The 264,834-nt window shown below is 38.0% G+C and overlaps 5 protein-coding genes across 8 annotated transcripts; 3 read left to right on the top strand and 2 right to left on the bottom strand.

The window, feature by feature from the left end:
• Window positions 1-4,429: 4,429 nt before the first annotated feature.
• LOC309638402 (glutathione S-transferase 3, mitochondrial-like) lies at window positions 4,430-9,973 on the top strand. The gene is made up of 5 exons (XM_082414371.1): window positions 4,430-4,590; window positions 5,717-5,790; window positions 6,645-6,702; window positions 8,943-9,015; window positions 9,727-9,973. The coding sequence occupies exons 1-5, from the start codon at window positions 4,447-4,449 to the stop codon at window positions 9,861-9,863; spliced, it is 486 nt and encodes a 161-aa protein (XP_082270497.1). The 5' UTR covers window positions 4,430-4,446; the 3' UTR covers window positions 9,864-9,973.
• Window positions 9,974-21,487: 11,514 nt separating this feature from the next.
• LOC309638699 (uncharacterized protein) lies at window positions 21,488-87,442 on the top strand. 3 transcript variants are annotated; one of them, XM_082414983.1, is made up of 4 exons: window positions 21,488-23,807; window positions 26,002-26,077; window positions 26,483-26,598; window positions 76,832-87,442. In XM_082414983.1, the coding sequence occupies exons 1-4, from the start codon at window positions 23,700-23,702 to the stop codon at window positions 76,847-76,849; spliced, it is 318 nt and encodes a 105-aa protein (XP_082271109.1). In that variant the 5' UTR covers window positions 21,488-23,699; the 3' UTR covers window positions 76,850-87,442. The 3 variants fall into 3 exon arrangements, 2 of the variants coding, with proteins under 2 accessions (XP_082271109.1, XP_082271108.1); XM_082414982.1 differs by lacking the exon at window positions 76,832-87,442 and adding an exon at window positions 26,713-26,995; XR_014251250.1 differs by lacking the exons at window positions 21,488-23,807; window positions 76,832-87,442 and adding exons at window positions 23,814-24,465; window positions 26,713-26,995 and having other exon boundaries at window positions 25,189-26,598.
• On the bottom strand, window positions 26,993-55,427 carry ALDH9A1 (aldehyde dehydrogenase 9 family member A1). The gene is made up of 11 exons (XM_082472290.1): window positions 55,106-55,427; window positions 53,154-53,299; window positions 44,794-44,923; window positions 43,902-44,036; window positions 42,407-42,603; window positions 41,595-41,735; window positions 36,453-36,641; window positions 36,133-36,220; window positions 32,437-32,578; window positions 29,355-29,467; window positions 26,993-27,741 (listed from the first exon to the last, which is right to left on the bottom strand). Exons 1-11 carry the CDS (start codon window positions 55,284-55,286, stop codon window positions 27,647-27,649), a joined length of 1,557 nt encoding a protein of 518 aa, XP_082328416.1. The 5' UTR covers window positions 55,287-55,427; the 3' UTR covers window positions 26,993-27,646.
• A 138-nt stretch (window positions 87,443-87,580) lies between the features above and the next one.
• On the bottom strand, window positions 87,581-142,165 carry TMCO1 (transmembrane and coiled-coil domains 1). Of its 2 annotated transcripts, XM_082413087.1 has the most exons (7): window positions 141,932-142,163; window positions 141,437-141,514; window positions 132,500-132,559; window positions 120,724-120,770; window positions 119,299-119,366; window positions 109,469-109,613; window positions 87,581-88,158 (listed from the first exon to the last, which is right to left on the bottom strand). In XM_082413087.1, the coding sequence occupies exons 1-7, from the start codon at window positions 141,999-142,001 to the stop codon at window positions 88,060-88,062; spliced, it is 567 nt and encodes a 188-aa protein (XP_082269213.1). In that variant the 5' UTR covers window positions 142,002-142,163; the 3' UTR covers window positions 87,581-88,059. The 2 variants fall into 2 exon arrangements, with proteins under 2 accessions (XP_082269213.1, XP_082269214.1); XM_082413088.1 differs by lacking the exons at window positions 119,299-119,366; window positions 120,724-120,770 and having other exon boundaries at window positions 141,932-142,165.
• A 137-nt stretch (window positions 142,166-142,302) lies between these two features.
• LOC309638953 (synaptotagmin-7-like) lies at window positions 142,303-170,480 on the top strand. Its single transcript, XM_082415526.1, has 6 exons — window positions 142,303-142,309; window positions 155,903-155,929; window positions 163,162-163,255; window positions 164,488-164,559; window positions 166,537-166,717; window positions 168,312-170,480. Exons 2-5 carry the CDS (start codon window positions 155,910-155,912, stop codon window positions 166,603-166,605), a joined length of 255 nt encoding a protein of 84 aa, XP_082271652.1. The 5' UTR covers window positions 142,303-142,309; window positions 155,903-155,909; the 3' UTR covers window positions 166,606-166,717; window positions 168,312-170,480.
• Window positions 170,481-264,834: the final 94,354 nt, after the last annotated feature.

Raw genomic sequence — 264,834 nt, 5'->3', positions numbered from 1 at the left:
AACTAGATATACACTTTTTGTTTTCTTTTTTTTTTTAACTTAACATGCTGTATATTAAGTCTGTTTCACCATCTTTAATCTTTCACCATTTTTAATGGATATATACTATTCTGTTTTACAGATATATTATTTATTTAATTAGTTCTCTTTGTTTGGACATCTATACCATTTCTGTTTTAGCTGTTATAAATAGTGCTGAAGTGAATGTCTTTGAACCAAATCTGTTTGCCTTCCTGATTATTACCCCAGGATAGATTCCCAGTAGAATTAATGAGCAAAAGGTTATGAACAATGTAAATAAAGCATATTGCCTGCCGCCAGGCTGTCCTCCAGGTGATTCTGTTTTACACTTCTCCCAGCAGCGTGTAATACTACAAAGTAACTAGATAAATTTTTATTTGTACAAATCATAAATTTTAATCTTTACAGCTGGTGTGCGACTAACCTCGGAAACTGCGTGATAATTAACAAGTGCTATTATACAACCAAGTGAGTTACAAAGTAATCTATACCAGTCATGAAAGTTCAGCTCCGAAAGGACCATTGGACTGCATGCTGTGTGTCTATCACCATGTAGAAGGCAAAGTCTAGGGCAGAGCTCCCACCCCCAGGAACCTTATCTTGCTGGGTGGATATACGGGTTGCCAGTGACACAGAGCAGGTATGTAATCAACAAACTATAGTGTGCAGTCCGAATGCGTGCTCATGTCAGAAAGAGGTTGTGTTGCACGTATCAGCTTCTCAAGCCTGTGCCCTGGGAGCTATCTGCTAGCTGTGGGGCCGGCCCAACCTCGGGCGTGGCTGGAGCTGCCTGGAACGTGGCTGCTGTGAGCTGAGGTGCCTCCCCTTTCGCCAGTGTACGCACCCGCACCCACGCGACGGGGCGGGAGCGTGCATCTCTTTGCCCTGGATTCCTCAGAAAATAAGGATTCAGCAAATGACGAAGTTTCTTTTTGAACCCTAAGTGAATTAAACTGATTCTTTCCTTAAAGGACAAGCCTTAAGCATTTTGCAGTCCCTATTGGATTTATGTTTTCAGCAGCTGTAGCGACAGAGCTTTTCTCTGTGTTCTGATCTCCTCTTTCTGCAGGAATTCATACATCCAATTGCTTCCATTGTTTCAGTAGATGCTTTGAGGGGAAAAAAGGAAACTGACATGGGTTAGGCACACACTTTATGCCAGGCACTGTGCAGAGCGGAGGACGCATTCTGAAAGCTACCTGGACTTACAGCTTGCTTTATTTATTCTACAGCTTTCTATAAGCACACACTCTGTGCTCGGCACGGGGGATGCCGGACACACACACGGTCCCTCCCTCACGGGAGCTTAGTATCTGATGCAATTGGCTGCTCTTTCTGTTCTAGCCCTGATCACGCCAGCTGGGAAGTGCTGGCTGCAATGGCCTGTGAAACAGGGCTCCTCATGTGCTGAAAGTGCAAGGAGGTGTCAGGGCGGGCTGAACAGGCTTGGCTCTGGCACCTATGCAGGTGTGTCCAGGGCTCCTGCAGGGAGAGCCTTGGAGAGGGCCGCCTCTCTCCTCCTGCCCCTAGTACGCTCACTGTTTCCTGACCGATTACACTGTCCTTTGCACACCACCCACTTTAGCATCGGACTCTGGGTCTCCCTTACTGTAAATTCTCTCCTTCAAAGGTCTTGTTCCTGGCTCTGCTTGCCCTCACCTAGATTCTTTTCCCCTCAGTACCTATCACCGTACCAAAGTGTGAGGAGAGTCACTTTCACTAGGGTGTGACTGCCTAAAAGTGTAACCTCCCAGGTTGCATTTATACTTTGGAAGAGGAGGTCAGTAGTAAACATTAATTTCTAATTGCAGGTTTTTGAGCGGTTGCCTTTCTGAGTGTTCATTGCCTGCAATAGAAACATCTACTCAAAGGACACTTCTCTGTCCGGCCACCTAGCTTCTCCTACCCAAATCCTTACAGGCCAGAAAAACAGAGGCCAGTGACCGAGCCACCGAATTCTAATGTTTTGCCTGGGCTTGCTGGAGTATTTGGGGAAGAATTCTAAAACCTGCTCTGGTCTTAGCTCTGCCCTCATCTCTCTACCTGAGCCTCCATTTCCTTTTCTGTAAAATGGAGCTTATGGGATTTGGGGGGAGAGGAAAAATGAGCTGAAAAGTCTGCACCAACACAAGTTTACCCCAGGCTGCGAGAGAGCCTAGCCTCCTGTCTAAAGGTGAGGTCTGAACAGACTTTCAACTTGCACACTTTGACCTAAACCAGATATGATTAATTGTATCGTTCTTAAACAGGCGGCTTTTGACAAAGTTAGAGACAGCTTCGTTTTCAGTGGCCTGTTTGGCCCAGATGTGTTGAACCCCAGGGATATCAGGTAGTCATGCTTATTTATTTTCAAAGAGGTGTTCAGTATTCACCCCATATTTTTGTTTTAATAACTACTACCAAAGCTTCCTCCCCAAGCTGATTTTCTAAACTCTGGAAAGGACTAATTCTAAAAGAGAATGAGGGCAGGGAAGCTTGGAAGGCAGCCAAAGGCTCCTTGCTCTCCGCAGCCACACGAGATGGCCCAGGAGAGGCTGACCTGGAGGTGATTCCCATGCTGAGTCATGGGGACGGCCCTTTCCAGTGTGTGTCCCCTGTCCCGGAGGAGGGGATGCTGGGTGCCGCTCCGCGAGCAGCTCTAGGTAAAGAAAGAATATAGCAGGGGAAACTAACGGGAATTATTGTGAAACATGGTTGGGGGTGGGCAGATTTTAGGATTTTGGTTCCAAATGTTATTTTGCAGACCTAAGGGAAACTTACTTTTAAAGAACTGACCTGTTTGCTGGCCCCAAATTCCACACTGAGACAGATTCTGTGATCCCAATGTCAGTTCAGCTCTAAATCGTCACGTGGGATTGAAAGGGGACATTGGAACTGAATTGGAACCTAAATCTGAATCCCAACTCGGATACTTTCTCTTTTAGACCTTGGGAATATTACTTAACCTCTGGGTGCTCTTTGGAAAATAGGGATATTAGCATCTTGTTGGGTTGTTTGTGAGGATGACTAAAACATTTTGGAGCAGGGTAACCTTCCCAGGCTTTCAGGAGAGGTTGCAGCCAAACAGTTTTCAGGGGTGGAAATTTTTTTTTCTTTGGCCACGCCATGTGGCATGCGGGATCTTAGTTCCCTGACCAGGGATCGAACCTGTGTCCCCTGCAGTGGGATCGTGGAGTCCTAACTACTGGACCACCAGGGAATTCCCAGGGATGGAAATTTTAAACTGAAGACAGAATACACACAGGAGCTGTTGGCCTGTGGCAGCCATGCACGTGATGAGACAGCAGCTAAGGATCTCTGGAAGCATTGTAGCTATTTCTCTGTGTCCTGCCATGCTCTGACCCTTCAGACATCTGGTGATCAATGCTCAGATAGACTGGAGGGCAGCACTAACTTACTCTGAATTTATTAGGGCTTCTTCCCACCCAGCACGTTTTCCTCTCCTTGATCTCCAGTATGTTTCTTTCCTTCTTTCTTCTTTCCTCCTGGAGCAGGACAAGAGCTAAAAGAGCTGAAACTGCTGAACACTGAAAAATGCGGAGATGAGCTTTTTCTCCAAACATTTCATATGAAATTTTTCAAACATGCAGAAAAGTTGGAAGAATTGTATAGTGAACATCCATATAGCTACCACCCAGGTTCTAGCATTAATATTTTGCTATATTAGCTTGTATCATCATTTTTTGATGCATTTCAAAATAAGCTGCATTGCAGGCACTAGAACACATCATGGGGTTAGTTTTGAAGTGTTAATTTGATGAAGAATCTGGGTTCTCCAAGAGCTGCCCAGAGCCTTGCTCTGCTTTCAAAGAACTAGAACTGATCCCTTCCCTACAAGTGTGATATTTCTGCTGCTGTACCAGCACGTGCCTCAGGATCCAAGGGAGGCCCTAGGGTTCCTGCCCTCAGAGTGTCCCCGATGCCAATAGACATACAAGCGAAAAACTTGGAATCACTGTGTACATACTGACTATATCCTGTTTCTCTCTCTGTTTCTCTTTCTTTCTCTTTTTCTCTTTCTTTCTCTTTCTCTCTCTCTCTGTCTCTCTCTCTGTAACTTAGTATATCTTTTAGCATTTTGCCTTGCTAAATATTTTTTTAAATTGTGGTTTTTAGTGGCCAGACCATCCAATAGCAGTGACTACTGCAATGGTTTAGATAAATCTCATACATGCAATGTTGATCAAAAGAACTCAGGCACAAAAGAGAATATACAATGTGATCGTGAACTTTTCTGTGTGTATATCGCAGACTTGAATCATTTTTTAATTCTGCTGGGTGGTATACAGTAATATCTCTACCTCTTAGAACCACCAGATCACTCATGCCTCTTTTTGATCTGTAGCGATACGTTTGCTGGTAACAAAGCATCCCACTCTTGAGGCCTCCTGCAGCTTGGAGCCCACAGTGCCAGGTGGCGCCTGAATGTGTTCTTTCTCCCACAGAGTCAGGATGGCCGTCCTCTCTAAGGAATATGGTTTTGTGATTCTAACTGGTGCTGCCAGCTTCATAATGGTAACTCATCTAGCCATCAACGTTTCCAAGGCCCGCAAGAAGTACAAAGTGGAGGTGAGTGGGAACACAGCGGTGCCTCTGTGGGTTCGTCGGGCCAAGAACTTGTTTTCAGTTGTGGAGGGAAAGGTGAGGTGCTAGTGGTCAGCGGTGGCAGTTTCAGGCCTGTTCCTATTAGAAATTCTGCCCCTGTCTGGAAGGAGGAAGGCAAGAAATATGGGGCCCTTCTGGAGAGTCATTTCCATCTTGTTTTACTTTTGTCTCTTCTGTAAAAAGACCAGGTGTGCTTTTGGCTGGAGCTCTTTGCTAGGAAGACAGTTATTTTCTAAAGGGGGTTAAGTAGGAATTCCCGGGCTGTCCAGTGGTTAGGACTCTGCATTTTCACTGCCAAGGACCCAGGTTCGACCCCTGTTTAGGGAACTAAGATCCCACAAGCCTCACAGTGAGGCCAAAAATAAAACGGGGGGTGGAGGGGGTTAAATAGCAGTTGTTTCCTGGTGTGCCACTTTAAAATGATGTCTTCTGGTGATTTTCGTGTTTCCCAAGTAGAAGAGAAGCACGTGGTGCTGAGTTAGCCTGTGTTTGGACATCAGACATAGGGAGGAGATCTATTGAATGCTTCCTTTAGCTCTAGCTGATCTAGAAGGGATACTTACTGAAGCTGTCCCTGGTGAGCAATGTTAAATGTCTACTTCTTTTGAGCAATTTATAATTAGAGCTCCTTTTAAAGTTTTCATGTCTAGTTTATTATTTTGATGGGCACATTAAAACTCTCACACACTCAGTTTCTGTTCCCCCATTAAAGGGAACCTTAAAAGGATGTGGTATTTGCTGACTCTTGGGAAGGAGCTATTTCCCAATGGCATCCTTGTAATGCATCCCAAAGCCACCAGTGATGGCATAACGTCAACAAAAACCCCGAATTTGGCACAAGCTGCCTCTACCCCTTGAATGGCACAGACATATATTCTTGTCACTGGATGTTAATAGACACAGATTGAATCTGCCTCTGAGAATGAGACCTCTGTCACCACATGCATGTAAGCAGAAATTGAATGATCATCTGACCAAGGTTATGGCAGAAGATGCTTTGGGATACATTATCTTTAAGGTTGATTTTAACTCTCAACACTGAATGAATGCTACACTTGACCATTTGATCACACACACTTTGTTTTAACAGTATCCTACAATGTATAGCACTGACCCTGAAAACGGACACCTCTTCAACTGCATTCAGCGGGCCCACCAGAACACGTGAGTGCTGGCCCTGCCCGGCCCCCAAGATATCTGCAGAGTGGGTGTTTTCTGTCCAACACCTCGACCCTGGGTACTCTGTCTGCTGAGTAATAGCAACGATGACGATCATGGATACTCATTAAAAGTATCATTAAAAATGTATAAGTGAACAGATTAAATATTAAGCAAAATTAAGAGTTGTTAGGATGGTGGGATTCTAGATGACCTTTTCTTTTTTTCTTCCATTTCTTTTATTTTTAATTGAAGTAACATTGATTTACAGTGTTGTTAATTTCTGCTGTACAGCCAAATGATTCAGTTATAAATATATATATATTCTTTTTTGATATTCTTTTCCATTATGGTTTATTACAGGATATTGAATATAGTTCTCTCTGTTATACAGTAGGACCTTGTTGTTTATCCATTCTATATATAATAGCTTACATCTGCTAATCCCAACCTCCCACTTCATCCCTCCCCCAATGCCCTTTTCAAACATGAATTTAATGCTGCATTACTCTTCTGCAGTATTTGCAGCAAGTTCACTCTAAACTGATACTGAATCTCCCAGCCTAGGGGGTGAGAGGCTTTGAGCTCTGTAAGGAAATCTACTCTAATTCGCCTCATCAGTTTGTCAGATTTGAGGTCTTTGACTCACTGTGTTCTGAGTTACCTCTAATCTAATCCCAAGCAGAGCAAAAGAAGGTGGATCTTAGCGGTCAGGCCTTCTGCCTCTGGTCAATGTTTATTTTTATTCTCAAGTTTCTAACTTGGCAAGGAAGAATGTAAAGGGTTCTTAGTTTTACATAGACATACTTATATAGAGCACTTTAAAGGAAAAAAAAACCTTTTTTTTCTATCTATTCCAGGTTGGAAGTGTACCCTCCCTTCTTATTTTTTCTAGCTGTCGGAGGTGTTTACCACCCAGTAAGTTTTTCCGGGGAGGGGGTTCATCTAATTAGATTTAATAGATTTAATTCACTGAGCCATTCAGGAGGGAAGAGGAAATGAAACTTTAATGAACATCTTCAATGTCTAGGCACCATGTATTTAAAAGAATTTCATTCAGTTACTTCTTACAAAGTTCCTTAAAGTAGGTAGAATTTTTCCCGTTTTTTACAGATAAGGAGAAACCTCTTGGATACTATGTAACTTTCTCAAGATCAAATAGCTACAGAGTAGATGAATCAGAATTTGAACCCAGGTCTCTCTGATCCTAGGAGGTTCATGTCCATTGAGTTTTCCTTTGCCACATTATTCATGCAACGAACGTTTCCTGGACACCTGAACAAAACAGGCAAAGACTCCTGGTTTCATGGAGCTGACTCTTAGTTGGGGTCGCAGACAAAAAGCAATTCAAGGACATCGTGTAGCATGTTAGAAGGTGATGCACCCCACAGAGGAAGCAAAAACAGGGATGGTGGAAAGGGAGTGCCTGGGGACGGGGGAGACAGTGTTGAGTGGGGCGGTCAGGAGGAGCGCCTTGATGCGAAGGTGACACTTAAGCAGTAGGTGAGGGAGCAGGTGCTGCAGATGTCTCCAGACATCTGCAGGCAGGAGACGAGCCAGGGCGAGGCCCTGGGGCAGGAGCCTGCCTGGTCTGTGTGGTGCACAGTGAGCGGTGCGGCTTCAGTGGTGAGCAGGAGGTGAGGGCTGGAGGTGAGGGTGGACCTCGGGGCCGTGTAGGCCGCTATGGCCCTTGTGAGCCTTAGGTTTGGTCCTCACTACACCTTATCTAAATAAAGCAAGTTTATCTGAGCCTGATTAGTTGCCACTGGGGTCTTGCCTTACACAGAAAGTGTTTCCTTTTCAGGGCCCCGATTTCCCCTCCATTGAGTTCAGACCAGAGTGCTGGCATCTCACATTTCTGGTTCTGAGACTTTCATAAGCCTCTGGTCTGTACCTGAATGGCCTTGTGCTTTTTTTGTCAGCTGCCAGAATGGCACATCTATAGTTCATGACCTCAAAGTCTTGTACTTTTTTCAAAGAAAAATCTGCTACTCTCTTAGAGAAGATGTTTCTTTCTTGTGCCTCTAAAGAGCCCCAATCCTAGCAAGTAAATAGGCTAGCTGGTCTAAACAGACTAGCTGGTCTCTCTAGGCGTCACCTGATGTCCACCCCAGCCCCGTTCCTGTCCCACTTCCCTAGATCCCATTCCTTGTGCTTAGTTCTTGGAAATACTCTAAGACTACTCTGAAGACAAGCACCTAATATTGTTCCTGGGTTGACGGTAATTATGCGACTTTAAAGAGAGACCTGGCAGAAACTACAGAGCTTCTAGATAGTGACTTGTGCGCCTGGGGTTTTTATTTATAGTTGTTTAATGCTCCTACTGATACTTAACTTTCCCTAAAATCATCAAAACAAACAAATAAAAATCCTAAAGTAGGAACCTCGCCCCCACTGATGCCACTGCTAAATTGAAAAGACAGCTGGGGACAGTGACGCCCAGTGACTCACGTCCTCACACACCCTCTCTCTTCCTCTCCCCTGTCTCCTTTAGACCAAATGGGTTGGTCACCCCGGCAGGGTGTCCAAATGGAAGGATTTCCCATCTTGCATGAGTTTTCACTCTCTCTTCCCAAGGGTGTCGGGAATGGGGAGACTTTCCCCTCCAAGACCACATGTTCTGGGATTCACAACATGACACACTCCCCCGACTTTTTCTAGTGGAGCCCCATGCCTATGCGTGGGCCACAGCACAGCCCCTTAGAGCCCTCCCAGGGGGGACCTGGCTGAGACGAAGCAGCACGCAGCCGTGGGGTGTGCAGTCCATCTCCTGTCCACAGGGCTCCTCCCCTAGTCCTGCCTTTCAGTCGGTTTCCTCTCCTGGCTTACTCCGCGACCCCCAGGCCTGCCTCTCCTTCCCCTGTGCTCTAGCACACTGAGTCCCCTGGGGCAGGCCGGGAGGTTCCTCCCATCCCACCTACCTAGGAGAAGGCCAGCAATCACCTCCCAGGTCTCTGAGCAGTTCACAGAAGGATCACAGCGCTTTGATTTTCCTGACTGAAACAACTTCATTCTACCCTAACTTTGGTAGGGAGTATTTTACTATATCCATAAAACTGTTAACTTTTTGTTAAAACATTGTGTAATCAATCCTAGATGTTAATAAAATTCTGCCTGTTTCTTTCATGCAAATAACTAACAGAGCCCTTTTATTTTAGCGTGTAGTTTCTGGCTTGGGCTTGGCCTGGATTGTTGGACGAGTTCTTTATGCTTATGGCTATTACACAGGAGGTAAGGACATATTGACATCTGTCAAGGAAACAAATTTAAAATCTTATACTACTATATTTTCCTGTTTAGCAGGGCTTTAAGAAGAGGGAAAGTAACTTGATATTTAGGTGAAAGATCTGTTATCGTCTTTCTTTTTATTAACCTTTGAATAGTAACAAAGCACATTCTGCATTTTCAATGTGTCAGTTGCTGTTCTAAGAACTCTGCATATGCTATTTAGCCTTACAACAATTCTATGACATAGATAATATTATTTTATAGATGAGGAAACTGAGGCTTAGAAAGATTAAGACTCTAGGTCACAGAGCTACTAAGTGTAAACTAGAAAGCCAGGATTCAAACCCAGGCAGTCTGACCCCAGATCCCCTGCTCCTAATCAGTACTATAAATGGTGTGCCTGAGAGAGAAGGGGGAAGAGATTCTTCTGGCTGGACTTACCTCTTGGAAGAGGGAAAACTCCAAAAGATCCTGGAGCGAAGGTGCTCTAATTATTATCCCACAACGTGTTTTAAAGTTCAATACTGTTGTGGCACACGACTTTGCATGCAGTATGTAACATACTGACAGCTTAGGCTGAAGAGCTGGTTGGCCTCCTAAGACTAGATGGTCTAATGTACAACCCCAAGTGCCTTGACAGAATGGCTGGTGGATGTTGACAGCACTGTCATTGTGGAGCACCCCCAGTAACTTCTGCTCTTTCCTCTTTTTTAGAACCTAGAAAGCGGAAACGGGGAGCCTTGAGCTTCATCGCCCTCATTGGCCTGATGGGCACCACGGTGTGCTCTGCTTTCCAGCATCTTGGTTGGGTTAGAACTGGCTTGAGCGGTGGGTGCAAAAGCTGCCATTAAAGAGTTATCGGGTGTTTTGAAACTCTCATTCATTTTGACTGACTTTTATTTTCAGTGACTTTTTTTTTTTCCCTAAATAAACACTTACCTGGCGTCAGCCTCATACCTAACCCTCTCACTTATTTCTTTTTGAGTCTTTATCTAAAATATAAGTAGCCTGTTCCTAGTAGATGAGAGAGAGGCCACAGGTATTGAGCACTCCTTCTCACCCTGCCAGAGGATGTTTACTTAATGTGTGAGCTGGAAAAAGGTCTATTTGTGGAAATATGTTCATAGTCATGCCACAGCAGTGAAAAACTGGGGCTCGAAGAAAGTCTTTTAGTGCTAGTTATAAGATTATCTTATCACTTGCTAATACATAGGATTTTAAAAAAATCTCTATTGAAGATTGCTTCTAATGCTTAAAAACTGAAGTGATAGACTAAATTTAAGGTTATGAAACTTAATAGAGATGAATCTAATTTCCTGCATTTGGATGCAAAGATCTGATTGCATAGGTACAAATGGGGAAGGACAACCTTAGCAACAAAATATGGAAGACTTAAAAGGTTTTAGCTGACTTGGAGAACAATGCGAGTTGGCAGAATGAGATGGCTGTTCCAGAAATGAATGTGGCCCTAAACTACTTAACAGTAATAGTGTCTAGATCTGTGCTTTCCAATACAGCCACTAGCCACACAGGACTATTTACATTTAAATTTATGCTATACTATATAAATAAAACAAAAAAAATCAGCTCTTTAGTTGCTCTAACCACATTTCAGGTGTTCAGTAGCCTTTGAGGATTAGATAGGATTTGAACCCAGGCCTGACTCTCAAATCCATGCTTTTTCCATTGTACCCCACTACCACTTCGAGGAGCTAAAACATTTAAGGATAGAATGCCCTGGTCGGCAACTGAAGATGGTCAGCTTTGGCTAGATGACTGCCTGGAGTCCTCAGGGCATTGGATGAGAAAGCTGGACTAGATCAGTGTTGGTTCATGGGAAATTTTCACCAGTGGAGAGCAAAATAAGAAAAATGAGGACTGTTTTTATAAAGCTTTAACTTGTATTCTTTTTTACATTAAAATGTCCCTTTATGAAATGATGGTGGTGATGAATGGTACGGTTTTCTTTGTTCCTGACTTAAAAAGATAATATAATTAAAAATTTGTAATAAGCTAGGGTTGTGGTTTGGGTTGTTTTTTATTTTGATTTTTGCCTTTTTGGTTTTTGTTTGATAAGAACTGCACCTAAAGAGATTGGAGAACTTGTTAAGGTTTCTTTTCTCATCAGAGTATAGGCATCAGCGAAGCAGGGCAGGGGAGACATGGAGACAAAGTTGGGTTTTCACCTTTGTTTGAAGTCTTAACAGGGTATGCTTTTCAAAGTAATATGATCCATCTTTGTCATTTTGCTATTATAGAATGGGCTCAAAGGAAGTTTTATAAGGAACCCAACACATGAAAGGGTGCTGTGGTTGAAGTGGGGAACCCAGAGCTCTGCCTTTTCATTTCCCTGTTTCCTCCACAAACACACTTCCAGGGCACCCAAGGGCTGGGCAGAATCCAGTTTGTATCAGTGCCATAGAGAATAACCCTGCCTGGCCAGCTAGTTTCTATTAAATTCCCTGGTCTCGTGGAGAAAAAAAAAAAGGCATAAGTACTGCTTCCACTCACTGCTGTTCCACAGTGTACATTCCAAAGAGTCAGTTTATTTCTATGGAAAAACACATTCTGAGTTCTGTTATAGGTGGAAATTAGAGAACCATACCAGTCTACCGTTGCTCCATACTGAACCTCAAGTATCCCCACCCCTGCAGGTAGCTATATGCCCTTGAGTTTATTAGCCTCCCTAAGCCTCCATTTGCTCAGTTGTAGGTTGGGGATAATGATAATACTTACTGTATAAGGTTCTTTTTTTAAAATTGAAGTATAGTTGATTTGTAATGTTGTGTTAGTTTCTGGTATACAGCAAAGTAATTCAGTTTCATATATATATATTCTTTTTAGATTCTTTTCCATTATAGTTTATTACAAGATATTGAATACAGTTCCCTGTGCTATACAGTAGGTCCTTGTTGCTTGTCTATTTTACATATAGTAGTTTGTATCTGCTAAGCCCAAATTCCTAACATCCCTCCCCTATCCCCTTTCCCCTTTGGTAACCATAAGTTTTTTTTCTCTGTCTGTGAGTGTATTTGTTTGGTAAATAAGTTCATTTGTATCATTTTTTAGATTCCACATATAAGTGATATTATTTGATATTTGTCTTTGTCTGACTTATTTCACTTAGTATGATAATCTCTAGATCCATCCATGTTGCTGCAAATGGCATTATTTCATTTTTTTCATACCTGAATAATATTCCATTTTATATATATATATATATATATATATATATATATATATATATATATATATATACACACACACACACACACACCCCACATCTTCTTTATCCATTCATCTGTCAATGGACATTTAGATTGCTTCCATGTCTTGGCTATTGTAAATAGTGCTTCTATGAACATTGGGGTACATGTATCTTTTTGAAGTATGGTTTTCTCCAAATATATGCCCAGGAGTGGGACTGCTGGATCACATGGCAACTCTATTTTTAGTTGTTTAAGGAGCCTCCATACTGTTCTCCGTAGTGGCTGTACCAATTTACATTCCCACCAACAGTGTAGGAGGGCTCCCATTTCCTCACACCCTCTCCAGCATTTATTATTTGTAGACTTTTCGATGATGGCCATTCTGACCAGTGTGAGGTGATACCTCACTGTAATTTTGATTTGCATTTTTCTAATCCATTGCTAATTAGCAGTGTTGAGCTTTTTTTTATGTGTCTGTTAGCCATCTGTATGTCTTCTTTGGAGAAATGTCTGTTTATGTCTTCTGCCGATTTTCTGACTGGGTTTTGTTTTTCTTGTTATTGAGCTGTATGAGCTGTTTGTATATTTTGGAAATTAAGCCCTTGTGGGTCACATTGTTTGCAAATATTTTCTCCCCATCTATAGGTTGTCTTGTCACTTTATGGTTTCCTTTGCTGTGCAAAAGCTGGTAAGTTTGATTAGGTCCCATTTGTTTATTTTGCTTTTATTTCTATTGCCTTGGCAGACTAACCTAAGAAAACTTTGCTATGATTTATATCAGAGAATGTTTTGCCTATGTTCTCTTCTAGGAGTTTTATGGTGTAATGTCTTATATTTAAGTCTTTAAGCCTTTTTGAGTTTATTTTTGTGTATGGTGTGAGGGAGTGTTCTAACTTCATTGATTTACATGCGGCTTTCCAACTTTCCCAACACCGTTTGCTGAAGAGACTGTCTTTTCTCCACTGTATATTCTTGCCTCCTTTGTCAAAGATTAATTAACTGTGGGTGTGTGGGTTTATTTCTGGTCTCTCTGTTCTGTTCCATTGATCCATGTTTGTTTTTGTGCCAATACCATGCTGTTCTGATTACTGTAGCTTTGTAGTATTGTCTTAAGTCTGAGAGGGTCATGCCTCCAGCTTTGTTCTTTTTCCTTAGGATTGTTTTGGCAATCTGGGTCTTTCATGGTTCCATATAAATTTTAGGATAATTTGTTCTAGTTCTGTGAAAAATATCATGGGTAATTTGATAGGGATCACATTAAATCTGTAGATTGCTTCGGGTAGTGTAGCCACTTTAACAATACGAATTCTTCCAATCCAAGAGCATGGGATAACTTTCCATTTCTTTGAATCATCTTCAGTTTCCTTTATCAAGGTTTTATAGTTCTCAGATATAAATCTTTCACCTCCTTGGTCAGGTTTATTCCTATGTATTTTTTTAATGTGATTTTAAAAGGGACTTTTTTCTTACTTTCCTTTTCTGATATTTCACTGTTAGCGTAAAGAAATGCAACCAATTTCTGTATGTTAACCTTGTATCCTGCTACCTTGCTGAATTCGTTTATCAGTTCTAGTAGTTTTTATGTGGCATCTTTAGGATTTTCTACATATAGTATCATGTTATCTGCATGTAATCACAATTTTACCTCTTCCCTTCCAATTTGGATACCTTTTATATCATTTTCTTTTCTGATTGCTGTGGCAAGGATTTCCAATACTATGTTGAATAGAAGTGGGCATCCTTCTCTTGTGCCAGATTTTAGCAGGAAGGCTTTCAGCTTTTCACCACTGAGTATTATGTTGACTGTTAATTGTGTTGAGATATGTTCCCTCTGTACCCACTTCGGTAAGAGTTTTTATCATGAATGGATGTTGAATTTTATCAATTGCTTTTTCTGCATCTATTGAAATGATCATGTGGTTTTTGTCTTTTCTTTTGTTGATGTGGTGTGTCACATCGATTGACTTGTGTATTTTTTAAAATCAAATCGTATTGGGAGAAGTAATTTATTTTATGGAAAAGTTTTAAGGCTTATCCCATTGAAACAAAGGAAAAGTTGAACCAAAGAAAACTTTAAAATAGATTATATTGCATGAGCTCCCACAAGTAATGGGAAATATATGTACATATTAGATTACATATACTTCGAATAAACAAAGAAGAATTACTATGATGTTAATATTTTCATGTGACCAACACTGAAGGATAAATTATGCTCGTAAGTGGACTATAAATTAACAGTTCACCTGACTTCTCTATGCCAATAGTAAAGACTTCTGACTTTTGATTAAATAGCTATAAGCTGCATATTTTTTCCAAGTAAACTAAGCAGTTTTGTTTTGTTTTGTTTTGATTTGCATATGTTGAGCCATCCTTGCGACCCTGGGGTGAACCCAACTAGATCATGGTGTATGATCATTTTTATGTTTTGTAGGATTTGGTTTGCTAATATTTTTGTTGAGAATTTTTGCATCTATATTCATCAGAAATGATGAATACTGTAGTTTTCTTTTTTGTTAGTGTCCTTGGTTTTGGTATTAAGGTGATGATGGCTTCATAGAATGACTTTGGGAGTGTTCCCTCCTCTTCAGTCTTTTGGAAGAGTTTGAGAAGGATTGGTATAAGTTCTTCTTTGTATGTTTGGTAGAATTTCCCAGTGAAGCCATCTGGTCCTGGACTTTTCTTTGCAGGGAGTTTTTTAAATTGCAGATTAGTGATTGGTCTGTGCAAATTATCTACTCCTTGATTCAGTTTTGGTGGGCTGTATGTTTCTAGAAACTTGTCCATTTCTTCTAGGTTGTTCAATTTGTTGACATATAATTGTTCATAGTATTCTCTTATGGTTTTTAATATTTCTGTGGTATCAGTTGTTATTTCTCTTCTTTCATTTATTTTATTTGGATCCTCTTTCTTTTCATCTTGGTGAGCCTGGCCAGAGGTTTGTTGATTTTATTTTTTCAAAAAACATGCTCTTGGGACTTCCCTGGTGATGCAGTGGTTAAGAATCTGCCTGCCAATACAGGGGACACAGGTTCAATCCCTGGTCCGGGAAGATCCCACATGCCGCGGAGCAACTAAGCCCGTGCGCCACAACTACTGAGCCTGCACTCTAGAGCCCCCACACCACAACTACTGAAGCCTGCGCACCCTAGAGCCCACATGCTGCAACTACTGAGCCCATGCTCCGCAACAAGAGGTACCACTGCAATAAGAAGCCTGTGCACTGCAACGAAGAATAGCCCCCGCTCACCACAACTAGAGAAAGTCTGTGCGCAGCAATGAAGATCCAACTCAGCCAAAAAAAAAAACATGCTCTTGATTTGATTGATTTTTTTCTATTGTTTTTTACTATTTTATTTACTCTCTGATCTTTACTATTTCCTTCCTTCTGCTGACTTTAGGTTTTGTTTGTTCTTTTTCTAATTCTTTTAGGTGGTAGGTTAGGTTGTTTGAGATTTTTCTTGTTTTTTGATTAAGGCCTGTATCACTATGAACTTCCCTCTAAGGACTGCTTTTGCTGCATCCCATAGATTTTGTATAGTTGTGTTTTCATTGTCAGTTGTCTCAAGGTATTTTTAAAATTTCTTCTTTGATTTCATTGTTGACCCATTGGTTTTTTTAGTAGCACATTGTTTAGTCTCTGTGTAATCATTTTTTTTCCTCGTTTCTCTTTCTGTGGTTGATTTTTTTTTTTTTTTGTCTGCGTTGGGTCTTCATTGCTGCACAGGCTTTCTCTAGTTGCGGCGAGTGGGGGCTACTCTTTCTTGTGGTGTGCGGGCTTTCATTGCGGTGGCTTCTGTTGTTGCGGAGCATGGGCTGTAGGCGTGTGGGCTTCAGTAGTTGCAGCACACAGGCTCAGTAGTTGTGGCTCGCGGGCTCTAGAGTGCAGGCTCAGTAGTTGTGGCCCACGGGCTTAGCTGCTCCGTAGCATATGGGATCTTCCCGGACTAGGGATCGAACCCAGGTCCCCTGCATTGGCAGGTGGATTCTTAACCACTGCGCCACGAGGGAAGTCCCTGTGGTTGATTTTTAGTTTCATGCTGTTGTGGTCAGAAAAAATGATTGAAATCTTTTCTACCCTCTTAAATTTGTTGAGGTTTGTTTTGTGTTTTAGTATGTGGTCTATCCTAGAGAATGTTCCATGTGTGCTTGAAAAGAATGTGTATTCTGGTTTCTTTGGATGTAATGTCCTGAAAATATCAATTAAGTCTAACTGTTCTATTGTGTCATTTAGGATCTCTTTTGCCTTATTGATTTTCTGTCTGGAAGATCTGCCCCTTGATGTCAGTGTGGTGTTAACGTCTCCTACTACTATTGTATTCCCATCAATTTCTCCCTTTATGTCTGTTGTTAGTATTTGTTTTATGTATTTAGGTGCTCCTATATTGGGAGCATATATGTTAAGAAGTATAATATCCTCTTCTTGTATTGATCCTTTTATCATTATATAGTGTCCTTTTTTATCTTTCTTTATAGTCTTGTTTTAAAGTCTGTTTTGTTCTGATATGAATATTGCTACCGTCGCTCTCTTGCTATTCCCATTTTCAAGAAATATCTTTTTCCATCCCCTCACTTACAATCTGTGTGTCCTTCATCCTAAAGTGGATCTCTTATAAGCAACATATTGTAAGCTCTTGTTTTATTATCCAATCTGCCACTCTATGTCTTTCAATCAGAGCATTTCGTCCATTAACATTTAAGGTAATTAATAGATATGTAATTTTTGCCATTTTAAACCTTGTTTCCTAGTTGATTTTGTATTTCTTCTTTGTTCCTTTCTTTTTGTTTGTGGTTACCCTGGTTTTCAAGTATGTTAACTCATTACTATATCTATTTGCTTTAGATTGGTAGTCATATAAGCTCAAACACGGTCTAAGAAAAAATCTACATTTTTCTTACTCCCATCCCCCACATTTTATGATTCTGATATCCTCTTTTACATCTTCATGCTTATCCTTTTGCTGTTCATTGTAGTTATAATCACTTCCACAAAAAATTTTTGATTTTTTTTTAATCTATGTACTGGCTTATTTTAGTGTTTTACTTTCCTATTGTGATTTTCTCTTTCCTTTATAGATTCTTGCTTCTTTTCATTTAGAGAAGACTCTCAATATTTCTTTCAGGATAGATTTAGTATTGCTATATTTTTAAACTTTTGCATGTCTGAGAAATTCTTTCTCCTTGTATGATCAGGCCACCCAAGACGGTTGTTCTCCTGCTCTCTGTACATCCCCTGCTCAACCAGTGCCTGCTTCACCTATACCCTACTCACATGACTGACCTTCCTACACATACTTGCCCCCACCCCAGCTAGTTCTTCCTACATATTTTCCCCCAACCTAGCTAGTGACTGTTCTAATATTTAGATCAGAATATCTCCACCATGATTGATATCTTATCAAAGGGGCACTGAGGGGGTGTGCCCCTCTGCTAGTTTCCCTGGTAACCAATGAGCCAACCTGACCTCAATTCCCCCTATAACTGGTAACCTTGCCCTCACCCCGGGAACAAAGATTGCTGCCATGTCCTGCCCATCTGCCACACACAGTGGGGTGTTGCTCCAGGACCCTGCTTCAGTCATGTTAGATCCCCCATCCATTAAACCATTAATGTCTCTGTCACTGACTCAGGGCTCTTTCTTTGGTCTCAAGGATGGACTAGTACAGAGCTTGTAGGCCTGCAGGGTGCAGCCCCAAAATTGACAAAGCCAGCAAGGAGACCCAGGAAACTCCTGTGAGCACAGAGATATCAGGAAATAAGGACAGGGAATGGAAAGTTGCAGGGACTGTCCACTAACATGTGGGGTACAAAAGTTGTGGGAGAAATCCCAATGTGGCCATCTACTAACACATGGGGCCCATAAGTTGCAGGGGAAATCCTGGGGTGGCTATCCACTAGTATGTGGGGCCCTATGGTGGCTGTCCTTGATGAATGAGGGCTGCCAAGAGAATATGGAGAACAATGGCCTAAAGGCTCTGCTATTGTATCAAAATGAGCCTTTTGTAATTGGTTTGGCTTTACTCTTGGGTGTGTGCATGAGTGCCCCAGTATATGAGTCCAAATCCTGTTGTCTCTCCCTGATTTTGACCCTTGTTAGGGGGTCCTGGTAACTTGAATGCTGATTCATGTTCCTCTGAAAGTGATGGATATGAATGTGAGTGAATGATATGTACTACTGTCTATCACTATCGTTTGTTTAAACTGAATTGGCTATTCAGAAACTGAAAAAATTCCCTGAAAATGTCCAAGATGGGACTCTTGACATTCTAAAACTGTTTTTTGCATATGCCATTAGAGGAAATTAGCTTTCTAGAAGGAAATGGTATTTCTCTTCCTGTGCCTTTGAGACATAAATAATCTACCTGAGAGTGAAGGGGGAAAAAGAGACCCTCAAACTCTAGCAGGAAAACTGTGAGGTCTCTGTGTCTATATAGATATATGTATGTCTATGTGTACCTTATAAATATGATGTATCACTGTCTCCAAATGGCATGGCGAAGATTGGTTTGTGCATGAGCTCTGTTTAATTGGCTTAAAAGAAATTAAGCACTTATATAAATTCTCAGAAAGATAAAAGAAACTGTCCAGAATGAATTTCAGGTTCACATGATCTGGGAAATATTCAGTACTGAATTGATATCTGCTATTGAAACTACTTAAGCTTGTTGGTTTGATTAATATAGATATGTCTTTAGAGTCATCAGTGTTAAGTATAATACTTCTGTTGTACCTAGGTTTATGAGAGGTCAAATAAAACCTTAATATATCTGTTGCAAATTTGTCAGCAAGGAAAATAACTTGGGGACTTCCCTGGTGGCGCAGTGGTTAAGAATTCGCCTGCCAATGCAGGGGACACAGGTTCGAGCCCTGGTCCGGGAAGATCCCACGTGCCGTGAAGCAACTAAGCCAGTGCACCACAACTACTGAGCCTGCCCTCTGGAGCCCACGAGCCACAACTACTGAGCCCACGTGCCACAACTGCTGAAGCCCGTGCGCCTAGAGTCCATGCTCCACAAGAGAAGCCACCACAATGAGAAGCCCATGCACCACAACGAAGAGTAGCCCTCGCTTACCACTAGAGAAAGTCTGCGCACATCAGTGAAGACCCAATGCAGCCAAAAATTAATTAATTAATTAATTTAAAAAAAGAAAAGAACTTGATATAATGAAACTTTAAGGAAATGTAAATGAGATAAGAGATTTGGGACAAACTCTCTAGGAATTACTATGTTTTGGGAATGTCTATCTAAAATAGTCTCTCCAGATTTTGGCAACTTGAAACTAAATGAAGAGAATTCATTGACTATCTGGGTCATTTCAAATAGGATAAAATATTGGAACATTAATTGCTGGGTGGGTCTAAGTTTACCTACCTTTGCCTTCTTAGGAGAGGAAGACTAAAGCGTAAGTTTTCCAATCAGGAAATGCTGGTATAAAAAAAGTTCACAATTACTTACTCCTTGGTTTTTGACAGAGATTAAGGTTTTTAAGGGTTAAGATTATAATCAGTCATAATTCTAGTTATTGTAACCAAGTTTCTTTATTGATTACATTGTAATCAGGTATTTAACTGTACCTTTTTAAGTCTTCTGTCATTTATAGACAATTATTGTTGTACTCTGATGCTTTTGCAAAAAGTGCTTCATCTTCAAGAAGATTCATAGGAAGGACTTTTTGCCAAGTACAGGTCTCATAAGTTTCAGCTCATACTGCTGAACTGGGTAAGAAATCAAGGAATGCTAATGGAAAACCTGATGATTTCATAAAAAGTTAAAAGGATTGGTTACTGAGTGAACTGGTGTATACGGTTATAATTTTTATGGTTTTTGTCTGGAGTATTACTGGTTTTGATCTATATTTTCCAGATATAGGGAAGCCCTTCCCTTCAAGTTAGTTATGACTTCCAGCAATTTGGTAAACTATACCTATGGGTAAATTGAAACATTTTTCTTTTCTCTCTGCCTGGTCCCTCCAGAAATTGGAGACTCTTGGGTTCCAGGCAGGTGAATTGGAAAGACTGTCTTCTGGCATGTGCAGGAATCTCAATATTTGGGGGACTTCTACAAGAGGGGACTCCACCGAGGCAGAGTTGATGGCAGGCCTTGGTATGGCTTTCCTGGCCTTGAGAGGCCTTTTGGGAATTCAGTCTGAGACTTCTGAGGAATTCCACCACAGCCAGTTTGGAGGAGCCTAGGTGGCCACTGTAGGTGTGATTTTTGGACACATTCCTGTATTCCTGAAGACTTGTTTTCTGAACTATATTACAGACCTGGACAAAAACGACAGGCAGGTGTGGTTGGTATTATCTCAGAATACGGATATGGCTTGTATTTTGCTTAATGGTCATGATCTTCCCTGTGTTGTGCCTGTTAGGTGTCTTACATTTTGTCCCTAGCCTGAGTGGAGGAAATCTATTCGAGGACTGAGCAGCAACAATAACCTCACTGAGAAAAGAGTCTAATTGCTGGGTTAATGGCAACAGCAAGATGCCGTTGTTGTCTTCCTCTGGATATCCATGAAAAATCGACCTGGCTAATGTGACCATGTGGAGACAACTGACAGTGGCGGGGTGGGGGGAGGGGTGGGGGAAGACCCTTCCCATCTTCCTGTCCCACATGCCAGTACGTCAGAAGGACCCTGTCGGTAAACATTACCATGTAACACATCATACACTTTGACTGCCCATGAGCCCCCCCCAGGCTATGCTGTGTGGAGTGGAATAGGCTGGCTTCTGGACACACAAGTCCAACTAGTGTGATTAACTGTTTTTTGTTTGGAAAGACCTAATGCGTCCACCCCTAACAAAACATGGGGTAACTGCTAACTCCACCAGAATGTATTTTTTAGAGCCGGGGCCTTCTCCTCCTCATAGGGGTTGCTCGGGATTTGTGAAAAACAGGGTTGACCTTACCTTCCTTATAACCAGACAGGGCACTGCTGCTATTGACTCCCTCTCCATTACCCCAGTAAGCGCTTGGCTCCAAAATTTGCCCACATTCTGGCAAATGACTGTTCTTAGCCCACTAGGTATCTTACTCTTGATGCTCTTTGGCTGCTGCCATCTGTATTTGTGGCATCTGTTTGCAGTGCCCCCCTACATACCTGACCCCAGGGATATCACAGAAGAGGGGCAGACCAAGATGGTGAGGGTCGTGCAAGGTATGTAGGGGTGGAGTGTATGATCAGGCCACCAAGATGGCTGCTCTCTGCACATCCTCTGCTCAACCAGTGCCTGCTTCACCTACACCCTACTCACATGACAGAATATCTCCATGATAACTTATTCATGGGGTAGTGAGGGGCGTGCCCCTCTGCTAGTTTCCCTGGTAATTGATGAGCCAACCTGACCTCAATTCCCCCTATAACTGGTAGCCTCGCCCTCGCCCCAGGAACAAAGACTGCTGCCATGTCCTACCCACTGTCTGCCACACATGGCGGGGTGTCGTTCCAGGATCTCGCTTCAGACATGAAAGATCCACCACCCATTAAACCACTGAGGTCTCTATCACTGACTCCAGGATCTTTCTTTGGTCTCAAGGATGGGCAAGTACAAGGCTTGTAGGCCTGCGGGGTGCAGCTCAACACTCCTTCTATTGTAAATGATACTCTCCCTGGTGGAGTATCCTAGGTTGCAGATATTTCCCTTTCAGGACTTTGAATGTATCTTGCCACTCCCTTCTGGCCTGCAATGTTTCTGTAGAGAAACCAGCTGATAGCCTTATGGAGATTCCCTCTGTTTTTCTCTTGCTGTCTTCAGGATGCCTGCTTTAACTTTTGCCATTTTAATTATTAGATGTCTTGGTGTAGGTCAGTTTGGGTTCATCTTGTTTGGGACCTTCTGTGCTTCCTATACCTGGATATCTGTTTTCTTCTTTAGGTTTGGGAAGTTTTCCACCAAAATTTCTTCAAGTACATTTTTGATCCCCTTTTTCTCCTTCTGGGATCCCTATTATGTATAGATTGGCTCACTTTATATTATCCCATAGGTATCATATACTGCTTTCATTTTTTTTCATTTGTCTGTCTGCTGTTCTGACTGGGTGATTTCAATTATTTTATCTTCCAGATCACTTATTCATTCTTCTGCATTATTTAGTTTGCCCGTGGCCAGGACTGTCTGTGTAGGTCTCTCTTTTTTCTGCCTACCACGATGCAGCTACTGCACTGCCCTCCGAGCCTCTGAAGCTCCCTTTCTGTTCCGGCTGATCTCCCAGCCACTGAAGGGGCTTCCCAGAGTGAAGGAACTTTTCCTCTTTCACAGCTCCCTCCCAGGGGCACAGGTGCTGTCCTAATTACTTTTTTTTTTCCTTTTGTCCTACCCGGTGATCTTTCTTACAGCTTTGGTTGTATGAGATCTTCTGCTAGAGTTCAGCAGGTATTCTGTGAGAACTGTTCCGCATGTAGATGTATTTTTGATGTATTTGTGGGAGGAGGTGAGTTCCACGTCCTTCTATTCCGCCATCTTGACCTCCACCTGTCCTTACTGTATAAGGTTCTTGAGGATCAAACCTAGCGCGGTGCTCCCGTGGCCAAGGGCCAGCTCAGGTTCCAGCATGAGATGTGGCAGGAAGCAGGAGAGCCACCTGCTGGTGAAACTTCATCCATCAAAAGTCAGCAACTAGGTTATCTTCTTATGTTCCAAGGACACCCCCAGAGTTTGCCCCACTTTCCTTTCATCCCTATATCACTTGCCTCCAAAGATGCTCTCCTCAGTCGAAAACAGCTCTCAGTTCCCTCTCTTGAGCAGCACTGTCCAATAGAACTTTCTGACATGATGGAAGTATTATTCAACTGCACTGTCCACTATAGTTACCAAAACCCATGTGTGGCATCGAGTACTTGAAATGTGACGAGAGCAACTAAAAACCTGAGTTTTTATTTAGTTTTAATTGTATTTAAATAGCTAAATGTGGCTAGTGGCTACTGTACTTGGATAGCACAGCAGTAAAGCAGTGGTTCTCAACCTTGTCTGTCCCCTAAATTCACCCCAGCAGGGACCTTTTAAGAATCCAGATGAGCAGCCCACACCCCGAATCAATTAAATTACAATCTCAGTATTTTTTAAGCTCTCTCTGGGTATTTCAAACATGTGGCCAAAGTTGAGAACCGTTGCTCTAAAGCCAGTGTTTGGCAAACTATTGTGCGTAAGAACCTCCTGGGGATCTTGTTAAAATGCAGATTCTGATTCAGAGGCCTGAGGTGAGAACTGAGATTCCACAGGTCAAACAAGCACAGGCTGCTGCCCCTGGGCCACACTTGAGTACCAAGGCTCTACCCCAGCCCTTCTAATCCGTTCACTTACGCAAACATTAGGTATTTTCTGAGCCCAGTGGCATGACAGTTCTGGCTTTTACAGTTTCCATTCTAATCGGAGAAATAATAAGCTTGTGATCTCAAACAGTGATAAATGCTTTGAAGTAAATAAAACAGTGTAGTGGGATAAGGATGTGTGCAGCAACTGCAGATTTCAGGAGGTGAATGTTTAGTTTTCGGCTTTCAGGAGCCTACAGGCGAAGATCTGGAGAAACATGCTCTCTGGGGAAGAGGCTGCTGAGGCAAGAACAGGCCTGGCAGGATAACGCTCAGGTGAACAGGGAGAGTGACAGAGGGGGGATCAGAGAAGGGCAGTGGTGGTCACGGTGAGGAGTCTGGACTGTGTTCTAACTGAACTAAAAGCCGCAGTAGGGCCTTAAGCAAGAGCATGAGGAATGCTGATTTACTCTGAAGAGATTGCTCACTGCTGATCTGACTTTCTGACAGTTTTTCACAGCATCATTTAACTGCTAAGGCTTGGTCTCCTCTTTCCCCTTTGCTGATTTTATTCCCCCTCACACTGTAAAAAGAAATACAAAGATAGGTCTTTAGGTATAAGAAAAACCAAGGAATCATTTTTACTTCTGAGGAAAGCCAAACTCAGAACTAGGCACTTCAGAGAAGCTAGGGTGGAGACTCTGCCATTGTAAGAAGCAGGCAAGGAACTCAGGGTTGCCCCCCTTCTCCGGAAGCTCCTCGTGGATGACTTCCGGGGAGGGTGTCAGTAAACTGTAGCCCACCTTCCTTCTGCCAGATTCTTGCCTTAGGCAGCAAGAGGATAGAAGGTGTAACAAATAAAGAGCAGCAGGAGGAAAGAAGGGACCCAGTGGCCACCTTTTGTCTGAAAAAAACCTGCCGAAGTGAGAGACTGCCTCTGTTTGGAGTCACAGAAAAGCCAAGCCAGAGATCAGGACTCAGCTACTGCAAAGGAGTAAGCCAACATGGGTCTTGGTTTTCTTCTTTCTCTCATTAATACAATTCCAAAACCATTTCTATCAGTAGCAGTTAAATGATGCTGTAGCACAGTAAGCTGTCAACCAAATAAATCTTAAAATGCATATAAAAGGACATGAGTTGAATAAATTTACACGTGGCCTCATCAGGATACAGGGTTAGTTGGCAGTTATTACTTTTAAGAAAATCCTAGGAAACATATGCACCCAAATGTTAACAGTAGTTACCTCTGGGAGATAATATTAGATGGGAGAAGGAAAAAGAAGGGTACCTTCTGCTTAAATCAAAATACTAGTAGAGGGACTTCCTGGGTGGTCCAGTGGGTAAGACTCCACGCTCCCAATGCAGGGGGCCAGGGTTCGATCCCTGGTCAGGGATCTAGATCCCACATGCCACAACTAAGAGCCTTCATGCCACAACTAAGAGTTTGCACGCCACAACTAAAGATCCTGCACACCCCAGTGAAGATCCTGCATGCTGCAACTAAAGACCTGGCGGAGCCAAATAAATAAATATTAAAAAAAAAAAAATACTAGTAAGAGAAAAAGGAGACTCCAGGAGAATTTAACTAGATGATACAACTTCTTCCAAATCAAAGGAAGGCCTGGCCTCTTGGTTAAATCATGTTTCCTTAAGTGCCTTTTGTACATATTATTACTCTCCTAAGATGCTTCATTAACAAACAAGAATCTTTGTTCAGGTAAATCTGTGAAGTACGATAGCTGATGACATCCTGGAACACACTCTGGACCATGCTGGGTGTGGTAGGCTGCATAATGCTCCCCACCAGCTATGTCACATCTTAAGTTTCGGGACCTGTGAATATTTATATGGCAAAAGGAGACTTTGCAGATATGATTAAGTTAAGGATCTTGAGATAAGAGATTATTATGGACCATCTGGTGGGCCCTCAATGCTATCATAAGTGTCCACATAAGAGGGAAGCAGAGGGAGATCTGACTACACAGAGGAAGAAGGCAATGGAAGCAGAGAGACTTGATGCTAAGCTGTTGCTGCTAAACAAAGAGGAGGAGCCATGAGCCACAGAATGCAGCTCTAGAGACTGGAAAAGGAGGGCAAAGATTCTCTCCTAGAGCCTACAGAGGGAGCATGCCCTGCCAACACCCTGGTTTTTGCCCAGTGAAACCATTTTGGACTTCTGACCTCCAGAACTACGAGATAATAAATGTGTTGTTTTGAAGTCCCCACATTTGTGGTAATTTGTTACAGCAGTCATACGAAATGAATACAATGAGTTAAGGTCTAGGAATCGGGGAAGGAGAGCAGAAAGCATAAGAGTTGAAGTCCCACATAGCTGGATTGGAACTCTACTCTTCAACTTACTGACTTGGCTGTGGTCCAGACTTCTCCAATTCTCAGCTTCTTCATCTGAAAATTGGGGCTAACAACTTCCTCATGTTTAGTGTGAGTAGTCAATGAGAAGGGAAGTAGCAGATGGATCGCAGGGAGTATTCAAATGTTGGTTCCCTTTCCCTCGCTGTTTTCTCTTCAGAGGAACTGCCAGAACCTTGTCTTCTCCCAGGCGGCTCCTACTGTGGAAGTCACACAAGGACCCCCGAAGACCCAGGGTGAGATCATTGTTGGCCTTGCTCGGTATCATATATGTGCCCGCTGTGCGAATATCCACCAAGAGAGGCTGATTCAATTGTTCTCATCCTCTAACTACAGTTTTTACCCATCATAATAGATAATCAGATGCAGGCCCAGTATCAAGAATCATCCCTTACCTCTTAGCTACTGTGATGATTAATTTTACATGTCAGCCTGACTGGGCGATGGGATGCCTGGGTATGTCTATGAGGGTGTTTCCAGAAGAGATCAGCATTTGAACTGGTGAACTGAGTAACGCAGATGGCCCTCCCCATGTGGTGAGAATCATCCAATCCATTCAGGGCCCAAATAGAACAAAAAGGCAGAAGAAGGGCAAATTCACTCTCTCTGCTTGAGCTGAGACATCCATCTTCTGCCCTCAGACAGCAGCACTCCTGGTTCTCAGGCCTCGGGACGTGGACTGAATCATACCACCAGCTTTCCTGGATCTCCAGCTTGTGGAGAGCAGATTGTGGGCCTTCGCAGCCGCCATAATCACGTAAGCCAATTCCTATAAGAAATCTTCTCTTATACGTATTTGTTCTATTCTATTGGTTCTGTTTCTCTGGAGAACCCTAATACCACTATTAAATCTAAATTATTCCCCTGAAAGGGAGATAAGAGGGCAAGATGAGGATCACTGCAACAGTCTGAGAAGTCACCATGATCTGACAGCCCTTTACGGACAGGCCCTGTTTATCTGGGCTGGGAAGAACATGGAGCCCAGAAGTCTGAATGGGCCACTGAAAGTTCATTACAGCAACAGAAGCCTGCCCATGTGTACTCACTGCAAAGAAGGTCAAATCTTCTGCCTTAAATGTTTAACTTTAGCCCTATCCTGTGTCCTCCTATAACCCTGAGATGTGTATAGCTTCAAAACATGACACTGAAAGGACTGACGGTGTGATTTATTTAGTATCAGTATACTGCAGTGGATTACAAATAATCTCTACGTTTAAATGGAAACTCTTCTGTCATAAGAGAGCAAGCTGTAACTCAAGGACTGGAGCCGGTTTCCCCCATCCTCGCAGCGCTGGCTCTGGCCAGTCAGCATTCACATCAAACTGACCCGTCTATTAGCCAAGCCCTCTCTCCCGACTGCCAGCCTTCTGAATGGAATGACAAGGGGCCATGTCTTTAAAAATGTCAAGGAGCAGAAATCTCTGCTGATTCCCCCAGGAACCTCTAAAGGCACGGGTTCTTTAAAGCAAGCTAGAGAATGAACCTGTCAGTGGGTCGGCTCTGTGGAAGAACAATCCTGGTCCCTCCCCCTGTTCTCCAGTAGTGTGCTAGTGGCTCTCAAAGATTTCAGAGAAATTTGCTTTAAGGAAAATCACAGCTTTCTTGATTAGCATCTAAAAGGCACTTACGCACATTTTCACTTAGGAAACTGATTGAGCGATGGAGAGTAACACTGAACCATTCTCTTATCCTGAATGGCCAACATTCTGGATCTAAACTGGTAGGTGGCTGCACGGCCGCGGTCAAGAGAGCTGGTTCTCGTTATTCCCAGGCCTGGCCGTGTTCACTGGCTTCACTGCACTTTTTCAAAAAGCAGACTCCACGTCACCCATCTCCACGCACACAGTCTTTAGTTGTGAATAATATTCAATTGTCACACGGCCATTCTCTCTGCCAAACCCTGAAAGGAAGAGAAAGGGTGAGGGTGAGCCATTGCGGTAATCCAGCCACAGCGACCTGCAGAAACAGGCACTGCTCCCAGGGCTGGGGAAGAGCGCAGGGCCAAGAAATTCTGGGATCAAGTCCTCAACTGCATGTATTAGCTGTGGAGCTAGACGCGGGAAAAGGGACACACTAGACTTTGGGGGTGGGGAAATATTTAGGTTCCATTTCTTACCAGTATGACTCTTAACTTCTAGTATCTACTCTTCTATTAACTTCTAGTATCTACTCTTCTAGACTAAGGTCTAAAAATGTTCAGACTTTCTTATCAAGCATTAGAGCATTCTCTACAATTATCAATCAACCTGATGCCTTTGAAAGTCAGTGCTAACTTAAAACTTAACTCTACATAATAGGCTTATTAACCTTCTCTTATACTAAATCTGTAAGAGCACCTACTATTTACACTCTGTCCACTCATGTGGGGAGTGGACCCTTTTGGCTCTCAGGTTACTCAAAGCCAAGACACTGCCAATCACTAGTACATGAGGTTACGTGCTAAAAGGACAGCCTTCCTTGTGTCCCCTACCCCAGACTGAGGCAGGCTCTGCATCCTAAGAGCAAGGCCCAGTCTCCAAAAATGCACATCTCCAGGGGGCATCATTCCAAATGGGACATACACAATGGCCCTGCTAAGGCCTCACTCTGCCTTTTGTTCCTTTCCAAATCCTCTCAGCACGGAGCCCATTGGGCATGTTAGGCCAGCTTTCTGTCCCTCTCATCTCATGGAGGCATATCCATGGGCACTGATCCAAAGATTCAGGTTTAGGGAAGGGAAAGCTGGCCTCAGAGGCCCCACTGAGGCCAAAGCTGCAGATTCTAAACAAACTGAGGGTTATTAATTAATAAAACAGAGCCTTGGTTCCTACCCTGCATTTACGTCTGTGTTACAGCTCCTCCAGGTACCCACAGGGACAAGAATGACTAGTGAAGTATGACTAGAGAATGCCAGAATGATACCAAATGCAATACCACATAAAACTGTCAAATTAACACCCACCATCTCATCATCATTCATCCATGTTTATATGTTTGCCAACACTGTGATGGCCATAAATATCTGCCAGGAGACTAGGGGTCAGACTCTTAGAATGGTGCACCTACAAAGTCCAAACCAATTTTCATACAGAATTGGTGAAATCAGCAACAAACTCCAAAGAAAGAACCTCAAAGTAATGGCTATGTTCCTGATGCCTCAAATCTCCTAACAGACTAGATTTACAAACTTGCCATGGTTAGAACGCCTAGGGGTGGTTTTACACTTAATGGCAATCACAGACTGTGAGGAAAAAGTAATCCCACCCATGAGATAAACCTTTCTAAGATGTATGTCAGCTGTTCACAATCCAGTCTACACATCAAAGACTTCTGGAGAGCTTTTGGAAAAAATAAAGATGCTCAGCTTCCATTCCCAGAGACGCATACAGTGGGCCTGGGGAGGACCAGGAATTCATATACTTTTCCAGGTGATTCTGATACACACACAGGTTTAGGAACCTGTTCCATAAGGACTGAATTATGACCAGTGTCTCTAGAGACGGGGGTTTGCTTTCACAGTTCCCAGATCCTCACCTGACTTCTTATATCCACCAAAGGGCAACTCCACTGGGCTGACATTATAGTTGTTAATGAAGCACATTCCAGCCTGAAGCTCAGCCACCACTCTGTGGGCACGCTGGATGTCCCTATGAAGGAAAAAATGCATTGGTTATTCATTGTTTCTTTTGCTACAACCTTAACAGGAAAAGTTAGACTGTCACTTCTAAGGGTCTCAAAACATTGCCAAATTCTTGTTTCTTCAAAATGTGTTTTACAATCTTACACCATCCATGCAAAATAGATAAGGATTTGAATTTTATAGTCTCATCCAAACGCATGTACAAAGTAAGTAGCAGCAACAAGGGTGCCAAAACAATTCAATGGGGGAAAATAGTCTTTTCAACAAATAGTGCTAGAACAACTGGATATACATACGCAAAAGAATGAAGGAAGATCCCTTTCTTACACTACACACAAAAATTAACTCAAATGGGTCACTGACCTAAAATGTCAGAGTGAAAACCACAGAACTCTTTGAAGCAAACAGGAATAAATCTTCATGACCTTCGGTTAGATACAATCTTCTTAGACATGACAGCAGAAGTAACAGATAAAGAAAAAATAGAATAATTACACTGACCAAATTTTAAAATTTTGTGCTGCAAATGAGACTATCAGGAAAGTAAAAAAACAACTCACAGAAATGCAAATCAAAACTGATACAAGACACCATTGCACAACCGCTAGGATGGCTAAAATCAAGAGAACCGACAATAACAATTGCTGGCTAGGATGTGGAGAAACTGGAACCCTTATACATTGCTGATGGGAATGTAAAATGGTACTGCCACTTTGGAAAACAGTTTAGCAGTTCCTCAAATAGTTAAACACAGAGTCACCATAGGATCCAGCAATTCCACTCCTGGGTATATACCAGAAATGAAATATACAAATATCCACACAAAGACTCATATATGAATGCTCATAGGAGCATTATTCATAATAGCCAAAAAGTAGAAACAGCCCAAATGTCTATCAATGGGTCAATGAATAAACAAAATGTGATATATCCATACAACAGAATATTACTCAGTAGTAGAAAGGAATAAAGTAGTGATACATACTATAACAATAAATGAACTTTGAGAAGAAGCCAGTAGATGAACTAAGTGAAAGAAGCCAGTCGTGAAAGGTCACATACTGTATGATTTCATCTATGTAAAATATTCAAAATACGCAAATCTATAAAGACAAAGTAGATCAGTGGTTGCCAGGAACTGGGGGGAGGGGAAAATGCAGAGTAACTGTTATTGTTCTTAGAATGAAGAAAATGTTCTAAAATTAGATTATAATGACAGTTGTACAATCTGTAAATATACTAAAAACTACTGAATTGTACAATTTAAATAGGTGAATTGTTTGGTACATGAATTATCCCAACAAAGCTGTTTTTTTTTAAAAAAAAAAAAAAAAAAAGGAGTTACCCCCCTTTGTAACTGGCCTTTGTCTGTATTTTGGTGGCGAAGCAAAGCAAGAGGAGAGACTTATCCCACTCAATCCTCAAATCAAAAAAAGCAGCTCCTGGTACTTCCCTGGTGGTGCAGTGGTTAAGACTCCACGCTCCCAATGCGGGGGGCCTGGGTTCGATCCCTGGTCAGGAAACTAGATCCCACACGCATGCTGCAACTAAGAGTTCACATGCCACAACTAAAGAGCCCGCCTGCCACAACTAAGGAGCCCACGTGCACAACTAAGACCCGGCACAACCAAATAAATAAATAAATAAATATTTAAAAATATACATATATATACCAAAAAAAAAAAGCAGCTCCTGGGAATTCCCTGGCGGTCCAGTGGTTAAGACTCTGTGCTTTCACTGTCAAGGGCCTGGGTTCAATCCCTGGTCGGGGAACTAAGATCCCATAAGCTGTGAGGCGCAGCCCAAAAAAACAAAACAAAACAAGCAAACAAAAAAGCAGCTCCTCAGAGAGGACTTTTAGGGCAGTGAAACTACTCTGTATGATACTACAACAGTGAGTACAAGTTATTATACATTTGTCCAAACCCATAGAATGCACACCAAGAGTGAACCCTAACGTGGACTATAGTCTTTGGGTGATAAAGATGTGTTCATGTAGCTTCATCAATTCTAACAACTGTTCCACTCTGGTGGGGGATGTGGATCATGGGGGAGACTATGCATGTGTGGGGCTGGGGTAGTTGGGAAATCTCTGTACTTCCAGTCAGTTTTGCAGTGAACCTAAAAGTGCTCTAAAATATAAAGTCTATTTAAAAAAAAAAAAAAGTAGCTCCTCACTTTTTTCTTCAGAACTCAAAAAGAAGCTATTACATCAGGTCTTCAAGGGAGACTTGGGTCTTCCATCCCACGTTCCTGACCACAAAACTACAAAAAATAATTACCTTGTGTATCACTAAAGAAATAGCATAATCCCAAGTGTAAACAGTCTTAGAAAACTGCCTACTACTGCCAAAGACTAATCAGAGTTTGTACATAAACAAGCAATCTGCAAGCATTTTCTAAGAAATATTTCTCCGAAATCACTTTTTGTTTTTCTTATAGTGGTTAAAGTTTATGTACAAAGATATTAATCCCAACATAACTTACAATAGTTAAAATTGGAAATAGCACCCTAAATACACAATAGAAAAAAGGCCCACATGTGTTACAATGCATTCTAATTTAGGGACTACTATAATGCTAAAAATCACGGCTTTGAAAAATACTGCCCAGTATTTATATGCTTATGGATTTCTAAATTCCTTGACATACATGTTTTTAATAGGCACCTAACATGATGCTTTACATAGATCAGAAACTTAAATATTTATTCAATGTATGAATGAAAAAAGGATAGAATTTTCATCAATAAAGCTAATAGCTAATTTAAACTCAACACTAGGGTTCTCTGGCCATTCAGGGCTAACTGTGAAATGCTACTTTGCCATCTTTTGACTTTAGCTGAAGCAAACAGAAAGTGCTGATGAAAATGCAGTGAGGGCAAACTCCAGTGAGGGAATAAGATCAATTACATATCTAAGAAGACACTGCAGCCCCATTTCTTCAAAGCCATTTGGGGTGTCCTGCCCCACCTACCTGGTGAAGACACCAGCTGCTAGTCCGAAAGCGGTATCATTGGCTCTTTCCAGAACCTCAGCTTCAGTGTCAAATGATAAAATGGACATAACCGGTCCAAAGATCTCTTCTTTCACACAGGTCATGTCATCTCTACAATTAGCTGCAAACATTATTAAAAAACCAAACATCAGCGAAGGAATGATTATTTCTGGCACGTTAAAATTTCCTGTTCACAGTAAACAGTGAATACACAGCTTTAGAGAAATTTCAATGTGACATTTTCAGTGTGAATATAAATCCGAGCATCCTTTCTGCATGATGATTTAACACTACGTATTAAGGAGCCATGGCCTCTGTATTCATTCTAAATCTACTTTTTTGAATTCATCACAAGGAAATAGCTAAGGAGGTGGACAAGGATGTACATACAAGGACTTCCATCACAACATTCCTGTGACAGTCAAAACTAGAAGCAACAAACTAGACATCCAAAACAGATGGGATGATCACGTGAATGGTACACAACCCAATGATGAATTTCTATGAAGCCTCAAAAAGTAATGTTTTGGAGACTTCCCTGTTGGTTCAGTGTTAAGAATCTGCCTTCCAATGCAGAGGACGCGGGTTCGATCCCTGGTTGGGGAACTAAGATCCCACATGCCGCAGGGCAACTAAGCCCACGTGCCACAACTAGAGAGCTCACGCGCCCCAACTAGTGAGCCTGCGTGCCCTGGAGCCGCATGCCACAACTACAGAAGCCCATGTGCCACAACTAAAGAAGCCCATGCACGGCAACAAAGACTCAGCGCAGCCAAAATAAAAAAACAAAAAAACAAAAAAAACGGGGTGTGTGTATGTGTGTGTGTGTGTGTGTATATAGGATGCACTCCAAATGAATTAAAATGATTACTAAAAAAAAAAAAGTAATGTTTTTGAAGAAAATTTAGTAAGTAAATGCTCATGATTAACACTCACTGAAAAAGATACAAACTGTATATATCCTCTCAATTTCTGTTAAAATGTACACATGACTAACATTTTTTATATTTTTTCACATTATCTTAATGACTCTGATATGATTAGAATGAGAAATAATATTTTTAAAAAAGAAAATACAATGCAAAAAAAATAATAACTTAGAAATAACTGAAGGAGTGTTCATTTTATATGAAAATGTACTTAAGTTTTTAAGTGGTTAATTCCCTAAAAAGATTAAATTCGCACTTGACATTTTAAAATATGCATATATGTCTAAAGAAGCTCATATATTTAGATGTGAAATACTGAACCCCACTGATCCTCAAGACAGTGGTGCTTTTATCCGCACTCTGGCTGAAGAACAGCTCACCACAATGCTGGCAACCACGCATGGAGTGAGATATGTTTGTAAGGTTGTGTGATACATGTAAACAATGTGGAGGCAGAAATACAGCTTGAGAACCCTACTTTAAACACCAGCTTTGCACTAGCCAAAGCTAAAAACCAACTTCTCACATACCTACAAAGAGGAGGACTCTAAAATCTCATAAGAGGTGAATCAGAGCTTGTGCATACAAAGTAAGAACAGCACTCTGGTCGTCTGTACGTTACACTGTACTCTGGGGACACCTAAACTATCTTCAAAGGTATATTAAATAATTTTAGGTTGTGTTTAAGGATAGTTTATTATAATCTAAATCTTCGAAAATTACTAAGCCACATACAATTTTTAGGGAAACTGTTAGCCAGAATATTAAATTACTCAAGACAATTCATTACCCAACAGCCCCAGAATACAGTTTGTCTTACACAGGTTGATAACACAGTACGGCTCTGTGTGCAACGCATTCTATATTGGAGAGTCAAAAGAGATGAGGGGATAAAGCGGCAGTTGATGTTATGAGAAAAGAAAAGGTTCCTGCCCCACATATAACACTCATTATACTCTAGCCCCAAATCTCAAGTAAATGAATCTAAAGATTGAGGCTCTGGAGTCATTCTCAAACTTCAACATGCGTAAAAATGAACTGAGGACTTATTAACGTGCAGATCTCAAGGTCCTGGGCCCTGAAAGTGACATTTGGGGGTCTAGGGCAGGGACCAGAAATCTGCATTTTTAACAAGTTTTCCAAGTGATATTGATGCTGTAGATGACAAACAAGGCTTTCAGAATCACTAGAATGAAGTTAAGGTAGTCAGCTCCCTGTCCTTTGCATAGGTTCACAGTTTGTTTAAAAATATTTTTTTTCCTAATTGTAAAATACATGTTCTCTGTAGAAAATCTGTAATATTCAGAAATGCACGAAGTATAATAAAAAAATCACCTTTAATCCCAGCATCTAGAGAAATCCACTATCAATATTATGATGCGGACTTCCCTGGTGGCACAGTGGTTAAGAATCTGCCTGCCAATGCAGGGGACACGGGTTCGAGCCCTGGTCCGGGAAGATCCCACAGGCCACGGAGCAACTAAGCCCGTGTGCCACAACTACTGAGCCTGTGCTCTAGAGCCCGTGAGCCACAACTACTGAGCCTCCGTGCCACAACTACTGAAGCCCGTGCACCTAAAGCCCATGCTCCACAAGAGAAGCCACTGCAATGAGAAGCCCACTCACCACAACGAAGAGTAGCCCCCGCTCACCACAACTAGAGAAAGCCCATGTGCAGCAACGAAGACACAACACAGCCAAAAATAAATAAATAAAATAAATTTATTAAAAAAAAAAAAAAACAGAAACCTGATTCCTTAAAAAAAAAAATACTATGATGCATATTCTCTGTTCCTTCTTTTTCCCATGCACATATTTGATTTTTAATAGATTTGGGATAATACCATATACACTACTGCTTAACCTGTATTTTCTACGTAAAAACCTAGAGTAAGTTTTCCCTCTTCCTTAATAGCTACAAGCTAATCCATAGCATGGATGCTAAATTCACAGCCCTTAAGCCTCAGCGGATCTTTAGCTTTTTAGCAAGAGCTAAAAGGTTAAACTGCACCAAATATCAAGTGTTGAAAAGTGACACCACTATCAACCTCAGGGACAAAAATCAGCTGAACCTATCTTCAGGATAAGGTGCAAGGAATTATACAACATAATTCCATCTATATATAGTTTTTTAAAGTCAAGGAAACTAGCAATATTTTTATAGGAGATACTAACATACAATATAAAATGACAGAGAAAAGTAAATGACAACAACAACATCTAGAACAGTGTCACCCCCAGTAGAAGGGAAGGAGATGGGTGTGGGGACAGTAGGATGACCACATACTTGACTGTCCAAACCAGGAGATTTTTCAGATTGAAAGGAAGTGCTAAAATTATTATATCATATAATTTTTGAAAATATTAATATACTGTCCAACAAATTGGTTTTATTATATTGATGATCTAAAGTTCAAAGAAAAGCACATTCTTTACCAACTTTCTTGAGAAAAGAAATTCATCACTGAATTTTTAACAAACATGCCCTTTAATTTCTTTGGAGTGCCTTGATTCTAGAACAACAGCTGTATACCCAGTTAAGTCCCAGGTAACTGATATCATTGTCCAAGAAGAGGAGGGGCACACATGAGGCTTCCAAGGTAAGGGAGAACTACTCCTTAAATCTGAGTAGCAGGGACACACAGTTGCCAACCCTTGCCTTACACCATATACACAGTTTATAAATATTCTCGTCTATCTGACATTTAATTCAAACTGTTTAAAAGCAAACAAGAAGAGGACATACCTAACACACAAGGTCTCATGTAATACCCATCCTTTAATTTGGGATCTTCAGGTACGTAGAGGTCTCCACCACATAATACTTTAGCACCCTGCCAAAAAAGAAAAAAGAACGCATATTTTATGTTAAACATAAAACCCCAGTATGCATTCCTGAAATGCCACTTGTGTCCTGAACAAACGCATACTTAGTCACTCCACGGCAAGTACAACGCAGAATACAGCTCCCAAATGGATATGACCATAGGAAAGAAGCATAGAGCAAGTAACCTAGGAGTAACTACCCCTCCCCCTCCTCTCATCTCACCTCCACTTGTTTCTCACCTGCTCCTTTGCCACTTTAACAAACCCAAGGACTCGCTCCAGATGTGGTCGGTTGATCAGGGGACCCATCCTTGTATCTTCCAGGAGGGGATCTCCAATTTTTATCCTTTGGGTCTGTTTCACCACTTCCTCTGTAAATTGATCAAGAATTTCCTTTTGCACAAATACCCTTGTACCATTACAACAAACCTAAAGGACAGACACATAAAAATTTATATGTAGATGAGGGGGAAAAAAGGAAAAGGAAAAAAAGTCCAACAGCTTTAAATTTAAAAGAGACAGTATACTTTCTTTAAAGGTTAGTTCCATTCCTAAAAATTATCACCATACTGAATTGTATCACACATGTAATTGTGGACATACTACCCCACACACAAACTCTCTGCCCTTTGAGATAAAAGTTATGCCTTTGTTTTTGTTTAAATTTCCTTAAAACAATTAATAGATCCATATGACCCATAGGACTTCTCCTATTTCCTCATCTCAGGTGCTCAATTTGGCTGTATATTTTGAGAGCAGGAGGTAAGAGTGGAAGGGACTGAAGAGTAAAAATAGAACAAGAACTGAGGTCTTGAGTCTAATAAAAACCTAGGGCGGTGCAGAGTCAATGTTTGTCTCTAAAAACACAAGTAATGGGACTTCCCTGGTGGTGCAGTGGTTAAGAATCCTCCTGCCAATGCAGGGGACATGGGTTCGATCCCTGGTCCGGGAAGATCCCACGTGCCACAGAGCAACTAAGCCCATGCATCACAACTAGTGAGCCTGCACTCTAGAGCCTGCGAGCCACAACTACTGAAGGCCGTGTGCGCCTAGAGCCCGTGCTCCGCAACAAGAGAAGCCACCACAATGAGAAGCCCACACAGCGCTATGAATAGTCCCTGCTCGCTGCAACTAGAGAAAGCCCGCACGTAGCAACCAAAATTAAAAAAAAAAACACATACACAAGTAATGACTATTTAGACCCTCCCACAGACATGAACATAAATACTACTCAAATGCTATCAGAACAGTAGAATAGAAAAGAAAGTCCAAACATAGATCCAAGTACTCAAGGAAATTTAGTTTATGATAAAGGTGGAATCTAAAACCACTGGAGTAAAGATGAATTAGTAACAAATGGTTCCACTGGTTAGCCATGTGGAAAATAAGATACAATCTCATACTGTACACAGGAGTAACCCCCAAATGTATAAGGAATCTAAATATAGAATAAAAAAACAATTACTGAGAGAAAATATAGGTGAATTCTTCTATAACTTAGGTGCAGGAAAAGGTTTTCTAACTAGTACTCAAAATCTAGATGCAATGAAAGAAAAGAATGATAAATTTGACTACATAAAATTAATAATCTTTTGCATGGCAAAAACATCCTAAACAAAGCCAAGACAACAAACTGGAAGAAAGCATTTACAACGTACATCACAGATAAAGGGTACTATCACCAATATTTAAATAACTTATAAAAACTGAGGGAAAATCAAAATAGTATAACACACCAAAAAAAGTGAAACTTGGGAATTCCCTGGCAGCCCAGTGGTTAGGACTTGGCACTTTCACTGCCAAGGGCCCAGGTTTGATCCCTGGTTGGGGAACTAAGATTCTGCAAGCGTTGTAGCATGGCCAAAAAGAAAAAAAGTGAACTTTACTATGTGTGAATAAGAAAAAAAATCTCTACAAAAAGAATTGAAGGAAATGACTAGATGTTCAATATAAAATTGGATAAAAGTTATGCACAATTCACACACACACATATAAATGGTCCTTAAGCCTAGAAAAGATGTTCAATCTCATTCATAATTAGAGAATTGAAATTAAAACTACAATGAAATATCACCTCTTACCTCGTGAGGAAATAGGCACACATATATTGTTGGTAGGAATGCAAGTTGGTCCAACCCATTTGGAGGGGAATATGGCATTATCTTATAAAATTATATATGCACTCAACATCACTAATGATAAGGGAAATACAAATAAAAACCTACAGTGAGATACTACTTCACATCTACTCTGATGGCTGCGACCAAAAAAACCAGAAAATAACAAGTACTGGCAAGGGTGTGGAGAAATTAGAGCCTTTGTGCATTGTTGGTGAGAACATAAAATGGTGCAGCTGCTGTAGAAAACAGTATGGCAATTTCTTGAAAAATTAAACACAGAATTACTATATGATCTAGAAATTCCACTTCTGGGTACGTACCCAAAAGAAGTGAAAGCGGGGACTTGAATAGATATTTGTACATCAATGTTCATAGCAGTACTAGTCACAATAGCCAAAGGTAGCAATAACCTAAATGTCCACCAGTAGATGAATGGATAAAGAAAATGTGGCATACATATACAACGGGATACTACGCAATCTTGAAAAGGAAGAAAAATCTGACACATGCTACAACATAGATGAACCTTAAAGACCTTAAGTTAAGTGAAATAAGCCAGACACAAAAGGACTAATACTGTTTGATTCCACTTATATGAGATACCTAGAATAGTCAAATCCATATAGATAGAAAGTAGAATAGTGGTTACCAGGGACTGGGAAGAAAAGGATTTATGAAGTTATTGTTTAATGTGTAGAGTTTCAGTCTTGTAAGATGAAAAGAGTTCTAGAGGTGGATGGTGGTGATGGCTGCACAACAATGTGAATGTACTTAATGCCACTGGACTGTACACTCAAAAATGATTAACATGGTCAATTTTATATTATATATATTTTACCACAAAAAAATAGGCACAAAAAATTACATATACATTTACCACTTCTAGGAATTTACTCTGAAAATATATCTCCAACAATATGAACACACACGTGCACGAGGTTATTCACTGCAGAACTGTTTGTAATCACAAAATACTGGAAACTAAATGCCCATCCAAAAGAGAGTAGTTGAATAAACTAACAGCTATATAAGGAATTGTACTACACAGCTATAAAGAAGAAAGAAGATTTCTATGAAATGAAGTGATTTCCAGGTGAAAAAAGCAAAAAGCAAAACAGTAACTCTAATATCTTAGAATTACTATTAGCTATTATTAGTTACTAGTTACTACTAATTAGTTACTATTAGTTACTAGTTACTACTAGCTATCTTTTGTGTTGAGGAAAGAAGAGAAAATAAGAAATATACAAGTACCTGGTCATTTGTGTAAAAAGAAATAGGAAGGAAAAATGAGAAACAGATTTGGGTGGATAGGGATGGATTGGAAGAAGGAGGGAATGGGAGTGGGTAGAAGGGATAGGAGGAATGCCATTTCTGTTTGCTTTTTTGGTAAAATTCTGACATTTAGAACCATGTTAGTATTTCGCCTGAAGCAAGGATGGGTGAAAATAAACCCCAAATGAAATACAAACAGAAACGAACGAACTCATTATTTAAAATGAATATCATAACCATACTGAAGGGGGTGGTGAAGGAAGAACTGACTCATTAACTTCTGAACACAGAATTTTAACTGTACCCCAGGCTAAAGACAAAAAGGGCTGTAAAAAAAAAAAATGTTGCACTCTAGTTAGAAGGTTTATTTTTCACAGTAGTGTACTTTCACAAATCTGAAACTATTATAAACATATTCTAGGATGGAGTAACTACATACATTGTGAGTAATGGAAGCTAAATGTCTCATCACTGTCAGAGAAGGAAATTATAAATATGAAAGGGAGGAGGCTAAAATAAACCTTGCAGTGTTGGAATGACTGGAAATATCTGTATAAACTTGTAGTTATTAATATAGATGGATACATAAATACATGTGTGTGTGCATACATACACATATGCCAAATATACATCTCCTGGCTCTGGCCTCTGAGAAGACATAGGAGCAATGACACTCCAGTAGAAACGAGTACACCTGGCACCCGGATCTTGGTTTCTAAATACCATTTACCACTAAATGGAACCAAGCCTCCTTAGAGAAACGGCTCATTACAGAGCTCCACCAGAGAAAGCACAAGATGTGTCTAGAACGCCTTGCTGTGCCAGGAAGTAAAGAAGTGCTCAAAGAATAATGAGAACATATCAAAAAGTCACAGAAAGAGGCTCCCACTACATGAATCTGCAATTATTTCAGCATCAAAATAAATAATACTAGCAATGGGTTATAACTTGTAGAATGAGGTAAGAAGCCATGGGTCCATGCTGATATAATGAATGAAAAACAAACTAAGGAAAAGGGAAAAAAGTTCTTTCTTGTAATAGACAGTGAACGATATAAAGGTAGAAGGAGTAACAGAATTGGAAATACACCACTTGGTGACCACCAGAAAAAAATGTTTCCAGCAAACATCAACAAAGGGTGCTAACACTAGTAGGTTAAAGTTTGATAAGGAACAAGATAGTCTCACTTTATCTCCTACAATATACTTATTAACCACAAAGGAAAAAACAGTAACTTTACTGTAAAGACCCACCTTAAGCAAGTGATCAAAGTCAGCAACACCACTGTGAAATATAAAACATCATTTTTGTGGTGTTTTGCCAAAAATGCATAACCTGAATCCAATTTAAAAAAAACAAACAAAACCTAGACAGACCCAAAATGAGGGACATTCCACAAAATAAATGGCCTGTATTCTTCAAAAATGGCAAGGTCCTGAAAGATAAGAATGACTTTAGAACTGTTCCAGATTAAGTAAGATTAAAGAGACACAACAAGTAAATGCAATACACCGTCCTGGATTAGATCTTGGACCAGCAAAAAAAAAAATTGTTTCTAAAAGGACATTAGTCAAACAAATGGAGAAATCTGAATAAGGGCTATAGATTGAGTAATAGTACTACATTAATAACAAGTTATATATTTTACTAAGTATTTTGTGCTTATTTAAGAGAATGCACTTGTTTTTAGGAAATACACATAGGACTGTAGAGGTTAGGGATCTTCTGTCTGCAACTTTCAAACAGATCAGAAAAAAAAAAACAGTAATAATATGCATATGTAGGTATAGACATACCAACAGAATGGTAAACGTGATACAATGTTAACACTGAGGGACCTGGTTCAAAGATAGATTGGAATTCTTTGTACTATTTGTGCAACTTTTCTGTAAGTCTGAAACTGTTTCAAAACAACAAGCTTTAAAACACGCTGTGAGGTGAAGGGGTGGAGATTCCCGTTAAACCTCTTCCTGGGTCAGGTACACACCTCGCCTTGCGTGAGGAAGTTGGCCATCAGTGCCCCCTTCACAGCATTCTTCATATCACAATCTGAGAAGATGATCAGTGGAGACTTGCCTCCAAGTTCCAAGGTAACAGGTTTAATTCCTTTAGCTGACATCTCCATGATCTTCCAGAACAAGAACAAAAGCATTCAGAAGTCTAACACCAATGAGATTACATGCTACGTTAACAAGACCCTGACCCTCCAAAGTCATCTTGAACTATGCATGACCTGCAGCCTTGTTCTCAGTATACTTTTTCCTCTGTCTACTTGAAATATTATTTTCCAGAACACTGAAGAGAATCCACAGAATTGCACTTGATAGTCTGAATAGGGAGTTCATTTAAAAAATACTGTCAATTCCCCTGACTGTCATGGGCAGAAACTCTTTTGTATTACTGTTACTATGTTCAAGGCGGACAGAGTTCAGAGCACAAACTAAGGTCAAAACAATGAATCTGAAATAAACTGAGAAAATACCCTTTCTTCCGAGGTGGCTGCTATAGATGAGGTAAGTCACCAAACAATACAAGTGGCAGCTCAGGGCCTGCCCTCTCAGACACAGGCAGGAGAAGATGACTCCCATCCTCAATGAGCCTAACACCAGTGGGCTGTTCTAATTATCCTTCACACTTTTAAAGCACACTTCAGACCTCTGCCCAATAATACCTACAGCCTCCCTGCCAATACAAGCTGGGTAAAATCAGAGGATAAGCCTCCAACATATATTCTGGGGAGGCTTGACACAGCCGGATCTACATGCCATTTCTGTTCTCCTATACTGGTCTTGTCTTCACCTTTGAGCCAGTGGGCACACTTCCAGTGAAGGAGACTTTGGCCACATCGCGATGCTGACACAGAAACTGGCCTGTGGCAGCCCCTCCTTGCACCACGTTGAAGAGCCCAGGAGGCACGCCGGCCTCAGTATAGACTTCAGCCAGCAGCAGTGTGGACACAGGTGTGAAGGGAGAAGGTTTAAAGACCATGGCATTACCTGCATTACCGAGACACAAACACAGGAAGACTTTTAAGACTGAGGATCCCTTGAAGACTAGGACAAGAAGACACATCAAGAACAACTCCAATTGTTTCCTTTTTTAAAAAGTTAATTAATTAGTTAATTAATTAATTAATTAATTAATTTTTGGCTGTGTTGGGTCTTCATTGCTGCATGCGGGCTTTCTCTAGTTGCGGTGAGTGGGGGCTACTCTTCGTTGCAGTGTGCAGGCTTCTCATTGCAGTGGCTTCTCTTGTTGCGGAGCACGGGCTCTAGGCCCACAGGTTCAGTAGCTGTGGCACACGGTCTTCGTTGCTCTGTGGCCTGTGGGATCTTCCCGGACCAGAGCTCAAACCCGTGTTCCCCCTGCATTGGCAGCTGGATTCTTAACCACTGCACCACCAGGGAAGCCCCTCCAATTGTTTCCTGTTCCCCATCAAATTCTAGGTCAAAAATGTTATTAATAAGTAAATATATCTTGCTCTTCCCCCTTTGGTTTCTCTCATTAAACAGACCCCAAGCCACACACTTGCAGTGTCTCAGCCAATAATACCTTATACTTGCATATCTAGGCCTTTTTGCATATATTAATCTCATTTAACATTTGCAACAGTGGTAAGAAGTAGGTATGATCAGACCCATTTTATAAGAGTTGAAACTGAAGACCAGAAAGGTTAATTAATTTGATGCAAGTACCCAAAGCTAGTAACTTAATTCTATTTCTCCTCTATCACAGAGAAATGTGCAAAAAGAACGTGAAGCAGCAAAAAGAAAAAAGCTGCATTTCAATACAGTGTCCTAACAGTAAAGCTTTTTTAACCTGACAGTTTTTCTAAGGTACAATGTCTTCTTTTCCGACAGATTCTTCTCTTTAAATAGCATGAGAAAACTTTTTGTTAATCAGCCAAAGCTTCTCCGATGGAAGCCTTGTTTATCACTTCTTTTAAGACACAAATGAAGGAGGAAGTTTATCTTCTGCTTCCTAAATGAAGTCAAAACTCCTAAGTGCTATCCCCTACACAGAAATTCATGCCCAGAATTCTTGTCCATAAAGGAAGAGAACTTACAAGTAGCACAAATCTAATTCATTTGACAGTTTAAAAAAAAAAAAGACCTCCAAGACCAAAATTAACTTTCTTCCTTCCCATAAACAAAAATAAATTAAACAAAAACTGGGAATAATGTAGACACGATCTGTGTGTATAACCTCAAAGCTCCGTAAGGGGCAGGGCAGGGGTGAAACCGTGTCCTGGGAGAAAGGGTGGCTCACAGGTAGAGGAATAATTCATTCTTACCACAAGCCAGAGCTGGAGCCGACTTCCAGCAGGCGATCTGAAAGGGGTAGTTCCACGCTCCTATTCCGACACACACCCCTAGTGGTTCCCTTCTGGTGTAACCAAAGGATCCGCCGGAGAGCTGGATGTGTTCGCCTAAGGGGAAAAAGAGGGTAAAGGAGAGTGCAGTACCACTTGTCCCAAGACTCCACCAGCACCTGGACTCACTCTGGACTTGTCAGACCAGCCCCCTCCCAGGCCCCAGCCACTGGGCTCACCCCACCTCTGTTCTTTTGTTCATTCTAGTCATTCTTACACTGCTTCTGCATGTTCTCTTCACATAAATAGTCCTTTCTATCCTTCAAAACCATGTTCGTTCAACTCAATATAACCCTCTAAAAATTAACCAAGCATCCACTACATAACTTAGATGAAATGAAACAGAAATGGGGAAGACTCAGCAGCTGAAGAGTCTGAGGACCCTGAAACCTCAGACTTCTGGCTCCCCACAGCCCTCCTGGGCCCTGCTAAACCAGCCGACATGTAAACTGATGTACACTTCCTAGACAAAGAAAATTTTTTGCTAAGTAGGTAAAACTAATAAATACGATGTACTTACTGACTCTTGCAAGAACTGGTTTTTCCACAACCTGTTCTACAGCTCAGGTATGAGGCTAGGTGCTTTACATACATCATCTCATTTAACCTTATAATAACCAAGAAGATAGAGATTACCATCTCCAGTTTAAATAAAGAAAGATAAAGTAGTTCTCAATGTCACCAAAGTAGAGAGTGATAAGCCCAGGATTTTAACCCAGGCCTGTCTTAAATCCAAAATCTGTACCCTACGCCCCCAGGCTCTGCTCTCCTGCCTCCTTGTCAGCTGGTCACAGAAGGTCAGGTGAGGGCTTACCGGCCATGGATCCCGCTAAGCCTGCATAGTACTCCAGGCACTGCCAGGAAGTGTCAATGTCCCAGCGGGCCTCAAAGATGGACTTGCCGTTGTTGATGGTCTCCACAGTGGCGATTTCATCCTTCCGATCCTTTGGGTGAAATAGAAGACCAGATTTAAGACAAATTACCATACACCTCAACACATTCAACAATCAAACCAGAATACATTGCCCAACTTTTAAAAATAGAAACAGCTTTCACTTTCAATGAAAACAGAAGGAATGGCAGTGTGACATTTGGAAGAGAAATAAAACTTATTGCTAAACAGTACCCTGTTCTCCCCATCAAGTAACTGTCACAGATACAAGACCAACACCTCATTTCAAGATCAATTAGAAAAGGAATGTTTTGAGAAATAAATATTATATACGTACATCTGTATAAATATGTATAGATATGTGTGCATGTGTTTGCATGTATAGAGTAAGAGCAAACAGTCCTTAGGAAAACTGTACAAAATAGCCAAACACACAATCGACATTTAAAAGGTTATATACACATGGCTTTAATTCACCCAAAGAAATGCAGCATGTTAAAATCATAAGATAATCACAAGACAATTATTTTCTAATGCTTAGTACTCATCAATTCTCTTTTCTAATACTGTTTCCAGATGTAGTTTATACAACTTAGAGGTAAGACAGTCCAGGGATGAAGGAAAAAGTTTGGGAAATTAGACCTAAAAAGAAAAGCTAAATAATGCCCCTAAAGGAGATCAAAAAATTGAATATGTAAGAAATAGACATTTGCTATTATGGATCCAATTTAAAATAAACATTGTGGTCAAAATCTAAACATACATAAAAGATGAATCAAATAACTGACAAGAAGATGCATTCTCTTACTAAAACTGATAATCAGTAAGGCTTACCAGAAGCAAAATGAAATGGCAACAGAAATTAACACAAGCATCTAATTAACACAAACTCTATCAAGATTGAGTACAGGGCTTCCCTGGTGGTGCAGTGGTTGAGAATCCGCCTGCCAATGCAGGGGACACGGGTTCGAGCCCTGGTCTGGGAGGATCCCACATGCCGCGGAGCAACTAGGCCCGTGAGCCACAACTACTGAGCCTGCGCGTCTGGAGCCTGTGCTCCACAACAAGAGAGGCCGCGATAGTGAGAGGCCCGCGCACCGCGATGAAGAGTGGCCCCCGCTTGCCGCAACTAGAGGAAGCCCTCGCATAGAAACGAAGACCCAACACAGCCTAAATAAATAAATAAATAATTTATTTATTAAAAAAAAAAAAAGATTGACTACAAATCTCAGAAAAGATGGAAGGAGGAATATGAAAATCAGTATGAAATACATGAAAGGACAGTATGATAATGATATTTGGACATGTTCTGTTTCTACAAAGACCAGAGGTATAAAGTGCTTTGATTCATTCATTCCATATTTGTCGAATTCCAGACAAGATGGCAGAGTAGAAGGACTTGAGCTCACCTCCTCTCATGAAAACACCAAAATCACAACTAACTACTGAATAACCATGGACAAAAAAGACTGGAACCTACCAAAAAAGATATCCTACATCCAAAGACAAAGAAGAAGCCACAATAAGATGGTAGGAGGGGGGCATTCGCAATCTAATCAAATCTCACACCCGCCAGGTGGGAGACCCACAAACTGGAAGATAATTGTATTGCAGAGGTTCTCCCAGAGGAGAGTTCTGAGCCCCATGTCAGGCTCCTCAGCCTGGAGGTCTGGCATCGGGAGGAGGAGCTCCCAGAGCACTTGGCTTTGAATACCAGTGGGGCTTGATTGCGGGAACTCCACAGGACTGGGAGAAATAGAAACTCCACTCTTGGAGGACACACGCAAGGTCTCATGCACACCAGGACCCAGGGAAAAAGCCGACACTTCATAGGAGCCTGGGCCAGACCTACCTGCCGGTCTTGGAGGGTCTCCTGGGGAGGCAGAGGGTGGCTGTGGCTCACTGTGGGGATAAGGACACTAGTGGCAGAGGTACTGGGGAGTGCTCATTGGCATGAACTCTCCTGGAGGCTGCCATTTTGACACCAAGACCTGGCCCCACCCAACAGCCTATAGACTCCAGTGCTGGGATGCCTCAGGCAAAACAACCAACAGGGTGGGCACACAGCCCCACACATCAGCAGACAGGCTACCTAAAGTCTTCCTGAGCCCACAACGACCTCGAAACACACCCCTTGACATGGCCCTGCCCACTAGAGGGACAAAGCCCAGATCCACCCACCAGTGGGCAGGCTCCAGTCGCTCCCACCAGGAAGCCTGCACAAGCCTCTAGACCAGCCTCCTACACGAGCGGACAACACCAGATGCAAGAGTAACTACAACCCTGAAGCCTGCAGAACAGAGACCACAAACACAGAAAGTTAGACAAAATGAGATGGCAGAGAAATATGTTCCAGATGAAGGAACAGGATAAAACCCCAGAACAACAACTAAGTGAAGTGGAGACAGTAACAAATGGAATGACTGCCTAAGAAAAAAAGGATAGATCTAGTCTCTGCCTTCAGGGAGCTCACTTCAAGGAGTCTCACTTAGTGGGACTTCCCTGGTGGTCCAGTGGTTAAGATTTTGCCTTCCAATGCAGGGGGTGTGGGTTTGATCCCTGGTCAGGGAGCTAAGATCCCACATGCCTCACGGCCAAAAAACAAAAAAAAAAAACAAAATCAAAAAACAAAAAACATAAAAAAGGAAGTTAGTAACTTCTAAATAAATTCTGCAATTACTGAATAGACATGTTCCTTCAGAAAGGATAATCTGTTTACATTCAACACAGTCTAAATTAAATTGCCTTTTAAACCAGCAATTTACCTTCTCTTTCTCTGATTCTGTACTCACCAAAACGACTTTTTAACAATTAACTTGCTTCCCACTTACTGATACTGGAAAGAGGGTACCTAGGAGGACAACAAGCATCAGTTCTGATGTAACAGTTCTTTAACTAGGTGTAAGTTATTCCGCTTCTTGGATCTGTTGAGTATGATCAACGTGAAACACATTTTCAAAAGGCACCATCAACCATAAGTGACTTAAACTACATTTCTAGAATGCAAGAGGGCAACTAGTCCCTAAAGAGGAAGTAGGTACTGGTTCACTAATCAGCATGAATACACTGATGAATCAGTATATTACACTTCAAACACATGAAGAAATATTAAACTGGCAAAAGTGAAATGCTGTTGTCTTCCAAATTAATACAAGAGTGGACAGACAGGAAGTAATCTGTGCTAATCACTGAAAAGCCTTGGAATATTTACTAAGAAAGGAAGTTTTATTATTATTATTATTTTTTTTTTTTTGGTAAACAATGGACAGGCAATTAGCTTTGAGGACTGTTTCAAGGTTTGAACTCAAAGAGAAAATTCAATTTATTGGCTGGCCTTTTGAGATTTTTCTTGTCTTATTCCAGCATTCTCTACCCTCACAAAAAAGGTTATTTCTAAAAAGCCATTATGAGGGACTTCCCTGGTGGTTCAGTGGTTAAGAATCTGCCTGCCAATGCAGGGGACACGAGTCCGAGCCCTGGTCCGGGAAGATCCCACATGCCGCAGAGCAACTAAGCCCATGAGTGACAATTACCGAGCCCACGTGCTGCAGCTACTGAAGCCCGTGCACCTAGAGTCCACGCTCCACAACAAGAGAAGCCACCTCAATGAGAAGCCCATGCACTGCAACAAAGAGTAGCCCCCGCTCGCCACAACTAGAGAAAGCCCGCGCACAGCAATGAAGACTCAACGCAGCCAAAGATAAAAAAAATAAAATAAAAAGCCATTATGAGATCTTTTAACATACCTTCAAGGATCATCAAAAAAAGTCCCTGACGAAAACTATCAAAGAGTCCAAGTGGATCTCTACTGATACTTAATATTGCTTTCAGGGAAACGGTATTCGCTTTCCCTCCCAGAATAAGGAGAGCAGAGGAAGAAGGGGAAAACAATATAAGCTCCCTGCCCCTACTAGTACAAGAGCCATCACAAAACAAAACTGCCCACCATGACAATGTACTGCTCTAAGTATTTCTTGGGAAACATGTACTTCCTATATACCCCTGTCATCCTCTCCACCACCCTGCTTCACATGTGACCTGACCAGGGGTCCTCTGGGATGAAAGAGAAGAAGCAAAGGGCAGGAGATTCGCCTCTCTCCTTCACTTCAAACCCCCCAGCAAGCTCAGTGTTTAGCTTTTATAAGAGAACCACCTGAGCAAAGACATGCCCACTAAACCCTGACAAGCCTGAGCCCCTGCTTGCTTTAAGAGGCAGAGCTGAGCAAAGCAGTCGCTGAAGGCAAGTGCATAATCTATATACATAATCTTTTTATATGTAAATGTGTTATCATAGTTTTAAAACACATTTTCTCTCTCCTTTTAAAGCCAAACGATAGCTACTTTCATAAGAACACTCCAACTAAGAAATGATTGGGGCCTACCATTAAGATCTTTATAATATGATAAAAAGCATCAAAAGATTCAAAGTGAAAAAGGAAACATAAGACCAATAAATATGCCAAAAACCATTCACTTCACTAGGAGTCAATGGGCTTCCAGCTAAGGTGGAGTTACAGGGATCAGATTTAGCCTCCACCTTAAGCAACTAAAAAGACCAGGTAAAATACGTGAAACAACAATTTTCAGACACTGGACAGACAGCTCAAGACAGTGATCCCTGAGAGAGAAACAAATGAGGTGAGCCCTACACGTATTCTTGCCTACTGCCTGGAAACAGTTCATCACAGAGCAGGGAGGAGGAACTTAGGTGGGGCCCAACAGATACTCTGAGTTGAGGAAACAGGTTGGGAGTTCAGGGAGTATGTGATGGCTACAGTCTGCAGGCTGAGTATGGGACAGAAGAGAGCTGCACAGGAGAACCCCCGAGATCCCCCTTAAGTCTTCATCTGAGAACTGGTCAGTTGTGAGGACACTACCCAAGGCCAGGAAAAAAAACTAACCAAGAAGGTGAAAAAAATCCCCAAAACTCACACAGGGCCAGGAATAGTTCATGTTCCCAAAAGCCACAGTGAGAAAAACCTCACTAATACATAGAGCATCAAGCTAGGTATTCAAGAGGGTATTCAGTAGTGGGGTAAAATTAGCTGCTCTGGTCATACCTAACAAAGCATAGAAGCAAGCCTTGCAAGGATCAAATTGATTCCAAGTAACTTCACTGTGTCCCAGAACAAAGTTCATTAATATTTTTTAAAGTACAAGAATATTCGGCATCCAACAACATACAATTCACAATGTCTACTGGTAATAAATTACCAGACATGCAAAATGTAGGAATGTTATATAACACCTAACCAGAAGGAAAAAAACCAATCAATAGAAACAGAACCAGAATTGAGAGATGACAGAATTAGTAGACAGGGATATTCAATGTTATTATAACTATATTCCATGTGCTCAAGAAGGCAGAGGAAAACATGAGCATGTTAGGGAGCAACGTGGAACAACAACAAAAAAGACTCATGTTGAACTTCTAGAGGAGAAAAATACACTGGATGGGATTAATAGCAGATTAGACACTAAAGAAGAAAAGATAGATGAACTTCAGGCATAACAATGGAAGTTACCCAAAATAAAACACACAGAGGAAAAAAACTGGGGAAAAAATGAACAGAGCATCAGTGAGCTGTAGAATAGTTTCAAGCAGCCCAACATATGTGTAATTGGAGGCTCTGAAGAAGAGGAGATATAAAAGGGGGCAGAAAAAAAAATCTGAAGAAATAATAGCCAATATTTTTTCAAATTTAACTAAACTGTAAGTGTACAGATTCAAGATCAATAAACTCCAAACAAAAGAAATATAAAGAAAACTGCATCAAAAGCCATAATGATGCACCCCAATGTTCGTCGCAGCACTGTTTACAATAGCCAGGTCATGGAAGCAACCTAAATGCCCATCGACAGATGAATGGATAAAGAAGATGTAGTACATATATACAGTGGAATATTACTCAGCTATAAAAAGGAATGAAATTGGGTCACTGTAGAGATGTGGATGGACGTAGACTGTCATACAGAATGAAGTAAGTCAGAAAGAGAAAAATAAATATCATATATTAACACATATATGTGGAATCTAGAAAAATGGTACAGATGAACCAGTTTGCAAGGCAGAAATAGAGACACAGATGTAGAGAACAAACATACAGACACCAAGGGGGGAAAGCGGGGTGGGTGGAATGAACTGGGAGACTGGGATTGACATATATACACTAATATGTATAAAATAGATAACTAATAAGAACCTGCTGCATAAAAAAATAAAGTTTTAAAAAAAAAGGAAGATATAATGAAATTGCTTAAAACTAGTGGTAAGAAGAAAAATCTTAAAAGCAGCCGAAGGGGGAAAAAACATTAAAACAGAGGAACAAAAATAAGAATGACAGCAGACTTCTCTTCTGAAACAACACAAGCCAGATGACAGTGGTGCAACATCTTTAAAGTACTGAAAGAAAAAACTGTCAACCTAGAATTATCTACCTAGAATTCCTTTAAAAATGAAAGCAAAATAAAGACTTTCAGACATACAAAACCTGAAAGAACATCTCCAGCAAACCTGCACTATAAAAAATGCTAAAGAAATTTCTTCAAGCAGAAAAAAAATATGATAACAGATGGAAATTTGGGCCTACCCAAAGGAATGAAGAGCACTAGAAATGCTAAAAATGTGGGAAAATATCAAATATTTTTATCTTATAAAAGATAATTGTGCATAGTTTAAAAATGGAAGTGGCAAAGAACTGCAGATCATGATTAACTAGAAAAATCACTAAGAGGAACAACTGAGAGCTATAACTGTAGGCTGTGGTCAGAGGGTGGGATTTGTTTAGTTATGGAATAATTTTGGGTAAAGGCAGGTCCAGGGTATGATCATCAGAGAAGAGCTTTAGAGAAAATATAGTAATATATTTTTGACTGTAATATGTAAAAATATTACGTAAGATATTAAAGAAAATGGAATGGGGAGTTTAAAGGAAAAGAAAATTAATATCAGATAGTCCATTTCAGAGTAAAAAAAAAATTAGGTATTATTCAGGATTTAAAAAGTAATTTTATAATGATAAAGGAGCCAGTTCTTAAGAAGATATAACAACCCAAATGCTTACGCGCAAGAAAACGTGAGAGACAAATCAGAATAATAAATTATCAGCTTTGAGTTACCACTTTTAATCTATCAAATAAAAAATAAATTTTAATAGCAGAAAATACCTTGTTGGGAGAAAATTCTCCAGGAATATTTTGACACTACTGCATGGTCCAGGCTTTCTGAGCAAAGGACACTGGCAAGCTGACTGAAAAACAAAGGCCTTAGAAGGCAGAGACAGGGTCTCCCAAAAGATAGAGGTCACTGGAGCGATGTAGAGATATAAAGCTCTCTACTTCCTGTTCCTGGAGACATCTGCTTATATTCCAGGGTAATAAACCTAATGACACCTTCCCCCTTAATCCTGGAGATGTGCTTAATGAGTAACCTCTCTCCAGAGAAGAGAATGGGCAGACATGCAGCCCCCATATAAGCTGAGTCTCATAATTTTAGGGATCCTCTCCTGCGGTGCAACCACTGCATGCAACAGGGTTAACATCTGCCTCTCACTGCATCACCCCATGGGGACTGGGACTCAGAAAACTAGTGCTAAAGTATTGCTCTGGGTACAGCATCTGGGTGCTGTAATAAGCCCTTTCCCTAATCCAGAAAGCTTCATGTCTCTTGTCAGAATACACATATAACCTTGCAAGTAGGGGAACTCTCAGACCCTCCGTTTCTGACATAACACACTGATGAGGAAAAAAAAATCATCACAGCCTACACTGAGAGATATCCTTGACTTATATTTTGGTGTATATCCTCTGAATTTTCTAATATTCTGTAATGACAATCTAGTACTTTTGCTCTTTAAGTCTGTAAAAAGCTAAACTTTATGTCTTAAGAGGGGAGCATCGATGAATCTATGAAATCTTCCAGGCAACTAAGGTAGAAAATAAACCTGAAAAAGAAAAGTGAACTTAAGAGTCATCAGAGGAAAAAGTAAAAAGAAAACAAGTATACACAGTAAAATGAAAAGGAGACAAGCTACAAAGGATACATTATCACTCCAACAAAGAAGGAAAAGAAAACCTGCCGAGGGAGATGTCACAAGGAGCCAGAAGGAAATCACTGATGGAAAGCTTGTTGTACATACCAAGGTGAGCATATGGAAATGTCTTCCTACTTCATCAAAAAGGTATCACCTAATAGCGCATCAAGGTCTAACTGCAAATCATCATAAAGAACTCACAGAACAGTGCAAGAGGACTTTTCTGGAAGACATTAAATTACAACATACCCTTATTATCCTGGCAGCCTCCAAAAGGATTCGGCAACGTTCCATGCCAGATTTTTGACTCCATATTTTAAAGGCAGCCTTTGCATCTTGAACAGCTAAATTTACTTCCTTTTCTCCTGAACAAGTGAAAGTAGCTATCACTCGCCCTATAAATACAGGGAAAGTCAGTGTTATCGCAATTGGTTGCCACATATTTTAAATAAAGTATTGTGTATCCAATTTTCCTTTTATTGATCCTCTTCTTGTTTTTAAGTATGTTTTGATTTAGTGACCACCCTTATACCAGCAGCTGAACTTTTTAAGAATCTAATAAAAATTGCAGACTTCTGTCCAGAAAAATGTACTGAACCATATCACAGAATTATAGAGAGAACATGTCCCTTGCCTAGCACACCATGAACTTCAGGGTAAGAACCCCTGCCCTCCTCTATTTTACATTTGGGTTTACTAACATTAACCTCCAATCAATTATTTCACAATGCTCCTTAACAATGTTTGAGAATCCCAGAGGTCTTACAAAATCAAAGTACTCCGTCTCCTGGATTATGAACTCTGATTTTAAATCACTGGTTTATGTTCTATACAAGTCATATAATACTGATACTTGATGAATATGGTTAATAAACAGAATATCAAGAAAAGATATTCCTAAAAGCAAGAAAATTTTTTTCTCAAATATGGGGAAAAGACAAACAGTCCCTCATTTTCTTATTTCAGTCTTATTCCCTATCCTGGGCAAAATATGAAATGATCAGTTTTTCTAGACCCAAATCCCAAGGGTTGTGACTGACTGTACTAAAAAGAATTCTCTAAGATGTCAAGTCAGCAGTTTCTTTTCCCCTCCCACAAGAACACCTGGGACTCTACTTTTTCCAGAGATTTCACAAACCTGCTATTTGTTACAAATTTGAATAGCCAACTGGTAAAGGCAGTGCTTAAGGATCGCACACACTGTAGGTAATTAAAATAAAGAGCAATTTTTCTTTCTTTTGTATCAATATGGGGGTGGGGGTCAAGAGGATGTTTCCTCCTACCTAAAGAAGAGCCTGATGGTGTCTGTGGGCCCCTTCCTGCTCTGACAAGTCTCTGCTCTGTGGTTTGGTGTAATTGGTCAAATATAAATTCTCCAGTCTCTTGAAATCCAGTTTTATCCCTCTGGCTACATACCACTTGGTTTGCACAAACATTTACATTTTTCTCCTCACAAATATTCCATAACACCCAGCAAAACAAACACAAAGCAAAACCAAAACAAAAAACCTCTTCCTCATTTGCTTTGTGATCTATGGAGCTCCCAGGGCAAACTGAGGGCCTGGCACAGTGCTGGGCACACATTAAACATAGGATAAAAGCAGGATTTTTTTTTTTTTTTCCCTTTCCCATTTCTGGTTCATGTTCGGAAATATTTTAACACTAGGGGATGGCAACAAAGTCCTCATTCACGCTAATTAGAAACCTCTGTGCGCGCTCCTCCATTTTGGCACAAGTGTTTCTTTTCACCCCGTCCTTCTAGAATTCCTCTACTACGTGCACGGTTGAAGACATTACTGCAGTCCTAACCTTAAAAGTTAATAATTAACGAAGACCCCACCTCACCCACCGGGGCTTTGTGGACTCTGTTCAGGCCCTTGTAAAACTACCCATGACCCCATCGAGCAACTCACCAGCCTGTCCAGTTTCCTACGACCCCCTTCGTGTCCGGCCCACATGCTTTCGAGTTTGCACAGCACCGTTAGCTGCCTACACATACAACTTTATACTCTACACTGTCACTTACCTGTGCTCAGTAAACGTCTGCTGAATGCACTACATGAAGGTTCAGGGAGGTAGACTAGGTTCACCCCCGGGGCGGGGGAGAGTCAATCCGCGCCCGACCCTCGCCCCTACCCCGGTCCCCGCCGCGTTCCCCGCCCCGCCGCCCCGGCCCTGCCCCCCGGTCTCCGTCCCGTTACCGGTTGCTGGCTCGAACGCCTTCTCGGTGCCGGAGGCGTCCACCGGATCCACGCGGGCCCCGCCGCGGTAATTGAGCGGCTGAGACACGACGAAGGTGCCAGTGCTCATGGCGGCGACCAGAGCAGGCCGGAGAGTGTGGCGAAGCGGAGACAGCCCGACAAGACCCGCTCGCAGGAACATGGGGGACTGGCGCGGTGTCGTGCCCTAGGTTAAGGGGAGGGGGCGAGGGGCGGGGGCCGCGAGAGGGGCGGGGCCGCGGGGAGGCAGAGCTAGCTGCGGGCCGAGGGGCGTGGCGCCGCTGGACTAGAGTTAAGGGGCCTCCAGGCAAGGAGCCGGGCCTTCCGGGGCGGAGTTTGCGAGACATTTGGGGGCCCACGCTAGACTCGTCCGCGGTCCAGGTCTGGCCCTCGCTTAGCTGAAAGGTTGGGCGACACACCAGAGACTTACACACACGCACACGCATGCACGCTTTCTCTCTCTCTCTCTCTCCCTCCCTCCCTCCGTCTCTCTCATTTTCGCTTTCTTCTTCCAGATCAATATTTGAAACAAGAGTTATCAGGTAAATCACTGCATGTAATCATCCCAGGATTTTACTCTCGATTTTTCCGTCTGAAGAAAGCTGAGGATTGGAGTGCTAGTAATTTTACTTTGGGGATTACTTCACTCTTAAGCCACCATTTCTTTATTTGTGTAATAATACTTTAAAAAAGTGATTGCCTTTGTTGTACACCTGACACTAACACAACATTGTAAATCAACTATACTCCAATATAAAATAAAAATTAAATTTAAAAAAATTTTAAATGTTATTGTAAAGACCAACGGGAGGACTGTCAAGAAAACATACGATATTTTGGAAAGTGCTGGGAGCGGGGGTGGTGGTGGGATGAATTGGGAGATTGGGATTGACGTATATACACTAACATGTATAAAATAGATAACTAATAAGAACCTGCTGTATAAAAAATAAAATTCAAAAATTCAAAAACAATAAATGCAGTAAATAATTCTGAATAAATTAAGACAACTAAAAAAACCATGATATTTTGATGTGAAACTGCTTTTTTTTTTAAACATCTTTATTGGAGTATAATTGCTTTACAATGTTGTGTTAGTTTCTGCTGTATAACAAAGTGAATCAGCTATACATATACATATATCCCCATATCCCCTCCCTCTTGCGTCTTCCTCCCACCCTCCCTATCCCACCCCTCTAGGTGGTCACAAAGCACCGAGCTGATCTGAAACTTCTTTTTAAATTCCGAAAGGTCTATGTAAATTCTATTAATGACAGCAGCACAAACGGAAACCTAATAACAGGTTATAAAGAGCAAAATCCTCATGAAAAGGCCTGTGGAAGAAAGGCACTCCCAAGGTCCCAGCAGCTAAGGGATCTTACACAAAAGCAGTCTTGTTCATTCTTCATACTGAACTCCCATGCATCTGCAGCAGAGACTTTCATGAACAGAAATTAATTACCAATATGCACATTCCATTATTTCCGGCAGGCTTGTTACTCTTCTAGCGGCTGCAGGCTTGCTCAATGTTCTTTCCTTTACCTACTAGCACAATATTAGGGAGGGTGATTTTCAGGTTTGAAACAGAAATAAACTACACTGGTGAACTTTTCCAGAACTCTATGCCAATTTGTTAACCCCTGCAATGCTTCTGAGATTTGTAGGTCTTGGTCCTCAAGTGGAAACAGCAACATTCAAACTTAGAACACCTGGGGCCAAACTCAGCTACTACCTTTGTTATTATTGGCCGTTGGAAACAGAATTGAAACATATCATGAGTTGATAACCAGCAATGTAGATTTCCAGGATCACTGGATCAAAGATGGTCATTTGCGTGTACAGAGACCACACGGTCTCAAGGTTTTTACTTGGGGGGTGCAATTCCTGTTTATAATGTTCTGCCCCAACAAATGCATTTTGACTTGTCAGATCATGGTTCCTGATGTTTGTTTTAGACATATGGTCATGATGTCTGTTGTTATAATTCATAGATTATAAAAATGACAAAACTCCATGAAAATATTCAGCTCTGCCCCTTACCTATCGGTGCTTTTATTTTTAGTGATATTAACATATTATTATTTGAAAAACCCAACATGTAGAGAGAGCTTTATAGGTTGCAAAGCCCTTTCACATTTATCTCCTCACATAATGCTCATAATAACCCTGTAAAAGAAAAGGAGACTAGTACAGATTGAGTGAGGAGCTCATATAGGGCACTCATAAATATCTCAGTGGTAATTCTGCAAGTCAGGTTTTATCATCCTTTGTGTAGATGAGGCAACTAGCTCAGAAAGGTTGTAGATCTCCCCGCCTGGAGGACCCGGCATGGGAGTCCAGGTCTGTGCAAATCCAAAGCACGTTTCTTCTCACTACACCAGGTCCAGATGGTGTCCCCATGAAGGTTGCCATCAAAATTCACTCTTAATTGGGTGGTCATTTATCAAAGAAAAGGGGGATTTTGAAACCCAGGAAGCTGGCCCTGGGGAAAAGATTTAAAGAACCTGTAAATTTCCTGGGAGGAGCTTGTTAGCAATACTCCCAAAGCAGCTGAGAAGCCACAGAGGGTGTTGGCCAGTTGTGATCAGGGTGAAAATTTAAAGAGACAGGCACACACCGAGTGAGAGGAGTGCACCTCCTGAGATGGATGCACGAGGGACGGCACAGGTGAAGGGATAAAGAGGAGTGGGAGGAGTGGAATCGTTGCTAAAGGAGGAGGAGAAGCTGAGAGAAACTGCCTACCTCACAATTTGCTTAAAGCCAAGCCTGGGTGCCACTAAAGCCGCCTCCATATCCAAATTTCCTTCCCCAGAGAATTGGAGGTGAAGAAGAAAATCCTCTTCCCCCATCTCCAGGATTCCCAAAGGAGGGAGCCCTTGGGAATCCATTTGGGGTCCCTCACTCCCCTCTCACCCCCATGTCATCCAGCTGCCAGGCTGTTGCTTTGGCTTAGTTTCATCATTAGCGGTACTCCATGCTTTGATACATCCACCAGGAGGAAAAGAAAATGTCTTTAGGGAGTAGCCAGCTCTTACTCCATCTTCTAGAACTACATTAAAAATAAACACTCATACAACTTTTTTCCTGGATACAATAATATATCTATTACACTTTTAATTCTTTCAATGAGGAACCAGAAAACCATCCACACAAAAAGAGGAAAAAAATTATTCAGAATCCTTTTCCTGCCCATATTTACAGGGACTTTCTCTTATAATAGTTTACAGATTGAATTCCATTTTAAGCCTTGAGAATGCACACATTCTTCACATATAGAATATAATTGTCTTGGGACTTCCCTGGTGGCACAGTGGTTAAGAATCCACCTGCCAGTTCAGGGGACATGGGTTCGATCCCTGGTCCGGGGAGATCCCACATGCTGCAGAGCAACTAAGCCTGTGCACCACAACTACTGAGCCTGCGCTCTAGAGCCCTCGTGCCACAACCACTGAAGCCCGCGCGCCGAGAGCCCGTGCTCCGCAACAAGAGAAGCCACCACAGTGAGAAGCTGGGGCACCGCAATGAAGAGTAGCCCCTGCTCGCTGCAACTAAAAGAAAGCACGCGCGCACCGAGGACCCAACACAGCCAAAAATAAATTAATTAAAAAAAAAAAAGAATATAACTGTCTTACTCAAGATCTAATAGGTTTCCTGATCTATGCACCCTGACGCTAGGATTAGGTCTGTAATGAATATTTGTTGAATAAGCAAATGAACAGTAATTCAGTCAGAGGTGTTGCAAATCTGGACTTTGACATCATCACCCTGATAAAAATGTTCCCGGACGCCAGTTAGTTATCTCTACTTGGAGAATCCAGTCTTTTCCATTTTCAACGTATTTTTCATGCTGTAATAGTCATATGTTCAAAAAATAGGTCGAATTTGTAAATATCAGGTAGTATGAAACAGAATTTGTGAAAGTGGTCTTAAAAAACGTACTGTACAATTGTTGTCATTATAATCATAATGCATTTATAGTTTGCAGTGCCTTTCTGTTTTGTTTTGTTTAATGAAAATCAGAGTCATTGACTTTGGAATTTGTTCTTGGAGCTAATAACCCCAGAATATGAAAGATCATGGATCTTACAGAAAAATTTAGAACCCATCTGTATCTGAGAGAGCAGAGTTATACTGGAATTATTTCAACTCTTTTACATGTATATGATATATCATTGGTTGTATTAGTGTTTTTTTCTAAAACATAATAGAACTTTGATTATTTGCATGGGTATAATATGTAGTCAGTTAAAAACAAACTTTAAAAGCTTAAACAAGGACCTCTCTATAGAGGAATATTGGAATATTTTTCCAATTTCTTGAGTCTATAGTATTTCAAAATAAAGTTTTAAAAATTAAAAAGGAACACATGCTCACTATAGAAAAATCTTTAGAGATTTTTTAAAAGAAAATTAAAGCAATTATTTCACCACCTAGAAATAATGTTAATAGCTAAGCACCTATTAAATACTATCATACTTTACTGTTTTACTTTGTATTATCTCATTTATTCCTCAAAATGACACTATACGGCAGGAACTATTAACCCCATTTTACAAGTGAGGAAACTGAGATTTGGCAAAACTGAGTAATTTGTCAGATGTTAGATAGTAAGATAGTAAGAATGAATGAATCGGCTATTGGCTTAGTTGTTTTCTTAGGACAGAATCCTAGTTAGACCTAGGTGTATAATTGTTTTTAAACCTTTTGATACAAATTTGCAGGCATCCTTTTTTAAAGCTAGAGGTATTGAGGTATAGTTTACAATAAAATGCATTCATTTTATTTTTTTAATACTTATTTATTTATTTAATTTATTTTGGCTGCGCCAGGTCTTAGTTGCAGCACGTGGGATCTTTGTTGTGCAATGCGGGCTTCTTAGTTGAGGCATGCAGACTTCTCAGTTGCAGCCTGCAAACTCTTAATTGTGGCATGCACGTGGAATCTAGTTCCCCAACCAGGGATCAAACCCAGGCCCCCCGCATTGGGAGCGCGGAGTCTTACCCACTGGACCACCAGGGAAGTCCCAAAATACATTCATTTTAAAGGGACAGTTCAATGAGTTTTGACAAAGGTATACACTCATGTAACCATCACCTCACTCAAGATATGTGGGCAGTTTATTTTTTATTATATGAGTGTGTAAATATTAGTCGCCACTGAGCCAATGCTAATAAGTGGCCAATTTAATTACATTTGCTTTCTTTATAACTTTTTATTTTTCCTGGAGTTCATAATTGCTTCTAATTTCCATTTGTTTAGTTTTCTGTGAACACTTGACCAAGTCCTTCCACACCTTCTAGCAGCTCTGTAAAACCATGCTCCATACAATTTCTACGTGGTCAGATCTATTAGAGAATGTGTTTTATTCCCCTGAAGATATCTGTGTTGAAGCCTTCTGACCTCATCTACTCTGCACTGGTTGCTCTCTCAACCTGCTGCCCAGCTATTGCCCTGGGAGTTCCCTTGCTGTCATCTTAAGCATTCATTCCCTTTGCCTCTGCCCTGTGGTCTCCTCTGCTTCCTGCCTACCATGTCTTCTTCTTTCTTGGTGTATTCCTTATTTTAACAAAGACATTTTCTAGTAGTAACTTCTTGAGAAAGGATATAAGGGAGGTAAATTTTTGGAAATTGCCTGATTGAAAAGGTTCATTCTCACCTCCTGCATGATTGATGATCTAGGTGGGATCAGGTAAGTACAGAATTCTAAGTTGAAAATAATTTTCATTTAGAATTTTGAAGGCAACACACCTATCATCTTCTAGTTTACAACATTACTGTTGAGAAGTCTGATATGTGTAGGCAGTTTTTCACCTGCCTTTCCAACAAGCATTTTTTTGAGGACCTGTTCTGCACAAGGCATTGAATTAGATGTGAGAGTATACAGGGCTGAATAAGCCTCACACATAGTAAGAACTTTAAATAGCTGTTTGTGAAGCCAGTTACCAAGATGGCCTCGAATAATCCCTGCTTTGTGGTATTCTCACTTTTGTGTACTCTCCTCTCAAACTACACCAGGGTTGGTCTCTGTGACCAGTAGAAAACGGCAGAAGTAGTCACTTCAGGGGTTAGGTTCTAAAGGATACTGTGGCTTTCCTCTTGGACACTGTCTCTCTCTGATCACTTGCTCTGGGGGATGCCAGCTGACGTGTTGTGAGGCTGCTGTGGAGTGGGCCTCATGGTGAGGAACTGAGGCCTATTTTGAACAGCTATGCTGGTCAGGTTGGGAGCACACCCATCAGCCCTAGTCTTCAGATGATGCTAGTTCCAGCCAACAGCTTGACTACAACCTCATGAGTGACACTGAGCCAGAACCACCCAGATAAGCTACTCCTGGATTCCTGACCCTCCGAAACCAACTGAAATTAAAATGTTTATTGTTGTCAGCTGCTAATCAAGCTTGGAGTAATTTTTTTTATGCAGCAATAGATAACAAATACACTACTGAATTAATTGAGGTAGTTATGGTTCTCTGCCTCCCAAAAAAATTACAGCCTTGGCTTTTTTACAGGGTAAATACATTTAAGAATAGCTTATTTCAACCTTGATATATGTCATTGTCCTCTAGAAATCCTCTTCAAGAGTCCTATTCATCTGTTCATTTAACAGAATTTTACTGTGTGCTAGGCATGAAGTTAATGGTGATGAATAAAACAAACATGGGGACTTCCCTGGTGGTGCAGTGGTTAAGAATCCACCTGCCAATGCAGGGGACACGGGTTCGATCCTTGGTCCGGGAAGATCCCACATGCCGCGGAGCAACTAAGCCTGTGTGCCACAACTACTGAGCCTGTATGCCACAACTACTGAAGCCTGTGTGCCTAGAGCCCGTGCTCCACAACAAGAGAAGCCATCGCAATGAGAAGCCCGCGCACCGCAACGAAGAGTAGCCCCCGCTCGCCGCAGCTAGAGAAAGCCCGTGCGGAGCAACGCCCAACGCAGCCATAAATAAATAAATAAATAAATAAATAAATAAATAAATAAAAAGTGATATCCCTTAAAAAAAAATGATCTGTACGCTCATGAGCTAAGATTTAAGAGAGTAAGATAGAGAATAAGCAAATAAATAAATATGCAATCACAAATTTGAAAAATGCTGTGACATTTGTGTGGGTAAATGAACAGAAATGTCTGGCAGAGGAGGTGACGACTAAGCTGAAACTGGAAGGAAAAGAAGAAATTAGGCAAGGAAAGTGTTGAGGGCAGAGCATTCCTGACAGAGAGGACTGAAGGCATGAAAGTTCTCAGACAGAGAAGAGCTGGGCATGGTCTAGAAACTACTGATGACTCGGGGTAACTGAAGTGTTGCTGTGATGGATGACAGTGGCTCAAGACAAAGCTGGAGGATCAGCATCCGGCCACAGAAAGGAGTCTGGATTTTATCCTAAGAGCAATAGGACAGTCGTCAAAGGTGTTAAGCAGGAGAGTGACCTGATCGAGCATAAACTTTTAAAAGCTCACCCTGCCTGCTCTGTGAATGATGGATTGGAGGGAGGGAGCAACACAGGAAGGCAGCAGAAGGACCCAATTAGGAAAGGTTTTTGCAGCCATCTAATCAAGAGATGATGGTATCTGGACAGACTGGAGTAGCAGGGCAGTGGATGAGTCCAAGATATGTTTTAAAAGTAGAAATGATAAGACTTGATAATGAATTGGACCATTCTTCCATCAAGGATCTACGATTAGCAGCACTCCCCTGCCAATATTCAGATAAGCTCTTAAGGTCCATTTGTAGGAAAATGTTGGGTAGTCAAGCTTCCAAGACTCCAGACACATCCAAATGAGGCCCAGCATGTGGCAGTCTGCCTTTCTTTAAAAAAAAAAAAAAAAAGTTCTGGATTATGATTTATGTTAGAAATTGTCCAAAGTACTTTGGTTAAACCTTGCAAAAGAAAAACAAGAAACCAGATCTGAAATTTCAAACATCAGACATTTCAGTGAAATTTTTATAGTGTTGTAGAAAAATAAGTTTTTAAGCCAGGATTCATTTTTCAGTTTGACCTGAAGTCATTAACAATAGGTACTACATATAAATGATCAATATCTCCTATCTGGCCATATTAGTCTTCAATTATCTAATACACATCTCTCAAACCTTGATCTCCATACAGATACTAAGGTTTACATTTCAAATAGGTAACACAGACTTTGAAAGGGGAGTCCTTATTTTTTTCACTTTGCAATAGCAGGAAAGCACAACAGAAAAATCTATTCCACACGATAAACAACAGAACACAGTTAAATTAATCTCACCATGATTGGTCAGAAAGTAGGTTCTCTGTTTACCGTTGAATTAATTACATTTCATATTTGATTGCATTATCAAAGGCAAACATAGCAGATGCTTATAGAAGAAATAAATTTTTTTCTCCATCATACAACATGCTGAGCAGTGCAGGAATAATATGGCGGCCCTAAAGTGTTAGGGACTCAGGCACCCTCTGTCTCATTGCTCTGATACTCTCACATGTTAATTTCTCCATGTTCCTTCAAAGGCCATTCTCACTTAACTTCTCATAGAAGAGCTTCTGACATACCGAGACTTAGCTACCATCTTGTATATCATAACAAGTATCCAAGGCAATTCTAATGCCAGGTAATTTTGACGTAGTCCTTGGACCACACTCAGAACGACTAAGCATTGTTTCCCAAATTATGACTCTCAGAACACTGATTTTGCAAGATGCTCCTTATAAAAAAGGATTCTACTTAATATATCCTTCTCCTGGAAATCAGCAATAATTATTAGCACATTTAGAGCTCAAGTAAGTGCTGCAGTAAGGAAATCTGTTCAAAATAGGTGAGGGAGATTAGAAGTACAAACTTCCAGTTACAAAATAAATGAGTCATGGGGATGTAATACACAGCATAGGGAATACTGTCAATAATATTGTGAAAACTTTACATCAGTCTTATAATGGTGATCAGTTTGTAATGTATAGATGTATCGAATCACTATGTTATATACCTGAAGCTAATATTGTAAGTCAATTATACTTCAATAAAAAAATAATAGCAATGAAAGAAAGAAATCTGTTCAATGTTGTAACCCACGATTTCCCAATCTTATTTGAATGCAGCACACTGTTTTTTTCAAGCGGCAACTGTTAAACACTCTGGAAAATGTTGTTTCAGAGTCAAGCTGGGAGACGAGACTGTTAAAGTTTATCAGTTAAGGAATCTCGAGCATCCTTAAATTGAGCAATTTCAGTTGAACAGTGAGAAGAAGCTGGACTATAAATTACAGAATGAACCGGAGGTCGCATGGACACAGAGAATGTACAACTGTACTTTCAAGAAGTATATGAAAGGAAGAAAAGTTCAGTACTGTTTCAGGAAGAGAAAAGGAGCCAGGAAGAGAGAGAGCTTGCAAATCCAAGAGAAAGAAGGAACAACTGATGGAAAATTCCAAAGGAAGTAAAAAAGGGGTGGGACAAAGAGAGTAAGTAAAGACATGAAGAGAAGTAATGCTACGGGTTTTTCCCTCAAAAAAAAAAAAAAGATAAAAATATGAGTGTAGATACATATGTTTGAAAGTGAAGGAGCATGGCTGAAAGGGAACTGTTTTTCTCTATAAAGTAGGAAACAAAATCACCTGCTGAAAACGAGGAGCAAAGAAAAGCTTCAAATGGGAGATAAAAATTTAGGAACAGCACTTTATTAGAAATAAGAAACACTGCTGAGTCAGAATTAGTAAAAATATTGTTGAGCAAAACTCATTTCTGATTGGACTGTTGAATAAATTTTTCTCCATCCTCAGTGGTCCAGGAGAGGAGCAAGCAGGTGTTAGTATTTGTAAGGATCGATGGAGCAAGGGAACCAAAGGCCCACCCAAGAGTGTTGTTGAATGATAATTTTGTTGGGTTGGTAAGAAAAGGAAGCTAGAAAAAGAGAATGATGGGTAGAGGTTAAGGCTTTGGAGGTTTCTAGGATGTGGAAGAGCAGGTTTGGTGGGGATATAGGAGTGGAAGAGTTGGGAGGTTAACAGGGTGTGTTCACATGAGATTTCTATGTTCAAGATTTCAGAGTTTTAGGTGGTAATTAGATCAATTCACGGGAATGAATTGTTGGAGTGAACTGGACGGGAAGGTTGCTGCAGTAAAGGATATCTAGGAATTGTAAAGCTAATAAACAGGACATACGACATAGTGAAAACAACAATAGCTACCATTAAATCCTGGCTCAGTCTCTTGAACAAGTTGCTCAACCTACTCAGCATGTTTCCTTTTTTTGTTTTGTTTTTGTTTGTTTCATTTTGTTTTGTTTTTGTGGCCGCACTGCACAGAATGCTGGATCTTGGCTCCCCAACCAGGGATCGAACACGTGCCCCCTGCAGTGGAAGTGCAGAGTGTTAACCACTGGACGGCCAGGGAAGTTCCTGTGTTCCTTATTTTTTAAGAAAAGGGGGAAATAATAACTATCTGGTAGGAGCAATGTGAGAAGACAACATACATGAAGTATCTGGCACAGTGAATTTAAAAAGCAGTAGCTATTATTATTGGATTGGTTGGCTCTGAGGATTTTATAGATGCCTGGAATGATGGCAGAAAAATGATTAAAAAAAAGATCAGAATAGGCCAGATGATGAAGTCCTCCACGAAACTGAGGAACTGACTTGTAAGTTGCTAAGGGGATGATCAGGAGCTGAGAGATTGCTGAGAGGGTAGGTCTTAAGAGTTCTCATCACATACACATACACACATACAGACACACAGAGAGAGAGAGAGAGAGAGAGAGAGAGAGAAATAGTAACTACGTGAGATATGTGAGGAGATGAATACGTTAATTAGCTTGATTATTTCACAATGCATACTTAAAACATCAAGTCATACATCTTAAATATATACAGTTTTTCTTTGTCAATTATACCTCGATGGAGATGAGGGGGGAAAAAAGACTTGAGAGAACCCAGAGAATGTTGAGTCCCTGACTGTGGTACTTTCTGATTCACTATCTTCCATGTCCTCATTGGAAGTGGCTGTTCAGACTTCTGCTTCCGATGATGATTGAATAACTGGGGCCAGATTCATCTTCCTGCCTTAAACAACTAGAAGACTGGGCAAAATATAGGAAACAATAATTTACAGACATTGGACAACAGGTAACATAGGACAGTGATCTCTGCAAGTGAGCTCTTCAAATTTCCCAGCTCTCTACCTTAAAAGAGTTTCCAGGCCATAGTGCAAGAGAGGAAACCCAAAGATAGCCCAGCCATGTTCCTGTATGAAGGAGACATAATTCAGAGTAGCTAGAAAGGAAGGAGCTGTGCAAAGAGAGAGCTTTGGAGAGCTGCAGGGAGTCCCTGATCTGAAGGCTGACGACTGATCTACAGTACTCAGTAATGAGGAAACTACCCAGGGCCAAGGGAAAACCCACCAGAAAGGAGGAGACAGAAAAATCCCTTGAGCTCATATAGGATTGGAAATTGTTTTTGTTCCCACCAGCCAGAGTGGAAAGACCTTATACCATAGGGCATTGTGTAGGGTCCTTGAAAGGATATTGCCTCAATAGTGGGACCAAATTAGCCCTAGGCTAGTGGTTGCTCTGGGACTGACAGAACAAATCTTAAAGCAAGCCTCAAAAAGATCAAATCAATTTCAAGTAACTCATCTGTGTCCCAGAAAACCCCCCAAATATTTAAAGGAATACAGTAAAGTCCAGCACCTAACAAAGTAAAATTCACAATGTCCAAAAGCCAATTAAAAATTATCAGGCATGCTAAGAGCCTGAAGGAACATCAGTCAAAAGAAAGACCCAGAAATCACACAAGTGATAGAACTATTAGATATGGATGTTAAAATAGTTATTATAAATGTATTCCATATGCTTAAGAAGGAAAACATGAACATGATGAGAAGGAAAATGGAAGATATATGTATGAAAAACATAATATCTGAATATTGAAAATACACTGTGTGGGATTAACAGATTAGATACTGCAGAAGAAAAGATTAATGGATTTGAAGACAGCAGAAGAAACTCCAAAATGAAACACACAGAAAAAAAATACTGAAAAACACAATGAACAGAGCTTTAGCGGGCTATGAGGCAATATCTAGTGACCTGACATATATATAACTGAATTCTCAGAAGGTGGGGGGATTAGGAGGTGGAGAGAAAAAATACTTGAAGAAATAATGGTCAACATTTTTCTAAATTTCATGAAAATTATAAATTTTCCAATCCAAGAAGTTCAATGAACCTCAAACAGAAGAAATATTAAGGAAACTAAATCAAAACACATTCTAATCAAAATGCTAGGAACCTGTGATAAATAGATATTTTAAAGTGGGTGCTAAGGAGTCCTTCTTCGAGGACTATTTGGCTTTTGCAGCCTGATTTTGCAATCTGAGAGTCCAGGATTTGTTTTATTTTAACAAAACTTTTTTTAGGCCAGGTTTCCTATGGCTTCTTCAGGAATACTCTCACTTTACAAACTTACAAGGCTTTTAATCTGTTTGCTTCTATTCAGTTCCATGTGCCAGGGGAGACACGCAGAGTTCTTTTCTAGACAGAGTCCTTAATCTGTTTCAGCACTTTGTTTCCTTGCCCCAAGCTTCTCCTTCTCAATAGTGGTAGTTGCCTTGAAAACATCTGAAACAACTGGGCAAGACTGAAATAAGCTCTTTGTCTGACTGAGATGTCTTAATGAGAGGCCTCTAAGCAGCAAGTCTCATCTCTTGCTATTTATGGTATTGAAGCAGTTGGCTTATTAATATCTACAACATCTCAAACTTCTGAGCTCTTTATTCCCTTCTTCTGCCTGCAAACCAGTAGATTCTGGTCTGAGTGCATCTCTTGCTTGTAATACCTAGATAAAAACAGCAAGCAGCACTATAAATAATAAATGCTGGAGAGGGTGTGGAGAAAAAGGGACCTTCCTACACTGTTGGTAAGAATGTAAATTGATACAGCCACTATGGAGAACAGCATGGAGGTTCCTTAGAAAACTAAAAATAGAGCTACCGTATGACCCAGCAATCCCATTCCTGGGCATATATCTGGAGGAAATTATAATATCAAAAGATACATGCACCCCAATGTTCATAACAGCACTATTTACAATAGCCAGGACATGGAAGCAACCTAGATGTCCATCAACAGAGGGCTGGATAAAGAAGATGTGGTACATATATCCAATGGAATATTATTCAGCCATAAAAAAGAGTGAAATAATGCCATTTGCAGCAACATGGATGGACCTAGAGATTATCACACTAAGTGAAGTAAGCCAAACAAAGACAAATATCATATGATATCGCTTATATGTGGAATCTAAAAAAAAAACAAAAACAAAAACAAAACAAAAGAGGGAATTCCCTGGCGGTCCCGTGGTTGGGACTCCGCGCTTCCACTGCAGGGGGCCTGGGTAAGATCCCACAAGCCCTGAGGCATGGCCAAAAAAAAAGATACAAATGAACTTATATACAAAACAGAAATAGACCCACAGACATAACAAATTTATGGTTACCAAAGGGGAAAGGGGGGAAGGGATAAATTAGGAGTTTGGGATTAACATTAACACACTATTATATATAAAACAGATAACCAACAAGGACCTACTGTATAGCACAGGGAACTCTACTCAATATTTTGTAATAATCTATAAGGGAAAAGAATGAATCTGAAAAAAATATGTGTGTATATATATATATATATATATATATATATATATACACATATATATATATATATAACTGAATCATTGTATTGTACACCTGAAACTAACACAACATTGTAAATCAGCCATACTTCAATAAAAAAAAATCTAAAAAAACAGCAGGCAGCAGCCAACTCATACTTTCTGGCTCATTCCAACCACCTTCCCTCGCACGACTGGCACAATAGGGATTGTGTCTGCCTTTCAAGTTACCACAGCATCAGTTCTACCAAACGTTTTGCCATGGCAGAAGAGGAGATGCCATCTTTTCAGCCAGTGATACCAGTTCCTAACCTCCTGCTATGCTTCCGCTAAGCCAATATTACCAATTCTAAGCCAATCATTCTATTCTGTTCTATTCTATTCTACATTTTTTAGCTGCACAGGTGCAGCTTGCGGGATTTTAGTTCCCCGACCAGGGATCAAACCCGGGACCTCGGCAGTGAGAGCGAGGAGTCCTAACCACTGGACTGCCAGGGAATTCCCTAGGTGTTTATTTTAAATAGCACTCCACTTCAAGGTACCAATTTTTCTATTAGTCAGGGTATGTTAAATTAGTTTATGAAACAAATCCAAAATGTAAGAGCTTGAACACAAAAGAAATTTATTTACAACTTACCTAACATTCCAGGGGCATCTAGGTTAGGATGTTTAAGATCTGTGAGGCCAGGGGTGGGGAGGAGGGGACTTGGCTCCCTATAGTTACAGAAGGACCCGGGATGCCATCTTCAACACATGGTTTCTGAGGATGCCCTCTGTGTCACCCTGCCAGTCATCCAGGAAAGACAAAGAGCAAGGAGGTATAATGGGTCAGGCATGGAAGTCGCTCATTTCACTTCTCTTCCCACACCAGTGGAGAGAATTTAGCTGCATGGCCACACCAAGTTGCAACTCATCATCGGTTAACTAGGAGAGTGAAGTATGAATTTGTGGAGACAGCTATCCACCCCCACTACAGATATTCTATTAGTCAGTGTTCTCCAGAGAAGCAGAATCCATAGGGTACATTTATATAGACAGAGAGAATGAAAGAGAGAGAGAGAGAGATTTTAAGGAATTGGCTTATGTGAGTTGGGAGGGTTTGCTGGCAAGTCTGAAGTCCTTAGGGCAGGCTGGCAGGCTGGAAGTTCAGGTAAGAGTTGAGGTGGCATAAACAGTAATGGAAAAGGATATGAAAACGAGTGTTTGTATATGTATAACTGAGTCACTTTGCTGTACAGCAGAAACTAACACAACATTGTACAACTATACTTCAATAAAAATAAATTTAAAAAAAGAAGAGTTGATGTGGCTATCTTGAAACCAAATTCCACAGGGCAGTAAGCTGGAAACTTGGGCAAGATATCTGTGTTGTTGTCCTGAGGAAAATTCCCTCTTATCTGGAAAACCTCACTCTGCTTTTAAGGCCTTCAACAGTTTGGATGAGGCTCCAGTTACATCATGGAGGATCATCTGCTTTCCTCAAAGTCTACTGATCATGAACTCTTATCACATCTAAAAAGTACCTGCACAGCAACATCTAGGTGCTGTTTGTCCAAACAACTGGGCATCATAGCCAGGCCAAGCTGACACATAAAATAAACCATCATAGACAACTAAGTATTAACCGTAGTTATTTTGGAATAGGCAGTGAAGGTGAGGCAGGAGGACAGTATAGGGGAGGTAGGCATAGATTTTTGTTATTTTTATATCTTCATAAATATTTGTTTCTTTACCGTGTGTATATATTACTTTCTTTTTAAAAAAAAACTGTTGTTTTTAAGAAGGGAGATAAGATGATATAGACTGATGATATAAGTCTGAAAAGAAGACAGGCTTTTTGAAAAACTGAGGATCGGGCAATGGGTAGCTAAAAGCATGTCATCCCCACCTCTTGGTCCTCAGATAGGAGTGTCAGGGAAACAGCAGCTTCTGCTCAGGAGGGTTGTGAATTACCGTGTATTGCCAGATGCATTTATGTAATTATATGTATACTTCCCTCATGAGAAAGCCAGGTTTTTAGTTACGGGGGTTGGAGTATTCTATGATGAAATTGAGGCTGTGGTAAAGTCTAAGCAAAGAGCGGGGCAGCAGAGGACTTGGTGTCGAGGAAAGGGGAAGCGGGAGGAAGAAGGGCTTGGCTGGATGGAGATGGGAGATAAGAGGACAGACAGTGGTGGGGCGGCCAGTAGGATAAGGGGAACCCTTCCAGGTCCACCTGCTCTCTTTCTCTCCTGATTTTTTAGGATGGTTGCCAAGTCAAGGAAGAAGCAAACCTTTTGTGGGTTTTATTGTTGCTGTTATTGTTTTTTCTTGGACGGACATTGAGAGGTTTGAGGAGTGGCAGAAGGGGAGTCCAAGAGGGGAAAAAGGTAATAATACCTGTCATGCGTTTATGAGATCTGTGCCTTCATGCTAAACCCCAGGGAGCCTCCCATTGGCCCTACTCGAGTAGCCATTCTAGAATCCTCTCAGTGTGCAGTCCACTCTGCCTGCTTCCCTTTTGCTGTACAGCGGCCAAGGGGCTCCAAGAACACAGAACCTCACTCCCCTGGAGAGCCTGCAGGACCAAGTCTCACCACTAGGTGGCACACACACAAAAGCTGTAGGTTAACCGGCGGAAGGATAAAAATTAGACAACTAGAAAAATCAAAGCCATATAGCAAAGAAGGAATTCAAGAATGAGGTCTACAGATTCAAATATCTATTGCGTTTTTTGAAATTTTGACTACCAAGTGGCTTTTTCCGGTGCCCCCAAACTTGAGGCTGGATGCTTGGTCATGATGGAAAGAAATGTCTCTGCACCAGGTGGCAGCAGATAGCAAGATACAAAATAAGAGAGGCTGATGACCCATCTAGAGCCAGGTTACCTCCTCAGGCAGCCCAATTCTATCTTGAATGGCCTCTCTGAATCATTATCCATACCCCTTAATATTTGTACCCCACCCAAAGCCATTTCTCCCTTTTCCCAGGCTTAACAGATCCTGGATTTTTTCCCCAGTGTTTAATTCCCTCGCCACATAACTAGGGCAAATCATGAGTAGACTAAACCAACCAGGGTTGTCTTATTCCCCTTGGCATTGATGGGCTTGGGGATGAGCGTGTGACCCAGATCCAGCCAATGGGCACTGGAGAGGCTGGGCATCTTCTGGGAAAAGATTTCCCAGCTCTTAAAAAAAAACCCAATATGAAAGTTGGACAGCTGCATGTAAATCAATAAAGTTAGAACACACCCTCACACCATGCACAAAAATAAACTCAAAATGGCTTAAAGACTTAAACGTAAGACATGACACCATAAAACTCCTAGTAGAGAGCGTAGGCAAGACATTCTCTGACATAAAATTATACCAATGTTTTCTTAGCTCAGTCTCCCAAGGCAATAGAAATAAAAACAAAAATAAACAAATGGGACCTAATCAAACCTACAAGCTTTCACACAGCAAAGGAAACCATAAAAAGTAATAATAATATAAAAAAAAAAGACAGCCTACAGAATGGGAGAAAATATTTGCAAATGATGCAACTGACAAGGGCTTAATCACCAAAATATACAACAGCTCATACAACTCAACAACAGAAAAGCAAACAACCCAACTGAAAGATGGGCAGGAGACCTTAATAGATATTTGTCCAAAGAAGACATACAGATGGCCAGTAGGCACATGAAAAGATGCTCAACGTCACTAATTATTAGAGAAATGCAAATCAAAACTGCAATGAGGTAACACCTCACACTGGTCAGAATGGCCATCATCAAAAAGTCTACAAATAACAAATGCTGGAGAGAGTGTGGAGAAAAGGGAACCCTCCTACACTGTTGGTGGGAATGTAAGTTGGTGCAGTCACTATGGAGAACAGTATGGAAGTTCCTCAAAAAACTAAAAATAGAACTAGCATATGATCCAGCAATTCCACTCCTGGGCATATGCCTGGACAAATCTATAATTCAAACAGATACATGCACCCCTATGTTCATCGCAGCACTATTCACAATAGCCAAGACATGGGAACAACCTAAATGTCCATCGACAGATGAATGGATGAAGAAGATGTGGTACATATATATATAATGGAATACTACTCAGCCATAAAAAAGAACGAAACATTGTCATTTGCAGCAACATGGATGCAACTAGAGATTATAAGTGAAGTAAGTCAGAAAGAGAAAGAAAAATACCATATGATATCACTTATATGTGGAATCTAAAATATGGCACAAATGAACCTGTCTACAAAACAGAAACAGACTCACAGACATAAAGAACAGACTTGTGGTTGCCAAGGGGGAGGGGGAGGGAGAAGGATGGACCGGGAATTTGGGGTTAGTAGACGCAAACTATTATATTTAGAATAGATAAATAACAAGGTCCTACTGTATAGCACAGGGAACTATATCCAATCTCCTGGGATAAACCATAATGGAAAAGAATATTAAAAAAGAATGTATATATATAGTGTATAACTGAGTCACTTTGCTGTACAGCAGAAATTAGCACAACATTGTAAATCAACTATACTTCAATTAAAAAAATAGAGGGACTTCCCTGGTGCTCCAGCTGTTAAGACTCCACGCTCCAAAGGCAGGGGGCCCGGGTTCGATCCCTGTTCGGGGAACTAGATCCTGTATGCATGCCACAACTAAGAGTTCGCATGCCGCGACTAAGACCTGGTGCAGCCATGAATACATAAATAGTTTTTTTAAATTATTTTAAAAATTAAAAAAATAGAGAATTAAAAAAAAAGCTCCAATATAATAAGAGCCTTCATTCTTTTTCCCAACAGTATGAAAAATAGGTTTGTCTAAGCAAGGAAGAGGTTCATCAGAAAGTCAGGGAAAGAGGAGAAAGAGTATCTTTTTTGCTCCGTGGTTGGGGGTTGGGGGAGCAGTGAAAACGGGGCAATGCTCCTAGGAGTGTGTAAGCTGCTGGGAAGGCCCCACGCAGCTTCAGAGCTGAGCCTCAGCCGTGGCTGTGGCCCTCTTCCCACTCCCTCCTCTTCCGTTCCCCAGTTCTCCTCAGGTGGGTAGGGGGAGAGGATGCTGCAAGGGCCCCCTGCAGCCTCAGTACCAGGGCAGAGGAAGCTGAGGAGTCGCCAGCCTCACAGAGCTCCTCTCGCCCCTCCCCTGTTCTAGTTGCTTCTAAGGTGCACAGTGTGGAGAGACTCAGCCATGTGGCTCCAGGTAATCCATGGGCCCAGATACCACACATGAGCCCAGCCTCTTACTTAAGCTACTTCTTCAGCCTTTAACCAAATCCAAGTGCCTCTCATCTAAAAATAACAGTTCTCTTCCACCCTACCCATGTGTCCGTCTAGCTGCAGACCTGTATCTCTCCTTCCTCAGAACCAGCCTGATAGGAAAACAGTACACCTGCTATCTCTACTCCTTCAACTCACATTCACTCCCCAATCCACTGTAATCTCTGCCACTCTACTGAAGCTGCTTTGGATAAGGTGTTAATAAGCTCCATCTTGCCAAATCCAATGGATGCTCTTCTAACTTTTTCATATTGACTTTTTTGTGTGGCATTTGACACTATTAACCACTCATTCATTTGTTCAGTAAATGTTCATTAAGCCTCTACCATACACCAGGCGTTGTTCTAGGTTCTGAAGATATAGTAGTGAATAAAACAGTCCCAAGTCCCTGTCTTCATGAAGCATCTATTCTGGTGGGAAGAGATAGGCAATAAAGTAAATTGATAAGAAAATTATATTGTACATCAGAATGTGTTAGGAGAAAGTGTTATGATACATCAGAAGGTGTTATGGAGAAAAGTAAAGCAAGAAAAATGATAGAGTGCTAGAATAATCTGAACGTAGAGTGTTTTAAATAATGGGTCAGAGAAGGACTTACTGAGATGATTGTTGAGCCAAGACCTGAAGAAGGTGATGAAGAGATCCATGCAGAAATCTAGGGGGAAGACTTTTTCAGGCAGAGGGAAAAGTAAGTGCAAAGGCCCTGAGGTAGAGTGTGCTTAGTGTACTGAGAACAACCTGGAAATCCCTGTGTCACCATCAGAGTGAATGACAGAGAGAGAATAGTAGGGGATGCTGTCAGACAGTAAGAAGGGGTGGGGTGGGGAAGAGCAGGGGAATGGGCACATCTTATAGTCTTGTAGAAGCTTTGCAAAGACTTTGGACTTTACTCTGAGTTGGGAAGTGTTATGGGTTGACTTGTGTCCCCTGGAAAAAAGATATGTTGGAGTCCTAACCCCCAGTACCTCAGAATGTGACCTTATTTGAAGACAGGGTCTTTACAGAGATAATCCAGTTAAAATGAGGTCATTAAGGGGGGGGTCTTAATCCAATACGACTGTGTCCTTAAAAAAAAAAAAAAAGGAGAGGGCTTCCCTGGTGGTGCAGTGGTTAAGAATCCTCCTGCCAATGCAGGAGACATGGGTTCGAGCCCTGGTCGGGAAGATCCCACATGCTGCGGAGCAGCTAAGCCTGCGAGCCACAACAACTGAGCCTGCGCTCTAGAGCTCGCAAGCCACAACTCCTGAAGCCCACGAGCCTAGAGCCCATGCTCTGAAACAAGAGAAGCCACCGCAATGAGAAGCCCGCACACTGCAACGAAGTGTAGCCCCCGCTCACGGCAACTAGAGAAAGCCCGCGTGCAGCAACGAAGACCCAATGCAGCCAAAAATAAATTAATTAATTAAAAAAAAAAAGGAGAAATTTGGACGCAAAGACAGGGAGAATGCCATGTGAAACACTGGAGTTATGCACAAGCTGAGAAACTACCAGAAGTTAGGAGAAAGTCCTAGAATACAGCCTTCCCTAGTGTCTTCAGGGGGAATATGGCCCTGCCAACACTTTGATCTTGGACTTCCAGGCTCCAGAACTGTGAGACAATAAATTTCTGTTTAACCCACTAAGCTTGTGGTACTTTGTTTTTGTTTGTTTTTGCATTTGTTAAATTTTTTTAAACATCTTTATTGGAGTATAATTGCTTTACAATGGTGTGTTAGTTTCTGCTTCATAACAAAGTGAATCAGTTATACATACACCTATGTCCCCATTAAGCTTGTGGTACTTTGTTATGGCAGCCTTAGCAAACTAATACAGGGAGCCAAGGGAGGGATTTAAGCAGAGGAGTTATACAATCTGGCTGACTTTGTAAAGGAATCACACATTGTTGCTGTGTTAGGAACAGAAGAGTGGAATCAAATGGACCAGTTAGGATGCTAATGCAATAACCTGGGTGACAGGCAATGGTAGACAAAGGTGGTAGTCTAGGTAGAAGTGCTGAGAAAAGCAGAGCCAACAAAATATGCTGGTAGATTGGGTGTGGGGAGGGCATGTGAGAGAGAGAAGAACCTAGGATGCCCACTTGTTAAAACCTTATTCATCTTCAGCTCAAATAGCCTCCCTTTCTCCTGGGTTTTCTCATTATTCTGTGTAGGCATCTCTGCTTCTGTTTCTTCTATAAATGACAATGTTCCCCTGAATTTGTTCTTCTTCCGTCACAAGCTATAGATTCTCCTTGTAGTTCAGAGACAAACCTGACTTCAACTTTCACTTGTATTTCAGTAACTCCCAAGTACGTAACTCCATCTTTGATTTCCCTTCTACACAACAGAAACATATATCCAGACCCTATTAGGCATTTCCACCTAGTTATCCCACAAGCTTCTTCCATTCATTTTGTCTAAAGTTAGCTTCATTATTTTTTCCCCAAAGCATGAGCCTCCTTCTCCTGTATTCCCTTCAGTGTAACTGGAATGTTCAAAGGTGGCTTCAGCTTTAGGCATAGTTAGATCCAGGGGCTCAAATAATGTTGTCAAAACTTTTTGTTTTTCTTTCTCTCTCCCTCTGCTCTACTTCCACCTGTTTATTGGATTCATTCTCTGGTTCTCTACATTTATCAGGAAAGATGTTAATGGTTCAAGCCACTGAGCCAAAAGAATGAGAGGCCCTCTCCTTCCTAGCATCCACATATCAAATATCAGAGTAGTTCCTGGCTGGTTTTTTGTTTGGCCCCTGTGCCCAGCCTGGAGCCTAAGCACCAGGGCCAGGAGGATAGAGCACTTTAATTGACTAGTCTTTGTTATTTGTCCACCTTTTAGGAAGAAGGGACAATGTGACAGACATATCATATGGAGTAGGGAAGGTATGGTTCCCTAAAGGAAACTGCTGTCAGAAGGAAGGAATGCTGCCCTCTAGAGCCCGTGTGCCACAACTACTGAGGCCGCATGCCACAACTACTGAAGCCCGTGCGCCTAGAGCCATGCTCCGCAACAAGAGGAGCCACCACAATGAGAAGCCCACACACCAAAACGAAGAGTAGCCCTGCTCGCCGCAACTAGAGAAAGCCCGCGTGCAGCAACAAAGACCTAATGTAGCCCAAAATAAATAAATTAAAAAAAAAAATAGAAGGAAGGAATGTTGGGCAGTCAGCAACAGCAGAGATGTACCACAGTCACATTGTCCTACTCTCTCACAGTGATTTAGAATACCTACATTTTGTAATTATGTGTTCATTTGTTTGACATCTACTTCCCCCACCAGAGTGGAACTCCATGAAAGTGTAACCATGTATATTTTTGATGACCACAATGTCCTGGTACACAGTAGGCACTTAATATACACATGATGAATGAATGGCTTCCTAATCTGTCCAAAGGCTTGCCTTTCCTAATCTCTGTCCACCCTGTCACCAGAGTGAGCTTAAAATGGAAATCCGATCATGCAATTTCTCTTCTTGTAATCAATGGCTTAGAGCTTTCAACCTAAACCCCTTAGCTGGTCAGGAATTGGCCTCATGGCTTGCCGGTTCCCCACGTATCCCCAGAGCTCCAGTCATCCTAAACTACCTACTCTTTCTTGCTTCCTTACTTTCTTGTACATTAGTTTTTCTGTCTCCAATGCTTTTCTTCCAACTTTTTCTCAGCCAACTCCAATAATTTCTTTAGAATTTGGCTCCTGTCACCTCTTTCAGAACCCTTTCTTGGACCTGTGTTAGATATCCTCCTCTATGTCCTAGAATACATTATGTTCATTTCTACTTGCCATACTTGGCCGAGTCAATCAAATGCTGCCCCATCTATACTCTAAGCTCTTTGAAGGCAGGGGTTTTGTTTTATTAATTTTTGCTAACCCATAGCTCCCAACCCTCCCCAAACAGAATCAATGGTCTCCTTCTCTCTGTGTAGCTACCTCTATTGCACTGTATACCACAATCATTACTGTTGTTCATCCTTTCTCCTAGAGGATATTGACTATGTATTATTAATCTCTGCACCTCCCTGGTGTTGTTGAGTTGCTCTGATGTGACTGAGAAGAATCACCTTGGGGAAGTGATATTCACATTGCTAGAACTTTTAAGGATTGAGTCTTACCAGAGTTATAGAGATTATGACCTCTATATCTGTAGCCATGTAATTTTTTAAGAGTGACCTAATAGTACTTCACGTTATTTTGAAGTCTTCTGGGTATTTTTTAATCTTTATTGTGCATCAATAAATCCTATCTACTGAGATAAGCAGGAAGTTGGTTCATTATTTTTTATTGGAAGATAACATTTTTAGTTAAATTATCCTGTGGACATAGGGTACAACCAAGACTAGAAGGAAATGAAATTTGTTCATCTACAAGTCTAGCACTTTTTATCAGCAACATTTTACTAAATACAGTTAAAGCTTTTAGACAAATGAACTTCAGAAAGAAAATCTTCTAGCTGCTGCCTAGAGTTATTATAAATTGATGATTAAAGGGGAAGAAAAACAAATTGTCAAATGATTGCTTAGTATATATAGAAATAAAACAATTGAACATTTTACTTGTTCAACTGTTTTTACTAATGTCCCCTTATAATTTACAAAGTATATATCTATTTCTCATTTTATCTTTATAACAATTTTGTGAGTAGCAGGCCACTGAAGAAATTATCATCCTCTTTTTTAAAATAAGGTAACTGACACAGTAGCCACAAGCTGTCAGTTGTTTGAACATAGAATCCTACTCAACTCACCTTTGTGGCCACTATGCCCCCAGCACAGGGTCTTGCACAAAGATGGTGCCCTGTATGTGCCTGGTGGATGCGTGAATGAATGTATGTAATTATATCCTGACATTAATTTCAGGTTCTTGTGTTTTCTCGTCATCCAGGAAGAGTCATTCCAACATATTTGATGGAAAGAAGTCACACTTTGGCTAAAGCCTTTCTAGAAATTTGATTATTCTTTATTTTTAAAACCCAATTACTGGGGCTTCCCTGGTGGCACAGTGGTTGAGTCTGCCTGCCAGTGCAGGGGACACGGGTTCGAGCCCTGGTCTGGGAGGATCCCACATGCCGCGGACCGACTAGGCCCGTGAATCACAACTACTGAGCCTGCGCGTCTGGAGCCTGTGCTCCGCAACAAGAGAGGCCGCAACAGTGAGAGGCCTGCGCACCGCGATGAAGAGTTGCCCCCGCTCGCCGCAACCAGAGAAAGCCCTCGCACAGAAACGAAAACCCAACACACCCAAAAATAAATAAATTTTTTAAAAAACCCAATTACTGATTAACATAATATAGTCAAAGTCTTAGATGAGCCCACCACATCTAATTTAAGCAGTGTTTTCTATTCTATTCTCCCAAATTTGACTTCAGCCACATTTCCTAATTCAACTTCCAAAGAGATCTCTCCGTCTTGTTTTTTTTTTTTTCTTCAAACTACCTGGTACCACCTATTAGTAGGTGGTAAAATTAGTAGATTGAGACCAAAATGTTTTGTAGATACAGTACTTTTATAAAGTTAGAAAAATTGGTGTGAATATGGAGAATAAAATTTCAGAGGAATCTCTTCAGCAAGCTGACTTTTTAAATGATATTTTTATATTTTAAATATCACCCCTGAGTCAAGGGAAATAAATGGGAATAGGGAAGCCAGTGGAATTTCCATTTTCCTGTCCAAGCTGACTTTACTGTTTATATCTGAGTGTTCTTGGAGCAGTGTTATCAAAAAAGAGCAGAACTGCATTTAAAGAATGTGACCAAATTTTTTGAAAAATGAAAGTATGAAATTATCAAAGTGCATATAGGAGGTAAACATTGTTTCATGAAACTTCAGTGTCTGGGTTGCAATAATGGTATTCCTTACTATGGATTGTGGTCAAAAAAAATTCAAAACCACTGCTCTAAAGTTATTGTCCTATTTTGCTTAAAAATGTGAAATTTTCTCTAGAATGGAACAGTCTGTCACCAGCTCAAGCAGGTTGTAGGCTTTTTCAACCTTATTGATATGATCTCTATTTATGGTTGATGACTTTGTTCAGCAAATGGTTGCAGTAATTAATTACAAACCTAAAAATCACTTGCATAAAAAAGGCCTTTGATTACATCCATAAGCAGCCAGATGGGCCTTGGATCCAAATATAATTTTCTGGTTTAAAATATGTGTTTAGCCTCTCATTTTCAGAAAGCAGTCATTCAAAATATCATCTCTGGAACCTCCCTGGTGGTCCAGTGGTTAGGAATACACCTTCCAATGCAGGGGATGCGGGTTCGAACCCTGGTTGGGGAACTAATATCCCACACGCCGTGGGGCAACTAAGCCCATGTGCCACAACTACAGAACCCACACACCGCAATGAAAGATCCCACATGCTGCAACTGAGACCCAATACAGCCAAAAATAAAATTGAAAAAAAAATTTAAAGAATCGGGCTTCCCTGGTGGCTCAGTGGTTAAGAATCCACCTGCCAATGCAGGAGACACGGGTTCGAGCCCTGGTCTGGGAAGATCCCACATGCCACGGAGCAACTAAGCCCGTGTGCCCCAACTACTGAGCCTGTGCTCTAGAGCCTGTGAGCCATAACTACTGAGCCCGCGTGCCACAACTACTGAAGCTCGCACACCACAACTACTGAAGCCTGCGTGCCTAGAGCCCATGCTCCGCAACAAGAGAAGCCACCGCAATGAGAAGCCCGTGCACTGCAACGAAGACCCAACGCAGCCAAAAATAAAATAAAAAAATTAAAAGAAGTTAAAGACTCAAAGATTTAAAAAAAAATCATCTCTGTGATAAGCCATAATGGAAAAGAATATGAAAAAGAATATATATTTGTATAACTGAATCACTTTGCTGTACAGCAGAAATTAACACATTGTAAATCAACTATACTTCAGTAAAATAAGTTTGAAAATAAAAATTAAAAAAAGCAATTTTGAAATTCAAAAACATCATCTCTTAGTAGACTTATGTTTATCCTCTTCCATATTCATCTGTGACCGGTGGACAATTTCCTGATTTAATAATTTAACATCTTCTTCTAAGATTCACAAAGTCACGTTAATATGTACCATTCAGATGGTGAAACAGGAATGTGCGCAAGTTTTTTAAAAAGAGAGGGAAAAGAGACAGTGATAGTCACTTAAATGATACTCCCTGGGAACCCCAGCTTGCCTTACATGAAGACATTTTGCATAAACGGTAACAAGTCCAGACAGGATTCCAGCTCAGCAGTCTTATATTGTAGACCCAATGGAGTCAGCCTACCGGATGCTCTAGTAGAAACAGCATGGACCCTGAAGCCTAAGGCTCTTCCTGGTTCTGCCACTTGCTGTGATCTTGGATACATCACGACATCTCAGAACCTGATCTGTCACATATAAAATCAGGACAATAAAAAGATATCCTATCTACCTTATAGGACTGCTGTGTTTGAAGATCAAATGCTTTCAATATGCCAGGCATAATGTCAATTGCTTTATATAATCCATCCAAAACACTATGAGGGAAAAATCCATGTAGCTGATGTGACTAGAACCAGTAATTTGTAGGTTAATCTAAAAAGTTAACTACAGAATCATGAAAAAAAATTCATATGTACTTCAGACACTTCTAACTTATAACAAATATATACCTATTCACTTCTGATGTAGGGTCAAGGCTTTTTCCCTGAATATGAGGTTATTTTTTGGAGTCTTGTTGTTTTTTTTTTTTTAATAAATTTATTTTTGGCTGCGTTGGGTCTTCGTTGCTGCACGCGGGCTTTCTCTAGTTGCGGCGAGTGGGGGCTACTCTTCGTTGTGGTGCGCGGGCTTCTCATTGCGGTGGCTTCTCTTGTTGCAGAGCATGGGCCCCAGGCATGCGGGCTTCAGTAGTTGTGGCTCGTGGGCTCTAGAGTGCAGGCTCAGTAGTTGTGGCGCACGGGCTTAGTTGCTCCGCGGCACGTGGGATCTTCCCAGACCAGGGCTCAAACCCGTGTCCCCTACATTGACAGGCGGATTCTTAACCACTGCGCCACCAGCGAAGTCCCTTTTTTCTTTGTTTGTATACACCAAACCGATAATGTATCACCTCTTGTTTGATTCATCATGACCGGCTCATTCATTTCAAAGAACCCTTACCTTTATTTTGTTTTCCATGCATAGTTTATAGCAATAAAACAACAGAATCAAACATTTGCAACTCAAAGGTTTCAAAGACTGAAAGAATTTAAACAGAGTTTAAAAAAATAATTTATTTATTTATTTAATCTTAGTTTTTGGCCATGCCGCGCAGCATGCGGGATCACAGTTCCGCAACCAGGGACTGAACCCGCGTGCCCTGCAGTGCAAGCATGGAGTCTTAACCACTGGACCGCCAGGGAAGTCCCTAAACAGAACTTGTGATGATGAAAATTCCATGCTTTGTGGCAATGCTTTCCTAAAATAAAATGTTTTTAAGACAAAAATGTATCACCTCTGATTTCCAGTTTTGGTTTCTTTAAAGTGAAGTATGAACTAAAACACTAAGAATGAATGTGAGTACTGAATCTTTCTAAACTTTTATTACTTTTTTCAGTCTCTGTTATTTTACCCATATGTAAGTCAAAGCAATTATTTTTAGCAATTTGCTTCTATTGAGTCATTCCAAACCATTCAAATTAGTTTTCATGGACACAATTCTCTTTTTTGCATTCATATTTCATTAATTTTCACAATACTTAGTGTATATAATTAAAATTAACAAGTAAAACAAGTAACGTTATACAATTCCCTGGTAAGAGCTAAAGTGCATACGTGCGGCTGACAGTGTCCAGTGTGCTGTGGGCATCAGGCAGCAGGCTTTTCAGAGGGAAATAAGAGAATCTAGCCGAAGACTCAGATGAGTGATGTTGGATATGACAGTTTTAACTGGAGTATTCATCCCATTTTTCAGACGAGGCCATTGAGGCTTAGAAAGTTAAGAGATTTGCCCATTTTTAATAAATGACTCATATGAAAAGCTCAAACAGATACAGGGAAAAGAAACCTAACACGACCACGTAAAGGTCAAAGAAAACCTTTAGGAGGAGGAGATGCTTGAGCTGAGTTGAGAAGGAAACATGAGAAAATCAGGCAAATAAGAGGAAGAATATTTCAGGCAGAGAAAACAAAGGTAATAAAGTCTAAAAATGTGAAAAATGCAGAATTTAAAAAATAAATTTGCTTGACTAGAGCCTAGGATGTATGCGAGACAGGGATGGGAGAAGGGTAGATCCTAGGGGTGGGAGAGGCTGGAGATCCAGACTAGGGTGATTTTCTATACTCAATAGTTTACATTTACTTACAGGTTACTGGGAGCCGGTGGACAACTTTCCTTGGAGGAGCAACACAATTAGATTTATATTTTAGAAAGATTATTGCCTTTACAGGATGGATGATGAGCCAGGAGAGACCAGAGTAAAGGAGACTACCTGACAGGCTACTTCAGGGAAATTGAGGGGACAGTGATGAGGACATGAATGAGAAACTCAAAAAAGAAACTATTCCAGATAATCTGAAATTTCAGTAATCTGACTGTAAACCTGGAGTGGGATGTATTTTAAAGAACCACTCCCATCCTCCCCCCCAAAAAAACTTCAATTACTTTCAGGAATTATATTGTTGGTAGTAATGTTGGTATTGATATTCTGAGACTTTTGGGTGGATATTGTGGGATTATGCTAAAGACTAAGTATATGATATTCCATCATTTCTGGCAATGAAAACTGGAATTCTTAGCATGAGAATTAAAAGAGACACAGGTTAAAGAAATTAAGGAAGAACTCTGTAGCTCGGAATTTAAGAGGGGCATAGAGTACTGGTATAAACTCATGATGCATTTTATCTTAAAACAACAACAAAACATATTACCTACCTTAGTCCACAAAAAGGGCCTAGAAACCTAGTAACCCAGTCTCAATGAGCATCTTTATGCTCTGACTGCAGTCTCCAAATACCATTCCCCAGTAAAAAGAATCAGGCCTCCTTGAAGAAAGTGTTGCCTTCTGGTCAGGCAGGAAATATGAGGTGGCCCTGGAACATCTTGTCATATCACTTAGCAAGGATGCCACCAATGAAAACTAGGGTCATGTCAAACAGCCCCAGGAGCCAGCTTAAAGAGCCTCTCACTGGCCAAAAATAGGACAATTTGAGCATCCACAAGAAAAATAACTTCAGTGAACTGAAATGAATCAAGTATGTTTAAACCTATGAACTGCTAATCACACACATTGTTCACCCCTGGAGCATTAGAGTGAACAGCTCATTATTTTGAAAACCAGATCATCACGCATTTAGTCTGCCTTTCCTATAAAATTTAACACTGGGTAACCAAACAGTAGATGAAGGGATGCTTCTACCTATAGAGGTATTTTTACCTAATAAATGAAGAGATAGCAGAGTATCATAATTTTTCAATCCCTAATTATTTGCAATTAGTGATTAGCAAAAACTAACATTACAAAAAGAGACAACCAACAGTGTGTAAAACAGGCATGCAATCAGCAAATTTCAAACTGAGGGAAACCCTACAGAGGAAACAATGCAGTTTCTTCAACAAATAAATTACAAGGGGGGAATGAAAGAGAGATGGTGGGGAACCAAAATGTGAGTGGACTGCAAGCCAGCCAACATCAGCGTCACCCTGGAATTTGTTAGAAGTGCAAGTTCTCAAGCTACACTGCAGACTTATCAGAAACTCTGCAGTAGGGCCCAGCAGTCTGTGTTTTAACAAGGCTTCTAGGTGATTCTGATGTATTCTAGTTTGAGAACCATGATAATAGATTAGAAGAGATTTACAACGCTTGTCAACCAACTGATTAAAAAAAACTGTAAAAAATTTTGACATCTATAGACAATTATCCTATCAAGGAACTGTCAATTTTTTAAAGTGTGAAAATGGTACTGAGATATATATAGAGATACAGATATTCTTTAAAGCCCTGAAACGTTTATGAGTAAAAGATACAATGCCTAGGATTTGCTTTAGAATAATATAAGAGGAATAGAAGCAAGAAGGGGTAGACATAAGATTGGCCATGAATTAATTGCTGAAGATGAATAATCAGTATCTGGGTGTTCTTTATACTATACATTTTTTTAACTTTCATTTATTTTTGAGGTTTTTTTCCATTCTAAAAAGCTTTAAAACTCAAAGCAAGAAGTAAATTCAAAGAAAATAGAAGACTATAACTTAAGCAGAATTAATCCAAAAAAGGAGAAAGTATATGGTGCTTTTACTTGTATTGAAGGGCAGGACTGAAATACACAATATAAGTTTAAGTTATGTTGAAAAAACCCTACTACACACTAGCCTGTAACAAAATGATTTTGATTTGGATGTAAGGGAAAATTCTGGATGCTCATCAACCCACTGATGTCATTTTAAATCCCTAAACAAACTGAACAGAATAATTTACACATGAGAGAAGAGGAACCACAATCTGGTCAAAGGCATATGAGTACACTCGTTTGCTTTCCAGGTTTCAAACTGGCTTACATTTTTAAGTCTTATCTGTTAATAAATTTAGGTTTACCTGCATTTTTAAAAAGTTTACTACTAAGTATATTAAGAGCACAACCTGAGTAGCCTAATGTAAATATTAATAATGCTTGATTTTTTTTTTTAACCAGGAAGGGGACAATCTATCCTTTACATAAGCAAAGTAGCCAAATCACGTGTTTTGAGAGCTGTTCAGAGGCTTCTCTGGCTTGAAATGTCATCTCCATTAATTCAGTGATGGTGTGGATTTAGAGTCATCCAAATGATTAGTCTTGAAAATTTTTCAGGGCAAGTAAATAAAAAAGCTAACTGTGAGGCTATAGTAGCCCTTAATATCTCCTTGAATTTACATTCTTGTGATGTGATAGCTCTGTTTCCTCTGCATACATCCTTGCTATTGTGTCCTTTTAGGAATAGGGTGAATAGATGTTCTCTCTTCTCCTTCCTTCTCCTTTTTTACTTCTCCCTCTTATTTACCCTCTTCCACTGAAATATACTTTATGAAAACCTCAACATCCATTAGAAATCTGATTAGAAAGCACCAGCTTCAAAACCTAAGAGGGCTGATGGCAGGATGAACTATATATTTTCACTTTACAAGGTGACGCAGAATTTTGAGTATGGTTTCTTCTCTTTTTATGCTTTAGTTTAGATATTCCGTCATTTTCTCATCATTGTTATCATGATCATCGTTTCCTTCTTTATCACCCTTTTAATTTTTATTTTGCCTGGAACAGTTAATGACATGGAGAAAAGACCATTAGAAGTTATCACTATCCATTATCAGGCATCTTTTCTGATAAAGGTAACCTTGCAATAGAGATTTCTGTTCCATTTCATCTGCTTTTAATGAGCTCCTGCTGTGCCCCCTCCCACCCATGTGATGGCTTTGAGGAAACAAGAACAACAACAAAAAAAGACAAAGCCTCAACTTTAGAGCTCATATACTCTAGCTGAGGAGATAATGGAAAGAGATGGGAAGAGATTCACCACATACTATATTGGGATGTTATAATACAACACAGCATTTGAGAGCCTGGACTACATGGCTTTAAACTGCTTGGGTTCGAATCCTAACTCTGCCACTCACTAGCTAAGGGATGCTGAGCAAGTTATTTAACCTCTCTTGCCTCAGTTTCTTCATCTGTTAAATGAGGGCAAGAACAGTAATTACTTTGTGGGGTTGTCTTGAGATAATCCTTAAACTAGATAATCCATAAAATATTTAAATGTATCCATATATTTTATCAATTTCTGTGTTGACCATCGTTTCTTAGATCCCACACCTTCCCCCTGGTATTCTTTCCCGTCCCTGAAATATATCCTTTAATAATTCAACTTTCTTGGATTTTGTAGCTCTGAAAATATTTTCCCCAGTTTTGCTCTCAAACTTCTGGTTTAGCTGTACATAAAATTCTAGGTTGATAATTATTTTCTCCAACTTTAAAAATATTATCCCACTGTCTTCTGGACTTTATGCCATTGAAAAGTTTGCTGTTGGTTTAACAGTTGTTACTTTGCAAATAATGTACCTTTCTCACTGGTAGAATACATGCATCTAAGGACACTACTGATAAAAGTAAACATTTAGTACTAGAGTTATCACTCCACATAAGATTTCCAATTCCATGGATTCGGGGGGAAGATCATGGTATAAACATCCTCTCATCCTTTACAAAGGAGCAGGGCAAGAACCGAAGGCCACTGTGACTACAAGGAAGCTCTGCAAGATTAACCACAGATATAACCATAACCTTGCCTCCAGGGGAGGACTGAGTGCCTTCCCAAGAATCCAACAGATTGTACTAGGGTATGAAGGAAACTGCTGAGGACCCTCATTTTTATACTCTCGTGAGTTATTACTTTCCTTTCCTCTCATGCTTTCGAATTCCTATAACAGAGCAACTCTGTATTTTGAGCATATGAAGCAAGTATGATAAAATATTACATTTAAACATTGCCCCAGGGTAAGGGGGACGGGAGAGAAAAAACAAAAGCAAAAACAGCATTGCCCCTTCCTGGCCAATGTTTACCCTTATGTTCAGATTACTAAAAATATGTATCTAGAAATATGGCAAAACAAAAGATGTCTCTCCTCGTAGATGAAATAGCTAAAATTTTGGCCTCTTTTATTGATCTCAGGTCATGTATTTGGGTTGAAAAAAACACACAACAAATAGTTCCAAATAAGAGTTACATAAACTAAATTTTTCTTCCAGATCTCTAAATGCTCATTGAGAGCCAACTTCCATGGTACATGGCACACAGCACATACTTGAGAGTTGATCCCACAGAAATATTTGGGTAAGCAAAATAAGAATTCGTTTCTTATTACATAAACATCACCTGTGCTTATCTAATCAAAACACTTGTTTAAAAAAAATTAATCTGTGACCAAAAGCACTATCATGCTTGTTGAGTGCCATTCTCATTCAAATCATATCCAAAAAAACCTAGAAATAACTCAAAATTAGAAAGTGGCCCAAGTGCTAAGGCTGCCTATGGCTCTTGCTACAAAATAGTTGCCGGTCTGATTTGAGTGTCTAAAAAGAATGACAGGAATTATAGGGTTCTTCTTAAATTCAAGAGAACTTCCCAGAAGGAGGTGGAGGGCCAAGAAATCCACCTGCCTGCTTGGTGGCGGCTCGTGAAGGGGCAAGGCCAAGGATCTTCTGGATGTTCTGTGAAGGAAACAGAATAAAAATTGGGTTTTAATAAGATACAGAGAAAAGTATTTAACATAGATCTCATATAAAGAGAAAACTTACAAATAAAAAGTACTGATATGACCTAAAACAGGATGATTACTACTTATTTTTTAAAAGGCCTATAATATTATAGAGATCACAGAACAGTAAAAGGCCTCTTACCTCATGGGATCTTGGTCTACTAACCACAGAAGCTGATTTTTTCAACTGGAGAATCATAAAAAGAGGTAATCTTTTATTTCAACACAAAGTACATTCATTAGCTATTTCGAGTAGGAAGGCCTTTTCTCTGAGTATGGGTCTTATAGCTGGATTTAGTCATTATTGCACCGTCTGAAGCTGAAACTGAAATATTCAGTATCAATGTCTTCAAAGAAGCGAGAGAATTCAGAATTTTGCAAAGTAATCTAAGTTCAGAATCCTCCTAGGTTTCTACACAACCCCTCATCTTTTCAGCTGTCTCACTTAAATCTAATTCAATAGTTTTTTTTCTAGAAACTCAACTTTATGAAACTAGTTCTCATAGAAAAGACTATTTTATACTCAGATTTCATCAGTTAATATAACATTAAATTAAATAACATAAATGCAACAATGAGTAAAACTAGCATAAACAGTTTAGGGATAAACACAATTGGCTCTTGAAAGGCAATGACTCAACTGGTGGGAGCAGAAAGGTGGAGGAGTTCTATAGAGCAGTCAGGAGTGGACAGTGTGATGTGGGGATGAGGTGGTTTGCTTTAAAGAGGGAGGGAAGGGGTTCATGAATGTGGAGAGGTTAAATAAGGTCAGTTAAGATACTGTACAGCACCTGTAAGGGGGAAAAAACCTTAAAGATCGTCTAATTATTTTTGCTCAAGTCTTTCATTTTATATTTCAGAAATTCCAATTAAAACTTGGAAGAGTAGGATGGCCTATCTAAAATTACAAAGTTCAATGAAGAACAGAGTTAGAATTAAAACCCATGTTTTTTCATTCTTAATCTAATGGGTTCTCTTACACAGTACCTCCTCTATTAAAGTTCTGTTCTTCAGAACAAACTCTACACCAGGGTAGGCAGGTTAGCTTGTATGCATTCATTCGTTCAACAGTTATTGAGTACCTAATGTGCATAAGGCACTATGAGAATATCTATATCTAGGCTCCTCTGAAGAATACACTCCCCAATCCTTTATCATTAAGAATAATTGCTACTGAGAGGGCAGACAGCAGAAGCAAGAAGAACTACAGTTCTGCAGCCTGTGGAAGGAAAACCACATTCACAGAAAGATAGACAAAATGAAAAGGCAGAGGACTTTGTACCAGATGAAGGAAAAAGATAAAACCCCAGAAAAACAACTAAATGAAGTGGAGATAGGCAACCTTCCAGAAAAGAATTCAGAATAATGATAGTGAAGATGATCCAGGACCTCGGAAAAAGAATGGAGGCAAAGATCGAGAAGACGCAAGAAATGTTTAACAAAGACCTAGAAGAATTAAAGAACAAACACCTAGAAGAATTAAAGAACAAACAGAGATGAACAATAAATAACTGAAATGAAAAATACACTAGAAGGAAACAACAGCAGAATAACTGAGGCAGAAGAATGGATAAGTGACCTGGAAGACAGAATGGTGGAATTCACTGCCACAGAACAGAATAAAGAAAAAAGAATGGAAAGAAATGAAGATAGCCTAAGAGACCTCTGGGACAACATTAAATGCAACAACATTCGCATTATAAGGGTCCCAGAAGGAGAAGCGATAGAGAGAAAGGACCCGAGAAAATATTTGAAGAGATTATAGTCAAAAACTACCCTAACATGGGAAAGGAAATAGTCACCCAAGTCCAGGAAGCACAAAGAGCCCCAGGCAGGAGAAACCCAAGGAGAAACACGCCGAGACACATAGTAATCATATTGACAAAAATTAAAGACAAAGGAAAATTATTGAAAGCAACAAGGGAAAAACAACAAATAACATACAAGGGAACTCCCATAAGGTTAACAGCTGATTTCTCAGCAGAAACTCTACAAGCCAGAAGGGAGTGGCATGATATACTTAAAGTGATGAAAGGGAAGAACCTATAACCAAGATTACTCTACCCAGCAAGGATCTCATTCAGATTCTACAGACAAATCAAAAGCTTTACAGGCAAGAAAGAGCTAAGAGAATTCAGCACCACGAAACCAGCCCTACAAGAAATGCTAAAGGAACTTCTTTAGGTGGGAAACACAAGAGAAGAAAAGGACCTACAAAAACAAACCTATAACAATTAAGAAAATGGTAATAGGAACATACATATCGATAATTACCTTAAACATGAATGGATTAAATGCTCCAACCAAAAGACACAGGCTTGCTGAATGGATACAAAAACAAGACCCATATATATGCTGTCTACAAGAGACCCACTTTAGACCTAGGGACACATACAGACTGAAAGTGAGGGGATGGAAAAAGATATTCCATGCAAATGGAAATCAAAAGAAAGCTGGAGTAGCAATACTCATATCAGATAAAATAGACTTTAAAATAAAGAATGTTACAAGAGACAAGGAAGGACACTACATAATGATCCAGGGATCAATCCAAGAAGAAGATATAACAATTATAAATATATATGCACCCAACATAGGAGCACCTCAATACATAAGGCAACTGCTAACAGCTCTAAAAGAGGAAATTGACAGTAACACAATAATAGTGGGGGACTTCAACACTTCACTTACACCAATGGACAGATCACCCAGACAGAAAATTAATAAGGAAACAGAAGCTTTAAATGACACAATAGACCAGATAGATTTAATTGATATTTATAGGACATTCCACCCAAAAACAGCAGATTACACATTCTTCTCAAGTGCGCACGGAACATTCTCCAGGATAGATCACATCTTGGGTCACAAATCAAGCCTCAGTAAATTTAAGAAAATTGAAATCATATCAAGCATCTTTTCGGACCACAACGCTATGAGATTAGAAATGAATTACAGGCAAAAAAACGTAAAAAAGACAAACACATGGAGGCTAAACAATACGTTACTAAATAACCAAGAGATCACTGAACAAATCAAAGAGGAAATCAAAAAATACCTAGAGGGCTTCCCTGGTGGTGCAGTGGTTAAGAATCTGCCTGCCGGGCTTCCCTGGTGGCGCAGTGGTTGAGAATCTGCCTGCTAATGCAGGGGACACGAGTTCGAGCCCTGGTCTGGGAAGATCCCACATGCTGCGGAGCAACTAGGCCCGTGAGCCACAACTACTGAGCCTGCGCGTCCGGAGCCTGTGCTCCGCAACAAGAGAGGCCACGATAGTTAGAGGCCCGTGCACCGCGATGAAGAGCGGCCCCCGCTTGCTGCAATTAGAGAAAGCCCTCGCACAGAAACGAAGACCCAACACAGCCAAAAATAAATAAATAAATAAATAAATAAATAAATAAATAAATGAGTTTGTTAAAAAAAAAAAAAAAAGAATCTGCCTGCCAATGCAGGGGACACGGGTTCGAGCCCTGGTCTGGGAGGATCCCACATGCCGCGGAGCAACTAAGCCCGTGAGCCACAACTACTGAGGCTGCGCATCTGGAGCCTGTGCTCCGCAACGGGAGAGGCCGCGACAGTGAGAGGCCCGCGCACCGCGATGAGGAGTGGCCCCCGCTCGCCACAGCTGGAGAAAGCCCTCGCACAGAAACGAAGACCCAACACAGCCAAAAATAAATATAAATAATAAATTAAAAAAAAAATACCTAGAGACAAGTGACAATGAAAACACGACAACCCAAAACCTATGGGATGCAGCAAAAGCAGTTCTAAGAGGGAAGTTTATTGCTATACAAGCCTACCTAAAAAAACAAGAAAAATCTCAAGTAAACAATCTAACCTTACACCTAAAGAAACTGGAGAAAGAAGAACAAACAAAACCCAAAGTTAGCAGAAGCAAAGAAATCATAAAGATCAGAGCGGAAATAAATGAAATAGAAACAAAGAAAACAATAGCAAAGATCAATAAAACTAAAGCTGGTTCTTTGAGAAGATAAACAAAATTGATAAGCCATTAGCCAGACTCATCAAGAAAAAGAGGGAGAGGACTCAAATCAATAAAATCAGAAATGAAAAAGGAGAAGTTACAACAGACACCGCAGAAATACAAGGCATCCTAAGAGACTACTACAAGCAACTTTATGCCAATAAAATGGACAACCTGGAAGAAATGGACAAATTCTTAGAAAGGTATAACCTTCCAAGACTGAACCAGGAAGAAACAGAAAATATGAACAGACCAATCACAAGTAATGAAATTGAAACTGTGATTAAAAATCTTCCAACAAACAAAAGTCCAGGACCAGATGGCTTCACAGGTGAATTCTATCAAACATTTAGAGAAGAGCTAACATCTATCCTTCTCAAACTCTTCCAAAAAATTGCAGAGGAAGGAACACTCCCAAACTCATTCTATGAGGCCACCATCACCCTGATACCAAAACCAGACAAAGACACTACAAACAAAGAAAATTACAGACCAATATCACTGATGAATATAGATGCAAAAATCCTCAACAAAATACTAGCAAACAGAATCCAACAACGCATTAAAAGGATCATACACCGTGATGAAGTGGAATTTATCCCAGGGATGCAAGGATTCTTCAATATACGCAAATCAATCAATGTGATACACCATATTAACAAACTGAAGAAGAAAAACCATGTGATCATCTCAATAGATGCAGAAAAAGCTTTTGACAAAATTCAACACCCATTTATGATAAAAACTCTCCAGAAAGTGGGAATAGAGGAAACCTACCTCAACATAATAAAGGCCATATATGACAAACCCAAGGACATACAAAGGAGAAAAGACAGTCTCTTCAATAAGTCGTGCTGGGAAACCTGGACAGCTACATGGAAAAGAATGAAATTAGAACACTCCCTAACACCATACACAAAAATAAACTCGAAATGGATTAGAGACCTAAATGTAAGACTGGACACTATAAAACTCTTAGAGGAAAACATAGGAAGAATACTCTTTGACATAAATCACTGCAAGATCTTTTTTGATCCACCTCCTAGAGTAATGGAAATAAAAACAAAAATAAACAAATAGGACCTAATGAAACTTAAAAGCTTTTGCAAAGCAAAGCCAACTACAATCAAGATGGAAAGACAACCCTCAGAATGGGAGAAAATATTTGCAAACGAATGAACGGACAAAGGATTAATCTCCAAAATATATAAACAGCTCATGCAGCTCAGTATTAAAAAAACAAAGAACCCAATCAAAAAATGGGCAAAAGACCTAAACAGACATTTCTCCAAAGAAGACATACAGGTGGCCAAGATGCACATGAAAAGCTGCTCAACATCACTAATTATTAGAGAAATGCAACTCAAAACTACCATGAGGTATCACCTCACACCAGTTAGAATGGGCATCATCAGAAAATCTACAAACAACAAATGCTGGAGAGGGTGTGGAGAAAAGGGAACCCTCTTGCACTGTTGGTGGGAATGTAAATCGATATAGGCACTATGGAGAACAGTATGGAGGTTCCTTAAAAAAATAAAAATAGAACTACCATATGACCCAGCAATCCCACTACTGGGCATATACCCAGAGGAAACCATAATTCAAAAAGACACATGCACCCCAATGTTCATTGCAGCACTATTTACAATAGCCAGGTCATCGAAGCAACCTAAATGCCCACTGACAGACAAATGGATAAAGAAGATGTGGTACATATATACAACGGAATATTACTCAGCCATAAAAAGGAACGAAATTGGGTCATTTGTAGAGACGTGGATGGATCTAGAGACTGTCATACAGAGTGAAGTAAGTCAGAAAGAGAAAAACAATTACCATATATTAAAGTATATATGTGGAACCTAGAAAATGGTACAGATGAACCAGTCTGCAGGGCAGAAATAGAGACAGAGATGTAGGGGACAAACGTATGGACACCAAGGGGGGAAAGCAGTGGGGGATGGTGGTGGTGTGATGAATTGGGCAATTGGATTGACATATATACACTAATATGTATAAAACAGATAACTAATAAGAACCTGCTGTATAAAAAAATAAATAAAATTCAAATATTCAAAAAAAAGAATAATTGATACTGATGTGTTTATATTTCTGAGATAACACTGTCAGAGTATCACATAATATTTAAATATGAAGACACAGCTTTAAGAACTCATTTAATTATATTTGCCATAAAATACTTTATTTATTCATTCATTCAATCACTCACAATACTATAGATCATGCTGTACTTTAAAAAGAAATCTAAAAACAGGTTAAGAAGAAAAATCAATCATTAGCAGTTCAGGTTACGTCCCCTTAGTAAAGCTGGAGAATGTCTGTATTACTTTCATAATAAAAATAGCTCCTTCATGCCCCCCTCTAAAAATCCACTACACAAAGCAATAAGAAGACCAAATGATAGAATGTCACTAAATTTCCAACTTCTTTTATTTATTTATTTTTAAATTATTTATTGGCTGCATCGGGTCTTTGTTGCTGTGTGGGGCTTTCTTTAGTTGCGAAGAGCAGGGGCTACTCTTCATTGCGGTGCTCGGGCTTCTCCGAGTGCAGGCTCAGTATTTGTGGCACACAGGTTTAGTTGCTCCACGGCATGTGGGATCTTCCCAGACCAGGGCTCGAACCCGCGTCCCCTGTGCTGGCAGGTGGATTCTTTACCACTGCACCGCCAGGGCAGTCCCCGGACTTCTTTTACTTAGTCAGTAAGTACTTACTGACCACCTACAATGTATCCAGCATTAAGCAACGCATGATGGTAAATTACTTTAAAGATAAAATTTGAAATAATAAGACATTTGAGAATTAGCTGCTGATAAACACATTTGTCTAATTAATGACTAGAATAATACAGTCTAGACAAAATATACAAGGCATCCTTGCTCCGTTATTCTGTAGAGACAGGGGTCAATTAAGTGACTCCTTACCATTTTAGAGATAAAGACCAGTGTAAAAACCTCTGATGCCCTTTAAATCACACGTTTACTGTGATTTAAAGAAGACAAATGAAAGGAAAACAGGCAATATTTTGAAAGGCAGACTGAAAGGGTAGACTGTGGACAGTCTCATTATGAATTAAAAACACACAAATGACTATTGTACACAAGCCACTGCTCTAGATGGAAAACAGCCCTAACAGCAACAACCACAACAGCAACAAGAATGTCAAAACAAGGTTCAAGTTCATGGAAATCCAGGCAGTGCTTTGGATTTCCTTGTGGTTCTTGTCACAGACTCCCTTTGGAAACACTAAATCAAGTTTATCAATGGTACTTTACTCAAGCATTTGTATTTCAATACCAACCCTCTGCAACCTTATCCTTTAGTGAAATTCTAAACCATCAGTTTAAATTCCTATAGTCTCACAAATGAACCCACAACGGTTTTTCTCAGATAAAATTTTTCCTCCACAGCAGTAATACTATCCTACATATCTATGCACTTTAAAGTTTGAAAATAATTTTAAAGACTAGATACCAGTCCTTAGTTATCCTTGTTTTCGAGATGAGAAAGCTGAGGCAGAGAAAGGTTACAAATCAGGCACAGTTTTCCTCTATTAAACAACTCTCTAAGGGATCTTCACCTTAGGAGTGAAAAATATTGTAGCAGGCCTGGCCTATAAAAAAATACACAATTATGAAGACTATGTATGAGCACACCATAGAAAATATATATATATTACATTGTTAAGTGAATAAAGGCATATAAATCAAAACCCACAGAAGGTACAATACCAAGAGTGAACAGTAATGTAAATTATGGACTTTGGGTGATAATGATGTATTAGTGTAGGTTCATTGATTGTAAAAAGAACGTATCACTATTATGCAAGGTGTTGATAGTGGGAGAGGCTGTGTGCAAGTGGGGGACAAGGAGTTAGATGGGAAATCTCTGTACAGTCCACTCAATTTTGCTGTGAACCTAAAACTGCTCTAAAAAAATAGTCTATAAAAAATGCATATAAATACTGTAAGAATATATGGAAAAACAACAGTTGTATTAATAATAGTTGTATATCCTTTTCTCATTCCTTGCCTTAAACTTTTTGAAATATTGCTGAACAGGATAATTTAAAATAAAGACAAATATTTCCATAGGTGCTATCTCAAAGTGCCAGCCAGGCATTGTTCTAAGCACTTCACATCTATGTTCTCCTTTAATCCTCACAACAACTCCATGAAGCAGGCTTATTATTATCCTTACATGCAGATAAAAAAAGGGGATCCAACTGTCAGGCTGTAATTCAATAAACAGTCACTGAGCTTCACAGTGTATATAGCAGGTATGTGTGTATACATTATCTCCTTTATATCTTTCAACAACCTCATCCATTAAACTTGACCTGACTGCTTTCTTACAGCCTCTCAATTCTCCTCCAATTTTTCAGGCCTTCTTAATTAGCAAGATTTAGTTTAGAAATATGCACTTTGCTAAAAAGACAGGAGTTTTAATATATTATGAACATGATATGGAAGAACACTTAACAGAAATGCAAAATATAAGATGTGAGTCTCCCAAGGAAATAGAAATAAAACAAAAATAAACAAATGGGACCGAAATCAAACCTGCAAGCTTTTGCACAGCAAGGGAAACGATAAACAATATGAAAATACAACCTATAGAATGGGAGAAAATATTTGCAAACGATGTGACTGACAAGGGCTTAATTTCCAAACTATACAAACAGCTCGTACAACTCAGCAACAACAACAACAAAAAACCCAATAGAAAAATGGGCAGATCCATTGTTCTCAGACTGTTGCCCCCCAGGGTGCCCAGGGACTCCAGCGGTGGGGTAGGTGGGGGGAGATTGAGTTGGGAAGAGGATAAAGGCAGAGAAGCAGATAGTTGGGGTTCTGGGACCCCTCTCTCACTTCTACCACTTTTACTGCTTTTTTATTTGGTGGTTCTGTGTAAGATTTAACTGGAAAAAGGGGTTGAAATGCTAAAAAAAAAAAATGCATGGGACTTCCCTGGTGGCCCAGGGGTTAAGAATCTGCCTGCCAATGCAGGGAACACGGGTTCGAGCCCTAGTCCGGGAAGATCCCACATGCCGCGGAGCAACTAAGCCCGTGCACCACAACTACTGAGCCTGTGCTCTAGAGCCTGCGAGCCACAACTACTGAGCCTGCGTGCCACAACTACTGAAGCCCACGCGCCTAGAGCCTGTGCTCCGCAACAAGAGACGCCACTGCCATGAAAAGCCCGTGCACCACAACGAAGACCCAACACAGCCAAAAAGAAATAAATAAAATAAATTTTAAAAAAATGCATGAAAGCCTCTTTCTACGGACCTGGGATCAGATCTCAGTCTGGGTGCGGGGCCCTGGCCAGTTGGACTGATTCTGTGGCGTGATTCTTGTCAATAAAAAAATAATATAAATTTAAACAAAAACAAAAAAAGAAAAATGGGCAGATGACATTTCTCCAAAGAGGAGATACAGATGGACAATAGGCATGTTAAAAGATGCTCAACATCACTAATTATTAGAAAAATGCAAATCAAAACTACAATGAGAAAAAAAGAAAAGAAAAAGATAGGGACTTCCCTGGTGGCGCAGTGGTTAAGAATCTGCCTGCCAATGCAGGGCACACAGGTCCGAGCCCTTGTCTGGGAAGATCTCACGTTCCGTGGAGCAACTAAGCCTGTGCACCGCAACTACTGAGCCTGTGCTCTAGAGCCCATGAACCACAACTACTGGGCCTGCAAGCCACAACTACTGAAGCCCGGGCACCTAGAGCCCGTGCTCTGCAACAAGAGAAGCCACCGCAATGAGAAGCCTGCACACCACAACGAAGAGTAGCCCCTGCTTGCAGCAACTAGAGAAAGCCCGTGTGCAGTAACAAAGACTCAATGCAGCCAAAAAACTAAATAAATAAATTAAATAAATTTATTAAAAAAATTTTTTTAAATCAAAAGAAAACTGCAATGAGGTATCACCTCACACCAGTCAGAATGGCCATCATTAAAAAGTTTACAAATAACAAATGTTGGAGAGCATATGGAGAAAAGGGAACCCTCCTACACCGTTGGTGGGAATGTAAGTTGGTGTAGCCACTATAGAAAACAGTATGGAGGTTCCTCAGAAAACTAAAAAATAGAATTACCATATGATAAAGCAATCCCACTCCCAGGCATGTATCTGGACAAAACTATAATTCAAATAGATACATGCACCCTTATGTTCACAGCGGCACTATTCACAATAGCCGAGACATGGAAACAACCTAAATGTGCATCAACAGATGAATGGATAAAGAAGATGTGGTATATATATACAATGGAATACTACTCAGCTATAAAAAAGAATGAAATAATGCCATTTGCAGCAACATGGATGCAACTAGAAATGATCAAACTAAGTGAATTAAGTCAGAAAGAGAAAGACAAATACCATATAATATCACTTATATGTGGAATCTAAAATATGACACAAACGAACCTACCTATGAAACAGAAACAAAATCAAGGACATAGAGAATAGACTGGTGGTTGCCAATGGGGAGGGGGGTAGGAGAGGGTAGGAGTGGGAGCTGGGGATTAGCAGATACAAACTGGTATATATAGAATGGATAAAACAACAAGGTCCTACTTGTTATAGCACAGGGAACTACATTCAATATCCTGTGATAAACCATAATGAAAAAGAATATGAAAAAGAATGTATATATATGTATAAGTGAGTCACTTTGCTGTACAGCAGTAATTTACACAACACTGTAATTCAACTTTACTTCAATAAAAATTAAATTTAAAATTAATTTAAAAAATTAATTAAAAAAATAAAAATAATTTAAAAATTAAAAAGAAAAAAAGTATGGTAAGGTTTTGGAAAGATATAAAACAATTATTTTGCATTTCTGTCCAGTCCTGTGTAACAGGGTAACAACTGAAGAGTATATGTCAGAAGAGAAAAACAAAGGAAAAACCTTTTCCCGTAATCATGCCTTCTATTGGCAGGAAACCCAGAAAAATACCACTACAGGATTTGCGTTCCTTCCTCTCTGCAAAGGATAAGGACCGGTGATCAAGAAAAGGAAATTGTTGGTTGCTAACTGGATATTCTGGGAAGACCCAGGTCACTGGCAATAAACACATTCTGCTAAATTTTATTTCTTAGTCATTTAGCTAAAATAACTCAGCCATGGCAGTCCTTACTTCACTCTTTGTTAGTTTCTCTGGCATCTGACAACCAGCCTTCCTTTCCAACTGATTACAATTTCTCATCAAGTTCCTATAACATAATCTTTACTTTATTCATAATGCTGTGTGTAAAATCCAATCACCTCAAATGGCCCCATCCAACAGTCCCAGGATTTTCACATTGTATCAAAATAGGCTATTTAGGAGAATGATGTAGAGATTAAATATTTAATGACAGTACAACACCAGTGTAGCTGAAATAATACTGGGTTAGCAGTCAGAAGACTTGCTTTCCAGTACTAGCAAACTAGGCAAAGAAAGTAATAAGCAGTATATTTTCACTTTACCAAGTCTCAATTTTCCTTACATTTAAAAGAAGGGGGCTCACTAGGTTGATTGTTTTCAGACCCTTTAGCCACAGAATCCTTTCTTTAAACAAAATCATGTAAAAACCCAACACAGAAAAGAGATGAAATAGTGTTGGGAACCTGAAGCCCCCTACTGGGCCCTTCAAACTTCCCCATCAAGCACCTTCAAGGAGCCACAGTCCTGTGTGGCTGTGGCTCTAACATTCTAGAATGTGTCTATGTTATAACAAATTATATTGCAGACTTCAACACATATCTTACAAAGTGGAAATCAAAATTTTGAAAGGAGGATGAGCCATCAAATCTGCACCAGAGGATTAATGTATATGTAAATGGAATCACACAAGAAAGAATGGGGCAGAAAAAAATATTTGAAAAAATAATTGCTGAAATTTTCCCAGATTTTATAAAACCATAAACTCTAGCAGGATAATTTTTTTTAAATGCCCTAGGCACATCATAGTCAAATTGCTGAAAACCAAACTTAAAAAAAAATTTGAAAGCAGCCAGAGAAAAGTGACACATTATCTGTAGGGATACAAAGATATAAAGGACTGCTCATCAAAAACAATGGAGGCCAGAAGATAGTGGAAAGACATTTTAAAATGCTAAAGGATTAAAACAAACACAGTCAACCCAGAATTCTGTATCCCATGAAAATATTCTCCAAGAATAAAGATAAAATAAATATTTTTGGATAAATGAAGATTAAGAGAATTTGTCACTAGTAGATTTGCACTATAAGAAACACATATAAAGAAAGAAACAGGGCTTCCCTGGTGGCGCAGTGGTTGAGAATCTGCTTGCTAATGCAGGGGACACGGGTTTGAGCCCTGGTCTGGGAAGATCCCACATGCCGCGGGGCAACTGGGCCCGTGAGCCACGACTACTGAGCCTGCGCGTCTGAAGCCTGTGCTCCGCAGCAAGAGAGGCCGCGATAGTGAGAGGCCCGCGCACCGTGATGAAGAGTGGCCCCCGCTTGCCACAACTAGAGAAAGGCTTCGCACAGAAACGAAGACCCAACACAGCCAAAAATAATAAATAAATAAATAAATAAATACCACTTCTGTGCAACAACTCCCACATTTCCATTTAAAAAAAAAAAAGAAAAAGAAAGAAAGAAACAGACAGAAATCAGTACAAGCAGTGACATGCTTCATCTCCTATTATATCCCACCAAGAACTCTGGACTCAGTGGTCTCTATATCCACTACACACTTTCAAGCCTCCATGTTTTTACTCATACCATGCCAAGAATATTCTGATAAGATTGGAAAACCCCTACTCATCCTTCAAGATACAACTTAAATGGCCCTCTTGTATAAAATCTTTGTTTCATAGAAATAATCCCTGCAGCCATTTCACTTCCATAACACTTTTTTTCCCCTCCTATACCGTATTTGTACATGCACACACACACAAAGGGCATCAATCACACTCTACTATTACTTATGGGTCTGTCTTCCCACATAGACTGTGAGTTCCACAAGGGTAGAGACAATCACTTCTTGCTCTTGCATTCTCAGCATCAAAGAAGAATTCCTGGCATAGTATAATGACTTGAATCATTCTTTTGCAAGGACAGGAATATTCTAAATAAAGCCTTGAACTCATGCACTGAAACAATTCAAAGGGATCAGATTAAGATGATGCCTGAATAATCTGTTCTGAATCACATGCATTCTCTGATTTGAAGTTAAATATTACAAATGAAAATGCCTTGCTTATAGATAAGCTATACTGAAATTAATGACTTAAGTTATAATCCTTAAATAAAGTGACATAAATTAATGATGAGGTACAAGAGATGGTAGGCATCTATCTTGTCCTATCATTCTGATGACTTTAAGATATACTGACATGACATAATTAGAACCTATTTTTACAAGCCATATCAAAATTCTTTGCCCTAGGAAAGCCAAAAGTGAGAGAAAAAATAAAATTTACTTATTTTTATCACTGTCCTGAGCACATATGTCTGTTGAGGGAGACAATGACAAATTCTCACTGATACTTCTTCAGATTACAGTCATACATCCATTAAAGTTATATATTAAGATGTGAGTGACAAAAAAAAAAAAGAAACTCTTTCTTGTACTTTTCCTCAGAACCACTAACCCTTTTTGCCTGCAAAGAAAAGAGAATTCTGTTCATAGCTTTCACTGTCATATAAATTTATAAGAACAGACCACTTTTCCCTTAGCTGTTCACCAGGTAAGTTTGCGTGTATTTTCACTAAGATTTAGAGCACCTTCTGTAGAGGAGATCACCATTTACTCAACCCACTACTGACTCATAATAAGAAAAGGAAAGAAAAAAAAAAAAAGCAAGTACCTTAATTTTAGGAGTTAAGAAAATTTCCCTTTATTCTTAAATTTCATCACTGCCCTGGACTAACTTATCACCTCTGATAAAAGCTGGCAGACCTACCATTTCCGCTGCTACAAAGTCAGACAAAGGAAACAGTGATGTGAAGGTCAAGGCAGCTAATTGCTAATCACTACACATTAAGCAAGTAAACAAAAGGAGAAAGACAAAATTAGGAAAGGTAATTAGATTTCTTTTCAGTTAATATGACATATCACCATGTTTTAATCTGTGAAAAGAACCGGTCCTATCTAGGGCTGGGAAACAAATACTAATTTTAAAAATTTAAATACTTATTTTTTTAACTGGTTTTTAAAAAAAGTATCACCTTAAGAAAAACTGCTAACCTTCTATATCATTGTCATCTGATTATCATAACATGGTGAGGTTGTACACCAAACCCCATTTCACCTTTGTGAAAATTGAGACTCAGAGAGTTTCCCAAGGACACTCGGCCAGTAAGTGTCAACAAGAATCAAACCTTGGTGTTTTACCTCCAAATACTATACTTCCTCAACCTTATAATGCATTCCTCCTCTCTCCCCGCCATTTTAAAGTTTCTGAAGTAAGAATGTGTCTTAAAATCTATTATCAGTAAGTATTATTTCTGCTTTTACTTGAAAACTCTTTGTTTTTTTTTTTATAACTTTATTTATTTATTTTTGGCTGCGTTGGGTCTTCGTTGCTGTACGCGGGCTTTCTCTTGCGGTGAGTAGGGGCTCCTCTTCCTTGCCGTGCGCGGGCTTCTCATTGCGGTGGCTTCTTTGTTGCGGAGCACGGGCTCTAGGAGCACAGGCTTCAGTAGTTGTGGCACAAGGGCTCAGTGGTTGTGGCTTACGGGCTCTAGAGCGCAGGCTCAGTAGTTGTGGTGCACGGGCTTAGTTGCTCCGCAGCATGTGGGATCTTCCCGGATCAGGGCTCGAACCCATGTCCCCTGCATTGGCAGGTGGATTCTTAACCAATGCGCCACCGGGGAAGTGCCTCCTTGAAAACTCCTAAGTCGATGGTGAATCATATAATCACTAACATACTAGAACATGAAAAAAATAAGTAACAGATAAAAACCAGACTCACAAATACTTACGTGAATTAGTAATGTCATAAAATTGCCTTAGTTTAGGTTTAAAATTTAATCTTTGTTTAATCTGCCTCCACTCTGATTGGTATAACAGAAATAATTTTAAATGTACTTCTATACCCTCATATTCGATAATGATTCTTTAAAGTGAAGTTGCAGGTGGGGAAAATTAACCTTTTTATTTGAAAAGAAACATAAGTTCCATGAGGGCAAGGACCATAATCATACGTCAGTTTTTTTTTTTTTATATAACTGTATACTAAGCACCCAGCACAGAGCCTGATACACGTATGTGTTCAATTTTGTTGAATGAATAAATGAAAAGAGGACTCTATCAAGGGATTATTATTAATGTGATAGTAAGTTCTCTTATAGATAGGGGGAAAAAATTACTGAAGCAGACAGATACCCTTAATTCAACCTAATATTATACCTCCATCATAATAAGGGGGCATGATATAGAAAGTTAGCAGTTTTCTTTTTTTTTTTAGCAGTTGTTCTTAAGGTGACACTTTTTTTAAAACCAGTTAGCACACTCCTACCCTTGGGGTATTGTCACGAAGGGACTGGAGCTAGTTGATTTAATCACACTATCACTCTCAGTAAAGGAAGTGGATTCTGGTTAATGCTGTAGAGACGTTATTAACTGACATATGTAAATATCATAATCTTTCACAAATATAAGATGTTTAAAACAAATTCCAGAAACCTGGTGATAGAACTATCTACTCACTTCAGCAATTAAACTGTTGATAGTTTAAGGACATGAATAACAGAAATGTTTCTCATTCCCCTAGATGCTATATTCTAATTTACAAGAAGACTTCCCCATTAAAACAAGCAAGGCCACCCCACCATTGCTGGAGGTAACGAATAAAATACATTTTGTTTTTACACGTTCAGCATAAACATTAACCCTGAGTGAATGAAATTATGGTTTTCACTCACTGAAACAAAAGCATGAGAAATTACTTGTATTCTTTTAAAAATGGTCTCAAACTGGTGGCGAACTGAAGCCTTAAGATAACAGTACTGGGTAAAATGATGAGTAGTTATGGAAAACAGTATGTTGATTCCTCAAAAAATTAAACATAGAATTGCAGTATGATCAGCAATTCTACTTCTGGGTATATATGCAAAAAGAAGGGAAAACAGGAATTCAGACATTTATACACCCGTGTTCACAGCAGCATTACTCACAACAGCCAAAAGGTAGAAGCAATCCAATGTCCTTTGACAGATGAATAAACAAAATGTGGTATATACATACAATGGAATGTCTATTCACCCTTAAAAAGGAAAAATTCTGACACATGCTACAACATGGATGAACCTTTAAAACATGCCAGTTACAAAAGGACATAAGTATGATTCTACTTATATGAGGTCAAATTCACAAATATGAACAGCCAAATTCACAGAGACAGAAAATAGAATGGTTGTTGCCAGGGACTGAGGGGAGAGGGTAATGGAGATTTAGTGTTTAATGGGCAGAGATTTTCGGTTTGGGAAGATGAAAAAGTTCTAGAGATGGATAGTGGTGATGGTCATATGACAACGTACAATGTACTTAATGTCACAGCATTGTACAGTTAAAAATGGTTAAAGCAGCATATTTTGTTATGTCTATTTTACCACAAGAAACAAGAAAGATTAAAAGCACTGGAATTACTGAATATAGGAAACCAGAAAGTAGCTTCTGGACATAAGACAGCATTGCCTTGAGGATTCCTCAGGAAAATTGCTACCAGGGGCAGTCACACTGACAAGTTTAAACCTTGAGACTCTATAGGTATGACACGTATATTTTGACCCACTCCTCCATATTCTTTTACTCTAGGGGTTCAGGTCACAATGCTTAGCCCACCCTATGACACCTGCGCATTCCAAAAGACCTGATTATCTACACAAGGTGTGAAGAAAGGAGGAGTGTCCCCAGCCAAACACTTGCACTGGGATCTGAACAGACTTACAAATTTCAAAGAGGAATTTAGCCAGGCACTCCAGAGAAAATATTAATAGTAGGCTGCTGACAGGGCTTCGTCCTATTCAAATACACACTAGATTCAAGAATAATCATTAACCTTACTGCATTCTTTTGACCCCCTGGCTTCTCAGTCTTTGAAAACAAGGGATAGGCAACCTTTGATCTCAAATGAATCCATGTTTTCCCTCATAAAAATCACATAATAGTTGGCAAAGTACAAGAGCAAAGAATAAATAAGGTACACCAGTGTCAACTCCAAATGCATCAAACCATGATTTAAATATAAAGAATGAAACCAAAATGTACTAGAAGAAAACAAGGATGAATTTCTTTATAACTTTAGTTAAAGACTAGTAAACCAAAAAAGGAAAAAACAAAACAAAACAAAAACAACAAAAAACCTCCAGCAAACAAAATTTTGCATGGCAAAAACCATGATAAGTAAAACAAACACGAACGACAATTTGTAAAAATTATTAGTAACTTAGATCACAGAGAGAGCTAATCTCCCTAAGAGCTAAAAATTAAGAAAAAGACCAACAACCCAATAGCGAAATAGGCAAAAAGCATACACAGTGTCTCGCCTACCAAAGAAAGAAAAAATATACATGAATAGCTCTTAGACAAATAGAGATGCTCAATCCAAATGAGCAAATTAAAACTACAATGAGAAAGCAATTCTTATCTATTAGATTGGTAAAAACCCAAAAGTTTGACAATTTCTACTGGAGGTTGGGGGCAACATGAATTTTCCTACATTGTTCTAGGGAGTAAAAAGTGGTATAACCCCAATTTTCCAAGTTTATAAGTTTATATTTGGGTGTAGTATCTACTGTTTGTTTCACATATGCCTTTTAGGTGCACACTACGCTTTAAGGTATATACAGGAAATTAAGAAATCACTAGAAGCCCGCATACCACAATGAAGAGTAGTCCCCGCTCGCTGCAACTAGAGAAAGCCCATGTGCAGCAACAAAGACCCAACACAGCCAAAAAAAAATTTTTTTAATATATACATAAATTAATTAATTAAAAAAAAAGAATGGCTTCATTGAGGGAATCATAATACAGTCTCTAATCTGAAAGCCTCATATTTTATGACGGCTCATTTCACATGCATCAACAGAGTCAACTATTATGCAACCTAAGATCTTAAAAAACAAATAAAACAACAAAACAAAACTTAGAAAGAGAAAGGGAATAAGAGAAAGGAATTTTAATTCAAAGAAAGAAGCATATATTCCATAGTAACACTTCAAATGCTGAAGTATTTCAGACTGGATATAAGTTCATAATCCTCCTGTTAGTATACATACTAACAACCAATGGGGAACAGAATACAGAAACTATTGGCAGCTAATAAAAATGATAAAAGTAGGCCATTTAGGTGATTTTTCAAAGATTTTTAATATCTCAGAATACTTATACAAGAGCTCTATATACTTTTCTCTTATTAATATCAGTGCATAGGATCGGACAAGTGGAAATTAAAAGTATGAATATATATCTTCCTTGGCTGAAAACAAACACACTGAATTTTTTTGGTTTTTTTTGCTGCCCCTTCTCTCCCCACCCATCACCTTTCACCTTTTTTTTGTATTCTCAGGAGTTAGCATGGATGGTCTACTGCCCGGTTTTTATAAATTAATTAATTAATTAATGGCTGCATTAGGTCTTCATTGCTGCGCACGGGTTTTCTCTAGTTGCAGCTAGCGGGGGCTACTCTTCGTTGCGGCGCGCGGGCTTCTCACTGCAGTGGCTTCTCTTGTTGCGGAGCATGGGCTCTAGGTGCATGGGCTTCAGTAGTTGTGGCAAGTGGGCTTCAGTAGTGGTGGCTCGCAAGCTCTAGAGCACAGGCTCAGTAGTTGTGGCTCACGGGCCTAGTTGCTCTGTGGCATGTGGGATCTTCCTGGACCAGGGCTCGAACCCATGTCCCCTGCATTGGCAGGCGGATTCCTAACCACTGCGCCACCAGGGAAGCCACTGTTTTTATAAATAAAGTTTTGATGGAACACAGCCACGCTCATTCATTTACATATTGTCTAGGACTGTTTTCATACTATAATGGCAGAGTTAAGTTGTTGTGACAGAGACTGTATGGTCTGAAAAGTAAATACAAAAATATTTATCATCTAGACCAGCAGTCCCCAAACTTTTTGGCACCAAGGACTGGTTTCATGGAAGACAATTTTTTCCATGGACGGGCAGCAGGGAGATGGTTCAAGCAGTAATGTGAGCAATGGGAGCAGCAGATGAAGCTTCGCTCACTTGCCCGCAGCTCACTTCCTGCTGTGCGGCCCAGTTCCTAACATGTCGTACCAGTCCGCAGCCCGGGTGCTGGGGACCCCTAACTTCTTCTGTTTGCTGACCACCATGGTAAATGACCATGGCATTCCTGATAAAATTAATTGCTACATATACACCTCACCAGACTTTCTGAAATAACTGAAAGGAGTTTAAAGACCAGCTTGAGCTGAACTTTCTCAATGATCGTTCTTAACATTTATTTCATTAAAAAAAAAACTCTACAGTTCAGATGGTGATTTCTAGGTAACAATGTCCAGGTAGCAGTGCAAATGGTGCATATAAAATAACTATTGTGAGGGAGTTCCCTGGTGGCCTAGTGGTTAGGATTCCAGGTTTTCACTGCCGTGACCCAGGTTCAATCCCTGGTCAGAGAACTGAGATCCTGCAAAGCCGCGAGGCGTGGCCAAAAAAAAAAAAACCCCAAAAACAAAATACAAAACTGTTGTGAGCCATCACAAATAAAGTAGTAACATCTGCATGTAATTAAAATAGAATTGTTCTTTGTTGCTTAAAGTAGCATGTATACATCATTGTTTTTATTAATATTTTGACCCTAGCTATAATTTTAATATTTCATACTTAAATAATCAAATTTAAGAGCAATATTCTAGTTACTGATGACCTCTGTTAAACCAACAAAGAGATCCATGTTGTCACTGTCTTGGCTTTCACCTTGGATAAGTCAAAATGCTAAAGCATACCAAAAGATATAGTATACACCTCGGCTACACAAGAATATAACTTCCTGGTGGACATACCCAGTTAAGTGCCTCACAAACACCTCAAACAGCATGATTTCTAACCAACCTACTTCTCTTTCTTCTATTCCCATCCTCCATTTGGTCACCAAAGCCATAATGTTGAAGTCACCTTAGTTTCTCCTTTCTCACATTAAACCAATCTCTAAGTTCTGCTAGTTTACCTCTATATATTTTTCAACTTTGTCCCCTCCTTTTCAACCCTCCCATCACTGTAACAGTTTAGAACATAGTGATTTTTTGCTAGACTACTGTGATAATCTTCTGAGATTTCTGCATCTGGTCACATATCTACCCTTCAGAATGCAGCAAGTGTCAGAAAATGATTCCAGGAAGCCTGGAAACTTGGTTGCATTCAATATGCAACAGAAGAAGGTGGGAGACATCCAGATAGAAGGAAGAGCATTCACAAAAAGTGAGTCTGGGTAAGTGGAACATGGAAACTGTCAGGCAAGTCAGAATGGCTGGAGTGTTGGATGAGGTGAGAGATGAGGTAAGGAAAGTATTAAGTGGTAAGATCATGAAGATCTTTGTGAGCTTCAAACTATAATTCCGTTTCCTATTGATTCCCACATGCCAGACAAATCAAAAAACCTGCTGCCACAGACAATATTCAGAGGAAGAAGAAGAAGAAAAACAACTCACTTTTTAAAGTCCCATCTCAAAAGCCACTTCATTCTTTCAACCTTTCTGCCTGAATCGTCTGCCACTAATTGAATGTTGTGTCTCTCTTCCAGGCTCTCACAACCTTATATGGATCTCTTAGTTCTCACTCTTTTTCACTATGAATGTCTGACCATCATGTTGCTTGAATGTAAATTCTACAACCCAGACTTTATCTCAACTGTGACTAACTTAAAGTTCCCAAATTATTATGTTTATCTGTGTTTCTGAAGTGCCAAAAGGCACTGGTGTATAATAAAGAAGAAATGACAGTGGGAAGACAAAACCCACTCTTTACTTTTCTACCTTTAGATAGTTGCAATAAAGAAGAAACTTGAGAGCTCTAAAAATGGGATGTGGAAACCATTTTTGATTTTATGGCTACTTCCCATCCCTAAGGATCAGTAATCTAGACCTACACACATTTAAAACAGTTTTAGATGATACTCTGGAATTCTAAAACAAGCAACTGAGAGATCTCAGTAGCAAAAGGTAGACACTTCCAGTATTACAGAAGTAGACACTAATTTAGGGTGTGACAGCAAGGAAGGATATACATATTAAATAGTGGATGTTGTCACTTACCTGTCGAATTGACATGGTACAGAGAATATACAGGAAGATGAAGGAACAGTCTGTGGTATCATCCCCCAGCAGATTTCGATGAGACAGTCCTTGGATGTAGGAAAGGGGGGTGAAAGGGAGCTTTGCCACCACTCTACCATCAAATCTAAAAAGGAAAAGACAAAGAACTGTTATTTTTGGAAGACAGACAAGGCTCTTAGTTCCAGAGAAGAATCTGGGACAGAAATAGAACTCTAAGTCCCTTGATCTCTAAAAAATAAAGAAAGGATGATATTCTAAAAAGAGACTTGAAGTATAAGGATGTAAGGAAGGGCTTAGATTTTTCCCATCAATCTTTTTCTAAACTAGTGATTCTTAATTTTTTCAGTACCAGGATCCTTTAACACTCTGAAAACTTATTGAGGACCCTAAAGAGGTTTTACTTAGAGGTTATATCTATCAATATTACTGTTTTATAAATTAAAACAGAAATTTTAAACCATTTATCAAGTCATTTAAAAGGTAGCAATATTCAGTATGTTAACACAAGTATTTTAATGGAAAATATATTTTCCATACAGAAAAAGAATTTAGTGAGAAGAAAGGCTTTTTTTCCCCCAATCTCTTTAATGTTTTACTTAATAGAAAAATGTTGGATTCTCATAGCTGCTTCATTACTCAGGCTGTCGCAATATTACACACCCTATGAAGCCTCTGGAAAATTCCACTGTACATTCATGAGAGAAGGAGAGTGAAGAAGGCAAATAACATCTTAGAATTATTACAACAATAATTTTTACCTCAAGGACCTCCTAAAAGTCTCACAGACCTCCAGGGATCCCCAGACCACACTTTGAGAACCACTGTTCTAAACCATGACACCAATAAGATTTTAAGAACCCTCTTTTCCAAGACTCAAAGATTCCCCGTATATACACATTAAACAGGATAAACACTTCTGGAGAGAAATTCATGGAATATACATAGCGGTGAATGAAAAATGGCATACATAATACTCTGAGATAACTTTTAACATACTTCTAATGTTTGAAAGTAATTCCTTTTACTTTTTCTAAAATAGGAAAGAAAAATGTTCTGAAAAGAGAAAATCTTAGAAAAAACTAGAAGAAAATATGTATCAGTGTTTATTTTGAGGTGCTGGGGATATAAACTTCTTTTATACTTTTCTATGAATAAGCTGTACAGTCAGACAATATTGAGAATTATAAATTAATGTGATTAAGGATAGTGATACTTCATAATATTAGAAAAATATATGACAGCATCAGTTACATTATCCAAATAAAGTCTTTAACTCCAGTTAAAATATCTAGAACATTCCCTCTTAGAAAAACATTTGGTATTTAGAATGTTTCTATAGAGGGAGAGGGAAAAGAGAGGTAGCATTACCATCTTTTTCATTGGGGAAAAAAAATCCCTAAATATCCATATTAACTATTGTGGTTATAAAGATCTTCTTATACAGCTGAACTCCAAAGAATATAAATAGAATGAATTTGACATATTCTATACATACGTATGATTGTCCACTTACTATTTCCAACTGCTTTCCTAGTATATAGTTTGCACAGGGTAAGGGCTCAATCATGAACTGTTACTTGGATATGACGAAAATATTTAAAGATCTGCTTGAAGTAGTTATTCTTATCTACTAACCTCACAAAAGCAAAACAAAGTATTGTAATAACTTTTCCAGGAGGAGATATTCCCATTCACTCACAGGAAGTATTATACACAGTTGTTCCAATATTTCCTGGTTACATGCTGTATGCAGTATACTGTTCTACATACGCCACTCTACTCTCCATCTGTAGAGTTAAAAACTGTGAGGAGTAGGGCTGGAATAAATATAGCCCGAAATGTTTAGCCCTCTTATTGCTAACATACACACCCAACAAATTCATCTTATATAGTAATTTTATTCCTTGACATTTTTGACTTGAAATTGTAGCCAAAAAGAAAATCTTTTACAACTAATAAATGAATTCAGTAAAGTTTTGGGATGGAAATCAACATACAAAAATCAGTTGCATTTCTATATACCAAAAATGAACTATATGAAAAAATAAATAAAACAATCCCATCTACAATAGCATCAAAAACAATAAAATACTTAGGAATAAATTTAATCAAGGAGGTGAAAGATATATACACTGAAAACTATAAGACATTGATAAAGAAACTGAAGAAGACACAAATATATGGAAAGATATCCATGTTCATAGACTGGAAGAGTTAATATTGTTAAAATGTCCATACTATCCACAGTCATCTACAGGGCTTCCCTGGTGGCACAATGGTTAAGAATCCACCTGCCAATGCAGGGGACACAGGTACAAGCCCTGGTCTGGGAAGATCCCACATGCCGTGGAGCAACTAAGCCCATGTGCCACAACTACTGAGCCTGCGCTCTAGAGCCCACGAGCCACAACTACTGAGCCTGCATGTCACAATTACTGAAGCCCGCATCCTAGAGCCCATGCTCCACAACAAGAGAAGCCACCACAATGAGAAGCCTGCGCATCACAATGAAGAGCAGCCCCCGCTCCTTGCAACTAGAGGAAGCCCGTGCACAGGAAGACCCAAGGCAGCCAAAAATAAATAAATAAAATAAATAGATTTATTAAAAACAACAACAACAAAGTCATCTCTGGATCCAATACAATCTCTAATCAAAACTCTACTTTTCACAAAAATAGAAACATCAATACTAAAACTCATATGGAACCACAAAAGATCTTGAATAGGCAAAGCAATCTTGAGAAAGCTGGAGGTATCAAACTTCCTGATTTCTAACTATGTTACAAAGCTATAGTAATCAAACCAATATATTACTGGCACAAAAATAGACATGCAGACCAACAGAATAGAATAGAGAGCCCAGAAATAAACCCAGTCAACTAACATCTGACAAGAGCCAGAAATGCTCAGTGGGGAAAAGGATGGTCTCTTCAATAAATGGTGCTGGGTAAACTGGATATTCACATGCAGAAGAATTACACTGGACCCCTATCATACACTACTCACAAAAATTAACTCAAAATGGATTAAGGACTTAAACATGAGACCTGAAACTGTAAAACTTATAGAAGAAAACATAGGGGAAAAAGCTCCTTGACATTGGTCTTGGCAATGATTTTTTTGGATATGACACCAAAAGCACAAGCAACAAAAATCAACAAATGTGACTACATCAAACTAAAAAGCTTCTGCACAGCAAAAGAAACAACAAAATGAAAAGGCAAACTATGAAATGGGAGAAAATATTTGCAGACTATATATCCGATAAGGGGTTAATATCCAAAATATATAAGGAATTCGTACAACTCAATAGCAAAACAGCCCCCCAAATAATCCAATTAAAAAGTGGGCAGAGGATCTGAATAGACATTTTTCCAAACAAGACATACAAATGGCCAAGAAGTACATGAAAAGGTGGTCAACATTACTAACCATCAGGGAAATGCAAATCAAAACCACAATGAGATTTTACCTCATGCCTGTTAGAATGACTATTATCAAAAGGACAAGAGATAACAAATGCTGGCAAGGATGTGGAGAAAAGGGAATCCCTGGGCACTATTGCTGGGAATGTAAATTGGTACAGCTACTATGAAAAACAATATGGATGTTCCTCAAAAAATTAAAAGTAGAACTACCATATGATCCAGAAATCCCATTTCTAGCTATTTAGCCAAAGGAATTGAAATAAACTATCTCAAAGAGATCTGTACTCCCATGTCATTGCAGTATTATTCATAATAACCAAGATATGGAAACAACCTAAGTGCCCACCGACAGATGAATGGATAAAGAAAATGTGATATATATACTGTATACAAGTCTGACAGAGAAAGACAAATACTGTATGACATCACTTATATGTGGAATCTAAAACAGCTGAACTCATGGAAACAGAGAATTAGATTGGTGGTTGCCAGAGGACGGGGGTTGAGGGAAATGGGGAGATGCTGGTCAAAGGGTACAAACTTCCAGTTTTAAGATGAATATGCTCTGGGCTTCTAATGTACAGCATAGTAATTATAGTTAATACCATATTATATGCTTGAAAGCTAAGAGAGTAAGTCTTAATTGTTCTCAACGCCACCACAACAAAATGATATTTATGTGAGATGAAGGATTTGCTAACTGACCTTACTGTGGTAATCATTTGGCAATATGTATGTGTATCAAATTATCACTCTGTACACCTTAAACGTACACAATGTTCTATATTATATGTTATTATATATCTCAATAAAGCTGGAAAAAAGCTTTAAAAGAAAAAGGAGAGAGAAAACCTTTCATGTCCTATAAGTGAGTTATTCATTTATGTGAAACTGAGCATTTAGTACGAATGAGACCTTAAACCAGCCACAAATATGAAGGAAAAAACCCTTCAAATTAATTTTTCCAGGAGATTAGAGGCTTGCCATTGGAATAGCTAAGAATAGATACCATTACTGGTGTGTAGCCTAATAATGAAAAGAGTTAGGGAGAGAAAGAAAAAGGTGCAAAGAGAGAAATAGCTTATAATAGGTCGATTATTTCTTTAAGTGAACTTACTCTCTGCAGTTCCAGAGGGCAGGACCAGTGCTCATGAGCAGAAGAACAAGCAGGCATATTTTGGTCCAGTAAAAGGAACCACTTTCATACTCTAAATACTACTCGGTAAAACTATATTATCTCAGAAACCATCAAGCTCCTCATCGTTGAAAATGATTAAAAATAATGGAAAATTATCTGCTAGAGGTATTATTGGAGGCATTTCCGTATTGACACAGAAGTAATGTGTTAAATGACTTTTAAGATCACTTCTAATTCCAAGATTTAATGTTTCAGCTTTATGGAAATGATCCAGAAGAGAAGCCAAAGACAAATAAATAGCTGAATTTGGTGCCTCTTGTTGCTACTCTGGCAATCTGGGAGCTCAAGTCCTTCCCATCTTAGTCTAACTTGAGGCTTTTTTCTATCAACAATTTTAAGACTAAAATAGATATTAGAGATAATGTATTCCATTCCATAATAAACAGATGATCAAGGTGAAACTAAGAGAAATTATACAAAAAATGAATAGTGATTGTTCAATACAATCAAAATAGGTACTAGACTCTGTAATAATTGACACCCACATTAATTTTGTTTAGAACTGCTGAGGGATGGTGGGGTTTTTTTTTCTATATATTTTTTTTCCTTTTTTTCCCATTTAAATTTAAAATTCATACATACAAATATGATTAAATTTTGATTAAATTATTATTTGCTAATATTTTTAATGAAAAGAAAAAGAAAGGGGTGCATTCGGTTTCAATCCCAGCTATTGTCTGGACTGTCATGTCACATGAACAATGACGTTTTATCTGAGGATATGAAGATAGCATTGAATCCTATAGACTGGATATTCTGAACATCAGATCTGAAACGTCTGCTTTTCAATATATGTGAAATAAAACTTGGAATTCGCTCACCAAAAAAAAAAAAAATGTACTAGACTTTTAATTTCACATACCAGCTTATAAAAATAGAGATACATTCTTTAACTTCTAGGTGTTCACAGTCCTAGACATAAGAAACATGTATATATTTAAATAGATTAAATATATATGTTTATATATATTTAACTATATATATATTTATATATATACTTAAATATATATATATATTTAAATTTCTGGGCTGGGCACAAAGACCAGAAAAAAAACATGAATACCATTCGGCAACCATGCTCCTTGGTATCTATCCAAAGGAGCTGAAAACATGTTCACAAAAAAACCTGCACACAGATGTTTATGGAAGCATTATTCATAATTGCCAACTGATGAACCTACAATGGCACCTCATTATCACCCAAAGTCCACAGTTTACATTAGGGTTCACTCTTGGGTTTTAATAAATGTATAGCAACATGTATCACCATTAAGTGTCACACAGAATAGTTTTACACTAAAAAATCCTCTGTGCTCTGCTTATTCATCCCTCCCTCACACCTAATCCCTGGCAACCACTGACCTTTTTACTGTCTCCAGAGCTTTGCCCTTTCTAGAATGTCATATAGTTGTAATCATATAGTACGTAGCCTTTTCAGGTTGATTTCTTTCACTTAGTAATATGCATTTAAGGTTTCTCCATGTCTTTGCATGGCCAATAGCCCATTTCTTTTTAGCAATGAATAACATTCCACTGTCTGGATGTTCCACAGTTTACCCGTTTACCAACTGAAGAACATCTTGGTTGCTTCCAAGTTTTGGCAATTATCAAGCTGCAATAAACATCTATGTGCAGCTTTCTCTGTGGACATAAGTTTTCAACTCATTTGGGTTCACTTTCACTTTTTATTCTACATTACTCTATACTGTTTGAATTTTTTAGAAGTACTTGTGTATTACTAGTATAAGAAAATTCTTTTTCTTTTTAAACTTTGGTTCTGATGCACATTCCTGGTTAAGATCTACTGCATAAGCTTTGGGAAGCTACCTGATATATCATAAACTAGTCATTTCAAATCATCAGGGAAAATATATTATTTGTTCCCTACCTGGTATTAACAATAGCTAAGTACTTGGTAAAGTTGGAAACTGACCACCAAAAAAAATTACAGATGAAACAAAATTTAAATATAACAAATAAAAAGTAGAAAAAAATTTATATAATCTGGTATGAGAAAGGCACTATTTATATAACAGAAAAGAGTAACAGATTTGACATAAAAATTAACATTGTCCATATATCTCAAAAAGAGAGCTTAACAGTCTCAATAAATAAAAAATTCTTATAAAAAGAAAATAAGGGAAAGAACATGAACTAGAAATTTAGAAATAGATAAACATAATAAGTATATGAAAAGATGCTACATCTCACAAGAAATGCAAATTTTAAAAGAAATATTATTGTTTAGCTATTAGATTTGCAAATATTAAACAGATACATAATTCCCAGTAATGACAAATATATGAAGAAAGAACCACTCACAAGTACTGAGGGCAATAATCAAAAAATATAAATTAATAAAAACCTTTCTAGGGGAATTCCCTGGCAGTCCAGTGGTTAAGACTCCGCGCTTCCACCGCACGGGGTCGCGGGTTCGATCCCTGGTCGGGGAAACTAAGATCCCGCATGCTGTGCGGCAAGGCCAAAAAGAAAAAATTTCACCTAAGCAATACTGCTAGGATATGCCTGAGGAAAAAATAAGTATACACTGGTGTACATACTACCTGTGAAAATTCTGTGTGAAGATTAATAGAAGATTATATAAGTTAGGGTACATCCATTCAATGGAATACTGACAGACATTAAAAATGATTATGCAAGATGGGACTTCCTTGGTGGCACAGTGGTTAAGACTCTGCCCTCCCAATGCAGGGGGTCCGGGTTTGATCCCTGGTCAGGGAACTAGATCCCACATGCATGCTGCAACTAAGAGTTCGCATGCCGCAACCAAGGAGCCCACGAGCCACAACTAAGACCTGGTGCCACCAAATAAATAAATAATTTTAAAAATCCTAGCCTGCGTGCAGCAATGAAGACCCAACGCAACCAAAAAAAATAAAAATAAAAAAATAAATTTTAAAAAAATTAAAAATAATAAAAATCCTCTAAAAATGATTATGCAAGAGTTACACATACTGTATTTAAAAAATTATCACAGGTAACTATAGCAGGTTACAAAACAACCATTTTGGGGTATAAAAATTAATACATACAAATATCTAAATGTTTGTATACGGAGAGAAGAAGTACAGATCTTGAAAGGACACACACTCATTTGAGGAAGGCAGAGTGATCTTTACTTTATATTTTATACATTTATATATTATTGGAATTTTTCCAGTAAGAATTTATTACTTCAATGATTACAGAAAAAAATGTAATAAAAGGTTCCACCTGAGGGGAAAAATATGGCATTGTGAGAAAAATATATTTGAATCAGATGCCCCTCCCATAGAGCAGCCATTCATACCACGATATGTTCACAAATAACATTAAGAAAGGGAACCACATGAATATAAGGCAGCATTACCACTGGTAGAAATGGCCACCATTCTTTCTTCCTTTTCTTTTTTTTAAAATTCAGGTATAGGTGATTTACAATATTACATAAGTTTCCGGTGTACAACATAGTGATTCGCAGTTTTTAAAGATTATACTCCATTTAGAGTTATTATAAAATATTGGCTATATTCCCCACAGTTCTTTCTTAATCAGCCTATTTCGTTAGAACCCACCTGTACATAAGACTAAGGAATAAAATCAAATGCTGAACTTCAAGCAAAGCAGTGATTCAAATTTATTGTAGGTATCACACAATAAAGCCAAGACCAATAAGAATAGCTGTACACACACACACCACTAACCTATAAAAATATTATTTTAAAAATCAGAAGTATGAGAAAAATAAGACGTTAAGCATCAAATTTTTAAAATATAGATGAGTACTTAGCTAGCTCTATACTGTCCAGAATGTGACAAATTAAAGAATATTTGAGTATTTGAGTTGTACCAATGAAGCTTACTAGTTAACCACAAAATCTTTCAGTGTTTGGTTTGCCTGGTAATCCACGGTGATATATACCCAAGAAATGAGAGAAAGCACAGCAGTGAAAAAAGAATACTGAGTTTAGAGTTATAAGTTAGAAATTATGAGACTTCTAGAAACCTTGGGCAAGTTATTTAACCTTCCAAAGGTCCTTTTCAGCACTAAAGGTCTATGATTTTAGTAATCACTAGTTAAGTGGAAATTCTGTATTAAAATCATTTTGGACATTCCCTTTGGTGCCTCACCTAAGTAAAAATAACCACTCCCTTTCTCCCCCCTACTATATTTCACACACACACACATCTATTGTAACATCCATCAATGTATTGATTTGTTTGTCCTTTCTTTCCATAAAATTTTGATATTACTGAGGGCAGGGAACACACCTTATTTGTTATATTCTGATACCTAGCACAATGCCTGGCACAAAGTAGGCCCTTGACAGGTGGGAAGAGAAGAACATGGAGGTGGGGTGGGGGGTGGGTACAAGGAGAGAAAGAGACAGACAGGTAGAAATGAAGCAGGGGAGAAAGAGTAGGAGAAAGGGAAGAAAAAGAGTGAGTGAGGAAAATGCGTGGTAGTTCAGGTGAGCTCTGAAAGGTAATAAATGACAGCTTGTCATCTCTGGATACTTTCCCAGCTTCTGTCAAAAGCAGTCCCACAATTACTCAGGCCTGCTATATGCTAGTTTAGACAATAGTAACCTACCTTATCATTAAACAAGATTATAGTTGTTAAGACTCTATTTTAAGAGTCAAAACATCTCTGTACGACTACCTTCATTTTGAAGCAGTTTGTTAGTAAGGAACTTAAAAAACCCAGGAGACATATTAAATTCTTTTTAGAGGACCCATAAAACCTTAGTCTTTGCCTTACACATAAGATATCCTCAATATTAAGAGGGTGAAAAAGTTATAATTGTATTCCATCAAAATTAAATTTCCCTTGAGTTTGATAACTGGATTGAGGTTAAGTAAGAGAACGTCCATGTTCTTAGGAAATACACACTTGAGTAGTTATGGGTAAAGAGGCATGAAGCCTACAACAAACTCTTGAATGATTCAGAAAAATATACAAATAATGTATGAATGAGTACATATATGATATGGAGAAACAGAGAAAAAAGGAAAGCAAATGAGGCAAAATGTTAACAATTGTGAATCTGGTTAATCAATGTACTATTCTTGTAGCTCTTCTGTAAATTTGAAATATCAAAATATTACCAAAAAAGTTAATTGTTCACATATACACACACATAGAGCAATATTTAGATAAAACCATATAAAAGGCTACTCACATAGAATTAAACATTCCCATTAGGGCAGTAAAACAAAAGCCAATTGCAAACATGGATTTCATTCGAACCTGGAAGGAAACCAACCAATTGTTATTTTACACTAGAGAAAAAGCACCACTAAAGCACACCCCAAAAGTTTTGGTTTCATGTCATTTTTAAAAGATGCTCCTTGGCAAAAAGCTGTTTATTGGCTAACCCACCCTCCACCTCCAAGGCCTCTTCTCCTTGCCAGCTTCTGATGAACAGTATTGGGGTGGCCATATGACCCAACTCTGGCCAATGAGATGTAAGTACCAACCAGAACTTTTAAAAGGGACAAACTTGGCTAGCATCCCTTTAGGCCTTTTGCCCATACTTCTTGCCTGGAATGAAGAACATAATGCCTGACAGTAAAGCACCATCAAACAACCAAATGACCATAAGCTAAGGAAGGTTAACCTGAGTCCTTAGTGACATTACTGTGCTGCCACAGCAGCCCAGGACTACCAACTTCTGTACCTCTTGAGCAAGTGAAAAAAATTTTATATGTTTAAGCCATTATTAAGCATTTTGTTTCTTGTAGCTAACTTCTTTCTTGATTACATGTGCCATAAAAGTATAATCAAATAGAAGATCATAAAGATATAAGATTAACAGTTTATCAGCAATTTTTATCTCTTCTTTCTGCAGTTTCCAAATTTGGTCTCATGAACATGTAATAATTGCGACAACAGAAAAGCTATTTTCAAAAAAATGCACTTCTAAATTATGATCTTTCTTAATAAGATTTTCAGGAAACAGAAGATAAAATAATATAGCACAGGTCTCTTGGTAAGCAAAAGACAACTGTTGCACAGTTTAGATGTCCTGTGTTGAATATACAGAAATTAAGTAGAAAAATAAGTCAAGCCATATAATTAGCCTACCTGCACCTCAGAAAGACATGCTTGAACTCTACTCTTTATAAATAATGAGTAAATGGCTAATAAAATCACTTTTCCTTACACTTTATGATATGCCTGACCCTCAGATCAAAAGGCCTCTTAAAGAATAAAGGCCAAAATAAAGGCCATCTATGATGCTCCAACTCCTATTTGGGATTACCAGGTCACCATAAAGCCAAAGATTCAGCAATAACATGAGGAAGAAAAAGAAAATAAGCTACTTCATTTGAAAACATAAGGGGGAAGCTAATAAAAACTGTGTGAAAGGGACAAATTATGACTTCGAGAGAGCCTTAAAAAAAAGCTATTCATATTACTAACATGAAGCTTCAGCCCAGTAGCATATTTTCACTTCTATTTGGTCCAGGAACAACCATGATATTATTTATACCCTGCATAACTATAAATTTCTGAAAAGGTAAGTGCAGTGTACTTGATGAAAATCAGGGTCTTTTGCTGAAAAACATGTGGTTTATCATGAAGTTATATTTAGGACTCTTACCATTGATAGATCCCTGTTATTATTCTTCAGTTTCTCTTCTTGCCGCTCTGCAAAGAATTAATGAACTGGTTAATATACACAGCGCTGAGCGCAAAGCAGATGTTAAACTGTCACTGCCTGATGACTATAATAGCACTTCTGTCTCAGTATCACTTAGTAAGATAAGCTGAATACATGGAATACTGTATACTTTGTACTAACAGAAAATTCAAATGCAGCAGGGCACCAAAATAGTTCAAATTAAATAAATAAAAATATTTAAAGTTTAATTTAAACTTTAAGTGTCTGAACTCTGTACATTAAGATATACTCTTGGGCTTCCCTGGTGGCGCAGTGGTTGAGAATCTGCTTGCCAATGCAGGGGACACGGGTTCGAGCCCTGGTCTGGGAAGATCCCACATGCCGCGGAGCAACTGGGCCCGTGAGCCACAATTACTGAGCCTGCGCGTCTGGAGCCTGTGCTCCGCAACAAGAGCGGCCGCGATAGTGAGAGGCCCGCGCACCGCGACGAAGAGTGGCCCCCGCTTGCCACAACCAGAGAAAGCCCTCGCACAGAAACGAAGACCCAACAAGCCAAAAATAAATTAAAAAAAAAAAAAAAAGATATACTCTTACTTTACATCAAAAGGAAGTACAACCATAATGACTGTACTTAGGTTTCAAGTATTAATTCCCCATCTGTTATGATTTTTTCCCCCTCTTTCAGTTTCTTTAAGAGAGCATGGAGTCTAAAAATTAAAAGCCAATTAAGATGAATTTAAGATTCAGGTTCTTTCATATTACAGTCAAATCAATCTAAAAATAAGCATAGTTTCATAGTTAAGTCACCTGGAAAGCTAGGAAATTTGACATATATTTCAAGAAAATTGTTATATAGACAGAACCTAAACTGCTAAAGAAGTCTCAGCTGTACATTAATGACCTTATTTACTGTATTCCATCAACGTAAGGGACTTTATTGTACTTAAGAAGAAATTGAGGCCCAGCAAAGGAGAAGTGACTTCTCAGAGACCACACAGGTATTTTATGCCAAAGCCAGGATGAGAAACCAAGTTTCCCAACTCCCAACCCAATGATCTCTATATATACTATGCTACTGCTTTCTTTGATTATGCATTTTTATCACCAGGATCAATTTATTCAACAAATACTTACTGATTACCTACTAAATGCCGAGCACTTTTCTGAGCACTAGGGATAAATGAATGAACAAAACACACACAAATCCTCACCCTCACAGGAAGATTATGAAATTAAAATATAATACCCTCTAAAATAAAAAATATACAATTAGAATATATGAAACTTGTGTGAGGGCTGCAAGTGCAGGCAGTTAAAGGAAAGGAAGGAAGAACAGGCCTACAGGAACCGCAGACTGGAGTGTAGTTTCCAAACAATGTACGGTGAGATGAATATATGCTTCCTTGTCTTAAATCGTTCCTATCCAGTTTGTTCTCCCTGGGGGGAAAGGATACAGGCAGGAGAAAGTGGGGATTATGAAGATATATGGAAGAAAATGAACAAAATGGGGTGGAACTAAGGTGTATCTCGGGGACTAGAGCTCTTTTTCTACCTGAGCAGCCCTCTTACGATGTAATAAGACTTTTTAAAATTGGGTGTTTGAAGATTGGGATGACTAGAAGGTAAACAGGCATAAAATCAAGTAGAGAGGGAAAAGGACTACCACTGAGACATGAAAAGAAAGGTATAGAAAAGCATCTATGCTAGAAACCTTGGCACATCCTTGACTCCCTACTCTATCTTCAATCAAACACCAAGTCCTATTAATTATACCTCATAAATACTTATGAAATCCACCTCTTCCCCTCCTTACTATCACTTCCTTAGTTAGGATTTCTAACATCTCTTAACCTATATTACTTTCAAGTCTCCTAACAGATCTGCCTCCAAACTTGTTCCCTCAAATCCATCTTCCACATAAATGCAGTCAGATCTACTTAAAAGGCAAAACTGAACAAAATCATGATACTCCCCAGCTTAAAATCCTTCCATGGCTTTTCATCCCAAGATCATGTTTCTTTTTTTTTTGGCCACGCCACACGGCACGTGGGATCTTAGTTCCCCGATGAGGGATCGAATGCACCCCCTGCAGTGGAAGCGTGGAGTCTTAACTACTGAACTGCCAGGGAAGTCCCAAGATCATGTTTCACTATCACCTGCAAGTCCTGCATCTGGCCCCTGCTTACTTCTGCAGCCACATTTCCAACCGCTCCCATACATTTTTATGTTCTTACAATACCAAACAACTTTAAGTTCCTGTATATATGATGCTTTTCTCTTGATTCAGTGTGTTTGTTCACAAAGTCTCTTCTACCTTGGGTGACCAAGCGTCCCAGTTTTCCCCAGACTGTTCCAGTTTTAGCTCTGAAAATCTCACATCCCAACAAACTCCTCAGACTAGACAAATTGGGATGGTTGCCTACCCTACTTCCACCTAGACTGTTTTATCCTACCCCACCAAACCCTTTCCTGGCTAGCCTATACTCAACTTTTAAGCCTCAGCTCTTGTGTCACCTCCTTTTGACAATCTTGATTCCTTAAGCAATACTATTCTAAAAAACTTTCTACAGTTATGAAAATATCTTATATCTGTGCTGTCAATACAGTAGTCACTAGCTACATGTAGCTACTGAGGCAATGAAATGTGACCAGTATGATTGAGGAACTAAAATTTCAACTTCATTTATTAATAATTTTAATTAATTTAAAATCTGAACAGTCAAATGTAGCTACAGGCTGCTGTACTGGACAATGCAGTCTTAGACACCGGATTAGAAGTCCTTTCTTTATGCTTCTAGAATATTCCAAGCACATCTCTATCATTATACTCACCGAGTTTATACATTTTGTTATAATGATCTGTTTATGTACTTAACAATGCAACTAGATGGCAGGCTCCTGGAGGACAAGGACTTCTTCATCTTTGTATCCTCAGTAATTAGCAAGTAGTTAGCTGCTCAGTATTGTAGTATATGCTCAATATTGCTTAATGAATCAGCAATATAATAAAAGCTGATCTGAAGATACCGTACACCAAAAATCCCCTTCCAGGGACAGGAGTCTTTCATGATAAAGCTGGTAGCCTGAAGAGGCACTTAAAACCTGAAAGGCTGAGAGGACACTACAGTGACACAGTTTTTATGAAGTTCTATTCCACTTTTTTCAATTATGTCCAAACAGAAGCTCTAACCATACGTAGTGTCAAGGTAGACTGTATGTATACATGGCTTAAGAAGAATACAGCAGTACAGGTTTATGATATATCCCAACACTACTATGCTTGGTTACTGAAGATTTTTCAACTCAAATTGTTTTTAGGTGCCCACCATATACAAATAAAGTAGGTTTTGTTGGTTTCAAATAATTCAGAAATAAGTTAACGTTCATCTGGTTTTGGAGGGGATAAAAGAAACAGAGTCAAGTTTCTTATGACCTTGATGTGCTTAGTTGGCAGGAAATGCTAAGATGCCTCAAGAAGCATAAACACTACAAGGACTTTAACATTTAAAGTCCTAGACAATGTAAGAGTTTTCAGAAATCCAGAAATGCCCATGTGGGAAACAGCAAACCTGATCTAATAGAAATGTTACCAATAGGGAAGCAATTTCAGGTACTCCCCAAGTTATGAACAATAAACTTGTAAATATCTCCATAAAGGCACAGTTAGGTTTATATACCTCCCCTTCTCCCCACTAACCCCAATGCCTAATCTAAAGTTTTTCCATTTTCAGTTTTCTCCATTCCCAGCTCAGTTAATTGTATCTCAGATCCTCCTAATCTCTCTCTCTCTCTCTCTCTCTCTCAATACCCACGTTCTCTTTTACCCTCTTTATTTTCTTTCCAGTCTTAGAAAATTATTAAACTCCTTCTATATCTCTCTTCCATTATGACTACCAAACCCTGACTCTAATAAAACTGCTAGGCAACGATTTATTCTATTCATTCTCATTATTTTAAAATATAAGATTCAAGTTTTACAAGGATATTCTGTTAGACACAATGAGAAGTGAAACATTTAAGTCCTTAAAAGTACTTAAAACATCCTTTTAGAGTTTCTATCTCTCATACTGTAATCAAATCTACTTTTCTTTAAGCCTCAGTGATTTAAGTAAATTTTAAATGTTATTTCCTAACCAATTTTGCTTTTAATTACCAGCAATACAAAAGAGGAACAAAAACAAAACCAACTATTGTCCCTAAGAATAAAGTTTTTACATTACATTATGGGTTAAATAAGCTTACGAAGACAGGTTTGTCAATATAACCACCATGTAATACATGGTTTTATAAGAATAATCCAACTTCTAATAAACTGTACTGAAAAAAGTATCTTTTTTTAAACAACCTGCTTTTCCCTTATCAAGAAACTTTGTTTCCTCAAGTGAATAATTTCTGGGAAAGTCACATTAGTAAGTAAAATAAGTGCAAACAATTTATTTTGAAATGATGATTTATATTATTTATTAGCAGCAATCAAATATTTGACCATAATGCTTCATGTAATTATGAGAACAGTTTTGGTTGAGATGACGCAATAAGAGCTAGCTAGTTAACTCTTAACTTCTAGTACCCCAAATAGTTAAGAGTATACTGAAATAAGTAAAAGTGATTGACTGGTTCTCTATTGCTCTGTGTGTAACTTAGCCCTTAACTGTTGTCAGTTAACTAGCATAACTCCTCTCAGAAAGTTGTTTCTTGGCCCCAATAAGGTAGGGAAGTCACTGTCTCAGTCTAATGTTATTTTCATCTTGGTGGTGTGTTACTTAAAAGAAGTATAGCTAGTGAACCTCCTCCTAAGCCCAAGGCTTCCAAGATGGTTGTACTTCCCAACCCACCTTTCAACTGTTATGTTGACATCAGGAGGGAGAAAACGTATGTCTAAAACCTTCTACACCTCCCCTGAAGATCTAGAATTTAAAGGTTCCAAGCCGAGTGCTGGAAATAAATATTCTATGTCATTCAGTGTTCACTTGTCCTGTGTGAACTATTCTTTATGCCATTCAGAACCTCAGGATTTAATACAGAGGAGAATCATACCTCAGTTCCTCCATCTGAAAGGAATTCTATACACCCTTTTACTACTGAACTTTTGGAATACACCCTCTATGAAATTTGAGGAAATTTCATGGAGAGAAAAAACTGGAAGTATAAAGAAGATATATTTATATTCTAGGATGATTTATTATCCAAGATAATAGACAAAAGGAAACATTAAAATTCTAAAAGGGAATACTCCAATTAAAAAGAAGCTACATTTCTTGTAGGTATTGGAATACACTAATAGCAACTATGACATCCATTCTGACCAAAGAATGAACAAACCTCAAGCCAATCTATCACACATTTTTACTTGACAGCATTAGGCTTTGTACAACAAGATAACATAATTTAACTAGAAAAGGAACACGTCATCATTTACCTTAGTCAATAACCAGTGATGGGACTTCCCTGGTGGCGCAGTGGTTAAGAATCTGCCTGCCAATGCAGGGGACATGGGTTTGAGCCCTGGTCCAGGAAGATTCAACATGCCGCGGAGCAACTAATCCCAGGTGCCACAACTACTGAGCCTGCGCTCTAAAGCCCGCAAGCCACAACTACTGAGCCGACGTGCCACAACTACTGAAGCCCGCGCGCCTAGAGCCCATGCTCCACAACAGGAGAAGCCACCGCAATGAGAAGCCCGCGCACTGCAATGAAGAGTAGCCCCCGCTCACCACAACTAGAGAAAGCCCACGCACAGCAAAGAAGATCCAATGCAGCCAAAAAAATTTAAAAAATAAAAAATAAATAACCAGTGTCTTTTCTGTCAAAGAATATAAATCAATTAAAGTACTCACGGGGCAACTGGGTAGTCTGATCAAACCGACAGTTTGGGAGATGGGGAACATTTTCAAATAAGGAAGAGATGATCAAAATAGCAGATGCTTCTCTATAGATTAAAAGAGTTAGGTATGCCATGACATTTCTATATTCTGAGTTGTCTTGAATGGAAGACCAATTAATGACATGCCTTTAAAATTTCATGTAGATTGGGAGAAGCAAAATTTAAATGAAATGCCTGATACAGCCTTCTTTTATAGAAAATCCAAATAGCATAGATAAACGTCTTGAATAAATATATAAATTCAGGGCCCCAAATAAATTTCAAAAATGTCCTCCCATATTTCCAAGTCACCAAGAAAGGAGATACACACCCCATTCAGCAAAGCTTCAGAATGCCTGCTCTCCCTTCTCTAGCCACCTTCTGGGGAATATCTCCCTCTCATCATAGTCTTTGTTGAGGTTCAACCTTATGAAGATTCCTAATACCCCCTGCCCTGCCACTACTGACCAAAAAGGAGGCCAATCCATAGACTTACCCATGACCTACGGCATAAAAAGATGAGCTGAGCTAGTCAGATTCCTTCTTTCAGGAATTTAAACCAAAAAATCTTGGGAAAGTGAATCATTTAACTGTGGGAGCAGAAACAGCAAAACAGTAATGTAGAACTGGCTCCTGAACTTTAGTTCGTCTAAAAATTATCTGGGCAGCTTGTTAAAAAAGCAGGCTCCTGTGTCCCATGTCCAGAAATTCTGATTCAGTAAAGCCTGGGAGTAAGACTCAGAACCCTTCATTTGTAACAAGTATCTCAAGCAATATTGACATAGGTGGCCTAGAGAGCACATTATGAGTAATACTGATACAGAAAGAACCACAGGACACAAGCCAAAGTTAGGCGCAGGCAAAAATTAAATGCTAGGAAAGCACTGCAGAGAAAGTGGGGAAGTTGAACAACAGAAGAGAGAGAAGTACTATAAATTAAGAGTGGAGCCCAATGTCTGGCTTTATCCCAGGGCTTGCTCTGCCTGCAGGAACTGCTTTAACACAGTTCCTGCCTTCCTGTAACCAATCAGTTCAGCTTTTCCTGAGTTCTGGATCACATATATCCTTAAATTCCTCATTACTTGAGGTAACTTGACTGCAGCCAAAATATCTAAATAAAATTCACACATCAAAAGTAGTTTCTCTTTAATGAGAGGGAAACGTAAAATAACCAAAACATCTGCTCCTGAAATTAAGAACGGGAAACATAAAATCTTCAGATACTTCAGTTTCAAATTAATGTCTCTATCCAAGACCATCATCTCTAAGAGCTTCACCTAGTGATATCAATGATATTTTGCTTCTCTGAAACACTGAATATTGCTGACAACACCGCTCTTACTAAAAACTCCCTTCTTTCAATGCAGCAATATCATTCTTTATAGTCTCCCCATTACTGTATATATATGTTTGTGTTTTTTTTTAAATAAATTTATTTATTTATTTTTGGCTGCACTGGGTTTTCGTTGCTGCACGCGGGCTTTCTCTAGTTGCGGCAAGCGGGGTCTACTCTTTATTGCGGTGCACGGGCTTCTCATTGCGGTGGCTTCTCTTGTTGCAGAGCATGGGCTCTAGGTGTGTGGGCTTCTGTAATTGTGGCTCGCGGGCTCTAGAGCGCAGGCTCAGTAGTTGTGGCACACAGGCTTAGCTGCTCTGCAGCATGTGGGATCTTCCTGGACCAGGGCTTGTACCTGTGTCCCCTGCATTGGCAGGTGGATTCTTAACCTCTGCACCACCAGGAAAGTTTATATATATATATATATATATATATATATATATATATATATATATATATATTTTTTTTTTTTTTTTAAAGAAACCCAAGTGGGGAATCTGAGCAAAGAGGAAGTAAGGGCTGCATAATAACAGAATTGTAGATAGGGTCAGTATACAAAAATACATTTAACTGGTCTTATAAAGTTGCTGGAGAGGAATAGCAAATCTGACTCTATGCTTATTAGCAGCCAGTCTCAAAGTGGAGGGAAAAACCATCAGTTCAAGCACAGGGTCAATAAGATAAAAAATAAATTAATTACTTATGAGAATCACTGCTTGTCTTGACATTGAAAACTACTAGAAAGTTTCCACAATTTCTCGTCAAAGGGGTATCGTGTAATGTTGTAGATAATGTTCTCAAAAATAGTCCATAGCAGCACTACAGTAAATTTTATCTGGCTGAGTTTTTCATGACATGTCTAATAGTGCAAATGTCAAGGTGAAATAGAGTAGAAGCAATTTTATAAAGTCCAAAACAATACAAGTTTAGGTTTACAGATTTCTGATAGTCTGGTTTAATTAGGAGTAAAATTTAGACATCTACAGAATGGATAGGATGTTTGTCCTTCAAGCAACTCCTAACAAATATTATGTCTTGTAACTCCTATTAGATTTTGATAAGCAACTCTTCATAAATATTATTTCTTTTACCTTCTGATGACATTTTGGTGAGCAAACAATTCAAGGTAGCATTCCATGGTAAAATAATTTGAGTATATAGATAGTTTGTGTTGTCAATTTTAAGGGTAGTGGGTAATGTGCCTTCCATTTTTATATCTTTCCTATCCTTTATAGCAAAGCTACTCCAAAGAATTACCCATGTTCAATGTCTTCACTTCCTCACCATGCATTATCTCCCTAATCTATACAATCTGGCTTCTATCCCCTATCATGCCACTGAAATTATTCTTGCTAAATCACTAATTATCTCTGTTTTGCCTCTTAGATATTTAACACCCAGCCTCTAACCCTTCCTGTCCTCTGAAACTCTCCCCTCAACTTCCGTGACACAACTCCTTTCCAACTTCTCTGGCAATACTTTTTCAAGCTCCACTTCTTCTGCTACCCTTCAAGCTCCACTTCTTCTGCTACTCCTTAAATTTCTATGTCTCAAGACTCTCTCCATCCTCAGCCCTTTGCTTTTCTTACTTTATATGGTCTCCCTGTGTGATTTCATTTACTTTGTGGACTCAATTATAATTTATAATCATATGATTCTAAATTTTATTTGTAGCCTTTATCTCTCTGCCAGCTCCAAACCATACATCCAACAGTGTACCAAGTATTTCCGCCCTACTGTCACACAGACACTGCAAATCTAACATGTTCAAACCTGAAATCATCCTCTCCTCTTCCTCATCCCAACCTGCAACTTCTCCGATATTTCCTCTCCTAATCAGAAATCTGGGCTTTTTCCCAGACTCATTCCTCTCTACATACCCTACATCTAAAAAGTCTGCAAGTCCTGGGACTTCCCTGGTGGCACAGTGGTTAAGAATCCGCCTGCCAATGCACGGGACTTGGGTTCGATCCCTAGTCTGGGAAGATCCCACATGCTATGGAGCAACTAAACCCATGTGCCACAACTACTGAGCCTGTGCTCTAGTGCCCACGAGCCACAACTACTGAGCCTGCATGCCACAACTACTGAAGCTCATGCACCTAGAGCCCGTGCTCCGCAATGAAGAGAAGCCACCGCAATGAGAAGCCCACGCACCGCAATGAAGAGCAGCCCCCGCTCGCCGCAGCTAGAGAAAGCCTGTGTGCAGCAACGAAGACCCAATGCGGCCAAATAAATAAATACAATTAAGAAAAAACAAAGGCCTTCAAGTCCTGTTACATCTACTTCCTCTATATCCACTGAATCTGCACCATTCCCATTGTCACTGCCTAGGTTCAGGTTCTTGCCATTTGTATGCCTAGGATACTTAAAAAGCCTCATAACTTCCCTGCCTCCAGAATCATCCCCTCTCTGATTCATCCTCCAAACTATTGCCAGAGTTGTCTTCCTTAAAATCTGATTTCAAATCTCTGTTTAAATCCCTTAATGGTTATGGGAAGACTTCTGCATACGTTAACCTCCTTACCTTAGTTTAATTTATCAAGATCTTTATGAACTAGGCCCTACTTATTTCTCTAGCCTTGTCTGCTTGCACTTTATACATACCTTCTTTTTTATTTGTTATACTAAACTATTTGTAGTTCCAGGTATATACCTTGCTATATGATCCCTCTACTTCTACCGAGAATATACAAGGCTTAAAAATGCGGATTCTTGGGACTTCCCTGGTGGCGCAGTGGTTGAGAATCCGCCTGCCAATGCAGGGGACACGTGTTCAAGCCCTGGTCTGGGAAGATCCCAGATGCCGTGGAGCAACTAAGCCCGTGCGCCACAACTACTGAGCCTGCGCTCTAGAGCCTGCAAGCCACTGAGCCCACGTGCCACAACTACTGAAGCCCGCGTGCCTAGAGCCGTGCTCCACAACAAGAGAAGCCACCGCAGTGAGAAGCCCGTGCACCGCAAAGAAGAGTAGTCCCCGCTCGCTGCAACTAGAGAAAGCCCATGCGCAGCAACGAAGACCCCAAGCAGCCAAACATAAATAAATAAATAAATAAATTTTTTAAAACTGCAGATTCTTAAAGTTATGAATGACTAGGATCAAACCCCTTCTCTACCACTGACTTAATCCATCATACCACTGAATGACCAAGATCAAGTTACTTAAACCTCAATTTTCTCATCTCTAAAATTGAGGTAACACTGTTCACTACCACATACCATTGTTAAGAGAATTAAAAAATATGTCAAGTGCTTACTTCAGGGTGTTGCAGATGGTAAGAACTCAACTGACCAGTATTTTATTTATTTATATTTTTACTTAGTTAATGCACACTAAAGCTTCAAGATTCAGCTTAAGCATTATCTCTTAAAGAAAACCTGATCCTCTAGATTCTTTTGGATATCCTTTCTTCTTTACTTTTATGACACTCAGAATCTCTCTCTAAAAAGTAAGTATTACACTGCATTGATCTGTTTTTCCTCTTTAGACCTCTTAAAACAGCAGTCCCCAACCTTTTTGGCACCAGGGACCGGTTTCGTGGAAGACAATTTTTCCACAGATGAGGAGGGCAGGGGTGTGTGTGTGGGGATGGTTCAGGTGGTAGTGCATACGATGAGGAGTGACAGGGAGCGGCAGATGAAGCTTCACTCCCTCACCCACCCACCACTCACCTCCTGCTGTGTGGCCTGATAACGGTCCGTGGTCCAGGGGTTGGGGACCCCTGTCTTAAAAGACAGAATTCTACTTTGTTTCTCCAATGCCCACCAGAGTGACTGACACATACAGAGTAGATGTACAGTAGCATTTTGCCATGGAACTAAATGAATAGGCCATTTAGAACATATCTGATACCCCTACACTAAATTGAAAAGCTTTAGCCAGAAAAGAACACTTGTATAGTCTAGCCTGGTAGAGTAATCTCCCGGGATTTAACAGCAGTGACCTAGGCATAGAGACGTAGTTCTGATCCAAATACACAATTTCACAACCATTTTGTTCTGATTTTAGAATCAGGAAGCATCATAAAGTATAAATACAAATCACATGCAGTCATTTATAAATTGTCTTTTTGGAACTGAACTACATTCTGTAATTAAATTCTAAATTACACTGGAAAACCAAAAACATGTAATTATTTTGCAGACTAGGTAAAATTACTCAGCAGAAAATTTCCTACATCTTGGTAGATCTCCATCACCAGTCAATTCTCAGTAAGGAAGCTATGGCAACAATAAATACTAGTAACTCAGATTTAACTGGAAATAATCATCTCAGATAAGAAAAACAATACCCTTTTACAAACTATGCCAAGAACCTTCAGCCAAGTTCAAAAGCCATGACTGTCAACACCATTTCACTAAACTGAAATTTCAAACCTAAGAGCAAAAACAAGCAGAGAGAATCAAGTAAGATAACATATGCAAGTGCTTTGTAGATCATAAAACTATACAAACGTAAGTTACCACTATTAAATACTTTATTACATTTTCATTACCTAAGAATTTATTTCTTCCAAGAAACCTCAATATTTTGTATACCAATAAACTCATCTTACCGATTTTCTTTTTTTGTTGTCGACCAGCTGACTCCGTTATCGTTTCCTTCTTCTTTTCCACTGTAAACAACATAGTAACACAGTAAAAATTAATTATGCATTACACAAAAGAAACAAAGGATGTTTTATCACAGCTGAACCAATGAAAGAAGCTTACAAGAAAGTTACATGCTGCCTTTGATTATGGTCACGGTTAACTGGTATGCTCCCACACCTGCTGACAGTAAAAGGTAAACACAATATTCTAAAAATAAAACAGCAATATTGTAAGCATCATTAATTAAATACCCATAAAGGACTTTATAAAGACAAAGTCATAATCAAAACTGAGATGATTTTCAGACCATTAGCTGTGGGTGATTGCCTTAGGTAGAGTCTAAGCACAATTTTAAAATTCTGCTCTCTCAGGTGATTAATTGTAGTGCCATTCTCATATTCACCATAGAAGGTGGGCATTCATTCATTCAGTTATTGGCTGCCTAAGTTAACAGGCACCATTCTAGGTAAATAAAAAGATAAACATGATCCTTGCCCTCTAAAAAGCAATTCAGTGAGGGCACATAATCAAGTAACAATTATAGTATAGAAAAATGGCAACACATGCACAGGGTAGGAAGATCAGGAGAGCCAAAAAAGCTAAGACCAATTTTTTCTGAGGCTTTTCAATTAATATGACGATAGAGTAACAGTAAGCTTTTGAAGAAGAATAGTGTTAACATATTTATATTTTATATTTACTATCTTTAATCACCTATGAATGGACTAGCAATAGATACACCAAAAATCACCTTTACTCTATTTACATTATCTGTTTCTTATATTATCTTAGTATACTTCCTTTACTAGCAAATAGTACAGTACCTGTATTATTTCTAAAAGCTGCATTAAAGAGAATTGGCAGGTAGGAATCTTTCCCTTAGTATATTAAGTATGCTGAATTCTAAAGGCAAAATTGGTGTTACTCCTTTATCAAAGAGATATAAAATTCAATTTAACTCCACTATTACAAATAAAATGGTAAAGTTCTGACTAAAATAAAATGGTAAAGTTCTGACTATAATAAAATGTGTGTGCGTGAATATATGTATTGGGTGTCTAAGTGACAGGTACTGTTCTAGGTAGATAAAAAGATAAAACATGACATATATAGGGGGAAAAAAGAGTTGTTTTTTTTTTTGTTTGGCCGTACCAGGCGGCATGTAGGATCTTAGTTCCCTGACCAGGGATCTAACCCGTGTGCCCTGCAGTGGAAGCTCGGAGTCTTAACCACTGGACCACCAGGGAAGTCCCAAGACAGATTTGGAATGAACTACTAGTATGAGATCATAAAAGGAAATTAAGTCAAATTCTACAAGATGTTACAGAAATAACATTTTAAAAGACATAATGGACAGAAACATTGATGCTTTATTCTTTATCATTATTATGAACCAAAGAAACAAAAAATATTTCTTTCCCACCTCAGAAGGACTATAACACAGCTACTTGGCATTTAACCATGACTGCATAAAAAACAAGGGGGAAAAAAAAAAGTCAGAAGGCTAGAGAACAAAAACATAAGATGATACAATGAACATTAACCTGATCTTCTAGCACACTGGATTAAGACTAGATAAATCTTTTCTAGGGATAATATAAATTAACCTAATGGTTTTTTAACCTCATGAAGTTGCGAAGAAAACTCTTTTTGCTGATATTTATTCACCAGAACCTCACCCCATAACAAGAAATGGAGATATTGGACTTCCCTGGTGGCACAGTGGTTAAGAATCCGCCTGCCAATGCAGGGGACACGGGTTCGAGCCCTGGTCCGGGAATATCCCACATGCCGCAGGGCAACTAAGCCCGTGTGCCACAACTACTGAGACTGTGCTCTAGAGCCCACAAGCCACAACTACTGAGCTCACGTGCCACAACTACTGAAGCCCGCACGCCTAGAGCCCATGCTCTGCAACAAGAGAAGCCACCGCAATGAGAAGCACGCTCACCGCAATGAAGAGTAGCCCCTGCTCGCCGCAACTAGAGAAAGACTGCATGCAGCAATGAAGACCCAAGGCAGCCAAAAATAAATAAATAAATAAATTTTTTAAAAAAATAAAGGGAGATCCTTCTCTAAAAAAAAAAAAAGAAAGAAAAGAAATGGAGATATCAGAGTTGACAAAAATAAAAGCCGTCTACTATGAAACACCTTTTTTACCCATGACCTGGTATTGCTGCATTCTGAATTCCAGAGTTGTCAAACAGTTTATAAATTACTCTAAAAGCTTTATCCTGTTGCACTGTAAACTAAAGAAATATTTCATACTTTACAATAATTTGTACTTAATAAATGCTCTCAAATAAATAATTTTGTTACAAGAATCCAATTACATATAGTACTTTAATCTTTCTCATTTACTGAAGTGTTCTTTCATTGGTCTATGTTATAAAAGTGACACAACAAAAAAAGACTTACTGACATTTAGAGCACACTCATAAGTCTAGAGACCACCTAAATCAAACAACTTGGTACCTTTATGAAAGCATCTTTTGTCAAAGGTCCCACCACAATAGGACAGCTTTGTAGGTAACACCAGTGTTCTCCAAATAATGCCTAGGATCAGATTTGCACAAGATACGAAATCTACACCTAATTCTGATTCAAATATATTTATATTTCTTTGTATTCCTCAAAAACCCTACAAATTTTTTTTGAGGTTTTAATTATTTTATTTTTTTTATTTCATTTCATTTTATTCTTTTACATTTTGAGCCTGTGCTTCCCATCGCTTTATTACAGAACAAAGAGTAGATGCAATAGCAAGGCTTCCCTTCAGTTTGGTTTATTACTATTGATTGGTTTGTTCACTGAAATGCGTGAAAATACACCTTAGTCACCTTAAATTCATTATTAGCTATCAAAGTCCAAAATGGATTGACTGATTCAAAATTGTTTCAATAGACAGAAAATATCTGCCTTTTTAACTGTGGCTGCCTACTTATTTATCTACTTATTTATACTCATAAAGGATTTTTGTTTGCCTGAAGTTGTGAATAGATTAGATTTTTATATAAGTTTAAAATATCAGGTAGTAACTATTTTAATAGTCTACAAGTTGGTGATCATCCAATGAGAGTTGTCACTGGAAAACATTTTAAAGAACAGATACATGTATATGTATAACTGAAACACTTTGCTGTACACCTGAAACTAACATAATGTTGTTAATCAACTATACTCCAATATAAAATAAAAAGTTAAAAAAAATAAATAACCAAAGTAAAACACTCATTTATTTTAAAGAGTCAGTTTTAAAGATAAGCAATGGTCTTATGCTTGCCCCCACTCCCTATTTCCTTCATTTCAAAGAGCAACCACTTTTACCTCTTTTAGTTGATTATTTTGATATTTACCCCTATATCCTTTTTTTTGGTTTTTTTGTTTTTTTGGCAGTGCCGGTGGCTTGTGGGATCTCAGTTCCCCAACCAGGGACTGAATCCAGGCCGTGGCAGTGAAAGCACCGAATCCTAACCACTAGACCACCAAGGAACTCCCATAAAGTTTTTTTTTTTTTCTCTTTTAACCCCTATATCTTGAAATAAGCTAGTTACATCATAAAATTGTTATAGTTATATACCATTGTTATAGTTGTAATTTTGGTTAAATGTGAGTTCAACATTTACAAAATTATGACCGTGAAAATACTGTTCACAGGTAATTTATGTAGCAAACGATTTAACTTCCTGCAAGCTTTTCCTAGATTTATGGCATTTTAAAATTTGTTTGGTTGTCTCCGTACTTATCACTAATTCAGCCCCAGATTCTTAGTTAGCTGTCTAAATCTCTCCTGTACAAAGTCAGATCATTAGGCATTATAAATTTTCCTGAAGAAGTTTCTCCTAGCACCCTCTTATAAGCTCAGCCTGGTGCACAGCTGACATTCCTAAGAATGTCAGATCTAAATCTGCCGTCATCATTGTCCCGGCAATTCCCTTCACCTGAGTCCTGTGTTGGAGCTCTTGTTTCCTGGAGTTCATAACTTCCTCTTTTTTTTTGGTTTACTCATTTGTCTTGGTGTAGTGTATTTTCCAATAGTTGGCCAAGATAAAATTTTGTAAGGCCTTGCATATCTGATAATTTCCTCAAAGGATCCTTTATGTCTGATATGTTTTTATTTCTGTCATTTCCATGTGACACTTTTTTATAGTTTCCATCTCCTGAAAATCCCCATCTGTTCATGCATATTGTCTAGATCCTTTAAAGGATCCTTTCCACTAGATCCTTTAACATGCTAATCATAGTTATGTACAAGTTCTATGCCTGGGCCATCTCTTTTTTTTTTTTCCTTTTTTCTTTGGTCACACTGCACAGCTTGCGGGATCTTAGTTCCCCAACCAGGGATTGAACCCGTGCCCCCTGCAGTGGAAGCGTGGAGTCCTAACCACTGGACCACCAGGGAATTCCCATGGGCCACCTCTAAATTTGGTCCCTACAAACTTTTCTTGCCTGGATCCATACCAAATTTTGAACACAGAATGTCAGAAAGGATTATGTTTGCAATTAAGACGTTTGTTCAAAGAGGGAATTTACCTTATTTCTTCCTATTAAGTATCTCATGCTAAATAACAGTTATCCATTTGATTACAAATATCTAGAAGACAGTATCTATGCCCGTTCATTGCGTACTGCACTCATCATGGTGACCTCTACAGCGAGCAAGCAATCATATGTTTCAACTGATCATATAAATGAAAATAATACATGCTCACTGAGTTCTTGTGTTTTTTTTTTTAATTGAAGTACAGTTGATTTACAATGTTGTGTGAATTTCTGGTGTACAGCAAAGTGATTCAGTTATACATATATACGTAAGTTCTTTTGCAGATTCTTCTCCATTATAGTTTACTACAAGCTATTGACTATAATTCCCTGTGCTATATAGTAGTACCTTGTTGTTTATGTATTTTATATATAGTAGTTTGTATCTTCTAATCCCAAACTCCTAACTTATCCCTCCCCCTACCCTTCCCTTTTGATAATCATAAATCTGTTTTCTATGTCTGTGCATGTTCACTGAGTTTTGATAGATTACCTGAAATAGAGGACCTAAGACCATAAGAAATGCCATGAGACATTCCAATCATCACCAACCTACCTCATACTTATCTTCAAAGCAAGCACATTAGTCAATTATATTAAAAAATACAACTATGGAAGCTTTGCCTGGCAACTATTACTTTGAATTTAGGTGTCAGGTGAAGGAGACTTAACTTCTATAATACAGATAACTAGAAACAAGGCAATTAGTTGTGGATACCAAGGAAGCCCAAAATCTACAGAGCAAATTCATATAAGTATTTAAGGTATGAGAATATTAATCCAAACAAATTCGAAGCTAAATGTGTTTTGTATTTCATAAGACTACTCCATGATACATGTGATATGAAGAAATTTGTCTTTGGATGCCACTGCATGCTGGCTAACTAGTTTATGATCATAGCAGAATAATTCCTCACAAAGAATACATGTGATGTTACATTATAGAGATCATTTATTCTTTAAGCTATTCAACATGCTTTTATCAAGTAGCGAATCTGTGCCAGGAACTGTGTTAAGTGCTAGAGATACAAGGGCCTTTGCCCTCATAAAATTACAGTTCAGTTGGGGAGAGGACATTATTTGAATAATAATAATCACACATAGAAAAAATTGTAATTATGGTAAGTTCTCTAAGGAGAAGTATCTGGATAAATTAAGGCCCATGATCTGAAGATTTGATCCTGCTGGGGAGACTAAATAAGGCTTTGAGATCTGAAGAATGAGTAGGAGTTTATTAGACAAATGAGAAGGGAAAATTATTCCAGACAGAGGAAAAAGCAGATACAAAAGCCCAGCTCCATAGTAGGAAAAAGCAAGATTAGTTCAGAGGATGGCTAGAGAATAGAAAGTAGGGAAAAACATGACGCAGATGTGGTCGGAGGGGGAGAGAGGGAGGTACCTGACCACGCTAGACCTTGTAGGCCACACCTTTGTCCTCAAAGCAATGGGAAGAAATCGAGTGTTTTAAGAAGGGCAAATAACACAATCAGATTTGTGTTTTGAAAAACTACTCCAGGTGTTACTGAACAGAATAAATTTGAGTGGCTGCAGGTGGAGCAATGAGGAGGCTATCACAGTAAATCAAATGAAATGTGACAGTTTAGGCTGAGTGATGGTGGTGGAAATGAAGAGATGTAGAAAGACTGAAAACTCTTCAGGAGGACAATAGTATCAGGGATTGAGAGTGGACTGCACATACAGGGTGATAGAAGGAAGTATTTGAATCAACAAATATTTATTAGACATTTACCATGTGCCAGCCACTTTTCTAGGTGCATGGGATACATCAGTAAACAACGACGATAAAAAGAACCCTGCCCTAGTGAAGCGTTCATTGTAGCAGATGAATGAAAACAAAACAAATAGCAGGATAAGGAAGATGAGGAGTGGCAGTGGTACAGGAGGTAGGCTGACTGCAGTTTTAAATACGGTGGTCAAGTTAAGATTCACTGAGGTGAGCTCTGAACAAATATTTGAAGAAGATACAAGGGTTAGGTAAACAGATATCACAGAGAAGAACATTCTAGGTAGAGGGAACAGCCATTAGATAGGTCCCAGCACAGGAGTGAGGCTGATGTGTAGTAAGGAACAGCAAACAGGTCAGTGAGGGTGGAGCAGAGTGAATGAGAGGAAAAGAAGATCAGAGCCGTAACAGGGGACCTCTGTAGGCCACTGTAAAAACTTTGGCTTTTCCTCCGAGTTAAAATGGGACACCATCACAGAGTTATGAGCAGAGAAGGGACATGATCTGATATACTTTTAAAAAGATTATTCTGGCTGCTATCTTGGGAACAGATTACAGGGAAACACAACCACTTGTTGGAGGCTATCACAATAATTCATGCAAAGGATGATGGTGGCTTGGACTATGGTAGTTAGCAGTGGAGGTGATGTAAAGTGGGCAGATTCTGGATATATTTGAAGGCAGCCCAACAGTACTGGATGTGGGCTGTGAGAGAAGAGTCAAAGATAACTACACAAGGATTATGTCCTTATGTCCTACACAAGGACAGGATTACCACTGACCAAGACTGTGACGGCTACAAATGTAGCAGGCTTGGAAGTGAGGAACAGTGTTCAATTTGGACAGCTTGGGTTTGAGATATACATTAGACATTCCAGTGGAATTAACAAGTTGATAGTTGGATATTTGAATCTTGCATTAACAGAGAGGGCTAAGGATATAAATTTGGGGGGGTCACTGGCAAATAGAGCACATAAATGAGTTCATTAAGGGAGTGAGTATAGAGGAAAAAAAATAAATATTGGTCACTCCCAACAACAGGAGGTCAAGAAGAGGAACCAACAAGGAAACTGCAAAAGAACGACCAATTGACAAGTTAAGTGCAGAACCAAGAGAGTGGGGTGTCCTGAAAGCCAAATGAAGAAAGTATAGTAAGGTTTCTGGCTTGCACCATTGGAAGCAAGGAAGTACCATTCACCGAATAGGGAAATACTGGAAAAGGATCACATGTGTGAAGGTAAAGATAATGAGTTTGGTTTTAAATATGTTGAGGTGCATTATCAACATTGAATAAATGAAGGAACAGTAAACCGTAACTTAAAAGGCCTGAATTTGGTTTCTAATTCTTTGTTTGCTCTGAGACATTAATACGTCATTTAACCTTTCTGAGTCTCAATCTCCTTTTCTAGAAAAGGAGAATAATTTTATACAACTGACCACAAATTGTTACTATGTGGATATTAGAAATGGGATGTTGTAAGAAAGAAAACTTCAAACTCTTATGAAGACATACAGTAAAGTCATAGAATACAGAAAGTCACAAGAATTTTAAGATGTGAAAGTTAGAGTTAATCTTTATAAGGCAGAAAAGGAGACTGAAAACCAAACCAAGCTTGTAAGGAACCATTCACATTATGCCTATAGCAGCCCCCTCAGCTGTATCCTGTGGAATTCCTGTTTTATTTCAAAAACAACAAACTCGACTTGTTCTTAACCTTTTCCTCAAATACTCCTTCAACCATCAGACCCAAATGAAAGTTGGCTTATCCCTGAAGACACCACTTACCTTGATACTTATCATTATGACCTGTTGTTCTCCAAACACACCTTACTAGTTAAAATTTCCCTATTTTTGCACATATACTATTTCCTTTGCCTGGAACTCCTTCCTCATCTCATCCTCTGTCCAAATTCTAACTACGAATGAAGGACTGCAAGGCTATCTGCATCACAAAGGCTTCCACAGCCCCTCACAACTGAATGGGGTCTCTTCTTTAGAACCACCACAGCACATAATAAGTACCTCTCTTGTCAGTCACTCCGCTGAGGTTTGTATTAGGTATTCTGCATAAAAGTCTTATATTTCGGGACTTCCCTGGTGGTGCAGTGGTTAAGACTCCGCCTGCCAATGCAGGGGACACGGGTTCAAGCCCTGGTCCGGGAAGATCCCACATGCCGCAGAGCAACTAAGCCCGTGTGCCACAACTACTGAGCCTGCGCTCTAGAGCCCGCAAGCCACAACTACTGAGCCTGCGTGCTACAGCTACTGAAGCCCGTGTGCCTAGCGCCTGTGCTCCGCAACAAGAGAAGCCACCACAATGAGAAGCCCACGCACAGCAACGAAGAGTAGCCCCCGCTCGCCGCAACTAGAGAAAGCCTGCACGCAGCAACGAAGACCCAATGCAGCCAAAAATAAAATAAATAAATTTATAAAAAAAGTTTTCTTTAAAAAAAAGTCTTATATTTCTAAACAGACTTCAATTCTAGTCAGATTCACCTTTGTATTCCTATAAAGTTTTTATATCAGTTGATGCTCCTAATATATGTACTGTGAACATGCACTCAGTGAGCCTCATGTGTTAAAACTGTTTTTAAAGGATGTTCCCATACTCACATTTTTTACTCTGTTTTTCCACTTCTGCCTTCAGTCTCTTGTACTTGTCTGTCCTGTAAACCAGGACCCAGGTTATACCTGAAACATTAAAAGCAGCATGCTAATAGAGAAATGTTTGGAACGGTCACAACAGCCTTTATTAGTGGTTACCGTTAGATAAGAATGGATTTCAATTTTCTGCTCTATATTCACCAATAGTTAACTTTTTTCAAACGTTAAGACAACTGAATCTTCAACCAAAACTGTGACAAGATACGAAGGTGTCTTCACAAACAAGCAAGTGAAACCTCCCCTAGACCGAAGAAACCTCGGCAATCGATTCCACACTACCCCTCCCGCTCCTGGAGGTAAGATTCCCTGGAATGGAGGTGAACCCCACTCCCACCCCCGCCAAAGGAAGCAAGGCTCGCGCCCTCTCCCTAGGCTCGAGGGACCCAGTGCCTAGGATCCTTCCCTCGGGGACTGATCAAACGTCAGAGAAGCAGCCGCTCTCACCCTCGGCGAGCAGAGCCGTGCACACGGAGATAAACACGATGAGCAGCGTGTCTGCGAACATGGTGCTCATCTTGCGCTTCAGTCTCTGCACTCCCACCCGCCAGGGGGGAAGCGCTCGAAAGCCAGGGAAAGTGAAGCGAAAACGACTTTCCTAGATTTCAGGACAGCCGAGTAACACACCGGCTCCGTCAGCCTGGAAGCCTCACTTCCCCTTCCGGGGCGCAGCGCCGGAAGTGCTCCTCCTGGCGTGTCGCGCTACCGCGAGAATCCCGTGGAAACCGAGCTGCGTGGGGCTTACGGGCAGGCGCTCAGACCGAATCTCGCGAGAGTTGGAACTGGAGCAACTGAATCGGAGTTGCGGCGGCGGGACCTCGTCCGGTAGCGTTTGCTCGCGGTGGTGGAGTGGTGTGCTTTCTTCTCGCCCAGAGTCCACTTGTTTTGACTTGTCTTCGTTTCTGGCTCAGCCCCACATCTAAGGTCGAGTAGGTAGTTTACCCTAGGTTTGCGTAAAGTGAGGAGATTGACTTCCGCACACACGTACCGAATGCCTGTGTTTAGATGCCGGGCCACGGATTTGGGGCGCGAACGTCAATGAATCGTGGGCCGCTGGCTTCCAGGCACTCACATTCTAGTAAAGGAGAAAAACTTGTACATACGGTGTGATTAGGGTTTTAATAGAGGTATGACCAGAATGCTGCGGTGACCCGGTTGAGGGGATGGTCAGAGAAAGCTGGTAAAAGGAATTGAAGCAGTCGCTTAGAGAAGTCTGAGTGCTTTTGTAGAAAGCTGAGTCTTTCCAGGCAGAGACACGGTGCTTAAAAATACCCGGTGTGTAATAGAGCAGTGAGCGGTGTGTCTTGAGAAGGGGTCCTAAACCCAAATACCCATTATGGTCAGGTATAAAGTATTTTACACTGGGTGGGCGTAAGAAAATGGTGGGAGGTACTATGATGAGCAAGGGAGCACTAACTTTATCTGAAGGGAACAATTGATACATCCAACCAATTTCCCTTGGAGAATGAGCACCCAGTTTCCAATACCTTCCCATTTTTCAAGAAAATCCAAAAATCCTGATTTTATGTGAAATTTTAAAAGTTCAGTCTATAAATGCTGGTAACTCATTAAATTTTAAAATGGGTAGAGAAATTGTCTCATTAGCTTGGTTTCAGCCTTTTCAGCTTTTGCAGACTGTGTCTGTGTGAGTGTGTAGGAAAATCTGGAAGCTGGCTGAACTGTTTCCCCTTGACCTGTACTCTCTATCGTTTTTTTTTTTTTCTTTTCTCCTAAACTCCAATGCATTTTATTTATAATTTTCCTATAACACTATATTTGGCCTTTATTAGTTATATGTGCATTTCTTGTCTCCTCTTTACACTTAGTGGCAGAGACCCTGTTTCCTTTTAACAGAGAAACAGAGTTTCTCTTCATGTGTCAGGATCAGTGGTAGGCACTGTAAGGTTGGAAAGGGTGATTAAGATACTACTCCTGACTTCCTTGTAAGTTATACATTATAACAACATATACTAGAGGTGTCAACTGAAAAAATTGCACAACCTGAAAGTTGGGAGTTACATTTTATTCCACGCGGACTTTCTGAGGCCTTAAGCCCGGGAGGCAGCCTTTCAGCTCTGAGACACTGCTCCAAAGAAGCAAGGGAGGAGCAAGGATATATAGGAGTTTTTGCAACAAAAACCAGGTAGTTGGCAATCAAAAGATTACTGCTAATTGAAGAAAAACCAGACGTCTCAAGCTTATGAATTTAGCTGTGTATGGGAAGATGCAAGAGTTTGGGCTTATTGAAATCCTTCCTTTGATATGCACCTTAACTGTCTAGGGCCAGCATCCTGTTTTTTACTCCATCCTGAATCCCCTCAGGTTGCACCACTGGGGACAGCTGCAGTGGCTGACAGCTTGGTGACCAGCAGCCTGTTTGTTTTTCTGTACCCTGAGTTGCCTCAGGGCTGATGTAGTGGCTGATGGCTTGATGGCCACAGTAGCCTATGTTTGCTGATATGGCAGGTGACATTTTACATCCACAGAGGTACTCATAAAATGTTACGGGAGCACAGATGAGGGCAAGATTGGTTCTTTCTGGAGGTGTTGGAAAAACTTCATCCCCCTTAAACTATTCAACTTCGATGGTTTTTATTCAGCTTTGTATAACCCATGGTAAATGTTGAGGTGCAACAGAGCATGACCTTTGAAGTAAGGCTTGGTGTTCTTTTTCTTTTTGGCCATGCCACGAGATTTCTGGATTGAACCCAGAGCCCCGACTGTGGGAGCACTGAGTCCTAACTGCTGGACCGCCAGGGTATTCCCCAGACCTGGTTTTCAATTCTGGCTTTGCAACTTAATTGACAGCAGTCCTTGAGCATATTGTTTAACATTTTTTTTTTATAAATTTATTTATTTATTTTTGGGTGTGTTGGGTCTTCGTTTCTGTGCGAGGGCTTTCTCTAGTTGCGGCGAGCGGGGGCTACTCTTCCTCGTGGTGCGCGGGCCTCTCACTGTCGCAGCCTCTCGTTGCGGAGCACAGGCTCCAGACACGCAGGCTCAGTAGTTGTGGCTCACGGGCCCAGTTGCTCCGCAGCATGTGGGATCTTCCCAGACCAGGGCTCGAACTCATGTCCCCTGCATTGGCAGGCAGATTCTCAACCACTGCGCCACCAGGGAAGCCCTGTTTAACATCTTTGAGCCTCAATTTCCTTGTCTATAAAATAGTAATAGTATCAGCTACATGAAACTGTTAGGAAGATTAAATTAGAAAGAGTAATATTATAAAGCATATAAAACTGTGGCACACATAGTTGATCAAATCCAACATGCTATTGATTAGAAGATGCAGTATTATTTTATGTACTATTAAGAAAGAAAATAATTAAACCATGACACACCATTGATTGTAAGATGCATCCCATCCAGAGGTTTAAAATATGGGGGGAAAAGTCTTAAAATCAGTGAAATACGGTAATAAAAAGCATTTCAGTTATTCCTATGTTAATATTTACTACAGAACTGTCTGCTAGGATAACATTTCCTTCTCTAGGGAAAGAATATCATGACCCTAATGCCCTTTGTTGAAGAACAGTGCTAGAGGCAGTTCAGTTACATCTTTACTACATGCTACCAGATTCCTTTATCATATCTCTAAAGACTCATTGTATTAATTTTTAGATTTCAAAGTTTTCTCCATGAAGACCACTCTCCAAAAATTCACTGTCCTGCTCCAATTTCTCTACTATAAGGCTTTTGTACTGGGACTTCCTTTCACTATTCTCTAGGGTACGAGTCACTATTTCCTGGACCCACATCTTCCGCCTTAGTTTATACTTTTTTTATGTTGTGGTGCAACCTCAAGTAACTTCCTGTGAAAGGTAAATTGGAGCTAAACTTCAATGTTCTTACATTATTAGTAGTAATAATTAAGGATAATAATACCATTTTTTAAACAAATATTTAGTACTAGGCAAGGCATTGTAAAAGATTATGAGAGAAATTAAATCTCTTCTCATAAGTGACGTATGAAAGGATATGGTCTTTAGTTCTGAATCGTTATCCTACTTCATGCAAGCTGTATTACTCTAGCAAGTTAATTTAATTTCTCTGAGCCTCATTATTTTTTTTTTAATCTATGAAGTAGAGGTAAAAATACCTACCTTCCAGAATTACTGTGAGGTTTGTATAGGGTTGAGAACAAAATTCTGGAGTCAGGCTATCTGTCTTCAAATCATGGCTTCACCACTCAATTTAATGTGCAATTTCAGGCAAATTATTTCACTGCACTGTGCCTTGGTTTCCTTAAATGTAAAATGGCATAATAATAATAGTACCTATGTCCAAAGTTGTTTTTTTTTTAATTATTTGAGCAAAATATTTAGAATGGTACCTGGCTCATAGAAAGGTCACAATAAGTGTTAACTGTTATTGTTACTGGTTCTTATTAAACCACCTAGCACATAATCCTTGAACTAGTTTTTTCTCATTCTATTCATTTTCCCTGTCCTCTTGCTTTCTTCAGTAGCTTCAGTTACCATTTATCCACTGATAATTCATTAAATAATATCTGTAGCTCAGGTTTCTTTTCTGATTCTCAGACCTAGTAACTTAACTGCCAACTGGGCATTTCCGTTTGGATATCCCAGACTGAACCTATCCAGTTCTTTCACCCAAACTCCAATTTTCCCTTCTTCCCTTATACTTAGCAATCCAAGTGTTCATAGATGATGAATGGATAACCAAAATGTGTCCATATACATATATATATATATATATATATAATTCAGTCTTAAAAGAAGGAAATTCTAACACATTCTACAACGTAGATAAGCCTTGAAGACATTATGCTAAGTGAAATAAGCCAGTCACAAAAGTATGAATACTGTATTATTTCACTACGAGGTACTTAGAGTAGTGAAATCCATCGACACAGAAAGTAGAATGGTGGATGCTAAGGACTGGGAAGAGGAGAGAGAGGAGAGTTATTGTTTAATGGGCATAGAGTTTCAGTTTGGGAAGATGAAAAAGTTCAGGAGATGGATGTGGTGGGTGATTATTGCACAACAATATGAATGTACTTAATATCACTGAACTGTACCCTTAGACATAGTTAAAATAGTAGGCTTGATATTGTGCATATGTTACCATAGTTTAAAAAAACTTTTTTAAGTTGGACCATACGTAGAGGATGTGGATCAGCAGAATCTTTTAGTCATTTCTAGTGGGAGTATAAATTGGTACAGCCTCCTTTGAAAGTTTGTCATTACCCTGTAAAGATAAACATTTGGAAACCCCTTGACCTACCATTTTGCTCCAGGTATATACCCAAAAGAAACTTGAACAAGTACCAGGACATACACAAGATTGTTCATATGAGCATTCTCTTTGATATCAAAATCTGAAGACAACCCAAATGCCCATCTACAAGTAGAAGAATAGATAAATAAATTAGAATATATTTATACAGCACTCCAAATGAATTTATTAGTTATATGCCATAATGTGCATTAATCCTAGCAATATAATATTGAGTGAAAAGAGTAAGTCTGTAAGAATTACATACAGCATGTGATAGACTTCTTATAAAGTTAATAACTTCTAAGCTGCCCCCCAAAACTGTTTAGGAACACACACACACATATATATATATATATATATATATATATATATATATATATATATATACACACATATATATACATACATATATATATATATATATATATACCTGTGATATTAAAAAGAAAAGCAAGAGAATGATGATTTAGATAGTGTTACCTTGAATGGGAAGAGGCTGGGTGATGCAATGGAGGGTCAAAGAGGTGAATGTAAATGTAAATTCATGTACTAGTTTTCATGTTGGTGGTGACTTCATGGATATTTGTTTTATTTATTTGTTTGTTTGTTTATTTATTGGCTGCGCAGCTTCTGGGATCTTAGTTCCCCAACCAGGGATTGAACATGGGCCCTCAACAGTGAAAGCTCGGAGTTCTAACCACTGGAACGCCAGGGAATTCCCCTGTTATATTATTTTAAATGAAAGAATGAATGAATGCTTGAGAGCCTTGAATGAACCAATGGTGAGAATGTGTCATGAGCCAAGAATAATAGTGAATCTAATTTTCTGCATCTGAGCTCAAAAGTGTTTTATCTTTTTACATTCAATTCGATATCTCTTTGATACAAGTAAAGAAAAGAAAGGCGGGAAATAATCTTTTAAATTACTTGCTATCAAGAAAAAATGATACTCTAGAAAAATGTGTCACATTTCTCTTGTGGCTTCAAGTACCCTCTGATTGACTGTCACTTTTGCCTGGGCATTTAAGCATCCCAAGTGTAGAAGATCAGTGATAGTGGAAAGACACCAAAATATCTTGAGTTTGGATGGGAATTTTGCAAAATAAGCAATGTTTCTTTTTAAGAAAATTAGTCTGCCAGCTTTACATAGGATAGATTTATTTGGAAGGAAGATTGCAGTCAGGAAAACCAACTATCAGGCATTCATCATGATGCAATTTTAAGTGAGGAAGCCCTGAACTAAGTAGTATCAGCAGAAATTGACAAGAGAAAGTCCAAGAGAGTTTTGAAGGATGAAATAGTAATTCTTAGAATTAAATAAAATGAGGTGAACAAGAATACTTCAGTAATTCTAAGGTTTCTACCAGAGGCATTTCTAGGTGTATTGTGACCTAAAGCTTATACAATTCTTGGGCTCTTTTTACAAAGAAAAATATGGAATTACATGTCAAAATTAGGTATAAAAGTGAATACTTATTTACTTATTTTTGGGGGGGGGGATTTTTTTTTTTAATTCAAACAGAAAGTCACAAAAATTATACTCATCCTCATCAGTTCACTCAGTCCCATGTAATTAATTTTTTTATCTTGATATTTTGTTAGCACTTTTATGAGTTCATCAGTTTTTCATTAGAGTTCTGAAAATGCTTATTCATTCAGTTCAGCAGTACAGTCAGTTACCAGAAACCTGTACTTGTCAGAGTCTTTTCCATGAATTTCTTGAAGATGAAACCCTTTTATAGGAACATATTTGCAAAAGCATCAGAGTACACCCAGAACTGTCTGTAAATGACATAAGACTTAAAAATGACCACAGTTAAAGATTTGATGAAAGTTCATAATAATGCAGTTGACAAGAAAATTAGTTATTTCTGAGATATACATTTTAAAGTAATAACTAAGATGATGACTTATAACATTATACCAGAACATATAAGATTTTTAGAAATTTCATGTAATGTCTGAAACATTTATATTAACATATTTCCATACAAATAACCCAAAGAAAGTTTAGTATTAGTTGTTTTGTTTGTTTGTTTTTTTATACTGCAGGTTCTTAGTAGTCATCAATTTCATACACATCAGTGTATACATGTCAATCCCAATCGCCCAATTCAGCACACCACCATCCCCACCCCACCACAGTTTTCCCCCCTTGGTGTCCATATGTCCATTCTCTACATCTGTGTCTCAACTTCTGCCCTGCAAACCGGCTCATCTGTACCATTTTTCTAGGTTCCACATACATGCGTTAATATACGATATTTGTTTTTCTCTTTCTGACATACTTCACTCTGCATGACAGTCTCTAGATCCATCCACGTCTCGACAAATGACTCAATTTCATTCCTTTTTATGGCTGAGTAATATTCCATTGTATATATGTACCACAACTTCCTTATCCATTCGTCTGTTGATGGGCATTTAGGTTGCTTCCATGACCTGGCTATTGTAAATAGTGCTGCAATGAACATACGGGTGCATGTGTCTCTTTGAATTATGGTTTTCTCTGGGTATATGCCCAGTAGTGGGATTGCTGGGTCATATGGTAATTCTATTTTTAGTTTTTTAAGGAACCTCCATATTGTTCTCCATAGTGGCTGTATCAATTTACATTCCCACCAACAGTGCAAGAGGGTTCCCTTTTCTCCACACCCTCTCCAGCATTTGTTGTTTGTGGATTTTCTGATGATGCTCATTCTAACTGGTGTGAGGTGATACCTCATTGTAGTTTGGATTTGCATTTCTCTAATAATTAGTGATGTTGAGCTTCTTTTCATGTGCTTCGTGGCCGTCTGTATGTCTTCTTTGGAGAAATGTCTATTTAGGTCTTCTGCCCATTTTTGGATTGGGGTGTTTGTTTCTTTAATATTGAGCTGAATGAGCTGTTTATATATTTTGGAGATTAATCCTTTGTCTGTTGATTCGTTTGCAAATATTTTCTCCCTTTCTGAGGGTTGTCTTTTCGTCTTGTTTATGGTTTCCTTTGCTGTGCAAAAGCTTTGAAGTTTCATTAGGTCCCATTTGTTTATTTTTGTTTTTATTTCCGTTACTCTAGGAGGTGGATCAAAAAAGATCTTGCTGTGATTTATGTCAAAGAGTGTTCTTCCTATGTTTTCCTCTGAGAGTTTTATAGTGTCCAGTATTACATTTAGGTCTCTAATCCATTTTGGGTTTATTTTTGTGTATGGTGTTAGGGAGTATTCTAATTTCATTCTTTTACAGGTAGCTGTCCTGTTTTTCCAGCACCACTTATTGAAGAGACTGTCTTTTCTCCATTGTATATCTTTGCCTCCTTTGTCATAGATTAGTTGACCATAGGTGCGTGGGTTTATCTCTGAGCTTTCTATCTTGTTCCATTGATCTATGTTTCTGTTTTTGTGCCAATACCATATTGTCTTGATTACTGTAGCTTTGTAGTATAGTCTGAAGTCAGGGAGTCTGATTCCTCCAGCTCCATTTTTTTCCCTCAAGACTGCTTTGGCTATTCGGGGTCTTTTGTGACTCCATACAAATTTTAAGATGATTTGTTCTAGCTCCGTAAAAAATGCCATTGGTAATTTGATACGGATTGCATTGAATCTGTAGATTGCTTTGGGTAGTATAGTCATTTTCACAATGTTGATTCTTCCAATCCAAGAACATGGTATATCTCTCCATCTGTTGGTATCATCTTTAATTTCTTTCATCAGTGTCTTATAGTTTTCTGCATACAGGTCTTTTGTCTCCCTAGGTAGGTTTATTCCTAGGTATTTTATTCTTTTTGTTGCAATGGTAAATGGGAGTGTTTCCATAATTTCTCTTTCAGATTTTTCATCACTAGTGTATAGGAATGCAAGAGATTTCTGTGCATTAATTTTGTATCCTGCAACTTTACCATATTCATTAATTCGCTCTAGCAGTTTTCTGGTAGCAGTTTTAGGATTCTCTATGTATAGTATCATGTCATCTGCAAACAGTGACAGTTTTACTTCTTCTTTTCCAATTTGTGTTCCTTTTATTTCTTTTTCTTCTCTGATTGCCGTGGCTAGGACTTCCAGAACTATGTTGAATAATAGTGGTGAGAGTGGACATCCTTGTCTCGTTCCTGATCTTAGAGGAAATGCTTTCAGTTTTTCACCGTTGAGAATGATGTTTGCTGTGGTTTTGTCATATATGGCCTTTATTATGTTGAGGTAGGTTTCCTCTATGCCCACTTTCTGGAGAGTTTTTATCATAAATGGGTGTTGAATTTTGTCAGAAGCTTTTACTGCATCTATTGAGATGATCATATGGTTTTTATTATTTAATTTGTTAATATGGTGTATCACATTGATTGATTTGCGTATATTGAAGAATCCTTGCATCCCTGGGATAAATCCCACTTGATCATGGTGTATGATCCTTTTAATGTGTTGTTGGATTCTGTTTGCTAGTATTTTGTTGAGGATTTTTGCATCTATATTCATCAGTGATATTGGTCTGTAATTTTCTTTTCTTGTAGTGTCTTTGTCTGGTTTTGGTATCAGGGTGATGGTGGCCTCATAGAATGAGTTTGGGAGTGTTCCTTCCTCTGCAATTTTTTGGAAGAGTTTGAGAAGGATAAGTGTTAGCTCTTCTCTAAATGTTTGATAGAATTCACCTGTGAGGCCATCTGGTCCTGGACTTTTGTTTGTTGGAAGATTTTTAATCACAGTTTCAATTTCATTACTTGTGATTGGTCTGTTCATATTTTCTGTTTCTTCTTGGTTCAGTCTTGGAAGGTTATACCTTTCTAAGAATTTGTCCATTTCTTCCAGGTTGTCCATTTTATTGGCATAGAGTTGCTTATAGTAGTCTCTTAGGATGCTTTGTATTTCTGCAGTGTCTGTTGTAACTTCTCCTTTTTCATTTCTGATTTTGTTGATTTGAGTCCTCTCCCTCTTTTCCTTGATGAGTCTGGCTAATGGCTTATCAATTTTGTTTATCTTCTCAAAGAACCAGCTTTTAGTTTTATTGATCTTTGCTATTGTTTTCTTTATTTCTATTTCATTTATTTCCACTCTGATCTTTATGATTTCTTTCCTCCTGCTAACTTTGGGTTTTGTTTGTTCTTCTTTCTCTAGTTCCTTTAGGTGTAAGCTTAGATTGTTTACTTGAGATTTTTCTTGTTTCTTGAGATAGGCTTTTATAGCTATAAACGTCCCTCTTAGAAGTGCTTTTGCTGTATCCCATAGGTTTTGGGTCGTCGTGTTTTCATTGTCATTTGTCTCTAGGTATTTTTTGATTTCCTCTTTGATTTCTTCAGTGATCTCTTGGTTATTCAGTAACGTATTGTTTGGCCTCCATGTGTTTGTGTTTTTTACGTTTTTTTCCCTGTATTTCATTTCTAATCTCATAGCGTTGTGGTCAGAAAAGATTCTTGATATGATTTCAATTTTCTTAAATTTACTGAGGCTTGATTTGTGACCCAAGATGTGATCTATCCTGGAGAATGTTCTGTGCGCACTTTAGAAGAACGTGTAATCTGCTGTTTTTGGATGGAATGTCCTATAAATATCAATGAAATCTATCTGGTCTATTGTGTCATTTAAAGCTTCTGTTTCCTTATTTATTTTCATTCTGGATGATCTGTCCATTGGTGTAAGTTGGGTGTTAAAGTCCCCCACTATTATTGTGTTACTGTCGATTTCCTCTTTTATAGCTGTTAGCAGTTGCCTTATGTATTGAGATGCTCCTATGTTGGGTGCCTATATATTTATAATTGTTATATCTTCTTCTTGGATTGATCCCTGGATCATTATGTAGTGTCCTTCCTTATCTCTTATAACATTCTTTATTTTAAAGTCTATTTTATCTGATATGAGTATAGCTACTCCAGCTTTCTTTTGATTTCCATTTGCATGGAATATCTTTTTCCATCCCCTCACTTTCAGTCTGTATGTGTCCCTAGGTCTAAAGTGGGTCTCTTGTAGACAGCATATATATGGGTCTTGTTTTTGTATCCATTCAGCAAGCCTGTGTCTTTTGGTTGGAGCATTTAATCCATTCACGTTTAAGGTAATTATCGATATGTATGTTCCTATGTCCATTTTCTTAATTGTTTTGAGTTTGTTTTTGTAGGTCCTTTTCTTCTCTTGTGTTTCCCACTTAGAGAAGTTCCTTTAGCATTTGTTGTAGAGCTGGTTTGGTGGTGCTGAATTCTCTTAGCTTTTGCTTGTCTGTAAAGCTTTTGATTTCTCCGTAGAATGTGAATGAGATCCTTGCCGGGTAGAATAATCTTGGTTGTAGGTTCTTCCCTTTCATCACTTTAATTATATCATGCCACTCCCTTCTGGCTTGTAGAGTTTCTGCTGAGAAATCAGCTGTTAACCTTATGGGAGTTCCCTTGTATGTTATTTGTCGTTTTTCCCTTGCTGCTTTCAATAATTTTTCTTTGTTTTAAATTTTTGTCAGTATGATTAATATTTGTTTCGGCGTGTTTCTCCTTGGGTTTATCCTGTATGGGACTCTCTGTGCTTCCTGGACTTGGGTGGCTATTTCCTTTCCCATGTTAGGGAAGTTTTCGACTATACTCTCTTCAAATATTTTGTCTGGTCCTTTCTCTCTCTCTTCTCCTTCTGGGACCCCTATAATGCGAATGTTGTTGCGTTTAATGTTGTCCCAGAGGTCTCTTAGACTGTCTTCATTTCTTTTCATTCTTTTTTCTTTAGTCTGTTCCGCAGCAGTGAATTCCACCATTCTGTCCTCCAGGTCACTTATTCATTCTTCTGCCTCAGTTATTCTGCTATTGATTCCTTCTAGTGTAGTTTTCATTTCAGTTATTGTATTGGTCATCTCTGTTTGTTTGTTCTTTAATTCTTCTAGGTCTTTGTTAATCATTTCTTGCATATTCTCAATCATTGCCTCCATTCTTTTTTTTTTATAGACTTTACATTTTTTTTTAAAGACTTTTTTGATGTCAACGATTTTTAAAGTCTTTATTGAATTTGTTACAGTATTGCTTCTGTTTTACGTTTTGGTTTTTTGGCCGCGAGGCATGTGGGATCTTACCTTCCCGACCTGGGATCGAACCCGCACCCCCTGCATTGGAAGGCGAAGTCTTAACCACTGGACCGCCAGGGAAGTCCCCCATTTTTTTTTAAGTATTTGTTTATTTATTTATTTTTGGTTGTGTTGGGTCTTCGTTTCTGTGCGAGGGCTTTCTCTAATTGTGGCAAGCAGGGGCCACTCTTCATCGCAGTGCACAGGCCTCTCACTATCACGGCCTCTCTTGTTGCAGAGCACAGGCTCCAGACGCGCAGGCTCAGTAGTTGTGGCTCACGAGCCTAGTTGCTCCGTGGCATGTGGGATCTTCCCAGACCAGGGCTCGAACCCGTGTCCCCTGCATTGGCAGGCAGATTCTCAACCACTGCGCCACTAGGGAAGCCCTTTGCCTCCATTCTTATTCCGAGGTCCTGGATCATCTTCACTATCATTATTCTGAATTCTTTTTCTGGAAGGTTGCCTGTCTCCACTTCATTTAGTTGTTTTTCTGGGGTCTTTTCTTGTTCCTTCATCTGTTATATAGCCCTCTGCCTTTTCATCTTGTCTATCTTTCTGTAAATGTGGTTTTTGTTCCACAGGCTGAAGGATTGTAGTTTTTCTTGCTTCTGCTGTCTGCCCTCTGGTGGTTGAGGCTATCTAAGAGGCTTGATGGGAGGCTCTAGTGGTAGGTAGAGCTGAGTGTTGCTGTGGCATTCAGAGCTCCGTGAAACTTTAATCCACTTGACTGTTGATGGGTGGGGCTGGGTTCCCTCCCTGTTGGTTGTTTTGCCTGAGGCAACCCAACACTGGAGCCTACCTGGGCTCTTTGGTGGGGCTAATGGCCGACTCTGGGAGGGCTCACGCCAAGGAGTACTTCCCAGCACCTCCGCTGCCAGTGTCCTTGTCCCCACGGTGAAACAGAGCCAGCCCCCGCCTCTGCAGGAGACCCTCCAACACTAGCAAGTAGGTCTGGTTCAGTCTCCCCCAGGGTCACTGCTCCTTCCCCCAGGTCCCGATGCACACACTATTCCGTGTGCGCCCTCCAACAGCGGGGTCTCTGTTTCCCCCAGTCCTGTCAAAGTCCTGCAATCAACTCCCACTAGGCTTCAAAGTCTGATTCTCTATGAATTCCTCCTCCCGTTGCCAGACCCCCAGGTTGGGAAGCCTGACGTGTGGCTCAGAATCTACACTCCAGTGGGTGGACTTCTGTGGTATAAGTGTTTGCCAGTCTGTGAGTCACCCACCCAGCAGTTATGGGATTTGATTTTACTCTGATTGTGCCCCTCCTACCGTCTCACTGTGGCTTCTCCTCTGTCCTTGGACGTGGGGTATTCTCCTTGGTGAAGGCCAGTGTCTTTCTGTCGATGATTGTCCAGCAGCCAGTTGTGATTCTGGTGCTCTCGCAAGAGGGAGTGAGAGCACGTCCTTCTACTCCGCCATCTTGGTTAGTCCCACCACTATTTTTTTTATCATGAATATAACGAACTGATAACTTCATTCTGCCTTTGATTTTGGTCATTAGACCTTCATTGTTATTTAATGACAGTATTATGTGACAAGAGGAAATGACTGCCAATGATATTTCTCTAATCAGCATTTGCTAATGAATGAATGAAAATAAAGCAGTGTCTTTTATTTTCTATCTTCTTTAATGTCCTGGAGTATCACCTTTTATACTATAAGAGAGTGGTTATCTTTTATTTGTTACAGGATATGTTTCAATTAGACTATTGCAAACTTGAATAACCGGAAAGGTCAGGCAGGTAGCGTGAATATGTCAGTCCATTCTGGAGTATTTAACAGAGAAAGTAGAGTGGGAACTATAGTGAAATGAAGAGTGAGGTCCCACCTAAAGCTATCCCCATGCCATTTGTCAAACAAAACATGCCTTCTGGGTGGAATTTGACCAAAAAGCAGGCTAATGTGCTACTCGTATTCAATTCCTAGCCCTTTCATTAAATTACTCCTAATTATTATAGTGGCCAAGACCCTGGAATTTACTACACTTGTGAGGTATTATTTTCACTTTAGTTCTAAGATTATTTTCTGCCTCATGTTGTTAATATATTATGGTATAGCTCCTCTAGTTTTTATTCTCACATTTTCTTCCTTATTTCTGTTCCTAACTTTTTTCTTCCCGTCTTTCCTACTTTCCTGCTGTATCCTTCATTCTTGCTCTTGGAATCAATGCAGTCAAGTCATGGTTGTCCAGAATGCAAGGTAGAGTTGGTTCTCTTTCAGTGTCACACTTCAGTGAAATGTCTAGAGTTCTCTTGTTTGCCTTTTAAGTACATTCACCTGCAGTTCAACTTCGGCTATAATTTTTATTTTTCTACGTGTTTGTATCAATTGAGTTAGGCTAATAGCAGACTATTCTGACCACAACATTACTAAATATGTGTAGCAGGTATGTGCATTGGAGCCCAGAAAAGTAGAAAAGAGTAAAAACATACAAAGGTATGAATAAGGAACTATCACTTTGAAATTAGATATAACTAAAGTTTTCATTTATAATTTGTCTGCTAAAATTCATTTAGCTCCTCATGCAAAAATCATGGCTCAGATTCTTCTGAGTCTTTTATGACAACCAAACAAAAAATCTAGTCATTTTTCAAGAGGAATTAACTGATCTTCTGGATGATGAGTACTAGGTGTGTATCTCATCTTAAAGATGATAGCTGTCTGGTCTTTTACCCTCACTTAGACCTGATATTGAAACATTTTCATGCCTTTATACCTTCTGCACCACAAAATTATTGCTGTGTAATATAGGATGCCATAATCTGCCTGCTCTAGGGTGTTAGCAACAGCATAAGAGCAACCTCCTTGGTTTGTCTGTTTTCTGCTAGAGCATGTTGCATCATTACATTGTCAGCTAAGGATATTTCTTAACACATAGCCAAAAGCAATTTTTTGCACATCTCATTGCATTATAAATTAAATGTGTTATTTAGTTGGGGAGGTGAATCTAGTACCATCTGTAGCAACAGCGTGATGGGAATTTTAGTCCCACCCAGAATATTACAGGATTTTTGTCTTTGACATTAAAATTCAGCATCTTTACTAAACCTGACAAGCTGTTGCCCAAAAGAGGCAGTTTCTGATTTGTAAAGGCTTAAATATTTAAATATCTCAAAGAATAGTATTAGTCACTACAACCTTTCTGGTGCCCAGAAACTTTCTGTTTCTTTGCAACCACATAAGTATGGCAACCAGTAAAATTTTATACTGAGAAAGGTTGCTTGTTATGACTGGCTGTTTCACCTCCAGATCTCTCAGAGTGATACGCGAAATGAGTTTTGTTTCAAAGAGATAGTGTCATTTTAGAACAGATGTTATCAGTCACTTTATTCAGAAGCTTCCTCTCTTTTATCCAGAGAAACCAGGGGGAAATTGTCAGAATGACAATGACTGTCTGTATTTAACTTAGAAGAGAACATGTTTTCTGTAAATGTAAATAATGGTCAGAATAATCTGGGATGTATTAGATTACAATTTAGAAGATCTAGAGTCACTTTCTCATCATATCTTTCATCTTGAAATCACTTTCATCATCTCTTCGAGAACTGTCAATGTGAAAAGGAATTATACTGATGAGGTACTGACATTGTACGTTAGGCTGAGGAGACCAGTGAGCGAAGTTCTTAAGAACTTGGATTTGAATTTCAGCCCTGCCACTTAGAAGTTGTGCAGTTTCTCTAAAACTATTTCCTCTTCCACCTAGGAATCATAAGAGCCCCCCTCCCAGGGTGTTTGTGAAACACAGGGAGAATGCACCAAAAATGATAAGCATAATGTCCGGCATGTAATAAGCTCTCAATAAATGGCAGTTGCTATTATTGCTAGAAATATGTATAATAATCTCCATGTAGCCAATGGTCAGTTATCCCTGCAAAAAGAGAAATGCAGAATGCTTGGGCTGCTGAATTACAGCAAATTATTTAACAACACTATATAGAAAATCAAACAACTTTTCTTCAATAATAAGTGTAATACATCCTTCATTCTTAAAATTTTTTTAAAAATGTCCTGTTAACTAAAAGAATTTCACTGGTCCAGTTTTCTTTTCTCCTTTCATTTCCTCTTGCCATCCTTTAGTCAAGATACTCATAAGCTCTGACAGCCCAAATGTCAGCCGAGATGAGGTGAAAGAAAGACAAGGAAATAGGCTGAAGAGTCCATGAACTCAAAACTTGTCCCCGGATAATTAAGAAATGGAAATGAGCATATCTGAAGGATTTCATTGTGGTTTTCTCTCATTACACTGTTGGACAAAGTACAGATTTTTTTCCCACTAATGAGATTTTGCCATGACTGAAGCTGATTTTTGCTATCATGATACCTGGAAGCCTAATTCCTGGCTGGACTTTCTCTAAACACCCTTGTTAGCATCTCAAACTATTTCCTCTGGAAAGAATGTAAAGCAGATTCAGGTGTTGTGTGTATTTACAATTTGAAAGCCAAAACATTTTATTTCAATAGATTTTAAAGGAAAAAGAGAAGTACAAACATGTTTTAAAGATCCATCCAAAAACCATTTATTTAGCACAGACTGCTCCAGACTCTGTGCTGGGGTTGGAATTGAGAACACAGCCATAGTGTCAGACCTCAGGGAACACAGAGGACAATCAAGTGACAGCCCATAAATGCACTATTGCACACAGAGAAACAGAGCTTATAAAATGGGATATGCTCTGTGCTTCTTTCTAAATTAAAGGCAACATCCTCAGAGGAGTAATTTTGAAAAAACTACACACACACACACACACACACACACATATATCTTTATTGGACTCATTGTATATTTTTTCAATAAAGAAATATATATATATATTTTCCAATCAAGAAAAACCAAATAAAAGAAATGAAGACCTTCAGTACTTTAGATAATTCTATGAAAGTTAAGAAAAAACAATCCATTATATTCCATTCTTCTTTCTCAATTTTTTTTACAGAGAAACTCAGAGAACTGTTTTTATTCTGCTGGTTTAGGAGAGGGTAATTGAATTTTAAGTACCTTTTTCTGCCAGCCTTAAAATCATATCTACCTATGAGAAAATGATTGTCCAATAATAAAAAAGAGAAAGAAAAAAGAAGTTAGTCAAAACTTTAAGGAAATAAAGGTTTAGATTTTTTTTTTAAGTTTTTGGCCACACCCCACGGCATGTGAGATCTTAGTTCCCCGGCCAGGGATCAAACCCACACCTCCTGCATTGTAAGGCAAAGTCTTAACCACTGGACCACCGGGGAAGTCCCTAGATTTTTGTTTGATAAACACCGTGTTCCATCTTGATTAATTGACTTTTTATTTTCCCTTATAAAAAACTTCCCTGATTATTACATATGGCTTAATTGTCCTAAAATAATGTCATTATTGCAGTCTTCCCATGAGGGATTGTAGTGTGTTTACCAGACACGGTAGGAAAGGAAAAGGAACTCCACTTATTTCTCAGCCTGGATTTCTGCTCACATTCAAGAATCCCTCTGCTTACCTGGCCACCTTCAACTTGTGAATCCACAGATTTTGATATGGCGATGAGAACTGTGGAGTTTTCAGTTGTGTAAAGTGGGAACACAGCCCATTGACATCATGCCCAAGATGGTCAGTACATGGTAGCTATCAAACAAGGGTTCTTGAAGGAAGAGCTTTGTGTGGCCATCTCTGCGTGTCAGGAAAGTCAAGTGTGAAAAGATTGCAGAGGATCTCATTGGCATTTACACAGGTCAACCAGGGCTGGTAGAGGCAGGATCAGGAGAAAGGTGTGTTTACCCTCGTTAACCCTAAAGGCAAAGGACACAGACCTTGAGTCTTGAGAGAACTAGAGATTCAAACTTATTAGTAAGATTAAGATAACCTAGTAAAGTGAACATCTAGATTTTTCCCAACTAATTGGGGTTATATGTGAGTGTATCTGAGCAAAAGTAAATTTTTATAATAATTATCCCTAGTTGTTCCACAGCACTCTCTTAGTCTTAAGATATACCATTCAATGTTTCCCTAGGCAACTCTAAAGCTGTCCTCATTTTCGATATGTGTATATATACACACACTATAAATAATTTATGTTGTATATATAAAACATATATTTAATTTGAAGTGTACAGTTTTTGACTGTAAAGTAAAGAAGACAAACTAGACACTTCAGCTAATGAAACCTGCAATTAAGAAATTTTATGATGGGCCTAATCAATTGAGTTCATATAGCCCATGTTTCAGAGCAAGAAATTAGTTTCCCTGTGTTTGAAACCTGGTCCTATGAATTAATAACTATGCAACCTTGCCAACATGCCTGAATTCCTCTGAGCTTCAGTTCTTATCAGCTATAAAATAGGATAATAAATAATACTGGACTCATAGAGTTGCTTTGAGGATTAAATAATGTAACACATGAAAAGCACTTAGAACTCTGCCTGTGAAAAAGTAGCATTTCGTAAATGTTAGCTGTTATTATTTCAATGTGCTTACTTTATAAAGTGCTTCTCATGACATAATGGTATGTCAGTACAATTAAGAGTTTTGCAGTTGTACATGTTGATAGAGCATAATTCCTGGTGCAGAGTTGGCATTCAATAATTTTTGCTACATATGGGTGAAAAAATGACTAAAGTATGCATGTGAAATATAACAATTATTAATATTTATAAATTAAGAAAATATGTTGACTAATACATCTTTTTGAAGACATTTCAATAGTTCAGGCTATTTTAATATATACTGACATATATAGAATTTTAGTAAAAATACATGAGTTTGCCTTTGATATTAATTTCCGTCTTCAATCTTATTTTAAAATTTTGTGCATTCAATTTTTCAGAATTTGAAAAAAATAACAATTTTACCACTGTTCACTGTATTATGAATCTTATCCCTAATATGTTTTTCCCATGATCTCACCACTTGGATAATTAAGTCCAAAACAGATAGAAACTTTAAAGCTCGTACTACACAATGTGTTTTTTTCTTAGTATACCTACTGCAGGAATAGCCATGAATTCTAAAGTAGCAACCAAAGTTGGCTATAAACTTAAAAGTGGTCATATTCATTCTTCTTATGTCATTAATTTAAAGAATCAAAATCATAAAGTATAAAGGGACATAATTTGCTAAAATAGTTTTGAATTTTGTTATAAAATAGTTTAAACTTACTGAAAATTATGGAAAATACTGTCACAAATACTTGTGTTCTTGCTATCCAGTTTTACCAAATCGTAACATTTTGCTATATTGGCTTCAGATATTTTTTAATAAAAAATATATTACAGGTACCCCTGAAGTCCTCTGAAACCATTCCCCTGTTGTGCTGAGACAACCACAAAATAGAGTTTAACGTCTGTAATTCCCAAGCTGTCTTATGATATTAATGTTTGTCATACATATATACATGTAGACATAAATAATTTACAGTATTATTTCATGTAATTTTAACTTTATATCATGATAACTTACTATAGGTTTTCTTCTGCAAATTATTTGCTCAAGATTTTTTTTAAGATTTATCTATCTTGATAAATGAAGGTGTATTTCATTTAATTTAACTGCTGCTTAAATTTCATTGAATAAATATATCATAATGTATTTATTTATTATTAACACACTATTAGAAACAATGTTGCAATGAATGTTCTTTAACAAATTCCTTTTGTACATGTGGGAGAATTTCTCTAAAGTAGAAGTGGAATTAAGTCAAAGTGGAATTTTCTGGGTACTTGAGTGCATAAACTTCACCAGACATAGACAAATTTACCTAAAAAGTATATGTACAAATGTATACTTTCTGTCCACAGTCTATGAAAGTTCCTGTGTCTTTGAATCATTGCCTATACATTTCCCCAGAATTATTTGCACTTTGTGCTGAATGACAAAATTGTCAAATCCTACTCTTTTTTTGTACATTCAGATAGGTTGGTTACAAATAAGAATAGTGCTGCTTCATTTCTTAAATTGGATTCAGTTCACAGTGGCTGAACTGTGAGGTCTTAGGAGACATGAGCTCAGTGGTTCTCAGTGGTTCTCAATCTTGGCAATACTTTAGATTTATCTAGATCATTTTTAAAATTCTGATGCTCAAGCCTCACCCCAGACCTGTTAAATAAGACTCTCCTTGGGGGTGAAGGGCAGGGGGATGTGGGTGCCGTGCTAGTTGCCCCACCTACCACCCTTGGAACTCAGATCCCAAAGTGATCCTAATATGCAGTCAGTGTTGGAAATTATTGCCCTTGTGTATGTCTGATAAGAAAGAGAATAAAGCCAGAGGGAGAAAAAAAAGATACTTGGCTGTAGACCCATGTCTAAAGCGAGTGGTGAACTGGAGCTTGATTCTTAATAGTTTTATCTAGAATGAATAAGTAAATTAACATCTGGGGAACAATAGTAGGTATTCCAGAATTTGGCAATGCTTGAGACCAAGAATATAACAAGAGTTAGTCTGCCGACAGTTGGGAATAGAACTACAGATCCAGGGTCAGGATGCAGTACCTTTAGGGTAAGGCAGTTTATGAAGTCCAGGCACGTGAATGGACCCCAAACAAGTAGGTTTGTTTTCTAGGCAGAAATTTGGAAAAAGCCAGTGAGTGTTAGAGAAAAGCTTTGTCTATGTGGGCACCATTGGCTCATAGCAAATAGCAATAATTCCAACCCCATTAGCTGGTTAATGCCAGTTATAAATGTTTTGTCAGACTTAATTAAAATAAGTTTTGAAAATAAGTTATGCTTAAACGTGTAAGATATAAGCTTCTAACTGGTGATCAGAGGTCATGGAAGAGTCAAGGATAAACTGAAATGCCCCAAGTTATAATGAATGAGGAAAAGTTTTGATTTGGTTCATCATTTGTAACATAAGCTATTGACATAAACCAAGAATTTGTATTTAATTAAGATTGTTTCATAACTAGATTAAGTATTCTACTTTACCAAGAGTGTCAAAATCTACTATAAATCTAAGGTAACAAATGTTCATGGAATCTCAGCTATAGCAACAGCCATTTTTCATCCTTTCCTCAGTCAGTACAGTTATTTCAGTTTTTTATAGAAAAAAATGAATTGAAAGACCATTTGGCTTTGCTGACATGATCGGTTGCAAAGCTATTGGAAAGTTAAATATCAAATTATTATTTGTAGGACAAGAAGATATTGACGTTACTGTATAGTTCATGTAATTATCTGACACATTCAGGAGAGATTAAGATTTCTAAAATTGTATCCTAGTTAGAACCCCTAAAAACTTTTCTTTAAAAATAAAATACCTTAGGGAAAATTAAAGGCATCCAAGATATTTTTAAATTGTCATTGTGCATTCAACTTAAAAGACAGTTTAAGACATGAGTATGATGAGATGATTACATAGTGATTCAAAACAAAATACCTTTAAAAGTCTGCATGCCCTTCAGGTTGACTATGAAGTCATCGGTCAAGGTAAATAATCAGGGTAATTCTTTATTTTTTTCCAATTCAGTGCTGAGTACAAGAGAAGGACTAAATATGTTCAGAAAAGTCTTAATCCTGAGTGGAATCAAACAGTAATTTATAAAAGTATCTCCATGGAACAGGTATGCAATGATTATTTTCTGTATGACAGATTCAGGCTAATATAAAAATAGTGATGACAGAATTATTGGAAGATTGTGATTCATATCAATTTTTCCATACAAACAAAAAAAATTAAGTAAAATACATGCAAGAAGTATAGCCAGTAAAATGAACTGGGTGCAGTTCGAAGATACAGTGAAAGAAAATGTGCACATTTTGACAAAACAGCTAAAAAATAAACAAAATGCATAAGACTAGTGGGACATTTTCCACTGATTATTTCAAAATTAAATATTTCAATAGACTGGGCTCTATTTATCATATTTTGATGGAAAGTATTTTCCAACTAGCTGTATTTTGACTTTCATAAACAAAGAAAAAATAAGATTCAGATGCACTGAAATGAATTACCCCTCCTGGAAACAATTTAGGGATCATCTCTTTTCTAAATTGAGGCTTCCTATGGATCTGGCATTGTGCAACTAAACTGTGCAGAAGAAAGCATGAAGAAGACTAGTGTAAAGGATTATCACAACAAATAGATGACTCTAAGCAAAATTGCATCAATGTGTTTCTGAAAATCTTCATGTCATAACTTTGTATCAATAATAGAAAATAACTGATGGTTTATAAAGATGAATTCAGAGAGAAAAGAATACAAATAGAATAGGAAGAAGACATCCATGAAAACAATTTACAAATGAGTTGTCTTTCAAAATGAGATTTCTAATTTATCCTTTGTAAGATTTCTAAGTTGACTATGAAATTGAAACTGGATATAAATTATAATCTGGGTTCTTGAATTTAAAATAAGTTAAATTCATCTGCAGAAATAAGACAGTGCTACTAATGTGTTTTGGCAATTTACTGAAACAAAAAACTATAATCCAAATACTTTGAATAACCTAGACATTTTTGCAACCTATGAATTTCATGTATTTAAAGAGTATATATAGATTCTGCTTGGTACTTTTAATAATGGGCAGGGGTAGAATAACAGGAAATAAGTAAAAATCACCCTTTTTTTTGCAAAATAGTGAGGTATCTTATGATCAAATACTTGGTTGGACCACAAAATGATTGACAGTTTACATAATATTGAATGTAAGTATACAGTTTTATATAAACTTAAAGTATTTTTACATAAGCGGAAAGAGTTCAAGGAATGAAAATATAAATGAGTCTATTATATGAGTATAATGAAAACTTATGATGAGAAATGAGGTTAATGACATTTTGATTTGAACTGTAGCTCAAGAAGAAAACACTGGAGGTGACAGTCTGGGATTATGATAGATTTTCTTCCAATGATTTTCTTGGTGAGGTGAGCCTATGGTTTCCTTTTTTTATTTGCTTCATTATAAACCATCAATTAAACCTTTATGGAAAGCATATTTCTTAAGTGTATAAGATAACTGTTTCTGGATAAAATTCTTTGGTAGATAGAATTTATTTACAAATGACTCTTTGAATAGATGAATAGCAACTGGAGAAATAATTTTCACTTTACCACTTGATGTACTTTATAATTAATTTGCAAGATGAAATATTAATTGTTTTGATAGAAAGTTATATAATCATGCTGTAAATCTAAACGATTATGTAAAAGATTTGAGATAAATTTATTGTATTATAAAATGAGCTGGATTTTTTTCAAATGCATTTTCAGGGTATTTAATTGCTATTCCTCATTGCACGTATGAATGACTTGATGTGACATTTTACATTCTTATTTCTTTTAAGTGTCCCACAAAACATCTCAAAATATTTTAAGAAGCAAAACTAGAAGTAGGAGAAAATAGTAAAAACAATTTTTATAAATTCACAAGGAATGTAACCTAATTATGAAATGTGGCAGGATGCTCAGATTCTGTGATATTTTCCATCTATCATATTCCAAAACTACATATTTTGTTTAGTGATCTTTGCTTAAAGCAGAAGTTATGGATTAATGTTAAAAAAAATAAATCTTCAAAAATATGTAACACCTAGAAAATACAATATCCTTTTGATAGAGACAATAGAAAACAGTTGAGTAGTCTAGGTGACATGAGGTCTTGTTTGGTTCCTACACTCTGTACTTCTTTCCCATCAAAACTAGATCATTTGAACTTCACCTGCAGGCTCCATGTGGTATAGCCACTTGGACTAATCTTGGTCTTAGACAGGACTACTCTAGAGTACGGTTATATCTGATTTATTGTCCTATTTCAAAAAGCTGATTTATTGAAGTCCTTATAATTTATTGTTCACATGAACCTAAAGCATATATCCATTGTGTGGTTTTATTTTTTAATATCTGCTCAAATTTAAGATGCCAACTACTGTAAAATGCACCATTGTTTATGTACCGCTAAGAAAGAAAAAATGTTGCCAATTAAACCATGACACAGCGCTTTCTTATTGTAAACTGTTGGTAATATGTTTCAAATGTGAACTAAAGTATGTTTTAAAATAGAGGGAATAAGTTAGTAATTGAAAATTAGCCATTCTTTTTCATTTTGTCCCTCTTGTAACTAAAATCAAACAATCTGCAAAAACACACTAGCCCAGTTTAAGAATATAATGTGTCCATTTAACAAAAGAAGACTTGGGCTTCCCTGGTGGCGCAGTGGTTGAGAATCTGCCTGCTAATGCAGGGAACACGGGTTCGAGCCCTGGTCTGGGAAGATCCCACATGCCACGGAGCAACTAAGCCCGTGAGCCACAACTACTGATCCTGCGTGTCTGGAGCCTGTGCTCCGCAACAAGAGAGGCCACGATAGTGAGAGGCCCGCGCACCGCGATGAAGAGTGACCCCCACTTGCCGCAACTAGAGAAAGCCCTCGCACAGAAACGAAGACCCAACACAACCAAAAATAAATAAATAAATAAATAAATAAATTTAAAAAAAAGATTTGAAAAGTGTGCTTGGGTCAGATATGAGTAGATCATGGGGGTGTCTGGTTTAAAAGTTAGTTACAGTATAGCTTTGCTAAAGTGACAAAAAAAAAAAAGAAGGCTTTATTTCATAAAGAGATTGACTTGTGACTCTACCTTTTTGCATCATCTCCAAATAATTTAATTAATAGTCAGAGATGTCATACAGTTCGATTTAACCAAACGTTTATACAGCATCTGGTATGCACAAGACATTCTCAGTATCATGGGTGAAGAAAAATGAGGAAGACCTCATCATCCTAAAGGTTATCCTATATCCTTTGACTTATGTCCTTGAATAAATTTCAGATCACAGAAAAAGACAACAAATGAATTACAGCTTAATCCATAAATTTTATTCACTTATTGCACTTTTTTTCAGGTATTGATTGATTTATCTAGCACATCTCACCTCGATAACACGCCTAGGTGGTATCCTCTCAAAGAATAGACTGAAAGCATTGATCATGGCAAGTCCCATTCCAGTCAAAGCAGCCAGCAGTCCCCAAAGCCATCTGTCATCAAAAGCAGAAGCCATGGTATCTTCCCTGACCCATCCAAGGGTAGGAGATATTTCAAGTAGAAAAAAACTTTTGTCTGTTTGTTCACTCACTATCTTCTTGAATATGAGTGCCTGTATATTTAATATCCTTTGAAAAGTATTATATTGGGAAATATTTAATATATTATCATGCAAAGAGTAATGGATATGGAATCAGGAGAAATTTGCTTTAGTCTCAGATCAGCCCATAATTAGGTTGATGCCTTTGTGATCTTCACCTCTCTGGTTCTCTGTTTTTCAACCTATAAAATGGAGGAGGTTGGGTTAAGCTATTGGGTCTTTTTCAGCTCTCAAAATCTAGGTTAATAAGATTTTATAAAATACGTTGGGGTATTTCATAAAGAAAACATAAAAATCCTCAACAGGTCATTGACTAGACATAATCATTACCATTTATGCATGTTTCTTCTGTTTAAATCCCTATTTTTTCATATGTATATTCTTACTCATAAATCATATATGTAATATATGGGTATAAACAGTTTTGCATTCTGCTTTTTAATCATATCAAAAACATTTTCCTCATGTCATCAAAACAATTGGTATGCTGAAAATTACTTAAACCTTTCCTAAATGGTGCATTCAAACTAATTCTATGATTTTTTTTAACTACTATTATTATTTTTAAATTGCAGCATCATACATTGGGTTTGGCAATATGCACAGCTTTCCCATTGGAATGAGCTTTTCCTTTGGGAGGTTCATTAACCAGTTATCCTATAACGCAACAGTAATCTTCATCATAAAATGAGTTACTGCCTGTATGAGAGAACCATGTAATATCTTTCCAGGATATGCTGAGCTATTTATAAATATTAAATAAAAATTTTTATATTGGATCTGAGTATTCCTTCCTTTTCGCCTCTTCTCAGGAAGTACAGCAAATTGAAAAGTGGTTCTTTGCAATTTGGATTGGAAATGCAAGTGTTCTAGGAGATGAAAAACTGAAGTCACGTCCAGGAGGCCACTGAGTTGATACAATAAACCACTGACTACGATAAGTGCTATAGATTACTTATGAGTTGTATAGATCATTTCTGGATTCCACTTAGCCAGATCAACTCTGCACTAATTAACATTCTGGAAGATTATTGGTATAAAGACCTCTCTTTCTATGACTACCACAGTAAATGTGTGATCTTATATATACATTCTCTAAAATCACCTGAGATGATGATATAATACAGTCTCCACTTCCATGTATCCCAGTGACTCACACACCTTCCTCCAGGAATTTTACTTAAAACTCCTCCTGCGGCAGTGTCAGCCTATTGTTTCTTACCTGGTCCCTACTAGAATTAGCAGAGTTGCTTGGTCAAACTATAAGTTAATATATTCATTTATATGAGACTACTTAGAATGTATTCATTCCTCTTCTCAAACCTCTCTTCTCAAGATTATCATCCTCTTGCCTTTCCTCCCAAAAATTGTCTCCCAAATGTTGAATCACATTTATGGTGAGCAGTTGCATAAATGCGCCAAAAAAAGAAACAGAATTAACATAAATCTTGGACGGTTTCAAATTATGTGAGACCCAGCTTGACAGGAGGAACGCTGGAGCAACTTTAACTCATGTTTTACCCTTTTGTAACCAGACATGCAGCTTCCCACCACTGAGAAATCCCATAGCAATCCCGGTAGCTCGAAATCCTCATCCGAAGGCCATCTCTGCTCTCATGGACCATCTCGCAGTCAAAGCAAAACCAACGTCACTCAGACCCACCTGGAAGATGCAAGGGCTTGCTATAGCCGCTGCCAAAGCCGTCGTGCAACAACTCCGCCTTCAACCAAGTAATAGACGCAAATAAATTCCTCAGCATGGCAGCTTAATGTTCATCTGTTGCCTTTCTTTCCTGCTGTCCTTCCCCATTTGCTTTGTTTTGTGCATTCCCTGCTCCCTCTGTTCTCTGTCCCTTTGTCTGTGTAGGAACAGTATCGATACATAAATATGCTCTCTCTCATTTAGTTCTTTTTTGTTTTAATTTACATAGAACGAAATAAAACTGGCTGTTTCTCCTTTGTCTCCACCATCCATCCAACCTGGCTCATAGTATTTGGTAGCTGTGTCTGTGATGTGTGCAAGCAAAGCTATGTTGTGTGTCCTTTATGTGTGCACTTAAATATCCTTTAGAATACAGGAATTATAAGCACAAGTGGCTGCCAGATTTCCAGGCATTACACCAAAAAAAGGCACACATAAGCATTTTGAGCAGATTAGCAATGAGAGTGTCACCTCTGAAAAACACTAAAAAATTTTAGGCAGAAGAGTCATGTAACCAACAGTAAAGTTCTAGAACCTAGGGGAAATGGAAAAACCATTTTACGCTTAAAATTTTTAATAAATTATGCATGTGAAATAATGAAGCTTTCCGTGTGAGAAACTTTCTAGTCTTTTGGAAAAAAAAATCTGTAAAGAAAATAATGTTTCTTATATTCTCAAAAAAGTATGTAGTATTAATATATGTCTAAGCATATTCAATGAGGCCATGTTACCTCATTAAGGAGCACAGTTGGGTCCATTCTGTTGGATCACACTTTGTATATGATACAAGAGAATTTATAGGGTTATTCTTTTTTCTAACCATTGGAAGTCAAGATATCAATTAAAGCATAACAATTCACCCATCTTAACTGCTGTAATTTCAATTGATAGAATTATATAGGAACTTAGTGAGTACAGAGACTTTAAAAATGTAGGGGCACTGTTACTTCCAAGAGGCATCAGCCAAACAACGGAGATAGATGAATGTTCTCCCCATCTCCCAAAGTCATCATTTCCAAAGAAACAGCCAGTTTTAACCCCCTTTAGTGCTGTGCATGTGGTGTCATTTTGGCATTTGAAAACACAACTTACTTCGATAGAGCAAAAGATCACTTCTGTTTGCATGAATAACATTCAAGCTGGTTCCATCTGAGGATACATACTCTGGGTTTCCATTTCACCCACAGTACCACAGCAGCACATAAAAGCGGTCAGTCTAATCATGCCAGGAAGCAGCACAGACACAGCATAGCAGGAGTCCTCCCCATTCAAAGAACTCAGTCTGATAATCTGCCTCCACCAGCTAATGGCAACCAAGACCAAAGCCAGCTAGCCCTCAGGAAGGTGATGTCTGATGGACCAGTCAAGCCAGAAGGAGGTGAGCAGAAAGGCGCTATTCAAAGCACACAGCAAGAACATCCCCCAAATTTAAAGCCCTCATCTTTTAATTTTTAGGGATTGTCTGATAAAGTATGTTTATCCACTTTTTAATGTGCTTTTGTGGGCATGGCATTTCAGGACTTCATCATCACTGGGTAAGTCCCAAGATCAGTCCCATAATGTATTGACTACAGTGATTTGTATTTTTCTATGCACTGGGCATCTTTTGATTTTGTTGGGAAATAGATTAACAGTATTCATATTGCAGAATGGAACGCATGCTACTGACCTAATCTGTTCAAGCATGACTATAAATATGTTGCACTGTGATAAAAGTTTAAACTGCTCACAATTCGAGTTAGCATACCAGTTGGAATGTAGATCAGTTTTTCAAGTGTAACTTTAAAAAAAAATTCAGTGGATTTTGGAAATTCTTAGAGAAAGTAAAGGAAAAAATTGTTAATGCACTCATTCACCTTTACATGGTGAAAGTTCTTTCTTGATCCTACGAACACGTTTTTTCCACTCATGTTTCCGTAGTTGTCAAGTGTATCAGATGTGTTGGCATGTGAATATCCAAGTGCCTGTGTAATAAATAAAGTATCTTTATTTCATTCATAAACCACTGGGTTCTGAGCCATTGTTATATGATGCAGCTTAAAATGAGTGTGTCAGTTTTTGCTTTCTCATTTGATTCCTTGCAATAGAGAATTTAAAGTTACTGCTTCGTTTCTAGTGCGAGCTATAATGATAGAATATTGAGTTGCAGGACAAAGTTTCATGTCGGAAACATAAGATAGATGGGGAATTATTACCAAATAAAAGTACCAGACCTTACATAAACATGTAAATAAATAATGGGGTTGGGCTACTCTAGGCAATGCTTCCACTCTTCCTTTCTTGCACGTCTGATCTACTTCACAATCTTCTCAGCTTTCTGGATAGAGGAAGACAAATCCAATGAGTCTTGCTCCGGACAGGCACCTAGACTTGATTCCATGACTTTGTTAGGAAGGAAAGCAAGTTAATATCTGTCCCTAACTTGACACCAACAATTTGTGGAATTTTCCCCAGGAAAGAATGCCACTCACTGCCAGTGACAGGGATCAAACCAGGGTGAATATAAAATTATCTTCATTGTAATTCAAATTTAAATTTAATTTTAATTCAAAAACATATATCAAAGAAAGGATTAAAAAAAAACAGTAGTAGTGTTTGCCCCCTTAAGTCCCTTCCAGCCCTAAAACACTTGATTCTATGATTCTGTACTTTCCACAAAACTAAAATTAAGACTTGTACTTTCCTATTGCATTTCTCTGTATTCTCAGAAATTTTTTAAATTTAATATGCTTTTGTCCCAACTAATCAGATATTTAGGAGCAATGGAGGATGTATGTGGCAGTACAAAGGGCAAACCACCGTGATGTTCCTTGAATTAGCAGGCAATTAAGGAAACAGCTTAAATATTAAGATAATTGTGAATATGCATTTACTCAGCCCAGTTTATAGACTATCACCAAAGCAGTTTCCCTTTTCTAGTTAGCCTTCCTGTACTGTCCAAGAGTACTTAAAATTCCACCTCTCACCTTTTTTTCCATCAAATAAGTTCAGTTGATTTCTTACTTCATTTTCTTACTGCAAATATTTCATAATTGTAAATGTCACAGTAGTCAAATGCTTCTCTTATTTCACTCTATTTTTAATTATCATGATTTAAGTATTTCTATGATACTTTGTCTGAGTTTTCCTAGGTGTGGGTCTTAAAATTTGCAGCAAAATGCATTTAACTCCCTTTCTTTGAATAATGCTCTAATGGATATTCTCATACATTTAGAATAGTTCTTCACATTGTGCAAAGTGTTTCATCACCCATTTTCTCATTTTGTCACACCTAGTGGATGAGGGATTCGTTGCAGATATTTTCATTTCTGTTTTCTGAGTGAGCCATCAGAGAGTCAGGGTGTGCGGGTGGCAGCATGACTGATGAAGAACACATAGCTGGAAATTGTCAGAATCGGCAATCTAACCCGTGTTTATGACTGCACCTAATAAGCCTTTGCTTTTTAAATACATTGGCTCCTTTGAAATCAAACTCTCCTGATTTCACTAAAAACAATTGTCATTTACTTATTTGCTGTTTACACTCCAGTCCTTACAAATGATTAGAGGTTGCTAGAAATTATGGTGGAATACAATTTAGACTTGGTCTACCTACTTGATCCTCTTTTCTGAAGGCTGATAATTAAGCTGCCACAAACCAGGGAAGTAAAACCCTCCCACTGCACAAGCCGAGTGCAGCAGCAAGCAGGCTCTGTAGAGGAGGCTGTGTGTACATCTGCAGTCATTTCTATCAAGGGTGATGAAATTGTCCCTAAAGAGCTTTTCTTTTTTCTTTTTTTTTTTTGGTGAGCTTTTCAGCAGATTTCTGCTTGAAGTAGCAGACAATATGGGTCAGGTAAGAATTATGGAGTAAGCCAGGAGGAACTTTTTCTCTCTCCAGGGTTTAGTTGCATGCTAGGAAACCTGAAGGGAAGGATTTAGACAGATTGTGCCAGATCATCCTGATACCTAAACAACTCTCCGTTTGTATTTAGAAATCCCTGGAAATGTTTTTTTCCAAGCCAGTTGGTTTGGTGGAATATAGGCCCGGCTGTTTTAGAAGGTAACGCCAACCAGGGAAAAGAGTTTCAAAATAGGTTGTTTTTAAAAACCATACCCAAACGAAAACAAATTGAAGTATTTTTAAAACCTTGAAAATTAATTTAGTTGCTATGGAATATATTACATTTTATATATATATATTAAGGGCATTTTTAAATTCCTGACCTGTATTTGTTTGGTGCTGAGATTTTAGGTAAGCTTTAAGTTTAGAAACACTCATACAGGATGGATAGAATTATCCCTGTACCCTGGGCAATAAGATGAGAGCTTGGAGAGGTTAGTAAGAAGATGAATCATTGACTGAGTTGTGTGAGGAACTATGACTGAAGGTCCCTTGTTGTGGCTGAATTTTAGGAGAAGGCCCTGAAGCTACTTCCACAGACCGCTGCTGGAAACTCCACTTTCCGCAAGGCTCCTTTGCGGCACCTGTCAAAGAGTTTCCTATCCATATTGCCGTGGTGAACTCTGACTAAGCCATCTCTCTGTGAGAGCTGCTGTCTTGGGCAAGTGGTATGGGTGGCTGGGTTGGGAAACAGGGCGGGCACTGGGAGCGGAGAGAAGTGTTGGTTACAAAGGCAGTAGCTGATCAGTGGTCCATTCTCTTCTGACCGGAAGCAGATGGTCACTTTTGATCAGAAGGAATTTGGTGTTCTCTGTTTCTGGAAAGGAGAGGGTTCAAAAGGAAAAGAAATCAGAATGAGATCATTTGGAGGTGAAGTCTTCTGGAATGTGTGTAAGAGGTTAATAAAAACAGACTTAACATTCCTCATTTCAGTGTGTTTGTGCAAAGAAAAGAAAGGCAGCACAGAAAAGCTTTAAAACTGAAAATTTGCATGGTTTAAAATAAAAAGAAAACAAACTGTAATGATGTGAACACAGCAAATAGCCAGCAAAAATCTGAGAGAATCAAATTGGATTTCAGCTTTCAAAGTTTTCTGCCTGTTTCTCTGGGGGCAAGGGTTGTATTTCTTTGTTGTCTGTGAAAATCAAAGTATTCTTCTAAAGTTTTGGTTTTTTAAGAGTTTCCATATTTTCTTAGAAAGATTAGTTATGCATTTTCAAATCTTTCTATAGTCATTTAACATTCATTGCCAGAAATATCTCTGCTGCACATGCAGAGGCACAGACAGTAAATATATAGCTCTGAACATATGACACTGTCTCTTGTTTATGCACCTTCCTTCCCAAAGGTGAATTCACTGACGTATCATCAATGGATAGTTTTGTTCTTTTCTAGTAGTAGACATGAGTGTGTCAAGCCATCCACGTAAAGAATTACTGGTTCATACTGAGGACTTCTATGTTCATTTCATCTGACATGAATAGCAAGACCAACTGGCCTATCTAAGTATCAAACTTGGCTTCAGTATTGCTGTGCCTTTGTCACGTGATCTAACTATGGGCCTATATGATTGAGCGGGACTATTAATACATGATCCGAGAAGAGAAAGGCCTAATTTTTAATATGTCAAAGTCCCTTAAATGCTATTTATGACATGTCTTTAACAAAGTTCAACTTACTTTTTTGATTGCAAATTATTTTATTTTAGGTTTAAACAAATTTATTTTCAAAAAGTTAATTTACCAAATTACCAGCAGAGAGCAGGACCCAGAGCAAATGAGACAGGCAAGTAAATGCTGATGGAGGAAAGAAATGAGAAGCATGGAGCATGAGAAGGGTGATGGGGACACAGTGCGGGACCATGGACAGAGGGTACAATCTGAGCTTGGGGCTGGGAACGTTATCACCTGGGTAGGAAGGATCCTGGAACTGGGTGAAATGCCACCTGGGGAGAGGTGGAGGAATGCCAAAGGCTAATATAATAGGTAGCTACTTAACAACGTTGCCTAATTCCAGATATCTATCCATGAATTACTTGATTTTTTCCCCACTTTTCATCCGAATGTGCTACATTATGTAAAATCATTATATTTCACCCATTCTCTGTTGTGCAAGATAATCTTTGGGAGGGAGGGGGACATATGGGGATGGGATAGGATGAAAGGAATCTTTATGTATAATGAGTCAGACTGTGAAAAATAGCCTTTTTTATTTTATTTGTTGAGTCTGTAAATATATATTTTAATCACTGAGGTGACAAAAAAAACTTTCGGATTTCAAATGAAAACATTTCAGCAATATTTTGATTGGGGTATTATGGTTTTCAGATGTATAAAGAGAAATAATGTAGATAGAACCATAGCTTTATACCTCAATGTGTTTTAAAATACTGAAAGATAAAATTAATTAAATGATCATTTGAACAGAAACTAATCAAAATATTAATATTACAAATCAAACAAGAACAGATAAGTTTTTAAGAAGAAAATGCTTGATGAAAATCAGGAGGTAGGAATTCCCTGGTGGTCCAGTGGTTATGACTCCACACTCTCACTGCCAAGGGCCTGGGTTCAATCCCTGGTTGGGAAACTAAGATCCCACAAGCCTCAAAGTGCGGTCAATAAAAAAAAAGAAAAAGTCAGGAGGCACGTCCCTATTTCTAAACATAAGAAAGACAATGGAATAAAATTTCTACTTCTACTTTATTCTTAAAAGAACACAGAAGCAAAATCTACTTTTCCTCATTAAGACATTTGAAACTAAAATCCACATTATTTTAAGTTCTATAGGTCACATTATTTTTATTTTCAGAGATCTTATAGCTTTTATTTTTATTTAAAAAAATTTTTGAAGTATAGTTGATTTACAATGTTGTGTTAGTTTCTGGTATACAGCAAAGTGATTCAGTTATACATACAGGTCACATTATATTTTTATCTGACTCTTTAGGTAAAATGAGGTTGGAATCTAGAGAGAGAAAATGTAATTTTTATACTACACAATTCAAATTTCTTTCTGTATGGATATATATATATACTTTCTATATATACTTTTAGTTTACTGTAAAGCATTCTCATTGCTACTGACATTTTTAAAGTAAATAACTACTTTGGCTCCATCCAACTATTATTGTACAAGAAAATTGAAGAGACTTAATGTAGAGAAACACCGTTTTGGGAAGAATTTGCATTGTTTTATGCCTGCCAAATTTCATTATTTACTCTGGATTTCTGTGTAATACAGTTTTTTTGTGGGGGGTTTTAGGCAAAAATAGAAGAGACAAGCAAATTTTTATGATACATATAATATTTAATTCAGACCTTATAATTCTAGAGTTGCAAAGTTCTGAGTGAAACAAATTCTGAAGAAGCTTAGAGAAATTAAAAGGGTGATGATAATAATAAATCTTTTCAAGTAAGACATTAGAACTTGATTTTTTTAGTGCAGAAAATAAAAAATAAAAGACACCATAGAATGACTGTCATGTATATACTGGTTTAAGATGATTGTCAAAAAAAGCTGGTGCTAATTGTTTCTTTTTTTTTTTTTCATTTTCACAGTTCATACTTCATTTTCATCACTGTAGACATAGACCAGTGATTCTCAAAGTGTGTCCATTGATCCCTAGGTGTCCCAGAGACCTTTTCAGGACTCTATAAGGTCAAAAAATTCTTAAGACTCTTAAGACTCTTAAGGTGTTATTTGCCTTTTTTACTCTCATTCCTTCCTTAGTGTGCAGTGGACTTTTCCTACATTTCCATGAGATGTCATGACATCATTGCTTTGATGGCTAATGGAATATGTATTTGTCAACTGCTTATGTCAAATGTTTCTTAATTTTGAATATGATAAATATTGATAGATATAACTCACATAAAGCTAAGTTCTTTAAGAAATTCAACAATATTTAAGACTGGAAAAGGGGTCTTGAGACCAAAATATTTAAGAGCCACTGATCTATACCTGGGCACAATCATAATTTTTCCAATAGTCAATGATGTTGGATAATTAGAAATTTCTTACAAGATATAATTATCATATTTGCTTCTAAATTTTCTATGTCTTTTATATCTTGTATTGCATTTTGGAACCCCTACTTTCTTTTCTTATTTAATGTTAATTTATAATTTAAGATTGACAAATGATTTTTCATTTTATATTCTTATTTTAAATATTTTATTGGACATGATTTAGATTAAGTTATGATTATATGCCCATATTCATTATTTACATTTGCAGTTTGACTGGTAAGTTGTCTATCAACTTTAATCAAGTTGTTCCTAGCCTAAGGTAGAATGAGAGGGAGTATTACAAAGGTAGAATACACTTTATTTGTGTCCTTATTTTGGTGATAAAATTTATTGGAAAAACATTTATAAATTATTTGTTTCTTTAATCTTCTATTGTATTATCTATATTAGTGGTCCTATACATTGAAAATTCATTGTTGGCATAAATAAAAATAGAAACACTGAAGATCATCACTTTGATTCAAATTTGAGGAGACGTTAAGTTTCTTACCTCTTACCTAATCCTTGATCCTTAATTTCAAACATATAATTTATTGTGTTTTTAAATAATTAAAGCTAAAAAGGGAATTCTGAAAATATGTATTTATCATTTACAGAAAATATTATCTGAATTACCCATATTAGTTGCTCATCATTTATTCACATTCATACACACATTTTTTTTAATGAATAGTATGTTTCAGAAACTCTTCAAAGTGTTAGTGATTCTGCAGTGGACACAATAGACAAAAATCACTGTCCCCATAAATCTCCCATCCTAGTAATATTTATCAAATAACCGATTAAAGATATGTAGGAAAAATTTGAAGAATGACAAAAGCATGAGTTTTGTCTGTCATCAACTGAAATTGAAGTAGAACATTGCAATTAGTCATTGACTTAAGTTTATATGCACAGACACCATCATGTTTAGAAATATCTGAAAATAGAATTATTTTGTTATTTGTTCTGGTCTGGTTCTCTCTCATTATCTTTACAGTTCACTAGGATATAACCAAGTATAGGAGGAGAGAAAGTGTTTGAAAATGATCAATTTGGAGAAGGTAGGAATATTAATGAAATTAATTAGAGATGTTGGATTCCATGGGACTGGACTGTGTTTACCAAATAATTGTCCAAATTCCTCTTTACTTTATTGCCATTGACTACATTTGAATGATATGAAAAATAATACTCAGTGTTTGTTGTAGCATTAGCCATGTAAATCAGTATGCTATTATTAATTTGTATTTGTTTACACTGGAAATGTCTCCTCTGGGCAGGATTTTTATATAAATCAAATTATTTGGATTCCGTTTAAAGATAACATCCTTGTTATCTTAGTATTCATGATCTAAGTGATCAGTTTTCAGGATTATGTAAGAACACTTTTCAAAACTATTTTTATAATTACTTTCACTCAAACAGGACCGCTTGTTTTGCAAGCAAACTGTGAGAGAGAATATTTCAGTTTCAAAGGAGAATGAAATAAATATTGAAAAATTGAGTTGCCCTTGAAAAATTGATGTAGATCTTGAATATTTTTTCTTTCAAATATGATTCTCCTTACTATTAATCTTTTAAAGGTAAAGATCTTTATTGTGTTATTTAAAGGTAAAGATCTTAATTGTGTTAGCATTTTTTTAGCACAAAACCAAAACTTGGTCCTTGATAAACTCTTTGTTCATTCTATTTATTTGGACATAGCTGGAATTACAAACTAAACTTATTAAAGATAAAATGAATTTACTTTCTTTATGATGTCTTAGTCAAACTTTTATCCATTATTTACTCTGAAATTTTGGTCCCCACTTAAACTGTATTTATTTTAAGTGTCTTCTTCCAAAATAAGTTCTGAACCAAAAACACCTTTAGAAAGAAAGACACACTTAAAAGGCAACATTATAGCATAAATGCAAGAACTATAGTACACTGAGCCATCACATATTGTATTTATGTAAGAAAAAAATCCTCTCTACCATGTTACTAAACTAACTTTGCTCTCATTTCAAATACATGTTGTATTGAAGTTATATGCTATTACTTTTGTTCTCTAAAGTGATCATTGATCCTATTATCCGTAAAGCTAGGGAGTGAATGGGAGACACCTGCAAAATGGTGATGCATTAGATCAAAAAAGATTGAATGATTATTAAAATGTCTTGAAAAAGTCAGTTGTAAGGCCAATGTGGATGGAGAGGGAAGAATGTGAACATGATTTAAAGCTTTACCACCTTTCCCAGGACATAGAAAATAGAGGCATCACATCTTCATCTCCCTCTCTGAAAGAAGCTACTATGTGAATAATATGGAATATCTTGAGGGACATATTTTGATTTTTATAAGTTTGTTATAACTTTCTGATATATATAATTATTTTTTCTGAGTGACCAAGCCCAGTGTTAGTGTTAATTTCATCCTCAATGACCCTGGGAGAGAGGTAATATAATCACCAATAATTTTTCATTTAAAAAATATTTCAGTGACATCCTTCCTTTCACTGACCCCACCCAAGGGTTTACAAATGACTGATATATTGTAGAAATCAGAGTTGTCTATTTTAAATACTTTTATTTGTGAAAACTTGTAATTTGTAGGTATGTGAACACTCCTACAAATAGTTGTATTGAAGCTACCTATGCCATTTTTCTAGTGTCTTCCTTTAAATTTTTCCAAATTGGATAATGAATATACTGAAGTAAATTCAGAAAAAAAGTATATTAAATTTCTAAAGTCCTTGTAAGATGCAACACTCCTTCTTAATACCCCTGGATGATAGTAGAAAACCTAAAAATGTTATTGCACATAATTCAAGGGGAAACCTACCAACAGTGTTGGGAACAGTGGAAACTAAAAGTTGACATTTTTCAGGGCTACATCCAAATCCAATCAACAAATGAGATAAGACTGCAAAATCTCTTTAGTAAATATAACAACTAAAACAACAGCAGTAATAAAAGGTAGATAGATAGATAAATAGAAAGAGTGAAAGGTAGAGAAGATAAAGTAGAAAAGGTCACTAAAGTTAATACCAGCTAAATTAAAGTTACACTAGCTAAAGAACCAAAAAAAAAAAGCATGCTATAAGTATATAATTTCTAAAATAGCCAGGTAGTTATTTCAGTTCCATCATTATACTATTGGAATAAACAAAAGAATTATTGATTGATTTCTCTTAATTTCAAGCAGTCGATCCTAAAATCCTATACATTGTATCTATGAAGATAATAATAATACTGCATCAACCAAGTAATTTGGAAAATTACAGGTTACCTACATAATAAATTACTCCTGAAATATTTGGAAATACCTTTGAGCTAGACCGAAGATATAAAACCAATGGAAGTGAGGCTTCATACATTCCAAGCACTGAATTCTAAGGTAGGCAACCTCTCTTAATTTGAGACAATTCAATATGATAGAAAAGTGGATGAGCACTTTTTAGTTTTGATTTGTGACCTGGAACAAGTCACTTAAACTTTCCAGGGCTTAGTTTTTCTATAAGCAAGATGATGGTTCTGGAACAGGTTATCTTTAGAGTCCTTACCAGCTTTTAATTTCCATGATTCCACAATTATAAAATCATCTACAATTCTGGTCCGAGACTTTGCGCATGGTGCTGCCATCGTGTGGTAGGCACAGTGATAGTTCTGCATTTTTTAAGTATGTATATATAGTAGAGGGGAAAAATCAACAGAGCAAACTAATTGAAGACAGATGTGCAGTCAAAGAGACACTACCAGGTTTAATTAAGGTTAGCCACAGAGGAGTAATAAAACAAAATGTTTTCTAACCACCTAGCAGCCGCAGAAAATGAAGAGGTCAAAGAATAATTTAAAACAGATTGAATTGCCTCACAGAAAATAAAATTTGTTTACCTGAAATGCCCCCTCAATAACTGAGTCACAAAATGATTCAACACGCTAGTATTTATTATTCTAGCGTATAGGGACCCTCTCTATAGGAGTGGACTTCTTCCATCACATATTTATATGATACATTCTTTTTTCTAGTTGGTACTTAATAGTACAAATAAAAATTCAAAAAGAAAGTAGGCCCCCCAAAATGTAACTCTTTAAGAAAATGGCTCCAAAAATGTTTTTCATTATTAAATAAATCTCAATTCTAATGTAAAATAAATATTTTCATATGTAATACACAGGTGTATAATACATGATTTCTGAAATTCTGATTTCAAGATTTGGAAAAATAAAGCAGATAGAATATTTTTTAATTGTTAATTTTGAAATCATAAAATTATGGGAAGTCATATTTAGTTTTAATGTTTTAAAATAATATTTTCTACAAGAACATAGAAAGAGAGACATTACACTGAAATATAAACTGGAGCTCACCACCTGTCTGTATACCAAGAGGTGCAATCGGCCTACGTACAAGTATCTGTATTAGCACCATCTAGTGCCTCCCATGGAATGTTACCATACAAATTATTTTGTCACTTCAATTTAGAAATATATATATAATATTCATGGTCTGTTATGAATTTTTTAAATTCACAAGTCTATGCTCTCCCATGTTTCATGTATTATCATTAAATATTTCTTTCAGTCAAACCAGTTTTGAGGGAATTGGGATAACAGAACATATGGTTGAGTGATCACATTTTTATATACAGTATGACAGATTAAGGTTGAATCTCTGATTTTAAAAGCTACCAAAAAAAACTAGGTTACCCAAAATTTCATTGACAAAGAACGTGGGGTTAAAAAAAACCTATATTGTGGTGTCTTTGATGAGATTTTTTTGATTTGTATCAACAGAACTGGATTAAAAATGAAAAATCGGGCTTCCCTGGTGGCGCAGTGGTTGAGAATCTGCCTGCCAATGCGGGGGACACGGGTTCGAGCCCTGGTCTGGGAAGATCCCACATGCCAAGGAGCAACTGGGCCCGTGAGCCACAATTACTGAGCCTGCGCGTCTGGAGCCTGTGCTCCGCAACAAAAGAGGCCGCGATGGTGAGAGGCCCGCGCACCGCGATGAGGAGTGGTCCCCACTTGCCGCAACTGGAGACAGCCCTCGCACAGAAACGAAGACTCAACACAGTCATAAAAAAATAAATAAATAAATAAAAGAACGTGAATTTCTTAAAAAAAAAAAAATGAAAAATCTACTAAGTCAGTCAGATGTTTTAAGTTGTTCGGTTAAAGGAAAGAATTATTAATATGTTATCATTATTATAATTTTACTATCAATTTATTAAATATTGCTTAAGCATAGTCCCAGGATTAAGCTTTTTTTTTTTTTTTTTTATGCAGGATTAAGTTTTTAAGAAGGCTACCATGGAGCAAACATAGGTAGGTTCTGTTTCCAATAGCCACATGAATGTAACAACTACAATTAAAGATAGAAAGTGACAATTGCCATAAAAGACAAAAATTATGTGCTGTGAGAGTCTAGGTATAGAAGTTCACTTCTGATTGTAAAGATGAGGAAAATGTATGAAGCAGGTTCTATCTGAGCTGAGCCTTTCCGGATGAGTGTAATTTAGATGTGAGAAAGTGACAGGGTCAGAGGAGGGTATAACAAAACTGGAAAGAAGAGGCTTGGCTAGAGCTCAGGAGATAAAAAGCCAAACCATAGGGATTCAGAGTGAGTGGTCTGAATGGGCTTCAATGAAGGGTATACAAAGGAAAATTATGGGAGATACATATGGAAAGGAGCAGATGATAAAGGACTTCGAGAGGCAAACTAAAGAATTTGACTGAAATCATGAGATGTCTTGAAATTGCATACGATCTGCCCTCCAATATTAAATCCTAAAAGGACTTTATTCATTAAGAAGTTTGCAGTAATATAGATTTAGTTCAGTTTAATTGAGTTGATGGTTTCTTATGTGGGGTCTGATTCAATTAAAAGAAATTAGCAAATAGACATGTTGTTTCAAGTAACTGAAAAAGGTCTTTTAAAATATTTCCACTCTTAGCACCAGCTTATCAAAACCTCAGCATTTCTGTATTTTTAACTTCATTTTATGCTATGTATATATAGCACTGTACAGGGAAGATCCACTCTGCATTTTAGTTTAAGTCATTTTCAGAAACTAACTAAATGTCAGGCTATCTATCTCTACGTTTACATACCAGGTTAAGTATAAAAAAATTCAGTCATGCACCAGATGTTTTGAGATAATGCCAAATATCTAGACTCATTTGAATTATTCACCTAACCGCCCAAAATTTCTTTAGATTCAACATTACATGTAATTTTGTTTTGCAAAGATGTTAAGGTAGACTTAGACTTATTCTGAAATATGTATATGTTCCTTATTTAGTTTTCTTTCTTGTAATATTTCTTATAAACTATTACTTGTTTGCATTTAAAATATTGACAACACTTGTACAGGTTTTCCAAATGAAATTTCTATTCACGTAGGCAGTATGACAAAACTGGCTTTCCTTAAATTTATTTCAATCCTTGTTCCTTTTCTATTACTATATTGTTTTACGTTCTGTTCACATTTCTCAAATTTCCCAGAAGAGGAATACAACTAGAAATTGCATCAGGTAAAATCAAAGTTTGCAAAAGAAAAGATTGGATATTTTGATATGTAAATAAGAAACATCATTTCTATAATGTGGATATTTTGATATATTGTGAGATTGCTCTGGGATTAAAAAAAAGTTTTAAATTAGTAAAGATAAATTGATTTTAAAATTAATGTCTATTAATTAAGGTTTGTCTTTGAAAATAGTATATTGAGATTTTCCAGTTGATGAAATTAAATTTTTACATTCAATATCATACTAAAAATTATTAACAATCTAGTAGGTTGGATTATATAATGACAATCAAAAGGTATGATAGCTTTTCCTTGTTTACAATCAGTTGACTTACCTGACTCATTATGTGGTTGGTTATACAGTTTAATCTTCTTTATAATGTTCATAATTTTATATCAGTCATATTACCTTTACATTTTTTAACATCCTTTTAAAAGGTCTTTAACACTACATACGTCAGCTGGGTTTCTTCTACATAAGTTGAAGAAAATATTAAACAAACATTATGACTATTATTCTTTTCCTGGAAATCTAGTCCTATGAGTTACTCTTAATTCACTGGTGACTGGCTATTTAACAGGATCCAGACCCTTTTCTAAATAGCTATTCCCAATTTATAGATACCTGATATATAACTGACTAATTATCAAACATTTCTTCCTTCTCTATTCTGGGAAAGGAATCCTACTATCACTGGAATAGATAGTATGAAAATTTCTGGTGGCTTTAGAGAAACTGCTACTTCACAAATGGAAGGGAAGAAGTGACGAAAAGCTAAAGCCTTTGCAAGACTTGATCCTGGCTAATCTGATGGAGAGTTTCCTGCCCTCAGATGATTTCCCTCACAGTATCTATGCTTTTCACTTTATTTGGATATTTTGGTTAAAACTCCACCGGATTGTCATTGTGTTTTTATACATTTCCTTAAGAAAAATGTTGATAATTTAGAATCATTAAATGATTATGAACTCTTTACCCAGTTGTGTGGATCTATCCAACTGCTTGAGAAACTCCTGAGTGAACAAGAGGAGAGTATTTATGGAGGAGAGAGACTCTTAAGTACTTTTGCAGCCTAGAATACATGTGAAATTAGAAGAGAATCAAGGTGAATTCATTGTCCAGGACTAGGTGCGCTGTTCAGTGGGGAACAGCCTTTGACAATAAAGCCCTGAAGAAGAGCTTGGGGGTACAGCAAATTAAATCACAAGACAAAGAAGCGTGAGTTACTGAGTTCCTGTTTTATCTCATTCCTCATAATCACAGTCTTATGAGGGGGGCTTTACTGACCCCATTATTTTCAAATGAGGAAACTGAGACCACCTAGAGTTAACTTCAGCAGGAGTTGGGATCCAAAACCAGATCTGTGTGATCAGAGCTCATGCTCTTAAACTCTGACCATGTGTCAGAAGACAAATGACAATTTCAAAAATTTGCCTAGAGAATCTCCACCCCCACAAAAAAAGAGGAAACACTTGCCTTCTTTTTTTTTTTTTTAGTTATTTCTGAGATATACATTTTAAAGTAATAACTAGAATTATGATTTATAACATTATACCAGAACATATAAGATTTTTAGAAATTTCATGTAATGTCTGAAACATTTATATTAACATATTTCCATACAAATAACCCAAAGAAAGTTTAGTATTAGTTGTTTTTTTTGTTTGTTTGTTTATACTGCAGGTTCTTATTAGTCATCAATTTTATACACATCAGTGTATACATGTCAATCCCAATCGCCTACACTTGTTTTCTTTTCATTCCTTTTGCATCAGAATTTCCTCCCAAATCTCTAATCTAGAACTCTGCTAACAATATTACCATTCTCTTACTGCATAATTTATAACACAAATTCATAACTCTTCTATGGGAATATGGATTCTTATATACAAAAAATCAAACTCATGGGTTATTTAAAACAAGTCCCAGTCATAAACTAGGACATGCCTAAGGGGAAACAAATATCTTCAAATTTAAAAACCTGCTGGAGGTAGTTGGTAGAGCTACATACAAACAAGTCCAGGATTTTCAGTCTTTTCCTGAAATTATCTATTCTATTTTGCATCTTCATTTCTCAGGAGAAAAACAAATTACTGGTTATTAATATGGGAAATAATTAAGCAATTTTCACATATCCTGTCATTTCTATCTACCCAAGTCTTCCTAAATTCCTTTCTCCATGAAATAGCCACAATTCTTATTTGTTTGCCATATCATTATTGCAATACTGTATAAAGAAATCACAAGTAATAATAATACTATTTAACTCAGTCTAAAAATCTGATGGTTAATTCCTAGAAGTTAATTTTTTTTTTCTTTTATATCCAACAAAAACAATCAAGGGCTTTAGTGTTGCCACCGAGAGTTACTGATTAAGGAAAAGAAAATGAAAGGCAGGTTAAGAGATGTGGAGTTCTTGCTAGAGCTGTTTCTTTACACACGTAAATGAAGAAAATATATAAGTATGCATTCAGAGATCAATGGGAGGTCCACTGATTGACTGTGGTGTTGACTCTTCCCACACCATGCAGCCAAGCCCACCAATCACCAGCCTGCAGAAAGCTCCGTGTCCACTGGCTCCTCGGGCAGCAGCTTTGGCAGTGGGTATAGCGTGGACAGTGGAGGAAGCAGCAGCACTGCAGGGGACACTAATCTATTTCCTATTCCAAGGATGTAAGTGGTGGTTTGTTTTTTTTTTTCCCCACTGGAAAGTTAATAGGGTCATGAGTAAGCTTTTCTTAACATTGAAAAGGAAATAACTAGAGAATTATCCAAGTCTGAGTCAGTGTCCCTGAAGCACTTCAACTGTTTATGCCTATGTAAAAAATAGACTGTTCAGGAAAGATTGGATTAATTTAGTGAATTCTAAGCATGAATGCTGGTCACCACCAGGACTACTTAATCAGTGCATTCTGTATTTAATAGAAAAACTGCTAAACTAATAATAACTTAGCTATGCCTGAATCAAGTTCAGCAGCAGTAATACATGGATGCTTTAATCGCATAATGCATAGATTAATTGATTTTGAATCAGGAGATATTTAAACATATTTAAAGAACTCATATATCACATTTGAAATAACACATTGGGCTGCTCATATAGACTTTTCAACTATAAATTCCTCTACCATTAAAATAGAAGATTTTGAAGTGGATCCATCTTTTCTAGAACAGATAACAAGCAGTACATACAGGTCCCCAAATAGATACTCTTGGAGTAAAGTTAATTTATAATATGTTAAGCCTCGAGAAAATCATATTACAAATAAAATGCAAAACTAAAGCAGACTGTATTTAAAATGTGTTAGAATGGGTTTAGTCATATTGGTGGCAAAATCTAGCAGCATCCAAGATAAATCAAAGATAAATATGTTATCTCTATTCCAATATCAAAATCTAAACTTCCTGACTTTCTCCAGTAACTAGTTTTCTAAGTTTTCAAAAACACCATTGGGCCATGCAGCTCCAGGATCTAGCCCAGGGTGAGTCCATCCTGCTGCTTGGTTTTGTAAGGTCTGTGAAGAACTAAAAATGGCTTTTGCATTTTTAAATGTTTCCCAAAAACCCAGAAGAATAGCATTTTGTGACACATGATAATTACATGAATTTGTAATTTCAGTGTCCATGTGTTAAGTTTTATTGGAACACGGTCACACCAGTTTGCTTATGTGTTGCCTAATGTTGTCTGTGCTCTAGGGGCAGACTTGTATAATTACAACAGGCACCATTCAGATCATTCACTGTCTGGCCCTTTGCAAAGTGAGTTTGAAGATCCCTGGTCTGGGCCCTTGTTAGAGGGTCTTTTTCATTTTCTCTGTTAAGTGAAACCATCCCTGGGAGTGGAACTTCTATTTCTCTTTGTTTTAATATCATGGTTTTTTATGAATCTTTCCTTTTGATCCCCAGAATAGTTCTAACATTTAGATACTGGCTCAAGTTTATAAAAGCAAAATAATGGGGAAAATGGATTTGTAAGGTGAAAAATGTGTTTATTTTGTGATTTTCGGGTTACATTTTTCCTACTTAAATTGACTAATTATTGGATTATCTGTCTATTTTTTTTGAGACATAGGCTGTGGATTCAATGGAGTTATTTGTATTTAATCAATTCTTTTTTTATTGGCAGTTATTTCTAAAAGGAGTGTGATCTCATTAGTCCGCAGACTCTGATGATCCAATTTAACTGAAGAGAATTTCTACAAATTCATTACATTCTTCTCTCTCCAAGCTGTGAATATCATATAAATTTGTAAAGGTTTTGCACCACACATCACTTACTATCCTTCCAATTTATCTGTACCTTTCAAAATATATAATCTAACACTGATGATAAAGTTATAACTTTCAGAACATAAAATACATTATTTCCTCAATATCTGAATGTCTGAAGTGGAAGTAGATTGGCTTTTTTACATACAAACCACATTTCAATTTTGCTTTTTCCCATTTTCCTGTTTCTCTTGTAAATCAAAAGCTTTTAAAACTGCATAGGAGGCTATTGTTTTTCCCATATGAGCACAAAGAAAATTCTCTTTTCTAAAGCATTATAGGATATAAGTAAAAAGCAGTATTTGGTGGTTCTTTTCTATCTCTCTTTGTATCTAACACAGTTTTGCTCGGGCTAGCATAAGTGTCCAATAACTATTTGGTGATTTTTTTTTAAACATCTTCATTGGAGTATAATTGCTTTACAATGGTGTGTTAGTTTCTGCTTTATAACAAAGTGAATCAGTTATACATATACATATGTTCCCATATCTCTTCCCTCTTGCATCTCCCTCCCTCCCACCCTCCCTATCCCACCCCTCTAGGTGGTCACAAAGCACCGAGCTGATCTCCCTGTGCTATGCGGCTGCTTCCCACTAGCTATCTATTTTACATTTGGTAGTGTATATATGTCCATGACACTCTCACCCTGTCACATTTCACCCCTCCTCCTCCCCATATCCTCAAGTCCATTCTCTAGTAGGTCTGTGTCTTTATTCCCGTCTTTCCACTAGGTTCTTCATGACCTTTTTTTTTTCCTTAGATTCCATATATATGTGTTAGCATACTGTATTTGTTTTTCTCTTTCTGACTTACTTCACTCTGTATGACAGACTCTAACTCCATCCACCTCATTACAAATACCTCCATTTCATTTCTTTTTATGGCTGAGTAATATTCTATTGTATATATGTGCCACATCTTCTTTATCCATTCATCCAATGATGGACACTTAGGTTGCTTCCATGTCCTGGCTATTGTAAATAGAGCTGCAATGAACATTTTGGTACATGACTCTTTTTGAATTATGGTTTTCTCAGGGTATATGCCCAGTAGTGGGATTGCTGGGTCATATGGTAGTTCTATTTTTAGTTTTTTAAGGAACCTCCATACTGTTCTCCATAGTGGTTGTATCAATTTACATTCCCACCAACAGTGCAAGAGTGTTCTCTTTTCTCCACACCCTCTCCAGCATTTATTGTTTCTAGATTTTTTGGTGATTGTTTAACAAAGATAAATTATAACCTGTGCAGTCAGAATGTTCTGAGATGAAGATTATTTATTGGGAATTCAGAAAAATTGCATCCTTTATGACCCACAGTTACATTTCCTTTGTACTTCATTTAGCTTCACAGTGCTGCAAGTTTTCTGTATAATCTTAGAAATGCACCTAATACACATTTTGGCTAAATACCAAATGTTAAAATCAGTTTTCATTAGAAGCAAATACTGCAGCTGAATAGCATCATTAAAATATGAAATGTAGGCCTCAAGATCAAATAAAAATTATCAAAAAAAATTTTTATTACAATTACTAAAAATTGTACTTATTTTGTTAAAGTTTGGCAAAGTATAGGATAGTAATTTTTCAGTACTCTCATCTACTCGATTAGCACTACTAAAATGATCCTCACTTTCAATTGAGTTTGGCTCAGTAACAAGATGTGTTTTGGCCTGCTCTGCTTGTATAGTATACTGCTAAAGGTGAGATTGCTACTAAGTTATTAAGCTTACTCCATGTCTAATCCTGGCAGACAAAGTTAATTTTTTTAATTTATCAACACTTTGTCTTGAATCTCATTGAAGTAATTATACAAATTTAAGCCTTTTTTGTATATATTCAGATGCAAACTATATATAATTATATATATAATTTATAACATTTCTTCATGCACTTTATCCTTCACATAATCACTTAATAAAAATTTGTGTTTAAAACTTTGACCTAGAATTGTCGTCTTGGAACAATGTAATGGCTTTCAAGATAAAATGATTTTTGAATTTACATCAGTTCCTCTTTCATTATGTGCAGAACCATTTCAGTAGAATGATGAGAGGATCTTTAGAGAAGTTTTCAAGTAAGATCTAATTGGAGTCTTGAGAAATAAGTATGGTTACATTTTCAGCTGGTTGGGCAAACTGAATATTTTTGTGAGAGTAAGAATGAATTGTTAGTAAATACTGCTATGTTTGAATTATTGTCTAGAAAATGTAGTATTAAGACATTCCTTTGTTCAAGCACCATTTTTAACACTTAAGCATTTTTATTCCATCTTTTTAGAACATCTTATATAACTACACATAAAGGCAACTTCCAAATCTTTTGTATGCCATGTAGCTTTTTCTCTGAAGAAATAAGAAGTGACCTATAATCTTTTGGCTCTTACATTATCAATATTCTGAACCACAGTGCTCAGAGTATAATGAATTCTTCATCTGTTTGGCCTTCCAAGAAGTTTAAGGCTGAAATTAAAAATGGTTTGCAGCCTTTGGCTGAATTCTAAAGCTGTTATGTACATATCTACCTATTAGTACTTTATATTTATTGAATATTATGATGTTTCAGACACTATGCTAAGCACTTACATACATTTTCCATTGATTTTCCCATAACAAAATGGTAGCTCATGTTACTATCCTTAAATTACAAAAGAAGAAATAGTCTTCACCAGATTAAAATATTTACCTTACATGACGTATAGCATAAAGTAGCAAAGCCAGAAGTAGAAACCAAGCTGTATGACTTCAAAAGCCAATGTGCTACACACAGCTGAAAATACAGGAAGGATCTGAAAGAAATAATAATCCATGTAATTACAATATTATATTTATAAATTATTCAATTCAAAATTACCCTTCTCACCAAAGGATCTATACAACTCATCATAACAAAGTGTGAAGATATAAAAACCCTTCTCCTTCTTGAGTTAAAAATGGCAGGAAAAAAAAAAAAAACAATTCTAAAACAAAATTTGAAGATTTCATGATGGTCATGTCTGATAAATGAGCCCATGAATAAGACACTGAATTTTGAGATACTATGTTTGGACTAAACAGGAATGATAAACAAATTTCCACTTTAAAATTAACATGATATAGAGTGATTTATTGTGTTTGTACAACATTTGCCATTCAAGTAATTTGTTGCAGGTCTGAATATATGATGTCATTCTATTCTTTCAAACTTGGACTCCTCATTTGCATTTAGGATCATAATTGAATATATAAACTTTTATTTCCTTTTTAAACAGAGGAAAGATGGGGCAGAATGGGCAAGAGACTATAAAACAGCCAGGAGTAGGCATAGGACTAGCAGACACTGAAGGTAAGTTACAGTTTACAATACACTGGATTTTGGTTGTATCTGTATGCTATACTGTTTGCTTTGTTTTTGTTTTAATATGAATGTTAATTTCTAAGTACTAATACCAAAAGCACTAGGAAATAAGTCACCATTATCTGTATGATCTATTAAATTAGAATGACTTTGTTACTTCATTTAACATTCATATTTAACATTTAAGCACTTTGGGGTACTACAAATTTTAAAGGGAAAGAAGAATGAGGATTACAGAACGAAACTTGAAGACTATCTCAGGGAAAAAATATCTTGAAATTTAAAAAAATGTTTTTGTTTAAAATATTATACAAATAGAAAATCATGACACCTCATTTAAGTCAATGGCAAGCCTTAAAAATGTGAAACTAAGAAGAAACTAATGGTGTAAAAATCTTTTTATAGAAAAAATAATGACTGAACTAACTTCTAAAGTGAAAACTTAATTTGAAATTAAACTTTGTTTTATTAAATAGGATTATAAATGTATTACAAAATGCAAAAATAAAAAATCCTTTTCTTCCACACATAATCAGTATCTCTAAGGTGCACAATGACTTATCCTTCGTTTAAAAAATTTTTTTCCTAATGTTTTGATAAGATCTGATAGCACTGGTATCCATCATGACTTACACTCTCAAGAATTTTAACTATTCTAAGTACTTAACACTATTCTAAGTACTTTTCACATATTATCTCATTTAATTCTTACAATTACCTATGAAGGTACTTGGTTTTACATGAAAAGAAACTGAAGTGCAAACATCACACAAGGTAAGAGCAAGTGATTGAATCCAGGAAAATGATGCCAAATCACACGCTATTAAAAAGAATGATTAATGGCATGGTACCACATGGACATTCGATGGGGAAATAGGAAACCCAGATTTAAGGTTCAAATCTTGTCTTGACTGGTGACCTGATCTTTCTATCTTTAGAAACCTGATCTGAAAAATGCTGGGTCTAAGTGATGCTTAAGTTTCATAGTGGACTTAAATAGATATCACATATTTCTGGTTCTACTAAAAATTTTTCTTTGAACTCATTCAAAGACTGTGCTTCCTCTACTTGTTGCCATGGTCCCACGGTCCCATCCTCAATCCACCTTTCCTTTTACCCATCTTCCTTCTGCATAAACTCATCAACTCTTGTCTATATGTTGATTGCCATCCACGCTCACTGGAATTCAGACTCAGATGTCCACCAGGCATTTGTGCCCAACCAAGAAAATAGAAACCATATTAAAAATATACGTATTTAAAAAATAGGACATTTATGGCTGGCAATTATTATATACGCATGGAAGATGCTGAGAAACCCAGCAGGGGGTAGGGAGGTAGCAGAAGAAAGCCACTGTCCCTAAAGGCTGGAGGACAGGGAGAGCTGAAACCAAGATAAGCCTGTCTTCTGGGATCAGGAGGTAAGGAAGAGATACAACAAAAGATAGAAATGTATACTGAGATAGACAAGGATGGGGAGAAATATCCCAGTTTCTCCCTTCCTCCCCTTCTCCAGTCTCTGCCAGGGCCTGATCAAATCAGCTGGAAGCCAACTAACAGGGGAGCCTGGAAAACATGCTAGGGAGCAGCTCTTCTGAAAGCAGGGCAGAGAAAGACCAAAGATGCGTCCAAGGGCACACAGGCATAGGGCTGGTACAGTACTTTACCTGGAAATTCCATAGATGCATCAAACTACATATGCCCTGAATTCAATATTTCCTCTTTCTCCTCCTATACTTTTCTATCACTCACAAAATCTGTGTCTATTTATACCATAATTTTCATATTGTGTTATCATTGTTCTTTGACTTAAATTTACCCATTTCTATGCCTGTCTCCTTCATAAGGCTGAACAACTCTCAGGCCAGAGCTATGATTTATTCATCTTGGTGTCCCAGCACTTAGCAGAAAGCCTTGCCCATAAAGTTGCTTCAAGAATGTTTAAGTGAATGAATAAACAATATAATCTTATATTAAAGTAATGGCCATTGATTTTCACCTGACTCTATACTTCATGTATACAGAGAAGCAATTCATGGGCGCTTTTTCCCAAAAGTTTTAGCTACTTAACTTCATCTTTCTCTTAACATTAAAGTTTATAAATAAAATTATTTTAGTATAGATGTTAACATTTGAAAAGAATAGAAATTGTTCATCCTAATGTTGCCTTCTTATTTCCTATCAGTCCCACACAAAACATGCTTGTTTTCCAAGAAGAAGCCAGTCGTAGGCTACTTTATATTTTATTTAAACTTATGAGTCAATGTGTTTATATTTTAGTGAACTGACCCTTTTCAACAGTTAATCTCAGATTAGTTACTGAGCAGAGGGTTGGGAGTTGAGGATGGGAACCATATGGAATATGTAATGTAATGTGAGTCATGCCCTTTTGGCAGCAATATTTTGGACAAATTATTTTTGACTGAGTTACTTATGACATTTTGACAATAAGCAAATTTACAAGTAACACATTTATGTGAAGTTGTGAGTAGTTCTATAAGAGATACATAAGAGATTGCTAATAATATGAAAAAGAAAACTGCAATAAATATTAAACCTTTATAGGAAAGTTGTACTTCAAAATCCAGCAGGTATACCCTGGACCAGCTACAGGGATATTCTGGCCTCAGAGAGGCTGCCAGTGGGCTAGCAGTGACCTGGCTGCAGCAGGGTCCCTGCCCCCACGTGAACAGTAGCATACCACAGAGACGGGTATCTCCGTTAGGCCTAGCCACGTGCCAGAATCAGAAAGCATCCATGTCTAACAACAAACAAAGAAGTACTATGTGAAGTACTGTGATGATTCAAGTCCCAAGTGAAGAAATTTTACTTAGATACCAAGTAAATATACATTATACTTGTAGGAGCTTTAAAAAGGAACACAAAATTTCTCCATTTATTTAGTCGAGTCTGCAAAATCTATGAAAAAATTATTTTTCATTTACACCTTTCTTTGCTTTTCTGTATTATTTTTCACAGGGTGTAGTGTGTACACTTACAATTAATGCACTAGAAAGTCCCCTCCTTTGAAATAGTATAACAAAAACACAAAATAAATTGGTGCTGATCATATCAAAGGAAATAGCTAAATAAGGAGACAAAACACTTGGTATAGATTCATTTTATAAATCATTTCATTAAGACCTGTTCACTATGCTCTTCATGTAATAAAATTTTCATATCGTTAGTAAATTTTAAAAAGAAATCTAAAATAATATTTCAACATAGTTTTCTTTTAAACTATGGCCAGACAACAATATTTACTGAGCAAATACTATGTGCCAAGTACTGTGCTACATACAATGATTAAGACAGACTGCCCTCATGGAGCTTACAATCTAGCGAGAAGAGTAAATGTTAAACATTTATTACAAGTGTGATAAAGAAGATGTGGCACATATATACAATGCAATATTACTCAGCCATAAAAAGGAACAAAACTGAGTTATTTGTAATGAGGTGGATGGACCTAGAGTCTGTCATACAGAGTGAAGCAAGTCAGAAAGATAAAAACAAATACCATATGACAAAGCATATATATGGAATCTAAAAAAAGGTACTGATGAACCTAGTGGCAGGGCAGGAATAAAGATGCAGACGTAGAGGACGGACTTGAGGACACGGGGGTGGGGGAAGGGGAAGCTGGGACAAAGTGAGAGAGTAGCACTGACATATATACACTACCAGATTTAAAATGGATGGCTAGTGGGAAGCTGCTGCATAGCACAGGGAGATCAGCTTGGTGCATAGCACAGGGAGATCAGGTTGGTGCTTTGTGTCCACCTAGAGGGGTGGGATAAGAAGGGTGGGAGGGAGGCTCACGAGGGAGGGGATATGGGGATATATGTATACATATAGCTGATTCACTTTGTTGTACAGCAGAAACTAACACACCGTTGTAAAGCAATTATATTCCAATAAAGATATTAAAAAAGAAAAAACCTTTACAAACAATTTTACATTAAGAAGAATATATAGGCAGAGGTTGGGGAGAAAATTATTGAATCAGGCAGAAATTTATTTGTTCTAAACAGGTAAGAAGAAGATACCAATTTAAAGTGTAAGATTTTGTTTTGTCCCCATAGAAATATGGACTCAACCTTGTGTTGGACTTGAGATATATGTATGATGTAAATTTTGTCTGTTTTGAGTGATCCAGAGGATTGCTTTCACTTCCTTTTGTTGTCAGTCAACAAAAACAGCCAATTCCTGGGAAAACAAAGAACAGACAAAACAGTTAGTTCAATTTGTTTTTAAACATAATATATAGTTTCCTGACCAGAATTTTCCTCCTTTTAATTCTTCACCATAGCATCAGAAAAATAGTGTCTCTTTGTAGATTAGTACAGTTTTCTTGAAATTGTAAATATGGCAATGTTCCACTTCATCTTGAACCTTTCATATTATTCATTTAAGCACTTTGTTTTGTGAACACCTCGGTCCACTCTAAGTGAAATTGATATGCCCTAGGATAGTCATACTTTAAATCAGACACATATCATAGATTTTAAGTAATCATCTTTAGACAGTCTGTTTTCATAAAAATTTTTATTCTTGTTTTGGAATTATAGTGTACAGAATGCAAAAAGTAATGTTTTATGGGACTGAAATTTTGTGTTGAGCACGTTGAGATTTTTTTTTTAATGCTAAATAGCTGTGTCCTTATTCTACTTATTGAGCAAGTCTACTTATTCTGGGTTCTGATTTTTAAAAATCTACTTTCATCTTAATCATTTTCTCTAACAATGATACATCTCCTGTACAGCAGTGACTTATAAATTTTAATCCTAGCATGAGATTAATTCAGTGGGTCAGAATATAAGATCAATCAAAAGTTCTGGAATTCTGACCTAAGTTGTAGTGGAAAATAATAATAGTCTTGTGGGCTGTCTCTACTAATGAATGTTTGAATGCCCACAGTTTAAGTAAGTGCACAATGTAAAGAGCGAGTAAGGACCATGTGTGACACGTGATTAACGTTCTTTAAATTGTAACTACTATTAAATGAGAAGTGGATATAAGAGAGAGCCATTTGAATCCCATCCAAAAGAGTGATATTAATCAAGACAAAATATGCACTTCTTGGAAGAGCTAGACCACTTCCTTTAAAGATTTAGATCAAATCCATTAGACTTTCCAAGTCTGACAAGTGTTTTCCCAGTTTACCTTAAAAACTTCGAATACCCTCAAAATAGACGATCTGGTTCTTTCCCACATTTTTAAAATTTCTAACTGTGTTATTCTTTGCTGGTGGGCATCCATGTATATTACATACAGTGACTGACTTGACCCATTTTTTCTTCTAAACCAGGTGTTCACAAGCTTTAGCAGCAGGCATTAGGATTGTGACTTTGTATGAAGCTTAATTTGCCTGGCTGCGTGCACTTAAAGAATAAAAAACCCGAATACATCATTTATTCTCTTAAGTATCTTTGGAAGCCTGAATTTAATTACTCAATTTCAATTTTCAGTGGGCCAGAACAAATAAACCTCTACTACTGTAGAAATATGCTAAGGTCTACTCACACATGTGTTCAGATACTTGAGTGTGTGAAAACACATCACCTAAAGATGTGGTGCGGAGGGGTTTAGGGTAGAGAACAAGATTTGACTTAATATATTATTGGAAGTGGGTTTTTTTTTAAAAAGCATAACAATTTATGTAGAAATAATGGAAATCTATAATAACCACAACAATCTCATTTTAACTGGCATCTCAAGTCTATTTTATATAGGTATATGTTTCATACATAGATCTAACAGTGATTAGTTCGAATCCTTGTTAGATGAATGGACATATTTTGCAAAGTCCATGAAGCAAGTGTACAACAGAAATGACTTCCTGAATTAAACCAAGAAAAATCTAGGTCCCAGGATTGGAGTCCTCTATCTTGTTGTCTTGTTTTGATAAATACACAAAAAAGGTTTTTAAAAGTATTTTCTCCAAGTATTTTCTCTTTTTAAATAGGGAAAAGAAAATGGAGTAAATGATAGTTATCTCTCTAGGAGGTTGTAGATTGGAATATCCAAGTGGTCTATGTAAAATACTCATTTAATTTCCTCATTTCCCTGTCCAACTGGGTTGTTTAAAAATTAGCTTGCAAAGGCAAAAATACAAAACCATTCTGGAAGACCCCCCAACTAGAACAGAATAGCAACTGTTACTAGGGCATCCAGAGAGTCCCTCAGCAAATGCTGTGGCTAACGGAACTAGGATTAGCACTGGGGATGCAGTTTGGAATGTGACATAATCCTTGGCCTCCAGGAGCTCCCAGCAGATTTCCCACAACTCAGATGATAGTTAACACTCTTGTTCCTGAAGAAAAATTCATGACGACCCCAGACATTCCCATTTCTTCAGGCTCTGTTTCTAATTAAACCAAGGAACTTTCAAATGAAATACGTAATGCCTTTTTTGTGTCTTCTATCACTTCCCCTTTTATCATTTTGGTAGTTTCCTAATTCTCTTCATTTTACCGAGGTCAAGAATGATCTTTCAAGGAGTTAATTTTTAAATTAAAAAGTATGTGTATTTTGTTCCGTTTTACTAAAGCTGGCAATAGATAAAATTGATTGACAACCTATTTATATTGTAGATGTGTTGTTAAAATTAAGAAGGAATTGTGATGTTATCTGATTTTTACCTCAATTTTGAGGTCAGGATATTGTCAAAAACAATGTGATTAGTGGATTCTTTTGTGTCATTTGATTATTTGTCCTACACATATTGTTTTCAAAAACCAACCACCGTGCACATTATATTGTAAAATTGTTTTCCATCGACTGAATATGTTTAGTTGTTTGTGAGCTTGTTGCCCTAATTTGACTGATACATCATTTTCTTTTTTATATTCTTTAAGTTGCTTAATGGTCAATATGAGTAAGTCTATTATGTGCAAGACGTGTTAAAAATTTGGATGCTACAGAGGTCAATTTAATATATACGCGGATCTGAGGGAGCTTACGATCTAGTGTGGTCCTGTCTCATCATCAACCGGTAGGCATGCATGCTTAACTAGTGTGTACAGTCATTGAGCAACGGCATTGGTTGGAGACTGTGCCATACCCCTTGTTAACTATTTGATCACCTTTAATAACAGCAATGCAAGGAAGAATTAGGATGAAAATTTATAAGTGAGAGAGAAAATTATGTGCTTTGGGATTTGAAAGCATTGCTAAATCTGTAGGAGTCAGGGGGCATGGTTTTGTGAGAGAGGTAACAGGTGGTAACTGCTTTGGAAGGTGGACAAGCTCTAAACATGTGGCAATGGGAGAGGCAAATTCCAGACTGAGGGAACAATCTGAGGAAAGATACAAATGGAAGAAAGGATTAGGGGTATGTAGGGGAAAGGTAATTCAGTGCAACTGGAGCAAAGCGTGCCAGAGAGAGCAGAAAAATTGGATCTAACTTGTACAAAGTTAGATCAGACAAGGGAGTTCAATGCTTCTGTGAAAGTGCGAAGCTATTAAATGTTAATGAGGAATTTAGACAGTATCAATACTTAATAATATTGAATTTTCTATGGAAGAGCAAAGGTAGACCTCTTTTTTATTCAAATCCCCTCTTAGGACTTTTCAAGAATTGAAGTAAATATAGGCTATCCAAGTAGAAACAATGCATATTATATAGTTGGAATGTGAATCTAGAGTTCAGGATATAGGTCTCAATTATGCAGAGTCATGAGGTAGTAACATTTGTGGAGCACTTAACGTGAACCAGGAGCAGAGAGGAGCATTATCTCTTCCAAGCTCCAACCACCAATACAAGAAAAACCTCAGATGATAGACTTTTACCCCCTGCAAGTCATACAGGGAGATTGAAAATCAGAGGATTTTAGTGCCATTAGGGGCAAAGTCAAGACCAAAACCCAGTTGTGTCTGATACTAAAGTCCATACTTTTAACCAGCACACTGCTGCCTCCCAGGAGTTAGAAGTTGTTGAGGTTACTGAGAAGAATGAACAGTGCAGAGGGCAGTTGTTCAGTCCAGGGTGTGAGTAACATAGCATGTGAACAAAGGGTTGTATCCATTCCTTTTAAAATGACAATTTAAATCCCTGACTTTTATCCCTAAACTTAAATACAAAAATATGAGGGATCAAATTTATAAGTAATTTTATTTATCATTTCTTCTTTAATCATTTGTTTAGATATTCTTTACACACACAGAAGATATTAGGTACATAATGATTTCTATTTTCTTCTAGCTCTTTTGTGGTGTGAAAGGTAATATTGAATTATTTTAATAAATTTTGCTTATTCCATGTGATGAGGTAATAGTCAAGAAATTTTCCTGGAAACATTTGTTGAATAAGCTTTCCTTTCCTCACTAATATGAAATACCATATCAATCATACTCAAAATTTTCAAGAACATTCATGGCTGGTAATGAACTTTATGGAATATTTCGTTGACTTTTCAGTCTATTTGTATCTGTCAGTGCCCGTCTCATTGTTATTCTCACTTTATTTTCAGTTTTTTCTAAATTAGAATGTTTTTACCCATTTATTTTTTTAATATTAAAGAAAAAACTTTAGTAAGGCCAGACACTATAAAACTCTTAGAGGAAAACATAGGCAGAACACTCTATGACATAAATCACAGCAAGATCGTTTTTGACCCACCTCATAGAGAAATGGAAATAAAAACAAAAACAAACAAAAGGGACCTAATAAAACTTAAAAGCTTTTGCACAGCAAAGGAAACCATAAACAAGATGAAAAGACAACCCTCAGAATGGGAGAAAATATTTGCAAATGAAGCAACTGACAAAGGATTAATCTTCAAAATTTACAAGCAGCTCAGGCAGCTCAATATCAAAAAAACAAACAACCCAATCCAAAAATGGGCAGAAGATCTAAAGAGACATTTCTCCAAAGAAGATATACAGATTGCCAACACACACATGAAAGAATGCTCAACATCACTAATCATTAGAGAAATGAAAATCAAAACTACAATGAGATATCACCTCACATCGGTCAGAATGGCCATCATCAAAAAATCTACAAACAATAAATGCTGGAGAGGGTGTGGAGAAAAGGGAACCCTCTTGCACTGTTGGTGGGAATGTAAATTTATACAGCCACTATGGAGAACAGTATGGAGGTTCCTTAAAAAACTAGAAATAGAACTACCATACGACCCAGCAATCCCACTACTGGGCATATACCCTGAGAAAACCATAATTCAAAAAGAGTCATGTACCAAAATGTTCATTGCAGCTCTATTTACAATAGCCAGGACATGGAAGCAACCTAAGTGTCCATCATTGGATGAATGGATAAAGAAGATGTGGCACATATATACAATGGAATATTATTCAGCCATAAAAAGAAATGAAATGGAGGTATTTGTAATGAGGTGGATGGAGTTAGAGTCTGTCATACAGAGTGAAGTAAGTCAGAAAGAAAAACAAATACAATATGCTAACACATATATATGGAATCTAAGGGGAAAAATAGGTCATGAAGGACCTAGTGGCAAGACGGGAATAAAGACACAGACCTACTAGAGAATGGACTTGAGGATATGGGGAGGGGGAGAGTTGAGATGTGACAGGGTGAGAGAGTGTCATGGACATATATACACTACCAAATGTAAAATAGAGAGCTAGTGGGAAGCAGCCACATAGCACAGGGAGATCAGCTCGGTGCTTTGTGACCACCTGGGGGGATGGGATGGGGAGGGTGGGAGGGAGGGAGATGCGAGAGGGAGGAGATATGGGGATATATGTATATGTATAGCTGATTCACTTTGATATAAAGCAGAAACTAACACACCATTGTGAAGCAATTATACTTCAATAAAGATGTTTAAAAAATAAAAAAAAATTAAAAAAAAAACCAAACCAATTAAGAAAATGGTAATAGGAACATACATATCGATAATTACCTTAAACGTGAATGGATTAAATGCCCCAACCAAAAGACATAGACTGGCTGAATGGATACAATAACAAGACCCATATATATGCTGTCTACAAGAGACCCACTTTAGACCTAGGGACACATACAGACTGAAAGTGAGGGGATGGGAAAAGATATTCCATGCAAATGGAAATCAAAAGAAAGCTGGAGTAGCTATACTCATATCAGATAAAATAGACTTTAAAATAAAGAATGTTACAAGAGACAAGGAAGGACACTACATAATGATCAAGGGATCAATCCAAGAAGAAGATATAACAATTATAAATATATATGCACCCAACATAGGAGCACCTCAATACATAAGGCAACTGCTAACAGCTATAAAAGAGGAAATCGACAGTAACACAATCATAGTGGGGGACTTTAACACCTCACTTACACCAATGGACAGATCATCCAAAATGAAAATGAATAAGGAAACAGAAGCTTTAAATGACACAATAGACCAGTTAGATTTAATTGATATATATAGGACATTCCATCCAAAAACAGCAGATTACACGTTCTTCTCGAGTGCACACGGAACATTCTCCAGGATAGATCACATGTTGGGTCACAAATCAAGCCTCAGTAAATTTAAGAAAATTGAAATCATATCAAGCATCTTTTCGGACCACAACGCTATGAGATTAGAAATGAATTACAGGGAAAAAAACGTAAAACAGACAAACACATGGAGGCTAAACAATACGTTACTAAATAACCAAGAGATCACTGAAGAAATCAGAGAGGAAATCAAAAAATACCTAGAGACAAATGACAATGAAAACACGACGACCCAAAACCTATGGGATGCAGCAAAAGCACTTCTAAGAGGGAAGTTTATAGCTATACAAGCCTATCTCAAGAAACAAGAAAAATCTCAAGTAAACAATCTAAGCTTACACCTAAAGGAACTAGAGAAAGAAGAACAAACATAACCCAAAGTTAGCAGGAGGAAAGAAATCATAAAGATCAGAGCAGAAGTAAATGAAATAGAAATAAAGAAAACAATAGCAAAGATCAATAAAACTAAAAGCTGGTTCTTTGAGAAGAAAAACAAAATTGATAAGCCATTAGCCAGACTCATCAAGAAAAAGAGGGAGAGGACTCAAATCAATAAAATCAGAAATGAAAAAGGAGAAGTTACAACAGACACCGCAGAAATACAAAGCATCCTAAGAGACTACTACAAGCAACTTTATGCCAAGAAAATGGACAACCTGGAAGAAATGGACAAATTTTTAGAAAGGTATAACCTTCCAAGACTGAACCAGGAAGAAACAGAAAATATGAACAGACCAATCACAAATAATGAAATTGAAACTGTGATTAAAAATCTTCCAACAAACAAAAGTCCAGGACCAGATGGCTTCACAGGTGAATTCTATCAAACATTTAGAGAAGAGCTAACACCTATCCTTCTCAAACTCTTCCAAAAATTGCAGAGGAAGGAACACTCCCAAACTCATTCTATGAGGCCACCATCACCCTGATACCAAAACCAGACAAAGACACTACAAAAAAAGAAAGTTACAGACCAATATCACTGATGAATATAGACGCAAAAATCCTCAACAAAATACTAGCAAACAGAATCCAACAACACATTAAAAGTATCATACACCACGATCAAGTGGGATTTATCCCAGGGATGCAAAGATTCTTCAATATACGCAAATCAATCAATGTGATACACCATATTAACAAATTGAAGAAGAAAAACCATATGATCATCTCAATAGATGCAGAAAAAGCTTTTGACAGAATTCAACACCCATTTATGATAAAAACTCTCCAGAAAGTGGGCATAGAGGGAACCTACCTCAACATAATAAAGGCCATATATGACAAACCCACAGCAAACATCATTCTCAATGGTGAAAAACTGAAAGCATTTCCTCTAAGATCAGGAACGAGACAAGGATGTCCACTCTCAACACTATTATTCAACATAGTTCTGGAAGTCCTAGCCACGGCAATCAGAGAAGAAAAAGAAATAAAAGGAATACAAATTGGAAAAGAAGAAGTAAAACTGTCACTGTTTGCGGATGACATGATACTATACATAGAGAATCCTAAAACTGCCACCAGAAAACTGCTAGAGCTAATGAATGAATATGGTAAAGTTGCAGGATACAAAATTAATGCACAGAAATCTCTTGCATTCCTATACACTAATGATGAAAAATCTGAAAGAGAAATTATGGAAACACTCCCATTTACCATTGCAACAAAAAGAATAAAATACCTAGGAATAAACCTACCTAGGGAGACAAAAGACCTGTTGCAGAAAACTATAAGACACTGATGAAAGAAATTAAAGATGATACCAACAGATGGAGAGATATACCATGTTCTTGGATTGGAAGAATCAACATTGTGAAAATGAGTATACTACCCAAAGCAATATACAGATTCAATGCAATCCCTATCAAATTACCAATGGCATTTTTTACAGAGCTAGAACAAATCATCTTAAAATTTGTATGGAGTCATAAAAGACCCCGAATAGCCAAAGCAGTCTTGAGGGAAAAAAATTGAGCTGGAGGAATCAGACTCCCTGACTTCAGACTATACTACAAAGCTACAGTAATCAAGACAATATGGTATTGGCAGAAAAACAGAAGCATAGATCAATGGAACAAGATAGAAAGCCCAGAGATTAACCCATGCACCTATGGTCAACTAATCTATGACAAAGGAGGCAAAGATATACAATGGAGAAAAGACAGTCTCTTCAATAAGTGGTGCTGGGAAAACTGGACAGCTACATGTAAAAGAATGAAATTAGAATACTCCCTAACACCATACACAAAAATAAACTCAAAATGGATTAGAGATCTAAATATAAGACTGGACACTATAAAACTCTCAGAGGAAAACATAGGAAGAACACTCTTTGACATAAATCACAGCAAGATCTTTTTTGATCCACCTCCTAGAGTAATGGTAATAAAAACAAAAATAAACAAATGGGACCTAATGAAACTTCAAAGCTTTTGCACAGCAAAGGAAACCATAAACAAGACGAAAAGACAACCCTCAGAAAGGGAGAAAATATTTGCAAACGAATCAACGGACAAAGGATTAATCTCCAAAATATATAAACAGCTCATTCAGCTCAATATTAAAGAAACAAACACCCCAATCCAAAAATGGGCAAAAGACCTAAATAGACATTTCTCCAAAGAAGACATACAGACGGCCACGAAGCACATGAAAAGAAGCTCAACATCGCTAATTATTAGAGAAATGCAAATCAAAACCACAATGAGGTATCACCTCACTCCTGTTAGAATGGGCATCATCAGAAAATCTACAAACAACAAATGCTGGAGAGGGTGTGGAGAAAAGGGAACCCTCTTGCACTGTTGGTGGGAATGTAAATTGATATAGCCACTATGGAGAACAATATGGAGGTTCCTTAAAAAACTAAAAATAGAATTACCATATGACCCAGCAATCCCACTACTGGGCATATACCCAGAGAAAACCGTAATTCAAAAAGACACATGCACCCGAATGTTCATTGCAGCACTATTTACAATAGCCAGGTCATGGAAGCAACCTAAATGCCCATCAACAGACGAATGGATAAAGAAGAAGTGGTACATATATACAGTGGAATATTACTCAGCCATAAAAAGGAACGAAATTGAGTCATTTGTTGAGAAGTGGATGGATCTAGAGACTGTCATACAGAGTGAAGTAAGTCAGAAAGAGAAAAACAAATATCGTATATTAATGCATGTATGTGGAACCTAGAAAAATGGTACAGATGAGCCGGTTTACAGGGCAGAAGTTGAGACACAGATGTAGAGAATGGACATATGGACACCAAGGGGGGAAAACTGCGGTGGGGTGGGGATGGTGGTGTGCTGAATTGGGCGATTGGGATTGACATGTATACACTGATGTGTATAAAATTGATGCCTAATAAGAACCTGCAGTATAAAAAAACAAACAAACAAAACAACTAATACTAAACTTTCATTGGGTTATTTGTATGGGAATATGTTAATATAAATGTTTCAGACATTACATGAAATTTCTAAAAATCTTATATTTGTATTTGTATGGAAATATGTATGGAAATATGTTAATATAAATGTTTCAGACATTACATGAAATTTCTAAAAATCTTATATGTTCTGGTATAATGTTATAAGTAATAATCCTAGTTATTACTTTAAAATGTATATCTCAGAAATAACTAATTTTCTTGTCAACTGCATTATTATGAACTTTCATCAAATCTTTAACTGTGGTCATTTTTAAGTCTTTTCTCATTTACAGACAGTTCTGGGTGTACTCTGATGCTTTTGCAAATATGTTCCTATAAAAGGGTTTCATCTTCAAGAAATTCATGGAAAAGACTCTGACAAGAACAGGTTTCTGGTAACTGACTGTACTGCTGAACTGAATGAATAAGCATTTTCAGAACTCTAATGAAAAACTAATGAACTCAAAAAAGTGCTAACAAAAGATCAAGATGAAAAAAAAATTTTAATTACATGGGACTGAGTGAACTGATGAGGATGAGTATAATTTTTGTGACTTTCTGTCTGAATTAAAAAAAAATCCCACAAGGACTCAGAGGCAAAGAATATACAAATCAATTTTCACTGCAAAGTAAAGGAGCTGTTACAGTGGAGGATTACTGGACTGAATGTCAATATTATGACATAGTATGAGTGTGTTTCAGGTTTGGTAATTGCAATCATTGTTGCTTTTGTTGTGGTCATCCATGTTCAATGCTTGGTGTCAGTCTATTTATGTCTTGTAAAAATAAAATACAGTGTGTGTGTGTGAAAAGAAAAAAAAAGATGTGATACACACACACAACCACACACACACAATGGAATATTACTCAGCCACAAAGAAGAATGAAATATTGCCATTTGCAGCAATATGGATGGACCTAGAGAATATCATACTAAGTCAGACAGGGAAAGACAAACATTATATATCACTTACATGTGAAATCTAAAAAATAATACAAATGAATCTATATACAAAACAGAAATAGACTCAGACATAGAAAACTAATCTATGGCTACCAAGGGGGAAAGGGAGGGGGGAGGGATAAATTAGTAGGCTGGGATTAACATATACACACTACTATATATAAAATAGATAAGCAAAAAGGATTTGCTGTACAACATGGGGAACTATATCCAATATCTTGTAATAACCTATAGTGAAAAATAATGTGAAAAAATATATACATGTATAACTGAATCACTTTGCTGTACACCTGAAACTAGGACAATATTGTAAATCAACTTATATTTCAGTTTTTAAAAACCATGTTGTTTTGCAGGATGAGAGATATGCAGTCATAGATACAGCAATTCCTTTATATTAGAACAAGATTATAAATCATAATATAACAAAGATGATTAACTTATACTAAAATGTTCAGGAACATGGTCTTCATCTTACCTTAAAAAGATGATATTATTGGGATACAGGCTTCCCTGGGGCGCAGTGGGTAAGAATCCGCCTGCCAATGCATGTGACATGGGTTCTAGCCCTGGTCTGGGAAGATCCCACATGCCACGGAGCAACAAAGCTCGTGCGCCACAACTACTGAGCCTGTGCTCTGGACCCCACGAGCTGCAACTACTGAGCCCATGTGCCACAACTACTGAAACCATGCTCTGCGACAAGAGAAGCCACCACAATAAGAAACCCACGCACTGCAAAAAAGAATAGCCCCCACTCGCTGCAACTAGAGAAAACCCGCGTGCAGCAATGAAGACCCAATGCAGCCAAAAATAAATAAAAATAAAATAAATTCATTTTTAAAAAGATAATATTATTTGGGTAAGTTTCAATTAAAAATTTATCAGGTCATTGGCTTTCTTTTCAAAAGCGCTGATTATTTAATTCTTAAAATATTTATTGGTGTTTTGATTATTTAAAAATAATTTACTCTTCTTTTTCAGAAAACTCACTCATGTCAATCCACTATTGATGAAGCATTTTTATGTGAGTCTGATTTCAAGGATTATTTTACTGTGAGCTAAAGTTACATACCGATCTTTGCAATGCCTAGTAGTATATTCTAAATATACTTTGGCCAATCTACAATTATGGTTCATCCATTTCCTATAATTTCAACCTTTAAAAAAGAAACCAAAGAAAGTCTGATTTACTAATTTAGGGGATAATAATGCCAAGTGCTTTTGTACCAGATACTATCTTTGTCATTTGAGGAAAATGATTGACTTATGAGGAGTTAAAAGAGAGCTAATAGGGCTTCCCTGGTGGCGCAGTGGTTGAGAATCCGCCTGCCAATGCAGGGGACACGGGTTCGAGCCCTGGTCTGGGAAGATCCCACATGCCGCGGAGCAACTAGGCCCGTGTGCCACAATTACTGAGCCTGCGCGTCTGGAGCCTGTGCTCTGCAACAAGAGAGGCCGCAACAGTGAGAGACCCGCGCACCGCGATGAAGAGTGGCTCCCGCTTGCCACAACTAGAGAAAGCCCTCACACAGAAACGAAGACCCAACACAGCCATAAATAAATAAATAAATAAATAAAATTTAAAAAAGAGAGCTAATATTAACTACTTATTCAGAATATCACTGTGTAAACTGAGTATAGAGAGAATATAAGGAGGCTTTTATTTTGCTGTTGAAGCACTTGGGGAAATGATAGCTATTGTTGATTAGAAAAGAGCTTAGCTTCAGTCAATCAGAAATAGTAAAATTGGTAGCAGGTTTTCAGAGGTGGTGGCAAGCAGTAGCAATTAGTCCATAGAACATTCCAATTTTTGTTCTTTGAAGGTAGGTTACTAAATTCTCTACTTAATTATTTCAACTTTAATAGTAATTGTGTTTTGTATTTATCAGGAGTATCAGTGATCTTGCATGCTTCATTTACTAGGAAGCCTGAGGTCAGTGCTGCTCATGTATGTAAGATGAGCAAAGCCCAGTTCCAGGAGGCACTGTTCACCTAAGCCAATTAGTGATTGGTACACTCTGGAGGTATCAGTGTGAAGTTCCTGCCAGAAGGATAGGGTACAATATACTGCCTGGACTTGGGGTCCAAAATGATTTGGGCTTTATAAAAATTGGATAATAGGAAATGATTTCCATTATAGTAAAGAGGAAATGTAAATAACTTACATCTGTCAAGAGCTTAAATATGCTGAGCACTGTGTTAGCTCATTTGATTTTTGCAAGAACCCTGTGATGTAAAATCCTTTTCTCTCTGACCCACATTATTGTGTCTGGAAGGTAGACGTGATGCCTGGATATGTAGCATGCATCTTGCAACCATTAGACAAAAAGGGCAAAAAAAACAAGTACTAAAAATGACACAGTAGAAAGAAAGAAAGAACTTGGATGCCTGCCTCATTACTGAAATGACAAACCTGTTGCCTACTTCTTTTACAAGAAAAATAAAATGGAAGTAGATATAATATACAACGACATTTAGTTGTGTTAGCAAGTGTTCTTTTGCAAGCCTGGTAAGTAGTGAGCAATTGTCGGCAAACAACTTCTTGCATTTCACTTGACTTAATACTTCCTATATATTATATTAGAATTCTATTATTTTTATGTATGACTGTCTTCCTATAGTCCCCTGTAGTCTCATCTATTACCTCTTTTGGCCTAAAAATCTACAGTTGAGTAATACTTACCTACTTGCATTTCTCCCATACCCCTCTTGTTACTTGTTTATCATTATACTTAACATACTTTATTGTAAGCGTATAATTTATCAGTCTCCCCATGAGACCTTCCTCTCCTTAAGGGCTGGGACTGTATTTTACTCATCTGTGTATCCACAGGATGTGATAAGGTGTTTAGCACTTGATAAATACTCAATAAATGAAAATATGAGTAAATTATTGGACTAACCACTTAATTAATGGCATGACATATTCCTTAACTTTTTAATTAAATTGTTCCAGTTAAAACTCAGGTAATGGGAGAAATCAAGATTGAACTGAAGAAAGAAATGAAGACAGATGGGGAAAAACTCATAGTTGAAATCCTCCAATGCAGAAATATCACCTACAAATTTAAATCTCCTGATCACTTACCAGGTACCTAATTTTATGATAATGAGCAATATAATGTATCTAGGAACTCTTTAAGAGTATGTCCTAAATAGCCTAGAAAATGCTAATTAAAATTTGGGCTGTGCACCAAATATATCTGAAAAATATGAAATAAGAATGAATTTCTCTTATATAGAGCAAGTTGATATTTTACTAGTTAAAAATCAGATTTTTTCAACACAAATGTAGAGTGATGTATTTATTATACAACAAGAAAACATTTAAGTTGCTAAGAAAATTGGTGTATACTTTAATTATGTTGTCTGAAACAAATTGTTCACAGGCTACTGGCTTTGTGTAAAATGTAGGAGAACTCTCCGTATATGATTATAACTCTTTCAATAGAAAATGTATTATTAATGGACACTTAACAAGCTGAATTCTTATTTTCAGATTTATATGTGAAAATATATGTGATGAACATTTTTACCCTAAAAAAAAGGTGATCAAGAAAAAAACAAGAGTATGTAGACATGATCGAGAGCCTTCATTCAATGAAACTTTTAGATTCAGCCTAAGTCCTGCTGGACATTCTCTTCAGGTAACTCATACAGTTCCGATTTTTAGATTTTCATTTATACTGTATTTATTTCCCATTTAATTATTCAATATTTAAATGCCAATCATACACTATGTGATATTTTACAAGTTAATTTTTAGAGGTAACTTCCCAGGGGCCCTTTAAAATTCCCCAACCCACTCATCCCATCCATTTAGCTACCAAGTTGCCTCTCTTCTACCGACTCAGTTTCTTTCACATAGATTTTTTTCCATGCTCACTGCCACACTAATCCTCTTTGGGTCCTCATCTTTGTTATGCAAATCATCTCAGAAGTATACCTGGCCTACTTGCCATCAATATCTTACCCTTTAATTCATTTTATCACACTGCTGGCAGAGGTATGCCTTAAAAACACTGGCTAGGTTACATTGAAACCCTCCAATGATTCATCATTATCCTGACTCATTCAGAGTCCTCTAAGGTGAGTTCTAATTGTATTGACTTAATTTCATCTCCTTGTATACATTTCCACTCACTCTTGACCCCAGTCACACTAGAATCTTGAAATCAGGTTAAACCTCTAATTCTTTGCTCATATTTTCCCTCTCCTTCAACACTCCCTTCTCCATGTCTCTCCATCTATCACAATTTTCCATATCTTTCGATGTAAATTCAGCTCTTTAATAATGACCCTGGGTGTAATTTATCACACCTTATTCACATAATGTTTTGCTTATCTCATTAGGCCATTAATCCCAGTCTTGTACAACAATTTGTATACTTACCTCTCACTGCTTCTGTACTATCAGCTTCTGTAGTGCAAGGCTTGATTTTCATTGCTCTTTGTTTTGTAGCCTAGCACAATGCTTGTACATAGTATATCTTTAGTAGATACAGAGACATGGAATGAAAGAGGAAAAAGGAGGAGGGAGGGAAGAGCTGAAAAAACGTGGGAAGAGAAGACCATGGTACTGGCACTTAGAGGCCTGTACTAGAGACCTATATAAGAGATATTGCAAAGCAAAAACTGCACTGAGAGGATTAAGTGACATTAGAGTTGAATGGAATAAAAAAATTAAAGGATACTCTGAAATCTGTGTGAACAAAGGTGTCAGTCACAGAGACTGAGTAGTTACAGAAGGGATAGATAGGGAGAAAGAACATGAGTTTGTCTGAAACGTGATAAACTTGATAGGAAGGCAGGGTCCAAGTAAAACATATAATGTGCCATTTGCAATCCCCAAACCAAAGGCTAAAAGAGACAGAAAAGTAGATTTTGAAGTCAGAAACGTAACAGTAAATTTTAGCCAGGAATAAAGATGAATTATCTGAAGGAGATTCCGAAAAGAAAGAGAGAGCATGAGATAAGAATTGTCAAGGATTAATGGTTATCTCCATCTCAATTTCTCTACCTTTCTTTCAACTGATCCCTAAAAGAAAAAATTTTCTCGAGTATGAGATCCCATGGAATTTCAACTAGTGTACGCTCTACATATGACAAGAAGCCACTTTGGAAGTGCTTCCTATAACAAAATTCCCAGTAAATTCAATGGCATTTAAAGTCAATGTTATGTTCTATCCACCTTGTAAACTCATATTTATGTACTCACTACTCAAATAATTCTGTATTTGAGTTAATATTTCATTAAGTAATAAAACATGCACCTAGCAAATTTCTTTTTGGAAACTTTCAATCAGTTTAAGCACAAACCTAGTTAGAATTAGCTAGGTTTATCTAGCTAGCTAATATTATCTAGAATTCTCCTGTCCTTCAGGATATGTCTTTGCCTTTGGGAAATGTTGAGGTAAATTAATTAATATTATGCAAATCTTTTGAGGACATGTTAGTTATTAGTTCTCCTACAAGTATGCCTGCTACTTCTCTCACCCTCACCCTTTCTTGCCTCTATTACTTCTTTGATGAGCAAATGTCCATTAAAGAGGTTGAAAATATACACACAAATATATATAATTTTGGCTATTTTTTCTAGATTTTACTTTTTTCCAACGGAGGGAAGTTTATGAAAAAGACCTTGATTGGTGAAGCCTGTATCTGGCTAGACAAAGTGGATCTCAAAAAAGAATAGTCAACTGGCACAAACTTTTGGTCAGTCCTACTCAAACCCACTGAAGAAATGTGTCTGCTCAGGGTATAGAAAGTGCTTTAAACTGTCTTAACTCAAGGCTATAGTCGAATACTGTGGTTCTAAGCTATGTTTTCAGGGGTAACCATGAGAAGAGGAACAAAAGGCAAAAACATACTCAAAGGCTTGCAAATGTATTGTTGTGGAACATAGAAAAAAAACTCAAATGAAAAATGTCATATATTGAAGACAAGAAAAAAAGTTCTGAAACCTTGGATTTCTTGTGGCTTTCAAGAAAAACAGTGAGAGAAATTTTGTTTACTTAATGCAAAAATTTTTGAGTAGAGTTGAGCTACAGCTATCTAAAGGCTGAGACTCAAAGATTAATGTGTTTTCTAACGCAGGCAAAAGTAATCCTTTATGCAAAAGAACTTGGTTGAAAGGAAAAAGCTAATGCAACAAATCTCAGTTTTCAAAAGTCTCTTCTTCATCTTATCTTCTCAGACAACTAACTGTTTTGAGATTCTGACATAGGATACACCTACAATATATGTCCAGACTAGAAGTAAGGAACTTGTGTTTATAGGGAAAAGGGAACCAGGGATGTAGAAATTATAGCTTTTAGATCATGTTGTACAGGTTTTCTCTGTGTCTAAATGTTACAAGGGTGAACACCACCAGTTTTAGAATTCATGTTATAAAAGCACATTAGTAAAACTTGAAATAAAGTATAGTTAAGACAATACTAAGTAGAAATGAAATTACATTTATCTAGAAATAAAGCCATGACTGGCTAACAAAAAAGAATATTGCCCCACAAACTATTGGAACCTTGGTTGAAACATCAAAAACTCCATAATTTACCCTTAATCCAAGACATTTTCAATCTACATACCAAAGGACCTAGATTAAATTGGTATGTTCTAGGAAGCATGATAACTTGTTCTTTGTGGAATTGCAAATAAATGTATTATCCCATATATTTTCTTTCTCTTGAATGATATATGGACAGAGAGAAAATTCGTCCTCTGGCAAACAAATCGTATTAATCTGTGACATTGATTAAATTGGTGTCATTTCCTGCTCTTCCACAATGGTCTTTTTTTTCCCTTAATACATTAACTGGTTGTAAAATGAAAACCCTGACACTAAATTCAAGTTCTCTTTAGTGCTCTATTTTCCTACTTTAGTGACAGTATCACAGTGATCAAGTTCATCAATGTTGGGAAAATATGTGAAAAATCAACATTATATTAAGGTGAAAATATCCTTTGAGCTATTTTAATAATATGGAATAAAAGGACCAACATCTAAGTCATTAAAATGAAACATCCTCTTCCCCATCAACCAACAACGTGAACAAAGGAGGTAACGTGGACTTACAGGAGACGCACTCAGCTAGGATTAAAAGCCTGGCTTCTGGTCTTGGTTCTGCCACTGACTAACTGTGTCACCTTGCACATGTCACTTAAACTCAATTTTCCTCAGTTTTCTTATTTGTGGGAAAATATAATTATATATTCCTAGCCTTCCTAATGGGATGCTGGGATGATCAAACTAAGTGATCTTAGTGATGAGAGAAGATGAAAGCACATTTCCAAATATAGTTTTATACACATAAGTGAGGAATAATTATTATGCAGTTTTTTATTTCCCTATTTTTATATGTGAAAAAGCATCTTCCAAACCAATAGCAAGCACTGACATGGATAAAAGCAGTATATTGGCTCCAAAACTAATTTTTTATTTAAAATATAAACTTTCATTTAACCTAAAAAAGGGAGAAAATTCAATGAAAATGATTTGCAAATCAGGTTATCATAAATTAAATAAATTATGCCTATCTTATCCTATTCCCATATCCTCAAAAATAAATTAATTAAATTGCTTCTCTGTGAATTCTGAGTTTAAGAGCTGATTCTTTATTCAAAGGTGAGGTTTTGTGGGATTAGAGAAATGATCTCCAAATATATTGCTCAGATATTGAATCTTCTCATTTTTAAAGAAAAACATACTTGAAATCTGAGAGGAATAGATTAAATTTAAGACATTGAAAAATAATTTCTAATAAATACCAGGTTACATATCTTTATTATATTCATAAAGAAATACAAATTCACTCCTTTCCAATCTAAGAAAGATAAGTCACTTTTCTTCCCTCTATTTTTTAAGACCCTCTCCCCCGAAAATGCAATGTCATTTATCATTGATATTACTGTAAAATGAATGTGCGGTGAGGGGATCGCTAAGGATTTGATATTGCTAGGATTTTATTTTTAGAGACAACTAGATCTGCTGATGGTTACCATGGATATTTCCAGCAGAATTTAGCACTTTAGGAAGCTTATAATCATCACTCATAACTGGGGAAGGGAAGGGTTCAGGAAGATCTCTTTCTGACATAAAAAGGCTCTGCTGTTTGTCCTTAAAAGGAAACTCTGGCTCCCGTGGGTCCTCTTCTGCAGCCACTTACATCCAGAAGTGTGCATGAGAGGTTTATGACCAGTTAGTTTATTTCATTCCAGTTGCAGTTTCTTTTAGGATACACAAAAGGAGGTGCCACCAAAACAAAGGTCATACCTTGGTAGCTATTTGACCTGAAAAAGTAGGAGTCTTTCCATTACAGGTGCCCCTTTGTTCCAACAACTGGTGATGGGGCCAGGCCAATCCAGAGAGTTGAGTGACAGGGCTTCTTTTTGTGCACCAGCATCCCCCTTCAGAGAGCATAAGTGTGCCAAGTTTGCAGCTGACCAAACACCTAGGTTGTACTGGAATTATTCTATGCAACGCTGATCCTTCTACAAATGCATTTCTTCTGAATGATATTGATTACCTTTCTTACAACAAAACTATTTCTTTTTTAATTGCAAATAGGGCTCTTGGTGTTTTTTACTTTTTACTTTTTGTATATATCACAGCACATGATTTTCCACTTTTTATTTCATTTATTTTACCACAATTAGCGTTTTTTATCCTAATAGAGACAAAGTTTGTAATCTCTAAATAACACGTGATTAGTCCGACTATAGCACTTATACCTTGAAAAGCATCTTAATTTTTCCCACAACTTCACTGAGTCATCAGAGACGGAAGTTGCTTCTTGGTTTAAAATTCAGTCTTCAAGAAACCTTTAGCTGTGAAGCAAAAGCACAGAGTGAAATTTTACAAAAGACAGGGATATCTAGAATGGTCGTGACAGACACAGACAACACTAGGAGCAAGAAGTTCGTGTTTCCCTGTTTTACTTAAGGTTAAGGAGATTTTTGGTGACCCTGAACTCTTTATTTATCACTTCAGTTTAAAGGAAGAGTATACAAAACTAAGGGGTAGTGATTGTCTTTGCTCCTTACTGTTGCCATATTGTAATTAATCACACTAGTAAATGCGTATTTTCAGCATATCAGTGGATTTAATTTTGTGGATCACACACATTAAGATAGTCAAATTGTGGGAATATTATAGCTGGTAACCAGCTGATATTGATTCTTATTATAGAAATGGTTTTGATGATTGTGGTGACAGAGGTAGTGAACTAGGTTGGTGGTGATGTGAAATAAAATGAAATAATATACTGTATTGTGCCCAATTTATTAGAAATGATTTGATCAGTGTTTCATTTCATTAAGATATCATAAAGATGTTTACAGTATTTTTACTTTATTATTTAAATCATAACTAACAATATTTTAAAAAATGTATTTTCATTGCTACAATGTCTAATATTCCAAAAGCAGCCAACTACAGCTATATATGTGTTTATAATTCTATGTGTGACAGAGTGATTTTCCCTCTTTTTGAGCTTGGAGCTGGAAGTAAAAGAAAGCTCAATGAATAATTATGAGCTGTCTCTTTAATAATAACTTACCTTTGATGTAACACAAGAATGAATGAGTGAAACAGATATTCTCACTGAATATGACACATTGATGTTTTCTGTATGTTCCATGTTGTTATTATTAAAGATATACCCTTTAAATCAAAAGCATTTAATCAAATGATTCCTTATCTGATATGTAGATTGACAGCATCTTCTTAATTCGTTACCCTGTACATAACTATACTTTTGGTAACCTAGATGAAGTTGAAATATTAAATCCTTGTGGCATTCAGCATGTGAAGATGATTCTTGTTTGATTGTGTCTGTATATTTGTTGGTGATGTGCTCAGGTGCTCCCACTACCAATTAATGTGTGTGCTGATATCCTAACAAAAACACATCTGATGTTAAAGGAAATAAATTTCTTGTCTGAAAAAATAAAAACCTAATAAAATTGATTTCAAGATAAAAAATGGAGTACTTGGAGATATGTCTTGTTTCTAACTATATGTTGCATGCTGTGTTGGTGATTTGCTAATGTGTCCTTTTTTCCTGTTCTACCCAAATCTCTCTGGAAAATCTAATGAACAAATAAAAATTCTTGGGCTAAAAGTTGTATAAATTGAACTGAAATATATGAGATTTGTATAAAAAATGCTTGTAAATCTGTCTTGAGTTTTACTCTATGTAAAAATATGTCTTGGTTTTGTGATTGTATACAAGATGTATCTTGATAACTTATGCAAATTGTGGTGTATAAAGACTGTGGCCTCAGCCTTACTAATAAATATTGAAAATATCAACTTCGACTTCTTGTGTTTATCAACTTGATAGATTGATACTTAATATAGAAATGGAACTTTCTGGAGCATTTTCTCTGAAAATTATATGATGGATACATTCACTCACCCAGTTTAAAAAGTATGTTTTAAACAGCACAGTTACAGAAACAGAATTAAACAAATGTATAGCTTAATAAATTATTATATCAGACATTCTTATAACCACCACCCAGATCAAGAAATTGAACTTTAACATATTTGATACATTTTAATTCATTGAAGTTGTTACTCTTATTAATCCTCAAAGTTACCCTCTTGGGCCAGCGGGTACATCTTTGAGTCGACTTACATGTATCTTAGTTTATTCGATAACTTTCTCTCTGTGGCAAGAATGTTATATATCATTTCCAGTTTTTTTTAATGGACTCAACAAATATTTAATTCTTTTTAGACCTTTGGATTGTATCAAGGGTAGACTGAAAACTCTTGGACAGGAGTGGACCCTGCAGCCCACAGGTAGAATTTCTTCATTTTGGAGCCTAGGCTTTTGAAAGGTTTTTAGAACTTTCAGCTGATGAGATCAGCCACACCCACACAGATTATTGAGGATTATCAACCTACTTAAAGTCAGCTGTTTAGAGATGTTAAACTATCTCTACAAAATGCTAGCACAGCAATGCCTCCAGTCGTGTTTGGATGAATAACTGGGTGCTACAGCCTAGTCAAGCTGATACAGAAAACTGCTCACCACAGGTATGATGGAGAAATCTAAAGTTTTTTGTTTTGGTTGGTTGGTTGGTTCGTTCGCTGGTGGATTGGTTTGGTTTGTTCTTTTGTTTGTTTTTAACGCCTCTGTGTTTTTCTTATTTTTTTAACATCTTTATTAGAGTATAATTGCTTTACAATAGAGTGTTAGTTTTTGCTTTATAACAAAGTGAATCAGCCATACATATACATATATCCCCATATCTCCTCTCTCTTGCGTTTCCCTCCCACCCTCCCTAACCCACCCCTCTAGGTGGTCACAAAGCACGGAGCTGATCTGCCTGGGCTATACGACTGCTTCCCACTGGCTATCTGTTTTACATTTGGTAGTGTATATAAGTTCATGACACTCTCTCACTTCGTCCCAGCTTACACTTCCCCCTACACGTGTCCTAAAGTCCATTCTCTACGTCTGCATCTTTATTCCTGTCCTGCCCCTAGGTTCTGCAGAACCTTTTTTTTTTAGATTCCATATATATGTGTTAGCATATGGTATTTGTTTTTCTCTTTCTGACTTACTTCACTCTGTATGACAGACTCTAACTCCATCCACCTCACTACAAATATCTCAATTTCATTTCCTTTTATGGCTGAGAAATATTCCATTGTATATATGTGCCACATCTTCTTTCTCCATTCATCTGTCGATGGACACTTAGGTAGCTTCCATGTCCTGGCTATTGTAAATAGTGCTGCAATGAACATTGTGGTACATGACTCTTTTTGAGTTATGGTTTTTTCAGGGTATATGCCCAGTAGTGGGATTGCTGGGTCGTATGGTTGTTCTATTTTTAGTTTTTTAAGGAAACTCCTTACTGTTCTCCATAGTGGCTGTATCAATTTACATTCCCACCAACAGTGTACGAGCGTTCCCTTGACTCCACACCCTCTCCGGCATTTATTGTTTGTAGATTTTTTGATGATGGCCATTCTGACCGGTGTGAGATGATATCTCATTGTAGTTTTGATTTGCATTTCTCTAATGATTAGTGATGTTGAGCATCCTTTCATGTGTTTGTTGGCAATCTGTATCTCTTCTTTGGAGAAATGTCTATTTAGGTCTTCTGCCCATTTTTGGATTGGGTTGTTTGTTTTTTTGATATTGAGCTGCATGAGCTGCTTGCAAATTTTGGAGATTAATCCTTTGTCAGTTGCTTCATTTGTGAATATTTTCTCGCATTCTGAGGGTTGTCTTTTCTTCTTTTTTTTTTAATCTTTATTGCAGTATAATTACTTTACAATGGTGTGTTAGTTTCTGCTTTATAACAAAGTGAATCAGCTATACATATACATATATCCCAGTATTTCTTCGTTCTTGCATCTCCTTCCCTCCCACCCTCCATATCCCACCCTTCTAGGTGGTCACAAAGCACTGAGCTGATCTCCCTGTGCTATGCGGCTGCTTCCCACTAGCTATCAGTTTTACATTTGGCAGTGTATATATGTACATGCCACTCTCTCAATTTGTCCCAGCTTACCCTACCCCCTCTCTGTGTCCTCAAGTCCATTCTCTAGTAAGTCTGCGTCTTTATTCCCATCTTGTCCCTAGGTTCTTCATGACCTTTTTTCTTTTTTTTAGATTCCATATATATATGTGTTAGCATACGGCATTTGTTTTTCTCTTCCTGACTTACTTCACTCTTTATGACAGACTCTAGGTCCATCCACCTCACTACAGATAACTCAGTTTCGTTCCTTTTTATGGCTGAGTAATATTCTATTGTATATATGTGCCACATCTTCTTTATCCATTCATCTGTTGATGGACACTTAGGTTGCTTCCATGTCCTGGCTATTGTAAATAGAGCTGCAATGAATATTTTGGTACATGACTCTTTTTGAATTACGGTTTTCTCAGGGTATATGCCAAGTAGTGGGATTGCTGGGTCGTATGGTAGTTCTATTTTTAGTTTTTTAAGGAACCTCCATACTGTTCTCCATAGTGGCTGTATCAATTTACATTCCCACCAACAGTGCAAGAGGGTTCCATTTTCTCCACACCCTCTCCAGCATTTATTGCTTGTAGATTTTTGATGATGGCCATTCTGACTGGTGTGAGGTGATATCTCGTTGTAGTTTTGACTTGCATTTCGCTAATGATTAATGACGTTGAGCATTCTTTCATGTGTTTGTTGGCAATCTGTATATCTTCTTTGGAGAAATGTCTATTTAGGTCTTCTGCCCATTTTTGGATTGGGTTGTTTGTTTTTTTGATATTGAGCTGCATGAGCTGCTTGTAAATTTTGGAGATTAATCCTTTGTCTGTTGCTTCATTTGCAAGTATTTTCTCCCATTCTGAGGGTTGTCTGTTCATCTTGTTTATGGTTTCCTTTGCTGTGCAAACACTTTTAAGTTTCATTAGGTCCCATTTGTTTATTTTTGTTTTTATTTCCATTTCTCTAGGAGGTGGGTCAAAAAGGATCTTGCTGTGATTTATGTAATAGAGTGTTCTGCCTATGTTTTCCTCTATGAGTTTTACAGTGTCTGGCCTTACATGTAGGTCTTTAATCCATTTCGAGTGTATTTTTGTGTATGGTGTTAGGGAGTGTTCTAATTTCATTCTTTTATACGTATCTGTCCAGTTTTCCCAGCACCACTTATTGAAGAGGCTGTCTTTTCTCCATTGCATATTCTTGCCTCCTTTATCAAAGATAAGGTGACCATATGTGTGTGGGTTTATCTCTGGGCTTTCTATCCTGTTCCATTGATCTATATTTCTGTTTTTGTGCCAGTACCATACTGTCTTGATTACTGTAGCTTTGTAGTAGAGTCTGAAGTCCGGGAGCCTGATTCCTCCAGCTCCGTTTTTCTTTCTCAACATTTTTTTGGCTATTCGGCATCTTTTGTGTTTCCACACAAATTGTGAAATTTTTTGTTCTAGTTCTGTGTTAAATATCTTTGGTAGTTTGATAGCAATTGCATTGAATCTGTAGATTGCTTTGGATAGTATAGTTATTTTCACAATGCTGATTCTTCCAATCCAAGAACATGGTATATCTCTCCATCTGTTTGTATCATCTTTAATTTCTTTCATCAGTGTCTTATAGTTTTCTGCATACAGGTCTTTTGTCTCCTTAGGTAGGTTTATTCCTAGGTATTTTATTCTTTTTGTTGCAGTGCTAAATGGGAGAGTTTCTTTAATTTCTCTTTCAGATTTTTCATCATTAGTTTATAGGACTACAAGAGATTTCTGTGCATTAATTTTGTATCCTGCTACTTTACCAGATTCATTGATTAGCTCTAGTAGTTTTCTGGTAGCATCTTTAGGATTCTCTATCTATAGTATCATGTCATCTGCAAACAGTGACAGTTTACTTTTTCTTTTGCAATTTGGATTCCTTTTATTTCTTTGTCTTCTCAGATTGCTGTGGCTAAAACTTCCAAAACTATGTTGAATAATAGTGGTGAGAGTTGGCAACCTTGTCTTGTTCCTGATCTTAGTGGAAATGGTTTCAGTTTTTCACCATTGAGGACAATGTTGGCTGTGGGTTTGTCATATATGGCCTTTATTATGTTGAGGAAAGTTCCCTCTATGCTTACTTTCTGCAGGACTTTTATCATAAATGGGTGTTAAATTTTGTCGAAAGCTTTCTCTGCATCTATTGAGATGATCATATGGTTTTCTCCTTCAATTTGTTAATATGATGTATCACGTTGATTGATTTGTGTATATTGAAGAATCCTTGCATTCCTGGGATAAACCCCACTTGATCATAGTGTGTGATCCTTTTAATGTGCTGTTGGATTCTGTTTGATAGTATTTTGTTGAGGATTTTTGCATCTTTGTTCATCAGTGATATTGGCCTGTAGTTTTCTTTTTTTGTGACATCTTTGTCTGGTTTTGCTATCAGGGTGATGGTGACCTTGTAGAATGAGTTTGGGAGTGTTCCTCCCTCTGCTATATTTTGGAAGAGTTTGAGAAGGATAGGTGTTAGCTCTTCTCTAAATGTTTGATAGAATTCACCTGTGAACATCTGGTCCTGGGCTTTTGTTGGAAGATTTTCAATCACAGTGTCAATTTCAGTGCTTGTTATTGGTCTGTTTATATTTTCTCTTTCTTCCTGGTTCAGTCTCGGAAGTTTGTGCTTTTCTAAGAATCTGTCCATTTCTTCCAGGTTGTCCATTTTATTGGCATATAGTTGCTTGTAGTAATCTTTCATGATCTTTTGTATTTCTGCAGTGTCAGTTACTTCTCCTTTTTCATTTCTAATTCTGTTTTGAGTCTTCTCCCCTTTTTTCTTGATGGGTCTGTCTAATAGCTTATCAATTTTGTTTATCTTCCCAAAGAACCAGCTTTTAATTTTATTGACCTTTGCTACAGTTTTCTTCATTTTTTTTTAACTTTTTTTTTTAATTATTGGTTTTTTTGGCACGTACTTTAAATTTATTTATTTATTTCTCGGTGTGTTGGGTCTTCGTTTCTGTGTAAGGGCTTTCTCTAGTTGCGGCAAGTGGGGGCCACTCTTCATCGCGGTGTGCGGGCCTCTCACTGTCTCGGCCTCTTGTTGCAGAGCACAGGCTCCAGACACGCAGGCTCAGTAGTTGTGGCTCACGGGCCCATTTGCTCTGTGGCATGTGGGATCTTCCCAGACCAGGGCTCGATCCCATGTCTCCTGCATTGGCAGGCAGATTCTCAACCACTGCGCCACCAGGGAAGCCCTCCTTCATTTCTTTTTCATTTATTTCTGATTTCATCTTTATGATTTCTTTCCTTCTGCTAACTTTGGTTTTTTTTATTATTCTTTCTTTAATTGCTTTAGGTGTAAGTTTAGGTCGTTTATTTGAGATTTTTCTTTTTTCTTGAGGTAGGATTGTATTGCTATAAACTTCCCTCTTAGAACTGCTTTTGCTGCATCCTTTAGATTTTGGGTTATCGTGTTTTCATTGTCAGTTGTTTCTAGGTATTTTTTTATTTCCTCTTTGATTTCTTCAGTGATCTCTTGGTTATTAAGTAGTGTATTGTTTAGCGTCCATGTGTTTGTATTTTTTTACAGATTTTTTCCGTAATTGATATCTAGTCTGATAGCGTTGTGGTCGGAAAAGATACATGATACGATTTCAATTTTCTTAAATTTACCAAGGCTTGATTTGTGACCCAAGATAAGATCTATCCTAGAGGATGTTCCATGTGTACTTGAGAAGAAAGTGTATTCTGTTGTTTTTGGATGGAATGTCCTATAAATATCAATTAAGTCCATTTTGTTTAATGTATCATTTAAAGCTTGTGTTTCCTTATTTATTTTCCTTTTGGATGAATTGTCCATTGGTGAAAGTGGGGTGTTAAAGTCCCCCACTATGATTGTGTTACTGTCAATTTCCCCTTTTGGGGCTGTTAGCATTTACCTTATGTATTGAGGTGCTCCTTTGTTGGGTGCATAAATATTTACAATTGTTATATCTTCTTTGTGGATTGATCCCTTCATCATTATGTAGTGTCCTTCTTTGTTTCTTGCAATAGTCTTTATTTTAAAGTCTATTTTGTCTGATATGAGAATTGCTACTCCAACTTTCTTTTGATTTCCATTTGCATGGAATATGTTTTTCCATCAACACACTTTCAGTCTGTATGTGTCCCTAGGTCTGAAGTGGGTCTCTTGTAGACAGCATATATACAGGTCTTGTTTTTGTGTCCATTCAGCCAGTCTATGTCTTTTGGTTGGAGCATTTAATCCATTTCATTTAAGGTAATTATCGATATGTATTTTCCTATTACCATTTTCTTCATTGTTTTGGGTTTGTTATTGTAGGTCTTTTTCTTCTCTTGTAGTTCCTGCCTAGAGAAGTTCCTTTAGCATTTGTTGTAAAGCTGGTTATGTGGTGCTGCATTCTCTTAGCTTTTGCTTGTCTGTAAAGGTTTTAATTTCTCCGTCAAATCTGAATGAGATCCTTGCTGGGTAGAGTAATTTTGGTTGTAGGTGTTTTCCCTTTCATCACTTTAAATATGTCCTGCCACACCCTTCTGGCTTGCAGTTTCTGCTGAAAGATCAGCTGTTAACCTTATGGGGATTCCCTTGTATAGTATTTGTTGCTTTTCCCTTGCTGCTTTTAATATTTTTTCTTTGTATTTAATTTTTGATAGTTTGATTAATATGGGTCTTGGCGTGATTCTCCTTGGATTTATCCTTTATGGGACTCACTGTGTTTCCTGGACTTTATTGACTATTTCATTTCCCATATTAGGGAAGTTTCCAACTATAATCTCTTCAAATGTTTTCTCAGTCCCTTTCTTTTTCACTTCTTCTTCTGGGACCACTATAGTTCGAATGTTGGTGTGTTTAATGTTGTCCCAGAGGTCTCTGAGACTGTCCTCAATTGTTTTCATTCTTTTTTCTTTATGCTGCTCTGTGGTAGTTATTTCCACTATTTTTTCTTCCAGGTCACATATCTGCTCTTCTGTCTCAGTTATTCTGCTATTGATTCCTTCTAGAGAATTTTACATTTCATTTATTGTGTTGTTCATCATTGTTTGTTTGCTCTTTAGTTCTTCTAGATCCTTGTTAAACGTTTCTTGTATGTTCTCCATTCTATTTCCAAGATTTTGGATCATCTTTACTACCATTACTCTGAATTCTTTTTCAGGTAGACTGTCTATTTCCTCTTCATTTGTTTGGCCTGGTGGGTTTTTACCTTGCTCATTCATCTGCCGCATATTTCTCTGTCTTCTCATTTTGCTTAATTTACTGTGTTTGGGGTCTCCTTTTCTCAGGCTGCAGGTTCATAGTTCCCATTGTTTTTGGTGTCTGCCCCCAGGGTTGGTTCAGTGGGTTGTGTAGGCTTCCTGGTGGAAGGGACTGGTGTCTCTGTTCTGATGGATGAGGCTGGATCTTGTCTTTCTTCTGGGCAGGACCATGTCCGGTGGTGTGTCTTGTGATGTCTGTAAACTTATTATGATTTTAGGCAGCCTCTCTGCTAATGGGTGGGTTTGTGTTCCTGTCTTGCTAGTTGTTTGTCATGGTGTGTCCAGCACTGGAGCTTGCTGGTCGTTGAGTGAAGCTGGTTCTTAGCGTTGAGATGGAGATCTCTGGGAGGACTCTTGCCGATTGGTATTACGAGGGGCCAGGAGGTCTCTGGTGGACCAATGTCCTGGACTTGGCTTTTCCACCTCAGAGGCTCAGGCCTGACACCCAGCCAGAGTACCAAGATCCTGTCAGCCACACGGCTTAGAAGAGAAGGAAGAAAAGAAAGAAAAAGATAAAATAAAATAAATACAGTTATTAAAATTAAAAAAATTTTAATTTATTAAAATTAAAATAATTGAAATAATTAAAAGAAAAGAAGAGAGCAGCCAAACCAATAAACAAATCCAATTATAACAAGTGCTAAAAACTATAATAAAGGGCTTCCCTGGTGGCGCAGTGGTTAAGAATCTGCCTGCCAGTGCAGGGGACACGGGTTCGAGCCCTGGTCTGGGAAGATCCCACATGCCTCAGAGCAACTGGGCCCGTGAGCCACAACTACTGAGCCTGCGCGTCTGGAGCCTGTGCTCCGCAACAGGAGAGGCCGCGATAGTGAGAGGCCCGCGCACCGCGATGAAGAGTGGCCCCCGCTCGCTGCAACTGGAGAAAGCCCTCGCAGGGACGGAGACCCAACACAGCCAAAAAAAATAAAATTAATTAATTAATTAATTAAAAAAAAAAAACTATAATAAAAAAAATGGACAGACAGAACCCTAAGACAAATGGTAAAAACAAAGCTATACAGACAAAATCATACAAAGAAGCATACACAAAAACACTCTCAAAAAGAGAAAAAGGAATAAAAAAATATATATAAAGAGAGCAACCAAATCAATAAACAAATCTACCAAACAAATGATAATAAGCTCTAAATACTAAACTAAGATAAACATAAAACTAGGAACAAATTAGGTGTGGAAAACAAACCCTAAGTCTAGAGTTGCTCCCAAAGTCCACCACCTTAGTTTTGGGATGACTCATTGTCTATTCAGGTATTCCACAGATGCAGGGTACATCAAGTTGATTGTGGAGATTTAATCTGCTGCTCCTGAGGCTGCTGGGAGAGATTTCCCTTTCTCTTCTTTGTCCGCAGAGCTCCTGGGGTTCAGCTTTCGATTTGGCCCTGCCTCTGCATGTAGGTCGCCTGAGAGCATCTCTTCCCCACCCAGACAGGATGGGTTTAAAGTAGCAGCTGATTAGGGGTCTCTGGCTCACTCGGGCCAGGGGGAGAGGGGGTACGAAATGTGAGGCAAGCTTGTGGTGGCAGAGGCCAGCGTGACATTGCAACAGCCTGAGGCACGCCGTGTGTTCTCCCGGGGAAGTTGTCTCTGGGTCATGGGACCCTGGCAGTGGTGGGCTGCACAGGCTCCCGGGAGCGGAGGTGTGGATAGTGACCTGTGCTTGCATACAGGTTTCTTGGTGGCTGCAGCAGCAGCCTTAGCATTTCATACCTGTCTCTGGTGTCCGTGCTGATAGCCGCGGCTTGCGCCATCTCTGGAGCTCGTTTAGGCGGTGCTCTGAATCCCCTCTCCTCATGCACCCTGAAACAATGGTCTCTTGCCTCTTAGGCAGGTCCAAACTTTTTCCCGGACTCCCTCCCAGCTAGCTGTGGTGCACTAGCCCCCTTCAGGTTGTGTTCACGCAGCCAACCCCAGTCCTCTCCCTGGGATCTGACCTCCAAAGCCCGAGCCTCAGCTCCTGGCCTCAACCTGCCCTGGCGGGTGAGCAGACAAACCTCTCGGGCTGGTGAGTGCTGGTCGGCACCGATTCTCTGTGTGAGAATCTCTCCGCTTTGCCCTCTGCACCTCTGTTGCTGCGCTCTCCTCCGTGGCTCCGAAGCTTCCCCCACCTCACTCCCTGTCTCCACCCACGAAGGGGCTTCCTAGTGTGTGGAAACTTTTCCTCCTTCACAGCTCCCTCCCAGAGGTGCAGGCCCTGTCCCTATTCTTTTGTCTCTGTTTTTCCTTTTTACTTTTGCCCTACCCAGGTACGTGGGAAGTTTCTTGCCTTTTGGGAAGTCTCATGTCTTCTGCCAGCGTTCAGTAGGTGTTCTGTAGGAGTTGTTCCACATGTAGATGTATTTTTGATGTATTTGTGGGGAGGAAGGTGATCTCCACATCTTACTCTTCCACCATCTTGAAGGTCCTCCTTTTGGTTTGGTTTTTAATATGAGAGAAGATTGTGTAAATTGCAGTGTCAATGGAAAAAACAAATTTGAGAGGGAGTGATTCTCTACACTCTCTCTACATATAAAGAACAAACAAATAAGTTTGAGTGTATGATATGAGAAGATGGAATGTTAATACTTGTTCAGCAACTCCTCTTTAAGAGGAGAAAGAAAAATTTTTCCAAGGATTGATTCCCAGCCTTGACTACACATTAGAATCATATGAGGAGCTTTCAAAAACATAGATACCCAAACTCCAACCCTGACTATTTAAACCAGGATCTCTGGTGTTTGAGCCCAGGCAGAAGTATTTTTTGAAAGCTCCCCTGGTGCTACTATCAATGTGGAGCCAAGGTTTAAAACTACTACCCTAATGAAACAAAAAAAGAAAGGGAGATCATTAGTACAGAAGTAGACATTGCAAGTTTGATAGGAAGAGGTTAAGAGTCTTTCCTTCTGATGGCTATATTTTTCTCAGTGAGCTATGAGGTCATCTGCTTTGAATGAATAGGAAATGAACAGAAGTTAGATATTTGAAGAGCAAAGGAGGTTTAAAATAGTCCTGGAAATGAGTGGGAGAACAAGTAGACAGGAAGAGAAGGATGCTGTGCTGTATTGAAGGCTCTTTGGAGCTTAGTGACAGCACGTAGTCACACCAATCTTCCTTCCCATATGGCTTTCCCAAGCCTTCACTTGGTTTATTTCTAGGAGCAGAGAACAGACACTGTAAATTTTAATTAAATGAATTAGATAAAAAGACAGATGTGCAAGGGAGCACAGGTCTCAGGACCTTTACATTGCCAGACCATAGAAGGTATAACTTTTGTTTTGTTTTGTTTTGTTTTTGGCTGCGTCAGGTCTTAGTTGCAGCACAGGGGATTTTTGTTGGGGCATACGGGATCTTTCGTTGTGGCAAGCGGGCCCTTATGTTGAGGCACACGAGCTCAGTAGTTGTGGCATGCGGGCTTAGTTGCCCCACTGCATGTGGGATCTTAGTTCCCCGACCAGGGATCAAACCCGCCCATGTCCCCTGCATTGGAAGGTGGATTCTTTACCACTGGACAACCTGGGAAGTCCTGGTATATTTGTTAAGGAGGGAAGTAAAGAAAGTGAATGACGATTGGATTGGGTAAAAGAATAACATAAAAAGTTAAGTAAGATGGAATAACTAATTCTTCCTGGGAAAATCAGGGAAATTTTAGGGAACTATGAGTAAAGTCTTAGAAGGGGACTAGAATTTACCAGTTGAAACAAGAGACTAAGAATTAGGCTAAGGGAATATTGTAAACAAGTGTTGTGAAAATGCATTGCTTATTTCAAAAATACTGAGAAACTGTATTTCCCAAGCACAGTTTACAATGGTAAAGAAGACCTGAAAAGAGAGGTTTATAAAGTATCAGGATCAGATTGCATAAACTGTCGTAAATTCTGATTTTTGGTAATAATGGTATTGCTATAAAATAAGTGTTATGATTCCAGTGGGGCAATATCTGATTCTATCTTTTATTTATCAATTGAAAATTTTGCAAATAATATATTTCTAAACATATTTTAGTCTCTATTCTTCACAGAATGTTTCCAAAAAGAAATAAGAGATTACCATTTTCTTCAAAATATACAGTATTGCACCTAAAAGTTTGAAAAAAGATAGCTGAACTAGAGACAACAACTGATTATTAGCAAAACTGACCAATTTTCCTTCATCAGATGACATTTCTGCTTTCAATGAAGAAGTTTCTAATGTGGAGGCCAGCTTTATTCTGTTGAGCTGGAGAATTTAATTTTCTGTTCTACCTGTAAAATTCAAGGAACTGTTTTTGTCAATTGATTAGAGCTTTTGAATGCTTCCCATATTCCCTTGAAAGAGACTACTCAAATCTGCTGGAGACCTTGAAAAGAAAGTCTTACACTATTGAATTACTTCCTTTTAACAGTAGTTAGGACTTGCAGACTAAATGAATTACAGCTGCCTAGAATATTTGATTCAGTTATGCCTCATTCAGACCCTATCAACTCCTACTTGGATTTCCACAGTAGCTTCTTAATGGCTTTGCCACCTCCTCTCCTTCAAATGCATCCCCTGCACAGCCACTGGTGACTTGTCTAAAATCCATATCTGACCATAACATGTCCCTTCTAAAACTTCACAGTGGTTCCTATTGCCAAACCATACCAAGAAACTGGACAACATCCTTGACACCTTCTTCTCTTATACTCTCCCTCTCAAATTCAAGCCATTAAAAAAACTGCATCCTTCTGTTTTTCTAATTCTCTCTCACACTTGAAATATTGCAAATGTTTCTTGTTTGGTTCACCCACTTGCATGGAGAGTTGTTTTTCCATCGACATAAAGTTTCAGTTGTGCAAGATGAGTAAATTCTAGAGATCTGCTGTACAAGGTAGTGCCTAGGGTTAACAACACTGAATTGTGCACTTAAAAATGTAAGTGGGTAAATCTCATGTTAGGTGTTCTTATCACTAAAAAGGGAGACATGAGGAAAGTTTTGGAGGCGATGAATATGTTTACTACCTTGATTGTGGTGATGGTTTCCACATTTGTATAAGTCCAAACTCATTGAATCTTATTCATTAAATATGTATCTTTTGTATATCAAGATTATATTAAGAAATTAAAATTAAAGTAAGCTCTAAGGAAAGAGTGGTCAGGGGCCTAGAGGCAGAAGAAGGCTGTCTAAAGTTTGGCAAAGCTGAATGAAATGTTAAGGCCATTTTGGTCACCAACTTATTTCTCACTCACCCCCCATCTTCAACACACACACACACACACACACACACACACACACACACACATACATACTACATACACACAGACACTTTTCCTTTTCTCTGGAAAGAAAAAGGATAAATACCAGGTGGGATGAAAGTCAGGAGAAACACTGATAGAACAGAGAGTTACATCCCTCTTAGTCTTTATAAGGAGTAAGGTTAGGAGGGAGGTGATGGCTTGTCAGAAAGTGTGGTGTGGAAAGGGAGAAGGGGAAAAAGGACTTTGAGGCCAGAATGGTGTTGGTATAACAGTAAAAGTTTTTCATGAGTTTCAGTACTTTAGAGAATAGGAGAGTGGAAAAATCACTTAAACTTTCTTGGACTTATTTCCTTTCTGATTCTAGCATTCAGTCAAATCTTAGACAAGTGGGCCTTTTTTCTTACAAATTCTGATAGAACATTTCTTGTCATTAAATATTTTTGTCAATGAATTTAATATAAGGTGCTCATACAAAATACATTTTACATAATAAAAAATATTTCACAGTAAAAGACTATTGAATTTATAAAATATATAGAGAAGAAGGAGAAAATTATTCTCAGATAAACTTTTGTCACCTTATGATCTCAGAATCATCACCTGAGTGATGAAAATGCTTGCACTGATGAGGAATCTGAGAAAGAAAAAAAATTTTTTTTCAAGAAAATCGGTGTGAAATGCTGATTAGCTAGTGCTACAGAAATAATCTGAAGTTTAGAATCTGAAATGGGAAAAACCCTGAAAGTGAGCTATTGTCGTTAAACTGACCAAGAACAAATATAAATTTTAAATGAAATCTTAGAGTTGAGGATGGAAAATCTATAACCTTATCTCAAGAAGTTACATGGTAATCAAAGAAGAGTGTCCAGGGGTAGAATAGGTTGATTAACATTTTCTAAAAAATGTCACTATTAAATATGTGAGAAAACAGCTGGTATAAATTCATAAGTTAGAAAGTTACCTGTTATCAATTTTCATACTTTTCAGCATTATCACCATTTCCTCAAGTTGCATTTTTAATTCTTCTTTTGAACAAAGAAAATGCAGGATTTATTCAGGGCCACCATTAAGACAAATTAAGAGATCAGTTATTTCAAGGAATATGAATTTCATGTAGGTAACGACAGTATTTTCAAATAACATTATTCTAAGTACAATAGATTATATGACATAGTGGAAAAATATTAGACTGTCAGAATAGCTGGATTCTAACAATAGTTTTACCACCAATTAGTGCTATGACACTGTCTCCCTTCTCAAGGCCTGATTTTCCCAGACTAAAGAGTTGAACTACATAATCCACAAAGTTCCCCACAAATCTAACAAAATTGAGAATGCAATTGCATTCCTGAAACAAAACCTTTCTGCTGACTCATTTGCTCCCATTTTATGTAATTTCTCCCCCCCCCACCAAATCACTATAAGAAGCCATGTTTTAAAACAAGATTTTTCTACAAAGTCTGAGTCAATATCTGAATCTAAATAAGTGTTATCAGTACAGTAAGGCTCACTTTCTGTGGAACTTACTGTGCTTCTGGTTGAATACTGTCTTGCTACATAATTCTGGTATTGATAATTTTCTTCTAAACCTCATGACTTGTTTATATAATTATCATAATTCTTGGTTCTAGATTTTAAACACAATAGAAAGGTATGGGGACAATTAAAAGACAAAGCAGTAAGCATAAACATCATTTAACCTTTGCCCATATAAAAAAAAAATCATCTTTGCCCATGATCAAGAAATACCCATAGTGTGACTGTGGCCATTCCATTCATGTGTCCCTAATGTCAGTTCTAGACTGGCCAATGACAAAAGTGGCTAATGTCAACTGAGCCAAATCATTTTGTCTACTTCATTGTTCAGTGCCTCTTCTTTGGTGGGTACTTTCTGTTAGGCATTAATATATGATTCAAAAATTATACTCAGTGCCAACTCCCACATATCCATCCACAGCTATCCCAGACCGTCTCGTCTCTGATCTTCCAATCTTTTCCTTCCATGCTCCTGACCAGTCTACTAGGCCATTAGCAAATGTCCAGAAATGTACATATGTTCTCCCCTTAGGTCACTTCTCCTTCCACAAAGAGTGGGTGATCAGATTCTCCGTTTGAACTTCTACCCATTGGGAAGGTTTTCTCTCTTCACTATTATCAAGAAATACTGCTCTCTACTGTTATCCATTTTCAGTTTGCACTCTTATACCCATCCAGAAATTAAGTTTGGGCCTTTTCCTCTTTCTTCAGCTGGTCATCGGGAATTTACCCACAAAGGGGCTCTAGTACAACAATTGTGCATGACATGGGGTCTGGGCCACCTGCTCATGCAGCTTGCCTATGCCCTCTGTTGTCATTTAGACTTGATCCCAAATGCACTATTGCTAACTTATTATGGACTGCTGCTCAGCCTTCTGCTTTTTGACTCTGTGGGCCTAAGAGAACTCAACTAATTATGGGCAGTTCCAGACACATGGTCACTTGGTGCCCCTTTGTCAAGTATCATGCCAGGAGATGATTCTCTAATGAAGTAGAATTCTCCACTGCAGATGGCATGGCCTTGTTCCAGAAACCCAGTAGCACCCATTAGGATTCTGTCACTAAGATTTGCCATAAACTTGGATTCCATCTTTTCCCACCACTGACACTTCTAACAATATAGAACCTACAAGATTATGTGGCCTGAGTAGCAGGACCGTTTGTACCATAGCCTGGACCAGCTGCAGAACCCTTTTCTACTCTGAGATTTTATTCAAATCTGGTAACTTTCCATATCATTGTACGTAAGTGTCATAACAACATTTCTATGTGCGCAATGTGTTCCGGCCAGAACCCCAAATGTTCTACCATGTGTTGTGATTTCTTTCCTATTATGGGAATTGTAAGACACATCAATTTGTCTTTTACCCTTCAGGGGATATTGCAAAGTTCCCTGGCCACTGGACCCCTAAAAACTTTACTGAAATAGCAGTTCTCTGAAATGTGTCTTAGCAAGGCCTCCAATTTAATAGCCACCAGTTATTCATAGTGCCTAACTTAGCATCAATGTAATGTCATCAGTGTAATAATGTGATAATCTGTCCAGGTAATATATTCAGAAGAAATCTGAATTACGTCAGAGGAGTGAGAGAGTTAATATAGTTCTGGGGGAAAGCCATAAGTAAATGTTGTTGTTCATGCCACAAAAATGCAACTTTTTCCTGATCTTTTGTGATCAAATTTTTTTTAAAAGCGCATTCACAAAACCCATGTCTGTATACCATGCACTTGAAGCCTTATTAGTAAGCTTTAGCAACAATACCGCATATAGCATAGCAACTACAACCAGAGCCGTTACTTGCCTGAGCTTATAGTAGTCTGTGGTCACTCTCCACAATCCATTCATTTTCTCTGAGGGCCAGAATGATGAACATTAGGGCCATGCATCCTTTACGTCTGTAATGGTGGTGCTAATTTCTATATTCCTTCCTGTCTCCCAGGGATGCTTTGATTTACTATCTTGGCTGGGAGGAGAGTAGAGGAAATAATTTTGGAGTCTTCCACTTGGTCTTTCCAATAAATTCAGGGACTCAACATGGGGAATACCCCAACTTCCAAGTGACATGCCAATTGTGTATTTGGAGACCAAGAAATGACTATCAGTTATATCTGTTGACACAGTGGATCCACTCTAAGCCAGATTTTAGCAGGATTCCATTTATTCCATGGCTCCTGTAATCCCCAGAGTAACTAGGGGCTCATGATGATATACTAAATCTACAAGTATCACTGTCAGCTCAGACTCTGTGTCTAATAGTCCTCTGGGTATTTCCCTCTCCCCAGTATATAATCACATGGGGAAATGGCTGTAAGTCTCTTTGGGGAAGGACCTGGGGAATCAGTACAGCATATACTTGCTGTGGTGTTACATACTTGTTCCTCCTGGATACATGGTCATCTCTTCAGTCGATGAATTCTGTTTTAGGTTTGAGAACTGAGCAAAGAATTGTGAGTTTTTATTGAGACAATAGTCCTCAGATTCCTGCTCCTCCATTCTAGCCTGCTTCTGATTGGAGAAGTCAAACAGCACACTCTGGCTACCTGTCTATTTTGCGTGTGGTGGTGTCATGTTCTATTAACAATCTCTGTAACTCCCTGGAAGTCCAGCCCCCTCTGGCTACTACTCCAATCCTATGAGTCCCTTGTTTCTGGCAGTTAATCACTGCCACCTAGACTCAATTACTTCAGGGCTTGTCATCCTCATGGATAGTGATCAGACCAGCTCTATGAGCACTTCTTCTAATGACTGCCCTGTCACTGCGAGATGAACTGCCACCGAACTTATGGATGTTGGTACCCCTACCGATGCATTCCTGACTGCCCTGATGAATGCTGGATTCCCCTCAATGCTGGCATCCTCTAATGGGTCTTCTGACCTCACATAACATCAGTTCCACTGGGCCCACATTCCTGAGTCTTCTTCTTCTTCCTCTGCAACCTGCCAGGCAACAAAGGCATTTGCACTTTGCTCAGTGTGAACCACCTTACTCTGAGCTTCTAAGAGCCACTCTTAGCGGTGAGTGTTCCATTTTCTGGGGTCCTTACCCAGGTATAAAATCAAACATTCCAAGAAAATGCTGCCGAGTCAATATATTGCTCTTGTTCAGTTCTTAATTCTGGCCCCATTGATCAAACAGCCTCAAAACCTAATCCCAGTGGTATTCCCTTGGCTACCACTTGTAGCTTCTTCAGTATATAACCTCATTCCTCCCTTAACAGGCCCATCATGTCTCTCATGAAATGATGCTAGAATTTAATCATAGTCATCAGCCTAGTAGCCAGGATGCAGGGAGGGGCAACTCTTGAGAAGGGCACCTGCTTGGTGTCTTGCAGCCTATTCCTGCCTGGAGAAGCATTAGCTCTTCCTAAGGAGGGACAGCCTCCTCCCCTCTGTGAGTCCCCAAGGTCAGAGGGATCTGAAGAACTACTATTCTCAGGGATGTTGTTAAAACAAAAATTGCACAGGAAAACTTTATTCAAGGCTGTTGAAATAGGGGAGAGAGGCCAGAACTCATCTGACCTCAACCCCATGGAAACAAATGTCAAGAGGGTTTTCCAGCTCTGGGGTGAGGTAGCAGAAGTGTGCTGGAGGATGTCAGGGACAGGGTTGACAATGGGATGTGTCTAGCACACTGAGTCATTCCTGAGTTCACAAATGTTTTTCTCTGTTACTAGGCCTTCTGTATAATTGGTGCCCATGGAAGTTAGGCTCCTACCTTCCCAGAGAAACTGGGAGATGATGCCCTAGCTTCCTGATGATTAGGTTTTGAAAGGATGGCTCCCAGTTCATCCCAGAAAGACTTTCCTGGGTTGTAAAGCAGTCAAAATGTTTTTTAAAGGATTTACATAGGAAAAGGACAAAGAAAAATGTATAACACATTTTCTAAAGTAAATGCTCTAAGGAAAGAGAGGTCAGGGGCTTAGAGGCAGATGAAGCCTGTCTAAAGTTTAGTCAAGGAGAGGGGAGCATTAAGGCCATTTTCGTCAGCATTTCCAAGGTTCACGTTTTCCCAGCCACTGCCCTGACCTCAGGGTACCAGTACTGTCTGTGCTGAACATTTATTTGTCTCTGGAGCTCTGCAGTTCTAAATATGAAATCTGGGTCAGCTCCTCTACTGCATCTGCTCTTCCAATACAGGAAACAAGGGCTTCTACTGCACACTACAACAGTGGTCCTCCAGCCATCACATTTTAATTATTTGTTAACGGCCCTCAATTTGTCTTTGTCCTTCTATAAAGCCTCAATTTAATTCAGTAGTAAACAGTCAACTGTGTTGTCCTTATAGGCTTTTTTAACCCTATATCTTTAAAACGCCTTAATCATCACACCAGCAAGGACATTCCTCTCCATCGAGACATTTTCCTGAGTCATCACTCATGAAATCATGGCAATTGGGCTGCCTCTTTATGCAGGAACTTTCTTTGCCTCACATTTCATTCAAGATGAGGTCTCACTTGCCAACTGGACAGTGACTCCAAATCACATCTCGTCACTTGTGTACAATTTGTGTCAGTTTGTGTCTTCCAAGAAGAAGACATCTGGAGTAGACACCTGGGCAGGATTGGATGTGTCAGGGATTTGGGGTATTGCCTGTGAAGGATAAGGCAGGGGGGAGGAGAAGCAGGCAGGGAGAGCATTCAGGCTGAGATGGAAGGGTGAGAACTGTGAAGACAGAGAAGAAAAGGAAGGCTGGGCAAGGAAGGGAGCCTCAGATCACAGAAGAAGTCTGAGAAAATCTTGGACAAGCTAAGGGGAGGCTCCAAGGAAAATTTGTTAGTGAGAAGTATGACTTCAGGCAGGCCTGGGCTGGGTTTCATCCCCTGCCCTGCTTAGCCATTGGCTGGGAGTATTTGGGATGCATGGCTTCAGGGCTCATGGGAGTAGCTCATTAATGTGCTTGATCCGCTAGGCTCCACACAGCAGGTTTTCATGAAGGCGTGGTCACTTCCACAGCTACCACAACTCATATGCAAGAATACACTGTGCGACACAGAAACAGGCTAGAGAAGTTTAATGGCAATTAAAACTTAAGACTATGGAAAAACTGGGATTAGGTTTAGAATTAGAAACCAGTCTACCTCATATTCCATTCTACTTTGGAAAATACTGAACACAACTTTTTGTTTGTTTAAGTAAAATTTAGATGTTTAACCCAAATGAATGTTTCCCTCAAATAGTCTATTTCTTACACTAAATACGATGCATAGGTAAAGTTTGCCCTTTTAAAAAATACACAATTTGCAATTGTATAATTGTATAGATGTGCAATTAAAGAGAGATACAATGTTTCAACTGTAGCTTCAAGTTTGGTGATCTTGGAGTTTTCAGAAATATGTTGCGTGAACTATGTTATCTACTTATTCCTTTAGCTCAGAGGAGAGGCTTTTGAAATGTTTCCCAAAGTCAGAAATTTAGTGGTCTTAGGTTAGAATCTGCAAACTCTAATTTTAGTGTTCTAATAAGTTTCCTTTTGAGAAAAAGATTTTTTATTTTTGGATTTTTTGTTTGCTTACTAAAAAAAACAGTTTTGGAAAACAAATCATGCTTTCTAGCCAAATAGATTCAAATAATTTGAGAAGTTTGAGTGCAGGAATAGGGATAAGCTTTTTTTAAAAAAATCAGATGTGAACCTGATAGTAAAAATTTTAGGAAGCATAAGTGTTTATGTCTTTATTACTTGTAATAAATAAAAATAATCAAAAAAAGCATACAAAGAGAACACTAAAAATGTTAAGAATAATGCTGGCCAAGTGCTTTATTTGTTGATGAGTAAACAAGAAGAGCCCTTTTTAACAAATGATTTTGGATGGCTTGATGTTCTTTTAATGTATGAAAAAAATGTTTGAACCTAGTGTAAACATGCTTTTGGTCCCTGAATTTTAATACTGGCTTTTAATGATAGTGCAGCAGACATTTAGTAGAGCTTGAAATGCCTCCTTAGTAAATACTTCAAAGGAATGCAGAGCCACTGTCTCTGCAATTCTTTGGTACTCTCATAAAATGGAAAATGAAAGCGTGTCTGCTCCCAAGGAAGAAGAAAAATCCCAGGACCTACATACATTTAGATATGTAATTGAGATGGATATTTTATTTTTTTCATTGGGGTCTAGGACCTCAGTTGAAACAGCCTATTGCCCTTTCTATTCATATTTGTTTTCTATGTTCTCCATCGTTCTTTGTTCTATTTGCACAGTGTTGTTTTTCATCACTATCATCAACATTATCAAAAGTCACTATTAAAAGTATCACTTTGCCTTCAATGTGTTATATGTTATCCAACCTGAGCTAATGTCTGAAATCTCCTGTGTACAACAGGACAGATTCAGGGCTGAGGGCCAAATACAAGCTAAAGCTAAAAACTCAAACCCATCGTTTTCAGAAACATCGAGATCAAATGTTGGGATCTTGAGTCAGAAGGTGAGAGAGAGCTATTGGGGACTTTTTTCTTCCAGTCATCATGAAGTTTAGCCTGACTTGGACAAGGCGTCGGCGGCGGGGTGGGGTGACCCCACCCACAGAGGAACGTTGTATGGAAGCTGCTCTGAGGTCAGGACATTTTGAGTAGGCGGAGAAATCCTGATGATGGAGATTGGTCCCTCAGCTCCTCTACCCATTTCCTCATATCCCCTGAATATTTTTGACCTCAGGAATATTTGTAAATTACAACATATATATTTTAAGACATTCGCCTGAGAAGAAAAGCTAATTATTATTCAGTGGTGGGGTTTATGTATGTATGCATGCATGTGCTGTTTAGAATTCATTATTAAGAACTCTTATCAAGCTCTGGGTGCTTTCTCAACTGCAGTCACTTTTCCTTCCTACGATAGGCTGTTAACTTGGCATTAAAAAATATGGTTTTTCCCCCTCCTTCAGATCCTGGACTCAATAAGGCAGCTCATATCCATAAAGAAAGAAACACATCCAAGCATTTTAAAGAAAAAAATGCAATTTGCCAAAAAGAATCATTTTTCAGTAAATATTTTTAAATATTTTATTCAATAATTCACCTCTCTCTGGAAAACCAGCTTCCTGTTTCTCATTGCCATTTTCTAGGGTAGAAAACATGAAGTATATTAGCTTTCATTACTAACTCCCTGAATGGAGCCCACTGCAAAAGGAAAGCAATCTGAAGTTGAGAGAAATTGGAAATTTCAGGTCCATCTCCAGATAGATGGATAGATAGGTAGATAGATGATAGGTAGATGATAGATAGATAATGCTTCCCCCGCTGCAGCATTTGTGAATCATGCCCTCTGCTGGAGCCCTATAGCTTTGGTTTAAAGATGTGGGATCAATACTGCATGATTATGCTGAGTGCACCAAGAGCTCTTTCATCAGTGCCAATCCCGCTAATGGAGAAGATGCACAAAGTGTATGCTCAGCAGTCCCTCAGAGACGACAGCCTTTCTATTGTGATCTATTTATGATTTATTTCTTAAATGACTAATGAGGCTTAGTCAGATTTTTCTGACATCTTTGGGTCTTCAGCTTTCTGCTTTCATCATTTGTCCTTAATAGCAAAATCTAGATTTAAAGTGTTTTAGTTTTCTATTCACTTATACATAGTTATATAGATAAAAGATGTCAACATCCCATACAAATGCACCCTTCCCTACTTCTACCTCTCAATATTTTGTGGAGACTTCTGTCTTTATGCAGAGAGTGTATTTGGAGAGGGTGGGGGTGGAGGGGGTTCCCCTGTTTAAATAAAATTGCATTTAATATAAACCCAAATCAATACTTTATACCATTAGTACCACCAATATGCCACTCAGGCTGTCCTAAAAGCATCCCCAAAGCAGTTCCTGTGGGAAACAGAAAACAGGCTGTTTGCAGTTCATGAAGAACACCCCAATACTATTCCATTGTATTTTATGTCAAAAAAAGCATGATCTCTATCAATTTGAGACATCATGTTTTAGAAAATTTGGATATAAGATGCATTTTTTCCCTTTCCTAGCTAACCTAAATTAATAGCAAAAGTAATCATTTACTGAGCACCTACTGTGTTACACAAATTATTTATAATCTTTATAACACACCTACAATGTAGGCATTATAATTGCCATTTTTAAAATGAGGAAATTGAAACTCAGAAATACAATATAATCTGAGCAGAGTTACACAGCTATTGAATGGCAGAGCTAGTATTTAAACCTGTCTCGTCATGTTCCAAAGTCTATGTCTGTATTAAGATAGGAAGACTATAACTTTCTGATACTCAATACACCTAAAAAAGTGAAATTTAGAGAATGTGAAAATTCCCCCCATATCAGAAAACTAGTCTAATTTGTAAAAGAAGTATCATGAGCAGAATCAGGCAATTAAGTAAAAGTACTATTCAAGTACACAAATCACTGTGATCATTGGAGAACATGTTACTGTCACATGAAAGGCAATGAGAGGAGAATAGTATTTACAGCGGTGGGAGAAAATTTCTATGTCTTTAGGCTTCTTTGCCTTTTAAAATGTTAATCTCATAATGATAAAACTAAAGGAACAATAAGGTTTTGTTTCCAAAAGCTGCTGCTAATAATGATATGTTCACTATACCATAGGCTGTCTAGGCCAGTGTGTTTGTGCATTACTTGTTTATTTATGTATATACTTAATTTTTAAAATAAGTCTTTTATTATAAATATGATATACCTTCGTTGCTACATATTCAAGCCATAGGGAAAGGCATAGAATCGTTTTTCGTTATATTCTTCCAGATTTTATTATTTTTTCACTTCCTTTTCCTTTCCTCCCTTTATTTGAGGTTGTTATTTATGGAAAGGTTGGCCCAAAGCTTGAAGTTTCTAATGACTCTATTAAGCTTCTACCATACCACTTCCTGCTTCTAAGTAGCAACCACTTTGAATTTTTCAACTTGATCTTTTGGTGTTTACCTCTGTATCTCCATGTAACATGTTTATACATGTTTCTACTTCCTGTATTTTCTCATTGAAATTACCTTTTGACTTCCCATTTTTGGAAGATGAGGATTTATATCTTTTCACAATCCCTTCTCAACCCCCACTATACACACACACACACACACACACACACACACACACACACATCCTTTCAACTTGGTAAGAGTGAAATTTTGGTTTTGTTTTTTAGGACTGAATCCAGTATACTATGATCACTTTTTCTTGTACATTTTGTTTAACTTTGAGCTAATATTTTCTCTCTTTCATATTCTATCAACTTTATATGTACTCTTCACTAATTCAACTCCAAAGCCTCCTTCTGTTGTATAATAAACTTCTTATTATATCCAAACACATTAGGTCTTCTCCGAATTTTCTCTTCTTACTAAAAAATAACTTTCCTGGAAACTTCTAAGCTGCTACAACCTGGACTCGTTCCTCTCTGTGCATACCTTTGGTCCTGGACACACTTCACTATCATTTTAATTCCCTTCACCTGTCTCTTTTGTAGGATCTCCTATTTCCTGGGTTCCATCTCCTGTTGGGGAAGAAGGGAGTGTTTGTTTGTTTGTTTACTTCCTGTTTGGGTGGAGTATATCTTCCAGTATATTCCTAATAAAGAGATGCATGTGAAACATTTTTTGAGAATTTACATATGTGAATATTCCCTTTTTCTATCATCTTTCTACTTAATAGTTTGGCAAAGTATAGAACACTAGATTGGAAACTGGCATCTCACAAAATTTTGAAGGTATTTGTCTGTTGTCTTCTAGGCCCAAATGTGACTGAAATCATTCAAATTCTTATCTTTTCTTTGAAACCTGGTTGTCTCTCTCTCTCTCTTTCTCTCTCACCTTGTCAATATTCCTCTATTTCGCAGGTATATACTTTGATGGGCTCTGTTTCCTTCCATTATGTTAGGCAATCTGTGTGTAAATCCTTTTGAGTGCAAACATATTCTCCAGATCTGCTAATCTTTTGAAAATTATTTTATTCATGACTTTATCCTTTCTATGGACTTTTTTCTCTTTTTGGAAATTTCTATCAGATCTCTTGGACTGTTTCCTTTCTTTTTCCCCTTCACTGTTTCCTATTTATTTGCTTCTTTACCCTAGTTTATGCGAGAATTGTTGACTTCATATTCTAAATCTTGTGAATTTTTCTTTTCTGCTCTAATAGTTTCAATTTTCAAAATATCTCTATTAGTTCTTTGAATGTTACTTTTTCAAAGCATCCATTTTAGTTTATGAATGCAATATCTTATGGCTCTGAGGATATTTATGCTATTTTAATAATGTTTTTCTTCTCTCCACTTAATTCATATTTTCTTTTTCTTTTTTTTCTACCTGTTTTGTTGCTTGCCTGTTTGCTCGTAGTTAAGAGTGATACATTGGAAACCCAAATGGAAACTCTGAGAGCAGATGAATTTCTTAAACTGTGGTCTTCATGTAGAATGATCTGGCGGGGACATTTCCTTGTGGAAATCCTGATGTTGGCGTATTTAGAGCTTTCCTCTGGGGCTGCTCAAATTCCCAAGCAAAGTCTTCCTCTGTCCTGCTTGGAGGGAATCCTCCTGGTTGCTACTTCGGGAATTTGTTTTTTCCCCAGCTTGCTAACACACATCCAATTTTGTGATTTATTATTAAAATTACATTCTCTTGGGACTTCCCTGGTGGTCCAGTGGCTAAGACTCTGTGCTCTCAATGCAGGGGGCCCCTAGTCAGGGAATTCGATACCACATGCCAAAACTAAGAGTTTACATGCCGCAACTAAAAGATCTCTCATGCCACAACTAAGACCTGTCACAGCCCAATAAATAAATAAATATTTAAAAAAATAATAAATAAAATTACATTCTCTTACTTGAACACAATTTATGTGAAGGAACTAGGATGACTAGGAGGCAGAGGTGTCATGCACTTAAAAATTATCTCAACGGAATTTTTCTTTTCAGTGATGTCCTTAATACTTTACTGTTTGTGAGGGCCTGTTACAAAAGCAAACTCTTGGAGTTAACAAAATTGTGTATAAGGTATGGGATTATGAAGTTGAGGTCAGCTGATAGAGAAAATTGAACCAGGTGGCATTAGCACCACAATTCAGGGTTATATTTTTTTCTGTAAACTACAGCACCAAAAACTTAATTGGCTAAATCAAATTGTCCTTCCTCATAGAGTTCACAGTCCATAATGTTGAAAGCTATTTTGGTGAGTGTTATGTTGCAATTTACAATAAAAAGTATATATTCAGTCTTCAAACCCTGCTCCTGCCACAGATCTCCTAAAAGTCTTGGAATTTCCTAAGTGATAAGGACAACAAAGGTGTGTTTTTACGTTAATGAGGTGATTTTTGGAAAGAACCTAAGGATGGGGGTTGGTTGCTAGCTGAGTCAAAGATTTGATTAGAATGTTGGAACTTTCACTTTCCTCCCCACCCCTGAACTTCCAGCCTCAGGGGAGGGGACAGGGCTGGAGACTGAGTTCAGTCAGCAGTGTTGTAATCAGTCATGCCTTTCAGGAAGCCTCCATAAAAGCTCAAAAGGAGGGGTTCCAAGAGCTTCCGAGTTGGTGAACACCTGGAGATTTGGGGAGTCACACCCAAAGAGGGCAAGGAAGCTCCATACCCTTTCTCATACCTTACCCTAGGCATCTCTTTTATCTGGCTACTTCTGAGTCATATTCTTTTATAATAAACCAGCAATCAGTTAAGTAAATGTTTCTCTGAGCTCTGTGAGCCACTCAAGCAAATTAACCCCAAACCAAGGAGGGTCGCTGGAATTGCTGATCTATAGTCAATCAGTCAGAAGCACAGGTGATAACCTGGACTTGCAATTCACGTCTGAAGTGTGTGTGTGTGTGTGTGTGTGTGTGTGTGTGTGTTTGTTTGTAAGGAGGTGGGTGGCAGTGGAGGGCCATGTGGTCTGGTAGGACTGAGCCCATAACCTATGGAATCTGATGCTGTTTCCAAGTATATAGTGTTAGAATTGAGTTGAACTGTAGGACACCCAGTTGGCGTCCAGAAAACTTCTTAGTGGTGGGAAACACCCTCCCTCCACACATTAGAAATGGGGTGTTCAGAGGACCAAAGAGTGAGTTTCCAAAATAATTGAGATCGGTTCAAAAGTGACACTGAGATGCGTGTGCACAGACACACACAAATCCTTCACTGTGTTCATGAAATTCACTTTTATTTAATAGAGTAGGAAGTTTGTCAGTGTGTGGGGGGAAGAAAAAAAATACAAACCTCATTAAGTAGAAGTAAATAAACTCATATTGAACATTTTTGCCATTTTAGAATCAGACAACAATCTGTGACTTCAGATAGTGAATAAAAATGTAGCACGTTTGCTGGTAAATTTAAGAGGCCCCCTACAGATGACTTTAAAATTATAAAATTACCTAATTTTATTTCCAAGTCAAAATCTAGAATAACTTTGTGAATATCACCAACTAATTCATGCCTTCTTGGGATAGATCCTCAACCACATGACAGCTTCTGATAACTGGAATATTACTTTTATGTATTAGTTCAAATTCCTGGGAAAGTGGATCGGTTTGGTCTAGCTAATCTTAATGAGCCTGTCCACCGAGTTCACTGGTTACCTGCCACCTTTGGATCTGCTGCCCATTAGTCACATGCCCACACCTGAGCAATGAGCTCTGGAGGAAGGACAACTGGAGATGGGCTGCACGTCATGGTCACTAGGCAAGAAGGAATTGTCTGAAGGAAAACTTTTACCTGGAAGGGAATTATCATCATTTCCTCCCTAGCTTTAAGATTCAATGTTTTTCCATTGCTTTTTTTAAAAAAAAAAATTTTATTAGCGTATACTTGATTTACAATGTTGTGTCAGTCTCTGCTGTACAACAAAGTGAATCATATATGTATATATATATTTGCTCTTTTTTAGATCCTTTTCCCATATAGGTCATTACAGAGTACTGAGTAGAGTTTCCTGTGCTATACAGTAGGTCCTTATTAGCTATCTATTTTATATATAGTAGTGTGTATATGTCAATCCCAATCTCCCAATTTATTCCTCCCTCCCATCCTCCCTGGTAACCATAAGATTGTTTTCTACATCTGTGACTCTCTTTCTGTTTTGTACCATGATTTTAGATTCCACATATAAGCAATATCATATCATATTTGTCTTTCTCTGACTTACTTCACTCAGTATGACAATCTGTAGGTCCATCATGTTGCAAACGTTACTATTTTTTGTCATTCTTTTTTATGCCTGAGTAATATTCCATTATATATATATGTATACACACACACACACACACAGACACACACACACACATCATGTCTTTTTTATCCATTCATCTGTTGATGGACATTTAAGTTGCTTCCATTTCCTGGCTATGGTAAATAGTGCTGCAATGAACATTCGGGTGCAGGTATCTTTTTCAAATTATGGTCTTCTCTGGATATATGCCCGGGAGTAGGATTGCTAGAACTTATGGTAGCTCTAAAAACAATTAATGCTGGCGAGGGTGTGGAGAAAAGGGAACACTTGTACACTGTTGGTGGGCATGTAAGTTGGTACAGCCACTATGGAAAACAATATGGAGGTTCCTTAAAAACAAACAAAACCTGCGGGACGGTGGTGGTGGTGGTGTGATGAATTGGGCGATTGGGATTGACATGTATACACTGATGTGTATAAAATGGATGACTAATTAAAGCAACAACAACAACAAAAACTACTAAAAATAGAGCTTCCATTGCTTTTAGGATCGATCCTACAAAGGCTGATGTGACTGGGCCCCTGCCTCGCCTCTTCTCTCATTACTCTCCGCTCTTTCTCTCTGCTGCAGCCATGCTGACTTTGCAGTTTCTCAAATCACCCTTGTTTCCATGTTGCCCCACAACATTTGCCTAGGCTTTTCCCTTTGCCCACCTAATAATCACCCTTTAGATCTCATTTCAAATTACATTCTCAGTGTCTTTGAAGAAGTCTACAGAACAACTTACTTCTGGAAATTAGAGCTGCCAATTAAATTCCATTTTGTTATGAAACTAATTGTGTGAATCTGTTGATCGGGGTTCAGGACACACTAACCCAAAATATGACACCGTGGCATACTGAATATTTTAAGCTGAAGGAATTTGAGAAAGAGCATATGTAGAAAGGACTCTCTGACCTTCCCCTGCAGGAGATCATAAGACCCTTATGTGAGGGGTGCCTTTTCTATACCCAGAGAAAATGTTCATCCTCATCTCCAAGACGTCAAGAGGAATTAGACTGAAAAGACTTTGCTATTTCCCCTAATTTACCGCACTAAACTCATACCCCTTTTTGTCCTATCATATTTTCCATGACTTTCTACTCTTCTTCCAACCAAACAGAAACATTCTCAGGTTTAACCACTTCTTCAGGTCTTCATTTTCTAATGAAGTTTCCGGTGTCACGTGAAACTTACAATAAACAAATTTGTATGTTTTTCTCTTGTCAATCTGTCTTTTGTTAGAGGGGTCTCTGTCAAGAACTTAGAAGGGTAGAGGAAACAGCTCTTTTTCTTCCCTACTTCAGTAACCAGGTAAGAGGCTGTCAAGGTAGTCAAAAAAGAGGAAGTTTCTAGATGGTGAGAAGGGTCACACTGTGTTGAGTAGTGATTAGCAAGCAGAGAAGAGTTAGTAGCAGGGGAGTAGTACTACTCTCAGAAGTCACCTCTCTCATCTCTGAAGTCTCCTCACATTTGCTACTTAGGCAGTGAATTGTTCCCATAGTATTTTTTTTTTCTTCTCCTTATCTGAGATGCTCATTGAAGACCACATTTATAAGGTACAACTTGATCAATATATGTGGATGGCTTGGTACATTATATTTGGAAAGTTTTTAATTATTATTGAGTAATAAGTAAGTTTTGTTGAAGCCTTGTCTTTTTTTTTTAGTGTTTGTAATATACTTTGATTTGATTGGATTTTTTACTGAAGTATAGTTAATTAATAATGTTGTGCTAGTTTCAGGTATACAGGAGAGTGATCCATTTTTATATATACATATATTAAGATTAAGTTTTATATATATTATATAATATATATATATTCTTTTTCAGATTCTTTTCCATTATAGGTTATTACAAGATATTGAGTATAGTTCCCTGTGCTATACAGTAGTTGCTTTTTCATGTTCTTATTAGGTTTCATCTTCCTGCATTTTACTTTTTAAGATGCATTTTTTTTTAAAACGGGAAACTTTTTTCTGATTATGTTAGTCTATGGACTATCATGGTTCTCTAAATTCAGAAATATATATTAGTAAATGTTCCCTTCCTCATCCCTACATTCATGGGTAATCTCCTGCTAATTATTAGCATGGTGAAGTAAATTAAGGAAGCTATTATTGGGTGTATATGTTAATAGGGTGATAATTGGATACCAGTGGGTAAGAATTAAGTAGGAAATGTCAAGGTGAGTTCAGAGACGTTTCATTAAAGAAAAAAATAGGAAAATGCTGAGGAGCTTACAATCAATTGCTTATTTTACACCAAATGGCTTTTTAAAGTTATGGTCACAAAAAGTGGATAAGCAGTAAAATGTACATTTGAGCTGATACAAATTGTCAGAAGAGAAATAAATATCGACACGTTTCACATTTGAGGCAGATTAGATAAATGTTTGATTTTTGAACATTCATTTCAAACAACAAAATTGAAATAACCTAAAATTTTCATGAAAGCTGTGCTGACATTCTAAATCAGTTATGCCATCATTTTGAAAATGGTCAAGATGGGAAGGGGAGGTAGGAAGATGGGATTCCACATAAAATTCATCCAAAATATTTTTCTAAGAGGATTTGAACAACACACTTAGGATTTCAGGGATGCCCATTCTGTGTATAACATATCTATCTGCAAACGTGTTACGGCAAGCATCACTTGGCTGACACACCTGCCCACTGTCCTACCTACAGTGAGCTCTCTGAGATGTCGTGGGAGTTGCCTCTAACCAGGACCTGATACCCAATGCCCTGACAACGCTGCCTTTTCAAAGCTTGAACTGCGACTCTTCACTTGGCTCCACAGGCCCAGGGCAACTTGAACACCTGGCAAGACAGTAAGTTGGCAGATTCCTGCCTGAAAGATTTGCAATTTTCAAGTGAGAGTTGCATTTCTCAAATTTCCTTTTCTGTTTAGGGATTAGTTTGCTTATTTGTTCACTTATTCATTCACACATTTACATTTATCGACCAATATTTGTACAATTATGTTTTGTTTCCTCACTTGAATAAATAATTTTTTTCTCTGTGATGACTAAGGAACAAGCTGGTAAATGGTTGTTTGCTCTACAGTCATTTTGCCACAAGGTGGTGGTATAACTCTTCGAAGTTAAAAAGAAAAAAACTTGCAAAAAGTGTAATTTCAAGATTTATAAAAACAAATATAACTCATGAGAACGGCTTATTTTTGTTTCATAGTTTAATTTCTCTACAGCTTTAATAACTGTAGAAATTAGATTTCTATTGCAAATGAATTTTTCTTAAATGATATATAAATTATAAGAATTGAAATCACTCTCATAATGATGATGATATGCAGTTATCACAGCTAACATTATCTAAGGCCTTATTTTATGCCAGGCACTGTGCGAGGTGTTTTACGTACAGTGAGTCAGTGCTCGCTGTCCTATCATTACTTAAATACAGTCACTGCTACCCTCTTTGCAGATAAGAAGACCAACACTTATATTAACAGGGATTCTTATTTATCTGGTCTTTTAATACTGTGTCTTATGTTAGGTTTTATAGTTGAATTAGAGCTATGTTTCCTGAGTTAGCAGGACAGTAATCTCCAGGGGGTACATTTTTCCATAAGTAATTTTTGCAGAGTCCTAACCTGAAGATTCTAATTCCAAGGGTCTGGAATTGGGACCTAGTAAACTGTACTTTGAACAAATGTCCCTTATGATTCTTACTGTTAAACAAGTTTAAAAACTATTGATTGATAGTTGTCTTTGAGTTTCACTGCTCTGCTTAAAAGATGCTTAAAATCACCTATTTCCAGCACTGCATCCTTTACCTCAAGATTTTAAAATCAAGATTATAAAATTACAATAATGTTTCATTCAGGCTCTTCAATACTATTTTCACCCTGATTTTGAGGATTTGGGCAAGTCATGTATTATAAAGAGGTGAATTCTTTTGTATTTTATTGTAAAAAAAAAAAGTGATATGTAAAGAAAGTATTTTGTGCTCTGTTACAGAAATATCCCAGTGAAATTCATACTACACAATGTAGTAAAAACAGATATAAAATGCTTTATCAGTTTAAAAGTACTGAAAATTCTGATTTGTATTTTAGGGATGAATATAAACTATTAATTCAAATATGATATGGCAATATTGAGTTAGTAAAATCTCTTATAACATAACTGATCCCAACTTTTTAAAAAGCATGTAATATTTCGCCTCACCAGCTTTACACTGCTGAAGTTTATAAATGAACAAAGTACTGAAATCCAGTGACAACAGCTAGCAAAACATTTTCCTTTAAATCTAAAGTATTTATAGTGCTCTGTGTGTTTAGATCTCTCTTCTCCTAGATATTAGGTATCCGTATTAGGTATCAGTACTTTCTTTTTTGCATTTTTTCAAAACAATTTAATTGTCTGCTCTTCAGTCATTTTACCACAAGGTGGTGGTATAACCTTCTGTCTTAGATTCCTTGACACTCCCAAAACCTTCTAACTGGATTAAAATTGCATAGAGAAAAATATCCCATTACCTTTGTAACTATTTTAACAAACTTTAAGAGGTTTAATTAATTATTATGTGTTGCCAATGCACCTATAATTTATACCAATTTGACAAGTGATATTTTCTTAAAATGATAAAGAAAACCTAATGTTTTAAAACTCTTGTGTGCTATACCAAGAGATGACACTAATCACCAGAAAAACTTAAGCTAATTCTGGAACTAGCCAACATTAATGGAGATACTAAAATGGGAGTAGTAGGATGAGGTCTCTGAATGTTTTTCATTGCCTTGAACTTTACTTTTAGAACTTGGTAGCTTATCTATTTCATGTTTATTCTAAAACTGGATTTTTCAAAATTAATTTTTTCAATTCTTTTTTGTATTACTGGTAGCAGCCTTAATCCTAAATGCCCCGTACTGAAACATTTATATAAGTTACTGTGGTAGATATTTGAGTGTACCTTTCAGATGTGGTCTGCAGACAGCCTCTAGCTATCAGCTCCTTCTGTCTCAGCTGCAGAGAACCACCTATGTGGAGGTTAGGCCCTTCCCAGGGCAGCCCACTTCTACTGACTGAGCAAAGTGGCAGTATAAAGACCTGGCCATTTGGGCTCTATGCAGAATTTTTTTTATTGAGATATAAATGACATATAACATTGTATTAGTTTTAGTCATACGGTATAATTATCTGATACATGTTTATATTGCGAAATGATTACCATGAGTTTAGTTAACATCCATTACAGCACATAATAACAATTTTTTTCCTTGTGACGAGAACTTTTAAGATCTACTCTCTTAGCAACTTTTAAATATACAAAACTGTATTGTTAACTGTAGTCACCATGCTGTATATTACATTCCCAGGACTTATTTATCTTACAACTGGAAGTTTGTACCTTTGCACCACCTTGACTCATTTCTCCCATTTTCCCACACACCCCCCCTACCCCCCACACACACCTGCTTCTGGTAATCACAAATCTGTTCTCTGTATCCATGAGTTTGTTTTTTTTTAATTTTAACTTATTTTTTAAGATTCCACATATAAGTGACATTACAAGTATTTGTCTTTCTCTGACTGTCTTATTTCACTTACCCTCCATATCCATCCATGTTGCCACAGATGGCAGGATTTCCTTCATTTTTATGGCTGAATAATATCTCGTTGTGTATATACACTATATTTTCTTTATCCATTCATTCATCCATGGACACTTAGTTTGTTTCCATGTCTTGGCTATTGGAAATAATGCTGCAATCTATATGGGGATGCAGGTATCTTTTGGAGACAGTGATTCTGTTTCTGTTAGATAAGTACCCAGAAATGGAATTGCTAGACCATATGGCAGTTCTAATTTTTATTTTTTGAGGAGCCTCCATACTGTTTTCCACAGTGGCTGCACCAATTTACATTCCCACCAACAGTGTACAAGGTTTCCCTTTTCTCTACCTCCTTGCCAACACTTGTTATTTCTTGTCTTTTTGATAATAGCCATTCTAACATGCATGAAGCGATACCTAATTATGGTTTTGATTTGCATTTCCCTGATGATTAGTGATGTTGAGCATCTTTTCATGTGCCTGTTGGCTTTCCGTATGTCTTCTTTGGAAAAATCTCTATTCAGATACTCTGCCCATTTTTAAACTAGATTGTTTCTTGCTTCCTTTTTCTGCTGATTTGTATGAGTTTAAATACTTTTTAGATATTTACCCCTTATCAGATACATAATTTGCAAATATTTTCTCCCATTCCATAGGTTGCCTTTTCATTTTGTTGATGGTTTCGTTTGCTGTGCAGAAGTCTTTTGGTTTGATATAGTCCTACTTGTTTATTTTTGCTTTTTTGCCTTTCTGTTTAGTGTCAAATCCAAAAAGTCATTGTCACAACTGATGTCAAGGAGCTTACCTCCTATGTTTTCTTCTAGGAGTTTTAAGGTTTCAGGTCTTCTGTTCAAGTCTTTAATCTATTTTGGGTTAATTTTTGTGTATGGTGTAAGATAAGGCTTCAATCTCTTGCATGTGGCTGTCTAGTTTTACCAACACAATTTATTGAAGAGATTATCCATTCTCCATTGTATATTCTTGTCTCCTTTGTTGTAAATTAATTGACCATACATAGGAGAGTTTACTTTTGGGCTTTTGATTCTGTTCCATTGACCTATGTTTCCATTTTTATGCCAGTACCATACTGTTTCAATTACTGTAGCTTTGTGATACGGTTTGAAAACAAGAAGCATGTTACCTCCAGCTTTGTTCTTCTTTCTTAAGATTGCTTTGGCTATTCCAGGTCTTTTGTGGTTTTATATAAATTTTAGGATTATTTATTCTAGTTCTGTGAAAAATGCCATTGGTATTTTGATAGGAATTGCCTTGAATCTGTAAATTGATTTGGATAGTATGGACATTTTAATATCAGTTCTTCCAATCCATGAACCTGGAATATTTTTCCATTTGTTTGTGTCTTCTATTTCTTTCATCAGTGTTTTATAGGCTTCAGTGTACAGATCTTTCACCTCATTGGTTAAGTTTATTCCTAACTATTTTATTCATTTTGATGTAATTGTCAATGGATTGTTTTCTTAATTTCTCTTCATAATAACTTGTTATTAGCGTATAAAAATGCAACTGATTTTTATGTATTGATTTGGTATCCTGCAACTTACTGAATTCATTGATTAGTTCTAACTTTTTTTGGTGGAATCTTTAAGGTTTTCTATATATAATGTCATGTCATCTGCAAATAGAACCAGTTTTACTTCTTCTTTCCTTCCTTCCAAGCCTATACTGAATAAATGTGACAAGAGTGGGCATCCTTGTCTTATTCCTGATCTTAGAGAAAAAACTTTATGTTTTTCGCTGTTGAATATGATATTAGCTGCAGGCTTGTCACATATGGCCTTTATTACGTTAACGCATGTTCCCTCTATACCCACCTTTTTGAGTTTTTTCATAAATAAATGTTGAATTTTGTCAAATACTTTTTCTGCATCTATTTAAATGATCATATGATTCTTATCCTTCATTTTGTTAATGTAGTTTATAACATTGATTTGCAGATAGTGAACCATCCTTGAATCCCTGGAATAAATCCCACTTGATCATGGTGTATGGTCTTTTTAATGTATTGTTGACTTAGTTTGCTAATATTTTGTTCAGAATTTTTGCATCCATCTTCATCAGGGATATTGGCCTGTAAATTTCTTTCCTTGTAGTGTCCTTGTCTGGTTTTGGTATCAGGGTAATGATGGTATCATAGAATGAGTCTGGAAGTGTTGCCTCCTGTTCTCTTTATTAGAAGAGTTTGAGAAAGATTGGTATTAATTTTTCTTTAAATGTTTGGTAGAATTCACCACTGAAGCCACCTGGGTGAGGACTTCTGTTTGTTGGTAGGTTTGATTATTTTTTTTTTAATGTTGTGGCTGAGTTGGTTTTTTCCCTACATGTTTTTTGGGTTTTGGGTTTTTTTGTTTTAATTTATTTATTTTTTAATTTTGGTTGTGTTGGGTCTTCGTTTCTGTGCGAGGGCTTTCTCCAGTTGTGGCAAGCAGGGGCCACTCTTCATCGTGGTGCGCGGGCCTTTCACTGTCGCGGCTTCTCTTGTTGCGGGGCACAGGCTCCAGACACGCAGGCTCAGTAGTTGTGGCTCACGGGCTTAGTTGCTCCGCGGCATGTGGGATCTTCCCAGACCAGGGCTCGAGCCTGTGTCCCCTGCATTGGCAGGCAGATTCTCAACCACTGCGCCACCAGGGAAGCCCAGGTTTGATTACTGATTCAATCTCCTTACTAATAATTGGTCTGTTCAGATTTTCTGTTAATTTGTGATTCAGTCTTGGTACGTTCTATGTTTCTAGAAATTTATCCATTTCTTGTAGATAGTCCAATTTGTTAGCATATAATTTTCATAGTAGTCTCTTATGATCCTTTGTATTTCTGAGGTATCAATTGTAACATCTCCTCTTTCATTTCTGATTTTATTTATTTGAGTCTTCTCTCTTCTGTTCTTAATGAGTCTGGCTAATGATCTATTTTGTTTATCTTATCAAAGAACCAGCTCTCAGTTTCACTGATCTTTTCTGTTGCCTCTTTAGTCTCGATTTCATTTATTTCTACTCTGACCTTCGTTACTTTCTTCCTTCTACCAACTTTTGTCTTAGTTTCTCCTTTTTCTAGTTCCTTGAGATACAAAGTTAGGTTGTTTGATATTTTCTTTTTTCTTCATGTAGGGGTTTATCCTTATGAATTTCCCTCTTAAAACTGCTACTACTGTATCCAATAAGTTTTGGTATATTGTATTTCCATTTTCATTTGTCTCAAGATATTTTTTTTATTTCTTTTCAACCCACTGGTTGTTCAGTAGCATGCTATTTAATTTCCACATATTTGTGAATTTTCCAGTTTTCTTCTTGTAATTGATTTCTAGTTTCACACCACTGTTGTTGGAAAAGATACTTGATATGATTTCAATCGTCTTAGATTTAAGATGTGTTTTGTGGTCTAATACATGATCTATACTGGAGAATGTTCCATGTGTAAATGAGAAGTATGTGTATTCTATTGCTTTTGAATGGAATGTTGTGTAAACGTATGTTAAGTCCATCTGGTCTAACATATTATTTAAGTCTAATGTTTCCTTGTTGATTTTCTGTTTGATATTCTATATCTATCCATTGACGAAAGTGGGGTGTTGAAGTCCCTTACTATTACTGTTATTGCTGTCTATTTTTCCCTTTTGTGTCATTAATATTATATATTTAGGTGCTCCTTTTTGGGGTACATAACTATTTACAAATGTTACATTCTCTTGTTGGATTGACTGCTTTATAATTATATAATGACCTTCTTTGTCTCTTATTACAATCTTTGTCTTAAAGTCTATCTTGTATTATATATTACCTCAGCTTTCTTTTGGTTTCCGTTTGCATGGAATGCCTTTTTGCATCCCTTCACTTTCAGTCTGTGTGTGTCCTTAAAACTGAAGTGACTCTCTCACTTAAGGCAGAATATATAAATTGGGTCCTGTCCATTGACCTTTTATAAGTCCCAATGAGGTCCATTTATCATAGAATAATATATTTAATAATATAAATTCAATTCACCATTAGCATTGTTATGAAGAATAAGAAATATCAGAACAATTCCTATATTTATTTGGCTATTGTTATTCAAGGAAGTGATTTTTTAAAAAGAAAAGTCTGATCAAATAACTTATTGTTAAACTCTAGAAGGAAACAAGTGAAGAAGTCACTTCTCCATTCACTGTTCTCTCCTTTGCTCACTGTGCTCCAACCACACTGCCTTTCTTGCAAGCTTTCTAACACGCTGGAGACACTATCCTTGAACCTTTGTTCTGGAGGTTTCTTCTGTGGGTCTAGATGTGGTCAATCCAGGTTGCATCACAGCCCCTGAATGAATTTTGTAAGAATTTCTCTCCCTCTCACTGTCTTTGTATCTCTTTTTTCTTTTCTAATTTATTTTTATAATGGGGTATAGCTGATTTTCAATGCTGTGTTTCTTCCTTCTGTACATCCACTTGATTCACTTACAGAGAGACATCAATCAATTCCTTTTCAGATTCTTACCAGTCTTCTATATTCTATTCTGGTGACGAAAGTGTGCTCACTAAAGTGCTTTGAGCTATAGAGTAGGTCTTGTCGATTACCTATTTGGGCTATGGAACGGTATCTATGCTAATTTCAACCTCCTGGTTTATGCCTCACACCACCCCAGCTTTCCCCTTTAGCAGCCATAAGTGTGTTTTCTAAATGTGTGACGCTGTTTCTGTTTTGTCATTTAGTTCATGTGTAGCCATTTTTAGATTTCACCTATAAGTGATATCTTATGATAAGTCTCTTTTACTGTCTGACCTATATCACTTAGAATGATCGTACCTAAGTCCACCCGAGTTGCTGCAACTGGCCTTCTTTCATTCATGTCATGGCTGAGAAATATTCCATTTTACCTAAGTACCGCATCTCCTTAATCCATTTTTTCCTTCCAAGGTCATTTACATTGTATGCCAGTCGAGGCTCTTGTAAACAGAGCAGCCCTAAACTTTGGGGTGCCTCTGTTTTGTTCATTTTTAGTTTTCCCAATTTATACACCCATGAGTGGAAGTGCCCTATGCTCTCTAGCTGTGTTTTTCAGATGTTTTGGGAAACACCATACACTTCTCCAGAGTGGCCATTGGCAATTTACATCCCGCCCATCAGCGTAACAAGGCTCCCTTTTCTCTCTGGCCTGTCCTGCATTTCTGGTTTTTACACTTTTTCAGGATGGCCCTTTTGACCGATGGGAAGTGAGACATTTTTGTAGTGCTGATTTGCATTTCCCGCTTGCTTGGTTGGCCAAAAAGGGCATATGCGTTTTTTCCTGAATTCAGGAAAAAACGCATATGCCCTTTTTGGCCAAGTACATCTTTGTCGACGTTGTGCCGCATTTCATGTGCTTTAAAGGTGAGTCGAATCTACCTCCTGAAATCTGTTTCCTGCAGTTCTGCCTTACTTTCAAATCCTCTTCGTTGCCTTCCCTCAATATATTTTTGGACGATAGTTATCATTTATAACTCTGCAGGTTTGTGAATTGCAGTGCCCCTGAGCTCCATTTTTCAACTCGCTTTTTTGGGAGCTGGCTGCAAAACCGCAGGATTGCTTCAGGCCCTATTCTGGTTCCGAGGAGCAGGCTGAGCCTGTGGTTAATTCTTCTTCCTGATGGCAAATTAGATTGACCTGTGCCGGTCCGAACACCTAGAGCTAGTCTCTCATTGGTTGCCCCTCTTCCCGTTCATCCTCAGGACAAATTGCAAACTGTACGAAAGAGGAGGTTAAAGGTGCTGATTCTCCAAGTGGGGAGATTGTTAGGGAAGCGGCTGGAATGGCGAACCCGAGCACCAGGAGATGAGAAATGAGGTGCGTTTTAGAAACCTTTCCCAATCACACGGTGTACCATCCTCTGGGTTTCCCATGCATGTTTTCGCTGTAGGAAGATTCCCTTGAACCTGGAGATTTGGGACCCATGCAATGGGTCCCACGCAGTATTACTTTAAAGGGTCTGCATTTGCTCCCCCAACCTCACCAATCCTCTCAGCCCCTAGAGTGTCCACCCTTATGTCACATCCAGCTGTGGGTCTAGATATGGTCAGTCCAGGTTGCATCACAGCCCCTGAACAAATTTTGTAAGAATTTCTCTCTCTTTCACTATCTTTGTTTTTTTTTGTAACTTATTTTTATAGAAGGGTTTAGCTGATTTTCACTACTGTGTTTATGCTGCTTTATGCCCACTTGATTCACTTACAGGGAGATATCAATATATAGGTTTTAAGATTCTTACTAGTCAGATATATTCTTGGGCGGTAAATAGGGGGTGTTGAGTCCAGTTCACTGAGCAAGGAGTAGGGCTTGTCTGTTACATATTTAGTTTATGGAATGGTATCTGTGCTAATTTCAAACCCTTGTTTTATGCATCACCCCACCTCACCTTTCCCGTTAAGCAGCCATAGTGTGTTTTCTAAATGTGTGACTCTGTTCTGTTTTGTAATTCAGTTCATGTGAAGCAATTTTTACATTCCCTCTATAAGTGATATCTTATGATAAGTGTCTTTTTCTGTGTGACTTATTTCACTTAAAATCATCGTACCTAAATCCACTCATCATGCTGCTACTAGCCTTATGACATTGATTTCATGGCTGAGTGATATTCCATTGTACATAAGTACCACAGCTTCTTTATCCATTTTTCTCTTTCCTGGGATATTTAAGTTGTAGTGAAGTGGAGATTCTTGTAAAAAGAGCAGCCCTAAACTTTGGGGTGCCTGTGTCTTGTTGATTTGAACTTTTCCCAATTTATATGCCCATGAGTGGAAGTGTCCTATGCTCTCTAGCTGTGTTTTGTAGATGTTTTGGGAAACACCATACACTTCTCCAGAGTGGCCGTTGGGAATTTACATCCCGCCCATCAGCATAACAAGGTTCCCATTTCTGCCTGGCCTGTCCTGCATTTCTGGTTTTTACACTTTTTTAGGATGGCCCTTTTGACTGCTGAGAAGTGAGACTTCTTAGTAGTGCTGAGTTGCATTTCCTGCTTCTGCAGCATGTGGGATGTTCCCGAACCAGGGATCGAACCTGTGTCCCCTGTATTGGCAGGCAGATTCTTAACCACGGTGCCACCAGGCAAGCCCCCATGTAAATTATTACAGAGCGTTCAGTAGACCTCCCTTGTTATATGGTCGTTCTTTTTGACACATGTGTTTAATGTGTATTTGTATACGTATGGTAACCCTAATCTTAATGTACCCATTCCTCCCACCTTTCCTTTGAGATAACCGTGGTTTGTTTTCTAAGTCTGTGAGAGTCTTTCTCTGTGGAAGTATGTTCATATGTGTCAGTTGTTAGGTAACACCTAGAAGTGATATCACAGGATATTTGTCGTCTGCTGTCCGACTTACCTCATATTCTGTGATTATCTCTAGGCTCATCTAAGGTCCTGCAAAGAGCAGTGTTTCATTCTTTTCCATGGCGAATATTCCACCGTGTCCATGGACCACTTCTTCTTTTTACATTCACCTGTTGATGGGCATTTTGGTTACTTCCAAGTCTTGGCTATGCTAAATATTGATGCAGTGCAGGATTGCCAGCCTGTGTCTTTGGGATTCTGGTCTTCTCAGGGGTTAGGCCCAGCAGTGGGCCTACTAGATCATATGGTAGTTCAATTTTTACCTTTCAACGCACCTCCATTCTGTTCTCACTACTGGCTGTTACCAGTTTACATCCACCAGCAACTAGAGGGTACACGGATCTCTAAAGCCCCTTCAGGATTTATTGTTTGTAGACTTTTTACTGATGGAATTTTGAGTGTTGCGTGGTGATACCTTTTTGTAGTTTCAATTTGCATGCATCTAATAATTCCCGATATTGAGCTTTTATCTATGTCCGTTTTCCTTTTTTTTTCTTTTAAGTGAAACACAGAAACTTACCTCTTCAAATTGTTTCCTTGAAAAATGTGCCATGTTCTGAATTCCTGTGGCCATTACCTGCACCAGGACATTTTTTGAGGGCAGGTGTCATTTACAGCCCTGTAGTAATTGTGAATATTACATGACCATTAGCTCTGGATTTAAAGCTGCTGTTGCAGGAAACGGCCACAAGGAGGCAGCATTTCTATATTCCCAACTCTGGTTACAAGGGCAACATAGCCTTCCTGGAAGTCCTGTTTCTAGGTTGTAAAGTAGAGTGGAATGTGCCAGGACAAACCCCCCAAAACTATGTCTACTTATTTGTTGTTGGTATTTTTAGTTAAATTTTCATTTCTCTCAGAGCAAATTTGATTGCAATGTTGCGTTTGTTCTAGGTGTACAGAGTCTCTTTCATTGATACATATATCTTTTCATGTTTGGATCCCATTCCATATAGGTTATTACAGAATGTTGTGTAGACCTCTCTTGGTATTCGGTATGTCTTTGATGATTATATATTTTATAAGTATTAGCATATGTCTGTTGAACCCAATATCCTCCGTTATACATTCCTCACACCTTTCCATTTGGTTAACCACAAGCTTGTTTTCTGAACACGTGAGTGTCCTTCTCTGTGGAAATAGGTTCATTCCTATCAATTTTTAGATAACACCTATACGTGATATCATAGGATATGTGTCTCTCGCTTTCTGACTTACTTCAAGTTGTGTGATTATCTGTAGCCTCATCTATGGTGCTGCAAACGGCACTGTTTCATTATTTTCTGAGTCTAATATTGCATTGTGTACATGGACCACTTTTTCATCCATTCATCTGATGATGGACATTTTTGTGGCTTCCATATCTTGGTTATTGTAAATACTGCTGCAATACACAATTTTCCATCCCGTGTTTTTTGGTTCTGGCTTTCACAGGTTACAGGCCCAATAGTGGGCCTTCCAGATCATATGCTGACTCAATTTTTACCTTTAAATGCACTGCCATTCTGTTCCTATTATTGGCTGTTACCAGTTTACATCCCACTTAGACCAAGAGGTTATGCTATTCTCCACAACTTCTTCAACACCTACTGTTTGTTGACTTTTTGCTGATGGTCATTCTGACTGGTGTGAGGTGATACCTTTGTGTAGATAGGATTTCAATGAGTCTAATAATTCCTGATGTTTTCTGTTTATCAATGTCCTTTTCATTTTTTTAAGATTGAGCTAAACGTACAACTTCATATTGCCTTCTTGAAAAATTTGCCGCATTTGGATTTTTTTGGCCATTCCCTACCCCAGGACATTTTTTGAGGGCATGAGTCATTTATAGCGCTGCAGTCCTTGTGAATATTAGTGACTATTAGCAGTAGATTTAAAACTGCTGTTTGAGGAAACGGCCTTAGGGTGGCAGCATTTCTACGTTGCCAACTCTGCTTGCTAGGGAAACAGAACCTTACTGCAAGTTGTGCTTTTAGGTTGCAGATTAGAGTGGAATGTGCCAGGACAAAACCCCATAAATTTTAGCCTCCTTAATTCTTGTTTGTGACTTTAAGTTGTAGTTTTGATCAGAGCAAATTTGATTGAAAAATGCCTTTTGTTCAAGGTGTACAGAACCTTGTTCATTTACACATATACATACATCTATTGATCTTTGGGTCTTTTTCCATGTAGGTTGTTACAGAGTGTTGAGTAGACCTTAAAGGGTGAGTACAACTTCCCTCTTCATATTGACTTCTTGAAAAATTTCTCATGTGTTGAATTTTCTTGCCTATTCCCTACCCAAGGGCATTTTTTGAGGGCAGGTGTCATTTAGAGCCCTGCAGTCCTTGTGACTATATTAGCAACCATTGGCACTGGGTTTAAAGCTGCTGTTGTGGGAAACAGCCACAAGGCGGCAGCATTATTACGTTCTCAACTCTTGTTCCTTGGGAAAAAGAGTCTTCCTGGAGGTAGGGTTCCGAGGTTGTAAATTAGAGTGGAATGTGCTGGGACAAGCCCCCAGAAGTTTATGTCTCCTTTTTTATGTTTGTTTATTAAATTTAATTTCTATTTCTTATCAGAGTAAATTTGATTAGAGTGTTTTGATTGTCTGGCTGTACAGAATCTGCTCAATGATTCATACTTTTTTTTTTTTTGCTTTTTTATACTGCAGGTTCTTATTAGGCATCAATTTTATACACATCAGTGTATACATGTCAATCCCAATCGCCCAATTCAGCACACCACCATCCCCACCCCACCGCAGTATTCCCCCCTTGGTGTCCATATGTCCATTCTCTACATCTGTGTCTCAACTTCTGCCCTGCAAACCGGATCATCTGTACCATTTTTCTAGGTTCCACATACATGCATTAATATATGATATTTGTTTTTCTCTTTCTGACTTACTTCACTCTGTATGACAGTCTCTAGATCCATCCACGTCTCAACAAATGACTCAATTTCGTTCCTTTTTATGGCTGAGTAATATTCCATTGTATATATGTACCACTTCTTCTTTATCCATTCGTCTGTTGATGGGCATTTAGGTTGCTTCCATGACCTGGCTATTGTAAATAGTGCTGCAATGAACATTCGGGTGCATGTGTCTTTTTGAATTACGGTTTTCTCTGGGTATATGCCCAGTAGTGGGATTGCTGGGTCATATGGTAATTCTATTTTTAGTTTTTTAAGGAACCTCCATATTGTTCTCCATAGTGGCTGTATCAATTTACATTCCCACCAACAGTGCAAGAGGGTTCCCTTTCTCCACACCCTCTCCAGCATTTGTTGTTTGTAGATTTTCTGATGATGCCCATTCTAACAGGAGTGAGGTGATACCTCATTGTAATTTTGATTTGCATTTCTCTAATAATTAGTGATGTTGAGCATCTTTTCATGTGCTTCGTGGCCGTCTGTATGTCTTCTTTGGAGAAATGTCTATTTAGGTCTTCTGCCCATTTTTGGATTGGGGTGTTTGTTTCTTTGATATTGAGCTGAATGAGCTGTTTATATATTTTGGAGATTAATCCTTTGTCCGTTGATTCATTTGCAAATATTTTCTCCCATTCTGAGGGTTGTCTTTTCGTCTTGTTTATGGTTTCCTTTGCTGTGCAAAAGCTTTGAAGTTTCATTAGGTCCCACTTGTTTATTTTTGTTTTTATTTCCATTACTCTAGGAGGTGGATCAAAAAAGATCTTGCTGTGATTTATGTCAAAGAGTGTTCTTCCTATGTTTTCCTCTAAGAGTTTTACAGTGTCCAGTCTTATATTTAGGTCTCTAATCCATTTTGCGTTTATTTTTGTGTATGGTGTTAGGGAGTATTCTAATTTCATTCTTTTACATGTAGCTGTCCAGTTTTCCCAGCACCACTTATTGAAGAGACTGTCTTTTCTGCATTGTATATCTTCGCCTCCTTTGTCATAGATTAGTTGACCATAGGTGCATGGCTTAATCTCTGGGCTTTCTATCTTGTTCCATTGATCTATGTTTCTGTTTTTGTGCCAGTACCATATTGTATTGATTACTGTAGCTGTGTAGTATAGTCTGAAGTCAGGGAGTCTGATTCCTCCAGCTCCATTTTTTTGCCTCAAGACTGCTTTGGCTATTCGGGGTCTTTTGTGACTCCATACAAATTTTAAGATGATTTGTTCTAGCTCCGTAAAAAATGCCATTGGTAATTTGATAGGGATTGCATTGAATCTGTAGATTGCTTTGGGGAGTATACTCATTTTCACAATGTTGATTCTTCCAATCCAAGGACATGGTATATCTCTCCATCTGTTGGTATCATCTTTAATTTCTTTCATCAGTGTCTTATAGTTTTCTGCATACAGGTCTTTTGTCTCTCTAGGTAGGTTTATTCCTAGGTATTTTATTCTTTTTGTTGCAATGGTAAATGGGAGTGTTTCCATAATTTCTCTTTCAGATTTTTCATCATTAGTGTATAGGAATGCAAGAGATTTCTGTGCATTAATTTTGTATCCTGCAACTTTACCATATTCATTCATTAGCTCTAGCAGTTTTCTGGTGGCAGTTTTAGGATTCTCTATGTATAGTATCATGTCATCCGAAAACAGTGACAGTTTTACTTCCTCTTTTCCAATTTGTATTCCTTTTATTTCTTTTTCTTCTCTGATTGCCGTGGCTAGGACTTCCAGAACTATGTTGAATAATAGTGGTGAGAGTGGACATCCTTGTCTCGTTCCTGATCTTAGAGGAAATGCTTTCAGTTTTTCACCATTGAGAATGATGTTTGCTGTGGGTTTGTCATATATGGCCTTTATTATGTTGAGGTAGTTTCCCTCTATGCCCACTTTCTGGAGAGTTTTTATCATAAATGGGTGTTGAATTTTGTCAAAAGCTTTTTCTGCATCTATTGAGATGATCATATGGTTTTTATTCTTCAATTTGTTAATATAGTGTATCACATTGATTGATTTGCGTATATTGAAGAATCCTTGCATCCCTGGGATAAATCCCACTTGATTGTGGTGTATGATCCTTTTAACGTGTTGTTGGATTCTGTTTGCTAGTATTTTGTTGAGGATTTTTGCATCTATATTCATCAGTGATATTGGTCTGTAATTTTCTTTTTTTGTAGTGTCTTTGTCTGGTTTTGGTATCAGGGTGATGGTGGCCTCATAGAATGAGTTTGGGAGTGTTCCTTCCTCTGCAATTTTTTGGAAGAGTTTGAGAAGGATGAGTGTTAGCTCTTCTCTAAATGTTTGATAGAATTCACCTGTGAAGCCATCTGGTCCTGGACTTTTGTTTGTTGGAAGATTTTTAATCACAGTTTCAATTTCATTACTTGTGATTGGTCTGTTCATATTTTCTGTTTCTTCCTGATTCAGTCTTGGAAGGTTATACCTTTCTAAGAATTTGTCCATGTCTTCCAGGTTGTCCATTTTATTGGCATAAAGTTGCTTATAGTAGTCTCTTAGGATGTTTTGTATTTCTGCGGTGTCTGTTGTAACTTCTCCTTTTTCATTTCTGATTTTATTGCTTTGAGTCCTCTCCCTCTTTTTCTTGATGAGTCTGGTTAATGGCTTATCAATTTTGTTTATCTTCTCAAAGAACCAACTTTTAGTTTTATTCATCTTTGCTATTGTTTTCTTTGTTTCTATTTCGTTTATTTCTGCTCTGATCTTTATGATTTCTTTCTGTCTGCTAACTTTGGGTTTGGTTTGTTCTTCTTTCTCTAGTTTCTTTAGGTGTAAGGTTAGATTGTTTACTTGAGATTTTTCTTGTTTCTTTAGGTAGGCTTGTATAGCTATAAACTTCCCTCTTAGAACCGCTTTTGTTGCATCCCATAGGTTTTGGGTCGTCGTGTTTTCATTGTCATTTGTCTCTAGGTATTTTTTGATTTCCTCTTTGATTTCTTCTGTGATCTCTTGGTTATTTAGTAACGTATTGTTTAGCCTCCATGTGTTTGTCTTTTTTACTTTTTTTCCCTGTAATTCATTTCTAATCTCATAGCGTTGTGGTCAGAAAAGATGCTTGGTATGATTTCAATTTTCTTAAATTTACTGAGGCTTGATTTGTGACCCAAGATGTGATCTATCCTAGAGAATGTTCCGTGCGCACTTGAGAAGAACGTGTAATCTGCTGTTTTTGGATGGAATGTCCTATATATATCAATTAAATCTATCTGGTCTATCGTGTCATTTAAAGCTTCTGTTTCCTTATTTATTTTCATTTTGGATGATCTGTCCATTGGTGTAAGTGAAGTGTTAAAGTCCCCCACTATTATTGTGTTACTGTCGATTTCCTCTTTTATAGCTGTTAGCAGTTGCCTTATGTATTGAGGTGCTCCTATGTTGGGTGCATATATATTTATAATTGTTATATCTTCTTCTTGGATTGATCCCTGGATCATTATGTAGTGTCCTTCCTTGTCTCTTGTAACATTCTTTATTTTAAAGTCTATTTTATCTGATATGAGTATAGTTACTCCAGCTTTCTTTTGATTTCCATTTGCATGGAATATCTTTTCCCATCCCCTCACTTTCAGTCTGTATGTGTCCCTAGGTCTAAAGTGGGTCTCTTGTAGACAGCATATATATGGGTCTTGTTTTTGTATCCATTCAGCCAGTCTATGTCTTTTGGTTGGGGCGTTTAATCCATTCACGTTTAAGGTAATTATTGATATGTATGTTCCTATGACCATTTTCTTAATTGTTTTGGGTTTGTTTTTGTAGGTCCTTTTCTTCTCTTGTGTTTCCCCCTTAGAGAAGTTCCTTTAGCATTTGTTGTAGAGCTGGTTTGGTGGTGCTGAATTCTCTTAGCTTTTGCTTGTCTGTAAAGCTTTTGATTTCTCCATCAAATCTAAATGTGATCCTTGCCGGGTAGAGTAATCTTGGTTGTAGGTTCTTCCCTTTCATCACATTAAGTATATCATGCCACTCCCTTCTGGCTTGTAGAGTTTCTGCCGAGAAATCAGCTGTTAACCTTAGGGGAGTTCCCTTGTATGTTATTTGTCGTTTTTCCCTTGCTGCCTTCAATAATTTTTCTTTGTCTTTAATTTTTGCCACTTTGATTACTATGTGTCTCGGCGTGTTTCTCCTTGGGTTTATTCTGTATGGGACTCTCTGCGCTACCTGGACTTGGGTGGCTATTTCCTTTCCCATGTTAGGGAAGTTTTCAACTATAATCTCTTCAAATATTTTCTCTGGTCCTTTCTCTCCCTCTTCTCCGTCTGGGACCCCTATAATGCGAATGTTGTTGCGTTTAATGTTGTCCCAGAGGTCTCTTAGGCTGTCTTCATTTCTTTTCATTCTTTTTTCTTTATTCTGTTCCGCAGCAGTGAATTCCACCATTCTGTCTTCCAGGTCACTTATCCGTTCTTCTGACTCAGTTATTCTGCTATTGATTCCTTCTAGTGTAGTTTTCATTTCAGTTATTGTATTGGTCATCTCTGTTTGTTTGTTCTTTAATTCTTCTAGGTCTTTGTTAATCATTTCTTGCATCTTCCCAATCTTTGCCTCCATTCTTATTCCGAGGTCCTGGATCATTTTCACTATCATTATTCTGAATTCTTTCTCTGGAAGGTTGCCGATCTCCACTTCATTTAGTTGTTTTTCTGGGGTTTTTTCTTGTTCCTTCATCTGGTACATAGCCCTCTGCCTTTTCATCTTCTTTATCTTTCTGTAACTGTGGTTTTTGGTCCACAGGCTGCAGGATTGTAGTTTTTCTTGCTTCTGTTGTCTGCCTTCTGGTGGTTGCGGCTATCTAAGAGGCTTGATGGGAGGCTCTGGTGGTGGGTAGAGCTGACTGTTGCTGTCATGATTCATACTTATGTCTGTTCACCTTTGGATCCTGTTACCAAGAATGTGATTACAGAATGTATATTTTAAAGGTATTGGTGATTATATAATTCATATAGTTTATCTGTTATATGTTTATATACGTTTAACATACATTAGTATATGTATGTTAACCCCATAGTCCTAATTTACCCATCCTCCCACCTTTCATTTTGGCTGAATATTAGTTTATTTGATAAGTCTGTGAGTGTCTTTTTCTGTGGAAATATGTTCATTGGTAGCAATCTTAGGATAACATGTATAAAGGATATCATAGAATATTTGTCATACCTTTTTGACTTACTTAACGTTATATGATTATTTCTAGGTTCAACTGTAGTCCTGATAATGGCATTGTTCATTTTTTTCCCGAGGTTACTATTCCATTCTGTCCATATACCACTTCTTCTTTTTCCATTCATCTGTTTATGGACCTTTTTTTTGCTTCCATTTCTTGGCTATTTCAATATTGCTGCAGTGCACATTTGCCTGCCTGTGTCTTTCAGATTCTGGTGGTCTTAGGTTTTAGGCTCAAAAGGTGCCCTGCTGCATCATATAGTAGCTAAATTGTTACCTTTTCAAGCAGCTCCATTCAGTTTGCGTTAGTGCTGTTGCCACTTTACATCCCACCAGCAGCTAGAAGGTACAGAGTTCTCTAAAATCCCTTCAGCATTTATCGTTTGTAGACTTTTTGCTGATGGTCATCACTGGTGTGAGCTGAAACCTTTTTGAACTTGAATTTGCATGTGGCTAATAATTCCTTATACAGAGCTTTAGGCATGTCCTTTTTTTTCTTTTCCTTTTTTTTTAAAGAGTGAGTACAACTTCCCTCCTCTTATTGACTTCTTGAAAATTTTCTCAATTTTCTTGAATTTTCTTGCCTATTCCCTACGCCAGGGCATGTTTTGAGGGCCTGTGTCATTGACAGCCATGCAGTCCTTGTGACTATATAAGCAACCATTGGCACTGGGTTTAAAGCTGCTGTTTTGGGAAACAGCCACAAGGCGGCAGCATTATTACGTTTTCAACTCTTGTTACTTGGGCAACAGTGTCTTCCTGGAGGTAGTGTTCCGAGGTTGTAAATTAGAGTGGAATGTGCTGGGACAAGCCACC

Source organism: Balaenoptera physalus (genome assembly GCF_965194825.1).
Source record: "Balaenoptera physalus genome assembly, chromosome: 1".
Taxonomy (NCBI): domain Eukaryota; kingdom Metazoa; phylum Chordata; class Mammalia; order Artiodactyla; family Balaenopteridae; genus Balaenoptera; species Balaenoptera physalus.
This window is presented reverse-complemented; position numbering and strand designations above follow the sequence as displayed.

Bases quoted from the DNA above. Each gene is read 5' to 3' on its own strand.
- LOC309638402 (XM_082414371.1), top strand. From the start codon at position 4,447: ATGTGTTCTTTCTCCCACAGAGTCAGGATGGCCGTCCTCTCTAAGGAA. The intron at 4,591-5,716 runs GTGAGTGGGAAC...TTGTTTTAACAG, and splicing joins GCAAGAAGTACAAAGTGGAG to TATCCTACAATGTATAGCAC. The intron at 6,703-8,942 runs GTAAGTTTTTCC...CTTTTATTTTAG, and splicing joins TCGGAGGTGTTTACCACCCA to CGTGTAGTTTCTGGCTTGGG.
- LOC309638699 (XM_082414982.1), top strand. From the start codon at position 23,700: ATGTTTAGTTTTCGGCTTTCAGGAGCCTACAGGCGAAGATCTGGAGAA. The intron at 23,808-26,001 runs GTGAACAGGGAG...TTTTCTCTTCAG, and splicing joins CCTGGCAGGATAACGCTCAG to AGGAACTGCCAGAACCTTGT. The intron at 26,078-26,482 runs GTGAGATCATTG...TTCTGCCCTCAG, and splicing joins AGGACCCCCGAAGACCCAGG to ACAGCAGCACTCCTGGTTCT.
- ALDH9A1 (XM_082472290.1), bottom strand. From the start codon at position 55,286: ATGTTCCTGCGAGCGGGTCTTGTCGGGCTGTCTCCGCTTCGCCACACT. The intron at 53,300-55,105 runs GTAACGGGACGG...CTGTATTTATAG, and splicing joins GGCGTTCGAGCCAGCAACCG to GGCGAGTGATAGCTACTTTC. The intron at 36,642-41,594 runs GTGTGTACCTGA...TCTGTCCTTTAG, and splicing joins ACTTCCTCACGCAAGGCGAG to GTTTGTTGTAATGGTACAAG.
- TMCO1 (XM_082413087.1), bottom strand. From the start codon at position 142,001: ATGAGCACCATGTTCGCAGACACGCTGCTCATCGTGTTTATCTCCGTG. The intron at 132,560-141,436 runs GTGAGTATGGGA...TGTTGTTTACAG, and splicing joins GGAAAAACAGAGTAAAAAAT to TGGAAAAGAAGAAGGAAACG. The intron at 119,367-120,723 runs GTAAGAGTCCTA...GTTTCCTTCCAG, and splicing joins ATAACAGGGATCTATCAATG to GTTCGAATGAAATCCATGTT.
- LOC309638953 (XM_082415526.1), top strand. From the start codon at position 155,910: ATGGTTGTCCAGAATGCAAG. The intron at 155,930-163,161 runs GTAGAGTTGGTT...TTTCCAATTCAG, and splicing joins ATGGTTGTCCAGAATGCAAG to TGCTGAGTACAAGAGAAGGA. The intron at 164,560-166,536 runs GTGAGCCTATGG...ACTTTTTTTCAG, and splicing joins CCAATGATTTTCTTGGTGAG to GTATTGATTGATTTATCTAG.